Consider the following 257502-nt stretch of genomic DNA (forward strand, 5'->3'; position numbering starts at 1 on the left):
TCTGGTGATTTTCAGAAGCAGTGTAGAAGCAGTTCTAACTCTGACACGCTCCCACTTCCTCTCAGCCGTCTTCTGATTCTCTGTTACCAGAGAAGGATTTGCATGACAACAGGCAATGGACTGCAAATTAGGTGGAAGTGAGACCCCTAGTGGACTTGACTTTCCGCTTTTTTTCAGGTGGATGCATTTTTTGTTTTATGAAGTGATTTGGAAATTTGCAAGTTATAACATTCTCTATTAAATGAAATGAAAGTACAGTGACTCTTTAAAGAGGATCTGTCACCCAGATTAACGCTACCAGACATCCTCCTCAGTGGAGGACGCTCGCTCGGCCGCTCCATCCTCAGTGCGCCTGCGCCGGGTGTACATGTGACGTCATCGGCACCCTGCGCCAACTGAAGACCGCCACGAGATTTTAAACGCAGACAGGGCCATTCAGAGAACGAGCGCGTCCGCTGGCCCTGTCAATCAACATGAGGAGGGGGCATCATTATGAATGGAGGATGCGGCTGCTAGCAGCAGGTAGCCGCCCTACCTGCTGCTAGAGAGGTAATTTGCATATTATAAAAGTCAGTTTTTTTTATATAACTACTGAACCTAATGGAGTAATAGCACTTTATATTGAGAAATCGCAGCATAAGGATTTTAAGGAGACAAAAAAAAAAATAATGAGTTTAGTGGATTGACAGAAGCCCTTTAAATGGGGAAGGTTTAGGTGTAAATACATTGAATAAAGCCCCTGTGCTACTTTTCTGTGAAAAGTGATAAAAAACTGTCACATTTATCAACAGGGTGTGACAGACTAGTGCACCGCTTTGCATGGCACCCCAATATTGGTATAACTGCCCCATTTTTTGCCAGGTTCTATAATTTTTATGATCCAATATTTTCTAATATCTGTGTAACAGTGCTAAAGGTATCTAGAATAATACGTGGTTATAAATAGTTTTGATCCATATACACTAGAAATTTGATGACACAATACAAGAATAAATGTTGACCTACCATATATGAAATTATCATCTGATATATCTAGATTATCTAAGGCCAGTGGACATGTGAACAAGCACAAGTAAGAATCTGGATACACGTTTAGCTTATTGTAAAAGCATATGGATGTGATTTACTGTATGCACAGAATATCCACATCACTGAATATATATATATATTAAAGATACTGTCAGAAAGATGGATAACCTCATATAATTACTAGTGGGGAAACAATGGGTTCTTTTGTCCAAAAGAGGACGTTCTACAAGGATAAATGTCAGGGTTGGGTTCTGTTCAATGTGAGACTTATTTTACGTATCCATGAAAAGAAGGAATTCACCAGGAATCCACCCTAAATTTGTTGCAGCTTATATCTTTTATCAGTTTGTGTGACCTTTATATGCCCATACCATACCAACAGCAGATATAAAGTGAAGTAATGAGATATAAAGCCATTTCTACATAATTCCTGTATATTATTCTATCGATTAGAAAGTTTTCAGTTAGAGAAAAAGCCAATGTTTTTGTATGGCTACGTTCACATCTGCATCTGATGTTCCATTTTAGCATACATCACATACTCCAAGTAGAAACTTCTGTTAAAATTCACTCTTACAAGCCTCACTAAGGCCTCATGCACACGACCGTTGTTGTGTTCCGTGTCCGTTGTTCCGTTTCCGTTGTTCCGTTTTCCGTGATTTTCTGCAGACCCATTGACTTTCAATGGGTCTGTTGAAAACTCGGAAAATGCACCGTTTGTCATACGCGTCCGTGATCCGTGTTTCCAGTCCGTCCCAAAAATATGACCTGTCCTATTTTTTTCACGGACAACGGTTCGAGGACCCATTCAAGTCAATGTGTCTGTGAAAAAACACGGAGGCACACAAGATTGTCATCCGCGTCCGTGATCCGTGTCCGTTTCTTTCCTATCATTTGCAAGGCAAACTTGACTTAGATTTTTATTTTCACTTTTCATGTCTGGTGATCGTCCAAAAATCAAGGAAGACACACGGAAACAAAAACGGAAACGTATCACGGAACAACGGAACCCCGTTTTGCGGACCGTGAAAAAATACTGTTGTGTGCATGAGGCCTAACACTGTAGATTACATTGCCATTGCAATAAACTGGTCTGGGTTGGGAACATACTACCAGCACCTCCCTTATTAACTAGAGTGCAATGATCTACTGCAAAAAGGAGATTCCACTAGGAGCCTCTCTTGCAGATTCTGGTAAATTTGCCAGACAATAAAAATAAAAATATACTAAAATAATGGACACCAAGATGTGCTTTATTATCGATTTGTCACAGCACTGAATTTGGTATTTACCCTATCTCTGTAGCAGCATCCATTTTGTAATGTAAAAGTGATAACAGGAAGTGCAACCACCTTACGTGTCATTTTGAATGACTGATATATCAGTAGCCCGTGCCTGCCACTGCTCTGCTATCCTGGGTGGGCATGGGGGTTTCTCCACTCAATCCTCAGGTTCCTCCTCAGTGCCTTGGACTCACCAGCCTCCTACAGCTTCCTTGTAGTGGATTCCTGTATAGGGGTTAAAGCAGGCATGTCCAAACTGCGGCCCTCCAGCTGTTGCAAACCTACAACTCCCAGCATGCCCTAATAGCTGTAGGCTATACAGGCATTCTGGGAGTTGTAGTTTTTGCAACAGCTGGAGGGCCGCAGTTTGGACATGCCTGGGTTAAAGGGTGAATACCAAGGGACTTCCAAGCTAACACCCTTAGGATCAGCCCAAAGTAAAATCCGTTGGTTGACATAGTGGTTTCACACCCACTGCCAAAACAATTAGTAATATATGTATGCCCATTGTTTGTTTTGGCTGGCAATGATCTTTTGAATAGTGTATACTATTAAAATATAAAATGTATCTGTAAGCTACTTTCATTATGAATGAACTGCTTTGTTTTTGTTATATTGAGCATCCAGTTTTCTAGTGAACTTTTATACGTAATATTTACATGACACCCTGAGTTCAGAAACTTAACTTGCTTCAGTTTTGCTTTATTACAATGTTTTCTTCTTTTGACTCACAATTTATGCCTGCTTAGTTGGCATCCTTTTTAGGGGATCCTAACTGCAATGTCCAGTAATACCCCCATTTAAATAATAGCAGAACACTATGTAATAATACCATTGATAACAAGAAGATATTCTGTAAAGTAACCATTGCATGGCAGCCCCAAGAGTTCTATCTCTACCAGGATTTAACACATAATACTATTCAAATCCTAACATGCTGTTTCCTGGCCTTCATGAAAATTGTACAGTGAGGTTAGATCCCTGAAGTCTGGTATTAGTGCTGCACTGTCAGAACAGATATCTTGTTGACACTAGGTGTAGAGAAATGTATTTTCATTTGGAATATATACGAATGCATTTGTATTTTGGTTATTTTACAGTAAATATTTCTTTTAAATGTTAAATCCCCAAGGAGCATTAGGAAAAAATACACAGGATATTACTGTGAATGATGACTCCTGGTTTTATATGAGGGATTATGGTTTTGGAGAAGTTGAACCAAACTTCAGAAAAATGATATGTTCACATCTTTTCATGTCAAAATACTCAGAAATAATGATGTGTGAATGATACTGTACAATATTTTATAGAACAAAATACTTTTCAAGACATATTTGGTGTAAAGCAAGATGTTCTACAAGAGAGAACTTACCATGGTTATGTTCATGACAGCATTACTTATACACAAGGATAATCAAAATCTTCCACTCCCTAAAATCCTAAATGATGGGGTGAGAAAGAACACATAGATCTCCAATGGATTCCATTCCTTTCCAAATCAGGAGGAGAAGAGGAAACTAAACATGCACTTTCTCCAGGGTGCTGCAGTCAAAGGAGTTGTACACAACTCACCCATCTATTATCTGTGAGAAAGTATGAATATTCTCTTGGTGAGGATGTGGTAGACATATATTTCAAATATACTGAACACATGGCTTGCATTTAGATAATGAACCAGACCTTTTCTCTAGATGTTTTAAGAAATAATCTAAAATGGCCAGATAAAAGATAAAAAGGGTACATTTTTAATATATTTATTTGTTAGAAATGGACACTCCTACTACATAAAATGTATTACATCTTCTCTGTATTGTGCTCACAGAGAATGTAAAAGAATCTAATTTTGTACATAATTTGTGCTCTTTGACATCTCTGTGAACATTATTTATATACTGTGACAGTGTATTATTCCTCATCTGTAATAACAGTGTGTTAATTTTCCTTGTTCAGCAACACAAATTCATCATTATTCCTGCACCCAACAACATCACTGAGTACTTTGTGAATTATCCAAGTTCTATGATATCCCTATATGCATTACTTTAGTGCAGTAGCAACACTAGGTAACTGTACTGTAACATCAGCATGTGCATTACTCCTGTCTAGTGACATCATTGTGTGCATCACCCTGTGTATTATTCCTGAGCTGTGACATCATTGAGTGCATTACTTCTCTGTAGTAATGTATCGCACTGACAACAATATGCCTGTACTAGGAGATCAGTTTTTATACTGTGCCTTTACAGTGTGCATTATGCCTGTACTGTGACATTTTTGTCTACAATATTCTTGTAGTTTGACCTCATTGTGTACATTATTCCTATATCTTGATATAAGTGTAGGAATGAATGGTAGTACTCAAAAAATGTGTTATGGTGTGGAGTAGAATAGTAAATGGTGGGGAGCAACGCACAAAGGTCACAAAAACAACTTAGAATTCTAAATAATTAAGTTTTTAAAGGAAACCTGTGATGAGGATTTAGGGCCCCAAACTACCCTCAACCCATTATCCAGGATGGTGACAGTTCACAATGATGATCTTTTGTATTTTATAGAGTTATGTTGCAAAAGACCCCATCCTAGCTTCAACGACATTCCACATGTCAGGAACATCATCACAAGTCTCCTCCAGCAGCATCTGGCGCATGAGTAGAGGCAGCCAATGCCAGTGCCCCTTGATTCACTGCACATGTGCCACTCCTTTTAACCCTTAGATACACTGCAACAAGCAGTTAAGACTTGGTGTAGTAAAAAATGTATGAAGTGGACTCACAGGATGAACCCACTCCATATGTGGTGGGTGCCAGCTTGATGATGCAGCAGGCACCAGGCCAGCAATGACACTGATACCAGTCATTTAACTCCTAAGATGCCACTGTCGATAGCGCTAATAGCATCTGCTGGGTTAGGCAAAGGAAGGGGGCACCTTGAGAAAGTTCCTAGACATGTCATGTCTAACTGCCTGAAAAGCTGTGCATGAGGCACAGCTTCTCAGGCAGCCTCTTAAAATCCCATAGACCACAGTAGTATTATATTCTTGTCTATGTGACAAGCGAAGATCACATGTTCAAGTGAAAAATAAATAAGCGATGACACATTTAAACCCTTACCTCCTCCTACCACTTTTAACTCAAGAATAATTCTTGCACTTGCTCCTTCCTGAACCCTGAGCTGAGGCGTAGCTATAGGGGGTGCAGAGGTAGCAGTCGCTAAGGGGCCCAAGAGTCTGAGGGGTCTCGCAAGACCCTTGTGCCATATAAAAAGCCATCGGTATTATAGAAAGTTCATGCTGGGTGGGCTCTGTCATAAATTTTGCACTGGGGCCCAGAATCTTCAAGCTGCATTTCTGGCTGGTGGAAAAGGGTTAGGTCAAGAATTTGGCATTGAGGGTGGGGTGTGCCATTAAAATGTTTGCCTCAGGCAGCAGGAAGGCTATGTGCTCCCATGTCCCATGTTTTCCCTCTGTCAATCCCTTCACTGGCTCACTTTTGGTCAGCAAATTCAGTTCAAAATACTAACAACAACATATAAGGCCAGTCCACAATCTGTCCCCTCCTTACATGTCGGACCTGCCCCTACACATTGTTCGCACAATCATCTACAAGATTTTTCTCTTTCATCCCCCATACTCTGGAATTCGCTACCCCCAGCACATCAGACTCTGCCACAACATCCGACTTGTGTTTTTATATTATGTCTGTATACCCTCTCTTAGATGTACAGTGCAAAGGAATTAAGGTGCTCTCAAATAAATAATAATAAAAATAATAAACATGTATAGGGCGTCCAAAAATGTCCAAACTATTACAATATACAACAGTGATCAAAAAGTCATATGTACTGTATGCCAAAAATTCTACCATTAAATACAGTTTACTCTGCACAAAAACAAACCTTCATCCAGCTTTGTAGACAGAAATATATAAAAGATATGGTCAGAATATGTTGATGCAAACAAAAAACTGTTTTTTCAAAGGTTTTTCTTTTTTTTCAAGTAGTGAAACACAAGAGAAACTGTATACATTTTGTATCGTAATCCTAATGACTTGCAGAATAAGGTCGTCATGTCATTTTTAGAGTACAGTGAACATCTTAAAAATAAAACCCGTAAAACCTTGGCCAAATTGGCATTTTTTCCAAATTTGCCACACAAAGCATTTTTCCCCTTTTTCCAATTCAAGCTATAGTAATATAAATTTTGCCATTAAAAAATATAACTTGTCCCACAATCAAACCCTATGTGAATGGAAAATGAAAAAATGATGGCTGTTTGAAGGCAAGGAATGAAAAACAAAAATTTAAAAATCACTGGCCGATTCCTAAAAGGATTAAGGAAATGAAGGATAGGTTTACACTAGTGATGATTTTGATGTACTCGATTTGTTTAGCTCAATAACTGAATTTCATTAAAATACCTATGTATGTACATGGCTGTAGTTATCGTGTTAGTCTCATGTATGCACCGTTACTGTATTTCATAAATGTATTTCATAATGAATACGAAACCAAATTTGTTAATGATTGTGCCGCGAGCCACAAATCCGGGTTTGGATTTGTTATGAAATACATTCATGCATGCATCCCTACTCACACTTAATATAATACAATATGAATTTCAAGCATTGCGTATTTGCAGAATTTTGGTTGTAGGATCTGCAAAAAAAGTACAGTACAGTGAAAGTAAATGGGGTTTTAACAAATGCGGTGTAAGAAATCTCCATCAAATTCTAGACATGTTTTGCATTGATTTTCAATATAGTCAACTTCCTATTTTAATACATCTGAGTGGTAGTGTTAAAAGATTATCCACATGATGGGGGATAACTATTAGATTGATAGGGGTCTTACCACTGAGACCCCCACTGATCACGAGAACAGGAAGCTCCAAAATGAACAAAGCAGCAGGTTGAGCATGCAGATTCCCACTATATTCATCTCTATGGGAGTTCTGGAAATACCTGGGTTCCTGTGATTGGTGGCAGTCCCAGTAGTAGAACTCCCACCAATCTAATAGTTATCCCTATACAGTGAATAGGGGAAAACTTGCTATGACCAGAAAACCCGTTTAACTGCTACTAATATAATATGTTTAAGAAGGCAGTTTTGACTTTTGTGTTCTGGATTATCATGATAATATGCATAACAGAATATGTCCCCACAAGATGTATATTAGCTGTTCATATATTTTGCAATCATATACAGTAATTTCAGCTAAATTGATGATTAAGCTGAAATGCTTTATTAGGTGGACCACATGTAGTGAGTTCTCTTCTGTGAGTTTTACAGATATTGTTCCTCCTCAGGTGACAATTTTTTATAATTTTCACAGAACTAGGAAAGTGGAGAATACTCATTAACTTCCATATGTGATTGTTCTGGGGATGCAGTTTGGCCAGTGTTAGTGTAAAAACATTGGAAAAAGCCTCCAAAAAATGTCACTTTTTTGTTGTAGATTTTTAATGTGTGTCTGCAATAAATCTTGTTGGCACACAACTCAGGGAACACTATTGCATTTTAAGCACCTTAGTGACATCATATATTTTAGCCTTAACCTCTTAAGGACATAGGGCGTACAGGTACGCCCTTGTGCCCTGGTACTTAAGGACACAGGGCGTACATGTACGCCCTGTGCATTTTCGATCACCGCCGCACGGCGGGCGGTGATCGGAACCCCGTGCCTGCTCAAATCATTGAGCAGGCACTTGGAGCAAATGCGCCGGGGGGTCCGGTGACCCCCCCATGTATGCGATCGCAGAAAACCGCAGGTCAATTCAGACCTGCGGTTTTCTGCGTTTCCGGGTTATTCGGGTCTCTGAAGTCCCGATAACCCGGAACAGGATGGTGATGGTGGTGTGATTTCACCCCACCAATCACCATCCAGCGATCCTGAGTGGTGATGGTGACATCACCACTCAGGATCGCTTTCTGATTGGTCTGTGGGAGGTCCGGCGGCAGATTCAAAAGAGGCAGGCGCTCCTCTCCTCCTCCTTTTGTGTTCCGGAGCCGGAGGAGAGAGGAGCTGCCTGCACGTGTCTGCTGCACCGCTGCCTGCACCCGATCTGTGCCCCCCAGGACCCGATCTGTGCCCCCCAGGACCCGATCTGTGCCCCCCAGGACCCCATCAGGTACATAGGGACAGATAGGGAAAGTTTGGTTTAGGCAGGGAAAAAAAAGGGAAAGTTAGTTTCTGAACTTTGATTGCATCACCCTAAGTTAGGGTGTCTGGGGTCCACAGCACAGCTGTGTGACCCTAGACCCCCCAGGGGTGCTGCCACTTGCCCCCCCCCCCACACCTTTTTTGGGGTGCATTTTTTTTTTTTCGTGTACGCTGACTGTGGCCGGCACTTAGTGTCCGGCCACTGTTAGCGCATCGCACACCCCACCGCTGATCAACTTCGGACGGTTGATCAGCGGTTTTGAATTTTTTCCCCCACATTTTTTTCCCTTTTTTTAGTTAGTTTATTTTATTTTTTTTCTGTTAGTTTTAGGGTGAGTTCGTGAACACCCGTGCCCCCACACACACGCACACAAAATAAAGAGTTACACACACGCACATATACACGCAGACACACACTCCCCTATGGCCCGCCGGACGTTCTCGGCCGAGGAGGCATACGCCCAGATTGCCTCTGACTCCGAGAGTCCCAGTGAGGATGAGGATGACCCCACATTCCTGTTGTCATCCGCATCCTCCTCATCATCTAGCGATGATGATGAGCCCCCAAGGCGGCGGAGACGCCGCCAGGCGGAGCAAGGGGACCGCCATGTTAGGGACCCTGTGGCCCACACTAGTACGAGCAGCTCTGGGGCTCGTACTGGTTTCCCGGCCCACCAGTTAAATCCACCGAAGCCCCCTGCCGGTGAACTTGTCTGGTGTAGCTGTCATGGAACCATGAACCAGACGTACAACAGAGATGAGTGGAAATAAGAAGGCTTTATTGGAAATCAAGCCGTAGCAAAAGTCCAAACGGATGGCTAAACCGAAGCAGGGTCTTGCGTAGACAGAGGTCAGGAACCAGGAGGGTGGTCAGACGAAGCCAGGATCAGGAACCAACGGGGTAGTCAGACGAAGCCAGGATCAGGAACCAACGGGGTAGTCAGACGAAGCCAGGATCAGGAACCAACGGGGTAGTCAGACGAGGCCAGGATCAGGAACCAGAAGCAGCAGCAGTCTTAGAAGCATGTGAACACAGGAGGACCAAGCAAGGAACTGAAGCCACAGACCTTCTATATATATGAGCTAGGCATCCAGCTCCTCCCAGTGGGAAGGAGGAGCCGCAGGGTGGGAGGCTACAAGAAACCCAGAAACCAAGATGGCCGCCAGCACATGTCAAACGAAGGAGAACAGTGAGAAGGTAAGACCATGACAGTACCTCCCCCTCAAGGGCCCCTCCTCCGCGGAGTAAGGAACGGTTTCAGAGGGAAGCGTGCGTGGAAGGCTCGGAGCAACGCAGGAGCATGGACATCTGCGGAGGGAACCCAGGAACGCTCCTCTGGACCATAACCACGCCAATGGACCAAAAACTGCAACCGACCGCGGACCAGGCGTGAGTCCAGGATATTGCTCACCTCATATTCCTCACGATTGCCCACTTGGACCGGACGGGGCCGAGGAACCGAGGAAGTGAAACGATTACACACCAATGGCTTCAACAGGGAGACATGAAACATGTTGGAGATCCGCATGCCAGGAGGAAGCGCAAGGGCATAGGCTACCGGGTTTACCCTGTGAAGCACTCGGAAGGGACCAACAAAGCGAGGCGCCAGCTTGGGAGTGGGCACTCGAAGGTTGAGGTTGCGGGTGGACAACCATACACGGTCTCCGACCTGGTAGGAAGGAGCGGGCGCTCGTCTGCGATTAGCCTGGAGTCTCTGGCGTTGCGCAGAGACCTCAAGGGACCTCTGGATCTGTACCCAAGAAGTACGTAGGACGGAAAGGTGATCCTCCACAGCCGGAGTATCCTGGGGAGAGAATACCTCCGGTAACACGGCAGGTTGGAACCCATAATTGGCCATGAAGGGAGACGTCCCAGAGGAAGAGTTCACCGCCGTGTTCCTGGCAAACTCAGCCCAAGGCAGGAGGTCAACCCAATTGTCTTGGTGATCGGAGACATAGCAACGAAGGAATTGCTCCAAGGCCTGATTGGATCGTTCTGCGGCCCCATTGGACTGAGGGTGGTAGGCCGAGGAGAAAGAGAGATGAATCCCCAACTGGGAGCAAAAGGCGCGCCAGAACCTGGACACAAACTGACTCCCCCGATCCGACACAATCTCCTTGGGCAAACCGTGCAACCGGAAGACCTCCCTGGCAAAAATCGAGGCCAACTCTTGTGCAGAGGGTAACTTCTTGAGAGGAACACAGTGGCACATTTTGGAAAACCGATCCACAATCATGAGAATGACCGTATGGCCTCGGGATGCAGGGAGGTCCACAATGAAATCCATCCCCAGGTGTGACCATGGACGCTCCCCGGTGGCTATGGGTTGCAAAAGGCCCAACGGAAGGTGCCGAGGGGACTTACTCTGGGCACAAACGGAGCATGCCGCTACATATGCGGCGATGTCGGAACGTAGAGAAGGCCACCAGAACAGACGTGAAACCGCCCAGGACAGCTGATTCTTTCCAGGGTGCCCCGCGGCCTTGGAGTTATGGTAGGTTCGCAACAACCGAGTGCGCAACTCCTCAGGCACAAAACATCTGCCGTTGGGTCTCCCAGAGGGAGCACCAGATTGAGCCGCCAAAATCTGCTCACCCAGAGGAGAGGTCAGGCTGGTGCGAATAGCGGCCAGGATCTGATTCGGGGGTATGACCGTAGTCGGAATCGACTCCTCCCCGGACAGCTCGGAGTACTGCCGTGATAAGGCATCCGCTCTGATGTTCTTGGAGCCGGGTAGGTAGGAGACCACGTAATTAAAACGTGACAAGAACAGAGCCCATCTGGCCTGACGTGGTGTCAATCTCTTGGCCTCAGAGAGGTAGGTCAGATTCTTGTGGTCCGTCAGGATGAGAACCGGAACCACCGAGCCCTCGAGCAAGTGCCTCCATTCTTTAAGGGCCTGCACGATGGCCAATAACTCCCTGTCACCAATCTGATAGTTGCACTCCGCGGAAGACAGTTTCCGGGAGTAAAACCCACAAGGAAGCAGAGGACCCTCTGGTGTTCTACGCTGAGACAGGAGGGCGCCTACTCCCGTCTCAGACGCGTCCACCTCGAGGACAAAAGGCAACCCAGGGTTGGGATGCGACAGAATCGGAGCCGACACAAAGGCGGACTTTAGAGCCTCAAAAGCTCGGATGGCCTCGAGCGGCCAGACCTGAGGATTACTGCCCTTCCTGGTCAGATCCGTGAGAGGCTTGGCTAGCATGGAAAAGTCCCTGATGAACTTCCGATAATAATTAGCGAAGCCCAAAAAGCGCTGCAAGGCACGAAGCCCACTGGGCTGGGGCCACTGTAAGACAGCCGAAACCTTCTCAGGATCCATGGAGAACCCCTCAGCGGAAATGATGTAACCTAAGAAGGTTACCTGGGATCGGTGAAATTCGCATTTCTCAAGCTTACCGAACAGCTTGTTCTCTCGTAAGCGTTGCAACACTCGTCTGACATCCAGAATGTGGGCCTCCATGGATGCAGAATATACCAAGATGTCATCCAAATAGACCACCACACACTGCTGCAACAGGTCACGGAAAACATCGTTGATGAATTCCTGGAAGACTGCGGGCGCATTGCACAACCCAAAGGGCATAACCAAGGATTCATAATGACCGGTCCTGGTGTTAAACGCGGTCTTCCACTCATCGCCCGCCTTGATCCTTACCAGGTTATATGCCGCCCTCAGGTCGAGTTTGGTAAAGACCGTGGCCCCTTTGAGGCGATCGAACAGCTCGGAAATCAAGGGTATCGGGTAAGCGTTCTTGATCGTGATGCGATTGAGACCCCTGTAATCGATGCAAGGCCTCAACTCGCCGCCCTTCTTTTTCACAAAGAAAAATCCAGCCCCTGCCGGGGACGAGGATTTGCGAATGTGTCCGCGTGAAAGCGCCTCCCTCACGTACTCCTCCATGGCCTCATTCTCCGCTACCGACAGAGGATAGACTTTGCCACGAGGAGGAACGGCACCGGATTGTAACTCTATGGCACAATCGTATGGGCGGTGCGGAGGTAGGGCAACCGCGCGCACCTTATCGAATACATCCCGGTACTCTTCGTATTCAGGAGGCAACAGAGAGTCCGAGGAAGTACACAGCAACTTGACAGGCCCATGGATGCAACTAGCCCCACACTGCGGTGACCACGAGAGGATCTCGACCGATCTCCAATCGAAAGTCGGATTATGCTTCTGGAGCCAGGGGTACCCCAAGACCACCGAGTAGTGTGGAGACGAAATAACCTGGAGACAGACCGACTCTCTGTGAACGGCACCAATGGCTATCCCCACTGGAAGGGTCTCATGAGTCACGTGTGGTGGCAGAAGAGGTCTGCCGTCTATCGCCTCAAGAGCCAGTGGGGAACCTCGAGGCTGCAGAGGAATGGAATTGGCGGCAACGAACACTCTATCAATGAACAAACCACCAGCACCAGAGTCCACCAACGCCTGGGTCGTCACCGAGCCCCCGACCCAGGAGAGGACAACCGTGATCAGTGGTTTGTCAACACGGGAAACCGGGGACGAGGAGACTCCACCCAAGATCTGCCCCCGACATGACCTCAGGTGCGAGCGTTCTCCCGGACGGTTCGGACATGCCAACCGAAAATGCCCACCGAGACCACAGTACATGCATCGGCCCTCGCGTCTCCGGAGTACCCTCTCCCCCTCAGACAGGCGAGCAAACCCCCGCTGCATGGGTTCACCCCCAGACAAGTCATCCCCAGGAGGCGTGGGAGGAGAGGGAGGCACGGGTGGGACAGCAAACGTAGGCGCCAATCTGTTAGGAGACCTCCGCAGGCTCTCCTTAAAGGAAGGTCTCTCCCTGAGTCTGGTGTCAATCAAAATCAGGAAAGAAATAAGAGACTCGAGCTCCACTGGTAGGTCCTTAGCTGCAACCTCATCCTTCAAGGCATCCGAGAGACCATGAGAGAAAGCAGCGACCAGAGCCTCATTATTCCAGCCCACCTCTGCTGCCAGGGTACGAAACTCAATGGCGTATTCAGCTATGGATCGTGAACCCTGTCTGATGGACATAAGGAGCTTCGCAGCAGAGGCAGCACGAGCCGGCACATCGAATACCTTCCGAAGAGAAGCAACAAAACCGGAAAACTCGGCAACCACCGGATTGTTGTTCTCCCATAAAGGGCTGGCCCAGGCCAAGGCCTTGTCCGAGAGCAGCGAGATCAAGAAGCCCACCTTTGATCTCTCAGTAGGAAAGGCATGTGGCAGCAACTCGAAATAAATGCCCACCTGGTTAAGGAAACCTCGGCACTGAGTTGGCTCTCCCCCAAAGCGCTGTGGAAGGGGGGCAGAACCGGTCATACCCCGAGACACCGCAGGCGCAGCAACAGGTGTCGGGGTAGACTCTGGCGCAACAACCGGAGCGGCAGTAGGAGCGGGCCCAGGAGCGACAACCGACCCATCGGCAACGGAAGCGAAATGAGCCGTGCGTTCAAGCAGGGTTTGCAACGCCACAGCGAACCGACCCAACAGGTGATCCTGCTGATCAAGTCTGGCAACCAGTGTAGGTAGCGAGGATGGCCCTGTACCGTCAGAATTCATGGCTTGGTCCTAATGTCATGGAACCATGAACCAGACGTACAACAGAGATGAGTGGAAATAAGAAGGCTTTATTGGAAATCAAGCCGTAGCAAAAGTCCAAACGGATGGCTAAACCGAAGCAGGGTCTTGCGTAGACAGAGGTCAGGAACCAGGAGGGTGGTCAGACGAAGCCAGGATCAGGAACCAACGGGGTAGTCAGACGAAGCCAGGATCAGGAACCAACGGGGTAGTCAGACGAAGCCAGGATCAGGAACCAACGGGGTAGTCAGACGAGGCCAGGATCAGGAACCAGAAGCAGCAGCAGTCTTAGAAGCATGTGAACACAGGAGGACCAAGCAAGGAACTGAAGCCACAGACCTTCTATATATATGAGCTAGGCATCCAGCTCCTCCCAGTGGGAAGGAGGAGCTGCAGGGTGGGAGGCTACAAGAAACCCAGAAACCAAGATGGCCGCCAGCACATGTCAAACGAAGGAGAACAGTGAGAAGGTAAGACCATGACAGTAACCCAGAGCGATACGAGCCTGTGATTCCTGATTTTGTAGGCCAATCAGGAATCCAGATTTCCACAGTGGGCTACACTGAATATGACTTTTTTTGTCATTTTTTCAGTGACCCACTGGTAAATCTGATGGTGGAGCAGACGAATCTGTACGCCCAACAGTTCGTCGCTCAACACCCGGGCTCCTTTTTGGCCAGGCCCGGTGGCTGGACGCCGGTCAGTGCAGCCGAAATGAGGACATTTTGGGGCCTCGTGCTGCATATGGGCCTGGTCAAAAAACCCAGTGTCAGGCTGTACTGGAGTGGGGACGTCCTATACCAGGCCCCACTTTACAGTACAGCCATGACACGCTCCCGGTTTGAGGCCATCCGGAAATGTCTGCATTATTCCGATAATGCAGCATGTCCCCCCCGAGGTGATCCTGCCCATGACCATCTGTACAAGATACGGCCGGTCATCGATCACTTTGGGGCCAAATTCATGGAGGCCTATGTACCTGGAAGAGAGGTCGCGGTTGATGAGTCTCTCATTGCGTTCAAGGGGAGACTCATTTTCCGCCAGTATGTGCCCTCCAAGCGGGCGAGGTATGGCGTGAAGCTATACAAAATTTGTGAGAGTACCTCAGGGTACACTTACAAATTTCGTGTATACGAGGGGCGAGATTCCCGGATTCAACCCCCAGAATGTCCCCCCACTCTGGGTGTTACCGGGAAACTTGTGTGGGACCTTATGTACCCACTGCTGGATAAGGGTTACCACCTTTATGTGGATAACTTTTATACCAGTATCCCCTTGTTCCAGTCCCTTGCCGCCAGATCCACGTCCGCTTGTGGGACCGTGCGGAAAAATCAACGCGGCCTCCCTGCCCACCCCCTCCAGGTACCTATCCCTAGGGGTGAGACCCGTGCCCTTACCACTGGAAACCTGTTGCTGGTCAGGTATAAGGACAAGAGGGATGTCCTTATGCTGTCCACAATTCATGGTAACGGCATCACCCCTGTCCCTGTGCGAGGTACCGCGTCAACGGTCCTCAAGCCCGATTGTATCGTCGCTTACAATCGGTATATGGGAGGAGTTGATCTCTCTGATCAAGTCCTCAAGCCATATAACGCCATGCGCAAAACCCGGGCATGGTACAAAAAAGTTGCGGTCTACTTGGTGCAGGTTGCCATGTACAACTCTTTTGTACTATCCCGAAGCGCTGGCAGCACAGGGACATTCCTCCAGTTCTATGAGGCAGTCCTCAAGGCCCTGATCTTTTCGGACCGGGAAAGAGCAGGCCGGAGTACCTCGGGAACTGTAGGTGCCCGGATCGTCCCTGGCCAACACTTTCCAGGTGTGGTCCCCCATACTGGAAAGAAGGGACGAACCCAAAAAAAGTGCAGAGTGTGTCGCAGGAGGGGGATACGGAAGGACACGACTACTCAGTGCGACACTTGCCCCGATCATCCGGGCCTCTGCATTGACGGTTGCTTCAGGGAGTATCACACTTCCATGGAGTACTAAATTTATATCCCAATTTAGCACTGACATCGGATAAAAAAAAACTGGTTCTCAGACTTGAGACACCCAAAAAAACCTAAAATAATTTATTAAAAGTAGACATATTAGGTATCGCCGCGTCGGTAATAATCTCCTCTATAAAACTACCCCATGACCTAACCCCCCAGATTAACACGGTCAAGGAAAAAATAATACATAATAAAAAGTTTAATAGCAAGCGATCAAAAAGTCATATAGCCCCCCCAAAAAGTGCCAATAAAGCCGTCCGCTCATCCCACAAAAAATGAGCCCCCACATGAGATAATTGGATACAAATTTTTTTACAAAAATGACCCTTAGACTTTAGAGATACCCCCAAAAAAAATTGAATCAAAAAAGATAATATAGTCTAAAACCAAAATAATTGTAAAAAAAAGTTGACTTATCAGGTATTGCCGCGTCCGTAAGAATCTCCTCTATAAAAATACCCCATGACCCAACCCCCCAGATTAACACGGTCAAAAAAAATATAAAAAATAGGTGCAAAAAAAGATTTTTTTTGTCACCTTATATAACAAAAAGTTTAATAGCAAGCGATAAAAAAGTCATATAGCCCCCAAAATAGTGCCAATAAAACCGTCCGCTCATCCCGCAAAAAATGAGTCCCCACATGAGATAATTGGATAAAAAAAAAAAAAAATGACCCTTAGACTTTAGAGATACCCAAAAAAAGCTTTGTATCAAAAAAGATAATATAGTCAAAAACCTTATTAGGTATTGCCGCATCCGTAAGAATCTCCTCTATAAAAATATCCCATTACCTAACCCCCCAGATTAACACAGTTTAAAAAAAAAAAAAAAAACGGTGCCAAAACCGCTATTTTTGGCACTTTTCCATTTCAATCCGTTTTTTCCGGTAACAAAACAAGGGTTAACAACCAAACAAAACTTAATATTTATTACCCTGATACTGCAGTTTACAGAAACACCACATTTGTGGTCGTAAACTGCTGTATCAGTAAAAGGGAGGCCGCAAAAGGAAAGGACCGACATGGTTTCTGGAAGGCCGATTTTGATGGCCTTTTTTATTGACACCATGTCCCTTTTGAAGCCCCCCTGATGCACCCTAGAGTAAAAACTCCCCAAAACTGACCCCATCTAAGAAACTACACCCCTCAAGGTATTCAAAACTAATTATACAAACTTAATTAACCCTTTAGGTGTTCCTCAACAGTTAATGGCAAATGGAGATGAAATTTCAGAATTTCAATTTTTGGTAACCTTGCGTCACAAAAATGTAATATAGAGCAACCAAAAATCATATTTACCCTAAAAATAGTCCCCAAAAAAATGCCACCTTATCCCGTAGTTTCCAAAATGGGGTCACTTTTAGGGAGTTTCTACTCTAGGGGTGCATCAGGGGGCTTCAAATGGGACATGGTGTAAATAAACCAGTCCATAAAAATCAGCCCTCCTAAAACCAAACGGCGCACCTTTCCCTCTACGCCCCGCTGTGTGGCTGTACAGTAGTTTACGGCCACATATTGGGTGCTTCTGTAAACGGCAGAGTCAGGGCAATAAAGATACAGTCTTGTTTGGCTGTTAACCCTTGATTTGTTAGTGGAAAAAATGGGTTAAAATGGAAAATTAGACAAAAAAATGAAATTTGCAAATTTCATCCCCATTTGCCAATAACTCTTGCGCAACACATAAAGGGTTAACGACGTATGTAAAATCAGTTTTGAATACCTTGAGGGGTGTAGTTTCTTAGATGGGGTCACTTTTAGGGAGTTTCTACTCTAGGGGTGCATCAGGGGTCTTCAAATGGGACATGGTGTAAATAAACCAGTCCATAAAAATCAGCCCTCCAAAAACCAAACGGCGCACCTTTCCCTCTACGCCCCGCTGTGTGGCCGTACAGTAGTTTACGGCCACATATTGGGTGTTTCTGTAAACGGCAGAGTCAGGGCAATAAAGATACAGTCTTGTTTGGCTGTTAACCCTTGATTTGTTAGTGGAAAAAATGGGTTAAAATGAAAAATTAGACAAAAAAATGAAATTTGCAAATTTCATCCCCATTTGCCAATAACTCTTGCGCAACACCTAATGGGTTAACGACGTATGTAAAATCAGTTTTGAATACCTTGAAGGGTGTAGTTTCTTAGATGGGGTCACTTTTAGGGAGTTTCTACTCTAGGGGTGCATCAGGGGTCTTCAAATGGGACATGGTGTAATTAAACCAGTCCATAAAAATTAGCCCTCCAAAAACCAAACGGCGCACTTTTCCCTCTACGCCCCGCTGTGTGGCCGTACAGTAGTTTACCGCCACATATTGGGTGTTTCTGTAAACGGCAGAGTCAGGGCAATAAAGATACAGTCTTGTTTGGCTGTTAACCCTTGATTTGTTAGTGGAAAAAATGGGTTAAAATGGAAAATTAGACAAAAAATGAAATTGGCTAATTTCATCCCCATTTGCCAATAACTCTTGCGCAACACCTAAAGGGTTAACGACGTATGTAAAATCAGTTTTGAATACCTTGAGGGGTGTAGTTTCTTAGATGGGGTCACTTTTAGGGAGTTTCTACTCTAGGGGTGCATCAGGGGTCTTCAAATGGGACATGGTGTAAATAAACCAGTCCATAAAAATCAGCCCTCCAAAAACCAAACGGCGCACCTTTCACTCTATGCCCCGCTGTGTGGCCGTACAGTAGTTTACGGCCACATATTGGGTGTTTCTGTAAACGGCAGAGTCAGATCAATAAAGATACAGTCTTGTTTGGCTGTTAACCCTTGATTTGTTAGTGGAAAAAATGGGTTAAAATGGAAAATTAGACAAAAAATGAAATTTGCAAATTTCATCCCCATTTGCCAATAACTCTTGCGCAACACCTAAAGGGTTAACGACGTATGTAAAATCAGTTTTGAATACCTTGAGGGGTGTAGTTTCTTAGATGGGGTCATTTTTGGGTGATTTCTATTATGTAAGCCTCGCAAAGTGACTTCAGACCTGAACTGGTCCCTAAAAATGTAGTTTTTGTAAATTGCTGAAAAATTTCAAGATTTGCTTCTAAACTTCTAAGCCTTATAACATCCCCAAAAAATAAAATATCATTCCCAAAACAATTCAAACATAAAGTAGACATATGGGGAATGTAAAGTCATCACAATTTTTGGGGGTATTACTATGTATTACAGAAGTAGAGAAACTGAAACTTTGAAATTTGCTAATTTTTCCAAAAATTTGTTAAATTTGGTATTTTTTGGTGCAAAAAAAATATTTTTTTTACTTCATTTCACCAGTGTCATGAAGTACAATATGTGACGAAAAAACAATCTCAGAACGGCCTGAATAAGTCAAAGCGTTTTAAAGTTATCAGCACTTAAAGTGACACTGGTCAGATTTGCAAAAAATGGCCTGGTCCTAAGGTGTAAAAAGGCTGTGTCCTTAAGGGGTTAAAAAACAATAATATTTTCCCCCTTTGTGTTCTAGCATTTATAACTTTACATTTTTTTCTTCTAATTTTATTTTTATTTTGCTGGATTCACTGTAGGTTTCTTAGGAACCATTTTGGAGTACACATTGTGCATTAAATAACTTTTATCATTTTATTTTTTAGGGGAAAAGATAAAAAAAAGCAATTTTTACATTATTTAGTGTAATTTTTTTACGGCATTCACTGTGTGGTAAAAATAATATAATTTTATTAGATGGGTCACTACGCTGATGATGATGATGTCACGTTTCTAGATATTTTTACAGTTTCTCTCCTCCTACAGCCTGTCAGTTCTGTAACTGCTCTCTCTCCTCCTCTACACTGAAGGGGGGGGGGGCTGCTTTATCTGCTCATATCTCTGGTTCTACCAGCTAGAATTATGGACTTTGCATTGCTTGAAAGCTGACATTACAAGCTTTCAGAATGATAGCAATCTGTTCAGGACAGGGGAAGATATCACTGATAGAAATCAGGATGCAGTGAATGCAGCTGAAAGCGAAAGTACAGTAAAAGCAGGTTTTACCCGTGATTATTCCTAACTGAAATAGGCCACTAAACGCTTTCTCAACAAATAACTGCAACAGTGAAGTGTGTATATATTTCTATTTTTGTACTGAAATAGACCACTAAATGCTTTCACCACAAATAACTGCAACAGTGAAGTGTGTATATATTTTTCTTTTAGTACTGAAATACGTCACTAAACGCTTTTACCGCAAATAACAGCAACAATGAACTGCATATATATATATTTTTTGTACTGAAATAGGCCACTAAACGCTTTCCCCACATATAACTGCAGAAGTGAAGTGCGTATATATTTTTCTTTTTGTACTGAAATAGGCCACTAAACGCTTTCACCACAAATAACTGCAACAGTGAAATGCGTATATATTTTTCTTTTACTACTGAAATATGTCACTAAACGTGTAAGTTGCTCCACATAAAACAGTTGCGGACGTGCATCACCCGCAAATGGACGCCCTGGTGGAGTGGTTTAATCAAACATAAAAAAATATGTTAAAAAGAGTGGTGTCTAAGGATGGGAGGTACTGGGATCTTCTTCTGCCCTATCTCATGTTCGAAGTGTGAGAGGTGCCCCAGGCCTCTACTGGGTTCTCGCCCTTTGAACTTCTATACGGCAGACACCCTCGTGGTCTGTTGGACGTGGCCAAAGAGGCGTGGGAACAACAACCCACACCAAACAAAAGTGTTGTTAAGTATGTCACCCAGATGCAAGGACGGATGGAAACAGAGTTACCTCTGGTTAGGGAGCACATGGAAGCAGCGCAGCGAGCCCAGAGTAGGGTCTATAATCAGCAGGGTCAGGTTCAGACCTTTAACCTGGGTGATCGGGTATTGGTGCTGGTACCAACCGTAGCCAGTAAGTTCCTAGCTAGGTGGCAGGGGCCCTACGAGGTAATTGAAAACATTGGAGAGGTAGATTACAAGGTACATCAGCCGGGGAGGTGAAAGCCGGAGCAGATGTACCATGTGAATTTTCTCAAACCCTGGAAAGATAGGGAAATCTGTATGGAAGACAGCCCACGTCCAGGGTTTCTAGAAGAAGCGGATTCAGTCCCTCTGTCTGAAGCAAGCGAAGCGGCTGCCACAGTGAAAATTGCTGACAGCCTCTCCTTTAAACAAGTTCAAGAAGCCAGGGAGTTCGTTAGTCGGAACACGGATGTGTTCTCGGACCTTCCTTGATGCACTTTCATAATGCGACATGACATTATCACTGAGCCTCAGGCAAAAGTCTGGTTAAAACCATTCCGGGTACCCGAAGCTCGGTGACAACTCATCGGGGAGGAAGTGCAGCTAATGCTACAACTAGGTGTCATCGAGGAGTCAAAAAGTGAATGGGCCAGTCCGATAGTCTTAATACCCAAGCCGGATGGGATATTGCGCTTCTGTAACGACTTCCGCAAACTGAATGAGCTGCCCAAGTTTGACGCATATTCCATGCCTCGAGTAGATTAGAAGTTAGGCCATGCCCGGTATTTTTCTTTGTTGGACCTCACCAAAGGGTACTGGCAGTTACCCTTTATGGAGGCTGCCAAGATAAAAATGGCTTTCATCAGGCCAGAGGGCCTGTTTCAGTACAAGGTAGTACCCTTTGGTCTTTGGTCACCTACCTAAAGTACAGGCTGCAGTGGACTCCCTTAGGAAGGCTGGCTTAACCGCTATCCCAAAAAAGTGAGCAATAGGGTTAGAAGAGACCAAGTATCTTCCTCAACAAGGGAGCAAGTGTCAATGTTAACTATACAATTGTCTTTGACACAATTGCATGCCACAATTAATAGCTTAACTTCATCAATCTCGGACATTCAGAATAGGCTGCTGGTGGTGGAATCTAGAGGCTCGGCAGCCAGCATATCTGCGCCTCCTCTCCCAGTCGCTTCCATGTCCCAGTCAACCTCCCCAGGTAGAGTCCTCAACATGACCGAAGTAGCCTTGTCCCATTTCGTGACAGATGGTATCAAGAGAGATATATTGGAAGGGAAAGATGTTAACCTAGCTGCCATTCTAATAGCCACACACGATACAGTGGAAAACAAAACAATCGCTTGTGAAAACATTTCCATAGTTCTTAAGTCCAGGGATGCCTGTCTGAACAAAAAATTATCTGTCGCTGAGTTTGTATTGGTGTTTAGTCTATTCAGGGATATAATCTGTTCTGCCCACCCAGAGAGAAGGGAGGAACTGGATCTATACATGTATAGGGTCACTGACTTGGGATATAACTATGGAGGGTATGCTTTTTATGATTATCATCGTTCTTTCTCGGCAAAAGCAGCCTCAGCTCTCGCCCAGTTCCATCAGGTCACCAATTGGGCATCCCTGGACATTTTTCTGCCATCATTTCGCCAGGCTAAAAGCTCCAGCGTGTACCACTTGTCAGTCGATCCTCCATTCCTCAGAATGGTGTCCAAATGTTAGTCATCCAGTGGCCCTAAGTTAATCTTCGGCCGGCCCCTTTAGGGTTCCAACAAAGGCAAAGCATTAACACAGATAAACTGGGCCATCCCATAGTCTTTTTAGGTAGCAGTCAGGTCTGCAATAACTATAATTTAGTTTCATGTAATTATAACCAATGTAGAGCACTCCATGTCTGTTCCTCTTGCTTCAGAGCTCCCCCCCTTTTGGCTTGCTCTCAAAGAACATTTAAGAATAAATGACTAGGCAGGGTTAACGTTGACCTGCTGGGGATACTTATTCGTGACCATCTTAGCCCTCGCCTTGTACAATTCTTGCTGGATGGGTTCATGAACGGTTTCCACACGGGTCTTGTTACCCTTCCTCAGTCCACCTGGGAAGGTCCCAACCTCATGTCGGCAGTCAATGATGCCAGTTCAGTAGATTCTTTAATTCAGGCAGAAGTTGAAAAAGGTTTCCTCAACGGTCCTTTTTTCATGGTTCCTTTCGACTACTGGAGTCAACCCCATTGATCGGTATTGTCACTAAGAAATTCTCAAATAAAAAACTTGGTTCAGATATTCCTAGCCTTAACTCTTTAATTCCTTCTGAAGAGTTCTCCATGAAATACTCCCCACTTCACGAAGCTATATCACTTATCCTGTTAGCAGGTAAAGGGGCATGGTTGTCCAAAGCAGATATTGCAGATGCCTTCAAACTGCTGCCTGTTGTCACGCTGGGGATTGGGGGAAACTCCCCACCGTATAGTGGGAACTGTTACTAGGCCAGACTACAGTGAAGGGAGCAGGCCACAACCTACAGCTGCCCTAATCCTGACCCTGATCTCCTGACCGCATGAGCGAACCCTGAAGGTGGGAGGGCTTATGCACTGGAACCTGGATACTGCTGACCCTGATGGTCCCTGGCATAGGGGTCAGGAATAGGAGACAACCGGTTCCTCAGGTACTCAGACAAACCGGAGTCTCCAGCTGTCTAGTAACAGGTGGAAGGGAAAAGACCATATGCAGCAACTGGATCGGCAGGTTAGAACACCGTAAAACTCACTTACCTGCCGCTGCCACCATGACTGGAATCCATGCACACAAACGGGAGCCCAAACACCAAACAGGGCACAACACAAACAAAGCATACAGGAAACCAGCATACCAGTTACTGACAGGACCCCCATGGAGCAAGGTGCACAGCAGCCCCAGGCAGCACTGCATACAGGTTAATGGTTCACCCCTCCGGGAAACCAGCCCCCTCATGGAGGTACAACATACAACGAGGGAATATCTAGCAGACATGCTGGAAACAACATAAACAGACAAAAAAGTTACAACACATTAGACATAAATACACCCTGGACAAAACCCACACCAAACAACAAAGGGTAGGATGGGAAAGAGACACAGGGAAGACCTTGATGACAACAAGGGTGGCCTTTATTGGACATATGGTAAAACCAGGAGCAGTGAACCAACAGCACACACCAAGCCTGGAAGAACACTCTGGAGTGGAGCAGAGCTCCAGCACCAACGACAGCTGAAGTACCACCGAATCCAGCCAGGAAGCCACAGGAGAAAAAACCTGAGTAACCACACCCAGTCAGGGAGTTAACCCTTCCAGCACCAGACAGAGAAGGCTACAACTTAAAGGGGAAGTGCACACACCAGCCAACAATCAACAACTCATTGATGCAGGCAACAGCATGCATGGCAACCATATCACGGCACACAACAAAGTCTGCTTCCGGCAGCCACAGAACAGGACCCGCCGGTATTCCTGTATTCCCAAGCAATGGCCGACTTGGCAATGTGGAATACCTTCCTGGCTAAATGGAATGGGATCTCTTTATTCATTCCCCAATGGAATCCCACATCTCTTACGGTTTTCTCAGATGCAGCGGCCTCCAGAGGTTTCGCAGCCATTGATAAAAATCTGTGGTTTGCAGGCCATTGGCCCCCTGAAGTTTCTTCGTTTAACAAGTACCTCAGATCCTCTCCGTTACTAGAGATCTACCCAATAGTAGCTGCTGCTCAAGTCTGGGGTAGGCAATGGGCCAATTCACCAGTAACATTCATCACGGACAACCAAACAGTGGTGGACATCATTAGCAAAGGGCGGTCAAAGTCTTCTTGTATCATGCCCTTTGTTCGCAAATTAGTCTGGCTCTCTTTGCGTTATAACAGACATGTAGACATATCCAAGGTATTCAGAACTTAGCCGCCGACGCATTATCCCTCTTAAAATTTCTAAATTTTTTCCAGGTCATGCCAGAAGCGGAGCAAATGGGACTATCCCCTCCAGCTTTTCATTCTCTAGGACACTTCATATCAACAGCCAAATGTCTTGTCCATAGGTCGCTTTCCGCCAACACGGACAGAAATTACAAGTCTGGCTGGAGCATCCTCAAAATTTTTTCCTATCTTCATCCTAGATTCAACTCTGAAAAGACCACTTATTTAATAGCTTTTTACTGGCTTATTGTCACAAACATCTTAACCTCTACTACAATTCAGTTAGATTATATTTGGCCGTGGTGCAATATTATTCAATGTTAAAAGATCCAGGTAGTAGGTCGATTTTCACTTCTCCTGCAATCAAGGCAACTCTCAGAGGTATTCAAAAAAGCAGCAGGAACCTCACTCCAAGCAGACAACCAGTTACAGATAAACTGTTCAGGAAACTCTCTAACTCCCTACACGGCAATCCTTTTGAACTACAACCAAGCACGGTTATCAAGGCTGCCATGTATCTAGGTTTTTATGGATTTCTACATCCAGGGGAATTCACAGATTTTAATCCCAAATCCAAAGGTTTAACTAGGAGGCAACTAGTATGGAATCACGACCATTATATTTTATATCTGCCATCAACTAAAACATCTCAAACCGGGCCCCCTGTTCAAATAAAATATTTTCAAACTGTCAACAAGTGGTGCCCTGTTCAAGTTTTAAATTAGTTGTTAGCAACCTTGCGTAATTCCTCCTTGGATGACCCGTTACTGCCTTTCAAAACCAAACCCCTTACTACAGCGCAATTCATATCCCACATCCTCATTTTAGCAATGTGGTTGGGTTTTGACCCCAAAACCATTTCAGGGCACTCATTTCGCATCAGAGCCGCCTCCGCGGCTTCCAAGCACAACATGCCTTGCCATATCATCCGTAAAATGTGTCGCTGGCAATTGTCGTGTTTTACCAGGTACATTCCTAACCCGCATAATGAAATTTCTGAAGCTTTCTGTTATTTAGTTTAGTAAATCTTTATGTTCAATAAACCTACTTCAACCTAATTGTGTTATTTTTGTCCCTTATAGGCATACCCACATTCATGGCTATGGGCACAATTCAGGCCATTCAGTTAAGCGGCAAATATGTGGTTAGTTCAACTTGTCACTGTCATGTTCAAGTTCAGTTTCCGTAGCTACGACCACAAATATTAAGGCGGATTTCAGCCTGTAATTGTGGGAGGGGCGGAGGCCTCATAAATTCCCATGTGCCCCCTCCCCCTTTACTAGTTCTTCTCTGGGCATGCCCCTTTATAGGCCTACCCACGTTAATGACTATGGGGACAATTCAATCCATTCAGTTAAGCTAGCAAGTATGTGGTTAGTTCAACTTGTCACCGTCATGTTCAAGTTCAGTTTCCATAGCCACGACCACAAATAACAGTAACAGTGAAGTGCGTATATATTTTTCTTGTTTTCCTGAAATAGGCCACTAAACGATTTTGCCACAAATAATTGCAACAGTAAACTGCGTATAGTTTTTTCTTTCTGTACTGAAATAGGCCACTAAATGCTTTCACTGCATATAACTGCAGAAGTGAAATGCGTATATATTTTTCTCTTTGTACTAAAATAGGCCACTAAAGGCTTTTTAACATAGCACTTGCACCCTAATGACAAGAACAAATTGCTGGAATGACAGAGCTGTATAATGGGTATTTGGATCTCAAAATTCTTTCCCTGCACTTGTAAATCGCTTTTCTAGCACTGTCCCTAGTGCCTTCTGAAGTCTCTCCCTGCACTAACATGCTGTGAAATGATTCCTCCCTATCTTTTCCCTGCACTTGTAAATTGCTTTTCTGGCACTGTCCCTAGTGCCTTCTGACGTCTATCCCTGAACTAAGATGCTTTAAAATGATTCCTCCCTATCCTTTCCCTGCACTTAAAAATCATTTTTTCAGTTTTTTTTTCACAATGAGGTTTTTCAAATTGCCGTCCCTAGCGCATTCTCACATCTGTGCCTGCACTTAGAACGCTGGAAAATGTCTGACTCTAAGATGGCTGCCGTATTTATAGGGCTGTGACATCCCAGAGTTGGCTGCTGATTGGCTGCATGCATGTCAGTCTGGGTGATCCCGCCTTCCCAGACTTCCTTTCTCCATGTCCTCACACCTACAGCATCCATTTTATAAAAAATGTGATTCGTTACCACGAAGTGCGAGGAAATTTGCATTAGTTGTGAATCAAATTATTCCTGAAATTCGGATCAAATTCCACTTCGTCAGCTTTGATTCACTCATCTCTAGCTATGACCAATGATGTAACACAAAACCTCAGGACAAGGGATAAGACAACCAACAGAACACACAGGGAAAGGAACAGATAAAGGGGAGCAAGGGCAGGGAAGGTGGGGTAGGGGGAGATAACCCTAGGGGGATGTCAATGGGTATCCCAGGGTAGCCAGATCACTTGGAATCGTTCCACAGTGTTGTTAAGGGACGCCATGAGCCATTCTATGGACCTGAAGTCACGACCCCATACATTTGGTGTGAGGGGTAGTCTGCTTCCAGGATTAGGCAATTAAGGATTTGGCTGCGGTACATAGGGAGAGGAACAGCCTGGAGGAGCACTTATTCAGCCCTGGAGGTGGTAAGCTGAGCAGATAGACCTTTGGGTCTAGCGGTATGGGGGATCCAAAAAGGGATTGAGCTATGTACCTTACCTCCTCCCAAAATGGGGTGATACTGGGGCATGTCCAAAAAATATGGTACAAGGAACCTGCGACGTTCAAGCACCGCCAGCAGACAGATGGAATAGTGGGGTTTATGGAATGTAGCAGGGCAGGAGTATGGTACCAGTGCATGAGCAGCTTATACTGGGTCTCCTTATACATGGTGCAAATAGAGGACTGGGCTTCCCTATTCCATAGTCTGCCAGGCGCCGCAAAAAAGAGGCGATCCGAGGGTGGTAGCCCATTTGTCCATGTATGCATGGTGAGCAATCTAACCTTCTGCCAATGAGGCCAAAAGGTGATAGATAAGGGAAATCAGACCTCTCGTTCCGGGTCGGCACAAACGCTCAAATGGAGTAGGGAGTGACACCTTAAGCAATCCTAAAATAGTGCACCCATAATAACAAACCTGGAGGTAGTGGAGCTTCTCTGTCGTCGGTACTTTGAATTGCTCCTGAAGTTGCGCAAATGGTTTAAGCGTCAGAGTAGAAGCGTATACAATGTCCGCCAGGCGGAAGAGACCCAATGACGACCAAACCTGGACTATAGGGGTGGTTAAGCTGGAAGGAATAGCTGGGTTGGAGGAAAGAGATCATAGAGGAGCTCTTGGAGGCTAAATCAAATTGACAGGTGTCCCATATGTGTTTGGTAAAGGCTTTAGGCTCCAGGAGGGGAGTGTGGGGGATTACAGGGGTCCACGACCATAGCAGGGTGTTCGGATGAACCAGAGAAATCCAGAGCTTTTCGACTTCTACCCATTTGGTTTATGCTTGTTGGGATGCCCAAAATGGAATGACACGCAAATGAGAGGCCCAGTAATAGTGCATGATATTAGGGACCGATAGGCTACCTCTATCTGTGGCCACAAACATGACCTTGCGGGGGATGCTGTGTCATTTACCTTGTACTATGAAGTTGAGAATGGCCTGTTGAAGGAGGCGTAGTTCTGACATAGGTATTCATATTGGGAGGGTCTCAAAGTAATAAAACAATTTTGGGAGGAGGGACATCTTCACCGCCACTATGCAAAAAGAGACTTGAGCTTGCGAAAGAGGTGGGGGGGGGGGAGTTACTGGAGTACAGCGAGGCATACATAAGGGTAATGTAAACCCCCAGGTACGTCAGCGTGGTATCAGACCACCAATAAGGAAAGTTGCTTTTGGAGCAATGCTAGGTCACGGTGTAAGGACAGGTAGGGCCTCTGTCTTAGAAGTATTGACCTTGTATCCTGAGAGAGCGCCGTAATGTCATAAGGCTTTTTGTAGGTTGGGTAGTGTAATGTGGGGATTGGTCAGGGTGAGAAGAACGTCGTCCGTGTAGAGCAGGCATGCTCAACCTGCGGCCCTCCAGCTGTTGCAAAACTACAACTCCCAGCATGCCCGAACAGCCTACAGGTATCAGCCTACAGCAGGGCATTGTGGGAGTTGTAGTTTTACAACAACTGGAGGGCCACAGGTTGAGCATGCCTGGTGTAGAGGGAGATATTTGTTGTGGAAATTTTATTATGCGGACATTTTATCTTAGGATGTGTGTGTGTTTTTATAGATTGTCATCTGTCTCCCTGTGACGGATTTAGCCGAGGAACCCTCTAGCAGAGGGTACTTGGGTTGAATCGGGACCAATGGTAAAACAGTCAATATGCTTTTAAGACATGCATATCTGCCTTGTCAGAATACTCGTACCGTATACTGACAATAAAGACCAGTCGAGCCTGTTAACCCCTTAAGGACCAGGCTCATTTTCACCTTAAGGACCAGGCCATTTTTTGCAAATCTGACCAGTGTCACTTTAAGTGCTGATAACTTTAAAACGCTTTTACTTATACAGGCCATTCTGAGATTGTTTTTTCGTCACATATTGTACTTCATGACACTGGTAAAATAAAGTCAAAAAAATTAATTTTTTTGCACAATAAAATACCTAATTTACCAAAAATTTGGAAAAATTAGCAAATTTCAAAGTTTCAGTTTCTCTACTTCTGTAATACATAGTAATACCCCCAAAAATTGTGATGACTTAACATTCCCCATATGTCTACTTCATGTTTGAATTATTTTGGGAATGATATTTTATTTTTTGGGGATGTTACAAGGCTTAGAAGTTTAGAAGCAAATCTTGAAATTTTTCAGAAATTTACAAAAACCCAATTTTTAGGGACCACTACAGCTCTGAAGTCACTTTGCGAGGCTTACATAATAGAAACCGCCCAAAAATGACCCCATTCTATAAACTACAGCCCTCAAGGTATTCAAAACTGATTTTACAAACTCCGTTAACCCTTTAGGTGTTGCACAAGAGTTATTGGCAAATGGGGATGAAATTTGAGAATTTCATTTTTTTGCCTAATTTTCCATTTTAACCCATTTTTTCCACTAACAAAGCAAGGGTTAACAGCCAAACAAGACTGTATCTTTATTGCCCTGACTCTGCCGTTTACAGAAACACCCCATATGTGGCCGTAAACTACTGTACGGCCACACAGCGGGGCGTAGAGTGAAAGGTGCGCCGTATGGTTTTTGGAAGCCAGATTTTGCTGGACAGTTTTTTTGACACCATGTCCCATTTGAAGCCCCCCTGATGCACCCCTAGAGTAGAAACTCCCTAAAAGTGACCCCATCTAAGAAACTACACCCCTCAAGGTATTCAAAACTGATTTTACAAACTTTGTTAACCCTAAGGTGTTGCACAAGATTTAATGGAAAATAGAGATACAATTTCAAAATTTCACTTTTTTGGCAGATTTTCCATTTTAATATTTTTTTTCCAGTTACAAAGCAAGGGTTAACAGCCAAACAAAACTCATTATTTATGGGCCTGATTCTGTAGTTTACAGAAACACCTCATATGTGGTTGTAGACCGCTGTACGGGCAAACGGCAGGGCGCAGAAGGAAAGGAATGCCACATGGTTTTTGGAAGGCAGATTTTGCTGGACTGGTTTTTTGACACCATGTCCCATTTGAAGCCCCCCTGATACACCCCTAGAGTAGAAACTCCAAAAAAGTGACCCCATTTTAGAAAGTACGGAATAGGGTGGCAGTATTGTTGGTACTAGTTCAGGGTAGATATGATTTTTGGTTGCTCTATATTACACTTTTTGTGCGGCAAGGTAACAAGAAATAGCTTTTTTGGCACGTTTTTTGTTTGTTATTTACAACATTCATCTGACAGGTTAGATCACGTGGTAATTTTATAGAGCAGGTTGTCACGGACGCAGCGATACCTAATATGTATACAATTTTTTTTATTTATGTAAGTTTTATACAATAACTTCATTTTTAAAACCAAAAAATTGTTTAGTGTCTCCATAGTCTGAGAGCCATAGTTTTTTCAGTTTTTGGGCGATTATCTTGAGTAGGGTCTAATTTTTTGCGGGATGAGATGACAGTTTGATTGGCACTATTTTGGGGTGCATATGACTTTTTGATCGCTTGCTATTACACTTTTTGTGACGTAAGATGGCAAAAAATAGCTTTTTTTACACCGTTTTTTTTTTTTTTTTTACGGTGGTCACCTGAGGGGTTAGGTCATGTGATATTTATATAGAGCCGGTCGATACGGACGCGGCAATACCTAATATGTATACTTTATTTTTATTTATGTAGGTTTTACACAATGATTTTATTTTTGAAACAAAAAAAATTATGTTTTAGTGTTTCCATAGTCTAAGAGCCATAGTTTTTTCAGTTTTTGGGCGATTATCTTGAGTAGGGTCTCATTTTTTGCGGGATGAGATGACGGTTTGATTGGTACTATTTTGGCGTACATGCGACTATTTTGATCACTTTTATTACCTTTTTTGGGAAGTAAGGTGGGCAAAATTTCAATTTTCTCATAGTTTTTATTTTTTAATTTTTATGGCGTTCACTGTGCGGGGAAAGTAACATGGCCGTTTTATAGATCAGGTCGTTACGGACGCGGCGATACCTAATATGTGTAGTTTATTTTATTTTTTTAATTTTTATTCAGTGATAAATGTTTTTTTTTTATCTTAACTTTTTTCACTTATTCTTTTTATTTTTTGACCCAGACCCACTTGGTTCTTGAAGATCCAGTGGGTCTGATGTATGTAAAATACAGTACAGAACCTATATAGGTTTCTGTACTGTATTTTACTTACACTGAACAGATCTATGCTTTCAGCACAGATCTGTTCAGCACCATGGACAGCAGGACGCCTGAGCAGGCGTCCTGTTGCCATGGGAACCTTCGCCGTCTGCTCAGTTATGGTCAGAACTTCGCAGACGGGGAAGGGTGAGGACGGGGCTTCGGGGGGCTCTCTGGGGGCTCTCTCCCTCTCCATCGGGGGGCTGCAAAGGCACAGCAGCCCCCCGATCGGAGAGGGAGGGAGCTCCCTCTTACTGTTAACCTTTTCCATACAGCGGTCCGTACGGACCGCTGTATGGAATGGGTTAAACGGCTGACATCGCATCAACGATGTCAGCCGTTTATACCAGGGTGCCAGCAATGTGCTGCCACCCTGGTATACCCACTGTACACCAACGATTACGCAATAGGAGGCGGGCGGGGGATCGCGATCCCGCCTGCCGCACCGCCCGCCTCCCGCAACGCCCCCACCGCCTGCGACACCCCCCCCTGCACCACCCGCCGCCATCAAATCATGCAGGGGTGCAGGGGGGGGTGTACTATATTGATTTTAGGCACTCTAAAGTTTCTGATCCCCGCGGTCAGGGACCGCGGGGATCAGAAACTGCAAAAAGCGCAGCAAACCGCAGGTCTGAATTGACCTGCGGTTTGCTGCGATCGCCGACACGGGGGGGTCACATGACCCCCCCTGGCGTTTTAAAAGGATGCCGGCTGAATGATTTCAGCCGGCATCCTGTTCAAATTAACCCCTGCGGCGCCGGAATGCCGATTTTAAAGTCAGGACGTACCGGTACGTCCTTGGTCCTTAAGGACTCGGGAAATAGGGCGTACCGGTACGTCCTATGTCCTTAAGGGGTTAAAGGCCTTCTCTGCGTCAAAACTCAAAATTACTGTGGGGTCGTGGTACAAGTCGCCATTCCAATCAAATTAATAACGCGGCGAGTATTATCTCCACCCTGTCAATAGGGGATAAATCCCACCTGTTCCTTATGGACCAGGGTGCGAAGCCACACATTCAGGTGAGCAGCGAGAATACAAGTGAAAATTTTAAGGTCTGCATTAAGAAGGGCGATCGGTCTATAGTTAGCACAGTCCTGGGGGTCTTTACCCATTTTGTGGATTACTACGATGTGGCATGACAGCATGGACGATGGGATTGGGGAGCCCAGTACAAACAAGTTGAGTAAGGCCAGGAGGTAGGTTGAAAGTTCTCAACTGATATAGGGCTGTTCAGGGAGGCGACTGCCTCCAGGGAGAGCCTGGGCAATTTATAAGAGGATAAATAATCTCGTATGCAGGGTAGTGGGGGAGTGTGCAAGTGTTTATTGGTAAGGTTATACAGTTTGGAGTAATATTCACAAAAGCATTGAGCAATCGCTTCAGGGTGGTATTGGGGGCAACCAGCCGTGTCTTTACAGCCTCAAGAGCACGCTTGGAGGCAGCGCCCCGGAATTGGTGGGCTAAAATAGTGTGGGCTTTATTTCCCTTTTCGTAGTATCTCTGCTTTGAGTAAAACAGCATGCGTTCCACATTAGGCATGGAGGCCTTTAGTTTTGTCAGGGCTTACACTAGCTCCTGGAGAAGGGAAAGACTCGGCTTAAGGCTCAGTCGGGATTATAGCAAATTCATTTGCACTATGAGTTCCTGACCCTGGAGCGTTCTATGTTTTTTCAGAGCACGGCCTGGGAGAAGATCGAGCTGGTGTTTTTGCTGAAGAACGTGACAAGTGCATTGTGGTACTGGCTGAGAAGAAAGGTTGAGGGTGAAGGGGGCGTGATCTGACCAGGAGATAAGTCCAATGGAAACACCATGCATGATCTTCAAGGTCAGAGAATTGCCAAAGAGGTAATCTATCCGGGTGTGTAATTTAAGGGGGGGGGGGGGGGAGGGGAGTAGAAGGTAAATATGCTACCCAAGGGGCTGTTCACCCACCAGAGGTCGTAAAGGGCATAACGCTGGATTGTGCTAAGGAAGTCCCTAGCCAGACGGCACTGAGTTGATGGGGGGAAAGAAGAGTGGAAAGGAGGGACAACAGATCCGCATTCTCAGACAAGATCATGTTAAAATCCCCACCCAGATTGCCAAATCACATATAGGGGTCCCCAAACCAATATGGTCCAAACAATGTGGCTCCAACTTGGGGATATCCCAATGAATATATCTGATGGCAATCAAAATGGTATTAGTATAAGAAAATATTACCAAACACAGACATATAGCATACTGACCCTGGTATCTGTGGGGAGGGAGAGACAGAACGACTCACTGACATACGTTTTGCCTTAGCTTTATCCAAGGGATAAAGCTAAGGTGAAACGTACGTCAGGGATTCGTCCTTTCTCTCCCTCCCCACGGATACCAGGGTCAGTATGCTATATGTCTGTGTTTAGTAATATTTGCTTATACTGATACCATTTTGGTTGCCATCAGATATATTCATTGGGATATCCCCAAGTTGGAGCCACATTGTTTGGACCATATTGGTTTGGGGACCCCTATATGGACCATATTAGGTTGGTGACCTCTATATGTGATTTGGCAATTTGTGAGATGAGTATGAGATTTATATAATTTTTACTACTGACTGGTCATTGACAATTGTACTGTATTCTACAGTGGGATGCGAAAGTTTGGGCAACCTTGTTAATCGTCATGATTTTCCTGTATAAATCGTTGGTTGTTACGATAAAAAATGTCAGTTAAATATATCATATAGGAGACACACACAGTGATATTTGAAATGAAGTTTATTGGATTTACAAAAAGTGTGCTATAATTGTTTAAACAAAATTAGGCAGGTGCAAAAATGTGGGCACTGTTGTCATTTTATTGATTCCAAAACCTTTAGAACTAATTATTGGAACTCAAATTGGCTTGGTAAGCTCAGTGACCCCTGACCTACATACACAGGTGAATCCAATTATGAGAAAGAGTATTTAAGGGGGTCAATTGTAAGTTTCCATCCTCTTAATTTTCTCTGAAGAGTAGCAACATGGGGGTCTCAAAACAACTCTCAAATGACCTGAAGACAAAGATTGTTCACCATCATGGTTTAGGGGAAGGATACAGGAAGCTGTCTCAGAGATTTCAGCTGTCTGTTTCCACAGTTAGGAACATATTGAGGAAATGGAAGAACTCAGTTCAAGTTAAGGCTCGAAGTGGCAGACCAAGAAAAATCTCGGATAGACAGAAGCGACGAATGGTGAGAACAGTCAGAGTCAACCCACAGACCAGCACCAAAGACCTACAACATCATCTTGCTGCAGATGGAGTCACTGTGCATCGTTCAACCATTCGGCGCACTTTACACAAGGAGATGCTGTATGCGAGAGTGATGCAGAGGAAGCCTTTTCTCCGCCCACAGCACAAAAAGTGCCGCTTGAGGTGGGCTAAAGCACATTTGGACAAGCCAGCTTCATTTTGGAATAAGGTGCTGTGGACTGATGAAACTAAAATTGAGTTATTTGGCCATAACAAGGGGTGTTCTGCATGGAGGAAAAAGAACACAGCATTCCAAGAAAAACACCTGCTACCTACAGTAAAAAATATGGTGGTGGTTTCATCATGCTGTGGGGCTGTGTGGCCAGTGCAGGGACTGGGAATATTTTCAAAGTTGAGGGACGCATGGATTCCACTCAGTATCAGCAGATTCTGGAGACCAATGTCCAGGAATCAGTGACAAAGCTGAAGCTGCGCCGGGGCTGGATCTTTCAACAAGACAACGACCCTAAACACTGCTCAAAATCCACTAAGGCATTTATGCAGAGGAACAAGTACAACGTTCTGGAATGGCCATCTCAGTCCCCAGACCTGAATATAATTGAAAATCCTTGGTGTGACTTAAAGAGAGCTGTCCATGCTCGGAAGCCATCAAACCTGAATGAACTAAAGATGTTTTGTAAAGAGGAATGGTCCAAAATACCTTCAACCAGAATCCAGACTCTCATTGGAACCTACAGGAAGCGTTTAGAGGCTGTAATTTCTGCAAAAGGAGGATCTACTAAATATTGATTTCATTTATTTTTTGTGGTGCCCAAATTTATGCACCTGCCTAATTTTGTTTAAACAATTATAGCACACTTTCTGTAAATCCAATAAACTTCATTTCACTTCTCAAATATCACTGTGTGTGTCTCCTATATGATATATTTAACAGAAATTTTTTTATCGTAACAACCAACGAATTGTACAGGAAAATCATGACGATTAAAAACGATTAAAAACTTTCGCATCCCACTGTATATCACTTGCACTTTATCATGCGTTACCTTGTTGGTGTGCATATATAATTATCTTTATCTATATGCGATTTTGCACATGTAATACAGGCTGACAGTATCTGTGTTGGGGGGTGATGTTAGCTCTACAGTTCTCACCTGCTGTTTTTTTATGTGTCTTTGTGATATTTTGTCTTGATATGATTATGTGTAATAAAGCTTATTTTTCTATATTACATGTGTGGTTTAGTTGGGTTGGTACACAGAACAACAGAAGCTAAAACCATAGTCACAAATCTAATCCAGTAATCAGAAGCCAGGGAAGTCTGCAATAATCACTATGAACAGTAGGGGGAGCCAGAGGATGAAAAATTCATTGGCACCTGTACAATTCAGGTGCTGACTTTTATACTCAGAGGAAAGCAGCTCACACTGGTGTTCCTGCATGCCGGGTGGAGCTGCTGCTCGCACGCCTGGACGTTTGGGAGTCCTGGCGCACTTCCTTATTGGCCTGGTGTTCCAATGTCAGTGGGGGCCAGCCCACATTCCACCATGACAAACTCCCTGTGTGGTGGTTGTTTCCTTTTGGCATTGTAATGGTGAAAGATGGCCTAAGATCTGGGAGAAACTGAATATTGATCCAATACAGATTTCATTGTGGTTACCTCTGGCTACTGATACTCACCTGCCACTTCTGCCCTCACAACAACAATGGCAAGTGGTCTCTAAGTAAACATCCATGAAACACAAGAAGGATCTGTCAGATACGATACTTAGTCTGCTTTGGTTGAACTAGGTAGACTTTTCACCTTAATGTTCCACAGTCTGCACCTATGCTTGGTCTGTCTTACGGCATTCCCCCCATGGCTACAAGGTGACATTGGTGCTTATTTTCTCACATATGCTATACTGAGCTTCCTCCTACATATTTTTCTAGCTTTGAAAGGGTTTTTGCATCTAAGGTAAATTTTCCTCCACCTCCACCTCTTTCAAATGTTATATAGCTTGGGACACTCCTTAATGGGTGCTCTTTCCCTTACGGGACATGGGGGACCGTGTCTGTTCTGGATGGTTCTCTCAATGCTAATGAATGACCATTTGACATTCTAATGGTTGTCCCCCAATAACTGTTCACTTTTGTATATGTTGGTGTTCAGTTAATCCAGGTGTTCATTTTGCCAGTTCATTCTTATATCTTAATTAGTAATATCAGGATAACATCCTTTACTGTCTAAGGTCTAAATAAGCCAGAAAGACATGGTCACATATTGCCTATATTAAGGAGAAATTCCCCTGAGATCTTATTCCTTTAAGAAACTCTTTCCTAGTTTATACTACGTACAGCCAATATTTTCACAGCAAGTACTCCACTACGTGAAGAGGTTTCTTTATTGCCTTTAAATGCTCATTCTCTTACACACTGACCTCCTCTCATTGACCCCAATGGTAGATATTTGATACTTGAGGGCTCAATTTTAGGTGTCATGATTACTTTAGTGAATATACTGTATATGTCCCAAATTAAGTGGCTATTGGATACACTGACTATTTTAGCAGGTCTATGGGAAGGAATTGTGCTAGTGGGGGGCGATTTCAATGTTTCTATGGATAGTGCGATGGATACCTCCTCAGGAGAAGACAACCTTTCTTTTAAACAGCTGTGGAAACTGATGCTCTCTGACCTTGACTTACTGGATTTTTGGCGAGTGCAACATCCTGACACTAGAGATTATTCTTATTCCTCACCAGTCCACAAAACCTATCGACTCAACTATTTATTTCCTCCTCTTAGTTACCTTCAGTTATTTCTTCTCGCATTGATTGCATCTCGGTATCTGACCACACTCCTGTCTATTTAGTATTTACTTTGAAGAATCTCCCAAATAGGATGTGAATGTGGAGACTCAATGATACCATGCTGGATCTGGAATCAACCTTACATCAGTCTGAGTAACTACTAGAGTTTTTCCAGTTTCAATGAACACCCACAATTCTCTAAACCTCTGTTATGGGAAATGCATAAATGCTATATTAGGGCAGAACACACAGCATTGGGTACACAAATTAATAGGCAAAGACAGGACAGTATGGACTCCCTAGTGGCTCAGATTGCAACCTTAGAAACACTCCATAATCAATCTAGACAACGGTCATTCCATGATGACCATATTAACTTGGGATGCTCCTTGACAGACCCTTTGAATTACAGGATTGCCAAGTCCCTCCAACTTTCTAAGTATACATTTTACACACACACAGTGATGTTCCAATTAATTTGTCAAAGACTGGACACAACTTTTATCACTGACATTAAAGCGACAGATGGTAAGAGGTCACCACTACTCCACATATATCAAAGGCATTCCATTCTTTCTATTCTCTTCACAACCTAGCATCCTTTGATTCAAGTAAAACCACTTTGTCCACTACAAATGAGGATCTGACACAATACTTTCTTCTATTAAAACCCTTTCCCTTTCTGATAGTGACAGAGCTAAATTGCTGTCACCCTTTACCCTTGAGAAGCTTTGCACAGCTCTTCTTTCTATCCCCTTGGGTGAAAGCCCTGGCTCTGATGGCCTTCCTATAGTTAATTATAAGAAGTTTCAAGATATTTTGCTGCCCCATTTTCTGAACGTTTGCAATTCTATTCTTGGAGGCCAAACTTTCCCTAATCAAACCTTGCAAGCAATTACTATTCTCCCTAAAGAAAATTAAAACCCTGAACTATGTGTAAGTTACCACCACATATGCTTAAAACTGTGATATTAAATGGTGGGCCAAACTTTTAGCTCTACAGATTCTGCACCTAACAGATTTAATAGGGGAGAAACAAGCTGGATTTGTACAAGGTAGGGGGAGCATAAAATCCATAGGATTTTACATGCTTTTTATCATGCTAAGTCTTGGGAGGTCCCATTGATTTGGGAGGTCCCCTGACAGTACTGACACTGAAAAAGCTTTCGATAGGGTCTATTGGGGATTAATAAAAGATGTTTTGTCCATGTTTAACTTCCCTCCCTATTTATTTCCTCTATTTTTTGCCCTTTTTCAGGATCCAAATTTAGGCACGCTATCCGACCCATTTATCATCAAGAACAGGATGAGGCATGGCTTCCCACTGTCTTCCACGTTGTTTATTCTTATGATGGAAACCCTTTTATTAAAGATCAGACATTCACCAATATGATGATATTCCTCTCCATTCTTCATTTTTAATTCTTTTGGTATGGTATCTAATTTGAAAGCTAATTTCGAAAAGTCCAAAGCTTTCAATGTATCAGTTCTAGTGTTGGGTGCGAATATTCAAATTGCAAATTTTAATCATGAATATCGCCACTTCGACAATTTGCAAAGATTTAGAATATCGTGCTAGATTTTTTTTTTCATCAGTTACCTCCCTTCTTGCTTGTGGCCCAATGAGAAGGCTGCAATGTCTGTCTGAGCTTAGCAACATAGCAACATCTCTAGCAACCAATAGGAAAGTTGCCTTCTCCTTCCTATATAAGAACCTCCCAAGCAGCCATTTTCTGTAGTTTTATGGAGTTCTGAGAGAGACAGCAGTGTCATTGCTATGCTCTGTGCTTTACTGTTTAATCACATTAGATAGTTAGTTAGCTTATAAATATAGTACAGACCAAAAGTTTGGACCCACCTTCTCATTCAAAGAGTTTTCTTTATTTTCATGACTATGAAAATTGTAGATTCACACTGAAGGCATCAAAACTATGAATTAACACATGTGGAATTATATACATAACAAAAAAGTGTGAAACAACTGAAAATATGTCATATTCTAGGTTCTTCAAAGTAGCCACCTTTTGCTTTGATTACTGCTTTGCACACTCTTGGCATTCTCTTGATGAGCTTCAAGAGGTAGTCACCCGAAATTGTTTTCACTTCACAGGTGTGCCCTGTCAGGTTTAATAAGTGGGATTTCTTGCCTTATAAATGGGGTTCGGACCATAAGTTGCATTGTGGAGAAGTCAGGTGGATACACAGCTGATAGTCCTACTGAATAGACTGTTAGAATTTGTATTATGGCAAGAAAAAAGCAGCTAAGTAAAGAAAAACAAGTGGCCATCATTACTTTAAGAAATGAAGGTCAGTCAGTCCGAAAAATTGGGAAAACTTTGAAAGTGTCCCCAAGTGCAGTCACAAAAACCATCAAGCGCTACAAAGAAACTGGCTCACATGCGGACCACCACAGGAAAGGAAGACCAAGAGTCACCTCTGCTGCGAAGGATAAGTTCATCCGAGTCACCAGCCTCGAAATTGCTCAGCAGCTAAGATTAGAGACCAGGTCAATGCCACACAGAGTCATAGCAGCAGACACATCTCTAGAACAACTGTTAAGCGGAGACTGTGTGAATCAGGCCTTCATGGTAGAATATATGCTAGGAAACCACTGCTAAGGACAGGCAACAAGCAGAAGAGACTTGTTTGGGCTAAAGAACACAAGGAATGGACATTAGACCAGTGGAAATATGTGCTTTGGTCTGATGAGTCCAAATTTGAGATCTTTGGTTCCAACCACCGTGTCTTTTTGCGACGCAGAAAAGGTGAACGGATGGACTCTACATGCCTGGTTCCCACCGTGAAGCATGGAGGAGGAGGTGTGATGGTGCTTTGCTGGTGACACTGTTGGGGATTTATTCAAAATGAAAGGCATACTGAACCAGCATGGCTACCACAGCATCTTGCAGCGGCATGCTATTCCATCCGGTTTGCGTTTAGTTGGACAATCATTTAGTTTTCAACAGGACAATGACCCCAAACACACCTCCAGGCTGTGTAAGGGCTATTTGACCATGAAGGAGAGTGATGGGGTGCTGCGCCAGATGACCTGGCCGCCACAGTCACCGGACCTAAACCCAAACGAGATGGTTTGGGGTGAGCTGGACCGCAGAGTGAAGGCAAAAGGGCCAACAAGTGCTAAGCATCTCTGGGAACTCCTTCAAGACTGTTGGACGACCATTTCAGGTGACTACCTCTTGAACCTCATCAAGAGAATGCCAAGAATGTGCAAAGCAGTAATCAAAGCAAAGGGTGGCTACTTTGAAGAACCTAGAATATGACATATTTTCAGTTGTTTCACACTTTTTTGTTATGTATATAATTCCACATGTGTTAATTCATAGTTTTGATGCCTTCAGTGTGAATCTACAATTTTCATAGTCATGAAAATAAAGAAAACTCTTTGAATGAGAAGGTGTGTCCAAACTTTTGGTCTGTACTGTATATATAATACAGATAGTGGGAGATAGTCAGTGTAGGTTATATCCTGATATAGTGTAGCTGTAGTAGCGCAGTGTGTTAGGTAGTGTGATAGTTTCTGCTCTCCATACATACATACTACAGACACAGTGCTGTGATGTCACAAGTTCACAACAATACTTAGTGCACCAATCAGTAATATGTAGTCACACCTGCTAAAATGTAAAGTTGCACGTATTGAACAAAAATATACGCATCATAAATTGCCAATTTATGCAATCACAAATATATTGGAGCACTCTATCTGCATATGAAGCTATTGTAATGTTATGCCGTGCCAAACATTTTCTCCAGTCTCAGGAAACTTCTAGCTGCTTGAAAAATGTAGCAACAGTGATTTGCCTATATTGTGCGCGCAACACTCACATATTACATGGCCGATTTTCGCAATCAAGAAAATAATCGCGAATTCTAGAATATATGACGAACATTCGCCCGAATATTCGCAAAATATTGCGAATTCGAATATTGCCCCTGCCGCTCATCACTAATCAGTTCCACCTGCAGTTATTAAGACAACTTCAGGACTCTCCCCCCCTTGAAATTAACTTCATACTCTATAATCTACCTTGATATTACAATTATGGTGAATTCCTCAAATCCTTTTCAAAGTAACTAACCCCCACTTCTTACTAAAATAAAAAATTGGTAGCTAACATTTAAAAATTTTTATATATCAGGGATGCGCAACCTGCGGCCTGTCAGCTGTTGCAAAACTACAACTCCCAGCATGCCTAGACAAGACTACAGCAGCTATCAGCCTACAGCAGGACAAGGTGGGAGTTGTAGTTTTACAACAGCTGGAGGGCCGCAGACTAAGAGTTCCTGTTATTTAACATATATTGGGCAGAAAAAACCCTACTGACCCAATTTTTGTATTACTCAGATATATGTAGTTCAGGCCTCAATTGTCAAACTGTATGCTATATATACTTCATATAGACAAATGAGCGAACTACTGGGTCACAACTACTTTCATCTTTTATTGGTTAGGGCCCCTTTAGCCCCACCAAAGCTACTTCTCAGTTCTCTTCTGAGGGGTCTCCTTAAAGTGTGCCACAATAAAATCTCCCTAAATCTCTCCAGAAATATACTCTCTCCATTGGCTCCTCTAAGCTCTGTCCTATGCTTTCTGAATAAGAATATGCAATTCACCCCACCACCTTGGTTAAAACTTTCTTCTGTAAAGGTTTTCTAGCTCATGAGATCCACAGATAAGTTTGGCCACATTACTACAACAGCCTGTTTTTAACCCTTCTTTTATATAACATTTTGATTTTGAACACTCCTGCTTTTCTTTCCATAGTAGACAGCCGTCTCATTATCTGGACCCTACGACATTGGAAAAGCTCACACAACTGCAGACATCCCTGCCTAAACTTCTGTCATGAATTTATTCAGGTCTTTTGCTTGCTCATTAACCCCCCCAAATCTACATTTGTACTGGACTGGGAGCCAGAGCTGCATTCTTACAGGATCAGATTAAATCAGTACTGTCTCCCATGGAATATTTAGGGGTGTACAAGTACAAGAGAACTCATACAAAACAGTTTCAGGGTGGTATAAAATCGCCAGACATATATACAGTGCCTTGCAAAAGTATTCACCCACCTTGATTTTTTCGTATTTTGGTGCCTCACAACCTGGCACCAATTGTGAAGCAAACAACAAATAGGACAAAATAACAGAAAAAGTCAATGTGCATAACTATGCACCCCCCTAAAGTCAATATTTGTAGAGCCACCTTTTGCGGCAATCACAGCTCCAAGTCGATTTGGATAAGTCTCTATGAGCCTGCCACATCTTACCACTGGGATTTTTGCCCATTCCTCCTTGCAAAACTGCTCCAGCTCCAGTTAGATGGTCTGCGCTTGTGAACAGCAATCTTTAAGTCTTACCACAGATTTTCTATTGGATTGAGATCTAGGCTTTGACTAGGCCATTCCAACACATTTACATGTTTCCCCTTAAACCACTCAAGTGTTGCTTTACCAATGTGTTTGGGGTCATTGTCCTGCTGGAAGGCGAACCTCCGTCCTAGCCTCAAATCACGCACGGTGGCACAGGTTTTGCTCAAGAATATCCCTTTATTTAGCACCATCCAATTTTGCCTCAACTCTGACCAGTTTCCCAGTCCCGGCTGCTGAAAAACATCCCCACAGCATGATGCTGCCACCACCGTGTTTAAATGTGGGGATGGTGTTCTTTGGGTGATGTGATGTGTTGGGTTTGCACCAGACAAAGTGTTTTCTTTGATTGCTGAAAAGTTCAATTTTAGTCTCATCGGACCAGAGCACCTTCCTCCATACATTTTGGGAGTCTCCCACATGCCTTTTCGCAAACTCACATCATGCTTTTTTGTTTTTTGCTGAAAGTAATGGCTTTCTTCTGGCCACTCTGCCATAAAGCCCAACTCTATGGAGCGTACGGCTTATTGTCGTCCTATGTACAGATACTCCAGTCTCTGCTGTGGAACTCTGCAGCTCCTCCAGGGTTACCTTAGGTCTCTGTGCTGCCTCTCTGATTAATGTCCTCCTTGCCCGGTCCGTGAGCTTTGGTGAGCGGCCGTCTCTTGGCAAGTTTGCTGTTGTGCCATGTTTTTTTCATTTTGTTATGATAGATTTGATGGTTCTCCTGGGGATCATCAAAGATTTAGATTTTTTTTTTATAACCTAACCCTGACTTGTACTTCTCAACAACATTGTCCCTTACATGTTTGGAGAGTTCCTTGGTCTTCATGGCAGTGTTTGGTTAGTGATGGCTCTTGCTTAGGTGTTGCAGCCTCTAGGGCCTTTCAAAAAAGGTGTGTATATGTAATGACAGATCATGTGACACTAAGATTGCACATAGGTGGACATCATTTCACTAATGTGACTTCTGAAGGTAATTGGTTGCACCAGAGCTTTTTATGGGCTTCCTAACAAAATAGGTGAATACATAAGCAAATGTCAATTTTCTGTTTTCTATTTCTAAACAATAGTTTTATTTATATATTTTTCATTTTTCATTTCACTTCACCAACTTAGACTATTGTGTTCTGATCCATCACATAAAATAAAGATTAACAAAACATTGAACTTAAGGCTGTAATGTAACAAAATACAAAAAAATTCAAGGGGGGGGGGTGAATACTTTTGCAAGGCACTGTACAAATATATATATATATATGTACTAGCAGAAGGACCCGGCTTTGCACGGGTATATTTAATCTATTTCATTTAATGTTTGTGTGTCGTTAAAAAGATATTGACAATATCTACTATAACAGTGACATCTACAGTACTCCACCCCTTTAACAGTGACCTCCACATCGACCTGCCCCCTTAACAGTAACATCCACAGCACCCTCCAATTTAACAGTGACCTCCACAGTGGCAGCCCCTTTATTAGTGACCTTTACAGTACCCCATTTCCTTAACAGTGATTTCCACAACAACCCACTCCCTTAACAGTGGCCTCTACAGCAATCTGCCCCTTAACACTGACCTCCATAGTGGACCGTCCCCTTAACTGTGACCTCCACAGCAGCCTGCCCCTAGAGTGGCCAGAGGTCTGGTTTTAGGCCGGACAGTCCGGCTTTCAGACTCCCTGTCCTCCATCTGGAGCAGGGCCAGGGATGTTCTTTTGAACAGCTCACTCTCAGACAGCAGCACTGTGCTGTCTGAGCGTGAGCTGCAGGGAGAAAATCACCGTACTTCCCACCCCTGCAGCTGACAGAAGTTGATTTTTACCTTCATTTTTTCAATCCCTTTCAGCTGCAGAGCGGGAGGGGTCGTAGCTCAGTGGGACCTGGGGGCAGAGCTTAAGTCCGTCTTTTAAGGCCACCTTACCTGGCCCTGAAATGTGACCTCCACAACACTCCGATCCCTTAACAGTGTCATCCACAGTGCCCTGCCCGTTTAAAGCTGGCCTGCAGCAGTGAAGAAAAATGGCTGGGTTGTTATGGAAACCTGGTGTAAAACTGTGTGTGGAGACTAAGGACCTGTGAGCTTCTATTGGCTGATAAGGGACATGTGACCGTGTGTATGGCAGTTGGGATATGAAGTTAGAATATGAAGAGAAAGACCTGCAGGCTTCTATTGGCTAATGTAGGTCATGTGATGTGCCATATTTGCATTTTTTGGGACTATCTCAGGAACGGTACGTGCTAGAAATGCTGGGACCTGATCTAAAACTTTCCCAGACACCTGATGTACCAAATTTCGTGATTGTAAATGCAATGTCTTTTAGCGGACATACATACACACACATACACTCAGCTTTATATATTATATATATACTAGACATTATGCCTGTTACAATAACAGGCGCTAGAATTGGCCTGAGCTTAGAACAATCATCACCGCGCTCCGGCCGATCAATGCCGCCCCCACCCCATATGCCGTCCGCACTGCCCGCACAGACCACACTCCATGCGCCAAAGGCAGCACATACGCACTGGCTTGGTGGCGGGGGAACTGTGGCAGGAGGGAAAGGCGGCGTGGGAGCTGTGGCAGGAGCGGATGGTGGCGGGGGAACTGTGGCCTGCCTAGAGGGTGACACCTTGCAGGTAAACTTGTGTGTAGCGCTTGTGTCCGTGTGTCCTGATTGGACTCCGCGTATGCCCAGTGCAAAACTGGTTACACACATGGACACAGCGCACTCATACAGGTATTTTATTATTATAAATTATATACATTTCTCTGATAGATTTATTTTGTAACTTTTGATTTTCTTACATTCTTTTGGAAACTAAGAAGATCTGTCTGTATAAAACATTCCCAGAATGTTAGGCCTTTGCCTTGACTAATGGAAATCTGAATGTCATATCATCTGTGCCATGTTCATCCATGTTTAATTTTCAATAAAGAAATGGAAACAAGAAAAGAAAAAAATAGAAGCAGTTGTAGATCCATTTTCTATTAATGTTACACATCTTTAAGAGTACTTTCACACTAGCATTTTTAGAATCCGGCAGGCAGTTCAGTTGCCGGAACTGCCTGCCGGATATGGAAATCCGTATGCAAACGGATATATTTTTTTCCAGCTCCAGATCCGTTAGACTTATTCATTGAAATACCGGATCCGTCTTTCCAGTATCATCCGGGATAACGGATCTGGTATTAAATTTTTTCACAGCTAGAAAGAACTGCACATGTGCAGACTGGAAAACCGGATTCGTGATGCAGCAATTTCAGAATCACTTGGTACCGGATCCGGCATAAATACATTTCAATGGAAACGAATGCTGGATTTGGCAAGTGCGATAATTCTGTATGCATCAGGAAAGACATCCTGATGCATACAGAGCGGATTTCTTTCCATTCAGAATGCATCGGGACAAAACAGAAGTGTTTTTTTCCGGAATTGAGACCCTTTACCGGATTTCAATACCGGAAAAGAATAACACTAGTGTGAAAGTACCCTAAGATGCAATTTTGCTCTAATTTTTGCATTGCTTTCACTCTGATTCTTGTGAAGTACACCAAAGCAAAATGTAAATTTGCTAAATTGATCAGCATATACCAGTCAACGTTATTTTAGGCTTTGAATTTGAATTGAAAAATGAATCTTGCCTGAGAGATTCTCTCAAATTTTCTAAAAAAGTTGTGTAACTGTAGATAAATGCATTGTTTGTATTAAAACCTAGAGCCTATACGTTCAACTACATCACTATAGGTAATGTAACTATACTCAAAATAGATCTTCTAGAGTTTTTCTGAGCTCCGATAATGCAATTTTGAAATTTTTAACTTGGCAGAGCGAGCATTTCTAACCATTTTCTGTGTCGAGCCAATAGAGAGCAGCGGGGACCTGAGAAGTTTTGAATAATGGTTATTTTTAACCCTTTCTGGACCTTTAAACAATAATAAAAAAACACATTTTCCCCACCCCTTAAATAACCTAGGCCTAGACTGAATACAACTGTATACACTTCTCATCTGAGAGAAGGTCTGTACAGGTCATTTTACAATGTGGCTCGAGAATATTTCCAATATATTTTCATATACCCATTCATTGATCGTTTAGAAAATAAAAATGCCACAGATGACATACGGATAACAGAGGCTATTATATTTATTGTGCTAAACAAACATTAAAGAAATATGTTCAACAAGCAAGCAATTTGAAGTACAATCACAGACATGAGGTCTATGAACAGAGCAAGGCAAAGGTTAGAGGACACTCAGAATAAGAATAAAGACAAACATCAGTGAAGCATTTTGATACTTTTGCTCCCCTCCACCATCAAAATAATGTTGAAGGATGGACTGAAAAGTAAAATGTCCAGTCTTGTATAAAGGTGACCAAGAACAGCAAAGAACAGTCTTATAAAATTTATCTCCCACAAAAATAAACTATATGCATAAAAATTTATAATGTTCTATCTGTTTGGATGGCCACCAGCTGCTTTTGTTCAGTCTGAAAAATGAGGTATAGTAAGCCCTAAGAGGTAGTAATGTCTTTATCTGATTGTACTAAAAACATAGAAAATACAATTGGTGCCACAGAGATATGAGCTCCTCAGTGCCTCAGCAGTAAGCACACAGGGCCAGGTCCTCACATGTCAGTGATCACTAGAATTCAAGTCAAACTGGCCTAACAGTTTCTTCACACATGGTTTTGTTACTGTCATTTTTTTTTCTTTTGGCCAATGAAAAAGACTAAAAAGAGCCTGACTTGATCAGCATTTTTGTCCATTTTTTTTTTTTTTAAGTATGTGCTCCTTGTAATGTCACTTTCTCTGTAGAGCTGTATGGGAAACCATTGGTTAAAAAATAAAAAATAACGCCATATAAAAACTTCATTAAAATAAGCCAACACATGTTTTTGTTTTTTGAAACATTGTAAAAAAGAATTGATAATATGGGACAATGCTAGACAAAAAATGTAAGCTCCTGAGCATTTTGCAATATTAATAAAATGACACTGACAAAAAAAACACACCTCAATAGGTAAAAACGTCACTACAAAAACACCTGTTTGTCCTGCATATATTTTCACAGACTTTCATGCAACATCTGAATCTAGCATTTTTGTGTGTAAAAAACAAACAAAAAAAACCTGCAAAATGCCAGAAAAAACCTGTGTGTGACACCAGCATAAAGTTGACATTTTTCTTTCTTTCTTTTAGGGCTCATGCACACGGCTGTAGCCGTTTTAGCGGTCTGCAAATTGAGCAAAGCACGAATACCAGCCACTTGCGTTCCGCATTTTGCGGAACCAAATGTCCTGGTCATAATAGAATTGTCCTATACTTGTCCGTAATATGGACAAGAATAGGGCATGTTTTTTGTTTTAAATAATGAATGGATCTGCATCTGATCTGCAGGAAAATGGGGAACGGATGAGGACTGAAAATACAGTCATGTGCATGAGGCCTTATGGGAAACACAAAGTGAAAAATTACTTTTCATGATCAAGCTTTTTTATGGATCACATCATCTTACAACACTTAAAAAAACAGAAGATAACACAATTGTCATTCTTATAATGCTCAAAAAATATATATATCAAAGTTGCATTGTGAATAGTTGCTAAAGGAAAAAAAAGATAATTTTCTGTGTCATATTCTCACGCAACATATAGACAGGACGCTGGCTATTCATCACTTTGGCAAATGTGCTTTAATGGAGTAAAGGACAAAAGAGTAGATTTCTGAAACTTTTAAAACCAAAACTCTCTTTATTGCCCATAGCAAACAAGCACAGTACATCTTTCAAAATGAAAAATGTGATCGGTTGCTATGGGTAATATTTTAGTTTCATAAATCCCCCTCCCCCCAAAGTTTGCAGGACAAAGGTTCACATGTCACGTGAATGTAGCCAATCTATCTTAGGGATCACTGACTGTGCATATTCCTCTGTGTCCTTTGAGGTAATATTACATTTAAAAAGTACACGCAGAATGAGGCACAGTGTGAATATGTGCTTTGTCGTTATAAAGGATGAAACATATTGGATGTTTTGGTGGAGATGATTCTGTAAAACTGAGCATGATGGAAATATCATTATGATCAAATCCAATTGGACTGCCATTTTTTGGGGAGGATATGACTGGAGTTATCTGTAACATGACCTTTCCACTAGACTTTTCCACTTGAGAGTTTGAGCACGTTCTTTAGAACCATGCCCTTCTCAAGCTGTGTTTTAGCAAACAGAGTGATTGCAAGTCTGCCAAAATGACCAATTCCAAACTGCATTGACACTCCTGAGGAACTCGCTCTTGCCCAGTTATTAATACAATGTTAAGAACGTGTAAATACTGGCTAAACAAACAGAATAAAAACTCTACTTGAGAATTTACAATACATCTTAATGAAACAATATAAAATCACATTTGTGTAAAATACATGAAAATACATTTCAACCCACTACATTAAACACATACTTATGATTGCATTATGCAAAAGCCAAGCTTGCATTTTCCCGCCTACAAAGCTTCAAGTTTCTTTGAAGGTTTTCACTAGAAGACACTAGATAACAAAAAGCGTGCTACAACAGGACACTGCTTTCAGCTCTCAAGTACTGATTAAGGCTACTTTCACACTCGCATTTTGTGCGGATCCGTCTGCATCCGTTCAGAAAATACAACCGTCTGCACACGTTTAGAACGGATCCGTTTGTATTATCTGTAACATAGCTAATACAGATCCGTCTTGAACACCACTGAAAGTCAATGGAGGACAGAACCGTTTTCTATTGTGCCAGATTGTGTCAGTAAAAATGGATCCATCCCCATTGCCTTACACTGTGTGCCAGGACGGATCCATTTGTCTCTGTTTCCTCAGACGGACACCAAAATGCTGCAAGCAGCAGTTTGGTGTCCGCCTCCAGAGCGGAATGGAGACTGAACTGAGGCAAACTGATGCATTCTGAGCGGATCCTTTTCTATTCAGAATGCATTAGAATGCAAACTGATCCGTTTTGGACCGCTTGTGAGAGCCCTGAACGGAGCTCACAAACGGAAAGCCAAAACACGAGTGAGAAAGTAGACTAAGGCAATATCAAACATGGACCCACATATGTGTTTACTTAGTACGATGTTCTACTACTTTGGTTAGGGATTAACTGCAGTCCTAAATTATTTACAAATTATCTAATGGTAATGATTTGTTCCTTTAAAAAAACGGAGGTACAGTTGTTTCTTTTAGCAATCAGTCCATTTTCCTTTAACAATATAAATCTGAGGTACAAATATGGACAGAAATATCTCAACATGAGGACAAGAATGTTCTGTATTGTGTAATATCAGAATGATTATCCTTAAAAACCTAAAAGAATTCAGTACAAAAATATATTCAAGTTAACAGTACATTATACAGAAATCTAAATACAAAGCTGAAATAAAAATAAAAAAACATATTCAAGGTGAGACAATGATACTGCTTGCATAATAATGGTCTTACTGTGTTAAGTTGATACAAAATGCAAACAGGGAACATCTAACTGCTCTGTTGCAGAGCTCTGCAATGTACTGAGTGTAGCAGCATTGAAAGTATTGGCTGCAGGCATCTGTGAAAATCAGAGGTAGTCATGAGTAGTGAGCGGAGTAAAACGTCTGTGGGAAGGGCAGACTCTGGGGATACGCATGTACTGTTAAATATATGACCCCGATTTTCATTGAGCTATGCATGGTATAAGAGCAATGTACAGAAAGGGGCAGATTTACAAAGATTGGTATTACCTATGCCGTTCTTAGTAAAAATGACACTGAAGTGAGATGCAGCAAATTTATTAGGAGGCACAGGCTTCTCTTTGCATTTTCTAGCTGTCTGGTATAAATCCGCTGGGCGTAGGAAGGCCATGCCCCTGGAGCTAAGCTCCACCCAGCACAGAGAGTATGGAATGCACTATAAGTTGAGATTTTTTTTATACCACAAAGGGATGTAAAAGCTTTAGTAAATCTGCTCCATTTGCTGCTGTAGAGGTTTCTTTCAGCTTTCATTTACCATTTGCATTGGCGAAGACTTTAAGTAACCAAAAAAAACTGAATAAACATTTCCTGTTTTTGGTCAATTAGGATTACCATAATTATTATTTGCCAAATGCCAGAATAATGAGAGAGAGAATGTATTAAGGCACTTTTATTACTTTTTGCTAAGATTACTATGCCTTTAAACAATTCTGAACTGCCCATATGACGATGTCATGTGTTTGGAAGCTTCTGTTAGGTTTGTTGGCAACATCTGAGTTAAAGGGGTTGTCCGGGTTCAGAGCTGAACCTGGACATACCCAGAATTTCACCCAGGCAGCTCCCCTGACAAGAGCACCAGAGCATTTCATGCTCCGATGCTCTCCTTTGACCTGAGCTGAATTGAGCAGGGCAAATACATTTTTTGGAGTCTTACAGGCTAAGGCAGCGCTAAAGCCTGCCCATTAGTGCCGCTTGGCAGCAGAAGGAGAGCCCGGTACGTCACCGGAACTCCACAACCCCTTTAATTAGAGACACACCTGTGGATGTATTTAAATGCACACCTGAAATACACTGCTTCTTTGTGTAGCATCATGGAAAAGTCCAAAGAAATCAGCCAAGATATCAGGAAGAGAATTGTGGACTTGCACAAGTCTGGCTCAACCTTGGGTGTAATTTCAAGATACCTGAAGGTGCCTCGTTCATCTGTACAAACAATTACACGCAAGTACAAACAAGATGGGAATGTCCAGCCGTCGTGCCACTAAGAAAGGGTTCTGTGTCCCAGAGATAAACGTGCTTTGGTCCAACAAGTGCATGTCAACCCAAGAACAAAAGCAAAAGACCTTGTGAAGTTGATGGCGGAAGGTGGTAAGATTGTGTCAATATCCACAGTGAAACGAGTACTGTATTAACATGGGCTGAAAGGCCACTCTGCCAGGAAGAAGCCAATACTCCAAAAGAAACATAAAAAAAAGCCAGATTAATGCTTGCAAATGCACACAGGAACAAAGACCTACATTTTTGGAGACATGTCCTGTGGTCTGACGACACTAAAATTGAACTTTTTGGCCATAATGACCAAGCTTGGAAGACTAAGAACACCATCCCAACTGTGAAACACGGGGGTGGCAGCAACATGTTGTTGGGTTGTTTTGCTGCAGGAGGGACTGGTGCACTTCATAAAATAGAGAAAGAAGATTATGTGAAAATACTGAAGCAACATCTCAAGACATCAGCCAGGAAGTTAAAATTGGGCGGAAATGGGTCTACCAAATGGACAATGACCCGAAGCATACTGCCAAACTGGTTACAAAGTGGCTTAAGGATAACAAAGTCAATGTTTTGGAGTAGCCATCACAAAGCCCTGATCTCAATCCTATTGAAAATGTATGGGCAAAGCTGAAAAGGCAGGTGCGAGGAAGGCGACCAACAAACATGGTTCAGTTACACCAGTTTTGTCAGGAGGAATGGTTCCAAATTCCGACCAACTATTGTAAAAAGCTTGTGGAAAGATATCCAAAACGTTTGACCCAAGTAATACAGTATAAGGGCAATGGTACCAAACATTAATGAAATGTATGTAAACTTTTGACTTTGCAAAAAGTAATAAAAATGCCTTAAAACATTCTCTCTCTCATTATTCTGGTATTTGGCAAAACAATAATAATTATGGTAATCCTAATTGACCAAAAACAGGAAATGTTTATTCTGATTTTATGTCAGATATTGAGAAAAACATGCATATGTGTATTTTTATATAGTGTATGTAAACTGGTTTCCACTGTAACTGCATAGGGAATAACTAACTGGTCAGAGGGTTCCAACCGCTGGAACCACCATTGATCCCAGGAACAGGGTACTGAGCCCTTGTCCTAATGAAGCAGAAGGTCGAGCATAGTTTATACATTCTCTAAGAGACTGCTGAAGATAGTGTACTTAGCTATTTGTGGCAGTCCCATACAGAATGTATGGAACGGCAGGGTGCATACAGTGACCTGACGCCCTATTATAATGGGTAAGGGACCCCTGTTCTTGGGATCGATGGTGATCCCAGCGAGTGATCCCCCACCGATCAGTTAGCTAGCTATTAACCAGTGGATAAGAGAATACTTATAGTAACTGTAGACCCTTTTAAGCAAACCTGCAAATACCAAATCCATAAGTGTAATAAATCCTGCAATAGAAGTACAATATTTAGGGGTAGAATCCCTAATATGCAAATTACATTATACAAGCACAACTAGTAAAAGCTATATACAAAGATCAGCCATAACAATAAAACCAGTGAAGTTAATAAATGATTATATTGTGATAATGGGATCCATAACGAGATAGAATAAACTAGATGCAAAGGGAGCAGTCTGTTACTTAGCTGATGTGTTGAAATCAGGATATATGGGCAACTAGAAGGATCTAAGTGACTTGGACAAGGGTTAGATTGGCGATGACTACAGAACCGGGTTAGAGCACCCTCAAAATGGCAGGTGTTCTTTGTATGGAGTGGTTAGTACAGTACCTGCCAAAAAGCAGTCCAAGGAAGGACAACCATTGAACTGGTGATGCGGTCATGGGTATCCAAGACTCAATGATGCTCTTGTTGAGCAAAACGTTACCCATTTGGTCTGATCCCTTATAAAAGCTAGGGTAGCACAAATTTCTGAAAACAGAAAAGGCTGGTTATGATACAAAGGTGTCAGAGGGCCCATGCTCACTCCTACCCACATATGGAAGTACCTACAATGGGCACAATAAACATTGGAGGAAGGTGGCCTGGTCTTATCAATCATATTTCTTCTGCATCATGTACACTGTTGGGTTTGCATATGTTGCTTTGTTAGGGAAGAAGTGGAACCAAGACACACCATGTAAAGAATGAGGCAGTGTGAGAGTCTACATAATGTTCTGCTAGGAAACAAAGGATCCTGGTATTCATGTGGATGTTAATTTGACATGTACCATCTACCTAAACATTGCTGCAGAAGAAGTAAACCCCTAATGGTATTTCATAATGGCAGTGACTGCTTTTAGGAGGAAAATGGTGTAAGGGTTTAATGTCTTGACTTGAGTGTGAGAGTCTACATAATGTTCTGCTAGGAAACAAAGGATCCTGGTATTCATGTGGATGTTAATTTGACATGTACCATCTACCTAAACATTGCTGCAGAAGAAGTAAACCCCTAATGGTATTTCATAATGGCAGTGACTGCTTTTAGGAGGAAAATGGTGTAAGGGTTTAATGTCTTGACTTGAACCCCAAATTTTCCAGATCTTAATATGATCGAGCATCTGTGGGAAGTGCTGGAAAAACAAGTCATATCCATGGAGGCCCCACCTAGCAACTTATAAGATTTAAAGTATCTGCTGACAACTTCAGAGGTCTTGTGGAGTCCATCTTGCAACCGCTGCTTTGGCTGTGCTTGGGAGACCTACACAATGTTAGACAGGTGGTTTTAATGTTATGGTTGATTAAAGTATATGCAAGGACTCTTATTTTTAGAACTATGCTGGTGCATCAACATGGTCACATACAGCATGATAGACATGTAGCCTATGACTCTTAGGGCTCATTCACACGACTGTATTTACGTGCCTGCATCATTTCGCATTTTTACGTAATGGATGCAGACAGAACACTGTGTGCTGTCTGCATCCGTACTTCTGTTCCACTGCCCCACAAAAAAGATAGAGCATGTCCTAGTCTTGTCCACAATTGCGGACAAGAATAGTATTTTTTTATTATAGGGATGGCTGTTCTGCAAAATGTAACACGGCTGGTATCCGTGTTATGTGGATGAGCCCTTAAAGTGTGTATGCCATGATGCGGACTATAAAAGTCCTACTTTTATAGAAAAATAGTGGTTTCTTACTATCTTGTTGAATTCCAGCAACCTCTAAGCCCTTTTTGTGCAAGCATTATTCTACATTTGTTTTTATAACAGATCCAGACAAAAGGGTCATGTAAAAAAACTAAGTTTAGCTATTCTCTATACAATTGTACTCTTATATGATATATACAAAACGGGAACATTTATCCAAAAGAGTGCAAAGAATTGTGGAGCCATTGCTCATAGCAAGAATCATATTCCTGCTATCACTTTTCAGAGACCCTTTAGAAAACAAAAAGAAAGCAAAGAAATCTTATTCTTCTAATTTTCCATGCACCATTTTGATAAAACTTCCCCCATGATCTTACTGTAGTTGAATAGCCATTGTTAATCCATAAGTTCATTTATCTTGTTGTATTTGTGCTGTTTCTTGTTCACAATAAAATTAAAATTTTAAAAAAGAGAAAACTGCAATGCAACCTATGGAGATGATTTTTCAGCCTTCAGAGCTGAAATTGTTTTCCTTTGCATTACTACTTATACATGACCCTATTGCATAGATGCATTATATGATTTTATTCATGCTTCTGAACAGGTACGGGCATATATATTTGCATCTTGGCCTCCTAATGTCTATAATGTAAAAAATACAGTATAAAAGTATACAGTATAAAAAATACTGTCCCCTCTTCAATACACTTGATATCTTTTATGAGATCTCCAAAATGAAAAGTGTATTATACCCTTGCAAAAGCAGGAATCTAATGGCGGGAAAGAATATTCATGGTACCTTGAGAAAAAGAAAACCTATATAAAACTACATAGTTTTAAAGATAAATAGTTTAAACAGTATTATCTGGCATGAGTATTATCCCATATTTATATCATGAGCCATGGAAAATATAAATGAAATAGCAATCTCTTGCTGTAAGAAAAATGTAGCTGAGGTTTTGGGGAACAGAATCCCCAGTCTTTGGTGTTCTATGGGGGAGGGGGGCTTATCATATTAGAATGTTAGCGGGTGTGGTCTACACAGGGATATGCACCAAGTTCTCAGTTCAATGCCCATTTTAACACACAATATGTTACAAGTATCCTTACATATATGCAGTTCAGTGAGTGGCAAAAACTAATCCCGATACAAGAATGTCAGTCCAACTTATTACTAATTAGTAGGTTACGAAAAAAACAGCATTAATTTTTTTTTTTTTACCATTTATCTGTATCCCTGTTTTACAGCAGTTTTTTTTTCTCAGCGCTAAAACTGGGACAGTGAAATGATTATGAACTGAAAGTTCTTATAGAGGTTGGGTGGCTTTGTTTCTTGCCCATAGACAAGTAGAGGAGAGATGGTGGTGGTACAAATTAAGTGGTCACGGCAGCATCTTCATTTCTGAGATCCAGATAAACTGAAGGGACTGATTCTGAACCTTAGAAACCCAACTGCTTTTTGAGGTAGAAATGAATGTGGGTTGCTGTCTAGTCCTCTTCAGATTCATGTGAGGAGGCCTCTTCTGTTTCTCCCTGTAAGAAAGAAAGAGCAGATGGATTAAAAATGGCAGAGCCTGCTACTCTTTAGCCAAACTAGTCATGTAAACTAGAGAAAGCAGTTACACATCGCAAAAATGGAAAAGGACAACGTAACAGCTGTCCTAGGTGTCCCAAAAAACTAGACAAAAAACTCCCAAAGCAATAAGTGGGTAAGTACGGTAGTAACAGTTTTAACTCAGCAATGGCAGCTGTTTGCATCACTTGTAACTAAAGCGGTTTTAGGGTGTTTTTTAAATTGAGGGGCATTTATTAAAGGGTTTACGCTACAACTGTGGTGTAGCAAAGTCGCAAATTATGGAGACATCATATGTATGCCATAATGTGCGACTTTTTAGGCTCCTCAACATTTTTCAGAAGTGGAGAGGAAAGGGGCAGGGTTTAGAAGGAGGGAAAGGGCTGTTGGAAGTTATAGCTGAAGTTTGCGCCAATCCCTGGCTGGCGTAGGGCACAGATACGCCTAACTAAGATTAGGAGCATCTCACGCGAGCACAGAGAGAGAGAGAGATCAAGTCTTCATAAATCTCCCCCTCTGTTTTTTTCTAACATCATATATTTTGTCTACATTGTTTTCTGGAGGAAAAACCATCCTGCCAGATGAGACATGTTGGCCAATAGGAAATCATAAAATGCGCTACAAACAATGCGTTTTTTTGTTGTGGCATTTTAAGACAATTTCTTGTTTGTTTGTTTTTTTTTTAAACCACAGCAAGCTCTGGGTGTGGTGTAAAACATGTATGTATGAATGAATGCATGAATTTTGTGGTGCTTTTTACAAAAAAATAAAAAAATTGGCAAGAAAAAAAAATATATAAAAATGTGTGAGTTGGAACATAATAGGGCCATTTTAAGGCACATAATAAACTGGAAAAAGGTAACCTTTTCATGTGAGGATGAAAAGTACAGGGCCTGATAGTGGAAAGGACAGTGTATATATATATATATATATATATATATTAGGGCTGCACGATATGGGAATTTTGTGCGATTGCGATTAGGGCCCTAAAAATTGCGATAACGATATGCGATGCGATATTTTAAAGGAATTGTGCTAGAGGTCTATTTGCTTGGATTTTCCCATATGAGCCGCTGACGCGGCTGGGTATGACATAGTTATGGGGGATCTGTGGATGACGCTGTGTTGTGGGGGATCTGTGGAGGGTGCTGTTATATGGGGGATCTGTGGAGGACGCTGTGTTGTGGGGGATCTGTGGAGGACGCTGTGTTGTGGGGGATCTGTGGAAGACGCTGTTTATATGGGGGATCTGTGGAGGACGCTGTGTTGTGGGGGATCTGTGGAGGACGCTGTGTTGTGGGGGATCTGTGGAGGACGCTGTGTTGTGGGGGATCTGTGGAGGACGCTGTGTTGTGGGGGATCTGTGGAGGACGCTGTTATATGGGGGATCTGTGGAGGACGCTGTTATATGAGGGATCTGTGGAGGACGCTGTTATATGAGGGATCTGTGGAGGACGCTGTTATATGGGGGATCAGTGGAGGACGCTGTTATATGGGGGATCAGTGGAGGACGCTGTTATATGGGGGATCAGTGGAGGACGCTGTTATATGGGGGATCAGTGGAGGACGCTGTTTTATGGGGGATCTGTGGAGGACGCTGTTATATGGGGGATCTGTGGAGGGCGCTGTTATGGGGGACCTGTGGAGGGCTCTGTTATGGGGGACCTGTGGAGGGCTCCGTTATGGGGGACCTGTGGAGGGCTCCGTTATGGGGGACCTGTGGAGGGCTCCGTTATGGGGGACCTGTGGAGGGCTCCGTTATGGGGGACCTGTGGAGGGCGCTGTTATGGGGGACCTGTGGAGGGCGCTGTTATGGGGGACCTGTGGAGGACACTATGGGGGACCTGTGGAGGACACTTATGGGGGACCTGTGGAGGACACTTATGGGGGACCTGTGGAGGACACTTATGGGGGGACCTGTGGAGGACACTTATGGGGGACATGTGGAGGACACGTATGGGGGACCTGTGGAGGACACTTATGGGGGACCTGTGGAGGACACTTATGGGGGACCTGTGGAGGACACTTATGGGGGACCTGTGGAGGACACTTATGGGGGACCTGTGGAGGACACTTATGGGGGACCTGTGGAGGACACTTATGGGGGACCTGTGGAGGACACTTATGGGGGACCTGTGGAGGACACTTATGGGGGACCTGTGGATGGCACTGTTATAGGGGATGTGTGGAGGACACATAGGGCCAGGAGGGGGGCCAGCTTAAGACATATAGCATCTTATGCTGGTCCCCCTCATGTGTCCTAAACTGGGCACATAACTGCCCTTTGTGTGTAAAGTGTTTTACTAGTGTGTGTGTGGGGGGGTGAAACACTCTCTTTCCTAACAGGTCCGGCCTCTGTACTCACTATGAATGCAATGCACTGCAGTGAGCGGCAGCGAGGTGGCCGGCCGGCGCGTGACTGACGTCACTTAGTAACGCTCATGCTTCCTGAAGTGGGAGGAGCGTTACTAAGTGACGTCAGTCACGCGCCGGCCGGCCACCTCGCTTCCGCTTGCTGCAGAGCATTGCATTCAGAGTGAGTACAGAGGCCGGACCTGTTAGGGGAGAGATTGTTTCACCCCCACACACACTAGTAAAACACTTTACACGAGCTGGCCGGCCGGCGCCTGACGTCACTTAGTAACGCTCCTGCTTCCTGAAGTGGGAGGAGCGTTACTAAGTGACGTCAGTCACGCGCCGGCCGCCACCTCGCTGCCGCTCGCTGCAGAGCATTGCATTCAGAGTGAGTACAGAGGTCGGACCTGTTAGGAGAGAGATTGTTTCACCCACACACACTAGTAAAACACTTTACACGCAAAAGGCAGTTATGTGCCCAGGGCCCCTTAAATAATCGCGGCATTTTCCGGTCGGCCAAATCGCCATATCGCATTTGCCGATTATCGCGATTCGATTACTTTTTCGATTTATCGTGCAGCCCTAATATATATATATATATATATATATATATATATATATAAATATATGTCACTTATGGGTGAATAAACCCATCCTTTTTACCATAATTTTGAATTTTGGAGTGCTGCTCTGCTTTACAGTTTCATATTTTGGGTAAGCCTTTCAATTGGAGCTAGCACCCATTTTCAATACTGGTTGGTCATATTTTCACTATATATATATACACACACACACATACATACACACACACACACACACACACACACACACTACTCACAAAAAGTTAGGGATATTTGGTTTGTGGGTGAACTTTCAGAATTAACCTAAAATGCACTCTAACCTTTATAGGTGAACTTAGTGTTTTGAATGCAAATGTCCAGTTCAATGGACATAAAATCATAAACTGCTGTACGGGTACACAGCAGGGTGCAGAAGGAAAGGAAGGCAGATTTTGCTGGACTGTTTTTTTGACACCATGTCCCATTTGAAGTCCCCCTGATGCAGCCCTAGAGTAGAAACTCCAAAAAGTGACCCCATTTTGGAAAGGTGGCAGTTTTGTTGGTACTATTTTAGGGTACATATGATTTTTGGTTGCTCTATATTACACTTTTTGTGAGGCAAAGTAAAAAAAAATAGAAATGATGAAATTTCATCTCCATCTGCCATTAACTCTTGTGGAACACTTAAAGGGTTAATAAAGTTTGTAAAATCAGTTTTGAATACCTTGAGGGGTGTAGTTTCTTAAATTGGGTCACTCTTTGGAGTTTCTACTCTAGGGATGCATCGGGGGGGGGGGGGGGGGGGGCTTAAAATGGGGCATGGTGTCAAAAAACCAGTCCAGAAAAAAACTGCCTTCCAAAAACCGTATGGCCTTCCTTTCCTTCTGTGCCCTGCCGTGGGGCCATACAGCAATTTACAACCACATTTCTGGGGCATTTCTGTAAACTACAGAATCAGGCAATAAATATTGAGTTTTGTTTGGCTGTTAAATCTTGCTGTGTTACGGGAGAAAAAATGTATTAAAATTGAAAATTTGCCAAAAAATAGCTGTTTTGTCACCGTTTTTATTATTTACAATGTTCATCTGACAGGTTAGATCATGTGCTATTTTTATAGAGCAGGTTCTTACGGACGCAGCGATACCTAATATGTATACTTTTTTTTATTTATTTAGGTTTTACACAATATCATTTTTGAAACAATAAAAAATCATATTTTAGTGTCTGCATAGTCTGAGAGCCATAGGTTCCCCCCCCCCCCCGATTGTCTTATGTATGGTATTATTTTTTGCGAGATGAGGTGACTGTTATATTGGCACCATTGTGGGGGGCATACGCCTTTTTGATCGCTTGGTGTTGCCGAGGGAGCTCCCTACCTGTAAACCCCTTCCATACAGCGGTCCCTACGGATTGGAACTACACAGAACGTACCTGTACGCCCCGTGTCCGTAAGTACCAGGACATCAGGGCGTACAGGTACGCTCTTTGTCCTTAACAGGTTAAATGTATTGATATTACTGTTTTCCAGCCGTATACATAGTTTTATTTGCATTTATTTTAGTGCCTGGATGTAGCAGGCAGGCAGTGCTACAGATTGTTAGTATCTGGTAAGGCTAGGTCTACACGACGACATTTGTCGCGCGACATTTTGTTGCACCAATGTCGCGCGACAATTTTTATAATGGCAGTCTATGGTGTCGCACTGCAACATGCGACATGCTGCGACTGCGACGCGACAGTCGCAGAAAATCCATTCAAGATGGATTTTTCTGCGACTGTCGCGTCGCAGTCGCAACATGTCGCATGTTGCAGTGCGACACCATAGACTGCCATTATAAAAATTGTCGCGCGACATTGGTGCAACAAAATGTCGCGCGACAACTGTTGCGCCCTATCTGTCGCGCGACTTTTTGTCGCGCGACAAATGTCGTCGTGTAGACCTAGCCTAAGGGTACCCATAGCAATATTATACTATGCAACATTAGTAAATGCCTTGTATCAACTTTGTCTACAATGATGAATGCTATTTGCAGAAGTTAGACAACCATTTTAAAGGTCTTTTTCATACAAATATAATGAATGTAATATGTCCACATGCTGTCCCTGTATACAATGAGCTGCACATAGAAAGCACATCGGCCTCAAGGGGTTCATGTTGAAAAATTAATATGCACTATTCTGGTCCATAGCTCACTGAACATGGACCTGAACACCATTACAACAGTCACTAGGTCCATCTCCTACGAAGATATACTGACCGACTTGGTGTATTAATGTGAATAATGCCTAAGGGCTAATGCAAATGACCGTATGTATTCTGCAAAAAACGGATACGCAAGAAATACTGATGACGTCCGTGTGCATTCTGTATTTTGCGGAACATAGCAGCTGGTCCCTGATAGAATAGTACTATTCTTGTCCATATTGCGGACAATAATAGGACATGTTCTATTTTTTTGCGGAACGGAAATACAGACATACAGAAACAGAATGCACACAGAGTAAATTCTTTTTTTTGTGTGGACCCATTGAAATGAATGGTTTCGTATAAAAAAACAGAACGTACACGGAAAGAATATACGTGCGCATGAGCCCTAATTCTGATAGCAATATGTGGGGGAAGAGGGCAGCAACTACTCTGTGCTTAGTTAAGATTCATCGAGCAAGCATGAAGGGGTGGTTTAACCCCTTCATGACCCAGCCATTTTTTTTGCAAATCTGACATGTGTCACTTTATGTGGTGATAACTTTAAAACTCTTTTACTTATCCAAGCCATTCTGAGAATATTTTCTCGTCACATATTGTACTTCATGATAGTGGTAAATTTGAGTCAAAATATGTCATTATTTATTTATAAAAATAAAATAGAAATACCAAACTTACAAAAAATTAGCAATTTTCTAAATTTTTATGTCTCTGCTTTTAAAACAGATAGTGATACCTCCTAAAATAGTTATTACTTTACATTTCCCATATGTCTACTTCATGTTTGGATCATTTTGTACATATTTTTTAGGATGTTAGAAGGCTTAGAAAATTTCCAAAACCCAATTTTTAAGGACCAGTTCAGGTCTAAAGTCACTTTGTGGGGCTTACATAAAAAAACCACCCATAAATGGACCCATTTTAGAATACTCAAGGTATTCAAAACTGATTTTTACAAACTTTGTTAACCCTTTAGGTGTTCCACAAGAATTAAAGGAAAATGTAGATGATTTTGGCAGATTTTCAATTTTAATCCACTTTTTTCCGCTAACAAAGCAAGGGTTAACAGTCAAACAAAACTCAATATTTATTACTCTGATTCTATAGTTTACAGACCCCCCCCCCCCCCAGATTTGTGATCGTAAACTGCTGTACGGGCACACAGCAGGGTGCAGAAGGAAAGGTGCTCCATGTGGTTTTTGGAGGGCAGATTTCACTGGGATAATTTTAAGTTGCCATTTCATATTGGAAGACCTCCTGATGCACCCCTAGAGTAGAAACTCCAAAAAAGTGACCCCATTTTGGAAAACTATGGGATAAGGTGGCAGTTTTGTTGGTACTATTTTAGGGTACATATGTTTTTTGGTTACTCTATATTGCACTTTTTGTGAGGTAAGGAAACAAAAAATAGCTGCTTTGGCACCGTTTTTGTTTTTAGTTTTTTTACAGTGGTCATCTGACAGGTTAGATCAAGTTCTATGTTGATAGAGCAGGTTGTTACGGACGCAACAATACCAAATATGACTATTTTTGGTTGTTTGTTTCAGTTTTACATAATAAAGCATTTTATGAAAAAAATTATTTTTTAGTGTCTCCATATTTTGAAAGCCATAGTTTTGGGTCTTATGTAGGGCCTCCTTTTTTTTCTGTATAAGATGAATGTTTTATTGGTACTTGTAGTAATTGTAGTAATTTATTGGTAATTGTAGGGTGCATATGACTTTTTTAACGCTTGGCATTACACTTTTTGTGATGTAAGGTGCCAGAAAATTGCTTTTTTGACAAAGTTAACCCCACCTGAGGGGTTAGATCATGTGATATTTTTATACAGCAGGTTGTTACTGACATTTGTTACGGATGTGGCAATACCTGATATGTATACTTTTTTATTTATTTAAGTTTTAGACAATAAATTTTTGAAACCAAAAAACATGTTTTATTGTCTCCATATTCTGAGAGCCATATTTTATTTTATTTTTTTGCCTGATTGTTTTATGTAGGAGCCGACGGTTTGATTGGTACTATTTGGGGGGGAATACGCCTTTTTGATCGCTTGATGCGGCACTTTTCGTGATGTAAAGTGCCCAAAAAATTATTGTTTTAGCACATTTTTATCTTATTTTTTCTACGGCGTTCAGGTGAGGGGGTGGATTATGTGATATTTTTATAGAGCCAGTCATTACGAACGCGGCAATACCCAACATGTCTGGTTTTCAATTTTTTTTATATTCTTTTTTTACAATCTTATGTGTTTTATTTAGGGAAATTTAATTTCTTTTTATTTGAAACTATATCTTTTTTATTATTACTTTTTATTATTGTACCACTATGGGACTTTAACTTCTGGGGTCTGATCCCCTCTACAATGTATTACATCCTGTATTGTAATACATTGCATGTACCCTCCGCATATCGCGGTCAGCTTTGACTGAGGCATACAAGGGATTAATACACTGGCATCAGTGTTTTCACTGATGTCAGCATATGCAGCAGGGGTATGGCTGTCAGTGACTGCTGGGTCCGTGTCGCTGATCTGGCGGGCACAGCTCCTGCACCTACCCGATTAGCCTGCCGGCGCTGGTCCTTAAGTGACGTCCACCAGCTCCGTACATGTACGCCAGGAGTCCTTAAGGGGTTAATGGAGTAAAAACTGATCTGTTGACAGAATGTTACAGAAGAAAAAAAAACAACAAAAAAAAAACCAAAACGCTTCACCAGCATTGTATGTTTCAAAGCAAACTGAAAGAACAGATAAAACTGAGTGGGCTGATCTAGTTGGCAATAAAACTATATGGTGATAAGTGTTTTAATCTCCATAGATGTGTCAGCTATGTAACAATGAATACTTGTTCTAGACACCAACAGGAAACAAGAGAGGAAATGTAGCATATGTGAGACTGGCATGAAAACCCAGATTAGTGTCAAACAGAGGTATAGTTCTATATCCATTTCATTGGTTCTATATCCATTTCATTGTGTGTGTGTATATATATATATATATATATATATATATATTTATTTATTTTATTTATACGGACATACGGATGCGGACAGCACACGGAGTGCTGTCCGCATCTTCTATGTCCCCATCGAAGTGAATGGGTCTGCACCCGAGCCACAGAAAATGGGGGGCACTTGTGGGACATTACTGTCCGTAAAGGAGGCACTACTGGCCATAAGGGGGGCAGTGAAGGACATTACTGGCCATAAGGGGGCACTGAGGGGACATTACAGGCCATAAAGGGGGCACTGGAGAGACCTTACTGGCCATAAAGGGGGCACTGGGGGGACATTACTGGCCATAAGAGGGGGCACTGGGGGGACACTACTGGCCGTAAGGGGGCAGTGGGGGACATTACTTGCCGGAAGGGGGGCACTGGGAGACATTACTAGCGATAAGGGGGGCACTAGAGGACAGTATGGGGGAAAATTACTACTGTGCAGCATATTTCTACAGTGGAGGAGTAATTACTATGTGTGGGGAAATTACTATATGGGGCAGTGTGGGAGAAAATTTGTATGTGAGGGCAGTGAGGGGGGAAATTACTACTGTGCGGCAGTGTGGGGGGAAATTACTATGTCAAGGCAGTGTGTGGGGGGAATTCATCTAAGGTTTTATTGTTAATACTGAAAAGAAAATGAAGAAAGAGTATAGTTGTCATGAGTAAGGACTATTATGTTTTTTTAGGTCCAAAACGCGTAGAACCTGTACGCTTTACCCTGTATGTGGAGATTTTAACGTTGGAATAAAGTGACACATTTTTCAGAAGCTGGATTTCTCAATTTTTTGTCTACAATTCATGTCAGCTGGGTCCGGGCTGTGTCTGTGCTTCTGAGTGGCCGAATGCAGGTGAGCGCTGTTCAATTATCTTTTTCCACTGCTGTGTTTTGGACTGCATGCCCTCCCTGCCGGTGAAAATATTCAGTGAAACGTTTGTCTCCCGTGTTTGGTCAGCTTTGCGATCCTTTGAAGAGATGCAGGATCGTATTCATAAAATAGACGCCATTTTTTATATGTCTGACCAAACTTCACAGGAAAACTTGGATATTAAAGCCACCATGTCATCCCTTGAAAAACTTCCAACTAAGGCCTCTTTCACACGACCGTTTTTTTTTTCCGTTTTGCGGGCCGTTTTTTGCGGTCCGTATACGGAACCATTCATTTCAATGGTTCCGCAAAAAAAACGGAATGTACTCCGTGTGCATTCCGTTTCCGTATTTCCGTTTTTCCGTTCCGTTTAAAGATAGAACATGTCCTATATTTGGCCGCAAATCACGTTCCGTGGCTCCATTAAAGTCTATGGGTCCGCAAAAAATGGAATGCATACGGAAATGCATCCGTATGTCTTCCGTATCCGTTCCGTTTTTTGCGGAACCATCTATTGAAAATGTTATGCCCAGCCCTATTTTTTATATGAAATTACTGTATACTGTATTTGCCATACGGAAAAACGGAACGGAACAACGGAACGGAAACGGAACCACAACGGAAGCAAAAAACGGAACAACGGATCCGTGAAAAACGGACCGCAAAACACTGAAATGGACATACTGTCGTGTGAAAGAGGCCTAAGGAGATGAGGACTTGGTGGGATCTAACATCCCTACAAAGATATGTGGATAAGGCCTCATGCACACGGCCGTTGTTTGGGTCCACATCCGAGCCGCCGTTTTGGCGGCTCGGATGCGGACCCATTCGCTTCAATGGGGCCGCAAAAAATGCGGACAGCACTCCGTGTGCTGTTCGCATCTGTTGCTCCGTTCCACGGCCCCTGCTAAAAAAAGTATAACATGTCCTATTCTTTGCGCGCTTAATTGCAGATGGCACGCGGACCGCTTCAGTTTTTTTGCAGATCCGCGGTTTGCGGACCGCAAAAAACGGCACGGTCGTGTGCATAAGGCCTAAGGGTGTGATCCCACGAGGACTGAGAATAAGAAAAAAAAAACAACAGTTAAGGTACTTTCACACTAGCGGCAGGATGGATCCGACAGGCTGTTCACCCTGTCGGATCCGTCCTGCCGCTATTTCGCCATGCCGCCGCTCCATCCCCATTGACTATAATGGGGACGGGGGGGGCGGAGCTCCAGCGCAGCACGGCAGTTCGTGGTGAGAGGCCGCCTAACTAAAAAGTCAGACATGCAGTACTTTTAGTCCGGTGGCCTTTCGCCGTGCACTGCTGTGCTGCGCCGGAGCTCCGACCCTATCCGCATTATAGTCAATGGGGACGGAGCAGCGGTCTGGCGAAATAGCGGCAGGACGGATCCGACAGGGTGAACAGCCTGTCGGATCCGTCCTGCCGCTAGTGTGAAAGTAGCCTTAGGCCTATTGCACACGGCCGTTTTTTTTTCCCGTTTACTGGCCGTTTTTTTGTGTTCCGTATACGGTCCGTATACGGAACCATTCATTTCAATGGTTCCGCAAAAAAAACGGAATGTACTCCGTATGCATTCCGTTTCCGTATTTCCGTTTTTCCGTTCCGTTTTAACATAGAACATGTCCTATTATTGTCCGCAAATCACAGTCCGTGGCTCCATTCAAGTCAATGGATCCGCAAAAAAAACGGAACACATACGGAAATGCATCCGTATGTCTTCCGTTTCCGTTCCGTTTTTTCTGAACCATCTATTGAAAATGTTATGCCCAGCCCAATTTTTTCTATGTAATTACTCTATACTGTATATGCCATACGGAAAAACGGAACGGAAAAACGGAACAGAAACGGAAACACAACGGAAACAAAAAACGGAACAACGGATCCATGAAAAACGGACCGCAAAACACTGAAAAAGCCATACGGTCGTGTGCAATAGGCCTTAGGCCTCTTTCACACGACCGTTTTTCTTTTCCGTTTTGCGGGCCGTTTTTTGCGGTCCGTATACGGTCCGTATACGGAACCATTCATTTCAATGGTTCCGCAAAAAAAACGGAATGTACTCCGTGTGCATTCCGTTTCCGTATTTCCGTTTTTCCGTTCCGTTTAAAGATAGAACATGTCCTATATTTGGCCGCAAATCACGTTCCGTGGCTCCATTAAAGTCTATGGGTCCGCAAAAAAAACGGAATGCATACGGAAATGCATCCGTATGTCTTCCGTATCCGTTCCGTTTTTTGCGGAACCATCTATTGAAAATGTTATGCCCAGCCCAATTTTTAATATGAAATTACTGTATACTGTATTTGCCATACGGAAAAACGGAACGGAACAACGGAACGGAAACGGAACCACAACGGAAACAAAAAACGGAACAACGGATCCGTGAAAAACGGACCGCAAAACACTGAAATGGACATACTGTCGTGTGAAAGAGGCCTGAGGCTGAGTTCACACGGGCGTGACAGATTAGGTCCGGATGCGTTCAGGGTGCGTTCAGTTAAACTCGCACCATTTTGCAAGCAAGTTCAGTCAGTTTTGGCTGCAATTGCGTTTAGTTGTTCAGTTTTTTCCGCGCGGGTGCAATGCGTTTTGATGCGTTTTTCACGCGCGTGATAAAAAACTGAAGGTTTACAAACAACATCTCCTAGCAACCATCAGTGAAAAACGCATTGCATCCGCACTTGCTTGCAGATGCAATGCGTTATTAACGCAGCCCCATTCACTTCTATGGAGCCAGGGCTGCGTGAAAAACGCAGAATATAGAACATGCTGCGATTTTAAAGCATTGCAGAAGTGATGCATGAAAAAAAATGCTCATGTGCACAGCCCCATTGAAATGAATGGGTCAGGATTCAGTGCAGGTGCAATGCGTTCACCTACTGCATTGCACCCGCGCGGAAATCTCGCCCGTGTGAACTCAGCCTTAGGCCTCTTTCACACTACAGTTTTTTGCGTTCCGTATACGGTCCGTTTTTTGCGTTCCGTATACGGTCCGTATACGGAACCATTCATTTCAATGGTTCCGCAAAAAAACGGAATGTGTTCCGTATGCATTCCGTTTCCGTATTTCCGTTTTTCCGTTCCGTTGAAAAGATAGAACATGTCCTATATTTGGCCGAGAATCACAGTCCGTGGCTCCATTCAAGTCAATGGGGCCGCAAAAAAAACGGAACACATACGGAAATGCATCCGTATGTCTTCCGTATCCGTTCCGTTTTTTGCGGAACCATCAATTGAAAATGTTATGCCCAGCCCAATTTTTAACCCCTTAAGGACCGGGCTCATTTTCACCTTAAGGACCGGGCCATTTTTTGCAAATCTGACCAGTGTCACTTTAAGTGCTCATAACTTTCAAACGCTTTGACTTACCCAGGCCGTTCTGAGATTGTTTTTTCGTCACATATTGTACTTCATGACACTGCTAAAATTGGGTCAAAAAAGTTATTTTTTTTGCATAAAAAAATACATTTTTTACCAAAAATTTTGAAAAATTAGCAAATTTCAAAGTTTCAGTTTCTCTACTTCTGTAATACATAGTAATACCCCCAAAAATTGTGATGACTTTACATTCCCCATATGTCTACTTCATGTTTGTAGCATTTTGGGAATGATATTTTATTTTTTGGGGATGTTACAAGGCTTAGAAGTTTAGAAGCAAATTTTGAAATTTTTGAGAAATCTTCAAAATCCCACTTTTTATGGACCAGTTCAGGTTTGAAGTCATATTGTGAGGCTTAGATAATAGAAACCTCCCAAAAATGACCCCATTCTAGAAACTACACCCCTCAAGGTATTCAAAACTGTTTTTTCAAACTTTATTAACCCTTTAGGTGTTCCACAAGAGTTAATGGCAGATGGAGAAACAATTTTGAAATTTCTATTTTTTGGAAAATTTTCCAATATAATAAATTTTTTCCAGGAGTAAAATAAGGGTTAACTGCCAAACAACACTCAAAATGGGTTGCCCTGATTCTGTAGTTTGCAAAAACACCCCATATGTGGTCGTAAACTACTGTTTGGCCGAACGGTAGCACATAGAAGGAGGGGAACACCATATGGGTTTTGGAAGGCAGATTTTGCAGGACTGGTTTTGTTTATACCATGTCCCATTTGAAGCCCCCTGTTGCACCCCTAGAATAGAAATTTCAAAAAAGTGACTCCATCTAAGAAAGTACACCCCTCAAGGTATTCAAAACTGGGTTTACAAACTTTGTTAACCCTTTAGGTGTTCCACAAGAGTTAATGGCAGATGGAGAAACAATTATGAAATTTCAATTTTTTGGAAAATTTTCCAATATAATCAATTTTTTCTAGGAGTAAAACAAGGGTTAACTGCCAAACAACACTCAAAATGGGTTGCCCTGATTCTGTAGTTTGCAAAAACACCCCATATGTGGTCGTAAACTACTGTTTGGCCGAACGGTAGCACATAGAAGGAGGGGAACACCATATGGGTTTTGGAAGGCAGATTTTGCAGGACTGGTTTTGTTTATACCATGTCCCATTTGAAGCCCCCTGTTGCACCCCTAGAATAGAAATTTCAAAAAAGTGACTCCATCTAAGAAAGTACACCCCTCAAGGTATTCAAAACTGGGTTTACAAACTTTGTTAACCCTTTAGGTGTTCCACAAGAGTTAATGGCAGATGGAGAAACAATTATGAAATTTCAATTTTTTGGAAAATTTTCCAATATAATCAATTTTTTCTAGGAGTAAAACAAGGGTTAACTGCCAAACAACACTCAAAATGGGTTGCCCTGATTCTGTAGTTTGCAAAAACACCCCATATGTGGTCGTAAACTACTGTTTGGCCGAACGGTAGCACATAGAAGGAGGGGAACACCATATGGGTTTTGGAAGGCAGATTTTGCAGGACTGGTTTTGTTTATACCATGTCCCATTTGAAGCCCCCTGTTGCACCCCTAGAATAGAAATTTCAAAAAAGTGACTCCATCTAAGAAAGTACACCCCTCAAGGTATTCAAAACTGGGTTTACAAACTTTGTTAACCCTTTAGGTGTTCCACAAGAGTTAATGGCAGATGGAGAAACAATTATGAAATTTCAATTTTTTGGAAAATTTTCCAATATAATCAATTTTTTCTAGGAGTAAAACAAGGGTTAACTGCCAAACAACACTCAAAATGGGTTGCCCTGATTCTGTAGTTTGCAAAAACACCCCATATGTGGTCGTAAACTACTGTTTGGCCGAACGGTAGCACATAGAAGGAGGGGAACACCATATGGGTTTTGGAAGGCAGATTTTGCAGGACTGGTTTTGTTTATACCATGTCCCATTTGAAGCCCCCTGTTGCACCCCTAGAATAGAAATTTCAAAAAAGTGACTCCATCTAAGAAAGTACACCCCTCAAGGTATTCAAAACTGGGTTTACAAACTTTGTTAACCCTTTAGGTGTTCCACAAGAGTTAATGGCAGATGGAGAAACAATTATGAAATTTCAATTTTTTGGAAAATTTTCCAATATAATCAATTTTTTCTAGGAGTAAAACAAGGGTTAACTGCCAAACAACACTCAAAATGGGTTGCCCTGATTCTGTAGTTTGCAGAAACACCCCATATGTGGTGGTAAACTACTATTTGGCTAAACGGCAGGACATAGAAGAAGGGGAACGCCATATGGTTTTTGGAAGGCAGATTTTGCTGGACTGGTTTATTTACACCATGTACCCTTTCAAGCCCCCTGATGCACCCCTAGAGTAGAAACTCCATAAAAGTGACCCCATCTAGGAAACTACGGGATAAGGTGGTTGTTGTTTTGGGACTATTTTTGGGGTAAATTTGATATTTGGTTGCTCTATATTACTCTTTTTTGAGGCAATGTAACAAAAAAATTAAAATCTAAAATTGTTTCTACATTCGCTATTTAGTTTTGTGGAACACCTAAAGGGTTAACATAGTTTGTAAAGTAACTTTTGAATACCTTGAGGGGTGTAGTTTCTTAGATGGGGTCACTTTTTTGGAGTTTCTAGTCTGGGCTACATCAGGGGGGGCTTCTAATGGGACATGGTGTCAAAAAAAAAACTGTCCATCAAAATCTGCCTTCCAGAAACCGTATGGCGTTCCCTTCGTTCTATGCCCTGCCGTGCGGCTATATAGCCATTTACGACCACATATGGGGTGTTTCTGCAAACGACAGAATCGGGGCAATAAATATTTAGTTTTGTTTGGCTGTTAACCCTTGCTTTATTACCGGCAAAATGGATTTAAATTGAAATTTTGCCCAAAAATAGGTGTTTTGGCACCGTTTTTATTTTATATTTTTAACACCGTTCATCCGAGGCGTTTGGTCAAAAGTTATTTTTATAGCGACGACTTTTACGCACGCGACGATGCCCAATATGTATGGCTCTCAGACTTTGGAGACACTAAGCAGGCATCCTAAAACTGCGGCCCTCCAGATGTTGTAAAACTACAATTCCCACCATGCCCTGCTGATGGCTGTAGGTTGTCTGGGCATGCTGGGAGTTATAGTTTTACAACATCTGGAGGGCCGCAGTTTGAGGATGCCTGCACTAAAACTAATATTTTTGGGGGAAAGAAAAATAGTTTTCGTGTCTCCAAAGTCTGAGAGCCATAGTGTTTTATGTTCTCTAGTGAACTGTTGGGGATTATAAAAATTTAGTACTCCATGGAAGTGTGATACTCCCTGAAGCAATCGATAACGCAGAGGCCCGGATGATCGGGGCACGTGTCGCACTGAGTGGTGGTGTCCTTCCGTATCCCCCTCCTGCGACACACTCTGCACTTTTTTTGGGTTCGTCCCTTCTTTCCAGTATGGGGGACCACACCTGGAAAGTGTTGGCCAGGGACGATCCGGGCGCCTCCAGTTCCCGAGGTACTCCGGCCTGCTCTTTCCCGGTCCGAAAAGATCAGGTCCTTGAGGACTGCCTCATAGAATTGGAGGAATGTCCCTGTGCTGCCAGCGCTTCGGGATAGTACAAAAGAGTTGTACATGGCAACCTGCACCAAGTAGACCGCAACTTTTTTGTACCATGCCCGGGTTTTGCGCATGGCGTTATATGGCGTGAGGACTTGATCCGAGAGATCAACTCCTCCCATATACCGATTGTAGTCGACGATACAATCGGGCTTGAGGACCGTTGCCGCGGTACCTCGCACAGGGACTGGGGTGGTGCCGTTACCGTGGATTGTGGACAGCATAAGGACATCCCTCTTGTCCTTATACCTGACCAGCAACAGGTTTCCACTGGTAAGTGCACGGGTCTCACCCCTGGGGATAGGTACCTGGAGGGGGTAGGCAGGGAGGCCGCGCTGATTTTTCCGCACGGTCCCACAAGCGAACGTAGATCTGGCGGCAAGGGACCTGAACAAGGGAATGCTGGTATAAAAGTTATCCACGTACAAGTGGTAACCATTATCCAGCAGTGGGTACATAAGGTCCCACACGAGTTTCCCGCTAACACCCAGAGTGGGGGGACATTCTGGGGGTTGAATACGGGAATCTCGCCCCTCGTACACACGAAATTTGTAAGTGTACCCTGAGGTACTCTCACAAATTTTGTATAGCTTCACGCCATACCTCGCTCGCTTTGTGGGAATATATTGGCGGAAACTGAGTCTCCCCTTGAACGCAATGAGCGACTCATCAACCGCGACCTCCCTTCCAGGTACGTAGGCCTGCTGAAATGTGGCCCCAAAGTGATCGATGACAGGCCGTATCTTATACAGCCGGTCATAGGCAGGATCACCTCGGGGTGGACATGCTGCATTATCGGAATAATGCAGACATTTCCGGATGGCCTCAAACCGGGAGCGTGTCATGACCATACTGTACAGTGGGGTCTGGTACAGGACGTCCCCACTCCAGTATTGCCTGACACTGGGTTTTTGGACTAGACCCATATGCAGCACGAGGCCCCAAAATGTCCTCATTTCGGCTGCACTGACCGGCGTCCAGCCACCGGGTCTAGCCAAAACTGAGCCTGGGTTTTGAGCGACGAACTGTTGGGCGTACAGATTCGTCTGCTCCACCATCAAATTCACCAGTGGGTTACTGAAAAAAAACCTAAAATAGTCAATTTCAGTAAACCCCACTGTGGGAATCTGGATTCCAGGATTGCCAGCGAAATCCGGAATCTCAGGCTCAAAGTCCACTGGGGGACACCAGCTAAGTTCATCGGCAGGGGTCTCCGGTGAACTTATTTGGTGGGCCGGGAAACCAGTACGAACCCCAGGGCGGCTCGTACTAGGGTGGGCCACAGGATCCCTAGCATGTGCGGCCCCTGGCTCCGCCTGGCGGCGTCTCCGCCGCCTTGGTGGCTCATCGTCATCCGATGATGATGAGGAGGATGCTGATGATAAGAGGAATGTGGGGTCATCCTCATCCTCACTGGGGCTCTCGGAGTCGGAGGCAATCTGGGCATATGCCTCCTCGGCCGAGAACACCCGGCGGGCCATGGGTGTGTGTGCGTGTAGGTGTGCGTGTGTGTAAAACTTTATTATATGTGCGTGTGTGTGGGGGCAACGGGTGTTCGCGTACTAAAAAAAGGAAAAAAGGGCAAGTGTTAGGAAAAAAAAAAAGTTGCTGATTAGCGGTACAACGCTGATCAGCGGTGGGGCAGGCGATGCGCTAACAGTGGACGGACGCTAAAAAGTGCCGACCAGTCAGCGAACGCAGAAAAAAAAGTGGTGGTGAGGGGGCTAGTGGTGGTGGTGGGGGGGGGGGGGTTGGGGGGAGTGGTGGGGGGATGGGTGGAGGGGGTGGGGGGGCTGGTGGTGGTGGGGGGCTGGTAGGGGGGGGGCAAGTGGCAGGGGGGGGTCTGGGGTCTGATAGATGGATCAAAAAAAAAGTTTTGTGTAAAAGTTAAAAGTTTTTTTTTTTTTTTTTCCTAACTAACTTTTCCCTTCTTTCCCTGCCTAACGATGCCTCTCCCTCACTGACCCTAACCTACCTGGGTGGCGATGGGTGCAGGAGGGTGATGGATGGCGATTAGGGGGACACAGGAGCTGGTGCTGGACGATGCTGCCGGGTGCTCGTGCAGAACAGGAAGAGGAGGGGAGAGAGGAGCGCAGGAAGTTTGAATCTCGCGCCTCTCTCCCCTGCACCAATCAGCACCCTGGACAGCAGTGTTCAGCACCAGGGCCAGCACCGCCTCCTCAAATCCTCGGACTGCGATTGGTGGTGTATAATTACGCCACCGATCGCAGTCTTTTTCCGGTTCATCGGGTCACCGGACACCCGAATGGACCGGAAACGCAGAAAACCGCAGGTCTGAATTGACCTGCGGTTTTCTGCGATCGCCGATACGGGGGGGTCAAATGACCCCCCCCTGCGTTGTTACGGGATGCCGGCTGAATGATTTCAGCCGAAATCCCGTTCCGATTAACCCCCGCGGCGCCGGAATGCCGATTTTAAGTCAGGACGTACCGGTACGCCCTTGGTCCTTAAGGACTCGGGAAATAGGGCGTACCGGTACGCCCTGTGTCCTTAAGGGGTTAATATGAAATTACTGTATACTGTATTTGCCATACGGAAAAACAGAACGGAACAACGGAACGGAAACGGAACCACAACGGAAGCAAAAAACGGAACAACGGATCCGTGAAAAACGGAACGCAAAACACTGAATGCAACATACTGTAGTGTGAAAGAGGCCTTAGGCTGAGTTCACACGAGCGTGACAGATTTGGTCCGGATGCGTTCAGGGTGCGTTCAGTTAAACTCGCACCATTTTGCAAGCAAGTTCAGTCAGTTTTGGCTGCAATTGCGTTTAGTTGTTCAGTTTTTTCCGCGCGGGTGCAATGCGTTTTGATGCGTTTTTCACGCGCGTGATAAAAAACTGAAGGTTTACAAACAACATCTCCTAGCAACCATCAGTGAAAACGCATTGCATCCGCACTTGCTTGCAGATGCAATGCGTTATTAACGCAGCCCCATTCACTTCTATGGGGCCAGGGCTGCGTGAAAAACGCAGAATATAGAACATGCTGCGATTTTAAAGCATTTCAGAAGTGATGCATGAAAAAAAACGCTCATGTGCACAGCCCCATTGAAATGAATGGGTCAGGATTCAGTGCAGGTGCAATGCGTTCACCTACTGCATTGCACCCGCGCGGAAATCTCGCCCGTGTGAACGCAGCCTTACTTAGGCCTCTTTCACACGACCGTTTTTTTTTTCCGTTTTGCGGGCCGTTTTTTGCGGTCCGTATACGGTCCGTATACGGAACCATTCATTTCAATGGTTCCGCAAAAAAAACGGAATGTACTCCGTGTGCATTCCGTTTCCGTATTTCCGTTTTTCCGTTCCGTTTAAAGATAGAACATGTCCTATATTTGGCCGCAAATCACGTTCCGTGGCTCCATTAAAGTCTATGGGTCCGCAAAAAAACGGAATGCATACGGAAATGCATCCGTATGCCTTCCGTATCCGTTCCGTTTTTTGCGGAACCATCTATTGAAAATGTTATGCCCAGCCCAATTTTTAATATGAAATTACTGTATACTGTATTTGCCATACGGAAAAACGGAACGGAACAACGGAACGGAAACGGAACCACAACGGAAGCAAAAAACGGTACAACGGATCCGTGAAAAACGGACCGCAAAACACTGAAATGGACATACTGTCGTGTGAAAGAGGCCTTACTCTGAAACTTTTTTTTAAGAGTGGCAAGAAATCCTTTCTAGCTGTTCAACTAATTTGATGTGATTAATCATCAAGTATGAACAGCAGGCATTATTGGAGTGAGGAGATAAAAATTACCCAGGACTTGTTGCGTCCATATGTTGAAAAAACTGTGTTTTGTGAAATAGACGAAAAATTAAAAGAGAACCTTAATCAGTTGGAGGCACATTTGGCACAGTATAAACGAAATAAGTTTGGGACAGATGTACTGGACTATAAAACTAAGGCTACATGCACACGAAAGTTGTTTGTTACCGAGTCTGTTCCGTTTTTTCTGCGGATAGGATGCGGACCCATTCATTTCAATGGGTCCGCAAAAAACGCGGACAGCACACCGTGTGATGTCTGCATCGGTATGTCCGTTCTGTAGCCCCGCAAAAAAAAATTGTGCGTGTCCTATTTTTTTCTAGTTTGAAGACAAGGATGGGCATTATTACAATGGATGAAGAGTAAAATTGAGGCGTCTCTCTATTGACAAAAGGATGGAGTAGGTGCTCTATCCAAACAAGGCGTACCCAACGCTTGTGGTGAGGAAATATAGGTAAAAGTAGAGGGATGGCACTCAACACCTGAGGTGTATGGAAAAATAGTATTTAATAAGGAATAGCTGATGTTAGAAATATATCAAATATAATGGCTGTATATGTACATAATTAGATAAGTAAGTACATGATGGTAATAGAGATAAAAAGATAAAAAACACAAATATAAAAAATACAATTAAAAATATGAGTGAAAAATATGAAAAATATGAGGGTGGTTAAATGTCAATTCAATTAAATCCTGCTGGAAAAAAAAGGATGACTCCTGCTGGAAAAAGAAACAGACAATCTGCTGAAAAAAAGTATTTTTCTTATATTGTAATTACCAGTGATATGGTGGCCAATAATATCCTGGTACAGTGTCAATGATGTGGAATCCTGTTGGGAGAGAAAGGTGCTCCTTCCTATAAAGGTCTAATTCATATATCCCAAGATTTTGGGTTTAAAACTCAATCCAATTCTGGTTTCGATTATTTGTTCACAGATCCAGTGTTGGTGGGCTGTGGAATAAAGACTGCTTAGTAAGCAGGTACGTTACCCTCCTTGCGGCTGTTGATGCGCTGATCAGCGGCTCCTGTCCGGGCGGCGATGTCCACGTGTGCCGTTCCCGCTCGCTGGTATCTCCGGCCGTTGGTTGCTATTAGGTGTCGTCACTTCCAGTGACGTCACCTGCGTTCCTCGGATCTCCCGCTCAGTGCTGATGGAGCTTGCCATGTGGAGGCTAATGGCGGGAAGTGGAGACGCTGTAGCTTTTTAGGAGGGAAGTGGATAGATAGCTCCGGAGCTCATCTGTAGTTGTGGGATCCTTCTTATTCGTTGCTAGCTAGATGTCATAGGCTTACTCAATGCCCCATACGCGTTTCAGAGCTTCCTGCTCCTTCATCAGTGGGAATGAGTAGCCTATTTCTTTCCATCACGCAAAGAACACTTCCCATCATGCAAATATTACATTCCTCTAGTTAGTACTTCCTTCTAAATATGACAAGAAAGTATAACAGCTTAACGCAACTCCTAGACTGTACATTATAGACTGCAACCACTCTCCTGCGTTATGACCGGATATAAAATCATTGATAGCACCATCCGCCTATTATAATAAAATGAAGGTCATTCATTTTCATTCATTTTTATTTATTCTAATTCATATTTTTTATCTGAACCTTCATGCACTGATATATATAAATATATCTTCTATTTCTATATTATATAATTTCATAATTTTATTCCATCTTTATATACGTTTTTTGTACCCGACTAATTGTCCACTCATTATGTTGGATTATACATCTCATTGCTTCCATTGAAGATTTATTACACAATTTATCCAAAGAAAAGAAGAAGAGAGAAGAAAGAAAGAAAAATAACTTTTTTTAAACAAACTTTTGACCACTCCCATATCTGAAAATAACTTTAACCACTCCCATATCCACTAATTGGACCCAATCAGATGCATATATATTCCCAAAAAGAAATAGGCTACTCATTCCCACTGATGAAGGAGCAGGAAGCTCTGAAACGCGTATGGGGCATTGAGTAAGCCTATGACATCTAGCTAGCAAAGAATAAGAAGGATCCCACAACTACAGATGAGCTCCGGAGCTATCTATCCACTTCCCTCCTAAAAAGCTACAGCGTCTCCACTTCCCGCCATTAGCCTCCACGTGGCAAGCTCCATCAGCACTGAGCGGGAGATCCGAGGAACGCAGGTGACGTCACCGGAAGTGACGACACCTAATAGCAACCAACGGCCGGAGATACCAGCGAGCGGGAACGGCACACGTGGACATCGCCGCCCGGACAGGAGCCGCTGATCAGCGCATCAACAGCCGCAAGGAGGGTAACGTACCTGCTTACTAAGCAGTCTTTATTCCACAGCCCACCAACACTGGATCTGTGAACAAATAATCGAAACCAGAATTGGATTGAGTTTTAAACCCAAAATCTTGGGATATATGAATTAGACCTTTTATAGGAAGGAGCACCTTTCTCTCCCAACAGGATTCCACATCATTGACACTGTACCAGGATATTATTGGCCACCATATCACTGGTCATTACAATATAAGAAAAATACTTTTTTTCAGCAGATTGTCTGTTTCTTTTTCCAGCAGGAGTCATCCTTTTTTTTCCAGCAGGATTTAATTGAATTGACATTTAACCACCCTCATATTTTTCACTCATATTTTTAATTGTATTTTTTATATTTGTGTTTTTTATCTTTTTATCTCTATTACCATCATGTACTTACTTATCTAATTATGTACATATACAGCCATTATATTTGATATATTTCTAACATCAGCTATTCCTTATTAAATACTATTTTTCCATACACCTCAGGTGTTGAGTGCCATCCCTCTATTATTACAATGGACCCTGCAAAAAAAACGGATCATCAGTTTTTTTACAGATCCGCAATTTGCGGACCGCAGAACACATACGGTCGTGTGCATGTAGCCTAATACTGTCTATTCTTAGCCAGAGGTAAAACAGAGTACACCTTCATCCATCCTAAACAAAAAAATACGCTAAAAAAATAAACACCCCACCAGAGTCTCGTTCACTTCTACTGAGCAGGAATCTTCAGACTCCACTACAGACATGGATAATATTCCTACAAGGCCTCAGATGTTTTCAACTGACACTTCTTTACCAACTACCTCTCGAACAAAGAGGACTTACAAGTTATAAATTTATCCGCAACTACCGGTATATTTTCTGAAGAACAATTAAATGTCTTGAAGCGAGGTCTCGCTTTTTCTCCTACATATCATTTCAATCTGTATAAAACCATCATAGATGTTAACCGTCTTGCACGGAACCTAACTGTGAAGAAGCACTTCTCAACAATTCTTGAAGAAGTACCTGATAATTAACCTATTCAGGTTATGAGCTAGATTATGATGAAGTGCATTTCTCAATGGACTTTGAGAAACTGATACAAGTCTCTAAGGCTACTTTCACACCTGAATCAGGTGCGGATCTGTCTGCACCTATAATGCAAACACTTGCAATTGTTCAGAATGGATCCGTTTGCATTATGAAGAACAAAAAAAAAAAAAAATATATATATATATATATATTGTGTGGTAACCAGATATAGAGTGCCTGCCTATCTATTATTCACTATAGGGACATTATTTCTAGTGGGGTCACTATTTTTTCAGCACTACAGTACCTGGGGCATTGGGGAGCACCACGGGCACAGTATTGGGAATGGCAGCAGGATGACATTGTTGGGACACCAGGATGGGGGGGTTGATGGAAAAATTTAAAAATCTAACAAACTCTGTAGAGACGAGATGAGGCTGAAAGAATTTGTCATGAAGGTCTGGGTCAAATGGAGGAGAAAAGGAAAGAGAAGGTCTATATGACAGTAGATGTCACTGGATGTAATAGGTATGTGGTGTTGTATTCACCTATATGTAGTGCTGGCTCATTACTGTGACCTGTGTCTCATCTTCTCCAAGTCTTTTTTCTATTAATTATAATTGTATATATTTTCAATTTGGCGACTAAAAATTTAATCTGGCTCCTAAATTTTTCAGTTTAGGAGCCAATGGTTCATGTTTATTATTTTTTAGTCTGGAGCACTGCATAACTTGTTTTGGGTGATTGCCCCTCATCAGTGCAGAGCAGAAACTGTGCTCATGGCAAGGACCTGAGCTTGAAATGCTACCTGTACCACAAGCCACACCACAAAGGCAGCTGGAGATTAGTGAGATAAACAAGTGGCTCAAAAACTGGTGTAGTTTAAGTTTCTGGAAAACTGGGCCAACTTTTCTGTCAGCTACAGGTTCGATCATAGGGATGGACGACACATTAGTGTTTAAACTAGTGTCTGGGAGGGGAGGGGGGTGACTATCTTACAGAAGGGGAAGATAGCGCAGATAGTGACCTGGATCTAGGTAATGGAACTGGAGTGGAATGGAGGGAGAGGCTACAAAATATCCCCAAACCTCTGAATTGTATGAATCCTAATGCCAGAAGCCCGACCATTAAAATTGGTGAACTGGAATTTGTAATGTCTGAGGAAAACTATGACATAGTGGGAATAACTCAGACATGGTTGGATGACTGCTATGGCTGGGTAGTTAACTGGATTATAGTCTGTTTAGAAAGGATCATAAAAAAGGAAAGGGGGATTTTTTGTTGTTGTAAAGTCCTGTCTAAAGCCCACATTCTGGAAAGATATAAGTGAGGGTAATGAACACGTGGAGTCACTGAATCTACATAAATCGGAGTCCACAAAAATCTACTAAGGGAAATAGATGTGGTGGCATATTATTATTACTAGGGACTTAACTACCCAGATATAAACTGGGAAACTGAAACCTATGGATTTCATAAAAGAAACAGAGGGACGGCCATACTGGACTTGGTATTAACCAATAGACCTGACAGAACAACGGTAGTGCAGGTTGACGAAATAGTGACCATAATATAATAAACTTCCAATTGTCATTCAAAAGTTTAGTTTTTTTCATGGAGTAACAAAAACACTGAAATTCCGAAAAGCAAGATTTGACCAGCTTAGAGACACTATTACCCTCAAAAATAAAAATGCAGCCACAAAATGGGAACTTATATTGTGAGAGGCACATACCATATTTTTTGTTTTTTGCCCTATAACCCCCCCCCCCCCCCAAAAAAAAAGTAGAAGGAAATGGCATTGCATCTTATAGGGCGAATACTAATGTATTCATTAGTACAGTAGGACCAGGAATCGGTGAATACAGCGCTCCTTCTGATGGCTCTACTCACCACTCCCTGGTCTTCTTCTGTCGATGCCGCACTGTGACCTGAACACAGCGTGAGGATGTAGACACGCTCTGTCATCTCACGCTGTGTGACATTGGGTCACAGCACAGGGCGGCAGGAAAAGTGCTGGATCACAGAGATGGAGTCGACGTCTGGAACAGGAGAGGTGAGTTGATAAAAAAAAATTTGTCTGATTATACGAAGTCTGATTAACATTGGGGGTATGATTTGAGATCTGATTAACACTTGGGCTCCGAGCTGATTTCTGATTAACATTGGGGGACTGAGCTGAGGTCTGATTAATACTGGGGGTCTAATTGGGGCTCTGAGCTGAGGTCTGATTGACAATCAGACCCCCAATGTTCGTCTGATCTGAGATGTGATGAAATCATCTTATTTTCCTCCTCTAAAACGTAAGTGCGTCTTATACACAGTTGCATCTTATAGGACGAAAACTACGGTACCTTATGGAAATAAATGTGTCAGGAACAAGAATAAAACATTGTGGATGAATAGAAATGGAAAGGGGGCAATTAAAAGGGTTTTCCAAGACTTTAATACTAATGACCTATCCTCTTGATAGGACATAAGTATCTGATCGGTGGGGGTCCAACACCTGGGGCCTTTGCCAATCAGCTGTCTGAGAAGGCACTGGCACTCCTGTAAGTGCTTCAACCTTCTCTGTGCTTACCAAGCAACTTGCCGTACGTTATATAGCGACTATGCAGCTGAGCTGCGCCTAGGCCATATGACCGATGAATGTGCAATCACTGGCCTTGGAAAAGCTGAGAGGAGGCCTTGGCGCTACTGTGAGCACCACTGCCTTCTCGAACAGCTAATCAGCTGGGGTCCCCCACAATCAGTATTTAAGTCTCAGGAACCCCTATTAACTACAGTACTACATTGATAGTACTGCTGAATTCAAACTAGTCATTTGTATCTCTATACTCATCACTATTTCCCTGCTGTGTGCCAGCAAACTGACCATGTAATTCAGAGAGAGGACTCTTGAGCATGTGCATTTCACGGCTGGTTTGTAGACGCAGGAGTGAATACAGAGATATAAAATTACTGATCTAACTCAGCTGCAGCTGTACTATTCATGCAGTACTGCACTTAACGAGGCCGGTCCAAGGTGACAGAGTCCTTCTAAGGCAGGCATGCTCAACCTGCGGCCCTCCAGCTGTTGCAAAACTACAACTCCCAGCATGCCCGAACAGCCTACAACTATAAGTCTACAGCAGGGCATTGTGGGAGTTGTAGTTTTACAACAGCTGGAGGGCCGCAAGTTGAGCATGCCTGTTCTAAGGCATCATGCACACGGCCGTATGTGTTTTGCGGTCCGTAAATTGCGGATCCGCAAAAAAAAAAAAAAAAATGATGACGTTCCATATGGCATCCGTTTTTTTTACGGATCCGTTTTGTTTTTTTGCAGATACATTGTAATAATGCTTATCCTTGTCTGCAAACTAGAAAAAAATAGGACATGCACTATTTTTTTTCCAGAGCAACGGAACGGACATATTGATGCGGACAGCACACGTTTTTTTGCGGACCACATTTTTTTGCATCCTAACCGCAAAAAAACTGAACGGACACGGAAACAAAATACGGTCGTGTGCATGAGGCCTAAGACAATAAGGCCCCTTGCAGTCGAGCGTGTCCGGATGCGTTGCGTCTGCGATCAGGGAAAATCGTGCGAGTAGGTACGCAATTGCAGTCAGTTTTGACTGCGATTGTGTTCGATGTTCAGTTTTTATCGCGCGGGTGCAACGTGTTTTGCACGCGCGTGATAAAAAACTAACTGTGGTACCCAGACCCAAACTTCTTCACTGAACTTAGGTGTTCTGTATATTATTATTTTCCCTTATAACATGGTTACCGTATTAGGCCTCGTGCACACGACAGTATTTTTTCACGGTCCGCAAAAACGGGGTCCGTAGGTCCGTGATCCGTGACCGTTTTTTCGTCCGTGGGTCTTCCTTAATTTTTGGAGGATCCACGGACATGAAAAAAAAGTTGTTTTTGTGTCCGCCTGGCCGTGCGGAGCCAAACGGATCCGTCCTGAATTAAAGTCAATGGAGACGGATCCGTTTGATGTTGACACAATATGGTGCCATTTCAAACGGATCCGTCCCCATTGACTTTCAATGTAAAGTCTGGAGTCCCTTTTATACCATCGGATCGGAGTTTTCTCCAATCCGATGGTATATTTTATCTTGAAGCGTCCCCATCACCATGGGAACGCCTCTATGTTAGAATATACTGTCGGATATGAGTTAGATCGTGAAAACTCATTTCCGACAGTATATTCTAACACAGAGGCGTTCCCATGGTGATGGGGACGCTTCTAGTTAGAATATACTACAAACTGTGTACATGACTGCCCCCTGCTGCCTGGCAGCACCCGATCTCTTACAGGGGGCCGTGATCAGCACAATTAACCCCTCAGGTGCCGCACCTGAAGGGGTTAATTGTACTATCATATCCCTCTCCCCAGTTTGAATATCATTGGTGGCCAGTGCGGCCCCCCCTCCCTCTATTGTAATAATAGGTTGGTGGCACAGTGTGCGCCCCCCATCCTCCCTCTATTGTAATAATTCGTTGGTGGCACAGTGTGCGCCCCCCATCGCCCCCCCCCCCCGATCATTGGTGGCAGCGGAGTTCTGATCGGAGTCCCAGTTTAATCGCTGGGGCTCCGATCGGTAACCATGGCAACCAGGACGCTACTGCAGCCCTGGTTGCCATGGTTACTTAGCAATAGTACAATAGTGAAAGATTCATACTTACCTGGGAGCTGCGATGTCTGTGTCCGGCCGGGAGCTCCTCCTACTGGTAAGTGACAGTTCATTTAGCAATGCGCCGCACAGACCTGTCACTTACCAGTAGGTGGAGCTCCCAGCCGGACACAAACATCGCAGCAGCCAGCAGGTAAGTATGAATCTTCTACTATTGTACTATTGCTAAGTAACCATGGCAACCAGGACTGCAGTAGCGTCCTGGTTGCCATGGTTACCGATCGGAGCCCCAGCGATTAAACTGGGACTCCGATCGGAACTCCACTGCCACCAATGATCGGGGAGGGGGGGGGGGCGATGGGGGGCGCACACTGTGCCACCAACGAATTATTAAAATAGAGGGAGGAAGGGGGGGCGGGGGGGCGCACACTGTGCCACCAACAAATTATTACAATAGAGGGAGGGAGGGGGGGGGGGCCGCACTGGCCACCAATGATATTCAAACTGGGGAGGGGGGGGGTCTGCCCCCTGCTGCCTGGCAGCCCTGAGCTCTTACAGGGGGATATGATAGTACAATTAACCCCTTCAGGTGCCGCACCTGAAGGGGTTAATTGTGCTGATCACAGCCCCCTGTAAGAGATCGGGTGTTGCCAGGCAGCAGGGGGCAGTCTTGTACACAGTTTGTAGTGTATTCTAACTAGAAGCGTCCCCATCACCATGGGAACACTTCTGTGTTAGAATATACTGTCGGATATGAGTTTTCACGAAGTGAAAACTTAGATCTGAAAAAGCTTTTATGCAGACGGATCTTCGGATCCGTCTGTATGAAAGTAACCTACGGCCACGGATCACGGACGCCAATCTTGTGTGCATCCGTGTTCTTTCACGGACCCATTGACTTGAATGGGTCCGTGAACCGTTGTCCGTCAAAAAAATAGGACATGTCATAATTTTTTGACGGACAGAATACACGGATCACGGTCTCGGCTGCAAAACGGTGCATTTTCCGATTTTTCCACGGACCCATTGAAAGTCAATGGGTCCGCGAAAAAAAACTGAAAACGGCACAACGGCCACGGATGCACACAATGGTAGTGTGCATGAGGCCTAAGGGAAAACAATAGCATTTTTAATACAGAATGCTTACTAAAATGTGGCTTTAGGGGTTAAAAAAAAAATATAAAAAATTAAAAATTAACTTGCCTCATCCTGTTGTTCGCGCAGCTGACATCATCTTTCTTCTTCTTTCAGGACCTGCCAACGGACCTTTGATGACGTAATTGCGCTCACTACGTGGTGAGCGCGATTACGTCATCAAGGGTCCTTTGGCAGGCCCTGAAAGAAGATGATGCCGGCTGCGCGAACAACAGGATGAGGTGAGTTAATTTTTTCAAATTTCTTAACCACTAAATATTAGTCGAGTGACAAATCTTATCTAGTTGCAATAAAACGTGGCTAAAAGGGATCATGTGATGAAAACTCTAGCTGATCATTTATTTTGCAAATCAATAGTCACACAGGAAGAAATCCAGGGAAAATAATTTACAGCGGCAGAAAAGTTAAACTCCTTCAGAAGAACTTGCTAAACCAGATTATAAAAGTCATCATACTTTAATAGATTTAATTTTCCACATGGCTTCCTTTTGTCTGGGTGGGTAACTGACAGAATTTATAACCTTCTTCCTTTCCCAGGCCACTACAGTGCACCATTCAGCAAAGTCTGTCTGCGTTACATGAGCAAGGTTTCATTCATTAGTGTTTGAAACACTTCAGCTGTGAAGGGGCTCCTAAATGCTACCACGTGTGACACTGCTGCAGAAGAGAGCCTGGCTTGGAGAGAAGGTAGTCAGATCCTTTAATCACTCTTTAATGCTTACAGAATACCTCACGTGGGATGCTTTAAAAACATTCATAACACTGTTTGCTGTAGACTCAGAGAATAAACACATACATGGTACGGCAGCATCAAGCTGTGATATTTCATACCACTTCTGTTCAGTCCATTCAAAGATTTCTGGGAAATATGAAAACTATGAATTAACGAAAAGACCATCCCATAGCAAAATAATAGTCTGGACAGTACAGTTTTCCCACATGCAAAAATACCATTGTAAATACCCCACTCCCTGGAATAGTTACTGATCTGCCATTAGCAAGTACCGCTTAACACTGGAATTCAATGCATGCTCTCAGAGAGAGTAAAGTGTATGGAAAGCACATTGTTTTCAACAGTACTCTTGCATAGCATACCTTTTCTGGTCAAAGGGACACAACTGACAGAATTAGAAGAGAAAATAATTGAAATTATATGGGACAAGAGTAAAAATACATATGGAGAACTCAGGGTACGTTTACTTCATTGGAGTTGAACTGCAAGTGGACACATGCCACAGTTTCCAGCAGTATCCGTCTGGACACGGCACCAAGAAAGTATAGGACCTTTCTTGCCATGGTCGTAGCTATAAACTATGGCCACATGAAGTGCAGTGAAAACAATGGCAGACAGACTCGGTGCTGCTACCAGAGGCATATTTGTGTGAAATCTGTGCCAAATTCCACAGGCAAAAACCTCAATGTGAATGGGGCCTAACAGTCAAACAGTGTAAACTTACTCTTAAACTATGTCCTATTTATCACAGTGACTTTTTTTGGCATAGTTTACACCAAGAAATTTGCCAAATTTACGGCACACAATATCATATTTCCAGGAAGGAAATGGACCCTTTTTGGACGAGATGTAAAAAGCATCTAAAATGTGGTACAGGTCATGGACTCCAGTTTTTCTTTGGTACACTGCGCTAAATTCTTGCACATTTTCAATAGTAAATCTGATCCAATGAATGCATGTATATTATAAACTATTAGACCTCTTTCACACGGGCGTCATGGATTTGGGCCGGATAAGATGCGGCTGCGTCGCGGGAAAATGTGCAATTTTTTTCCGTGTGAGAGAAAAATCTTCATGTTTGGTACCCAAACCCGAACTTCTTCATAGAAGTTTGGGTTTGGGTTAGGTGTTGTGTAGATTTTTATTATTTTCCCTTATAACATGGTTATAAGGGAAAATAATAGCATTCTTAATACAGAATGCTTAGTAAAATAGGGCTGAATCCACTTGCTTCTTCTTTGAGGAAAAGAACCTGTGGTGATGCCACTGCGCTCATCATATGGTCCGTCACATGATCCATCACCATGTGATGAGTGCAGGGACGTCACCTCAGGTCCTTTTCCTCCTGGACAACAAAGAAGAAGACAGAAGAGAAGCCGAGGTGCGCGAACAAGTGGATTAAGTGAGTTAAATTATAATTATTTTTTCTTAACCCCCTCCAGCCCTATTTTACTAAGAATTCTGTATTAAGAACGCTATTATTTTCCCTTATAACCATGTTATAAGGGAAAATAAGGGTTGTTTCACACAAGCGGATGCCGTGCGTGACATCCGCTCCGTGAATGACAGCCAAGACCCGATGCAGACTGCAGATTACATGACTGATAATGCTCCGTGCCTCTCTGTGATCTCTTTACTACGAAATCACGGTGACAACTTTATCTTACTGTGATTTCGTAGTAAAGAGATCACAGAGAGGCACAGAGCATTATCAATCATGTTAATGCTCCGTGCCTCTGCAGTCTGCTTTGGGTCTTGGCTGTCATTCACGGAGCGGATGTCACGTACGGCATCCGCTCGCGTGAAACATAGAGTTCCGTCGTCGGGGCTCTATGCCGGAAAAATCCTGAATGGAGATAAATTCTGAGTGGAGATAAATCCGTTCAGGATGCATCAGGAGGTCTTCAGTTCAGGAGCGGAACGTTTTTTGGCCGGAGAAAATACCGCAGCATGCTGCGCTTTTTGCTCCGGCCAAAAATCCTGAACACTTGCCGCAAGGCCGGATCCGGAATTAATGCCCATTGAAAGGCATTAATCCGGATCCGGTCTTAAGCTAAACGTTGTTTCGGCGCATTACCGGATCAGACGTTTAGCTTTTTCTGAATGGTTACCATGGCTGCCAGGACGCTAAAGTCCTGGCAGCCATGGCAAAGTGTAGTGGGGAGCGGGGGAGCAGCATACTTACCGTCCGTGCAGCTCCCGGGGCGCTTCAGAGTGACGTCAGGGCGCCCCACGCGCATGGATGACGTGATTGCATGGATCACGTCATCCATGCGCATGGGGCGCTCTGACGTCATTCTGGAGCGCCCTGGGAGCCGCACAGGCGTTAAGTATACTGCTCCCCCTCTCCCCACTACTACTATGGCAACCAGGACTTTATTAGCGTCCTGGCTGCCATAGTAACACTGAATGCATTTTGAAGACGGATCAGTCTTCAAATGCTTTCAGTTCAGTTGCGGTGTTACGGATCCGGCGGGCACTTCCGGTAAATGGAGTACACGACGTGAAACAGGCCTAAAAGAAAGCTAAACCAAAATAAAGCCTTTGAGGCTACAACCATGATGTAACAATAGTTCACTTGTATCCTCACAGGCTGTATTTTTGACTGTTGGCTGGACTTGTCCTTTGTCTTGTGCGGTTCCATCAGAGTTAAATAAATAAAAATTTCTACTAGCCATACTACCTATTGTCGTTACAAGAAAACTAAGGTGTAATGTAATGTTCTTGGTAACAAATGTGTCATGTCACCCAAATATCTTATTTAATCCTTAGGGGTTTTCAAAAAAGAAAATTCACCTCCACTTCTACTTTGCTATATCTGTCTCCCTGTCACGGGCAGTGGATGTGAAGCCACTGTGCTACGGACTGGCTGTTACCTGGAGGGGCGTGACTAAGCAACTACCAGGTTCGCTAGAGCCTCTGATGGTGAGGCTAGACTTTGCCGTTAGGGTAGTTGCCAGGTACGACTCCAGGGCAGTCCCAGATCCAGTAGCAGCTGGTCCAGGCGAACCAGGAGGTACCTGTAAAAGTACCGACAGTACAGGCGTGGTTAGACAGGCAGGGTCGTTACCAGGGGCAATAAAAACAGGAACTGGAGGATGAGGCAGAGATTTAGTTGAGACAAGCAATGGATCTGGGAAGGCGGCACAGGAACGAAGTCAGACAATCCAGGTTGGCAACAGAAGGAGCGATGCAAGCAGGCAGGGATCAGACGAAAAGCGTACAGCAGCAGAGCACAGGCAGCGTTCAGGTAGACTGGACGCTGCAGAGCAGAATCTCCAGAGCAGCAGCAGAGACAGGGACGCACAGATCATGATCACAGGTGAGCACGGTGCCCGTAACCATGGCAGCGAGCAGGGGGATGGCGTTGCACCGAGGATGCTGTTACACTCTCCATTAATATGGAGTCTATCTTTCACAATTTTCCTTTTGTGAATATTATTGTAATTTTGTCTTATTTTACTTTCTCTTTTCTAGGCTACCTTTCCAAACAGCATGCCGGATCGATAAGCCATTGCACAAATACTTGGGGTGCTGGTACTGCAGTAAACTACCCATTAGCAACTACTGTAATAATTATACTATTTTCAGGGACTCAAAAACATTACACCATGTAGTCTGTGTATGCAAGTTCAATGCTTCACATTCAGTCATTACTACTGTTAAAACAGTATTAGAGCAGGGGATATCCTGAAATTCGGAAGCAGGAAATTAATAAAACAAGCTTAGACTTTGTATGACCCATAGCCTAAAAATAAACAATATGAAATAATAACCTTCTGCCCATGCATTGTATAGATTGGTTAATTCTACTGTTCAGTTTGTACAGGCAACTACATGCCAGTTACAGTATAATTAATTTACAAATAGTTTTTTTTTGTTTCAATAAACTGTTTTGTTTGATACATGAGTATATTACCATTACAGTGGTAAACTTAAAAGAGAACTGAATAACTAACGTAGGATGAAATCTGTAACCCAGAGATACACATGCACACCTCATTAAGGCCCAGCTATGTAGTAAGGCCAAGCTGCAGCTTCCAGGTCAAGCCTCTTAGCCATTGGAAAAGGGACTTCAGGAAAATAAAATAAAAGAGCCTTTCAAAGTGGAAGTGCACAGTGACGTTTTTATGAGTAACAGGCATGAGGCTGCTGAACACTGAACAGCTCACACAGTCACTTCCACAACCACTTTACAAAGAAAATGAGAACAGCATTGCAAAGAACATTCTTTAGGCGGGGAAACTGTGAGGCTGCGGGAATTAGGGAAAGGTAAAGTTCCAGTCTGAATCCTTTGTGTTATGCTATTTGCGGACTACTTGCAAGGACACCCATTTTGACCGAGTCTAGCACTGTTTGAGTGTTACCGTAAACAATGAATGACACACAAGTAATGTTGAGTAGAACTGATTATATCTCAGGCTGTAGAAATTAAATGTGGACTTAAAAAAAAAAACATTATTGCAAGTAGCAAGTATTAAACATAAGTTACAGCACTTTAGATGTTTCCTACATAGACAGGTTTGCATTTCAGGTTGGAAAGTTCCATGCCCACTTTTAGTGGCATGTGGGTAAAGGGAACCAACGACCATATTTCCTCAGGGCAAAGTGTCTTGATCGGTTTTTTTTTTTGCTTCCAGATAGGGGCCATGGGTTTACATTTTCACATTAATTAAACATTGCCCGGGAATCTTTCTTTTGATTTACTTGTCTGACCCATTCTGTCTCTCTTAACCCCTTAGGGACCAGGCTCATTTTCACCTTAAGGACCAGGCCATTTTTTTGCAAATCTGACCAGTGTCACTTTATGTGGTGATAACTTTAAAACGCTTTAACTTATCCAGGCCATTCAGAGATAGTTTTTTCGTCACATATTGTACTTCATAACACTGGTAAAATGAAGTAAAAAAAAAAATCATTTTTATTGAAAAAATACAAATTTACCCAAATTTTGAAAAAAATAGCAAATTTCCAAGTTTCAATTTCTCTACTTCTATAATACATAGTAATACCTACAAAAATAGTTATTACTTTACATTCCCCATATGTCTACTTTATAAATGGATCATTATGGGAATGCCATTTTAGTTTTTGGGGACGTTACAAAGCTTAGAAGTTTAGAATCAAATCTTGAAATTTTTCAGAAATTTTCAAAAACCCAATTTTCAGGGACCAGTTCAGGTCTGAAGTCACTTTGTGAGGCTTACATTGTAGAAACCACCCAAAAATGACCCCATTCTAGAAACGACACCCCTCAATGTATTTAAAACTGATTTTACAAACGTTGTTAACCCTTTAGGTGTTCCACAAGAGTTAATGCCAAATGGAGATAAAATTTCTGAATTTAGATTTTTGGGCAAATTTCCCATTTATATCCATTTTTTCCAGTTACAAAGCAAGGGTTAATAGCCAGACAAAATGCTATATTTATTGCCCTGATTCTGTAGTTTGCAGACACACCCCATATGTGGCCGTAAACTACTGTACGGGCACACAGTAGGGCGTAGAGGGAAAGGTGCGCGTGTGGTTTTTGGAATGCAGATTTTGCTGGACTGGTTTATTTACACCATGTCCCATTTGAAGCCGTAGGGCGAAACGCGCGTCGAGGTTGTGCGCTCAGGGTCCTCACGCCCACTCACCACCATGTCTTCAGGTACGTTCTACACTGATATCTCTCTGTCCTAACTCCTGCTAGTGACTCTGCACGTATCCATAGTGAGTCTCTCCATACATCCATGGTAACTATTGTTTACATTGTGATCTCCATCAGAGAATTTCACTTCCATGGTCTGCTGTTTTACGGTTTTAATGCCATGTGTGGATACGCTGTGCCTTTCCCCTGCCATCAACAGGGCTAATTGCATTATTTGTTTGTAGATATTGTGTAGAACCTTCATATTGGGCCATTTCGGTCACCTTTAAACGCACATCAGCACTTTATTTCGGTACCTGTTAATGTGTCATCATTCATAGACACTTTGGTGAACTGTGGCGTCCGTGACCCTGTGCTTCTCCGTACTCTTGTAATTCTGTAGTAGCTCCACTTTTTGTATTTTATCAATAAATTTACATTTTTTATACCATTCTCCACTTGTTAGTTTTGGTTTACCTTGGATGTCATACAAGTGGTATTTGTAAACTGTCTAGTCGACAGGTGGCCTTTTGTAGGTTAAAAGCCCATTTGAAGCCCCCCTGATGCACCCCTAGAGTAGAAACTCCATAAAATTGACCCCATCTAAGAAACTACACCCCTCAAGGTATTCAAAACTGATTTTACAAACTTTGTTAACCCTTTAGGTGTTGCACAAGAGTTATTGGCAAATGGTGATGAAATTTGAGAATTTAAATTTTTGGGCAAATGTTTCATTTTAATCCATGTTTCCAGTAACAAAGCAAGGGTTAACAGCCAAACAAAATGCTATATTTATTGCCCCGATTCTGTAGTTTGCAGAAACACCCCATATGTGGTAGTAGGGCATATAGGGAAATGTACGCCGTGTGGTTTTTGGAAGGCAGGTTTTGCTGGACTGGTTTATTTACACAATTTCCCATTTGAAGCCCCCCTGATGCACCCCTAGAGTAGAAACTCCATAAAAGTGACCCCATTTTGGAAACTACGGGATAAGGTGGCAGTTTTGTTGGGACTATTTTTAGGGTACATATGATTTTTGGTTTATCTATATTACAGTTTTGTGAGGCAAAGTTACCAAAAATAGAAATTCTGAAATTTCATCTTCATTTGCCATAAACTGTTGAGGAACACCTAAAGGGTTAACAAAGTTTGTAAAAATCAGTTTTGAATAGCTTGAGGGGTGTAGTTTCTTAGATGGGGTCGCTTTTATGGAGTTTCTACTCTAGGGGTGCATCAGGGGGGCTTCAAATGGGACATGGTGCCCCAAAAAGGGGCCATCAAAATCTGTTATCCAGAAACCATACGGCGTTCCTTTCCTTCTGCGCCCTGCGATTTGGTCATACAGCAGTTTACGACCACATATGGGGTGTTTCTGTAAACTGCAGAATTTGCCACCGTTTTTTTTTTTGTTCTTTTTTACCGTGTTCATTTGAGGGATACCTAATATGTCTACTTGTTTTCATTTATTTTAGTTTTACTAAATATTTTTGAAATTTTTATTTTTTTGTTTTAGTGTCTCAAGTCTGAAAACCATAGTTTTCTATCCGATTGTCAGTGGCTAAATTGGAGAAGGGGAATATAAATTTAGTACTCCATGGAAGTTTGGTACTCCCCGAAGCAACCGTCAATGCAGAGGCCTGGATGATCGGGGCACGTGTCACACTGAGTGGTGGTGTCCTTCCTTAGCCCTCTCCTGTGACACACTCTGCACATTTTTCTGGTCAGTCCCTTCTTTCTAGTATGGGGGACCGCACCTGGAAAGTGTTGGCCAGGGACGATCCGGGCGTCTCCAGTTCCCGAGGTACTCTGGCCTGCTCTTGCGCGGTCAGAAAAGATCAGGGCCTTGAGGACTGCCTCACACATCTGAAGGAATTTCCCTGTGTTGCCAGCGCTCCGGGACAGCACAAAAGAGTTGTACAAGGCAACCTGTACCAAGTAGACCGCAACTTTTTTGTACCATGCCCGGGTTTTTGCGCATGGAATTATATGGCTTGAGGACTTGATCAGAGAGATCCCATATACCTATTGTAGTCGACGATACAATCGAGCTTGAGGACAGTTACCGCGGTACTTCGCACAGGGACAGGGGCCATTAGTGTGAATTGTGGACAGTACAAGGACATCCCTCTTGTCCTTATATCTGACCAGCAACAGGTTTCCACTGGTAAGGGCACGGGTCGCACCCCTGGGAATAGTTACCTGGAGGGGGTGGGTAGGGAGGCCGCGTTGATTTTTCCGCACAGTCCCACAAGCCTACGTGGCTCTGGCGGCGAGGGACTGGAACAAGGGGATAGTAGTATAAAAGTTATCCACGTACAGGTGGTAACCTTTATCTAGCAGTGGGTGCATAAGGTCCCACACAAGTTTCCCGCTAACACCCAGAGTGGGGGGACATTCTGGGGGTTGAATACGGGAATCTTGAACCCTCACACACACAAAACTTGTAAGTGTACCCTGAGGTACTCTCACAAAGTTTGTACAGCTTCACGCCATACCTCGCCCGCTTAGAGGGAACATACTGGCGGAAAATGAGTCTCCCCTTGAAAGCAATGAGAGACTCATCAACCGCGACCCCCCTTCCAGGTACATAGGCCTCCACATATTTGGCCCCAAAGTGATCGATGACCGGCCTGATTTTGTACAGGCGGTCATAGGCAGGATCACCTTGGGGGGGCAGACACATGCTGCATTATCTGCATAATGCAGGCATTTCCGGTTGGCCTCAAACCGGGTACGTTTCATGGCTGTACTGTAAAGTGGGGTCTGGTAGAGGACGTCCCCACTCCAGTAATGCCTGACACTAGGTTTTTTGAGTAGGCCCATGTGCAGCACGAGTCCAGCCACCGGCCCTAGCCAAAAAGGATCCCGGGTGTTGACCAACGAACTGTTGGGTGTACAGGTTCGTTTGCTCAACCATCAGATCTACAAAGTGGTCACTGAAAAAAAGACTAAAATAGTCATATTCAGTGAAGCCCACTGTGGAAATCTGGATTCCTGGTTGGCCTACAAAATCAGGAATCGTGGGCTCAAAATGCTCTACGATACACCAGACAAGTTCACCGGTAGTTGGCTCCGGTGGACTTAACTGGTGGGCCGGAAAACTAGTACGAGCCCCAGAGCAGCTCGTACTAGTGTGGGCCACAGGGTCCCTAGCAATGCGGTCCCCTTGCTCCGCCTGGTGGCGTCTCTGCTGACTTGGGGGCTCATCATCATCGCTAGATGATGAGGAGGACGCAGATGACAAAAGGAAAGTGGGGTCATCCTAGTCCTCATCGGGGCTCTCGGACTCGGAGGCAAGCTCGGCGTATGCCTCCTCGGCCGAGAACATCCGGCGGGCCATAGGGGAGTGTGTGTGTGCGTGTTAAACTTTAGTGGTGTGTGTGTGTGTGGGGGCACGGGTGTTCACGAACTTACCCTAAACCTAACAGAAAAAAAAATTAAAAAATTAAAAAAAAGGGCAAAAAATGTGAGAAAAATAATTAAAAAATTCTAACTCGCTGATCAGCAGTGGGGTGTGCGATTCGCTAACAGTGGCCGGACGCTAAGAGTAATAATTTGGATGATTATGGCTTACAACTTATGAAAACCCCAAAGTCACAATTTTGAGGTACCCTTTGCTCAGGGGGTATAGATTAATTAGCTGACTGGAGTATGACATTTTGAGCCTAGAATTTTGAACCTTTTCACAAAATTCGAATTTTAAGCTGCATTAATGCAATTCCTTTTAATTTGCATTACTGAAATTAATGGACTTTTGCACGATATTCCAATTTTTCAAGTTTCACCTGTAGGTTTATATTATGCAGTCATAAGCTCTCCAGGCACTGTCATTGGGCCAGTTCACACAAAATTAGTTGGCGCTGATTTCGGTGCATTTCCAAATCAACTCAAAAAATGACTCCCATTCATTTTAATAGGAAGCAGCACTTGCTTATTTTCCCCACATGGAAAAAAGAAGCAGGATGCCCTATCTTGGGGGAGAATCCACACTGAATCTCAAATCGAAATGAATGGGAAGAGTCAAAAAAACACTCCCTAAGTTTTGTATTATAAACACCCATTGCTTAAAAAAAAAAAATTGCGCTGAAAAAAACATGCACGGATTCAGTGCTGAATTCTGTAGGTGTATTTTCAAAATCCATCTTATGAACATACCTTTATAGTGTCTACGTGAGGCACCATAAACTCCCCTCACTTTGGGGGGCCCGTTCTGGAGACAGGAGTGGGCCCCAAAGGAAGGACCTACACCTATCATGCTGACTGAATTAGAAGAGCAGACTGTTTGCTTTAAAAGCGGTGTGGTGCTTGAAATGATTGTCTTCTTTTGTGAAGCATGGTTACCACCAAGGAAACACGTGCAGTCATCATTGCTTTGCATCGAAAGGACTTCCAGGGCAAGGACATTGCAATTTGTAAGATTGCACTTACATCAAAAACTTAAAGTAGAGAGGTTCAAAGGCTTCAGGGCATCCAAGGCAATCCAGCAAATGCCAGGCCTGTCTCCTAAAGAGGATTCAGATAAAGGATCAGTTCACCACCAGTGCAGAGCTTGCTTAAAAATGGCAGCAGTGCATCTGCAAGCACAGTGAGGCAAAGGCTTTTGGAGGACAGCCTGTTGACTGGACGAGCAGCAAAGAAACCACTTGTCTCTGAGAAAACCTAAAAGACAGATTGACATTCTGAAGGAAGTACAGAGATTGGACTGCAGAGTACTGGAGTACAGTTATTTTCTCTGATGAAGCCCCTTCTGACTGTGTGTGACATCGGGAAAAATGAGTGACCGGAGAAGAAAAGATGAGCTGTACCATGAGTCCTGTGCCATGCTATAAAGCGAGGGTTTTAATTGGTTCTTGCCCTTTAACTTCGTGTAACTGCTTAGGGATGTCTATACCTGGCCACATCTCTGCAGTATGAGGTAACTGCCCATGCATACTAACCTTTAGGTTAGGCTACGAGGGGCCAGGAGAATGGAAAACATTTTGGAACAGACAGTTCAGCTCCACTTCAGACATCATGCGGGTAGGATATTGTGCTACCATCACTTCTTTTTGTATCATATGGGCATCAGCCACGTGCCATGTTGGGCACTGGTCAATGCAGCTGGCCCATTTGTTGACAACTCCCAGTTACTTTACTTAATCTTTGCATCATAGTTTAGTAAACTCTTTATACACCTAAGTAGTGTTAAGTCTATTTTTAACTGAACATTTATTTCCACCTAAATACACATGCCAACAGTAAGGCCTCTTTCACACGGGCGAGAGTTCCACGAGGGTGCAATGAATGAGGTGAACGCATTGCACCCGCAATGATTCCGGTCCCATTCATTTCTATGGGGCTGTAGACATGAGCGGTGATTTTCACGCATCACTTGTGCGTTGCGTGAAAATCGCAGCATGCTCTATATTGTGCGTTTTTCACGCAACGCAGGCCCCATAGAAGTAAATGGGGCTGCGTGAAAATCGCAAGCATCCACAAGGAAGTGTGGATGCGGTGCAATTTTCATGCACGGTTGCTAGGAGATGATCGGGATGGGGAGCCGACCATTATTATTTTCTCTTATAGCATGGTTATAAGGGAAAATAATAGTATTCTTAATGGAGGGGAGGGGTTAAAAAAATATAAACAATAATTTAACTCGCCTTAATCCACTTGTTCGCACAGCCCGGCTTCTGTTCCATGGTGATGGATCATGTGATAGACCATGTGATGAGCGCAGTGACGTCACTACAGGTCCTTTTCCTCCTGGACAGCAAAGAAGACGACATAACAGAAGCCGGGCTGCGCGAACAAGTGGATTAAGGCAAGTTAAATTATTGTTTATATTATTTTTTTTACCCCTCCAGCCCTATTTTACTGAGCATTCTGTATTAAGAATGCTATTATTTCCCCTTATAACCATGTTATAAAGGGTAAATAATAAAATCTACATAACACCTAACCCAAACCCGAACTTATGTGAAGAAGTTCAGGTTTGGGTACCAAACATGCCGATTTTTCTCCCAAGCGTGCAAAACACATTAAAATGTTTTGCACTCGCACGGAAAAAATTGCGCATTTTCCCACAACGCACCTGGATCTTATCCATGACGCCCGTGTGAAAGAGACCTAAAGCATCCTGAGACCATTCATGTAAGGGGTTGCATGTCATCAAAGGTAATCGGCTCACTCAACCATCCAGGAGCAATTTGGTAATGAACAATGCTTTTTCCAGCATGATGGATTATCATGTCACAGGGCAAAAGTGATAACTAAGTGGCTCAGTGAACAAAACAATGAATTTTTTGAGTACATGGCCACATAACTCCCCACAACTGACACCCATTAAGAACCTGTGGTCAATGCTCAAAAAGCGTGGGGACAAGCAAATACACAGAAATTGTGATAACCTCCAAGCACTGATTTAGGGAAGAATGAATTAGGGAAGAATGAGTTGCAATCAGTCCGGACTTGGCACAGAAGCTCATATCCAGCATGCCAAGGCGAGTTGCAAAAGTCTTGAAAAGAGAATGGTCAACAATATAAATATTGAGTCTTTCCAAAACATGATGTTTTTGTCAATAAAAGTTAATCCCTACCTGTACATCATAGTTGCAGAGGTAATGTATGGAGCAGGCTGCTGCGCTGAGCCTGCTCCATACACGGTGAGTACCAGCTGTATTAGACAGCAGGCCCCTGGAAGCAAAGACCAGGATCAGTGATGAGGCTGAACCCAGTCATTTAATCCCTCAGACGCCATGTTCAATAGCGATTGCAGCATCTGTGGAGTTAGGCAGAGGGAAGTTGCTCCCTCTGCCTTCTGATCGGAGCCCCCACAGTGAAATTCCGTGGTTCTGATCATTTACCATGACAACCGAGGGTCTGCTGAAGGTTCCCATGCCTGTCATAGCAATCTGCCTGCAAAGTGGTGCATGAGTCAGAACTCAGCAGGCAGAGTGGAATAATCCCATCCACCATAATATTTCTCTATCATGGTGTATGGGACAAAGGATCGAAAGATCACAGGTTCTAGTCCGATAAGGGGTCTAAAAGTTATTATGTAAAAAGTTAAAAATATTAAAGGTTTAAACCAATCCTCTTTCCCAATTTTACATATAAAAATAAACAAATAAATAAACATAACAGGTATCGCTACATCTGAAAATGTGTAAGCTATTAAAACTGAAAAACATTCTACTGTGCAGTGTACACTGTAAGAAAAAAAAAAAAAACACGCCACACAATTCAACATTTTTGGTCATCTTTCGGGTTTACTCTCTTTCGGGTGTCATTCTCACAGATATCTTCAGGACACCAAGTTTAAGGTCCAAACACTTTGCTTTATTGCGGCACATCCGCGTAAACATAAACAATAATACAAAGTAATAAACACTTGCCTGGCTAGGCTCTAACTAAACAAACAGATCCCTGACTCACCTAAGTCCCTGTTCAACCAATGTCCCACAGCCTCCTGGCTGTACAGAGCACAGTATGCCCACTGTCTCCAGTCCAGTGTCTCAGCACACATGGGGAATAGTGGTCTCTCAGCCCTCCTGGCTTGGACCACACAGAGCCTCCAGGCGTCTGTCCACAGGCAACATACTCCCCCCCCTGGCTGACACCCTGGGAGGTGCTTAATGCCAGCCTGATTACTTCCAGCTGTTCTCGCCTGTGGTGGAATAGGGGTGTGGAGCGAACTATCCACCCCTTCCTTGCCTCTACCCTGCGTGAGACCTGTCACTGTCTCACACCTGCCAAAAAATTAAATAAAAGCGATCACAAAGTTGTATGTACCTCAAAAATAGTGCCAATAAAAACTACAGTTTGTCCTGCAAAAAGTCATCGTACAGCTCTGTACAAATATAAAAAAGTTATGGCTGAAAATGCGATGCAAAGAAAATTCTGATAAACTATACAAATTTGGTATCACCATAATTGCACTGTCAAAACTCAAAATAACCTTGACAACAACAACGGTTGGATTTTTTTCTATTTCACTACATAAAGAAATTTTTCCAATTTTCCAATAAAATAAACAGTTAATTAAATGGTACCATTAAAAATACAACTTATCCTGCAAAAAATAAGCCCTCATATGGCTATAGGAATTGAACATTTTAAAAGTTATAGTTATTGGAATGTGGGGAGGAAAAAATAAAATGCAAAAATGAAAATGGGTCCAGTACTTAATGGGTTTAAAGAATGCATGAAATGCTTATAATTGTACTACAGTATTCCGAAACATTTGACATTGAAGCAGCAAACTTTGTGAAAAGCAAAATTTGTATCAGTCTCTTTCGGCCACGACTGTACACCTTCTTGCGTATAGACCATGACTTGTGTTCTACATTAACCCCTTGTCTGCCGAATTGGCTTCCACCGATTCCCCTGGTATTCTGATGGTGAGACTGGATTGACCTCTCATTTGCTATTTGGGCTCTATCTGTCTCTCCTAGTTTTGACCCTGCCTGTCTACTAATCTTTGCATCCTGGTCATTCTGGTAGGGCTGCTTCTAGAGAGCTCACACCAGTTTTCTGCTACCTTACTCCACAGACGTAACATGGGTCCCTAGCAGCCAAGTCCTGCAGCCTTTTCAGCAAGCCCTGGTGAGAAAGTTTTTGTTTTCTATCAACCAGAGTGGTTAAGAAAGACTGGTAACAGTTTCTGATTTCGCTTGTTGTGGTTCCAGACGGTGATCATAGTATTTCCTTACACCCACTCATTGTTTACTATGTAGCTAATTTGACAGTGATATGTTTTGAAGGGTCTAGTGATGTTTGGATGCATTTTTTCCAGAGAAAACTGAGAATGTTGAAAAAAAATCAGCTTACCATAGGTTACACTAAAGCCTCAAAATTCTAAATGTGGACAAAAAATATTTAGTTGAAATGATTAGGTAACTATAAAATACTAAACTCTAAAAAGGTTAAAAGGTTTTTTTCAGAGCAGTTTCAATAACAATCATTAACATCTAAGGTTAGTAATCTTCCATTAAATTACACTTGTAAACTGCTTGCTAAACAGCACCAAGAGTATAAAGTTCCCAGGCAGCATTGTTCGAAAAGAGGATAAGCTTCAAACTAAATTCTCACTGCCACATGGAAAAGACATTAATGGGGATATTCTCAAGGAAACAGATGGAATAGGAAAAGATTCTTGTGAATGCACTTCAAAATTTACATTATCCTCCACGAACTTCCATGTAGTCCCCATGTTTATATAATCTATCACTATTTCCTTAGACCATTCAGATTAGGAAGCTGTATGAGCTCATGTCCTTGTTGTTAAATCTTAGCCTGAACTCCTCTCCTTTAAAGGGAAACTCATATGAAAACAAAAGAGAACTGTGGAGCATACTTACAGAATAGCTGAACAGAGCCTCTGACCTTTATATTGGTAGTCAGCCATCCTTTTAACCCCTTCCCAACATGCAATCTGCCATACATATGCAGTGACCGTGTTTAGGGTGGGCCCAACGCTACGCTGGGTTCCCTGGACACCGTCAAGGTGTCACCATGTATTGCTGCTCTCCGGAAGGGATGGTAAGGGATGGTGCACCCCAATGGAAAATAAGTCCACAGAGTCAGGGTCTGCAGTAAACCAGTGTGCTTCTTTTCTCGACAAATTCAGGTGCAAAACAATACAGGAGAGACATGGGGCTGGCTTCTCCAGTCTTCTCCCTGGCAGATAAATGTTTTGATGCTGAGGAAAGCCTGGAGCTAGCTGTCACTCTCTTTCTCAGAAGGCTGGTACGCTGGCCAAAGGCAGGAGGCCCACTGTCTGTGGCTCAGTAGTCCGGGTGGCTTGTTGGTCACAGGGTTGGTTGTGGCCCAGAGTCCCCATATCAGCATCTTCTTCTGGTCACCCATGTAGAGTAGCATGAGTATCCCCCTCCAAGCATTGGCCCTTAACTACAACACTTGGGGCTCTTACTGTTCTCTTTATATACAGTTTCTGGCTAAACTAGAACCTTCTATTAGGAGGGGTGGAGTGGAGAAACTCAGCATAAACATATACATTATTACACTTTCCATCTCTCATTCTTACATTAGAGTTTCAATGATACTAAATGGCAATGACAGCAGTTTTTCCAGACCAAAACAAGTTTTCAGCAATAAAAACCACACATTCAAAAGGTCAGTCTGTCTGGTTTTGGTGGTAAGCAAGTCTGGCTATTTCCCTCCAAAACATGCTCTTTAAACCCATTGGCAACTGTGTAAAAGTCCCAAAAGTCTCTAAGTATTCATGAACCCTTTCCACAGAGCCTTGCAAATACAGTGCAAATGAACAGGATATATACCACAACATAAAAAAAAAAGTTACACAGTATTAAACAGTATAAGTTAAACTTTTTAAGTGAATTAAAGTAAGAAGTTTATAACTTTGCATTGGGGAAACAGGTCCACAAATGTGCAGACTTTAAAGTACCGCTGCCCAGGAAATACACATATACAGGGCACTGATTGAGTGAACACAGGAGCTGGGCTCGCTCGATCAGGAGAAGGGCCTGGCTCTTACCGACAGCCAATGCCCTTCTGTAAAATGTTAATATAGTGGGACCGCGCTGCTCCTTATTCACACACAAAGCGTTTTTCCAGGTATGCAGGTAATCACTTTATCTGGCTCAAGACAGACACCCTTCAGTTGGATCGCAGTGTGCTTCAACACATATTGAAACTCAGCGAATCTATGCTGGATCGTTGAAGGCTCTTCTGCAAGATGTCATAAATCACACAATAGTGAGAGTACCTCCGGCACAGTTAAAAATTGTGCTTTATTATACTCACAGAAGTAAAACGGTTATTCAGCGTATCAATATAATAATATTCTTTCCGCACAGCCTGACTCGGGTTTCACATAAAGCTTCGTCAGATGCGAGAATCTACCACGCCTAGGGTAGGCGGCTATTTAACCCCCTCCCCCCTACATGGCACACCTGATGATTATATTACTCATCTAATTACTCAAGTAATCAACTATTGATACGCTGAAGACCCATTTTACTTCTGTGAGTATAATAAAGCAGAATTTTTAACTGTGCCGGAGGTACTCTCACTATTGTGTGATTTATGACATCTTGCAGAAGAGCCTTCAACGATCCAGCATAGATTTGCTGAGTTTCAATCTGTGTTGAAGCACACTGCGATCCAACTGAAGGGTGTCTGTCTTGAGCCAGATAAATTGATTACCGGCATTCCTGGAAAAACGCTTTGTGTGTGAATAAGGAGCAGCGCGGTCCCACTATATTAACATTTTGCATTTGTGAAGAACCCACTTCATCTCGGGAGACCAGCAGCGCAAGTACCGTTGATGCCAGCGGTTTAATGCCTTGGATATGATGACCAATGCTGGCCACAGCACCTAAAAAGGTTCCCGGGAGGGCTCCATCTCTCACTTCATCTGCTCCCCATGATGCTATTGTAGGATGAGATGGTTCCCATGACAGCCAGCTGTGTATTTTAGGCAACTGTCAGTGTGAAACTGACCGTTACAATGCAGTACAGTACAGCTTGTATTATACTGAACTGTACCAATGATCAGACCCTCAAAAGTTAAAGGCCCCTAGTATGACAAAAAAAAAAAGTGTTTTATAAAAAATAAGTTTCAAGTAAAAAAGCACACCTTTCCTTCCATTATGCCATTTGCTATTGGAAACAATAGAACAAAATAGAGTTTAGCTCCTGTCCATTATGTCTATGGTCCATGGTGGCTGCCATAAATAAATTATTTAATGGGAGTCTGTCATGCACAGTAAATTTCACTAATATAAACTACCAGCAATGGCCATCAGAACACTGTAAATGCATTACAGTGTCATGTACCTTTATGTTATCTGTAGGGTTGGTGGAATTGAGCTTCAGATCATAGATCCAAAGTCGATTCGTTAAAAAACTTTGCTTGTAATGCAGTTTCCGTACAGAATTAAAATGTATGTGCTCCGTGTAGGAAAACAGTCTCAGCTGAAGTTCTATGAGACTTTGGTAAATGACTTTAGTATTCCTATCTGCATATTTAAAACCAATTTAAACTAAGAATCCGAAGTCTCCTTTGGAATTGGTGGGTACCTTGGTACAGGAGCTGACTTTGGATTCCCATTTTAAAATGTTTTTAAATACTGAATTCACTTAAACAGCATTACAAGCAAAGTTTTTGAACACATCAACTTCGCATCTATGATTTGAAGCTCGATTCGCTCAACCCTAGCCATCTGGGGTTTCATTCTATGTCTGTCACGAGAGTGTCAAGAGCCACGTCTGACTCCGTTATACCCGGGGTCAGGAAGTCGCAGCGGGTGGCTGCTCGCTCTATGTCTAAAGATAGTGCTGTTACTTAATGGTAGCTTTCTGGGTTTGCCTTGCAATCCTTTTTGTCTCACTCAGGGATCCGTAGCTTCTCCTCAACTGTTTCTTGTCCGGCCCTCCCAACCTCCTTATATTACCCTCTCCCACTTCTCTGGTTGCCAGATATAGAGCTTCCTGCCTGGACTTCTATACCGACCCACTGGAGCTGAGTTGCTGTTATCCCTGGTTGTCGTACCAGAGCATTATCCTCCGGATCCCTGTTGGTTGTTTGTTGTCGCCCACCTGGGACTATATGTTTTGTCAGTATTGTCTGTCTTCTCCCTAGTGTTTCCCTTTAGATGCCCAGTTTGCGTGGGGTTTGTTTTTTCTGTGGGGGGAGGGGTCATTTCATTAATGTCTGTCCTTCCATACTCAAAAACAAGACCGTCGGAAAACTACTGACCCCAGGCTGTGTGGAGGATGTCAGCCAGGGGGTATACGTTTCCTCCATACGAACATCTCAATTTGTGTTGCCAGCGGTTGTTGTTGTTGGTGTTAAGACAGAGACTACTTCTTTCTTCCTAGACAGTGGAGCAGGAGTAAATTTGATAGATGCCCATTTTGCCCAGACTATGATTTGTCTTTCTGTACGCTACAGAGACCTATTCCCATTTTCGCTATCGACTCTGCTCCTCTATCTCAGAGAAACCTTACTCATATTGTCCGTAACTTACACCTTCATGTAGGGGACCACCATAACGAGTGTCTATCATGTTATGTTCTGGAGGGTCTTCCCACTTCTGTGGTATTGGGTCTTCCCTGGTTAGTAGCGCACAATCCAGTGGTGGATTGGCAGGCCAGGGAGATTTTGGAGTGGAGTGAGCATTGCAGAGAAAATTGCTTAAATAGCAATTGCTTAGTCTCCTCCATAGCTACTCTACCTACTTTTGTTTCAGACTTTGAGAATGTTTTCTCTGAAAAGTGGTGTCCCGATGCAAAATTACCCAAGACCAGGTTATATAATCTTTCGGGTCCCGAGAGACAAGCCATAAAAGATTATATCTCCGAGAGCTTGGCTAAGGGACACATCAGACCCTCTTCATCACCCGTGGCTGCAGGGTTTTTCTTTGTTAAAAAGAAAGATGGGGGCCTGCGTCCTTGCCTAGATTTCCGCTAACTAAGCCGGATAACCATCCGAGACCCATACCCTCTTCCTCTCATTCCGGACCTGTTTAATCAGATTGCGGGTGCTAAGTGGTTCTCCAAACTTGATCTTAGGGGGGCCTACAATCTGATTCGTATCAAGGAAGGGGATAAGTGGAAGACAGCCTTTAACACCCCGGAGGGGCATTATGAAAATCTAGTCATGCCTTTCGGTCTAACCAATGCTCCCGCTGTCTTCCAACATTTCGTTAATTACATTTTTACTCATCTTATCGCCAGGTTTGTGGTGATATACCTAGATGATATTTTAATTTACTCGTCTGATCTGAAGACACATGAGGTACATGTCAGACAGGTACTGCAGGTCCTACAGACGAATAAATTATATGCGAAAATTGAGAAGTGTGTTTTCGCCGTTCAGGAGATACAGTTCCTGGGATATCTATTATCTGCTTCAGGTTTCCGTATGGATCCTAGGAAAGTCCAGGCAATTCTAGATTGGGATCTTCCTGAGAACATTAAAGCACTGCAACGGTTTTTGGATTTCGCAAATTTCTATAGAATTCATTAAAAACTATTCTGTGATTGTCAAACCCCTTACTGACATGACTAGGAAGGGGACAGATTTTTCTAAGGTCTGACGACGCCAAAATGGCATTTTCCTCTCTAAAAGAGAGGTTTACCTCGGCACTGGTACTAATCCAACCTGATGTCTCCCAGCCTTTTATTGAAGTAGATGCGTCAGAGGTGGGAGTGGGGGCTGTACTCTCAGGGTCCGTCTCCTGGCAAATGGAATAGTTTAGGCTTTTCATGCCTCTCCTCCTGAGAGACCTGGTCCTGAGTGTCCGGAGGCCCCTCGTGGAAAGGGGGGTACTGTCACAAGGGTGTCAAGAGCCACGTCTGACTCCGTTATACCCAGGGTCAGGAAGTCGCAGCGGGTGGCTGCGTGCTCTATGTCTAAAGATAGCGCTGTTACTTAATGGAAGCTTTCTGGGTTTGCCTTGCAATCCTTTTTGTCTCACTCAGGGATCCGTAGCTTCTTCTCCTCAGCTGTTTCTTGTCTGGCACTCCCAACCTCCTTATATTCCCCTCTCCCACTTCTCTGGTTTCCAGATATAGAGCTTCCTGCCTGGACTTTTATACTGACCCACTGGAGCTGAGTTGCTGTTGTCCCTGGTTGTCGTACCAGAACATTACCCTCCGGATCCCTGTTGGTTGTTTGTTGTCGCCCACCTGGGACTATATGTTTTGTCAGTATTGTCTGTCTTCTCCCTAGTGTTTCCCTTTAGTGTTAGTGGTGCGGACTAGTGTTCCCACCGCCCTATTCACCACGTAGGGCTCATCTTAGGGAAAGCCAGGGTTTAGGAACGTGATCGGCGTATGGGTGAGAAACCCGACTAGGGACGTCAGGGCAGTCAGGTGCCAGCCTCAAGGTGAGTTAAGGGTCACCATCTTTCCCTCTCCCTTGGACAGGGCCTTCCTTTCCCCTCCCTTGGCGTCACGTATGTAATCGGTACGCCAGTCGTGATAATGTCCAAGAAAAACACTTTTATTACTATGAAAAATGGCTCTCTAGTGCCCAAGCCTGCCACACTCCCCTGCTGTCTGTTCCTCTTCTAACATCCCAAGGCTGTGATGTCACTGCGATGCATACACAACAGACTGCAAAAAGCACTCACAGATATTATAGACAGAAGGATACATGCACACGACAGTGAAAAAAAATGTGGGGATATTTTTAACAGAAGTTTATTTCACCGATACCTTTTTGATAAACGGATGTTAAAAATGGACCCATTTTTGAAAAACGGACAAGATAGAACATGTTTTATTTTTTTACGTCAGACGTGTGATGGCTGTTAAAAAAATGTTACGGACGCAATGATATCAAATATGTCTACTTTGTTTGTTTGTTTCAGTTTTACATAATAAAGCATTTTTAAAGAAAAAATTATGTTTTTGCGTCTCCATTTTCTAAAAGCCATATTTTTTTAAAATTTTCTGCCGATCGTCTTGTGCATGGGCTCATTTTTTGCAGGAAGAGTTGACATTTTATTGGTACCATTTTTGGGTACATATGATATTTTGATCATTCATTATTACACTTTATGGGGCAAGTTGACCAAAAAAATTGTTGTTTTAGCGCAGTTTTTATTTATTTATTTTTACAGCGTTCACCTGTGGGGATAGGTCATGTAACAATTTTATAGATCAGATTGTTACGGATGTGGCAATACCTAATATGTATACTTTTTCTTATTTATTTAATTTTTACACAATAATAGCATTTTTGAAAAAATAAATAAATGATGTTTTAGTGTCTCCATAGTCTGAGAGCCATAGCTTTTTAATTTTTTTGACCGATTGTCTTAGTTAGGGTCTCATTTCTTGCAGGATGAGGTGACAGTTTGATTGGTACTATTTTGGGGGAGATATGCCTTTTTGATCACTTGGTGTTGCACTTTATTTGATTTTATGTTTTTCTTGCACAGTTTTTTTTTTTTTTTTTTACGGTGTTTCCTTGAGGGGTTAGGTAATGTAACAATTTTATAGATCAGATTGTTACGGATGTGGCAATACCTAATATGTATAGTTTTTCTTATTTATTTAAGTTTTACACAATAATAGCATTTTTGAAAAAATAAATAAATGATGTTTTAGTGTCTCCATAGTCTGAGAGCCATAGCTTTTTAATTTTTTTGACCGATTGTCTTAGTTAGGGTCTCATTTCTTGCAGGATGAGGTGACAGTTTGATTGGTACTATTTTGGGGGAGATATGCCTTTTTGATCACTTGGTGTTGCACTTTATTTGATTTTAGGCTTTTTTTTGCACTCTTTTTATTAATTTTTTTACGGTGTTTCCCTGAGGGGTTAGGTCATGTAATATTTTTATATAGCTGGTTGTTACGGACTGTGGTGATATATATACTTTTTTATTTATTTCACTTTAACACAATAATAGCATTTTTGAAACAAAAAATTATGTTTAATTGTCTCCATGTTCTGAGAGCAATATTTCGACCAGCTCTATAAAGATATCATATGACCTAACCCCTCAGATGAACACTGTAAAAAAAAAAAAAAACTGTGCTAAATAAACTATTTTTTGGGTCACCTTATATCACAAAAAGTCAAACAGCAAGCGATCAAAAAGGCGTATGCACACCAAAATAGTACCACTCTAGCTGTCACCTCATCCCGCAAAAAATTTGCCCCTACCTGAGACAATTGCCCCCAAAAGAAAAAAAAAAACTGGCTCAGAATATGGAGACACTAAAACATCATTTTTTTTGTTTTAAAAGAGCTGTTATTGTGTAAAACGTACATAAATAAAAAAAAGTATACATATTAGGTATCTCCACGTCCGTATCCACATGCTCTATAAAAATATCACATGACCTAACCCCTCAGGTGAATACCGTAAAAAAAATAAAAACTGTGTAAAAAAAGCCATTTATTGTCACCTTATATCACAAAAAGTGTAATAGCAAGCGATCAAAAAGTCACACGCACCCCAAAATAGTGCCAATCAAACAGTCATCTCACCCCGCAAGAATCATACCCTACCCAATATAATCGCCCAGAAACTGAAAAAACTATGGGTCTCAGAATATGGAGACACTAAAACATGATTTTTTTTTGTTTAAAAAATGAAATCAATACGACATGATCAAACCTGTCAGATGAATGTTGTAAATAACAAAAAATAAAAACTGCCAAAACAGCTATTTCTTGTTACCTGGCCTTACAAAAAGTGTAATATAGAGCAACCAAAAATCATATGTACCCTAAAATAGTACCTACAAAACTGCCACCCTATCCCGTAGTTTCTAAAATGGGGTGACTTTTTTGGAGTTTCTACTCTAGGGGTGCATCAGGGGGGCTTCAAATGGGACATGGTGTCAAAAAACCAGTCCAGCAAAATCTGCCTTCCAAAAAACATATGGCATTCCTTTTCTTCTGTGCCCTGCCGTGTGCACGTACAGCGGTTTACGACCACATATGGGGTGTTTCTGTAAACTACAGAATCAGAGCCATAAATATTGAGCTTTGTTAGGCTGTTAACTCTTGCTTTGTAACTGGAACAAAATTATTACAATGGAAAATCTGCCAAAATGTATAATGTATCTCTATTTTCCATTAATTCTTGTGGAAAGCCTAAAGGGTTAACAAAGTTTGTAAAGTCAGTTTTGAATACCTTGAGGGGTGTAGTTTCTAGAATGGGGTCATTTTTGGGTGGTTTCTATTATGTAAGCTTCACAAAGTGACTTCAGACCTGAACTGGTCCTTGAAAAGTGGGTTTTTGAAAATTTCTGAAAGATTTCAAGATTTGCTTCTAAACTTCTAAGCCTTGTAACATGCCCCAAAAATTTAATGTAATTCCCAAAATGATCCAAACATGAAGTAGACATATGGGGAATGTAAAGTAATAACTATTTTTGTAGGTATTACTATGTATTATAAAAGTAGAGAAAATGAAACTTGGCAATTTGCTAATTTTTCCCAATTTTGGGCAAATTTTGTATTTTTTTATAAATAAAAATGAATTTTTTTGACTCAACTTTACCAGTGTCATGAAGTACAACATGTGACGAAAAATCGCAGAATGGCCTGGATAAGTCAAAGCGTTTTAAAGTTATCACCACTTAAAGGGACACTGGTCAGTTTTGCAAAAAATGGCCTGGTCCTTAAGGTGAAATATGGCTGTGTCCTTATAGGGTTAAAAAGACTTTTGGGTCTATAACAAGTATAAAAACTAAAATATTCCTATTTCACTCCCTACACTATCTCTCCCTTCTGCTCTCCAGCTCTCCATGACTAAGGGCTCATGCACACGACCGTATGCCCTCCGGGACATATGGTCCGTGAGCGGGCCACATGTCCCGGAGTGGCATACATCGTGCGCACGGGAGTGCACAGTATCATAGGCTACCTATGATAATGTGCGCACGATATATGCCGCTCTGGGACATATTGTCCGCTCACGGACCGTATGTCTCGGAGGGCATACGGTCGTGCGCATGAGCCCTAAGACTGAGCCGAATGTTCCGGCCAGCCAATCACTGTAATGCCAGTAGCCAACATCGCTATGGCATTACAATGAATGGCAGTACATACCTGCACGTTTATTGGCTGCGGAGAGGAGATTCGAGCATCGTATTTGAGCAAGTGCGGTATTCGGCTGAACACCGCGGTGTGCCGAGCATCGCGATGCTCGAGTAAAATTAGTGTTCGGCCGAGCATGCTCGCCCAACACTAGAGGCAACCCATTTAAGTGTATAACAGTGTTTCCAGTTGTTAAATGCATAGTGCATAACTTATTACATATTTTCTTACAGAAAATTTCAGAAATTATATTCAAATAAATATGGCTAAAGTTCTACGTCCTGATATGAAATTATATCATAGTAAAATAAAGCCCTATTTTGCCATTTTACTACAGTAAATTTATTACTAAATTATTGCCCATTTAAGAAGTCGGAACTGGAATTGGGGTGATAAAATGCAAGAGTAGGAGTCAGAACTATGGCTTACTGACTCCACAGCCTTCCTTGCTCCCAGTTGCTGGGTCCCAGCTCATTTTCCCCCCCTGCAGTGCTCAGGTCCCACGCTGTCAATACTGATTTGACACTGCTTCAGTCAATGAAAGGCCAAAGCAGTGACGTGACAAAGGGGAGTAGGTCACCACTGTGGCAAGTCATTGGCTGCATTGGCATGAAACCAGATGCGACAGCAAGGGACATGAGTGGTGTAGCAAATAAGCCAAGGAGTGTGTACCCAGTGTAGGGGAGCAGGTAAGTATGCTTCCCTCCGCAGGTCCAGCCACGGAAGGGAAGGGGGGTTTCTGCTGAAAGAGTCCCATAAAATGAACAACCCCTTTAATGGAGAACAGAAGTGTCTGAGAGGTACCAGAAGGGAACTGATAGATGCTGATGTAATCCTGTAGTTCACAGGAAATTAACCACACAAGGGAGGCTGACCTATCTACAAAGGAGAACTAGCTATGGACCTCCTCACTAGAAGAGTAGAGATCATAAAACACAAATGCCCATAATGAAAGTGTTCAAAACGTATGGATGCAGCTGAGCTGTGATGAAACAAATTATACTGGTACAATAGTAATACACTTAATTTTATAGTGTTTTAACGGTGATTCGGTTATTCATTTATATGAATTAAAGAAAGTAAAAGTATATTTCTGTATTGTTGTGAAATCATTGGGGCATTTGTGTAGGTTAGGCTTCATTCAGATACCCATTAATTACTTCAGCTCTGCTACATTATAGGAGCATAAAAACAAAAATAATAGCGGCACAATTTCCATCAAATAAGGGGAACAAACAAAATTCTTCATTTATGGGCCTCCTGAATCACCCGGGCTTCAGCTAATTCCACCTAACTTTATTCACAGTTTTCTACATAGGCTGTATCATGATTTTTTTTTTTCCGCCGTTGCTCAGACCTTTTGATATCTTTTTATGTACCAAAGGTCTACCAATTATTGTTGTTTTTTCCTACCCTCTTAAATTAATTTTTTCATTTTTTAATTGCCGTTTTGTACTGAATGAAATAGATGCCTGCCATGACTGTATGCCTATCAGACTATACTATATGCACAGCCTAATAAACAGGGGCTATAATGCATTGGTATACAAGATCACAAAGTATGCCAACCAATAGGTGGTATAATATTAAACAAATGTATATAGCCATGCATGAAATGTATTTCAGAATGAGCCATGGTGACAAAATTGGCACATCTTTAGAATGACAGTCTATGACTAACCTCCGTCACTCCGTGTGTGGTAAAACTACGACTCCCAAGATATATACTTGATTGGCTGTTCTAAGAACTCCATATAAATGAATGGAACATGCTGGGAGTTGTAGTTTCGCCACAGCTGGAGTGCCAAAGGTTAGCCATCACTGCTAGGCTTACACTTTCTACAGGATCAGTAAATCAGCCTTGGTATAGTCAAAATTCTAGTGTACTCCATAAAGGCTATGTACACCTTCAGGGGCATTTTTTGATCATTGTATTTTACTCATTTTGGGCTAAAAATAATTTTTTATGGTCTTTATTAAAAATATTGAGCTGTTCTGTCACAAAGGATTAACTGTTTTTCTAGCTGTGTGAATTGCACTTTTTACTTGACTTTACGGTCATCTAATCTCTTATTTACTAAAAGGTCATGAACACTTATTTAAGCCACATTCTTATCAGTAACATAAGAATTGAGCTGTAATGAGTGTTTACAAGGTTAGAGATCATAGAAACCGAGCACGTCAGCTTAGCTGCCTGACAGAACACATAAAAAATTCAGAGCCTGCTACTAGATACATTTTGCACAAAGACAGTGGTTCAAGACCAATTGAAATGAGTACAGTGCAATAATTGCCCCCAAAGGTGTACATAGCCTTTAAAATAGTAGGGGGTCAATAAGGCCATATTTGGAAATTTTGAGGAACATACAATGTCAGATTTTTGCATTACATTTTCAAACCCAAAACCGGGGGGAAGGGACTAAACACAGAATAGGAGGCCAACATTCATACTTATCTAGTTCCCATACACATCTGTTTTTGTGCTGAAAATCTAAATACTGACCAACAGCCACACTGTTGTTGTATCTATTGCACTGTGGACACTAGCTGTGCCACACAGACCCCAAAGACTTTTAATGCTACCGATCAAGTTCCACCGGTCGTTTTGACAGAAGTAGTGCTGTGCGCACTACAAAACACTAGACAATCTGCAATGGAGTCTCTGGAGCCTCCAGCACTGATGTGAACAAAGCCTGGCAAAGGTAATAATATGCTATTAGAATAGTAAGCATATTTTGACTTTTCAAACCCCAAAAAGCAATTACATAAATATGAAATCAGCAAATGAGCAGAATATAAAAAAATTAAAGGGGTTGTCCAAGTTATTATTATTGATGATCTATCCTCAAGATAGGTCATCAATATCAGATCTGCGGGGGTCCGACACCCGGCAACCCCGCCAATTGGACTGGTTAAAGAGAAGGCAAGCTCGCCGTTGCAACAGCTGTGGTGAGCAGGTGTAACTACAAGAAGCTATCCCATTCACTTCCAGGGGACGGCTTGTTCCTATACACTTGAATAGGAATGAGCCGTCCCATTGAAATGAATGGGACAGCTTCTTGTAGTTACACCTGCTCACCACTGTTGTGCGACAGCAAGCAGGTAAACAATGGCGAGCACCATCCCTTCCACCAGCTGATCAGCGGGGGTGTCAGGTGCCGGACCCCTGCCGATCTAATATTGCTGACCTATCCTGAGGATAGGTCATGAATAAAAACTTGGTCAACACCTTTAACATGTTTAGTAGCATTCCATAAAAAGGTGTTTGAGTTTATTTTCATATTACCAAAGTGATGGGTGGGGGGCTTGGTAAAATAATAAAAAGGCTGCAGCCAGTGACATATTGTTTGGTTGCAGTGGCGACATTCAGTACATGGAGCAAGACTGCTGAGGCCAGGGGTTGGCTTCAGTGGTGTATGGAACATAACTGCTGCATCCAAACAATATGTCCCTTGCTGCAGACTGGGAAGATGACAGACTGGTGGTGCTTGATCAGATTGGGCACAGCTTGATTATTTGACCAGGCTTCCAATCACTTTGGTAAAAAAAAAAAAAAAAAAAAATTGGACAATCCTTTTAACAAAATATAAATAGGAAAGTAGTAGGGCACACCTACACTTGGATACACATAGGAGATTTGTTAAAATTTGATTTATTCAAACAAACATATAAAATATGCATAAACCTGGATTAAACAAATATTCGCATGCTATACATACGTTTCTGTGAGCACTGCATTACGGACAAATAGAGCCTTAGGAAGATTTTATCCTTCCTACTCCAGGACTATACGTATGAGTTGTGTCATAGTGTGCATTCTACCATTTTATTCATTTTTCTAATATTACTAAATGTATAGCATGCGAATATTTGTTTAATCCAGGTTTATGCATATTTTATGTTTGTATTAATAAATCAAATTTTAACAAATCTCCTATGTGTATCCAAGTGTAGGTGTGCCCTACTACTTTCCTATTTATATATTATTCCTTGAAGATTGGGTGTAACCTTCCTTGTAGGTGCACCCTTCCCAATTGTTGTCCAAGGGGTGAGCCATCTCAAAACCCCCTTTTAACAAAATATTTACTTCAAATTACTTCACCTGGACTCTGGACACAGTCTGTTACATTATACATATATGTTAAAAATAATAAAATTGTTGTTTACCTGACCAGACTTTTTTTCCTGTTGCGGCTGCAAAGAAAAGAAAAAAAAAAAAAAAAGTTGAGTTGCAGATAATTTGGTAACATGTTGAATATAGTTATAATTCTTATCCTCAAATGAATTCACATCTATGCAGTCATCTGAGTTAGGGCTCATGCACGTGACCGTGCAGTTTTTTGCGGTCCGCAAAAAACGGATGCCGCCCGTGTGCCTTCTGCAATTTGCGGAACGGAACAGGAGGCCCATTATAAAAATGCCTATTCTTGTCCGCAAAACGGACAAGACTAGGATATGCCTCATAATTTTTGCAGGGCCACGGAACAGAGCAACGGATGCGGACAGCACACAGAGTGCTGTCCACATCTTTGGTGGACCCATTGAAATGAATGATTCCGTATAAGGACCGTATATGGAATAAAAATATGGCCTGTATACGGAACGCAAAAAATGAAGAGCAGCGATAACAAACGTGGCCCTCCAGCTGTTGCAAATCTACAACTCCTAGAATGCCCTGACAGCTGTAGGCTGTCTGGACATGATAGAAGTTGTAGTTTTGCAACAGCTGGGGGACCACGAGTTTGAAATCCCTGCTCTAAGGTATTCATCTTAGGGACATTTGGACATTAATTATTTTTTTATAAATGCGTGCGTTTGTATATATATATAAAAAAACAGGCAGAGAAAAAAAACACTAAACTAAATATAGCTAAAATGAATTAGGAGTCAACAAAAAATTAATTGTCACTTTGAAGGAGTTTCTAATGTTTCGACACTGCACAACATCTGCGCTGGCAGTACAGTGCCATAGAACCAGCAATATAAAAATAGGCCACCAAAATCCAAAATGCACTCCAATCCTTTGAAGTCTTGTGGTGAGCCAAGCCAGTAATTTTTTACATAAGTAGCATTCATTTTTACAGTACATACATACAGTAATGGTTTTAGAAATGTTTTGTTTTGAAATCTTTTGCAACAGGAAAAAAATTGATAAAGAAAAAATATAATTTTTTTTAAATAATTTTCAGTTTTTCCTTAAAATGTAGTTTTTTAAAAAATATTTTGTCATGTATTGACACAAAAGAATGGTCTAATGTGTCCCGTGAAAAATATCAAATACATGTAGGTTGGATCAGAAATTAACTCCTTTTCAACCACCTCATGTAAATTTAAGTCGGAAGTCGGGTATCTGACCATGTCACCTGGGAGGTTAAAGATTGGGAGTGCGCTCTCCTGGCTGTGCACCAGATCTCCCCTGGCAAGGATCGGGGGAGCAGGAGTGTGTGTGCGACAGCCTCTATCCTCCTGAGTGACAAGAGGCTGACGCACATTAGTTCCTATGGAAAGCCTGTCTGTGGCAGGGTTCATTAGAACAGTGCAATAGTGAAATTCTCATAGACTCCAATGCTAATGCATTAAACTCTATGATAAAAGGAATCTTGATTGCTTGATGCAGTGCTGGGGTTTCTGGGTTTGAATCCGACCAAGGACAACATCTGCATGGAGTTTGTATGTTTCCTCCCATTTTCCAAAGACATACTGATAGGGAACTTAGATTGTGAGCCCTATTGGGGACAGTGTGATGCTAATATCTGTAAAGTGCTGCGGAATATGTCACAAATATATAAATGAGTATAATAAATATAGTTCCCTATGGGAACTACTAAAAATCGTAAAAAGAAATGTAAAAAGGTTTTTAAAATTATAAATAAAATCACCTTTTCCCCAAAATAAAAATACATAAACAATAAAAAATAAACATAATAGAAATTGATGTATGTGAAAATGCAGTTACTATTAATATAAAAATATTCATCCCATACTGCAAACTGTAAAAAGGAAAAAAGTCAAAATGGCCGATTCACCGTTGTTTGATCGCTTGACATCCCCCCAAAAAACTGAATCAAAAGTGATCAAAAAGTCATACACATCCCAAAATAGTATAAATAAAAAGTACAGATTGCCCCACAAAAATGAGCCCTCACACAGCTCTGTATAATATATATATATATATATATATATATATATATATGGTATTATTGTAATCGTACTGACCTGGAGAATAAAAGTAACAGGTCAGTTTTACCGCATAGGAAATGCTGTAAAAACAAAACCCATAAAACTGTTGCGTAATTGTCTTCTTTTTTAGAATTCCACCCCATTTAGAATTTTTTTCCCGCTTTCCACTACATTGCATGCGTGCCCACTGGAATGAATGGGAACCTCTCTGAGCAAGCGCAGCCTCCGCTCCCCATTCACTTCTATGGGGCTGACAGAAAGAGCCGAGCAAGTGCTCAGCTATTTTCAGCACTCCCATAGGAATGAATGGAGGGTGGCTGCGCATGCTTCATAACTTTGCCGGCTCTGTTCTAAGTGTAGATGTGGGACCCACACCTATCAGAGATTGGGGGCATATCCTAGCGATATGCCCCCAATGTCTGAGATGGGAATACCCCTTTTAAATGGGCTTTCCCCATCTTAGACATGTATGGCATATCCACAGGATATGCCAAAAATGTCTGCCAGATGTGGGTTCCAATTCTGGGACTGCCTTACCACAGCACCTGTGAATGGAGAAGTGGCTACACATGCACAGACATCTTCATTAATTTCAAGTCTGTTCATGAATCACCCTCCATTTACTATGGGAGTTTGGGAAACAGCAGAGCAGGCTTGCTCCGCTCTTTTCAGAACTTTTATAGAAAAGATTAGAGAGGGCTGTGCTTGAATAGAATGCTATATTTATGATGCCCTTGAGCCACATTTTTATACATAGCATCAAGTGATCGTATATTTTCCAGGTGTGTCAAATTCAATAAACTGTGGTGGTATGTATGTTTGATATAAGCGTTGTTCTTTATGAAAAATGTAAGCTTTGATAGAGACAGTTCTTCTGCTAGATAGTTTATACAAATATCTTTCAAAATATTTAAACTATTATTTTCAAAGTGGAAAGTGGATGCCTTCAAATAGAATTTAATATTGCTCCATTACAGGGGTTATCCGATATGCACTGTGCCAGAATAGACAGTCACTTTGTATGAGTGGTTATCGTTCTGATGGACTCGGACCAGCCTTGTATTACATGGATGGATGGTTATTCATCTGAAATGGCAACCATAAAATAGTACACTTGCAACAGTAGCTAATTTTGCCAGGACTAGAGGGTGCGTTTTGAAAGGGGCTGCTTTTTATTAAACCACCCCTTTAAAAAAAAAAAAAAAAAAAATGCCTCATTACTTGCAATGTAACCAATAGGAATACACTCAAGGCCAATCTTGCAAGCTATTTCAGTTAAATAATATTATTTAATATTACAACAAATGGAAAATAAATTACAATAAAGTTAGATAAATTAATGCAAAGAAATAAAAAAGCAAAAGACAATTCCCAGTTAAATATTTCGGAACAATAATGCTAAAATCCTAAAGTAATTTTCACTTTGCATTTCTGTAATATTAATCACACTTGAAATGATGTTAAAACCACATCAAACACAGACATTCTTCTAGACTGATTTCTACTCCTCACTAAATCACTGTGCATCGTTTAGCTTGAGGTCCTGAACTCATGTGACTTTGCCACACTGGAACTCAATGAAAAAGCTGCCAGCTCTACCAAATGCTCTATGAATTACTTTCTGACACTTCAATGAGGGGAAAGACAAAGTCTGAAAGCAGGCTAGCTCTGGCGTCCTGCCTAGTATGTGTCACAGCAATTTTGAAAGCTGCCCTTCTCAAAAATGAACTCCATACTTCTCAGACCACCATACAAACAGACCCTTGAATGTTTCAGTGCTTGTCAGGGTTATAACCATGTGCATGTTTTTCCAGCTTGTGGCACCCAGTGGCTCCAGACACTACATGGAGGGTTTTTCTTCATGTGTTTTTAGATTTATGAATGGTGTGTGCTCTTGAACTTCTAGCACATTCACACACTTCTCAAATAAACCTTAGTTTAACTGGAAAGAAAGTCAACCAAATATCTTATATGTCTACAACATGTAATGCATATATTTAATGTGTGCAGACTTCCTATCTGTTGAACACTCCCAACTAGAAACAGTAGGGCGCATTTATTATCCTCTGTATGCCAGAAAACTAGCACCAAAAAGTTGTAAAGTTTGGAGCATGCCATACTTGCGTAAGCTGCTTTTTGGGGGTTTGAAGCTCCACTCGCCATTTTTCCGAAGTGGGTGGAGGCAGATGGGTAGCAGGCAGTGCAGGACCGACACAACAAGCCCATCACATCTGTTACAATCTATGCCAGGAATAGGCGCGGTGATCGGATGAATGTTCTCAGCTGGACACCGGCTGACACTGCGCATGTCACCAGCTGTTAGGGTAGGAAAAAAGCACTGGCCCGTATATAATTTTTCCCTTCCCTAACCGCTGGTGAGGCTCCCGGTGTCCAGCTGAGAACATACATCCGATCACAGCGCCTGCGCACTGGCCCATCATTTTTCCCTACCCTTACCGCCGGCGAGGCTCCCAGCGCATGCGCACTCTGCTGTGAAATTTCCCTAACCCGTCGTTGTGTGCCTGCGCGGCGCGGCCCACCTCCTCACGCCATGTCCGGTGCGACCGGAAGTGACGAGGGTAGGGAACTCTAACGAGGGAGGGAAGTATAACGTTACATGGGCACTGCTTCCTCTTCAAAATTACTTGCACATCCTCTCACTTGTAGAGGCAGCATAGTGTAATTAAAACTGCTCTAGGACTGTCCCATTCAAGTGAATAGGATGAGCAGTTGTAATGACACTGTGCTGCCGCTACGAAGGAGATGGCACACAGGTAACTTGAAGAGGACGCAAGAGCGAGGCAATCTCTCCAAATAGCTGATCGGGCAAGAATGCCGGGAGTCTGACCACCACAAATCTGATATTGATGACCTATCCTGAGGTCATCCTGGCTTTCTTTCCACATGAGACGCGTGAGAAAGCTGTGAATCATGGCTTGTAGATGAGAGAAGCTTCCACGAATAATAAGCTGCACTCCCCAGTGTAACACAGTAGAGCACATGGTACTTCTATAATAACAGAATTTCTCCTACAGGTACAGTGTTCATGTTAGGGTATAAGGGCTCATGCACATGACCATGATGATCCTGGGAAACACAGTACATGTGTCTGAATTCAGTACGAGGGATCCACGATTAAATATGATCTGACTATCATAACACACTATGATACAGTCAGTTCAGAGGAGCCGCAGTCGGCCAGGCAGATCCAGCAGACACACGGGACATGTTTCCCGGGCCGGCTGTGGCTCCTCTGAACAGACTGTATCACAGTCATGTACATGAGCCCTAAACCAGGACAGTGACTCTGCCACGATAACTTGCAGACCACAGACAGTACATATATGTGATGGATATGAAGTTTGATCAATGCATAAAAAGGTTGAAATAAGATGCATAATAATGCTATCTTAAGTAACCATACATTATTATCTTTGCCTCAATATCTGAGTAGCATACATAGCACCTGAGCAAATGTAAAAACTTATGTTCATATTTACACCATCTAGTGGACAAACGAAAAATGACTGTAGTTTTTATGGCTATGCTTTGTCTGATGGACGCACAGTTGCAAATGTTTAACATGAATCTCCTTATATCAGTAAAGTATCCAATGCCCTGATCAGGACATATACAATGGTAAACACAATGGGATACATTTATGCGCCATATCTGCATAACTGTTTCGAGACTTTTCTCCCTGTCAAATTTGATAGTGACATAAGACTGAATTTAGGGGAAATAGCACAAATCTCATGGCTTAGAAGTCAAATCTGCCAAATTTGATGAAACACATACTTCTTAAAACATTTTCCGCAAATATCGCCAACTATCCTCTCAGATTCAAGTGCCACAGCATTGTAGTGGAAATTTTATTATGCGGACATTTTATCTTAGGATGTGTGTGTGTGTTTTATAGATTGTCATCTGTCTCCCTGTGTCGGATTTAACCGAAGAATGCTCTAGCAGAGGGTACTTGGGTTGAATCGGGACCAGTGGTAAAACTGTCAGTATGAAAACCTTCTCATGGGCTTGGAGACGTGTTCTCAGTGTGTAGGGGAAAGTTTGCCGGTTTGTGAGCACTAAGTGCAATGCACTGGGCTTCTTCTCTTCAAATGTCTATACACATTAGAGAAGTAAAGTCTGCATAACGAGAGATACATATTATACCTCTGCTGCGGCTTCGCTATCCCTTTCTGGATACATATCTGCTTTTAAAGGGAACCTGTCACCAGGATGTTGTGTATAAGGCTGAGGACATAGGTTGCTAGATGGCCTCTAGCACATCTGCAATACCCAGTCCCCATAGCTCTGTGTGCTTTTATTGTGTCAAAAAACTGATTTGATACATGTGCAAATTAACCTGAGATGAGTCCTGTATGTGAGATGAGTCAGGGACAGGATTCATCTGAGGTTAATTTGCATATGTATCAAATCGTTTTTCTGACACAATAAAAGCACACAGAGCTATGGGGACTGGGTATTGCGGATGTGCTAGCAGCCATCTAGCAACCCATGTCCTCAGCTCTATACCCAAAATCCTGGTGACAGGTTCCCTTTGAGACATGTATATCTGCCTTGTCGGTATACTCGTACCGTATACTGACAATAGCCGTAGCAATGTCTCGCAAATAATCTCAAACCTATAAGAACCAGTAGAATGATTTTCACTAGATACTGGTCACTTTGAGCAGTATTGAATGGGATCCATGCTGACAGTGATTGGGGATGGGGGGCCACCTGGCTGATCAGACAATGGACATGGCTAATCCTTCCTTATACAGGGATGGGGTGTGTGCATTGCACTGTCCAGCCACGTTGATGCCCTCCACTATCCTTTGACAAGTACCTGAACTTTCTCATCTTCCTGTGTCATCACTTCCTGTATCCTTGTTAGATGAAGTGGGCGGGTGACTGGCCAGCCCCTTTCTATTGTTACTGTGACTAAATAAAAGGTGAGCAGACTGTGGAGGGGCAGTTGCTCAGAAGAACTCAAGATGGTAACACCTTTGTCTGACTGCTTTCTAATATTAATATTTCTACAAGAGCATAAAGATGAAATTATTGATTATATGTTCATTGTAAATTATTATAAGGCACTCACGTATTTCACAATTATCACAGGTCGATATCACGAAACATTTTATATTATATATATTATATAAAGCTGAGTGTATGTATGTCCGCTAATGGAATCCACACCGTCTCATATCACAAAATTTGGCACACAGGTACATCAGGTGTACGGGAAGGTTTTAGACCGGGTCTCAGCTCTCTAGGGCGTACCGTTACTGGGGTATTTGAAAATAATCCAAATATGGCACCATTACATGACCTACATTAGCCAATAGAAGCCTGCAGGTCTTTCTTCTCATATACAAACTGCCATACACACGGTCACATGACCCTTATCAGCCAATCAGAAGCTTGCAGGGCCTCAGTTTCCACATACACAGTTTTACACCAGGTTTCCATAACAACCCAGCCATTTTTCTTCACTGCTGTAGGTCAGCTTTAAAGGGGCAGGGCGCTGTGGATGACACTGTTAAGAGTGCGGAGTGCTGTGGAGGTCACCGATAAGGGGTCAGGCTGCTGTGGAGGTCACAGTTAAGGGGACGGTCCAGTATGGAGGTCAGTGTTAAGGAGCAGAATACTGTAGAGGCAACTGTTAAGGGGGCAGGGTGTTGTGGAAATTACTGTTAAGGAGATGGGGTACTGTAGAGGTCACTAATAAAGGGGCGGACACTGTGGAGGTCACTGTTAAGGGGGTGGGATGCTGTGGAGGTCACTGTTCAGGAGGCAGGGGACTGTGGAGGTCTCTGTTAAGGGGGCCCGGGAATGGTGGAGGTCACAGTTAAGGGGAATGTAACCTATAGTCAGTGTTAAGGGGCAGGTGCTGTAGAGGCAACTGTTAAGGGGGCGAGCCCCTGTGGAGGTCACAGTCAAGGGGGTGGGTCCTGTGGAACTTACTGGTAAAGGGGCAGGCTGCTGTGAAGGTCAAAGGTAACGGGGTGGTCAATGTTAAGGTACTGGTATTGTAGATGTCACTGTTATGGGGGATACTGTCTATATCTTTTAACGACACACACAAACATTAAGTGAAATAGATGAAATAAATATACCCTTGAGAAGCTGGGTCCTTCTGCTAGTGTGTGTGTATATATATATATATATATATATATATATTTATATAATTAGTATACACATGGTGAAATCTCTTCAAAAGATCATCTCTTTTAGGCTTCATGCACACGACTGTTTGGGTCCGCATACGAGCCGCAAGATGCGGATCCATTCACTTTAATGGGGCCGCAAAAGATGCGGACAGCTAACAAAATATAACATGTCCTATTCTTGTCCGCGCTGCTTCCATTTTATCGCGGTTTGCGGACCGCAAAAAATGGCACACCTGTGTGCATGAGGCCTTAGAAGACCGTTCCAGCTAGTCCTGATTTTGATGTGATGAATTTTAAACTTACTCACATTTGGTGTATATAGACACATTTTTTAAAGCACACAAACACAAATACAAACGGTAAGGCCCCTTTCACACGAGCGAGTATTCCACGCGGGTGCAATGCGCGAGTTGAACGCATTGCACCCGCACTGAATCCTGACCCATTCATTACTATGGGGCTGTGCACACGAGCGGTGATTTTCACGCATGGTTGATAGGAGATGATCGGGATGGGGACCCATCTGTATTATTTTCCCTCATAACATGGTTATAAGGGAAAATAATAGCATTCTGAATACAGAATGCAAAGTACAATAGTGATGGAGGGGTTAAAAATAAAAACAAAATAAACTCACCGAGTCCACTTGATCGCGTAGTTGCGGATCTCTGTCTTCTTCTGTAATGTTGAGCTGTCGGCTAAGGACAATTTTTTTTTTTAACCCCGCCATCCCTAATTTACTTAGAATTCTGTATTAAGAATGCTATTATCTTCCCTTATAAAAATGTTATAAGGGAAAATGATAAAATATACACAACACCGATCCCAAACCTGAACTTCTGTGAAGAAGTCCGGGCTTGGGACTTGGGTACCAAACATGCCGATTTTTCTCATGCAGGTGCAAAACGCATTAAAACGCTTTGCACTCGCGCGGAAAAATCGTGCATTTTACCGCAACGCACCCGCATCTTATCCGGGCAAAAAACATGACGCCCGTGTGAAAGAGGCCTAAGGCTAAACGTGTTTGGACACTTTCTGGGAAGAATTTCTACAAGATTTTGGAGTATGTTTGTGATAACTTGTGATCATTTAGTAAAAACAGCATTTATTAGGTCAGGCACTAATGTAGGATGAGAAAGTCTAGATCGCAACTGGTCTTCCAGTTTTACTGGAATTATTGACTGATGTCAGAAGGCTGTGTGAGATCCAATAAAAATTATCGGTGCAACGGCCGCATGTCTTGGACCAACCACAACTCGTCCGACTCAAACTCCAAGCATTGTAGTGATTTATGATGCACTAAGTTACTGCCCGACTGTGGGTCTGCTGCACTGTACTCAGATCATCATGTGAGTGCGCACCCTGCTTTATGAAAGTGTAATAGAGGACTACTAATAACACCAAGCAAAATCTTAGCTTTGAAATCAGAAATGTACATTTATCACAAGCATTAACTCAGTTTATATATGATTGTTTAATTGATATTTTTATTAAGGTGTACAAGAACATTAGTCAAGCTGAAACAAAGCATATCATGGAAACACAATGTAACTCGAATTGCAAAATCACATTCTTACAAAGCAATGCCAGTGTCAACATGATGCCTATTAAACACATAAAACCAGCAGAAGATGCTGGGTTTCTTGTTATCTGTGAGAGATCTTAATTGCCAATCTCATGCAGGATTGGTTGCGACAGTTGCTAACAGTGTAATTAGAGTGCTGAACTTTGCGGCATTGCATACTTTATCCTGATATAACATTTGTTATATAAAAGGCAAGCTATCATTTCAGCTTCCTGCCTAGAGGGTGTACTGCACCTTACAACCTCCTACATTCCACAGGTAATAGATTTTATTTTGGTTAAGACAAGTCTTAACTCATTAGGTACATAACAATCCATGATTATTTTTTACAGAGATGAGAAATACTCGGATTTGCTTCACTGGGTATGACTGGAAAACTGAATATACTACAGTAATTTGAGAAGATGATTGCTTTGAAAAATCAACTCAGATAAATTAATCATCATGTATTTTGTAAATGGATAAAAAGAAGTATTAGGACACACAATTATTTACTCTGAGAGGACAATATGATTCATTAAAACAAAATTTCTGGCAAAAAAAAAAAAGTAACATGATGATAAAAGGGCTGGGTGCTTAAAGGGGCTTTCACACAAATTACTTTTAAGACAGATCTACTGGATACATTAGAGTGGCTCTGACCAGTGGGTACCTCACAGAGGATGAGATTGTTGGTTCATGCCCCAATCTTTTTCCTGACAGCAGGTGGTGGCTACACATACATGGTCACCTTGCATTATAGCAAATCATAAGGGGTTCCATTTTACTCAATAAAATGTGTAATCGATCATACCAGTGTATTACTGTACTGTGGCGGCAGCAGGGAGCGCACCGCGTCATAGCAACCAATGACGCCGTGCGCTCCTGCTCTCAACAGGAATCCAGGCCGCGGTTCCACTGACCGCTCACGGCCGTGAAAAACGCCCGTGTGCATTCGGCCTAATTCAAAGAGCACTGTGGTCCTACTTCAGCATACAGTATAATTTATATTATATCACTACCCACTTTCGTAATCAGCGGAGTGTAGCGCATGAAGGAAGTCACATGTCGTGAGCTGGCTTGGTGGGTATATAAGGTGTGAGATAGGCTATCTGCAAACATATCCCTTGTCGTTGTCACAGGTAACAGGGGAGATTTATCAAAGCTGCAAAAAGGGATGATTATTAGCTTTAGGGCCAAAGGTGGCAGTATTTCTGAAACTGGGAAATTTGTAACCTGTTTGCATGCTGCTGTGGTGAAAGCGTATCATTCTTTGGACCACTCATCCATGTGAAAGGCACTCTCAAGCGATTTGGGTATGAATCCATCCTTGCAGATAATGTTCACCCATATATACTGATTGTCTTCCATGGGGCAGATGTGATCTGCTGAATCTTAAGCGCTTGTATTAAACCAGCCTTAGGCCTCTTTCACACTACAGTTTTTTGCGTTCCGTATACGGTCCGTTTTTTGCGTTCCGTATACGGTCCGTATACGGAACCATTCATTTCAATGGTTCCGCAAAAAAACGGAATGTGTTCCGTATGCATTCCGTTTCCGTATTTCCGTTTTTCCGTTCCGTTGAAAAGATAGAACATGTCCTATATTTGGCCGAGAATCACAGTCCGTGGCTCCATTCAAGTCAATGGGGCCGCAAAAAAAACGGAACACATACGGAAATGCATCCGTATGTCTTCCGTATCCGTTCCGTTTTTTGCGGAACCATCAATTGAAAATGTTATTCCCAGCCCAATTTTTAATATGAAATTACTGTATACTGTATTTGCCATACGGAAAAACGGAACGGAACAACGGAACGGAAACGGAACCACAACGGAAGCAAAAAACGGAACAACGGATCCGTGAAAAACGGAACGCAAAACACTGAATGCAACATACTGTAGTGTGAAAGAGGCCTTACACTGCTCAATCTTCAGACAACATATCCAAGTCCTGATTACACAGGTCGATGCATACTGAATGTGGGAGGGACAATTTCTACTGCAGTCATTCTTCCCACATTCAGTTATATTTATTATTGGCAGCACATCCCTGATCACACAGGATGAAGTGCTGCCCATAATCCTGATGAAAGATGCAATCAGCCGATGTACGAGTTCGTTCATTGGCTGCTGGATTATATGAGCCAATACGAGGGATACGAGCATTCGTATTTCCAATAGCTGGCCCAAAATCAGGCAATGTAATTGGGCCCTAAAGCTCTGTGGAATTTGCTGACGCTATATATATATTATTGTTATTGATATACACAATCAATTTTTTTTGTCATTCTAAAAAATCTAGTTTTTCAAATTGCTTTCCATATGATACAATCACTGTTTCACATGGTCATATGCAGAATGTTCCCCTTCAATCTAGAATTTGATAGAGTCAAAAACCATAACTTAGACCTTCCTGTGGACTTTACATGGTCCACATCATTTTGTAGACTCCCTCAGTATTGAGTAATGAGCTTTGAACTAATCCACTGACTTGGGGCTCGTTCACACGAACATTTTTTGCATTCCGTATACGGGCCATTTTTTGGGTTCAGTACACGGAACCATTCATTTCAATGGTTCCGCAAAAAAAATGGAATGTACTCCGTATGCATTCCGTTTCCGTATTTCCGTTCAAAGACGGAACTAGTCCTATTATCGCCCGCAAATCACGTTCCGTGGCTCCATTCAATTCAATGGGTCTGCAAAAAAAGCAGAACACAGAAAGGAATGCAGTGAATTCCTGGGAGCACAGGTCCTTCTTTGTTGCAAGTCTAGTGGTATTCTGGAGCAAATAAAGGCACAAAAAAGGATCTGAGAGGCAATAAGTATTTAGAAAAATGCTCAAAGTAGGGGTGGGCGATATGGCCTAAAATCTATATTGCGATATAATTTTAAGCATGTGCGATATGCGATATATATTGCGATATATTGTTTTCTATATTTGGGGGGGCATGCTTAAACTTTTTTTTTTTACTTTTTATTTAATAACTATTAGCCTCCTTAAGGGCTAGAACCCTTGTCATATTCACCCTAATAGAGCTCTATTAGGGTGAATAGGACTTTACACTCTCCCTGCTGCCCTGTGCTTTGTGCACACAACAGCAGGGAGCTGAGTCCCCTCCCCTAAACAGTGCCACCCACAGATCCCCCTCCCCTAAACGGTGCCATCCACAGATCCCCCTCCCCTATACGGTGCCATCCACAGATCCCCCCTCCCCTAAACGGTGCCATCCACAAATTCCCCCCTCCCCCCCCCCCCCCCCCGACGCTCACAGGAATACATTTATAAACTAATCAGTAACTTTAACTTTATTAATTGGTGATCTCTTTACTGTATACCTTACTAGGTCTTAGCTCCGGTAACAGCAGGCAGTGCGGGTGGGCGGCGCTCACTCACCGACGTCACGCACCTGCGCCGCCTAGTGGGAGGAGCAGGCGGGTGACGTCAGTGAGTGAGCGCCGCCCGCACTGCCTGCTGTTATCGGAGCTAAGACAGAGTAAGGTATACAATAAAGAGATCACCAATGAATAAAGGTAAAGTTACTGATTCGTTTTTAAATGTTCTACTGTGAGCGGCGTGGCCCTGTATATTCTAACCCCCAGGCAAGCGTCCCCGTCACCATGGGAACGCCTGGGGGTTAGAATATACCATCGGATTTGAGTTTTCACGAGCTCACTGAGATCGTGAAAACTCAATGATTTACTGTCAGTCCCTCCCCTCCTCCTCTTTTGTCATTAGTGGTCAGCGGCAGCCGCGCACAGTGGGGAGGGAGGGACTCCCTCCTTCTCCACTGTGCCCAGTGTGCCGGCTCAGGAGAACATAGTGCGCACAGAGAGCGCGATCATATCGCGGTCCGGCGATATGCACAAAATCCATATAGCACAAATTTATATCGCATATCGCCTATATCGCCCACCCCTAGTTCAAAGGCTTCATCTAAACATTCCTTGCTTTTTTAACTGAATGCATTCTGTTTGTTTTCTGTTATCCGTTCCGTTTTGCGGAACCATCTTTTGGAATTTTTATGCCCATCCCAATATTTTCTATGTAATTACTGTATACTGTATATGCCATATGGAAAAACTGAATGGAACCGGAAACACCACTGAAACAAAAAATGACAAAACGGGCCGCAAAACACTGAAAAAGCTATGCGGTCGTGTCAACAAGCCCTTATGGGGTTGAAGGCAGGACACATGGTCAACAACTGAAAGAGATAAAGTATTTGGAGGAACACTGGAAAAAAATAGCTTGCTGGGAGACAGGAGAGACAAGCAAAGAAAAGAAAATGGGTGGGAAAATCAATTCCCTACTGTGGAACTGCAGATTTGTGATTCCTCCCGTAATGTTACACAGTTTTTACGTAGCATGAAAAGATCCCATTAATGCCTGTACCCCATCATATAGCAGACTATGTTCATGAATGGCACCTATCAGAGTCTAGGATAAATCCAGTGATTAGAGAGAATTTGCCAAAGGGCTTTTGTAGCTCAGAAAAATGCCTACTCCAGAAAGGAATGCAGTGAATTCCTGGGAGCACAGGTCCTTCTTTGTTGGAAGTCTAGTGGTATTCTGGAGCAAATAAAGGCACAAAAAAAGGATCTGAGAGGCAATAAGTATTTAGAAAAATGTTCAAAGGCTTCATTTAAACATTCCTTGCTTTTTTAACTGAATCAATCTGTTTAGAATAATATACAGGCAGTATAACTATCATTTTGTTGAGTTACATAAAGTGAAAGCTAGTTTCATGTCTTAATCCAACCAGAGACAAAAAAAAAACTAAAAACCCAAAAGGGAATAGATATAAAACAAACATGTGGAGCATCTTAAACAGAATGCTGCCAACAATATTATATAAATTGCTGGTCAGCTGAAAACCTATACAAAGGTTCCACAAAAAAAAAAAAAAAAAAAAGATAAAAAAGTGGTATCTCTTGCCTACAGAAGAAAAAGATAAAAGGAGTAATGTTGGTGAATATGAGATTCTAAATACTAAATGGAAAAGGTTTTCCATAAAAATAGTACCACTTGCCAAAAAGAAACGATCTTATTTATATACTGCTAACATGTTACACTGCACTTCACAGAGGAGGAAATAAGATACAAGTAAAGTGACAAGTATTCTATACAAAATTGGACAGAGGTCCTGGTTGCAACAGTTTATAATTCAATAGAAGCTGAATATTTTTTTTTAAACATTTAATAATCTTGCTTGACTCAAACTGCGCCATATTGTGAGCCTCATCATGACCACGTTAAAACAAAAATTCTATAAAAATATTGGCAGATTTATTAGGACTGGCATTTCTTATGCCAATATTAGAAAATGTGCATTGTAATAAATTGTGCCAAATTTATTAAAGTGTGCACACCATAACATGAGCCAAATACGTTTTCTTGTAAAGACAAAAAAGCTTAGGAATCAGCAATGACATCTCCTTGAACAATACGTCACTGCTGTCACTGTTCAAGCATTCAAGCAAATGTGTCCTGGGGGATTGGAAGCAGCCAGTAACAAGGCACTGCAGAACTGAGGACAGCTAGTGCAAGCAACCACAAGAGACTTTGTAATGTCTCATAGGAGAACAATGTCTAGTTCTCATGTTATCAGCTGTTTAGACCCCTCCCCCTTTTCTAAAATCCTTTATCATTGAAATATCCTTTGAATGATGATATTACATATGCCAATACAAATCTATGGAGGGAGGGGGGGGCAGGAGCAGAGTGAGACAGGACTCCAGGAGTGACAACAAAGAGACTGCTTCAGCTACATAGCAATTTTATATCTCAGCACAAGTGATTTATTCACAAAAATATAGGTCAATACTTCTCTGTAATGTTCTCCATGACCCTAGGGCTGATTCTGAGTAAGAAAAAGGTTAGGAAGCAGATTCTCCTCTACTTTCTGTGTGCAGTCAATGGGAGCTAGTCTCCACCCACCATATCTAGGAGAAATTCAAACTAGGCATTCAGCATTTACGGGGAAAACTGGTAAAAATGCCAGCTACAAGTCACATAATGGCCAGAAATAGTATCATTCCTCATGTACAAAAAAACTGTACTATTGATTAGTGCAAACATTGTTGAAAAGTTAGGTACGCTTTAATAAACCTGAATGTACAAAAAGACACAATCAGTCCAGCTCGCCTGCACGGAAACATGGAGGAAACATGCAGAAACGCTGAAGGACAAAAGGGGAAACCCAGCATCCAATAAAACAGAGATCTTTATTAAAGCATCTTAAAACTGAAAGAACAGGACAGCAGAGCGTCTATGCATATAAACACTGATCCTTACTCATGACTAAGCTCTGTATCATGAAACACAAGTATATATATAGCTGAAGAAAAAACTATGCTGGTGCCCACAGGTGTGAATACTTATTAAAAACAACTGGTATCACATAAAATGCAAATACACAAACAGTAAAGATTTAAAAACATGCACAAAATCATGATATTACTACAAGAACATATTACATAATTTTGGTATGAAACCTGATTAATAGCGCAACATTAAATGATATGTTTTATTCAAACCATAGGGAATAAATATTTTTAACAGAAATATCCAAAAGGTCATCCTATTTAGGAGCTTTCTTCTGTGATTATCTCCCTTATAGGGGTATTAAGGAGGTTGTCTCATTTCAGAAAATGGTATTTATCTTGTATGGAGGGGGGGCTGCTGAGTGTTTATAAAGAAAAAATGTTATTTTAATTAGTTTTTTTATTAGATTAGATTAATCGATAGAATGCTCGATTACAAAAAGTCAATAGCTGCAGCCCTAGTTACAACCACCCTGCAATCCAGCAGCAGTGACCGTGATTGCACACTACAGGAAAAAAAAGCCGGCCTATGCAGACTCCTATCTTCCCAGTCAACAAAGAAGCCAATATCTTTTCCTATGGTGTACAAGCACGACGACCACCGCTGCTTGATTGCAGGGTGGTCGTAACAGGGTGGTCGTAACCATGGAAACAAGCAGTGTATAATGTGATGGAAAAATTAATCATGCCAGCAAAGCAGGCAATATGTACAATCAATACATTAGTAAGTGCCTTGTATTAACTTTGTCTACATGATAAATGTAATTTTCTGCAGTGAGACAACCCCTGTAACTCATTCAATATCGTGAACAACTAATAAAGAAACATCTCCTCCATGTACTGTGGCAAAATGTAGCGTGGCTGCTGAAACATTTCTGTTTTTTATATGTTAAATATCTTTTCTGATTCAAGTTTTGATTTCAAGTTATGACATAAACAGCAAAGGTAGTGTTGGAATTTAAATAATTGTGCAGTTTTAAAAACCCAGATAGAGGCCATGGATTGGATAGTTTGTGTTCTTCGCAAATGTGCATAACAGATACAGTACAGACCAAAAGTTTGGACACCTTCTCATTCAAAGAGTTTTCTTTATTTTCATGAAATTGTAGATTCACACTGAAGGCATCAAAACTATGAATTAACACACGTGGAATTATATACATAACAAAAAAGTGTGAAACAACTGAAAATATGTAATATTCTAGGTTCTTCAAAGTAGCCACCTTTTGCTTTGATTACTGTTTTGCACACTCTTGGCATTCTCTTGACGAGCTTCCAGAGGTAGTCACCTGAAATGGTTTTCACTTCACAGGTGTGCCCTGTCAGGTTTAATAAGTGGGATTTCTTGCCTTATAAATGGGGTTGGGACCATCAGTTGCGTTGTGGAGAAGTCAGGTGAATACACAGCTGATAGTCCTACTGAATAGACTGTTAGAATGTGTATTATGGCAAGAAAAAAGCAGCTAAGGCTACTTTCACACTAGCGTTCGGGGCTCCGCTTGTGAGTTCCGTTTGAAGGCTCTCACAAGCGGCCCCGAACGGATCCGTACAGCCCCAATGCATTCTGAGTGGATGCGGATCCGCTCAGAATGCATCAGTTTGGCACCGTTTGGCCTCCGCTCCGCTCAGCAGGCGGACACCTGAACGCTGCTTGCAGCGTTTTCGTGTCCGCCTGGCCGTGCGGAGCCAAACGGATCCGTCCAGACTTACAATGCAAGTCAATGGGGACGGATCCGTTTGACGTTGACACAATATGGTGCAATTTCAAACGGATCCGTCCCCCATTGACTTTCAATGCAAAGTCAGGAGTCCCCATCAGATCGGAGTTTTCTCCGATCCGATGGTATATTTTAACTTGAAGCGTCCCCATCACCATGGGAACGCCTCTATGTTAGAATATACCATCGGATTTGAGTTACATCGTAAACCTCAGATCCGACAGTATATTCTAACACAGAGGCGTTCCCATGGTGATGGGAACGCTTCATGTTAGAATATACTGAGAACTGTGTACATGACATGGCAGACCCCCCCCCCCCCCCCCTCCTCCTGTAATTAACTTATTGGTGGCCAGTGCGGGCCCCCCTCACTCCCCAGTATTAAATATTACCAGTGCGGCGGCCTCCCCCTCCCTCCCTCCCCCCCCAGTATTAAATATGACCAGTGCGGCCTCCCCCTCCCTCCCCAGTATTAAATATTACCAGTGCGGCGGCCTCCCCCTCCCTCCCCAGTATTAAATATTACCAGTGCGGCCCCCTCCCTCTATATTTATTGGTGGCCGGGCCAGTGCGGATTCCAAGTATTGTGAGCAGTGCGGCCTCCCCTCTCCCCCCCTAATTAAAATCCCCCCCCCCCATCATTGGTGGCAGGGGAGAGTACCGATCGGAGTCCCAGTTTAAATCGCTGGGGCTCCGATCGGTTACCATGGCAACCAAGACGCTATTGCAGTCTTGGCTGCCATGGTTACTTGGCAATAAATACAAGCATTATACTTACCTGAAGAGCTGCGATGTCTGACCGGCCGGGCGCTCCTCCTACTGGTAAGTGACAGGTCTTTAGCAATGCGCCGCACAGACCTTTCACTTACCAGTAGGAGGAGCTCCCGGCCGGTCAGACATCGCAGCTCTTCAGGTAAGTATAATGCTTGTATTTATTGCCAAGTAACCATGGCAGCCAAGACTGCAATAGCGTCTTGGTTGCCATGGTAACCGATCGGAGCCCCAGCGATTTAAACTGGGACTCCGATCGGTACTCTCCGCTGCCACCAATGATGGGGGGGGGGGTGATTTTAATTAGGGGGGGAGAGGGGAGGCCGCACTGCTCACAATACTTGGAATCCGCACTGGCCCGGCCACCAATAAATATAGAGGGAGGGGGCCGCACTGGTCATATTTAATACTGGGGAGGGAGGGAGGGGGAGGCCGCCGCACTGGTCATATTTAATACTGGGGAGGGAGGGGGGGCCGCACTGGCCACCAATAAGTTAAATACAGGAGGGGGGGGGGGGTCTGCCCCCTGCTGCCTGGCAGCATCTGCCAGGCAGCAGGGGGCAGTCGTGTACACAGTTCTCAGTATATTCTAACATGAAGCGTCCCCATCACCATGGGAACGCTTCTGTGTTTAGAATATACTGTCGGATCTGAGTTTTCCGAAGTGAAAAATCAGATCTGAAATAAACAGTTATGCAAACGGATCCGTTCTGAACGGATGCAAGCGTTTGCATTATAGGAGCGGATCCGTCTGTGCAGACACCAGACGGATCCGCTCCTAACGCAAGTGTGAAAGTAGCCTTAGTAAAGAAAAACGAGTGGCCATTATTACTTTAAGAAATGAAGGTCAGTCAGTCCGAAAAATTGGGAAAACTTTGAAAGTGTCCCCAAGTGCAGTCACAAAAACCATCAAGCGCTACAAAGAAACTGGCTCACATGCGGACCGCCCCAGGAAAGGAAGACCAAGAGTCACCTCTGCTGCGGAGGAGAAGTTCATCCAAGTCACCAGCCTCAGAAATCGCAGGTTAACAGCAGCTCAGATTAGAGACCAGATCAATGCCACACAGAGTTCTAGCAGCAGACACATCTCTAGAACAACTGTTAAGAGAAGACTGTGTGAATCAGGCCTTCATGGTAGAATATCTGCTAGGAAACCACTGCTAAGGACAGGCAACAAGCAGAAGAGACTTGTTTGGGCTAAAGAACACAAGGAATGGACGTTAGACCAGTGGAAATCTGTGCTTTGGTCTGATGAGTCCAAATTTGAGATCTTTGGTTCCAACCACCGTGTCTTTGTGCGACGCAGAAAAGGTGAACGGATGGACTCTACATGCCTGGTTCCCACCGTGAAGCATGGAGGAGGAGGTGTGATGGTGTGGGGGTGCTTTGCTGGTGACACTGTTAGGGATTTATTCAAAATTGAAGGCATACTGAACCAGCATGGCTACCACAGCATCTTGCAGCGGCATGCTATTCCATCCGGTTTGCGTTTAGTTGGACCATCATTTATTTTTCAACAGGACAATGACCCCAAACACACCTCCAGGCTGTGTAAGGGCTATTTGACCATGAAGGAGAGTGATGGGGTGCTGCGCCAGATGACCTGGCCTCCACAGTCACCGGACCTGAACCCAATCGAGATGGTTTGGGGTGAGCTGGACCGCAGAGTGAAGGCAAAAGGGCCAACAAGTGCTAAGCATCTCTGGGAACTCCTTCAAGACTGTTGGAAGACCATTTCAGGTGACTACCTCTTGAAGCTCATCAAGAGAATGCCAAGAGTGTGCAAAGCAGTAATTAAAGCAAAAGGTGGCTACTTTGAAGAACCTAGAATATGACATATTTTCAGTTGTTTCACACTTTTTTGTTATGTATATAATTCCACATGTGTTAATTCATAGTTTTGATGCCTTTAGTGTCAATCTACAATTTTCATAGTCATGAAAATAAAGAAAACTCTTTGAATGAGAAGTTGTGTCCAAACTTTTGGTCTGTACTGTACATCTTGTGTGTCCACATTTAAAACTACCCAAATAATGGAGCCACACTAGTTTAGGGCTCATTCACACAACCATGGTTTGGATCCGCATCGAAGCCGCATTTTTTGTTTCTCAGGTGCGCACCCATTCGCTTCAATGGGGCCGCAAAAGATGTGGACAGCACTCCGCGTGCTGTCCGCATTCGTTGTTCCATTCTGTAGGCCCGCAAAAATAATGAGTCATGTCCTATTCTTGTGCGTTTTGTGGACAAGAATAGGCATTTCTATAAACTGTTCCATAAATTGCGGAAGGCACACGGGTGGCATCCGTGTTTTGCAGATCCGCAATTTTCGGACCGCAAAATACGGCACGTTCGTGTGAACAAGCCCTTAGGGCTTGTTCACATGACCGTGTGAAGCCCGTGGGGATCGCAGACCCATTCACTTGAACGGGTCCGTGATCTGTCATTCCGCAAAAAGATAGAGCAAGTTCTTTTGCGGTGCCAGAGACACGGAACGGAACCCCAGAAAGCAAGCTGTACAGCTTCTGTAGTGTTCCGTTTCGCACCTCCGGATTTGCGGACCCAGTCAAGTGAATGGGTCCACATCCATGATGTGGAATGCGCATGGAACGGTGCCTGTGTATTGCGGATCTGCAAATGGGAGCCGCAGTACGGCAACGGACAGCACACGTTCATGTGAATGAGCCCTTAGACTGAGATTTATGAAGAATAAGGCTGGGACATTTTGTGCTGAGTAGATGGCCTTCTAGAAATATATGTCACATTCTGCAAATCTTCCTCATCATTCAAAATAATTATAATGCTTCCAAATAAAAGCATATTTGATAGAACTCTGCACTGTATTTGATAAAACGATAAGCTTTTCCTTAGAGGATAACTCAATTTTAGCAGTCAGTAAGGATTGCCTAGCCTTTTAGCAACAATACTTTGGGCCCTGTCCACACATCATTTAGGATTACCACATTTCTGTAATCTGTAAGAAACTAATGCTGCCTCACCAGAAAAAAAACGGTGTCATAACAGCTTGAGTGCATTTCCCAAGTGGTATATTATGGAAGACATGAGGTGGATGGCACAAGGTGGTGAACAGAATCGTACTAGGGTATTTTCACACTTACGTTGTGAAGATCTGGCAGGCAGTTCCGTCGCAGGAACTGCCTGCCGTGGGCGTTTTGCCGGAACACTTGGTGCTGGATCCGGCATTAATGCATTTCAATTGCAAATAATGCCGTGGCAAGTGTTCCGGAGTGAACATGCATGATGGGCTCCGATATCTTCCTGACAGGAATATATTGGCAAAAGTCTCAGCTTTTAATATCTGCTTGTATGACCAGCTAGTATAGTCAGTGATATATCCGTTTGGTGCAACTTTTTTCAGTGAAAGTCTCAAGTTATAGCACAACTATGTCATGCACTATAATTTGTGACTTTTCTAAATAATAATACTAGCGCAAAACAATTGATCATTTCCCACTAAAGGTTAAACTTATGTTTAACAAATGGAGGTTTTAGATTGGCCCAGGCAAAGACCTGATTTGAACTCAACAGAGATGATGTAGCATGACCTAAAATGAGCAGCTTACATACAACAATCTGCTAATGTGTCCTAATTAAAGCAGTTCTGCAAAGAGTGAGCTAAAATTCCTCAAAAGCATTATAAAGGACTTCTCAAATTACAGGAAGCATTTGGTTACAATTATTGCTGCTAAAGGTGCAACCAGTTAAATTTATAGTGAAGGTTCACCTTCTCACAAGGGTTTTCCCATTAAAAAAACTGGGTTATAATGAGCATTGCCGTCCCATTCATTTACATGGGGAAACGTAAAAAGCTAAAGACAGCATGGTACTAACAAGAGTGATCATGAACCCTTCACTCTAGTGGCTGGTAGGGGTGAAAGATCATGGATTCCTACTTATGACACCTACTGACATGCAAAGAGATTTAAAAAAAATATGTACATGTAAGCCTCTAAAGGGTACCTGTCATTTTTATTTTTCAAAAATCAGTTGTACATGGGAATGCAAAAAAATTCTAGTATTCTGTAGTTTCCCCTTTTATTGTAAAGGTTCAGAAATGTCTAAGGCCTCTTTCACACTTGTATTGTTAGGATCCGTCGTGTACTCCACTTGCCGGAATTACACGCCGGATCCGTAACACCGCAAGTGAACTGAAAGCATTTGAAGACTGATCGGTCTTCAAAATGCGTTCAGTGTTACTATGGCAGCCAGGACGCTATTAAAGTCCTGGTTGCCATAGTAGTAGTGGGGAGCGTGGGAGCAGTATACTTACAGTCCGTGCGGCTCCCGGGGCGCTCCAGAATGACGTCAGAGCTTCCCATGTGCATGGATGACGTTATCCATGCGATCACGTCATCCATGCGCGTGGGGCACCCTGACGTCACTCTGAAGCGCCCCGGGAGTCGTACGGACGGTATGTATACTGCTCCCCCGCTCCCCACTACACTTTACCATGGCAAACAGGACTTTAGCGTCCTGGCAGCCATGGTAACCATTCAGAAAAAGCTAAACGTCGGATCCGGCAATGCGCCGAAACGATGTTTAGCTTAAGGCTGGATCCGGATTAATGCCTTTCAATGGGCATTGATTCCGGATCCGGCCTTGAGGCAAGTGTTCAGGATTTCTGGCCGGAGCAAAAAGCGCAGAATGCTGCGGTATTTTCTCCGGCCAAAAAACGTTCCGGTCCTGAACTGAAGACATCCTGATGCATCCTGAACGGATTTCTCTCCATTCAGAATGCATTGGGATAATCCTGATCAGGATTTTTCCGGCATAGAGCCCCGACGACGGAACTCTATGCCGGAAAAGAAAAACGCAAGTGTGAAAGAGCCCTAAGGCTACTTTCACATTAGCGTTTTTTGTGGATCCGTTATGGATTTGCAAAAACGCTTCCGTTACAATGATACAACCACATGCATCCGTCATGAACAGATCCGTTTGTATTATGTCTTCTATAGCCATGACGATCAGTCATAAACACCATTAAAAGTCAATGGGGGATCGGATTTGTTTTCTATTGTGTCAGAGAAAACGCATCCATCCCTATTGACTTACACTGTGTGTCAGGACGGATCCGCCTTGCTTTGCACCACAAGGCGGACAGAAAAACGCTGCAGGCATCGTTTTGGTGTCCACCTCCAGAGCGGAATGGTGACTGAACGGAGGCAAACTGATGAATTCTGAGCGGATCCTTTTCCATTAAAAATGCATTAGGGAATTACCCAGGGGTAAGCAGTCTAGAAAGTGCTGTGAGACTGCTACTACATATTTTCATCACGCCTATCTATCCATGCACTGCAGAGGGCAGAGTGGAGTAACTAGCAGGGAATAGGCAGGCAACTGCAAATGTAACAATGTCACATAGCGGTTCAGTGAAAATACAAATAACTGTTTGTATAGACTGTGACACAGTGAGGGGAATGGTCTGGGAAAACAGGTATTTTCTACCCAGCGTGTGCTGCTGGGCTGATTTGCAGCCAGATGGGGACAAATACTGGACTGGATTTTAATTGCCGATCTGGGTTTTTGGCAGTACCTGGCTGTCGTTAAAGGGGTTCTGCAGTTTGTTTAAACTGATGATCTATCCTTGGGACCCCGCCGATCAGCTGTTTGAGAAGGCAGCAATGCTCCAGCAGTGCATGGAGTGAACGGAGCTTAGCCCCGCCCAGGCCAGTTGAGACTAGTTGTGACGTCACTGGGCCTGTGGTAAACAGTGAGAAGGCCGCAGCACTGCTATAGTGCCGGTGTCTTCTCAAACAGCTGATCGTCGGGTGTCCAGGGTGTCGGGCCCCTGCCGATCAGAAGCTGATGATCTATCCAGAGGATAGATCATCAGTTTAAACAAACTGCAGAACCGAGGAAACAGGCCCTCTAAAGCCTGCAGTGGACTGCTGGAGGCAGAACTGACATCAAGGTGACTTGTCTTATATGAACTTTTCAATTTGTGTGAAGTAACACCAAGACTGCAAAGTAACGCATTGCTTTGTGCATTTGCCTCAAGTGAGACTAAACACTGAAGTTTTGCATTAAGAACTTGTCTTTTGCCTCTGTACTGCGTCTGCTTACCCTATCTGCCAGAGCGAAACCCCACAAGACATATAGCTGTGTTTCACTTGATTAAAGTGCTGATTTTCATTTGTTGATCTGAGGCTTTGCTCACGAGATGATACTTTCATCTTTATATGCAACTTAGGCCTTTGGTGCAACGAGGGCATTACCGTTGCTCATTTTGCACCCAAGCTCCGATTATTTCTATAACCAGCACCTCCCTCACTGCTCTGCCACTGTCTGGCCCTGTTAAATACAACAGCCAGGGTGTGGCTGGCCACAGAAAGGAGTGGAGCTTGGGTGCAGGATAGGGAATAACTATCAGATAAGCGGGGCTCCTATCACTGGGACCCCCACTATCAAGAGAATGGGGGCCTCGTACCCCTTACAGGCCCTTTGCTGCTCCTCTGAAATGACCAGAGCTGTTGGTTGCGCATGCGAGCGTCCACTCCATTCATTTCTATTGGAGTTCCGGAGACAGCCGAGTAGAGCGATCTCATGCTAACCTCTAAAGATGCATTTACATGGGCAGATAAGCAGCAGATCATTGGCTGCTCGTTAAGGGGAGGTGAAGATAATCTGCCCGATTATTGCAACATGTAAATCAACCTTAAGTGACAGACCTCGAATCAGCATGTATGTCACTACACTATGATCTGATGGATTCCATTATAATGCTGTGGAGGCAGCAGAGTTTTTCCGCACAAATCCACAGAGGAGAGGGAAGGGAAAAAAGGCGGATGAAGCTGCAGACACAGCTCACTTCACCTCACTGGACAGACAACAGTTCAATTTAAGACTTAGGATTGGTTTCACATATGACATTTTTATGAAAAACTGTAAGTTTACTTGTATTTTTACTTAAAAAAACAAAGCAGTTAAACATTTTCTGAACGCCAATAGGGAATAACCACATCACAAAACCATGGCAATTTGAGGTAAAATGCATGTGGCTTTGCTGCCTGGTACAATATGGCTACGTGTGAACCTAGCCTTAGTGGATGGCATGCATAGGCTCACCAGCATGAGCTATGACTTTAAGGGAGCGATAACATTATTATAAGCCTTTTTACACTTTAAAATAAAAAGGATTATCCTTCAATTTTGTATAGCGAAAAAATAGAAGAATACTGGCTCCATGGAGAAAGTGAACAGAAGATTATTGCTATAGCGTATTTGTTAACGTTATTCTGTGCTAAAAGCAATTAGAAAACTCAGCTGTAATTTCACCCCTCATTCATACAAGACCTTCTCTCACCTTAAACAGGAAGCAGGGGCTGGTTTACTGGAGCTTGAATATAATAGAAGCCTGTGACTATAGTGTAGCATAGTAATCAATATAAATCTGTCACAGACACAGGCAATAAGGTAGAGGAATGCCTGTGCTCTACACGTCTCACAATTTATTCAGCAGCAACAGATTAAAATTTTCTACAACTAAACAATATAAGGTCTGAATTCACACACTCGGGCAGAGTTACTAAGACTGGCATTACAAATGCCACTCTTAATACAAAATCTGGTAGCACAGAACACAGTAACACACCATACCAACAGCAAATTTCATGGCAAGAGGAAAAGAGATGAGATTGGTTCAATGTGGGGTCCACAAATAGGGGACACAAACCCACAAAATTACTTCAATCTTAGCGCACTAGTTAACACGGATGCAATCGGTGACCACACGTAGATTGCTGGGATCTCCTGCAGTAATTCTCTATGATATTAGTAGACTGACGCTCCCTCCGATCTCCATACCACTACCACTGTGAGTACACATGTATTATTTATTTGTGATTTACATAGTAATATAGTTTATAAGGCCGAAAATAGACATCTGTCCATGCAGTTCGGCTTGTTATCCTGCAAGTTGATCCAGAGGAAGGAAAAAAAAACTGTGAGGTAGAAACCAATTTTCCCCACTTAAGGGGAAAAAATTCCTTCCCGACACCAATCGGGCAACCAGAATAAGGGCTGTTTCACACGAGCGGATGCCGTGCGTGACATCGGCTCCGTGAATGACAGCCAAGACCCGATGCAGACTGCAGAGGCACGGAGCAGTAACATAATTGATAATGCTCTGTGCCTCTCTGTGATCTCTTTACTATGAAATCACAGTGAGATAAAGTTGTCACCGTGATTTTGTAGTAAAGAGATCACAGAGAGGCACGGAGCATTATCAATCATGTTACTGCTCCGTGCTTCTGCTGTCCGCATCGGGTCTTGGCTGTCAGTCACGGAGCAGATGTCACGCACGGCATCCGCTCGTGTGAAACAGCCCTAACTCCCTTGGTCAATGACCCCTCTCTAGTAGCTATAACTTATAATATTATTACACTCCAGAAATACATCCAGGCCCCTCTTGAACTCTTTGACTGTACTCACTCACCATCAACACCAACTCAGGCAGAGAGTTCCATAGTCTCACTGCTCTTACCGTAAAGAATATTTAGTGGGTGGATTATCTATGCACCTAGGACCAGTTCAGTTATGAAGTCACTTTGTGGGGCTTACATAATAGAAACCACCCATAAATTACCCCATTTTAGAAACTGTACCTCTCAAGTTATTTAAAACAGATTTTATGCACTTTGTTAACTCTTTAGCTGTTCCACAAAAATTCTGGATGATCTATTCTTATGGCTCTATGTTGTGACATTCCTTTATTATTTCTACTAGAAGTTATGAATGAAATGCTAGCAGTCTGCAGTAAGGGTACAGAGTACAGAGGTTACCAGTTTTGGGGAGGGGGGGGGGGGGGTTTGTACCTGCACAGACTCACTCTATCCAAACATTGCTGCAATTTTCAGACTGTGCAAGTACACCCCCAACTTGATACCACCCCTCTGTATCCTTACTGCAGACTGGTAGCAATTGATGCTCCAGTATTGTTACTACACAGGGACTGCATAAAGCTATTGAAACAGGCATGTCAGACATATGGGGAATGTAAAGTAATAACTATTTTTGGAGTTATTACTATCTAGTATAAAAGTCGAGAAATAGAAATTTGCAAATTTTTCGAAATTTTGGGTAAATTTGGTATTTTTTAATAAATAAAAAAATAAATAAAAATTGACTCAATTTTACCACTGTCATGAAGTACAATATGTGATGAAAAAACTATCTCAGAATGGCCTGGATAAGTAAAAGCGTTTTAAAGATATTACCACAAAGTGACATGTCAGATTTGCAAAAAATGGCCTGGGCAGGAAGGTGAAAATTAGCCCGGGGTGGAAAGGGTTAAAGAGGTGCCATAAAGTTTATATACGTGCAATTTGCAGGGGGTATGTGCAGATAGTGGGTATATAGCCATATGGCAATAGGGAAGGGGTTAATATTATGCTTTTTGTGAGGCAAGGCAAGAAAAAATGGCCATTCTAGCACGGTTTTTATTTTTTGGTTTTTCAGTATTCAACCGCCAGCACTGGTGTATTTACCGATGCTGGCATACACAGCAGGGGCTCGGCTGTCAGGAACAGCTGGACCCTGCTGCTGATCTAGCGGGTGCAGCTCCTGCACCCACCCGACCGGAGCACTGTGCAGTGGCGTGCAGCGCTGGGACACATCCTGCAGCACCATAGATGTATGGCGCTGGTATCCTACGGGCTAAAAAGTCTATAGAAAAATATTAAGAGAGTCTACATACACATGGGGTCATTTATCAAACTGGTGTAAAGTAGAACTAGTTAAGTTGCCCACAGCAACCAGATTCCACCTTTCATTTTGGAAACAGAAAGATGGAATCTCATTGGCTGCTATGGGCAAGTAAGGGCACTTGTTCTGGCGGGTGAACAGCCTGTCGGATCAGTCCCGTCGCTAGTTCACGTGTGCCCACAGACTGCCGCTCCGTCCCCATTGACTATAATGGGGGCGGAGGCGGAGTTCCGGCGGCAGCAGCAGCGTACGCCGAGAGGCAGCCGGACTAAAAGTACTACATGCGGTCAATGGGGACGAAGCGTCAGTCCGGGGGCACACGTGAACTAGTGGCAGGACGGATCCGACAGCCTGCCAGAGTCCCCTGCCGCTTGTGTGAAACTAGCCTAAGCCATTTCTACTTTACACCAGTTTGATAAATGACCCCAACAGTGTTTTTGGTTTGGTCAATGGCATTGTTACCAAAATGTAGCAAGATCTAGGTATGGATTTTTTCTGCAAGGCTACTCCATAGGATAAAAAATAAAAAAATCCCATAGAATTCATGTCCAAAATATTGCAAAATACCATTTCTAAAAATATATCCTTTTACATTTTAAAAATGTCTACATTTGTGGATGTGGCCTGGCAACGATGGAGTGGCCATGCACTGCTGTGAAGCTCCTGCCACATGGTTGCCTCTGATGTGCATCCCACCCGTTCCACATATACCCCAGAGGTCTAATGGATGAATGAATAAAAGACGAGGGGCCACTTTGAAAACAAACCATAAAGTTTCTTTAGTGGAATAAAGCAGTTTATGCTGCTTTTTGAGAAGCACAAATAGTGGCAATGGGCTACAATCTGGGAGTGGCCACATTTGTTCCCACAACTGCTAGATCTCCTCAACAGACTTCCACAGCGGCTCACAGTGGGGTGAGTGGAAATTCTAAAAGTTCCACTTCCGCTTTCCTAGTACCTAAGTCCTGGTTAGAGGACAAGTGGGCTTCTGGCTCAGACACGATGAAACCTCAAAGTTCTTTACTTCTCCCCCCCCCCCCCATGCTTGTGGTCGGTAACCAGGCATTCCTTGAGACACTTCAAAGACAAAGAGGCTGTACCCACATCTCAAAAATATCTCTGTGGAGCCTGGGTCCTCTTCTACCAAACAAAGTGCTGAGTGGGACTGGAGTATGTAAAATTGCTCCCTACTAGACAGGAGATGCTACAGTTTATGAGGCACCTTGAATGTTTATCTAAACAACAGTTGAGCTTGATGAAATCAGAAGTACAGGCCCTGGCTGCCAAAGTCTGAGATGTTTCAGCGGGACAGTTGACCCTAGCCTCAACACTGGATGACTTAACCTTAAAACGGGAAGCTCAAAAATAACATCAACAACTAAATCAGCCTCACGTTGATGTGAAAAAATAGGAGCAGTAGAAATAATATCCAGATTCAAGGTCTTCCAGAGACTATTAAAACTATGGACCTTATATACAGGTCCTTCTAAAAAAATTAGCATATTGTGATAAAGTTCATTATTTTCTGTAATGTACTGATAAACATTAGACTTTCATATATTTTAGATTCATTACACACAACTGAAGTAGTTCAAGCCTTTTATTGTTTTAATATTGATGATTTTGGCATACAGCTCATGAAAACCCCAAATTCCTATCTAAAAAAATTAGCATATCATGAAAAGGTTCTCTAAACGAGCTATTAACCTAATCATCTGAATCAACTATATAACTCTAAACACCTGAAAAAGATTCCTGAGGCTTTTAAAAACTCCCAGCATGGTTCATTACTCAAAACCGCAATCATGGGTAAGACTGCCGACCTGACTGCTGTCCAGAAGGCCATCATTGACACCCTCAAGCAAGAGGGTAAGACACAGAAAGAAATTTCTGAACGAATAGGCTGTTCCCAGAGTGCTGTATCAAGGCACCTCAGTGGGAAGTCTGTGGGAAGGAAAAAGTGTGGCAGAAAACGCTGCACAACGAGAAGAGGTGACTGGACCCTGAGGAAGATTGTGGAGAAGGACCGATTCCAGACCTTGGGGGACCTGCGGAAGCAGTGGACTAAGTCTGGAGTAGAAACATCCAGAGCCACCGTGTACAGGCGTGTGCAGGAAATGGGCTACAGGTGCCGCATTCCCCAGGTCAAGCCACTTTTGAACCAGAAACAGCTGCAAAAGCGCCGGACCTGGGCTACAGAGAAGCAGCACTGGACTGTTGCTCAGTGGTCCAAAGTACTTTTTTCGGATGAAAGCAAATTTGGCATGTCATTCGGAAATCAAGGTGCCAGAGTCTGGAGGAAGACTGGGGAGAGGGAAATGCCAAAATGACTGAAGTCCAGTGTCAAGTACCCACAGTCAGTGATGGTCTGGGGTGCCATGTCAGCTGCTGGTGTTGGTCCACTGTGTTTTTATCAAGGGCAGGGTCAATGCAGCTAGCTATCAGGAGATTTTGGAGCACTTCATGCTTCCATCTGCTGAAAAACTTTATGGAGATGAAGATTTCATTTTTCAGCACGACCTGGCACCTGCTCACAGTGCCAAAACCACTGGTAAATGGTTTACTGACCATGGTATTACTGTGCTCAATTGGCCTGCCAACTCTCCTGACCTGAACCCCATAGAGAATCTGTGGTATATTGGTAAGAGAAAGTTGAGAGACGCAAGACCCAACACTCTGGATGAGCTTAAGGCCCCTATCGAAGCATCCTGGGCCTCCATAACACATCTGCAGTGCCACAGGCTGATTGCCTCCATGCCACGCCGCATTGAAGCAGTCATTTCTGCAAAAGGATTCCCGACCAAGTATTGAGTGCATAACTGTACATAATTATTTGAAGGTTGACTTTTTTTGTATTAAAAACACTTTTCTTTTATTGGTCGGATGAAATATGCAAATTTTTTTAGGTTTTCATGAGCTGTATGCCAAAATCATCAATATTAAAACAATAAAAGGCTTGAACTACTTCAGTTGTGTGTAATGAATCTAAAATATATGAAAGTCTAAGGTTTATCAGTACATTACAGAAAATAATGAACTTTATCACAATATGCTAATTTTTTTAGAAGGACCTGTACAGTCGTGGCCAAAGGTTTCGAGAATGACACAAATATTAGTTTTCACAAAGTTTGCTGCTAAAATGCTTTTAGATCTTTGTTTCAGTTGTTTCTGTGATGTAGTGAAATATAATTACACGCACTTCATACATTTCAAAGGCTTTTATCGACAATTACATGACATTTATGCAAAGAGTCAGTATTTGCAGTGTTAGCCCTTCTTTTTCAGTACCTCTGCAATTCGACTGGGCATGCTCTCAATCAACTTCTGGACCAATTCCTGACTGATAGCAACCCATTCTTTCATAATCACTTCTTGGAGTTTGTCAGAATTAGTGGGTTTTTGTTTGTCCACCCGCCTCTTGAGGACTGACCACAAGTTCTCAATGGGATTAAGATCTGGGGAGTTTCCAGGCCATGGACCCAAAATGTCAATGTTTTGGTCCCCGAGCCACTTAGTTATCACTTTTGCCTTATGGCACGGTGCTTCATCGTGCTGGAAAATGCATTGTTCTTCACCAAACTGTTGTTGGAAGAAGTTGCTGTTGGAGGGTGTTTTGGTACCATTCTTTATTCATGGCTGTGCTTTTGGGCAAAATTGTGAGTGAGCCCACTCCCTTGGATGAGAAGCAACCCCACACATGAATGGTCTCAGGATGCTTTACTGTTGGCATGACACAGGACTGATGGTAGCGCTCACCTTTTCTTCTCTGGACAAGCCTTTTTCCTGATGCCCCAAACAATCGGAAAGAGGCTTCATCGGAGAATATGACTTTGCCCCAGTCCTCAGCAGTCCATTCACCATATTTTCTGCAGAAGATCAATCTGTCCCCGATGTTTTTTTTGGAGAGAAGTGGGTTCTTTGCTGCCCTTCTTGACACCAGGCCATCTTCCAAAAGTCTTCGCCTCACTGTGCGTACAGATGCGCTCACACCTGCCTGCTGCCATTCCTGAGCAAGCTCTGCACTGGTGGCACTCCGATCCCGCAGCTGAATCCTCTTTAGGAGACGATCCTGGCACTTGCTGGACATTCTTGGACGCCCTGAAGCCTTCTTAACAAGAATTGAACCTCTTTCCTTGAAGTTCTTGATGATCCTATAAATTCTTGATTGAGGTGCAATCTTAGTAGCCACAATATCCTTGCCTGTGAAGCCATTTTTACGCAATGCAATGATGGCTGCACACGTTTCTTTGCAGGTCACCATGGTTAACAATGGAAGAACAATGATTTCAAGCATCACCCTCCTTTTAACAGGTCAAGTCTGCCATTTTAACCCAATCAGCCTGACATAATGATCTCCAGCCTTGTGCTCGTCAACATTTTCACCTGAGTTAACAAGACGATTACTGAAATGATCTCAGCAGGTCCTTTAATGACAGCAATGAAATGCAGTGGAAAGTTTTTGGGGGGATTAAGCAAATTTTCATGGCAAAGAAGGACTATGCAATTCATCTGATCACTCTTCATAACATTCTGGAGTATATGCAAATTGCTATTATAAAAACGTAAGTAGCAACTTTTCCAATTTCCAAAATTTATGTAATTCTCAAAACTTTTGGCCACGACTGTATACTCTACAGGGTATCTTTAGCAACATCTTGAGACATCCAGCTATGGAGGCTTTGGAGATTGATAGAGCTCAGAGACCTATAAACCCCATTAATCCTGATGTGTATAAACCCTTTAATGTGATTTGTCGCATGCACTACTACAAAGTGAAAGAGGAAATTATGCGCAAGGCCAGGAATGTGGATCATTATGACGGAGGGTGCCTGGATCATTTTTTTGCAAAATCTTTCTCCACGATACTGCAACACAGAGACCTGTGCCCCTTATCTAATTTGTTGAGAGAACTTGAAATCTTTACTCTTGGGGTTTCCTATTTCAATTGGTGGTTTGCAGAGGCAGGGGACGCTTGGAGCTCCATGATTAATCAAACCTACGCAATTTCCAGCCCTGGAGTTGTCCAACTATGTTTGTATCGTTGCTGCCAAGGCATGCCCCCTGCAGAATATGTTCAGATTTAAAAGATGCAGGACCTGGGGGAGGGGGGTGTGCAGAGGAGCAGTGATTGATCAGTAGGTGCCACTTTCATTTTAATACCATGTGCTTCTGTAAATCATAATTTTTCACCGCTGTCTCTTGCCAGTTGAACAGGTGAGGGTTACTTGCTTTTCCTGTTAACACTGCAACCGTGTGGCAGTCTCTCCATGACTCCTGTTAGTTTACATATTAGGGTTTATGCAAGATGGAGCTGATTTTTCTGAGTGGATAATTGTTTACTGTTCAGGTTAATACCTCATCAGTTGCAGTGGTTTTGATATGAGCCCACCGCTTTGGGAGCCCTTTTTTTCTCTTTGTGATGAACTAAGAAATAGTTTGCATTTCCTATATTCGTCTTTAATGTTTTAAATCACTAAGTTGTAGTATGTTGGCTGTGAGGTGTAGTTTACAGCCTCACATTCCTTCTGAGATTGAGCAAGACATTGGATGATTATGGGATGGTTGGGCACCATATTGCCTTTGTTTGAAGAAAGTGAAGATGAGCCTCAAACCCATTTCCAGTCACTAAATGGATTAGTTGGAGGGCAGGGCACATCAAATAATATTCTATGCTAACTATATGATTGGGCAAAAAAAACATAGGGTGTGTTTGCCCAACCAAAGATTTGAAAAACACACCAAGTCAAGTGTGGAGAGTCTGTGTGTGTGTGTGTCACTGTCTCTCCCATGACAGTCTCTCACCTTGCAATGTTGTTGTTTGGTAATGACCACATCTCTTGTCAGGTGCAGCTTGTGATCATTACTGAGGTTCTATTTAGTTCTGATTCACACTGCCTACTGGTTGATATTTCCTTCTGAGTTGGTTGAGCTGGTGTGTTGTTCCTTTGGATCTCCTGCTCCTCCATTCTTCTCTAAGCTAAGTTAATTTTGTTGTTCGCTTGCTTGTGTTTGTTGTTTTCTAGGCCTCAGGGAGACACTGGTTCCTTCCTCTTGGAAGGAACCAGTAGTCTCATTCCCTGCAACCACTCCTAGGGCTTTCCAGGGTCTCCAGTGCTAAGGTTCTGGTGTATGAGTATTTCCACCTTAAGGGTCTACTCACATTGGCAGGAGTCAAGGAGAGGTCTAGGGATTCCTAGGAGGTCACCATCCCTCTACCTTAGCTTTGAGGCCTAGACCTCTGGTCTATTTCCTTCTGTGTGTTATCTGGCGTGATCCCCTCCCCATTACCCATGACAGTTTGTAGCCATGAGATGACATCAGGACACAGCTCCCTGGATGAAAGGACTATAAGAAAATGCCAAACTCCACGCAGGAATACATGAAGAACATCTTTAGGGATGTGAGTTTAGTTTTCTATGTAATTCCTTTTTCTTTTAACTATCTTTGTATCGTGTGTCTGTAACTGTAACTTGTATGTTGTTACACCATATTAAACCGTTAAGTTTAATAGCTGCTATGTTGTCTTGTTGATGGAATGGTTATAATTATTATTGTGTACTGTGTGTACAGCAGTGTACTGGCCTGGCTGCAGTTGCTATGCAGTGTGTGGGATAGTCCTTGCATAGGCAGGAGTCCCAGCAGATAAGGATGGGGTCCCATAGGACAGAGCACTGTATTTGGCTTTGTATAGACTGGGGCATTCTAGGGACAGTCTTCTATATCAAGCCACAGGAAAGCGGGCATATAAACGTAGCCAAGCCGTGAGTGGTGAAAGGTGGTGTTTGGCGTAGTGTTCCGTGACACTCATTATTTTATCTTCTCTACCCCTTCCTTTCTTTCCTAATTCCTACCTCCTCTCGTGGTCAGAATGCCAGTGAACAGCTATGAATGACAGGTGCTTTAAAGGGGTTTCCAAGATAAATACAGATAACCTATCCTCTGGATAGGTCATCAGTATCGGATCGTGGGGGCGGAAACCCGTGACCCCTGCCGATTATCTGTTTGAGAAGACAGCGGTGCTCGCAGTAGTGCCGTGAGCCTTCTCTTAGCTTTTCCTAGGCCAGTGACGACACATTCATCGGTGACATAGCCTAGGCACAGCTCAGCCCCATTGAAGTAAATGGGGCTAAGCGCGTTACCAAGCACAGCTGCTATACAATGTACAGCACTGTGCCTGGTAAGCAAAGAGAAGGAGCACTGGTGCCTTCTCAAACAGATGATTGGTGGGGGTCCCAGGTGTTGTACCCCCACCAGTCAGATACTGAGGATAGGTGATCAGTTTTTAAGTACCGGAAAACTCTTAATTTACCTGAAAAGCGCTCCTAGCTGATGTATACCATGCATAGACAGAAAATACATATACTTCTACAGGAAAGTAGGGAGACACATTCCACATTCTAAAGGTGTTTTCTAAAATATTTTTACTGATGACCTGCAGCTCAGCCCCATTTAAGTGATTGGGGCTGAGCTTCGATACCAAGCAAAGATGCTATAAAATGGACAGAGCTGTGCTTGGTAAGGAAAGAGAAGGCTGCGATCCTACTGGATCCTACTTCTCAAGCAGCGGATCCTGGGTGTCAGACCCTCACCGATCAGATACTGATGACCTATTCAGGTGATAGGTCATTAGTAAAAAATATATTGGAAAACCCCTTTAAGTCTCAATATTATAATTATTGGTTACACAGCACAAACCCTATTTCTAAACCAAGGCACTTCAATTGCTCTGCATAAGTTTTTACCATGTGTAATGATGGATTCTCTATATGACCCTATAGGCAGGTTTGCTTTTGTGAAGCTCAAAATCTACTTGAAGGTGTATATACTTGGTAGCATATGTGGAGAACATTTATTAATAGACATACACCATTTGTGGCATGTGTGTATATATATATATATATATATATATATATATATACACACACACCACAATAGGGGATTTGCGGCTGAATCTGTGACTTCTTCCCCATCCAAGCAAAAAAAAAAAAAAAGGGGGCGTGGCGTGGGCTGGTGAGGGGGAGGGACGGCTGACCCGTCTAATTTATCATTTTCTACACCTGGTTTAGCCGTAGAGAATTATGTAAATCTATTTAGGCCGGTGTAGGATACACCTAAGTTATGTAGAGGCTGGTGCCTCTACATAATTTAGGCACATCAAGCACCAGTGCAGGGTTATTAAGACCGGCATCTAAAATGACAGTCTTAATACATGACCCCATATGTTCCTAATGTAGATCAGGGTAAAGCTTTCAGAGACATACACCTGAATCTTTAATTTAAAGGGTTTCTGTCATGAGAAATAACATTAAGTAGCTGACTGACATTAGCGATGTGCTAATGTCCGCAGTACATAAAAGTATGCTTTATAACTCCTTGCCTGCCACTGTTCTATTAAAATAAAGACTTCTAAAATATGCTAATGAGCCTCTAGGTGCTATTAGGGTGTTGCTTCAGCACCTAGAGGCTCGGTCAATGCACCCTTTGGCACGCCCAGTTCCAGTTGATTGAGTTCTCCTAAGTGTCCCGTAAATCCCGCGCCTGCACCGTCCCGTTTAGTATTTGGCGCAGGCGCAGTGAGTGAAGGACGCGCTCCTGCTGCCGGATTACCACCATAATTTAAAAACGTAGCCTTTATTATAAATACTTAAAAATACCCAGAAAAATTAATCCCAAAAAGATTTTTAAAAAAATAGAATAAATGAGCAAATGAATATAAGAGTCAGTACTTTACAATACAGGATGGGGCAGTGCTGTAGGCAAGGTATAGGTGATCAGATGGGGAACTTTGCCCGATTCTCCCTGTATCATTGGTCGAATATGTGGGGCACGCAAGTATTCTGTGTAAACGGTTAGCTTTGGCAATAACTGATTTAGCACCATCCACTTTGCATCTAATGTGAGGAGGCATACTATTAATCTGTACTAATTGTGAGGGGGTCATCAGGCTCACTTACCCTACTTTAGGATTGTTCTTTATTTGCGTAATCAGCATCTTATTAACTTCTATTTTTGACTAGTGACCATTGGTGTTGCAATAAACTGCTAGACACTGGGTCGGATTTCATGTTAAAGGGATTCTGTCACCAGGTTTCACCCCTGTCAGCTAAACATATGCTGATGTTCAGGGCCTCATCAGGATTCCTAATGTTGGCTTCTAAATGTGATCCGTAGCCTTATTTTGCTAAAAAAAAACAGGTTTTACTAACCTGTCACTCAAAGAAAGGGGGGATGTCAAGGGATGCAAGGTGCCGGCCGCACCCACCGCCACCTTTCCAGACTTCTGCACTGCCTCTGTGCCGCATCTCACTCTCCCTCCCTCCCCCCTCCTCCTGCTGTAAGATCTCTGGGCACGAACGGCGGTGGGTGCGGCCTGCACCTTGCATCCCTTGACATCCCCTTGGGCACCTTATTTCTTTGATTGACAGGTTAGTAAAACCTGTTTTTTAGCAAAATAAGGCTACAGATCACATTTAGAAGCCCACATTAGGAATCCTGATGAGGCCCTGAACATCAGCATATATTTAGCTGACAGGGGTGAAACCTGGTGACAGAATCCCTTTAACAACTACCGGTATATGGATATTTATTTGAATACTGTATTTGTGTCCCCAGATTAGCTTATTTAATATATTGGGCGAAACGCTTTGGGACTAAGGGACCTATACTTTTTTATTTAATGATCTTTGTGAACACTGATAGATTCTGACACTGCAGCAATTGAGTATATTATTTATTTTCATGTACTCATCATTTATTATTTTTTGTACTTACAGTAGGACATTGAATAGACCCGTTTCAGGCAACCTTATAATGGTCTGCCTCTAGAATCCCCTTTCAGGGCCATCCAAGGGCTTTTAAAAGGTTCCTAAATATGGTATCGCCCCTATTGGGGCGGCTATTCCATTCTGTAGGCAGGGCTAAACAGTATAGGGTTTAGCCCTGTTCACCTATACCTTGCCTACAGCACTGCCCCATCCTGTATTGTGGAGTACTGAGTATTAAATTCATTTGCTAATTTTTTTCTTTTCTGGATTAATTTTTCTGGGTATTTTTAAGTATTTATAATAAAGGCTACGTTATAAATTATGGTGGTAATCGCTGAATAGTCTTTTGATTTATACTACCAAAGTATATTGACCCTCTGACGGGCTATTGTCTCAGCTGTGATACTTCTATTGTCTATCCTACATGTATCAGCTGCTATAAAGAGTTGTAATGGGGAAAGGGCACTGTTTTTCAAAATTGGGAAAGAGACCTGGGTATTACTTTTGGAAAAAACTGACACCTGAAAATCTGGATATTTACTCACTATATGTCTATGGCAGCACAGGTAAAGGAGAAGAATTAAAAGATTATCTTGCGTTATTATTGTAGATTTGGGAACTTCCTCTAGACTACATTATAGGACTCTTTTCCTTTTTTCTCTTCTGTTTGATCTGAATTTCTAAATCATTATCACCCTGCAGAAGGTAGCGCTTAAAGGGGTTCTGCACTTTCATTTAACTGATGATCTATCCTCTGGATAGATCATCAGCTTCTGATCGGCCGGGGTCCGACACCCGGGATCCCTGCCGGTCAGCTGTTTGAGAAGGCAGCGGCACTCCAGTAGCACCGCAGCCTTCTCACTGTTTACCGCCGGCCCAGTGACGTCACGACTAGTATCAACTAGCATGGGCGCGGCTAAGCTCCATTCAAGTGAACAGAGCTTAGCCCCGCCCACGCTAGTTGATACTAGTCGTGATGTCAGTGGGCCGGCGGTAAACAGTGAGACGGCCGCGGCGCTGCTGCAGCGCCGCTGCCTTCTCAAACAGCTGATCGGCGGGGGTCCTGGGTGTCGGACCCCTGCCGATCAGAAGCTGATGATCTATCCAGAGGATAGATCATCAGTTAAATGAAAGTGCAGAATCCCTTTAAGGATAGACAGGCTGCTGCCCTAGCTTTCTCTTTTCACTATTCTGCAATCCCCACATGTATTCATCAGAGGATGAGTAGGACCATAGTGAGAGTTAATGGAGGTAAAAATGAGCTTTATCTTCTTCAAGCTTTAGATTGGCAGCTTGTTTGTCTACTGTCTAATTAAGGACAACTCACATCAGTAAATATGGACCACTGCATTAAAAGGACTAAGCTAAACCCCAGGGCCAGAACACCCACTCTTTATCGCCTTTTATCTTTTTTTTACCTTCCTAGGCCCAATGGTCCCTTTACACACCACTATTATCAGGCAGATTATTGGGAATTAATGTTTGTATAAATGTTTGTTTCGGAGCTAATCATTTATGCCAAGATCAAAATCATTGTTTCTGGGCAGCAGATTATGCTTTGTAAACAACAATCTGCTGCCCAGACAGAATTGAGAAACTTTATCAAGGCCGGTGTTCCCATATACCAGTCTTGACCCCTGTGCACTGAACTGAGATGCGCCTAAATAATTAAGATGCTGATGTTCCTTAATTAGGCGCAACTCTGGCCTCTCATCCACCAGAAACTCTACTCTACTAGGGGATGGCGTACACTCATGTGATAACTTACTCCAGTTTCTGGCATAAGTTAAAGTAAATCTGACAGACCATGGTAGGGCTCTGCACCATCCTGTTATGCCCTGCCACTTTTCTTGCAACTTTAGAAAAGTGTTGAGAAGCTCAAATTATGGTTCAAATATGGCATGGGACTTTTTAAAACCACTATAATAATGCCTCTCACTAAATCAGTATGGGGACACGTGATTACAGTAGTTTGGACTATAATCACCTCTGACGAGCAGTCAATTATTGGAAAGGAACGGTATCTTTGACTATTGCCTGCTCAGTTCATGCATGTAAATGAACCATGTGAGAGGTGAGCCTGTTTAGTGTAGGGTCCCATCAATAAGACACTGCCTTGGCAGGGGTTGATAGTCACAAACACTTTCATCAAAAGGTGTACTAAGAACGTTTATGTTTATAGTGTATATAGCAGTAATGCAATTTTAAATCCATCCTGTGTTGCTTTTGTATTGAAGCCACGGATACGTGCACCAGCACATATGTTTTATATATACATGTTATTTTTGCTATTTTTTATTTAAACAAACCTTTCATGCGATTTATGCTGTCCTATTTGAGAAAAGGACATGACACAGGGAGAAAACTGTGATCTGTGATACATAGGTATAAATGATTTGGAGCAGGATTACGGAGTAAAAGGCAGCATAAATGTTGTTAGGAGTCAATGAGAGTTCCTATTACCCCACTCACACACAGTGATTGCCAGCCTTCTGTGTACACACACTGATAGAGGGAGAGCTGTCAATCACTCTGTTTGGGTGTAGTAATCAGGACTCTCATTGTATCTTAAAGGAGTCCTGGCAGGATCGAATACTGCTTAGATGGGGCGGCAAAAATCAGCTTACAGCTTCAGTTCAAATTAAGTGACACACGACTCATTCCAAATCAAATGGAACTCCTCTACAAAACAACCATCATTAACGTTTGACAAGGGCCACCAAACTTTTCTACACGGAATGAGCAATATAGATCTGCATGTATTTATGTGTCATGAACCCTAATATTCATCATATATATATATATATATATATCACATTCAAGCCATACCTACGTCCTTTCCCAACCGTATCACGTCTAAATCTCACAGGCTGAACAAGTCACTGGGCTTGGTGCATGCCCAGTTGCAGAGCATAATCTCCTCTAGTGTCTGTATGCAGGCTTTGGGTGATATCACAGCAGATAGGTCTATACCCACTAGTTCATGGATAAGTGAGCATTAGAGAGAGCCTGTAGAGGGGAAAGCCAGCTATGTAATGGCCATATATAGTGCTACCCCTCAGTTTATTTTGAGAGCTTATTTTAAAATTCCCCTACACATACACTTTAACAGTGTTACAAAAACACAAATTGTCTCAATGTTTCCTCATTAATGCAAGCAATCAGCCACTGATTAAGTAGATGACTCACGCAGAGAGATCAGAGGTGGGCTGAGTTGGGGAAAGCTGGAAGGTAAAGTTCAATATTTTGCATCAGGCATGCCTGTACTATAAAAAGCATGTGATGTCTGAGTGTGACCGTATTTGCAGTGCTCTGGCAGAGAAATCCTTTCCGAGCTTTCCTTGTTTCGAGAGTACAAAATGAATCACAATCATGTGGCTCAGATCCCTGCCAAATTCCTCTGTGCTGCTACCACTATGAGTGTGTCTCTAAGCTCTGCCAACAGTATATGTCTACTTGCCAAGATCATCGGCTAAGTGCCGGAGTGGGAGGCAAGATTTCCTTCTTTTCCCTCTCTCTTTTTTATGAAACAAACACATAGTGAGTTAAGATACTACTCTCCAAGTGTCTTCATGGTTTGAGAGAGAAAAATTACTACACCTTGCAAATGTACAACGTAAAGGAAGTTGCTTGAAAACGTTACAAATTAAAGGGGTTTTCCAGGTTCCTGATATGGATGACCTATCCTGAGATCAATAAAGGTCTGACTCCCCACAGCCCTTAATCAGCTGTTCTTTGAAGCCTCCGGCACTGTTACTAGCACTCTGCATGGAGCAAGAAGCACAGCTCCATTCAAAGTGTACTAGCCATGCTGAGTTACTGCAGCTCAGCTCCCATTCAACTCAATGGGAGAGGAGTTGCAGTATTTCAGCACAGCCAATACACTTTGAATGGAGCTGTGCTTCCTGCTCCATTCAAGAGCTAGTCCTGATGCTGGAGGATGCAGGGGATAGCTGATTGGTGGGTGTGAGGCCATGTTTTCAATACCAGGAAAACCCAACTAAAGCTTGCATTAGATAATATTCAGGTGACACCAGCACAACCAAAATAGGCTTGAAAATGCTGAAATCTAAACATAAGCTGACAATCTATGCAGTATGCTATTCCTCTGCCATAGTTTTTTCATAAACTGTAACTAGTCAGTTTACTTAAAGGGGTTATCCCATCTTAGACAACGGGGGCAAATCGCTAGGATATTCCCCCATTGTCTGATAGGTGCGGGTCCTACCTCTGGGACCCGCACCTACAAGGAGAACGGAGACGGCTATTTTTCGGCGGCTCCATAGAAATGAATGGAGGGCGGCTGCGCATGCGCAGTGTGCCCTCCTCAAGTTTCTCTGCTCCGTTCTCCTTGTAGATGCGGGTCCCAGAGGTAGGACCCACAACTATCAGACAATGGGGGAATATCCTAGCGATATGCAACCATTGTCTAAGTTGGGATAACCCCTATAAAGGGAATGTGTCATCAAAAATATGACCTGCTGGTTAAATCACTTTTTATTACATATTTTTAAATAATTTACCTAGACTTAGATAATAAATGAGCCAGCGCCTCATCTGCAGACAGCTGTTTCGGGGTGATTGCCCCTCATCAGTGCAGAGCAAAGAGTACTGGCTTAGGTCAGGATTTACGGGTACTGCACTTTTAAATAAAAATGTTTCTATGCAGCATTTTCTACAACTGTTTGACAATTTCTGAAAATTCTGCATATCAAGCAACTATCATATTTCGGGGTTGCACAGTGGGGCAGTTCTCAACTACATGTGCTACCATCAAGAATGAAACATAGGAAAGGCTGTCTCCAGCCTTGAATGGGCTGATATCACAAATGAAGACGGTTACAAATAGAAATTCTCACAAGAATCTCTAAAGTCTGAATGAAAAAGTATCTTGGCTCAGATCCATGAAGATATAATGGGCATGTTTAGTTTTACATCAGTTTGAAACCGCATTACAAACAAATAGTAGACAGAGCTAACTACATGTACTGTATGTGCTGCTCAGCGCTGTGTTTAACGTGGCAAAAAAATATGGAATTCGAGGAATGAACACAGAAAAAAATACCATGAAAGGTATTGTAAGGTCACTGCACATTAAGGTTTTCGTAAAGGCTGTGCTAAATGCACTGGATCCTCAAGGCTACATTCACTAGAAAGTTAGAAAACAACACATCTGAAAAACATAAGCAGCACAGGCAATAAACAAACAATGTGGGGAATGTATGAAGTCTGGTATGCTGGTTCTGTGGAGTAAAAAAGGTGGACATTTTTGCTCACATATGAGATTTTATGTCACTGCCAGTGGGAAGTGGATTGGTATGTGGGAATGGTTAACTAGACGAGTAGTTATGCGTCAGATTTATCAAATGCAGCTTTTGAAAAATGTCACGATAAATGGCGCAACCTTATTGCATTGGGAGAGAAGGTAAAAACTAGAGTAACAGCTCATTTATCAAACAGCTTGTGACATTTGATAAATATAGAACAAATTACAGCAAAGCAGACTTAAAAAAATTAGAAAGTTGCATAACTTTTACATTGTTCACTATATTTATATATTAATTTAAATGGGTTCTGCAGTTTTTTTAAACTGATGATCTATCCTATTCTAATGAGCAGTGGGGCGGAAACACAGTCTTCTGCTGTGGGCGTCTCCTTCTCCCTGGCTGTGAGCGCGATCCCTTCAGAGCGGACCACTCACAGCCAGGGAGAAGGAGCTCAAGTTCTCGCGAGATATCCTCTGGATAGATCATCAGCATCTGATCGGCGAGGGTTCAACACCCGGGACCTCTGCCGATCAGCTGTTTAACAAGGGAGCGGCACTGGCAGCAGCGCTGTGGCCTTCTCGCTGTTTACCGCAGGCCCAGTGATGTCACGACTAGTATCACTGGCCTGGGCGCGGCTAAGCTCCATTCAAGTGAACCGAGATTAGCCCCACCCAGGCCATTGATACTAGTCGTGATGTCACTGGGCCTGTGGTAAACAGCGAGGAGGCCGCTGCCTTCTCAAACATCTGATTGGCGGGGGTCCGGGATGTCTGACCCCTGCCGATCAGATGCTGATGATCTATTTTAGAATTCTAAATTTTTGCGATTTTATCAATGATGACTGGTGGCCAAGAATATATTTCAAAGGGGTTTGCATGAACATCCTGTAACCCCTTAGTTACCACCCATACACCTTTTTACAGTGGTCACTAAGGGGCCTTAGGTTGGGCCGCCACTTTTTTTTACTTTTGTGAAGGCTAGCTGGGGTCTCATGTAGGCCCCAGACCAGCCTTGAGTAATTTCCAGCAGGCTGCGCTTCTCTAGCACAGCCTCCTGGTCAATGTCAGAATAGCACTGACATTAAAATGCAATGCACTATAGGGATAGGGAGAAAAAAAACTCCCAGGCTGTGAGCTCTGCGCTGCGATTGGCCAGCGCTACAGCCTAGGAGGAGGAGACGCCCAGCAGAACAAGAGCAGACTCCGCCTACTATAAAGAAGAGTCCTAAGTCTCCGCCTACTATAACTTACTGAGCGAAGATACCGGAGGACATAACGGGAGAACGGAGCGGCGCCCAGGGATAATAATAAGTGCGGTGAGATCCCTGGGCGCCGCAGCGTTAGAGAGCTGAGTTTGTCTGTGCAGGTTGAGACATGTCTGGACATGCAATACATACAGAAGTTCAGTCTGATGAAAGCACTGTAAGTGACAGAATGACAAGTGCAGTGTGCACTGCACTTGTCATTCTGTCACTTCCAGTGCTTTCATCAGACTGAACTTGTACTGTATGTGTTGCATGTCCAGACATGTCTCAACCTGCACAGACAAACTCAGCTCTCTAACGCTGACAGAATATGCTGGAGTAGATAACTTATTGAATACCTCTCTTAAAAATACAATAAGCAAAATTCATGACCATTAGAGACCATAAACTCTTAAATACAAAGGAGAACTCTGCTGACTTTGTTGTCTCACTTCAGCAAATGGCATTTATCATGAAGGCAAAGTGTAAAAATAATAATAATATGAGGGATTTGGAGCTTCGTTCCATGATTAAATTCCTTACAAAGGAAGAAAAGTATAAAGAAATCCATGAAAGGATGCTGAATATGGTGATGATGCCCCTTCCTACTACCAAGTAAAGTATTGGGCCAAGCAGTTTAAATGGTTTGGGGGAATCAATCGAAGATGACTCCCTTTCAGGGCGACCCGTCAATACATCTTCAGAGAAAATATGCCGTAAAGTAGAGGCCATGATTTTGAAAGATCGTTGGGTCAAAGTCAGTGTTATAGTTCATGAAATAGGCATTTCAGTGTCACGACAGGTAGGTAAGCGGGGAAATAACCAAACACGGGAAAACAAACAGAACAAATGAATAGGCCCAAAAGCTAGGGAGAAAGGGGTCACCTCCTAGCGATCCGTAAAAGCTTTCCCTAAACTGCTGTGCCCATGTGCATACCCTTAGGGTGGATATGCACATGCCCTCGTGCCTAAACCTAAACACCCTGGACAAACCCTAAGCAGCAGGGAAAAGGGAAGAGGCAACCTGCTTCTTCAAACCAGGAGGAAGCAAGCGTTTCCCTAGAGGCCTAGATAAAACGCACAAAGGGAAATGAAGGAGAGGACTTATCTTGAGCAGAGCTGGAGCAGACGATCCACCACAAATAAAGAGCTCCCAGGAAAGAACTATAACCCGCACAGGCCACTCGGGGAAGTTGGGATAAATAGCCTCACTAACAATGAAACCCAGTACACCTGAGGGAAGGTGGATCAAGCTCAAACCCAAATCAAAACAAACAAAGAAGCCAGACATGTGCAGCCAGTCTGACAGATCTCTGCACATTCACAGGGCAAGGCGTGACAGAACCCCCCCCTTCTACGAGTGACCTCCGGACACCCCAAACTAACTTTATCCCGGTGTGCCCTGTGAAAGGCCCTCACTAGGCGGCTAGCACTGATATCAGCAGCCAGAACCCACATTCTTTCCTTGGGACTGTATCCCTTCCAGCGCACCAGGTACTGGAGGGAACCCCAAAGAACACGTAAGTCGAGAATCTTAGAGATTTCAAACTTCAAATTGCCATCCACCAGGACAGGGGGAGATGGCAATGGAGATGGTTCCACATATTTCTTTAATAAAGACCTGTGAAACACATTATGGATCTCCCAGGTCTGTGGAAGATCCAGACGAAACGCCACTGGGTTGACCACAGCAGAGATTTTGTAAGGGACAATAAATCTTGGACCCAATTTCCAAGATGGTACCTTCAGCTTAATGTTTCTAGTGGACAACCACACCGAATCACCCACACACAGGTCCGGACCAGTCATACGTCTCCTGTCAGCCATCCATTTATATCTTTCACCCATCTTTTCCAAATTAACTTGGATCTTCCGCAAGACAGATGACAAGGCGGAAGATCCCAGAAGATCCAGTCCCAGAAAAAGTACCAAACTGTGGGTGAAAACCAAATGCGCTAAAAATGGCGACTTATCAATGGATCCTGTCTACGGTTATTCAAGGCAAATTCGGCTAGAGACAAGAACGAGGACCAGTCATCCTGTTTCTCAGCAACAAAACACCTCAAATAGGTCTCCAGGTTTTGGTTAGTGCGCTCTGTCTGAACATTCGACTGGGGATGAAAAGCCGAAGAAAAAGACAGTTGAATTCCCAGATGAGAGCAGAACGTCCTCCAAAACATGGAAACAAATTGCGTCCCCCTATCAGACACTGTTATTGATAAAAACCTGAGTGAGAGTTTTGGCATTGGGCAAGCTAGGCAACGGTACAAAGTGGACGGGACGAGACGGGATGGATAAAGGAAGAAGGGATCCTGAAGGCCGAGTGTGAGCCACCTTCGGGCGTGCACAGGTCTCGCAAACTGTCACATAACCTTCCACACCCTTGCGCAACCCTGGCCACCAGAATCTCCGGGAAATAAGATCTATGGTGGATTTGCTTCCAGCATGTCCCGCAAGGACATGATGTTCCTTGAACACCTTGTATCGCAGTTCAGCAGGAACAAACAACTTGTCTGGAGGACAAGAATCAGGAGCCACCTCCTGGGCCCCCAACACATCCATCTCCAACTCAGGGTACAGAGCGGAAACCACCACCCCATCAGCCAAAATCGGAGCGGGATCCTCCGAATCACTCTCCCCAGGAAAACGACATGATAACACATCTGCCTTGACGTTTTTAACCCCAGGGCGAAAGGTGACCACAAAATTGAACCTAGCAAAAAACTGTGACCATCTAGCCAAATTCTTGTGGTCAGTATATACCGTAATAGGATGAATAGCCCCCTCCAACCAATGACGCCATTCCTCAAAGGCCAATTTTATGGCCAGCAACTCTATCTCCTACATCATAATTTCTTTCAGCGGGCGAGAGTTTTTGGGAGAAAAAAGCACACGGACAGCATTTGCTAGGGGATGGACCCTGCGACAGAACCTCTCCGACCCCCACTTCTGATGCATCAACCTCCACGATGAACAGTTAAGACACATCAGGTTGCATAAGAATGGGAGCAGACGCAAAACATTTCTTAATAGCGGAAAAGGCCTGTAATGCCTCATCCGACCAGACAGAAAAGTCGGCGCCTTTTTTAGTCATATCTGTCAAAGGTTTTACAATGGTGGAATAATTCAAGATTCATTTTCTGTAGTAATTGGTAAAACCCAAAAAACGCATCAGAGCTTTCTGATTCTCAGGCCGGTCCCATTCCAGTCCCGCCCGGACCTTTTCAGGGGTCCATATGAAAACCAGAGTCAGAAAGCAGGTATCCTAAAAACGGTAGCTCCTGGACAGCAAATACACATTTTTCCAATTTTGCATACAATTTATTCTCCCGAAGGATCGAAAACACCTGTCTAACGTGATTCTGATGGGTCTCCAAAATCGGGTGAGTAAATTAGTGTATCATCAAGGTAAATAACAATGAACCTTCCCACTAAATGATGGAAAATATCATTGACAAATCGCTGAAAGACCACTGGCACATTAGTTAAACCAAAGGGCATGACAAGATTCTCGAAATGACCTTCGGGAAGGCCGTTTTCCACTCATCTCCTTCCTTCATTCTGATCAAATTTTAAGCTCCTCTTAAATCCAACTTGGAGAACACCTTGGCTCCGACAATTTGATCAAATAGATCAGAAATCAAAGGAAGAGGATACGGATCACGAACCGTAATGAGATTCAATTCCCGGAAATCTAAACATGGTCTAAGTGATCCGTCTTTCTTTTTTACGAAAAAGAAGCCGGCAGGCACAGGTGACTTAGATGGCCTAATATGTCCCTTTGCCATACCCTCTGCAAAATACTTCCGCATAACTTCTCTTTCGGGTTGGGAAATGTTGTATAGTCGAGATTTTGGCAGTTTAGCTCCAGGGATGAGATTGACCGGACAATCATATTCTCCAGGGGGGGGCACAGCTCCTGAGCTCCACCCTCCGAGAATACGTCTGCAAAATCAGAGAGAAACTGAGGTAGGACCGTAGTTGACACCCCTGAGATAGAAGTACAAAGATAGTTGTCCGAACAAAATTCACTCCAGCTACTGCTTTGTCTTGTTTTCTAGTCAATAGTAGGGTTATGCTTTATCAACCACGGTAAACCCAGAACCATCGGAGCAGGCAAGCCCTTCATAACAAAACAAGAAATGGACTCAACATGTGAATCACCCACTAGTGGAAGGCTGAAAAGTCAGCCTGAATTTGTGGGAGGGGCATATTACCTTCTTAAGCCCCAGCCTCCAGCTCCTCAGGGCGCTTCTGTTCACATTCTGGATAGGGAGTCGCCTGCTCTGGTGCTGCATCTGTGCATGTTGTGAGTAGCTTTCATCTGGTTCGGTTCGGTTCGGTTCGTTTTGTTTCGTTTTCATATGCTGCCGTCACGTCTTCAGGAGAGGTAATTTTGCGCAAACAATGCGCCACAAGGGCTCCATCAGCCGCGGTCACATACTCCCGGCTCCCAGAGTTGGCATGCGTTCCAGCGTGGAACGCATGCCAATTCTCATGTCCGCACCAAATTGCTTCTTGTCTCCTTCCTTGGTTCCCTCCCTGTGTTCCCCTCCAACTTCCTCCCGAGATAGCAGGGGGGGCAGGGTCTGGCCCGCAGATCCCCCTCTCCACACGGCCTCCCCGTCCTCACCTCAGGCCCCACTGCAAGCCGGCGTGCGTTCCAGCGTGGAGCGCACGCCGGAAATCCGCCGCAAGGCATGGGCCGGGTCACGTGGTCGGCGTGCGTTCCGGCTTGGAGCGCACGCCGGAGTCCTTCGGCCGGGTCTGGGCCTGGTCGCGTGTGCGGCGTGTGTTCCAGCTTGGAGCGCACGCCGGAGTGCTTCCGTCAGGCCTGGGCCCATAAATGTACATCAGAAACCCTGTCAAAGTTAAAATCACTATGCACCATGACACTTTTGTTAAGGGAATTAAGCTCTAATTGTTGGGTCATTTTTCCTGTGGATCCTTCTTCATGATAGACAGGCTATCAGCAGATGTTTGTTTATAGTATATATATATTCATAGTGTAGAATGATGTCACAGAAGCTTGTGTCTATACTGCTGAAATCTGGATCCTGGTGAATATATTTTATTGTATTTAGTGTTCCCATTAGGTCTACGGCCAAAGCAGGGGTATCTAGCCCCCGGGCAACGTCAGGCCATGCCCTCAAAAAAAAAAAAAATAATAATAAAAAAAAAAAAAAAAAAAAAAAATATATATATATATATATATATATATATATATATGTATATAAAAAAAAAAAAATTATATAAAAAAAAAAAGAGAAATTTAAATTTTTTTTTTAATTTTATTTTATTGTATAAAGAAATTTAAATAGATCTACAAGTTAATCGGTAGGTTCCAATCTCCAGCCATTTCATACGCACTCCCGCCGTGCGGGAGCGAGGCAGTCATCCTTGGTTCCTCATTCCGCTGGGCTGGAAGGGACCAGGTTAGCACGGGTTAAAAAAAAAAAAAAAAAAAAAAAAAATCGGGGGTCTCACCACAAGTAGTCCAGGCCATCATTACTCGCCATACCCATTCAGCGGTCACCATACGCTCACCGCAGTCTTCTACTCTATGGGCGACAGTGCCACATGTTATATATCTATGCTTCACGTGATATACTGCTGTCTCATCTACTACCTACCTTCTGCCTCCTGGCTCGCCAGGCTCATACCTACCTCTGCCTCCTGGATTGCCCAGGCACGCACCTACCTCTGCCTCCTGGATCGCCCAGGCACGCACCTACCTCTGCCTCCTGGATCGCCCAGGCACGCACCTACCTCTGCCTCCTGGATCGCCCAGGCACGCACCTACCTCTGCCTCCTGGATCGCCCAGGCACGCACCTACCTCTGCCTCCTGGATCGCCCAGGCACGCACCTACCTCTGCCTCCTGGATCGCCCAGGCACGCACCTACCTCTGCCTCCTGGATCGCCCAGGCACGCACCTACCTCTGCCTCCTGGATCGCCCAGGCACGCACCTACCTCTGCCTCCTGGATCGCCCAGGCACGCACCTACCTCTGCCTCCTGGATCGCCCAGGCACGCACCTACCTCTGCCTCCTGGATCGCCCAGGCACGCACCTACCTCTGCCTCCTGGATCGCCCAGGCACGCACCTACCTCTGCCTCCTGGATCGCCCAGGCACGCACCTACCTCTGCCTCCTGGATCGCCCAGGCACGCACCTACCTCTGCCTCCTGGATCGCCCAGGCACGCACCTACCTCTGCCTCCTGGATCGCCCAGGCACGCACCTACCTCTGCCTCCTGGTTCATCCAGGCACGCACCTGCCTCTGCCTCCTGGTTCATCCAGGCACGCACCTGCCTCTGCCTCCTGGTTCGTCCAGGCTCATACATGCCTCTGTCTCCTGGTTCGTCCAGGCTCATACCTGCCTCTGTCTCCTGGTTCGTCCAGGCTCATACCTGCCTCTGTCTCCTGGTTCGTCCAGGCTCATACCTGCCTCTGTCTCCTGGTTCGTCCAGGCTCATACCTACCTCTGTCTCCTGATTCGTCCAGGCTCATACCTACCTCTGTCTCCTGATTCGTCCAGGCTCATACCTACCTCTGTCTCCTGATTCGTCCAGGCTCATACCTGCCTCTGTCTCCTGGTTCGTCCAGGCTCATACCTGCCTCTGTCTCCTGGTTCGTCCAGGCTCATACCTACCTCTGTCTCCTGGTTCGTCCAGGCTCATACCTACCTCTGTCTCCTGGTTCGTCCAGGCTCATACCTACCTCTGTCTCCTGGTTCGTCCAGGCTCATACCTACCTCTGTCTCCTGGTTCGTCCAGGCTCATACCTACCTCTGTCTCCTGGTTCGTCCAGGCACATACCTACCTCTGTCTCCTGGTTCGTCCAGGCTCATACCTACCTCTGTCTCCTGGTTCGTCCAGGCTCATACCTACCTCTGTCTCCTGGTTCGTCCAGGCTCATACCTACCTCTGCCTCCTGGATCGCCCAGGCACGCACCTTCTTCTGTCTCCTGGTTCGCCCAGGCTCATTCCTATCTCTGCCTCCTGAATCGCCCAGGCTCACACCTACCTGTCTCCTGGTTCACCCAGGCCTGTCATCCTCCCCGAAAGGTGTAGGTAAGCTCAGGATTCAATGTATTTGCCTGAATCGCTCAGGTTCCATGCGTCTGCCTGGAACGCTCGGGGGTTTCTCAGCAGGGTCCGGCTGGTTCCTGGTTACCCGGTTCGTGTCCGGCACGTCTGGATTTCTGTTTCCCACAGGTCTTGTTGCATGCAGCGCGACTTCGGGCCCTGATTCTGGCAGTTCAGGGTCATCCAGCAGTTGGCCATGATGCCCAGGCTGCATCCTGGTTCTCCGTCGCTTCATTCCAGTGCCACCAGATCACACCTCTCTCCGGGTCTCGTACCAACGCTAGTTTATTTCAGGTAAGCAGGGCCTCAGGCCACCGGAATTTCGATCCTTCCTCAATTGTGTCACAGGGCGTCTCTGTGTCTGGTTATTCCACGGTGCCAGGTTTCAGGTAAGGTCGAGCCGGGTGGCGGCTTTACGCACCTCCATAAAAAAATATATATATAAAAAAAAGGGGGAAATATGTATATATTTTTGGGGGGGTTTCCGGGGAGGGGGGTTTCTGACGCACCCCAGGTCTCATTTCCCTGAATCGCTTGGGTTTTATGTATTCCCCTGAATCGCTCAGGTTTTACGTATTTTCCCTGAAATCACTCAGGTCATGTATTTCCCTGAATCGCTCAGGTTTGTATTTTCCTGTCTCTTCAGGTTGTCGGTATTTCCAGGGTGTATGTATTAATTTTACAGGCTATAGCTACTAGAGAGATCGTTGATCCAGGGAGTTATTCTGATTGCCTGATTGGAGTCGGGAAGGAATTTTTTATTCCCCTGAAATGAGGAAAATTGGCTTCTACCTCACAGGGGTTTTTTGCCTTCCTCTGGATCAACTTGCAGGATACAGGCCGAACTGGATGGACAAATGTCTTTTTCGGCCTTATGTACTATGTTATTATGTTACTATGTATTTTCCTGATTCACTCAGGTCACGTATTTCCCTGAAATCGCTCAGGTCTTATTTCCCACAGGTTGTTCGCATTTGCCTGAATCGGTCAGGATCCAATATATTTGCCTGAAACGCTCAGAGGTTTTCCCGTACCATCAGGAAACTACCAAGCCGGCGTCAAGGTTTCCAAAGTTTTTCAAGGTCCCACCCGCAGGTGGCTTGAACGATGTCTCCTACACCCTGGCGTTCATAGCCCACTGTCACCGCAAATCTCAGGCTGTCATTTAACACCATCAAGCTGTACCTAGCGGGGAGACAGCACTGCGCCATGCAGGTAGGTGGCGCGCAGCCTGTCTCCGGTGAGATGTTTGGGCGACTCTCGTCCGCGCTGGATGGATTTCCTTTTTGGCCACTCTCCTAGTTTGATTGTTAGGGCAGCCGTGTATCTCGGGTTTTGCGGGTTCCTCGGGCCAGGTGAGTTCACCAGCACCTCCCCTAAACGTTAGGGGTTGCCGGTGCGACAGTTGTCCTGGGCCCATGACCTTTGTGGCCTCTGGCTCCCTTCCACGAAGGCCAATCAGCATGGACCATCCTCTGAGGTAAGGTTTTAAAACCTCCAACGATTGGTGCCCAGTCATGGTCCCCCGTCAATTGCTGGCCCCGTTGCAATGGCCTCCCCAGAGGCCCCGCTGCTTCCTTGGCGTTGGGGGCCCCTGTCATCAATCCAGTTTTGTGGCCCACATCATAACGCTGGCCTCAGGTCTCGGTCGTAACCCGCTGGCCACCACGGGACACTCGCTCTGAACTGGAGCTGCGCCCTCAGCATCGAAAACGGGGTCTCGGCGCACGGGTTAAATGCTTGGGTAGGTGGCGCTCTTCTTGCTTCATGAGATACATCCCGAACCCGCATGTTGAGATTTCCCAGGCATTTTGTAATCTTGCTCTCTGGGTGGTTTTGTAGGCTTTTGGTCACTACTCTGCTCTCCTCGTTTATTTTTGCCCACTACTAGGCTTACCCTCGCTCCTGGCTTCCGGCACAACACAGCCAGCTAGGTCAGGGGAAGCGCTTCACCCACTCATCACAGTTAAGCCTCTCCCATAAGTGTTTTATGACTAGAATTCATGCCACACAAGACAACAATTCTTTAACAATGAAGGCATAACGTGAGGCAATCAAAGAGAAATGCCATGGGAAGTTGTCGGCAGGTGTGTTGCAGCTCACAAATCACAAGCTGATATTAGGGAATGCGGCTTTGTGGAGCTTAACCATCCACCCGACACTCCAGACCTGGCTCCCATGGATTACCGTACTTTCTCTTTTGTAACCTAAAACATTTCTGAGTGGGCAACAATTTCCTGATGATAATGCAGTCAAAGCGGCCGTAACAGGGTTCCTGCAATAGCAAGGAGTCTCCTATTCTGAGGGCATCCGATCACTGGAGGTGAAGTGGAGTAAGTGTGTTGAAGTCAAGGAGGATTATACTGAACAGTAGCAAGTTCTCATATTCAGGTAGATAGCTTATTGAACACCCTTGACATGTTTGTTGCCCAAAGAAAGGCTACCACAGTATAGATGCTGAAATCATATACACAAAACCTAGATGAAGATATGTAATGCACACTACCACTGTTCCACTATCTTCACAGTTTGATTATTTTTGGTGGTAACATTAGTGTTGTCTGTAGCACTATTTATGTTAACAAAAATATGGGAAATCCTGATGGAAACCTGAAGGCACTCTCTGGCTGGCTAGGTATAGGTCCTCCAATCTGCAGTAGGCATCCATTTATCAGCAATCATTTAGAAAACTAATGTATAATAAATCAATAACAAGCATCTCACGCCAATTCATGCCAAGTATATCAAATATAGTGACATCTACAATAACTCCTACAGCAATAATTTAACAGTGTGAACTATGCACATTATGGATTCATGTATCAATTACTATATACAGGGTATATAACACAATATAATTTTTTTTTTAACCAGAACGTGTGTGTGTAAACAAGAAGGAAAAAAAGTACTGAATAGTCAATGAAGAAGTTCCTTTCTTAATAGCGGTTTACTAGTGATTCAAACACCGGTGTCCAATATTAGTAAATGGATTTGAAAATGTAGTGGCACCTCCCATCGTTAGCAGTCTACATATTTGTAACCACTTGCATATTTTTGGTAACCCACTGTAAAATAAACACACTTTTCCAAAGCCGAGCAATAAATCATTTAAAAAAGCATGTGGTATAATAGCAATTTCATGTTGTTGTAACACTGCCCTTCCCATGATTTATACCTATGAAGTTCCAATTTAAGTCAAAGACAACAAAAACTAGTATCCATATAAAAGAAATGACTATGTTCAGCAGTTCTGGAAAGAAACCTGTCAATCATGGTCCAGAGGTGAGGAAGGGTGGGGACAGCGAGCCTCATTGGACTCTCTATAAGGGCTCATGCACACGACTGTTGTAGTTTTGCGGTCCGTTGTATATGAGTTTTTTTTTTTTCTGTTTTGTGGTCGCATCCATTCAGTTATGCCACAAAACATATCCGTATGGTTTCCGTATGCGATCCGTTTTGTTGCAGATTGCAAACGGAAACAGGAACTTTGTTATCATTACTGTAATGTTTGTAAACAGTAAACACATGGGCAAAGTGGGCATGGATCCGCAAAATGGATGTGTTCCATATGCATTTCCTTTGTTTTTGCGGACCCATTGAAGTGAATGGTTCCGCATATGGTCCGAAAAAAACGGAACGGACACGGGAAGAAAATACATTGCATGAGCCCTAAAAGTACTGGCTGAGGGCTCATGCACACAACCGTATGTATTTTGCAGTCCGCAAAAAATACGGATGATGTCCCTGTGCATTCCGTATTTTGCGGAACGGAACAGCTGGCCCCTAATAGAACAGTACTATCCCTGTCCGTAATACTAACAATAATAGGACATGTTCAATTTTTTTGCCGAACGGAAAGAGTCATACAACTATAACCCAACCAAAAAAAATTTAAGTGAACTTGTCACACTGAAAATTTATGTAGTCTGCAGACAGCGTGTTATAGAGCAGAAGGAGCTGAGCAGATTGATATACAGTTTTACAGGAAAATATTTAATAAACCCTGCAATTTTTTTTATTTCAATTCCTGCTCATTCTGGGCTGTGAAGTCAATGGGGCAGCCCTATCAGTGATTGACAACCTTCCCTCTATGACTGTGTATACACAGATAGCTGTCAGTCACTGATAGGACATTTTTGTTGATCTATATATCAGTCTGCTCAACTACTTCTGCTCGCAGCTCATATACTGGGGGTCATTTACAAAGACCAGCTTTTTACAAAAGTCTTTGTTTACCCCTGGCAATAGTTAAGAAAACCCCCAATTTATGACAAGCCTCAGACCTCATGATAAATTAGATGCACCACTGGCAGTCTGTTTCCAGGAGTAAGGCCTCATGCACACAACCGTTTTTTTTTTAAGGTCCGCAAAAACGGGGTCCGTTGGTCGGTGATCCGTGACAGTTTTTTCGTCCGTGGGTCTTCCTTGATTTTTGGAGGATTTTTGGAGGATCCACGGACATGAAAAATGAAAAAAAAAATCTAAGTCAAGTTTGCCATTGAAATGATATGAAAAAACGGACACGGATCACGGACACGGATCACGGACGCGGATGACAATCTTGTGTGCATCCGTGTTTTTTCACGGACCCATTGACTTGAATGGGTCCGTGAACCGTTGGCAGTGAAAAAAATAGGACAGGTCATATTTTATTCACGGCCAGGAAAAACGGATCACGGATGCGGCTGCCAAATGGTGCATTTTCCGATTTTTCCATGGACCCATTGAAAGTCAATGGGTCCACGAAAAAAAAACGGGAAACGGCACAACGACCACGGATGCACACAACGGTCGTGTGCATGAGGCCTAAGGCCGAGTTCACACGGGCGTTGCAGGAACAGATGCGGGTGCGTTGTGGGAAAATGCACGATTTTTCCCCGCAAGTGCAAAGCGTTTTAATGCATTTTGCACGTGCGTGAGAAAAATCGGCATGTTTGGTACCCAGACCCAAACTTCTTCACAGAAGTTTGGGTTTGGGTTAGGTCTTGTGTAGATTTCATTATTTTCCCTTATAACATGGTTATAAGGGAAAATAATAGCATTCTTAATACAGAATGCTTAGTGATGGAGGGGTTAAAAAATAAATAAAATTTAACTCACCTTAAGCCACTTGTTCGCGCAGCCCGGCTTCTCTTCTGTCTTCTGGTGATGGATCATGTTATGGACCATGTGATGAACGCAGTGACGTCACCACAGATCCTTTTCCTCACAGATTATCAAAGAAGAAGACAGAAGAGAAGCCGGGCTGTGCGAACAAGTAGATTAAGACGAGTTAAATAATTTTTTCTTTATTTTTAACCCCTCCATCACTACTTTACTAAGCATTCTGTATTCAGAATGCTATTATTTTCCCTTATAACCATGTTATAAGGGAAAATAATAAAGATCGGGTCTCCGTCCCGATCGTCACCTAGCAACCATGCGTGAAAATCGCACCGCATCCGCACTTGCTTGCGGATGCTTGCGATTTTCACGCAGCCCCATTCACTTCTATGGAGCCTGTGTTGCATGAAAATCACACAATATAGTACATGCTGCAATTTTCACGTAACGCACAAGTGATGTGTGAAAATCACAGCTCATGTGCACAGCCCCATAGAAATGAATGGGTCAGGATTCAGTGCTGGTGAAAAGCGTTCACCTCACGCATTGCAACCGCGCGGAAAACTTGCCCATGTGAAATGGGGCTAAGGCTACTTTCACACTAGTGTTTTGGCTTTCTGTTTGTGAGCTCCGTTAACCCCTTCAGGACCTTGGACAAGTATACTCATCCTGGAGCAACGGTACTTAGCGCTCCAGGACGAGTATACTCGTCCTGGAATTAAACTGTCACCATGTCTGCAGACATGGTGACAGAGCTGAGTGCCGGCTGTTACACACAGCCAGGCACCAAGGCTCAATGCCGAGGGGGGTCCTGTGACCCCCCCATATCGGCGATCACTGCAAACCGCAGGTCAATTCAGACCTGCGGTTTGCAGCGCTTTATGTAGTCTCTGATCCCTGCGGTCCCTGACCGCAGGGATCAGAAACCTAAAAATGGCCAAAATCTAATTTTTTAACCCCCCCCCCCCCCCTGCACCCCTGAATTCATTTATGTGGCGGGGTGCAGGGGGCGGTTTTTGGGCGATGCGGCAGTTGCGGGAGGCTGAATTTTCATTGGTGGGTCAGTGGTATACCAGAGTGTCAGCACATTGCTGACACTCTGATATAAACGGCTGACATCTCTGCGATGTCAGCCGTCTCACCCTTTCCATACCGCGGTCCATACGGACTGCGGTATGGAAAGGGTTAAGTCAGGGAGCTCCCCCCCTCTGCCATCGGGGGCTGCTGTGCCTTTGCAGCCCCCAAATGGATGGGGGGACAGAGGGAGGGAGCTCCCCTCCTTCCCCTTCCGCTCAGTTGTGGCAGACGGGGAAGGTTCCCATGGCAACAGGACGCCTTCTCAGGCGTCCTGCTGTCCGTGGTGCTGAACAGATCTATGCTAAAAGCATAGATCTGTTCAGTGCAAGTAAAATACAGTACAGTACACTATATATTGTACTGTACTGTATTATACAGACATCAGACCCACTGGATCTTCAAGAACCAAGTGGGTCTGGGTCCAAAAAATGTAAAAAAAACTGTGAAAAAAGTAAAGATAATAAAAACACATTTATCACTGAATAAAAATAAAAAAAATAAAAATACACTACACATATTAGGTATCGCCGCGTCCGTAACGACCTGATATATAAAACGGTCATGTTACTTTCCCCGCACGGTGAACGCTATAAAAATAAAAAAAATAAAAACTATCAGGAAATTTAAATTTTGCCCACCTTACTTCCCAAAAAAGGTAATAAAAGTGATCAAAAGAGTCGCATGTACGCCGAAATAGTACCAATCAAACCGTCATCTCATCCCGCAAAAAATGAGCCCCTACATGAGACAATGGCCCAAAAAATAAAAAAAACTATGGGGACACTATAACATTATTTTTTTTGTTTCAAAAATGATATTATTGTTTAAAACTTACATAAATAAAAAAAGTATACATATTAGGTATCGCCGCGTCCGTATCGACCAGCTCTATAATAATATCACATGAGCTAACCCCTCAGATGAACACCGTAAAAAATAAAAACTGTGCTAAATAAACAATTTTTTGTCACCCTACATCACAAAAAGTGTAATAGCATGCGATCAAAAAGTCATATGCACCCCAAAATAGCGCCAATCAAACAGTCATCTCATCCCGCAAAATTCATACCCTACCCAAGATAATGGCCCAAAAACTGAAAAAACGATGGCTCTTAGACTATGGAAACACTAAAACATGATTTATTTTGTTTCAAAAATGAAATCATTGTGTAAAACTTACATAAATAAAAAAAAAGTATACATATTAGGTATCGCCGCATCCGTATCGACCGGCTCTATAAAAATATCACATGACCTAACCCCTCAGGTGAACACCGTAAAAAAATAAAAATAAAAACGGTGTAAAAAAAGCCATTTTTTGTCATCTTACGTCACAAAAAGTGTAATAGCAAGCGATCAAAAAGTCATATGCACCCCAAAATAGTGCCAATAAAACCGTCATCTCATCCCACAAAAAATGAGACCCTACTTTAGATATTCGCCCAAAAACTGAAAAAACTATGGCTCTCAGACTATGGAGACACTAAAACATTTTTTTGTTTCAAAAATGAAATCATTGTGTAAAACTTACATAAATAAAAAAAATTGTATACATATTAGGTATGGCCGCGTCCGTGACAACCTGCTCTATAAAAATACCACATGATCTAACCTGTCAAATGAATGTTGTAAATAACAAAAAAAAGTGCCAAAAAAGCTATTTCTTGTTACCTTGCCTCACAAAAAGTGTAATATAGAGCAACCAAAAATCATATGTACCCTAAACTAGTACCAACAAAACTTCCACCCTATCCCGTTGGAGTTTTTACTCATGGGGTGCATCACGGGGGCTTCAAATGGGACATGGTGTCCAACAAAACTGTCTAGCAAAATCTGCCTTCCAAAAACCGTATGGCATTCCTTTTCTTCTGCTCCCTGCCGTGTGCCCGTACAGAGGTTTACGACCACATATGGGGTGTTTCTGTAAACTACAGAATTAGGGCCATAAATAATGAGTTTTGTTTGGCTGTTAACCCTTGCTTTGTAACTGGAAAAAAAATAGTAAAATGGAAAATTTGCCCAAAAATTGAAATTCTGAAATGTCATCTCTATTTGCCAATAACTCTTGTGGAACACCTAAAGGGTTAACGACGGTTGTAAAATCAGTTTTGAATACCTTGAGGGGTGTAGTTTCTTAGATGGAGTCACTTTTATGGAGTTTCTACTCTAGGGGTGCATCAGGGGGGCTTCAAATGGGACATGGTGTCCCAAAAAAAGCTGTCTAGCAAAATATGCCTTTCCAAAACCGCATGGCATTCTTTTCCTTCTGTGTCCTACCGTGTGCCCGTACAGTGGTTTAAGACCAAATATGGGGCGTTTCTGTAAACTACAGAATCAGGGCCATAAATAATGAGTTTTGTTTGGCTGTTAACCCTTACTTTGTAACTGGAAAAAAAATTATTAAAATGGAAAATATGCCAAAAAAGTGAAATTTTGAAATTGTATCTGTATTTTCCATTAATTCTTGTGGAACACCTAAAAGGTTAAAAAAGCTTGTAAAATCTGTTTTGAATACCTTGAGGGGTGGAGTTTCTAGAATTTTGTCATTTTTGGGTGGTTTCTATTATATAAGCCTCACAAAGTGACTTCAGACCTGAACTGGTCCCTAAAAATTGGGTTTTTGAAAAGTTCAGAACAATTTCAAGATTTGCTTCCAAACTTCTAAGGCCTAGTTCACACGAACGTTTTTTTTTGCGGGTGTACGGGCCGTTTTTTTGTGTTCCGTATACGGTCCGTATACGGAACCATTCATTTCAATGGTTCCGCAAAAAAAAACGGAATGTGTTCCGTATGCATTCCGTTTCCGTATTTCCGTTTTTCCGTTCCGTTGAAAGATAGAGCTTGTCCTATATTTGGCCGTAAATCACGGGTCGTGGCTCCATTCAAGTCAATGGGTCCGCAAAAAAAACGGAACACATACGGAAATGCATCCGTATGTCTTCCGTTTCCGTTCCGTTTTTTCTGAATCATCTATTGAAAATGTTATGCCCAGCCCAATTTTTTCTATGTAATTACTGTATACTGTATATGCCATACGGAAAAACGGAACGGAAAAACGGAAAGGAAACGGAAACACAACGGAATTTAAAACTGAACAACAGATCCGTGAAAAACGGACCGCAAAAAACAATAAAAGCCATACGGTCGTGTGAACTAGGCCTAAGCCTTGTAACATCCCCAAAATATAAAATATCATTCCCAAAATGATGCAAACATGAAGTAGACATATGGGGAATGTAAAGTAATAAATATGTTTGGAGGTATTACTATGTATTATAGAAGTAGAGAAATTGAAACTTGGAAATTTGCAATTTTTAAAAAAAAATTGGCAAATTTTGTATTTTTTCATAAATAAAAATTTATTTATTTTACTTCATTTTACCAGTGTCATGAAGTACAATATGTGCCAAAAAAAAACTATCTCAGAATGGCCTGGATAAGTTAAAGCGTTTTAAAGTTATCACCACTTAAAGTGACACTGGTCAGATTTGCAAAAAATGGCCTGGTCCTTAAGGTGAAAATGAGCCGGGTCCTTAAGGTGTTAAGGGCTCTCACAAGCGGTCCAAAACGGATCAGTTTTGCCCTAATGCATTCAGAATAGAAAAAGATCCACTCAGAATGCATCAGTTTGCCTCCGATCAGTCTTCATTCCGCTCTGCAGCGTTTTGTTGTCCGCCTGGCGAAGCGGAGCAAGACAGATCCGTCCTGGCACACAATGTAAGTCAATGGAGATGGATCAGTTTTTTCTGATACAATCTGTCAGAATAGAAAACTGACCCGTCCCCCATTGACTTTCAATGGTGTTTCAGACGGATCAGTCATGGCTATAGAAGACATAATACAACCAGATGCATTCATGATGGATGCATGCTGTTGTATTATTGTAATGGAATCTTTTTTTCAGACCCATGACGGATCCACAAAAAACGCTAGTTTCAAAGTAGCCTAAAAGCTAGTAAAAGTGTCAGGGACAATAACCAAATATTTGTAAATGACCTCCACTAGGTTCAATGTGACAGGTTCCCTTTAAATAAGCATAATTACTCTGCATGATTACATAACAGGTCATTTTATATAACTGAGCACTTAAGTGTTTGATCAGTGATTTCCATTAGTGATTGTGAGCCAAAACCAGGTGTGGAGTCTCCACAGACATAAGGTATAACGCTGGGTCCACACCTGAGCGTTTTACAGCGCGTTCCTACGCGCTGTAAAACGCACAACAGGCAAGAACCAATGATTCCCTATGGAAAGGGTTCACACCTGGGCGTTTTACAGCGCGTACGATCGCGCTGTAAAACGCCCGACGCTCAAACAAGTACAGGAGCTTTTTTTGGCGCGTTTGACGCGCGTTTGGGCCATAGACTCTTTGGACAACACTGCTGTCAATCACCCAAACGCGCGTCAAACGCGCGTTCACTATTAAAAAAAACGCGCATAAAAACGCGCGACAAAAACGCGCATAGAAACGCGCGTTTGAGAAACGCCTAGGTGTGAACCCAGCGTAAGGGAAACATCTGCTCCTGTTCTGTGTTTAGACCCACACCTGGTTTTCGCTCAAAATCACTGATGGAAATAACTGACCAAATCACTGAAGTGTGAACTAGGCCAAGTGGGTAGAAAACTTACTAGACTAGGTAAATACTCTTTTTGATGCAGCCAGGAGCTGCAGGTCCCTTCAGAATGTAAGCAGTGAAGATTACAAATACATTGCCAGCAGTCTGCAGTAATGGTAGTGCAGGGTGTTACCAGTAGTGTGTGTATCTGACTCTGTCCAATCAGCGCTGCTGGCGTCAGACAGGAACAGTGTAGGGACACACCCCAACTGGTAACACCCATCTGTACCTTTATTGCAAGCTGCTAGCAATCATTTATAAACTTCTAGTAGAAATATTAAAGGAATGGCACAACATAGTCATAAAAAAAGATGATCAAGAATTGGTATTACATGGGGAATGCAAGTAGTTACTAAAACAGACATATCAGGAGAGGCGACAGGTCCTCTTTAACAAGGATCCAGGATTAGAAAAACATGTCTGCTTTCTTTTACAAACAGTGTGACACTTGTCCATGCGTTGTCTCTGGAATTGCATCTCAGATCCCATAAAATAAATAGGTATGAGCTGCAATACCATACACAACCTGTGGACAAGTGTGGCGCTGTTTGTAGAAGAAGGTAACCATGTTTTGCTAATCTTGGAGAATTTCTATAAAAAATAGAAATCGTTCACTGTGGATGTCAAGTGTAGCGACACTGTTGACAACATTTTGTTTCAGCACTACGAAATCTGACAAGTAGCTCAGAAGATAGCTACTAGACAAATGTACAAGTTTTGCCACCAGGCTTACAATAGCGGTGCTTATGGTACTTTCACACTTGCGTTTTTCTTTTCCGGTATTGAGTTCCGTCAATACCAGAAAAAAAAAGATCAGTTTTATCCTAATGCATTCTGAATGGAGAGCAATCCGTTCAGTATGCATCAGGATGTCTTCAGTTCAGTCACTGTACGGCATGCTGCAGTATTTTCTCCGTCCAAAATTCCGGAACACTAGGATCCGGAATTATTTTGCATTGACATTAATAATGCGTTAATGCCAGATCAGGCCCCAAGTGTTCCGGAAAAACGGATCCGGTTTTGCGGTCTGCGCTTCCGCAGACCTTTAAAAATATGAAAACGATAAATACCGGATCCGTTTTTTCCGGATGACAACCGGAGAGACGGATCTGATATTGCAATTCATTTGTGAGACAGATCCGCATCCGGATTAGTCTACAGATTGTATCCATTTGCATACAGAACTGCCTGCCGGAATCCAACAACGCAAATGTGAAAGTACCCTTACATATGAAGTTCTTGAGAAAAGACATACTGAAGCCCCTTTGGAGGACAAGTCAGCATGAGCTACACCTGTGCTTTTGGCAACTGCTGGAAAGCCAGTAGTACTACCTCATAGCGTCTCCAGCAGAGAGCACTGAAACACTGCCTGTTTGTTACACAGGAGAAACCAAGCATGGGAATCTCCCCCCAAATGATCTGCGCAGCTTAGGGATGTGATACAGCAAAAGTCAGCTGGCATTACAGCAACAGATGTTACAAAAAAAAAATGTCTTTCTAAACATACTGGAAAATATGAATGTTTGGTGTGCATGGTATATGGGAAGAAGAATAGAAGCACTTAATTCTAAACAGGGGAAATGCATATGTCTAAAATTCTGAGAAACTTAGGCTGGTTTCACACGGGCGCTGCAGGAAAAGAATCGGGTGCGTTGCGGGAACATGCATGATTTTTCCCCGCAAGTGCAAAGCGTTTTAATGCATTTTGCACGAGCATGAGAAAAATCAGCATGTTTGGTACCCAGTTTGGGTTAGGTGTTCTGTAGATTTTATTATTTTCCCTTATAACATGGTTATAAGGGAAAATAATAGGAATCTTCATACAGAATGCTTAGTAAAATAGTGATTGAGGGGTTAAAAAAATAATAATCATGTGACGGACCATGTGATGAGCACAGTGACGTCACCACAGGTCCTTTTCCTCCTAGACAGCAAAGGAGAAGACAGAAGAGAAGCCTCATGCACACTACAGTATTTTTTCACGGTCTGCAAAACAGGGTTCCGATGTTCCGTGTCCGTTTTTTTCTTCCGTGTGTCTTCCTTGATTTTTGGAGGATCACCAGACCAGAAAAGTGAAAAAAAAAAACTAAGTCAAGCTTGTCTTGAAAATGATAGGAAAAAAACGGACACGGATCACGGACGCGGATGACAATCTTGTGTGTCCTCCGTGTTTTTTCACGGACCCATTGACTTGAATGGGTCCGCGAACCGTTGTCCGTAAAAAAAATAAGACAGGTCATATTTTTTTGACGGACAGGAAACACGGATCACGGACGCGGGTGACAAACGGTGCATTTTCCGAGCTTTCAACGGACCGGAAAGTCAATGGGTCTGCAGAAAATCACGGAAAACGGAACAACTGACACGGATGCACACAACGGTCGTGTGCATGAGGCCTTAGTTGAATAAGGTCCTTGGTTCATGATCTGTGACACGATGTATAAATGCACCTGTTCTGAAAGGCCCATGAAGACCAAGGAGGTCTCCAAACATACCAGAGACAAAGTTGTGCAGAAGGTAGAAAGAATACTCCAGCACCAGAACGGACGTAATGAAAATTCCCGGTCTTTATTCATCACCATGATACAGGTGGATACAGCAAACAGTGACACTGGCTCCCACTTAATCCCCAAGATCTACGCGTTTCGAACAATGGTGTTCTTAGTCATGATCTGACAGATCTCAGATCATGACTAAGAACACCATTGTTCGAAACGACTAGATCTTGGGGATTAAGTGGGAGCCAGTGTCACTGTTTGCTGTATCCACCTGTATCTTGGTGATGAATAAAGACCGGGAATTTTCATTACGTCCGTTATGGTGCTGGAGCATTCTTTCTACCTTGTGCATTACTTCTGAGGACTGGCTTGAGTCCGCCCCGTGCACCGCCATACAGGATAAGAAGGTGAGCTGGCTGTAACTTTTCTACTACAGAGACAAAGTTGTCAAGAAAAGTCATGTCTAGAAACAGTGGGAAGAAGCTTGGCGAAACGTACATCAGGGTATCAATCTTATGCACTATGGCTTTTTATTTTATTTATTTTTCTAGACTGTATTTTGCCAATATTATCATTCTAGTTTTCCCGTCTCCGCTTTTAACTAAATGACATGGTGGGTAAAGTTTAGATATATGGCTGTCTAATTATATACTATCTGGGGTGCTCTGTTTATATCGATGCACTGTTTGCATTGTTAATAACCTCTGCATATTTAATCTTTTTGCGTGCAGTTACCTTATAACACTGACGACGACTTTTTCTGGCCGAGTGCCGCATCTGGTTAAGGTTTTTTCTATTTTATATATGTGTTGTTACAATCCAGGTTAACCATACTGTAACGCTGCCTTTTCTAAATACTGAAGCGGATCATATATGGGTGGTGACGCAATCTTTTATATGTTTTTTTTTTGTTTATATTATTGTGATAATAAATTCATAACGATGTATCAATATTCATATTACATTTAGTCCTGTGTGTTATTTGGGGTAATTGTCTTGGAATGGTTTAGTCAAAGCTCAAACTATAATCCAATTGTTCTGGGGCATTACTTGAAGACTGCTGTACACAAGCACCATCCATCTAAGGCTGCATTCACATCTCCGTTAGGGCTCGTTCACACAAACGTTTTTTGCGTTCCGTATACAGGCAGTTTATTGTGTTCCGTATATGGTTCGTAAATGGAACCATTTGTTTCTATGTCTAGGGGTCCGCAAAAAAAAAAAAAAAAAACAGAATGTACTCCATGAGCATTCCATTTCTGTATGTCTGCATTTCCATTCCGCTACATTTTGAGTCTTGCCCTATTATTGCCCGCAAGTCAGGTTCCGTGGCTCCATTCGAGTCAATGGGTACGCAAAAAAAAATAATGGAACACATATGGAAATGCATCCGTATGTCTTCCATATCCGTTCCGTTTTTGCGGAACCATCTATTGAAAATTTTATTCCCAGCCCAATTTTTTCTATGTAATTACTGTATACTGTATATGCCATACAGAAAAATGGAATGGAAAAACAGAACAGAAATGGAGACACAATGGAAACAAAAAAAGGGATCCGTGAAAAACGGTCTGCAAAACACTGAAAGGCCTCATGCACACGACCGTTTTTCAGGTCTGCATCCGAGCCGCAGTTTTTGCAGCTCGGGTGTGGACCCATTCACTTCAATAGGGCCGCAAAAGATGCGGACAGCACATCCTTTGCTCCGTTCCGTGGCCCTGCCAAAAAAATATAGCATGTCCTATTCTTGTCCATTTTGCGGACAAGAATAGGCATTTCTACAATGGGCGCCCGTTCCGTTCTGCAAATTGCGGAAGGCACACGGGAGGCTTCCGTTTTTTGCGGACCATAAAAAACGGAACGGTCATGTGCATGTAGCCAAAAAGCCATACAGTCGTGTGAACGAGTCCTTATAGAGATCTAGTAGGCTGTACCAGCACAGCCTGCCAGATCTCACAGGATCAAGCATTGCTGGATTTTCTACTTCACCCTCAGATCCCCATTGACTGTAATGAGGTCTGGAGGTGATTCAGCTGCTTTACAGTATAAATGTACCTGGTTTCGGACAGACAAAAACCATTGCATGCAACAGCATTTGTGCCAGATCTCCTTAATGGAGATGTGAACGAGGCCTAAATTGAAGGAGTTATAGCAATTTTGTCTGGAAGAACTTGCAACAAACCCAGTGTCTAGATGCGCTAGGGAAATACTCCAACAGACTTGTATCTGTAAGGCCCCTTTCACACAAGAAATCGCACAGTTTTCACTGAACGCATCCGGACCTAATCCGCTCACGCTCGTCTGCAAGGGGCCTAATTGCAGCAAAAGGTGGCTCCACAAAGTGGTGGCACTAAATGTGACTACTTATGTACTTAGTGGTTGATACTTTTTAACGGCTAACTGAAAAGATGATGACAAAACTGCAAGCTTTTACGCTGGGTTCAGACCTGAGCGTTCGGAAACGAGCGCTCTGTATGCGCGATTGTACGGGCGTTTACAATCGTGCATACAGAGATTGGCGTTCACACATTGTCGCGCGTTCCCGAATTTCTATGTGCGGGAACGCGTGACAAACGCCCAAAAAAAAGCTCAAGCACTTGTTTGAGCGTCGGGCGTTTTACAGCGCGATCGTACGCGCTGTAAAACGCCCAGGTGAGAACCATTCCCATAGGGAATCATTGGTTCTTGCCTGTTGTGCGTTTTACAGCGCGTAGGAACGCGCTGTAAAACGCTCAGGTGTGAACCCAGCGTTAAAGCTACTCAGGTCTCTTCCTCACGTTAACATGTCTGAGGACAAGAACTAAGTAGTCTTGAAAGCTTGCAATTTTGTCATCATCTTTTGAGTGAACCTCAGCATGCTGTTCCTCTGCCGGAAGATTTTAGCGCTAATGTGAAACTAGCCTGAAACGGTACAAAGATATTTTTTACTTATGCAGTTTGAGGTTCTCAGTTTTTTATCTTTAATTATTGTGTCATTGTAAAAAATATTTACCATCTTCAAAATGCTATGTGTATTGTGTAAATCAAAATGTGCAAATCCCAAAAATCCATTTTAATTCCAGGTTCTAAAGCAACAAAACTGGAAAAATATCGGGGGGCTATACACTGCAAACAGATATATTAAAATATATGTATATAAATCCACTAACTAGAATTTATTTGGGCTTCCTCACGGACAGTACATAAAGTTCGGATCTATAGCATAATGCAGAGTGAAAAGCTTGGGAAAGTGCAGCCCTGCTGATCCATGTCAACATTCCACCCCCTCAGCCTTTCCCAAGGTCTCAGGCAGAAAACCCTTTTTTGTTCTTATCAGTTCAAACAAGAACAATGAATTCCTCTAACCCACAAGAATGTGACAATGTGCCAGCAAAGCCAACCAGGAAGGTGATGTATGGCCTATATGCTAAAGCTCAAATCACAAATCTGCATAGCTACAACCAAATACTGTAACCAAATATTATATAAATGACTAAACATTCCACAAAATGTTATTTGCTATACAGGTAGAACAGGGTGTTAAAAACAAATCTGTTTTCTCTACAATATAGTTTTGCCCAGGGAACAGAATACTGTGCCTTAAATGTATAGAATATATGACTCTCTATAGTCTATATGCCATTAGAGTTGGCGTGCTGCTGTTTCCATAACTTCCAACACACTGTACTACACTGTACTCAAACTCACTAGGAAATGTCCATATTTTCCCTAAAACAAAGCCTAAATCAAAGTCAGGAAATTGGTGGCCAGCAGTGCCGGGTGCGGCCACAAACAATCATTTCTATAGGCCCGCAAAAATATTTAGAAATGAGAAATGCTTGCCACTCCTTCCATTCATTTCTATGGGGCCGACAGCTATTTTCAGCAGGCTAATAGAAACAAAGCCAGCAAAGTGGTGGCCTCACCTGACACTGCCGGTCACCATTTTGCTGGCTTCGTTTTAAGGATAGGTGCGGGTCCCAGAGTTGGGAACTGCACCTATCAGACAATGGGGCATATCCGAGATATAGAGGCAGCAGTCTTAAAACAGTATCACAGGACTGGATGTAGGGTTGAATTAGGTATTGAAGTCTTGATACTTTTTCGATACTCTGATACCCGGTTCTGTCCAATACTGACTTTGGCTAAAACACCGATGCCTGAATACACACATTAAAATGAATGGGGACGTGTGCTGTCTGTGGATAACACGTACAGCACACGTCCATGAAACACTGACGTGTGAATGAGGCTTATGACTGCTTGAACTACCAGTGGTCATGAAAAGATAGGTCCTAGAGCGCCCTATGAGAATGGAATGGTTATGCGTAAGTGTGGCCACCACTCCATTCACTTCTAACTTGTATGGGACTGTTAATCACAGCATAGCACTCCGGCAGTCCCCTAGAAGTGAATTAAGTTGTTGTTACTTATAAGCACCACAGTTTCATTCTCATAGGGCAGGGATGACTGATTGGGGCATATTTACTATTGTTGATGCTATTGCATTGCTGATATTTTGCGCATTTTTGTTGCACAACGTATCATCTCATTTTAGACAGATTTATTAAATAAATATCAGAAGGAATAATCCCCTGCGACTCACCTGTTTTGGTTTTCCAGCTTGGGAGCATGCTTTAAGATGCAACAAAGGTTCCAAAATATTGGCCCAGAGTGACCAACCTAATAGTTGTGTAAATTTAGCTAAACTGTCTAGCCATGCACCAAATTTATCACAAAGTGAGCCATTATGCTCTTTCTGGTGCATCTACAGCAGGGATGTCAAACTCGTGGCCCTCCAGCTGTTGCAAAACTACAACTCCCATCATGCCTGGGCATACTACAGCTATCAGGGAATGATTGGAGTTGTAGTTTTGCAACATCTGGAGGGCCATGAGTTTGACATCCATGATCTACAGACTGCCTGAACTTTATCTGTACATTTTTTAGACAGGATTCATATATTTGTTCCACTGTTTCAAGTAGGCCATACACATTCAACAGCAGTTCAGCCGACAGCTAGCTCAACTGACTCCCGAACAACTCCCTTATAAACGTGCATATTCGGCTTGACAGAACTGTAGTTTATATTGAAACCATTTAGAAGTGTTATTGCCTTTGTGAACACTTTTATAAAATTTTATAAAATTTTTGGGGGAGTTGAACTGATGAAAAATCAGCAAATCGACCATTTAGATTTTTTTTTTTTATATACTGGTTTCTGTATGGCAGAAATCCATTTATATTTTAATGGCACAGACGATTTGGGATGTGGCAATGACAAGGATATTTTTTTATTATTTTTAATATGGGGGAAAAAGGTGTGTGTGATTTTTATATGCTTTAGGCCTCATGCACACGACAGTTTTTTTTCACGGCCCGCAAAAACGGGGTCCGTGGGTCCGTGATCCGTGACCGTTTTTTCGTCCGTGGGTCTTCCTTGATTTTTGGAGGATCCACGGACATGAAAAAAAAGTCATTTTGGTGTCCGCCTGGCCGTGCGGAGCCAAACGGATCCGTCCTGAATTACAATGCAAGTCAATGGGGACGGATCCGTTTGATGTTGACACAATATGGTGCCATTTCAAACGGATCCGTCCCCATTGACTTTCAATGTAAAGTCTGGAGTTCTGTTATACCATCGGATTGGAGTTTTCTCCAATCCGATGGTATATTTTAACTTGTAGCGTCCCCATCACCATGGGAACGCCTCTATGTTAGAATATACTGTCGGATATGAGCTACATCGTGAAACTCATTTCCGACAGTATATTCTAACACAGAGGCGTTCCCATGGTGATGGAGACGCTTCAGGTTAGAATATACAAAAAAACTGTGTACATGACTGCCCCCTGCTGCCTGGCAGGTGCTGCCAGGCAGCAGGGGGCAGACCCCCCCCCCTGTTGTTAACTCGTTGGTGGCCAGTGTGCGCACCCCCCTCCCTCCCTCTATTGTTTTAATACATTGGGGCCAGTGTGCGCGCGCCCCCCAACCCCCCCTCTATTATTTTAATACATTGGGGCCAGTGTGCGCGCGCCCCCCAACCCCCCCTCTATTATTTTAATACATTGGGGCCAGTGTGCGCGCGCCCCCCCAACCCCCCCCCTCCCTCCCTCTATTGTTTTAATACATTGGGGCCAGTGTGCGCGCGCCCCCCCCAACCCCCCCTCCCTCCCTCTCTCTATTGTTTTAATACATTGGGGCCAGTGTGCGCACCCCCCCAACCCCCCCCCCCCCCTCCCTCCCTCTATTGTAATCATCATCGGTGGCAGCGGAGTAGAAGATTTTCATACTTACCTGCTTCTTGCTGCTGCGATGTCTGCGTCCGGCCGGGAGCTCCTCCTACTGGTAAGTGACAGCAATGCGCCGCACAGACCTGTCACTTACCAGTAGGAGGAGCTCCCGGCCGGACGCAGACATCGCAGCAGCAAGAAGCAGGTAAGTATGAAAATCTTCTACTCCGCTGCCACCGATGATGATTACAATAGAGGGAGGGAGGGGGGGGGGGGGGTTGGGGGGGTGCGCACACTGGCCCCAATGTATTAAAACAATAGAGGGAGGGAGGGGGGGTTGGGGGGGCGCGCGCACACTGGCCCCAATGTATTAAAACAATAGAGGGAGGGAGGGGGGGTTGGGGGGGCGCGCGCACACTGGCCCCAATGTATTAAAACAATAGAGGGAGGGAGGGGGGGTTGGGGGGGCGCGCGCACACTGGCCCCAATGTATTAAAACAATAGAGGGAGGGAGGGGGGGTTGGGGGGGGGCGCGCACACTGGCCCCAATGTATTAAAACAATAGAGGGAGGGAGGGGGGGTTGGGGGGGGGGCGCGCACACTGCCCCAATGTATTAAAACAATAGAGGGAGGGAGGGAGGGGGGTGCGCACACTGGCCACCAACGAGTTAACAACAGGGGAGGGGGGGGGGGGGCCGCACAATGATATTCAAACTGGGGAGGGGGGGGGGGTCTGCCCCCTGCTGCCTGGCAGCCCTGATCTCTTACAGGGGGATATGATGGGGTTAATTGTACTATCATATCCCCCTGTAAGAGATCGGGTGCTGCCAGGCAGCAGGGGGGAGTCTTGTACAAAGTTTGCAGTGTATTCTAACTAGAAGCGTCCCCATCACCATGGGAACGCTTCTGTGTTAGAATATACTGTCGGAAATGAGTTTTCACGAAGTGAAAACTTAGATCAGAAAAAGCTTTTATGCAGACGGATCTTCGGATCCGTCTGTATGAAACTAAAACCTACGGCCACGGATCACGGACACGGATGCCAATCTTGTGTGCATCCGTGTTCTTTCACGGACCCATTGACTTGAATGGGCCCGTGAACCGTTGGCCGTGAAAAAAATAGGACAGGTCATATTTTTTTCACGGCCAGGAAACACGGCTCACGGATGCGGCTGCCAAACGGTGCATTTTCCGATTTTTCCACGGACCCATTGAAAGTCAATGGGTCCGTGAAAAAAAACGGAAAACGGCACAACGGCCACGGATGCACACAACGGTCGTGTGCATGAGGCCTTATATAAAGTCCCCTTAGGGGATTTGAACATGCGATTGTCTGATAGCTTCTTCCATACATTGCATTCAATTACCATTGCAGCCTATCAGAGTTTTAAGTTCCAATGGAGCCCTGTCACAGGCATGACTCCATAGGAACATCTCTGTGGTAGGCATAGATGTCTCTAGCGAGCTTGAGGCTACCACAGTGAACAAACAGCTCCCTCGATATTAGCGAGACTCCATGAGTGAGGCACTCCCAGGTTTACACTGCTCAGATGCTGTGGTCTCAACTGACCACGCATCTGAGGGCTAAATGTCCAAAATGGGCGTAATCTCTGATAACCAGCAGGCACCTGGTTGCTATGGCACCTGCTCAGCTTCTGAGTGGGCACCATCTTTGAAAGTTAGTGCGGAAAGAGGTTTATGAATTTGCTTTACTAGAGGTTTTTTGTTGTTGTTGTGATATGTTTCAAGTACGCAGGCACAGGAATTTTTTAAATTAGAGAAAACGACTTAATAGAGCTTTGTAAATATAATACAACATTCTGCCCAATAACAAACTGAAAGTTATGTATTTAATATTCACTTTCAATGCAATTTTAAAGACTGTACATAGTTTCATTCAGTAAAAAATGTTTAAGTCTGAGAAGCTCTTTTTATACCCAATCATGTTGCCAATTGACCTAATTAGTGTTAATTGGTCTTCCAGCTCTTCGTTATGCTCAAGTTTACTTTTTCCAGCCTCTTATTGCTACTTGTCCCAACTTTTTTGGGATTTGCTGACACCGTGAAAATTTGAATCAACGTATTTTTCCTTTAAAATGATACATTTACTCGGATTAAACGTTTGATCTGCCATCTACGTTCTATTACAAATAAAATATTGACATTTGCCATCTCCACATCATTGCATTCAGTTTTTATTCACAATTTGTTTAGTGTCCCAACTTTTTTGGAATCCGGTTTGTAGATACTATATAAACCAAATACACTTTACAAATATGTAAGCACACACACACACAAAAAAAAAATATGTTAACGAGAATGGGAGCTGAACGACAGTAATCTTAACAGAGTTTTCTGTTTCCAGCTACAACTGCTGTTATTTCCAGCACCATTGACTGCTGAGAGCCGTTGATCGGTAAGGGTGCCACTGACCTGGTATTGGTGAACTATCCTTAGGCCTGTTTCACACGAGCGGATGCCAAGAGTGTCATCTACAGCGTGAAAGAAAACAGCCAAGCCCCGCTCCGGACAGCAGAGGCACAGAGCATTAACATGATTGATAATGCTCTTTGCCTCTGTGATCTTTCTAGTACAAAATCACAGCGAGATAAAGTTGTCACTGTGTTTTGTAGCAAAAAGATCACAGAGAGGCAAAGAGCATTATCAATCATGTTAATGCTCCGTGTCTCTGCTATTCAGAGCTTGGCTTGGCTCTCTTTCACGCTGCAGACGACACGCACGGCATTCGCTCGTGTGAAACAGCCCTTAGGATAGGTTGTTAGTATCTAAAACTTGCACAACCCCTTTTTAAATTATCAGCAATAAAATGTAGCGCTCACAAGTTTAATGTACACATTGAGGGACATTTATGAAGACAAACGTTCCCATATGCCAGTCTTGATCTTTGTGTGCTAGAGTAGGATGCGCCATATTTATTAAGACTCAGATGCCAGGAGCTGGTGCCAGGCTAAGCCCCGCCCCTCCCAATAAGCCCCATCCACTTTTTTCACCACTTTAGAAAAGTGGCTACAAGCTTAAAAAATTGTAAATTATAGTGCACATATGATGTGTGCCATAATTTGCAACTTTGTTTTATGTCACAAAAGTAGCATAAATGCCTCAATAAATGTCTCTCAATATCTTTGGCACTTCTTGTGTATACAATTGTAATCAAAGCTGCTGCTTACTTCTGGCAATGTTAAAGGGGTATTCCCATCACTTACAATGGGAGCATATCGCTAGGATATGCCGCCATTGTCTGATAGGTGCGGGTCCCACCTCTGGGACCCGCACCTACAAGGAGAACGGAGCGGGGAGAGCTGTGGCTGGAGGACCCCGGGTACAAGTTAATGGGAGCGCACCTGCTCCCATTCATTTCTATGGGGCAGACGGAAATAACCGAGCCTGCGCTCAGCTATTTCCGGCGGCCCCATTGAAATTAATGGAGGGTGGCTGCGCATGAGCAGTGCACCCTCAATTTATTTCCCCACTCTGTTCTCGTTGTAGGTTTGGGTCCCAGAGGTGGGACCTGCACTTATCAGACAATGGGGACATATTCTAGCGATATGCCCACATTGTACAGTGGATATAAAAAGTCTACACACCCCTGGTTTCTGTGATGTAAAAAATTGGGACAAGATAAATCATTTGAGAACCTTTTTCCACCTTTAATGTGACCTATAAACTGTACAACTCAATTGAAAAACAAACTGAAATCTTTTAGGTAGAGGGAAGAAAAAATATAAAAATAAAATAATATGGTTGCATAAGTGTGCACACCCTGTTATAACTGGGGATGCAGCTATGTTCAGAATTAATCAATCACATTCAAAATCATGTTAAATAGGAGTCAGCATACACCTGCCATCATTTAAAGTGCCTCTGATTAACCCCTAAAAAACTTCAGCTGCCTTCGTTGGTCTTTCCTGAAATGTTCTTAGTCGCATCCCAAAGCAAAAGCCATGGTCCAGAGAAGTTCCAAAGCATCAGAGGGATCTCATTGTTAAAAGGTATCAGTCAGGAGAAGGGTCCAAAAGATATTCCAAGGCATTAGATATACCATGAAGACAGTCATCATCAAGTGGAGAAAATATGGCACAACAGTGACATTACCAAGAACCGGAGGTCCCTCCAAAATTGATGAAAAGACGAGAAGAAAACTGGTCTGGGAGGCTACCAAGAGGCCTACAGCAACATTAAGGCTGGGTTCACACCTGAGCGTTTTACAGCGCGTTCCTACGCGCTGTAAAACGCTCAACAAGGAGAAACCAATGATTCCCTATGGGAATGGTTCACACTTGGGCGTTTTACAGCGCGTACGATCGCGCTGTAAAACGCCCGACGCTCCAAAAAGTACATGAGCGACTTTTGGGGCGTTTGTGGCCATAGGACACTGTAGTGAATCACACAAACGCGCGTCTACTATTACAAAAACGCGCATAAAAATGCGCGTCAAAAACGCGCGTAAAACGCTCAAGTGTGAACCCAGCCTAAGGGAGCTGCAGGAATATCTGCCAAGTACTGGCTGTGTGGTACATGTGACAACAATCTCCCGTATTCTTCATATGTCTGGGCTATGGGGTAGAGTGGCAAGACGAAAGCCTTTTCTTACGAAGAAACGAAAAAGAAAAACATCCAAGCCAGACTACATTTTGCAAGAAACACATCTGAAGTCTCCCAAAAGCATGTAGGAAAAGGTGTTATGGTCTGATGAAACCAAGGTTGAACTTTTTGGCCATAATTCCAAAAGATAAGCTTGGCGCAAAAACAACACTGCACATCACCAAAAGAACACCATACCCACAGTGAAGCATGGTGGTGGCAGTAACATGCTTTGCAGCTGTTTTTCTTCAGCTGGAACTGGGGCCTTAGTTAAGCTAGAGGGAATTATGAACAGTTCTAAATATCAGTCAATATTGGCACAAAACCTTCAGGCTTCTGCTAGAAAGCTGAACATGAAGAGGAACTTCATCTTTCAGCATCACAACGACCCAAAGGATACATCCAAATCAACAAAGTAATGGCTTCACCAGAAGAAGATTTGTTTTGGAATGGCCCAGCCAGAGCCCAGACCTGAATCAGATTGAAAATCTGTGGGGTGATCTGAAGAGAATTGTGCACAGGAGATGCCCTCACAATCTGACAGATTTGGAGTGTTTTTGCAAAGAAGAGTGGGCAAATCTTGCCAAGTCAAAATGTGCCATTCTGATAGACTCATACCCAAAAAGAGTGTTGTAATAAAATCAAAAGGTGCTTCGACAAAAGTATTAGTTTAAGGGTGTGCACACTTATGCAACCATATTATTTTATTTTTATATTTTTTCTTCCCTCTACCTAAAAGATTTCAGTTTGTTTTTCAATTGAGTGGTACAGTTTATAGGTCACATTAAAAGGTGGAAAAAGTTCAGAAATGATTTATCTTTGTATAATTTTTTATTTTTTTTACAGAAACCTGACATTTTAACAGGGGTGTGTAGACTTTTTATATCCACTGTATATGATGGGAAAACCCCTTTAATGCTGAAGTGTTGTGTTTATTCAACTTAAAGGGGTTGTTTCATCTTGCTGTTTCCACGGAAAGATGGCAATAAGTGCCGGACCCAGGTGGCAAGGTTTATGGAAACAGTCAAGTTGGCTATATCTCCCACTGTATTGAACAGGAGCTACAAAAGCAGTGTGGCAGAAGAAGATAAGCTGCTTCCATAACTCCCAGAGGTACAGAAGCAGTATAGCTCCCATTTACGATAGTGGGACTTACAGAAACAGCGGAGCACCAATCCGCTCAGGTTCTCTGTAAACTCGGCCACCTGGTACCAGGGATTAGTCCCATGTCACCATGGAAAGCGCGAGTTAGGACAGTCCCTTTAAAGTTAGATTTTTTATTTTTTTTCTACTTTGTTTTTTTGCATTAGACAAAAAATGCTTTAATATAAACCTACAAATTGGGTTGTTCCAGGATTTACCGGTAAACTGGATAGGTGATAAGTGTCTAATTTGTGGGGATTAAACCGCTGGGACTTCCACTCATAACTGAAATAACGCAAGTGATAGATCTCTGAAATGATGGACACCAATGGCACCCAATGGACTTCACTGGTAACGGTCGGGTTTTTTTGCATGGTGTACAGCATTTTTTATAGAATCTGCAGTTGAGGCTTCTAACATTGCCTCCAAAGTAAATGTGAACACAACCTATTAATTTACTAAGCATGTCCGTTTTTGAAACAAATATTTTGAAATGATGGCATTTTTGTCCACTTTGTGCACCAGTCTGGCATTCATAGCCAGAATGTAGCTGACAAAATGCTTCATGCTGCGTTTTTGGCCCATATCAGTGAAACAACCGACGCTACAAAAGGATGTTCTGACATTCTGGTGTTACTTGAACCAAAATTTAGCATTTTTATACCTCTCACTCAAGTTTTGAAAAGTTGGTGTGGTTCGTTATGTCAATTACCGTAGTTTGAAGCCAGATTTATCACTGAGATTTTTCACTGAGAAGTCACAAAAAAACTTTGCATATTCAAATAAGTAGGGGGTGGAGTAAAAAAAAACTGAAGTAGCATTTCTAGACAAAAGTGTTAGATTTAACTATGTACACCAACAAAGAATCAAGCAAAAACTGGATTGACTTTCCGAACTTTTATTAACTCTTTCTGGGAGAGAAATGGGAAAAACAGCAATACTGCCACTGCGTTTTTACGTTCTACATGTTCCGGCATTTATTTTTCTGTATAAATAACATAATATCTTTATTCTCTGGGTCAGTACGATTACAGCGATACCAAATACATATAGGTTTTTTTACGTTTTACTACTTTTTTGCATTAAACCCCCCTTTTTTTTTAAAGAAAAAAATGTTTTTGCATTGCCGCTTCCCAAGACCCGTAACTTTTTTATTTTTTTTTCTATGGAGTTGTGTGAGGGCTTGATTTTTGCGGGACAACTTGTATTTTTCATTGGTATCATTTTGGAGTAAATGGCGCTTTTTGATCGCTTGTTATTACGTTTTTCCGGTGGCAACTAAAAATAAATTAGCAATTCTGTCAGCTTTTACACACACACATCGCCACCCTGCGATCGCATTTGCGGGGTGCCGATGGGAGACAGAGGGAGTCCGCTCCCTCTGTCAGCACTTCACATGCAGTAGGCGCCATTGCCCGCGGCATGTTAAATGTTGAACAGCCCGGATAGGCACTCCTGCCAGTCTGGGCTGTTAGAGCAGGCCCGGGGCTCTCAGCTTAGACTGGGCCGCCATAAAAAAGCCGCGGCCCAGCCTAAGGCCCCTTAGTTACCGCCATAAAAATGGCGTATGGGTGGTCAATAAGGGGTTAAAAAATTACCCTCATAATAAATTATCTCATTAGCATTTTGTCCCAGTTGTAGCAGAATAAGGGCTCATGCACACAAACGTATTTTGTTTCCATGTCCATTCTGGGATTTTTTGCGGACTGTATACAGAACCATTCATTTCAATGGGTTCGCAAAAAAAACTGAAGCTACTTAGTGTGCATTCCCTTTCCGTATTTCCTTTCCGCAAAAATATATAACATGTACGTAATGCGGCCAGCTGTTCCGTTTCACAAAATACGGAATGCACAAGGATGTCATACATATTTATTGCGAATACGGTCATTTGCATGAGCCCTAAAACAGATGACATTTTACAACCAGCTGTACATATTGAATAGCTGTTAGAGAGTTCTCCTAATGTCTCCATAATGATTGACGTTTGGCAATACAGAGTAAATTAATAAATTCTTACCCATTTTCTTGGACGCCCCCGTGGACGCTTCTCACCGCTGCCCTCTTCTTTCTTTAAGCATTAAAAAAAAACTACATTAATATGTGTGTGTGTATATATATATATATATATATATATAGTTACATTAGATTAAGCAATATTTAAAACAAAATGGTACATGGAAAAACACCATCAATGTTGATCCTTCTCTATTAAACGAGTTGTGCCCCCACTAAATTCTATTTTAATATAATTTTGCATTAAAAACTAGTTACATTTATAATTTACATTATGTGACAAAAATGCTCCAATTGTTAATTATTTTCTCTACTCCAGTACAATGGTGCCCCCTGATATTTAACCTGCATAATAATGTGCATGTCCAGGTACTGAGACAGTCACATGTTTTAACTGCCACAAGCCACATCTACCGTTAGAAGCTATTAAAGGGAGAGAGCTACAGTAGAAAGTACACGCTCCCTGGCCTGCAGCAGAAGGGACATGCCACCTGAGCTGCCAGCCTGAAGAGCAATAGAAGAACTGAATGGGGAAAGCCCTGCACCCATGTAAGGTACAGGGCTGGTTCTAGCTAGAAAGAGTCATGTACTATATGATGTATTTTATTTTTTTACATTAATCATTGCTTAATCCCTTTAAGTGCTAAAACCCTGATTTTCCTGTACATTTTGAACAACAGGACTGCTGTAAAACAAATGTTTTTTATGTATATGTAAAATATATATACTTACAATACAGTAGTTATTAAAGGCTGAATAAATTGATTATAATTTTCAGTGCAACTTTGGGTAGTAAAATAAGTCACAAGCAAACCTTGTATGAATATACAGTAATTGTTATTAATTATTAAGCACCTCTACTTCATTGCCATTGAACCATTTCGTCCTTTTCATACCCGTAGTACTCAAGTGTATGAAGTAACTTGTCTTGTACGATACTCAGATATAGCCCAGCAATGAGACCACCACGGATCTTGGTCAAGTATCCAACACCTTTGGCTATCAAACAACCCCATATCAACAGGCTTCCTTCACAGAACTTGACAGTTCCTTCAATTTCCCGATCTGTTAGCCCCCTTTTCCACTGTTTGTTGTTCCAGACCAATTTGCACCAATCAGAGCCCAATCTATTGACTTTCGTCTCATTGCTCCAAATCACCCGTTTCCAATCTTCTACTGTCCAGGAGCACAACAGTAACAATCAGAATCTGCATAACTAATCAGATGCTAAATAGTTGCAAGTGCAATTTATGTATGAGATAGCACCCAATCAGATTCCACCTTTCATTTTTCCTTTGGAAAATGAAAGTTGAATCTGATTGAATGCTATGGGACACTAAGCCAGTTCCACTTTACACCAGTTTGATAAATGACTCCAATAGAGAAACATATTCCGGTGCTGTGTGGGAACAGGTTAGAAATGATGATCAGAATTCCTAACAAAGTCACATGCTGTACCTGTGATATGCGTGGAATACAGTCCACAGCATTTTGAGCATATTCCACTTGCTTTTCCATCTCCATTATACATTTTCTGCTGCTTTATCTCAACACACCAGCAGCTTGGTCAGTATGGATGTCAAATTATGCTAAATTCTTTTTTATTCCTTGGCCGGTTTATATTGTTTTATTTGACATCACATTGTTGCTAGCATGTTGTGGTTTTGTTTTATTCATTCTTAGGGGTCATTCACTGAACCATATGGGCCATGTGAACTCGATGCTGCGGTGTGGACCCGTTGACTTGAATGGGTCCGCGATCCACAAAAGATAGAAAGTACTATCTTTTGTGGAGCAGAGGAACGGATTAGGTACATGCCTCCGCACCGCAAAAGACAGAACATGTCCTATCATTTACTGTATTTTGCGGATCGCAGACCCATTGACTTGAAGTCAATGGGACCACAGTGCAGGGCGCACCGCGCCACTGGACAGAGTTCACACAGCTGGTGCCCATACAGTTTTCACCATTTATGTGGGTTAATATGATTTTTGTATCCACCTTGGTAGATTTTATTAGGTATATTGTGCTTTTGGAAAGCCTTTAGACCAGGCATCCTCAAACTGCGGCCCTTCAGCTTTTGCAAAACGACAACTCCCAACATGCCCGAACAGCCTACAGGTATCAGCCTACAGAAGAGCATTGTGAGAGTTGTAGTTTTACAACAGCTGGAGGGCCACAGTTTGAGGATGCATTTTTTTGACCCTTTCACCTTTTTCACATTTTGTTATGTTTAAGTCTTGTACTAAAATAAAACAAAACGTTCTAATTTTCCCCATCATTTTGCACTCAATACCCCATAATGAAAACAGAATGTTCAAAATATTTGATCATTTTACTCAGGACTTAGTTGAAGCACCTTTGGCAGCGACTGCAGCCTCCAGTCTTCTCGGGTATGATGCCACAAGGTTTGCACATCTGAATTTGGGGATTTTCTTCCATTCTTCTCTGCAGATCCTCTAAAGCTCTTTCAGGTTGGATGGGAACCTTTGGTAGACAGCAGTTTCCGGGTCTCTCTACATATGTTCAATTGGAGATTGGGCCTCTCAGGGACACTCAAGCCAAGCAAATCTTCAGCCCAGTCTAAGGTACAGACATACTGCATCAGGTTTTCATTAAAATATCTCTTCGCTCCAATGAGCTTTCACTCAACTTTGAACATTCTCCCTGTCCCAGCCACTGAAAAACACAATTACAGCATGATGCTGCTATCACCATGCTTCACAGTAGAGATGGTATTGGGCAGTGCCTGGTTTCCTCCAAACATGACACTTAGAATTGAGGCCAAAACATTCAATCTTGGTTTTGTCAGACCATAGAAATTTGTTTCTCTCTGTCCTTTAGTTGCTTTTTTTTTTTTTTTTTGCAATCTTTTATGTGTATTTTACTTAGGAGAGGCTTCTTTCTCAATTCTCTACTATAAAGCCAACATTGGTGGAATGCTGCAGAGATGGTTGACGTTCTGCAAGTTTCTTCCATCTGCACAGAAGATCTTTGGATCTCAGCAATAGGCACCATTGGATTTTTGGTCACCTCTCTTACCAAGGCCCATTTCTCTTGATTACTCTAGGAAGAGTCTTGGCTATTAGAGAGCCTCTGGCACAAGGATCAACCATATTAATCCAGACCTACTGAATGGTAGGACTCATCGTGCTGATTAAATCAATACCTTTCTTTTGTCTTTATGATAAACAGCTGCTGAGATATCTGCATTTTTATTCAGAAGCAAATGAGAGGTCTGAGCACCAGGATGCAGGGCTGAATCGTTTGGGCACTGCTTTGTAACACCCCCTGTGCTCTGCACACTCCGCTCTCCCCTTGATTAACAGTCTAGACAGCAAGCTGAGGGCAGAGCCCTGTCCAAGAGTTGTGTGCTAGCAATAACATATCACTATGTACTGTAGCTTCACCACACTGAGATCTGTTTAGAAAGCTAATATTCATTACAGCTTTATTCACAAGCACAACATATGATTACACATACAGCAGTAATGTCTCTTAGCTTACAGACAGATATTATTTGCAGCAGTGTTTCTTTCTTTTCACTGGTTTTCAACAGGTTTGTCTTTCAGATCACATTTTTGTCCTACATTTAACATATACAAAAAATACATGCTGCCTGAGACAGATGCCATACAGCTGCATCCATCACCATTATAAAAGCATATACATATTTTGCTGGACTCTGCAGGAAGTGTAGTGCACTATGCTTTACCACACTGCAAAGTCCAGAGAGAAAAAAAAGTATATGTTAACATATCAATTTTTTTTTTACAATGGTACTCTATGGTGACATATGCATCTGTTTTACGTATACTTTTTTGTATAAGTCAAACTGAAGATAAAAACGTGATCTGAACCTAGAGTTGATCAGAATCTAAAATAAATTTGGTAAAGAAAGCTTTTTGTCCCTCTCAAGTATACATCAACTTTATGGCTGGGTTTCCACAATCAGGTTTCTAATGCAGTTTTTTTTTTAATGCCTAAACCAGGAGTGGATCATAAAGGGAGAGTAAGTATAAGGGTCCATTCACACGTCCGTTGTTTGTTTCCTGATCTGTTACGTTTTTTGCTGAACAGATCTGGACCAGATCTGGACCCATTCATTTTCAATGGGTCCTGAAAAAAAACGGACAGCACAATGTCAGATTTTTTTTCAGGACCCATTGAAAATAAATGGGTCCAGATCTGGTCCAGATCTGTTCAGCAAAAAACGGGAGAGATCAGGAAAGAAACAACGGAAGTGTGAATGGACCCTTAAGGAAGGACCCGACTTTACTTCTTTTATCAACTTACTCCTGGTTTTGCTTCAGGAAACCTGAATGTGTAAATGCAGCCTAAGGGATCATGCACACAAACGTATTTTCTTTAGTTTCCATTCAGTTTTCTTTGCGGACCATATATGGAACTGTTCATTTCAATGGGTCAGCAATGAAACGGAAGTTAATCTGTGTGCATTCTGTTTCCGTATGTCTGTTCTGCAAAAAAATAGAACATGTCCTATTATCGTCCGCATTATTGTCAAAGATAGGACTGTTCTATTTGGGGCCAGCTGTTCTGTTCCACAAAATAAGCAATGCACACAGACGTCATCCGTATTTTTTGCAGATCTGTTTTCGTGGACCGCAAAATACATACAGTCGTGTGCATAAGCCCTAAGGGTATCATCAGATGTTGTGTATCACATTTGTTGTTTCCGCACAGATTTCTGTGTGGAATAACTGCAGCGTAATACAATACCTGCAAAGTGAATGAGATTTGACAAATCTTATGTATACTTTGCAGTATTTTTCCATGCGGACATTGACCTGCTGTTTAGATGAAATCCACAGCATGTCAGTTTCTTCAGATTTTTTGTGCAGATTTTACCTTTCGCAATGTAAAGGGTGAGATCAGGACAAAACCACATCAAAATCTGAATCAAAATTTGGTGCAGAAATGCAGACAAATACACAAAAATCTTAGTTTTTGGTTAAAAACAGATTATTACAGATTGGTCGATGTTTTTTTTTTTTTCCCATGAGATTTGGGTAGACAGATAAAACTTTACATTTTTTTAAGAGTTGTACTTTTGAAAGTCCCAAACTGTAACAAGTAAAAGACGCTGCCATTTGTAAAATCTGTCCAATATGGATTTCAAATCATACATGCATGCAGCAGTATTTTTATTTAGTATTTATGCTGGAAACTCGATGGACCCTATTATAGTGATGGCGGCAATGTCTGGCTATACCAGTTACGGCAATTCCAATATTGTGCTCCTCTGTAGGAACAGAATAATGGAATGCCTGCTGCAAAGGTAACAAGTGATTGTCAGGAAGCAAGCGTTCCTTCCTGACAATTGCTTGCTTGTCGGTGAAGGTGACCGTTGCATTTACATGCAGATTGCTAATGCCATCGCATGTCGTCATACAGTGCTGTTTAGACACCACGATCTGCTGCCAGCAAACAATGATTTAGGTGACCTCATGATCAATTCTATTACATGGGTATTAGGTGGCACCTACCAAACGCTTGAAAGCGATAATCTGAATATGATATCTGAATATCAAGCAATGTAAAGAGGACTTAAAGGGGTTGCGTCACTTCAGCAAATAGCTTGTAGAGAAAGTTAATACAAGACACTTACTAATGTATTGAGATTATCCATATTGCCTTCTTTGCTGGCTGGATTAGTTTTTCCATTACATTATACACTGCTCATTTCCATGGTTACGACCAGCCTGCAAACCAGCAGCGGTGGCAGTGTTTGCACAATATAGGAAAAAGCACCAGCCTCTGTGTGCTCACACGATCCCGGCCACCAGTGAAGTTGGCGCTTTTTCCTATGGTTTGCAAGCACAACAACCACCGATGGATTACAGGGTCATAACCATGAAAGCGAGCAGCAAAGGAAGCAATATGAATAATAACAATACATTGCTGAAGTGACACAATTCTTTAAAGTTTTACTGATTCTGTATGTTTTATATTAATAAATGATTTGCCTACCTAGAGGAAATAAAACTTTAGCCATTTCTACTTATGTCAACTGACTGATCGACACTTGGTGTACTGTTGATATCAGTAAAAAATACTAAGGGGCAAAATTGACTAAGGCCTCCTGCACACAAACAAGTGCGCCACGTGGTCATGCTGCGGCCCACAAATTGAGGGCCGCAATGCACGAACACCGTCCGTGGGGCAGCCGCAGTCTAAAGTCCACTGGAGCAAAACAGGCTGAATTTATTAAGAGGCTCACACCTCTTCTCTCTGGTCGTGTGCAGAGAATCAAATTGTGCCAGTTACAACCTGGTGTAGATTTGATTTATAATTTACACCATTTAGTGACATCAATTGTAATAAATCGATTTTTCCGCGCAAGTGCAAAGCGTTTTAATGCGTTTTGCATGCGAATGAGAAAAATCGCCATGTTTGGTACCCAGACCCGAACCCAGACTTCTTCACAGAAGTTCGGGTTTGGGCTCAGTGTTGTGTAGATTTTATTATTTTCCCTTATAACATGGTTATAAGGGAAAATAATAGCATTGTTAATACAGAATGCTTAGTAAAATGTCCATTGAGGGGTTAAAAATAATAAACAAATTTAACTCACCCCATCCACTTGATCGCGTAGCGGATCTCCTCTTCTTTCTACTTTCTTCAGGACCTGGCTAAAGGACCTTTGATGATGTCACTGCGATTATCATATGGTCCATCACTATGGTGATGGACCATGTGATGAGCACAGTGAGGTCACCAAAAGGTCCTTTTCCTCCCAGGTCCTCAAAGAAGAAGAATGAAGACGAGCCGGGCTTCGCGAACAAGTGGATGAGGTGAGTTAAATTTTATTTATTTTTTTAACCCCTCCATCCCTAATTTACTTAGCATCCTGTATTAAGAATGCTATTATTTTCCCTTCTAACCATGTTATAAGGAAAAATAATAAAGATCGGGTACCCATCCCGATCGTCTCCTAGCAACCATGCGTGAAAAATCGCACCTCATCCGCACTTGCTTGCGGATGCTTGCGATTTTCACGCAGCCCCATTCACTTCTATGGGGCCTGCTTTGCGTGAAAAACGCACAATATAGAGCTTGCTGCGATTTTCATGCAATGCACAAGTGATGCATGAAGATCACTGCTCATGTGCACAGCCCCATTGGAGTTAATGGGTCCGGACATGTGGACACTGAATGCACACAGAGTAATTTCAGTTTTTTTGTGGCTTCATTAAAGTGAATGGTTCCGCATACAGGCCTAAAAAAAAAATGGAACGGACATTGACAAAAATACATTCGTGTGAACGAGCTCTTATAAAAAATTTTTTTTAAAAATCACCTGTTATAAGCAGACTTGTTCCTGAGAAAGTCTCCAAGCAAAATCCATTCACACTCTGATGATTCAGAATAATCACAACTTTTAATGTCAGGGGCAACTCATTTCCATCCTAGTATTCGTGAAAAAAGTATCTAAATATACACATTTATGGCATATCGACAGGATACGCTCCTTAGATATCTACACAGTGGAAAAGAACAATCTAATAGTTATGGAGCATGGTTAACTCCTTCCTGACATCCACCGTATATGTACAACAAATGTTAGATATTTAAAAATGCCACCCACTATGGAGCAAAGCGAGCTCCATAGGTAGCGGGTGCCTGCTGTTTCATACTGCAGATCGCGGACATTTAACCCCTTAGATGCCTTGGTCAAATGTGACCACTGAGAAGCTGGAAACCCAGAAGCGTGCTTCACAGGCAGGACCACTTCCCCCGAGCAGTGATCAGGAAAAGCATTCTATACACGTAATGAGTCTGAGCCTGTACTAGACTTCCAGGCTCATTACTTGTATATTACAATTCTGGCCAGCAGGTGACCGTACTGAATTGTAATATAGCAATTTCTGTATAGGATAGTGGAGCAAATTCCATTATTCTATACAAATTGCAATCTGATAAAAATTCTAATATAACAATTAAAATCACCCCCCTATCCCCAAGATCAAAATAAAATAAACAATAAAAAAAAAACCATCAAGGGCATTGCTGCTGCAAAGAAACACTCATACTATTAAAATAAAATTATTATTCCATATGGGAAATGGCAAAAATAAAAAATACAAATCAAAAAAAATTACCGATTTGCAGTTTTTTCATAAAAAATTTTAATAAAAATTGATCAAAAAGTCATACACACCCCAAAATGATATTAGCAAAAACTACAGATCTTCTTGCAAAAACACATCTCTGTAGACATAACTAAAAGTTATGGCGGCCAGAATAGCAATGACAAGAAAAAAAAAAACATTTTTCCAAAAGTTTTTTTTTCCAGAATTAAAAGTGCGGTATCGTCATAATTGTACAGACCTAGAGAATGAAGAACACAAGGGAGTTTTACTGCATAGTGAACGCCGTAAAAATAACTGTGGCGGATTTGCAGTTTTTTCCAATGCCACCCCATTTGGAATTATTTTCCAGCTTCCCTCTACATTGTATGCCATATAAAATGGTGGCATTAGAAATTACAACTTGGCCCGCAAAAACCAAGCCCTCATACGGCTATGTGAATGGAAAATTTTAAAAGTTATGGCTCTGGATAGGCGGGTAGCGAAACACGAAAACGCAAAAATGGAAAATCGCCACCTCAGGAAGGGGATAAATGGGGTTATTAATCAAACTGGTGTAAAGTAGAACTGGCTTAGTTGCCCATAGTAACCAATTAGATTCCACCTTTCATTTTGCAAAGGAGCTGTGAAAAATTAAAGGTGGAATCTGATTGGTTGCTATGGGCAACTAAGCCAGTTCTACTTTACACCAGTTTGATAAATGACCCCAAAAGAGTCTACGGTTATGGCAGCTCATTTCACATGTAAATGCTCAACTGTTGGATCAGAAAATTATTTTACTTGATTTTTAACACACAATGGTTTTCTTAAAGGGGTTATTCTGGAAAACATAATGATGACTTATTCTCAGGCTTATCTTCATCATTATCACATCAGCAGGGGTCCAAGTTCCAGCATCCCCACCTATGAGCTGTTTCAGGGAGCAGCTGTGCTCACTGATGCTCTGGTGAGTGATGTATGGTCCCGGCAGCTTTCCAAGGCCAGCATTATACATCGTATAGCAGCTATGCTTGGTATTGCAGCTCAGCCCTATTGACTTGAATGGGGCTGAGCTGCAACCAGGCCATGTACAGTGATGTCACTGACCTAGGAAGAGGCTGCAGCGCTCAAGGCCTCTAACAGATGACTGGTGGGGGTCCCAGGTGTTGCACCCACACAGATCTGAAACTGATGAAATATCCTAAGGATAAGTCATAAATATCTTTTCCTGGATAACCCCTTTAAAGGACAAAGTCACCAAGGAAGCACCTTACTTGGCTGTAATGACTGATACCCTACTCCTACAATTTCACATTGCACATTCCAGTCACAAATATGTAACCACCAATTACAGCAAGTAATTGGTTAATCCATCGTTATGTTAGGCCCCTGAGACATTACATTTGGCAAAGAATACTTTATTTAATGTGGAAAAGGATACCCTTGATGCTTTAAACAAAAAGAGATTCCACAAGTGCCTAGCGGATGGTTGGGATACTTCTCGAATAGGTAGAAAAACAAATACAAAGATTATAACTGTGAGCCAATATAGTGTATCCTAGCAGAAACCAGCATGTGTAGACCCAGTCATTTACCCTTTAATGCCCAGAGATGTTTCTTAGCCAGCTGGAAGCATGCCATGTTTTCTTGTTGAAACGAATGGAAGCATTTGTGGTCACTAACGTCTGTTTTCCATTTTGTGCCAGTGAACAAGTTACACAATGCTGTTTACTTCACTGTTCCTAATCAAGTAGTGATCCATTCGCAAATATACGTCAAGTATACGTCATCACACGAACAAATAATGTATTTATAACTGGGTTATCTCTTGTTGTAATTTTATAATGTGCGTGTGCTTTGTAATATTTTGTATTTATGTAACTCCTTGCAATGCTTTCTTAGATTTCTAGTTAAATATTTAAACTACAACATATATCAAATTAAACCCCTTTTAATATCTGTTGGAGTGGATCTTCCAGCCCATTGATTAGCTTTTGTGAGCTGAGCTATATTCTTTTTTTCCATAAACACCCATAAAAGCTTTACCTGATAAAAAAAAAAAAAAAAAAAGTACATTGTTAAGTAATCTGCCTGCAAAATCTTGGTATTATCTTTAAAACCTTTTTAATGCCATTATTATAAAGGCACTAATGTGAACATATCCTCGTCAGGATCCACATAATAGGGGAGATTTATGAAACTGTCTAAAAGAAAAACTAGATGATCGGTTGCTATGGGCAACACAGCTAGTTTTTCTTTTAGGCAATTTTATAAATCTGCTCCACTGTCCCTATGCCAACAGCTGCAGGGCAGTGGCTGAACTACTGTGCTGGGGCACTGGAGTGTCAGGAACTTCACTACTGGTTTACAGCATTTTCAAGCGTTCTAATCCTACAAACCTGAAAAGCCGTTAAATCCATCAAAACCGTAACTTGTTTTTGGTCAGAGTGGTACCAAGTGACTGTACTGTATTAACTGATAAGCCTTATTCAATCCGCTGACAGGTGACGTGAACAAACATGGATTACCTAGTGACAATGACACCTGTCAAGGGGTAGGATATATTAAAGGGGTTGTGCAAGAAAAAAGGGGGTTTTGGCAAGCATGACCACTGATGCTTTACAGGGTGGTCATAACCATGGAAACAAGCAGTGTATGATGCGATGGAAAAATGAATCCAGCCAGGAAAGGAAGCAATGCAGATAACAACAATACATAAGTTAATGCATTGTGTTAACTTTCTTTACATGATAAATGCTATTTGCTGAAGTGAGACAACCACTTTAACCGCCTCCGGACCGCCTAACGCAGATGTGCGGTCCGGAGGCGGCATCGCTGCACAGACTGACGCATATACGCGTCATCTCGCGAGACGCGAGATGACGCGCTATGCCGGCCCGCGCATGCGTAGTTCGGGCCGGCATTTCGTCAAGGAGTAAATCGTCATCAGCTTGCCAGCCAATGATCGCGGCTGGCAAGCTGATGATTTTTAAAAAATCCAATCAGAGCGCCATATAGCAGATCATATTAGTAAATATGATCTGTTATATGGCTGCCTGCTCCTCTGCTGGTTCTTTTCGTCGGTTGGATCCAGCAGAGGAGCAGGCTTCACAGTGAGTACACCAACACACTTAGCCCCAGATCACCCCCCTGAACCCCAATTAACCCTTTGATCACCCCTTTGATCGCCCCTGTCAATCACTAGTCAAAGGAAAAAAGTGATCAGTGCAAACTGTCACTTTTTTTTTTCACTGGTATTGACCGTTAGGTTTTAGGTATAGTTTAGGCCCCTTGGTTAGGTAGTTTAGGGATCGGTTAGCGCCCAGCCCACCGCACCGCAGTCCGTTATTCGCTGATTAGCGTATCGCTAATCAGCATTTGTACTTTTATAGTATCTGGAACTGATCAAAACTGATCACGGTCAGATCTATAATTGTATTAGTGTCACTTTAGTTCTCCCTCCACCCAAAACGCAGTGTTTTCCCGATCAGGCTTGATCGGTCGCCCACACGTGCGTTCGCCCACACCCGCCCCACCGCAGTGACCCCAAAATTTTTTGGGGGGGATCGCTGCACATTCACTTTACACGCACTGCGGCAATAAAAAAATCAGTTTTGATATTTTTTATCAACCGCAGCGGCCTCCGGTACTTCGCTAGCCTCCCCTTTGTAAGACAGGCTTGCTTTTTTTTCTTGGGTAGTCTCAGGGAATACCCCTAAATTTAGTTGCCCACATGTCAAACAGGGGGTATTCTTCTGAAGAGGCCTACAGGCTTCTGACCCAGTCGGATGAGGAATTGGAACCCTCATCTGATGAATCTAGCGGGTCAGAATACGAACCTGTAGAAAGCAGTGGCTCTCTGACCCAAAGTTCGGACGAGGAGGTTGAGGTCCCTGATAGCACCAGGCGTACCCGGCCCCGTGTCGCTAGACCACAGGTTGCGCAGGATCCGCTTCAAGAGCAGCAGAGTGGGGCTGGTGCTGTCGGATTACGTGGTGAGGCATACACCAGCAGCCCAGCCCTCCCTGGACCTAGTACCAGCACTGCCGTACAACCTGGTGAAGTAGCGAGCACCAGAAGGGCAGTTGAAGCTGGTACGGTGGCACGTGCAGTAGTGACCCCGTCGCAGCCACCGCAAAGACGTGCCCGTAGAGCCCCTAGAATCCCAGAGGTGCTGGCGAACCCTGATTGGCAGTCCCCAACTTCAGCCGCACCTGTAGTTTTCCCTTTCACTGCCCAGTCTGGAGTTCGGGTTGAGACAGCCCAGATCGGTTTGGCCCTGGGATTTTTTGAGCTGTTCTTGACTGCGGAGCTCTTAGACATAGTTGTGGCCGAAACAAACAGATATGCCACACAATTTATAACCGCCAACCCGGGAAGCTATTATGCCCAGCCTTTCCGGTGGAAACCAGTCCAAGTTTCCGAAATTAAAACTTTTCTGGGCCTCCTCCTCAACATGGGTCTAACTAAAAAGCATGAATTGCGGTCATATTGGTCCACGAACCCAATTCATCACATGCCCATGTTCTCTGCTGCTATGTCCAGGGCACGTTTTGAGGCCATCCTGCGTTTCCTGCACTTTAGTGATAACAGCACCTCCCGTCCCAGAGGCCACCCTGCTTTTGACCGGCTCCACAAAATTCGGCCCCTCATAGACCATTTCAACCTGAAATTTGCAGATTTGTATACCCCAGAGCAAAACATCTGCGTAGATGAGTCCCTGATACATTTTACCGGGCGCCTTGGCTTCAAACAATACATCCCAAGCAAGCGCGCCCGGTATGGGGTCAAATTGTATAAGCTCTGTGAAAGGGCCACAGGCTATACCCACAAATTTCGGATCTATGAGGGAAAAGATCAGACCCTGGAGCCGGTCGGTTGCCCTGACTACCTGGGGAGCAGTGGGAAGACAGTTTGGGACTTGGTGTCACCCTTATTCGGCAAGAGGTACCATCTTTATGTGGACAATTTTTACACAAGTGTGGCCCTCTTTAGGCATTTGTTTCTAGAACGGATTGGCGCCTGTGGTACAGCGCGAACTAGTCGCGCGGGCTTCCCCCAACGGCTCGTTACCACCCGTCTTGCAAGGGGGCAGAGGGCCGCACTGTGTAACAAAGAACTGCTCGCGGTGAAATGGAGAGACAAGCGTGACGTTTACATGCTCTCCTCCATTCACGCAGACACGACAATACAAATTGAGCGAGCAACCCATGTCATTGAAAAGCCCCTTTCAGTCCACGACTATAACCTTCACATGGGAGGGGTGGACTTCAATGACCAGATATTGTCTCCGTATTTAGTTTCCCGCAGAACCAGACGCTGGTATAAGAAGGTGTCTGTATATTTAATTCAATTGGCTCTGTATAATAGTTTTGTTCTCTACAGTAAGGCTGGGAGAACTGGATCCTTCCTCAAATTTCAGGAAGAGATCATCGAGAACCTCCTGTACCCAGGAGGTTCCGTGGCCCCATCCACCAGTGTAGTTAGCCGTCTACACGAGCGACATTTCCCCAATGTCGTTCCTGGTACCTCAACCCAACCGTCACCCCGAAAAAGATGTCGTGTCTGTAGCAGGAGTGGAATAAGGCGTGACACCCGCTATTTCTGTCCTGACCACCCTGCCCTATGCTTTGGAGAGTGTTTCCGGAAGTACCACTCACAGGTACACTATTAGCATAGGGATCATCTCACCAGGACAGGCACACAGGGCTATTAGGGCCCATTCACTCACACAGCTGCTGCAAACCTCTCCTGTCACCTGGGACAAAGTGCATAACGCACTTCGCCACATCTTTGGGCGATTTGCGCTTTGCACATTGACCCATGGGAGAGAAGAGGTTTGTTCTATAAAGGTAAAAAAAAAAAAAAAAAAAGCACCAGTAAGCAAAAAGGTTAATGTTCAGTTAAAAAAGTTAAAGTTTATATATTCTGTTCCAAAGTTAATAAAATTATTGCGTTGCGGCCTGGTTTTTTCATTTTTTTTTTTTTTACCTTCCAGGTGGACCAACCGATCGACCAGCTGCTGCACTGATGTGCATTCTGACAGAAGCATTGCGCTGCTGTCAGATTACACGCAAGTCGGTGTATGCGGCGCTGCAAGACGAGATTTCTACTCTGCAGTAACAGATACGTTTGCCAAGGCATACGAGCTGAGGAGGAGGCGGCGTTCCTATGCTTTGGCAAACACTTTGTATGTAAAAAAAATAAAATCCCGGCAATGATTTATTCATCCACATCGATTAATGTGAATGGAGAAATCTGGTTTGCCAGGGCATACGAGCTAAGTGGGTATGGATGTTGGGCGGAGCTCCTATGTCCTGGCAGACGCCTTTCCCCTCCTTTTTTTTTTTTTTGGTAGAGATTTTTTCATCCACATTGATCGATGCGAATGAAGAAATCTGTGCCGTTCATTTTTTTCTTTCAGCCCAGAGGCTGAACGGAAAAAAAAATCATTACCTGTATGCTCAATATAAGGAGAATAGCAGAAACTCCTAATGCTGGCCATACATGTAATGATTGCGGAGACCCTCAAATGCCAGGGCAGTACAAACACCCCACAACTGACCCCATTTTGGAAAGAAGACACCCCAAGGTATTTGCTGAGGGGCATATTGAGTCCATGAAAGATTTAAAATTTTTGTCCTAAGTTAGCGGAAAGTGAGACTTTGTGAGAAAAAACAAAAAAATCTATTTCCGTTAACTTATGCCCAATTTTTTTTTTTCTATAAACTCGCCAGGCCCCTCATTGAATACCTTGGGGTGTCTTCTTTCCAAAGTGGGGTCACATGTGGGGTATTTATACTGCCCTGGCTTTTTAGGGGCCCTAAAGCGTGAGAAGAAGTCTGGGATCCAAATGTCTAAAAATGCCCTCCTAAAAGGAATTTGGGCACCTTTGCGCATCTAGGCTGCAAAAAAGTGTGACACATCTGGTACCGCCGTACTCAGGAGAAGTTGGGGAATGTGTTTTGGGGTGTCATTTTACATATACCCATGCTGGGTGAGAGAAATATCTTGGTCAAATGCCAACTTTGTATAAAAAAATTGGAAATGGGGTCATTTGTGGGGTTTTTCTACTGTTTGGGCATTGTAGAACTTCAGGAATCATGACAGGTGCTCAGAAAGTCAGAGCTGCTTCAAAAAGCGGAAATTCACATTTTTGTACCATAGATTGTAAAGGCTATAACTTTTACTCAAACCATTTTTTTTTTTGCCCAAACATTTTTTTTTTATCAAAGACATGTAGAACAATAAATTTAGCGAAAAATTTATATATGGATGACGTTTTTTTTTTTGCAAAATTTTACAGCTGAAAGTGAAAAAAGTCATTTTTTAGCAAAAAAATCGTTACATTTTGATTAATAACAAAAAAAAGTAAAAATGTCAGCAGCAATGAAATACCACAAAATGAAAGCTCTATTAGTGAGAAGTTAAGGAGGTAAAATTCATTTGGGTGGTAAGTTGCATGACCGAGCGATAAACGGTGAAAGTAGTGTAGTGCAGAAGTGTAAAAAGTGGCCTGGTCATGAAGGGGGTTTTAGCTAGCGGGGCTGAAGTGGTTAAAAGGGGTCCTCCAGGAATTAGGAAAATGAAAATAGTTAAATATTACTTATAAACTATGTTCCAAAATACCTTTCCTTAGTTATAATGGCTGCCGTCCTATTAGTACAGAACCTGTCCTAATCACACAAGACAAGTTACTTCAGAACACTGAGGTAAAGAGCTGCCTCATCCTCCTCTCTGCTCTGCTTGTCAGGGATTATGATCCTGAATACAGTTTAATATGATCTTTAGCTGAATATCTGTGGGAATGGAGTTCATGAGGAGACATGAAGTAGAAAGGAGGTGGGGATGTGGCTGATGAGCAGCAGCACTTGTATGAAGTCTCCATTACCATAGCCCCATATTACCACAGTATGTCCTGTCCATCCTCTCTGTACCTCATGCCTCCTCATAAACTCCAGGCCGCAATGGGGATGATCCTCCCTAGCATCACACATGATACTGGGGAGACTCGTCCCCATCGTGGACTGCAGGGTAAGTATAACCTATATATGGTGCCCAGGCATTGTGGGGCTCATTATAGGGGTTGGATAACCCCTTTAAGGGAGGTGAGAAGCACCCAAGTGTCACATCAGACCATTTGAAACCAGTTTACATCAGAGTGGACTGTGTGCTAGATGACTTGCAAGGGTACCTGACCACAGCACTAGGCACAGGCATCATTGTCTTGCATGGGCCAGGGAGCATCTATGCTGTGCCTCAGTGCTGTTCACTGATGATAGTGGATTCACGCTGAGCAGAAATGAAGGCCGTCAACGACGGAGTGCTATGCATCAGCCTTTGGTGGATGTTACAGTGTGGACAGGTGTACCTAGTCAATATAGAACTGTGCTACACATTGTCAATGGTACAGTGACAAGCTCATAGTACTTGAATAGCATCATTAATACAGTCATTGTTCCTCTCCATGAACAACACAGGCCTAATTTAATCTTCATGAATGACAATACGCCAGCTCATCGAGGTCACATCATTAGGGAATGGCTGCTGGAGACAGGGGTACCTCAAATGGAGTGGCCTGCTTTTTCTCCAGACCTGAAAACCATTGAAATCCTATAGGATTGGCTGAGTCACCGTGTAGGGGCTCGTAACTCTGTACCCCAGAACCTCAATTACCAGAGGGCCGCCCTTCAAGAGGAGTGGGATGCCATGCTTCAGCAGACAATAAGTTGACTTGTGAACATCATGAAAGTTCATTGTCAAGCTGTAATTGATGTTCAAGGCCACATGACACATTTTTAAGACATTGACATTTTTGTGGGGCTATACCCGCCACTGCTTTTGTTTCAATAAATTGTTTGAGATGAGGAAATCACTACTGCATGCTTCTATTTAATGCCCTAATTTCATAATATAATATAACTGTAGCGGGAACTTTTTCGGTTTTTCATAAATTTAACATAAAAGTAAAATATCCCTAACTTTTTGTGAGTAGTGTACTTACAAGTAAAGCAGGGGGAGCAGGTCACAGCTGCAGCCAGTGATTGGCTGCAGTGGTCATGTGCCCATGTTTCAACAGGATCTTAATTTCAGAGCAGCAGGGAGATGAAGACTCAGCCATGGAGGGATAGAAATGGAACCCAACGTGGGGACCAGGTAAGTATGATCACCAAAGTGGGTCGGCCACTCAGGGAGGTCTGGCACAGTCTTGGTAAACCCCTTTAAGTGCTTTGCAGCTATTCGCTGAAACTGTACCACACTGGCTTCATGCTCTGACTGCTCTCTCCAAATAATACTGGTAATTGTCAACGCTATCTGCTTTCTTCCTCTTTCTGGTCCAGATGCAGGGGGTTGCAGCTAAAATGGAGAAGAAATGTCTTGGCATCAACAGACTTCCTGTTCTGCCTGCCCCCTGAGCACTCTACACATAATACATTGTGGTGCATCTTTAGGTAATAACATGTACATGAGTGATGTCAGTTTTGGTAACTTCCTTTTTACAGCCCAGTAAAATGCAACTACATATGCTATTGCCTGTTATGTTAAAGACCTACAGATCACTTTACAAACTGGCATTAGGGAGATCATAAAAAAACCCAATAATAATAATATTAAAAGGGTTTTTCCAGACTCGCGATATTGATGACCTATCCTTAGAGTAGGTCAATAATATCCAATTGGTGATGTCTTACACCCTGCACCTCCACTAATCAGGGTGTCAGACCTTCACTGATTGGTTATTAATTATAATATTAGGAGCCTGGAAACCCTCTTAATCAGGTAAGATGGCCCTTACTAATTATCAAAAACTGCCAAAAGTTTTACTTTAAAGGGAACCTGTCACCAGTTTTAAGGTGTCCTAAGGGCAACATAAATAAGTGACTGATTCTCTTAGCAAAATGCTGGGTCACTTTCTTTAATTGACCCAGTCAATCTGCCAACGTCTTGTATTGAAAAGCTCCAGCTGATAATGATGAGTCATGAATATTTATGAGCTCCTGACTCCCCGCCTACCGGCTGCAGATTGACAGTTATTTTCCATATAAATCAGCAGCAGGTGGGCAGGGGAGTGGCTATATCTCTGAATTAAATAAACGCTGGACTCAATGACATCACGCTGGACTCAAATCAGCTCATTAGCATGTGGCATCTTTGTGTGTATATTATGAGGTAACCATCTGTCACACCAGTAAGTGAATACATCTAAGGTACTTTTTAGTAGTTAATGATTGTATATAATTAGTTAGATTATAATCAAATATCCACATGACATGTTCCCTTTAAAGAGGACCCATCAGCTCTCCTGACAATTTTGGAACCTACTTGTATTCCCCATGAAATAACGATTCTGGAGCACTGACAAGTGGAAATGGTAACACTCAGTTGTCAATTTATTCATATATTTCTAGGAGGAATAACGGGGGAATAGCAAAACGCAGAGTTCTAAGAAAAGATGCTCCAGAGTTATTTTATGGGCAATACACTTTGTGTGCCTTAGCTCCTCTGCTCTGCAGCGTCAGACAGTTCCCTCACCTTGACTGACAGGGCCAGGCATCAGAAGCATCATCTTGCCTGAGCCGTATAGTATAATCTTGGTGCATTTGCAATACTCTTTATGTGGCAGGGCTAAGATAAAGATCTACTGAGCATGAACCATGGGTGTACAGTACGGCTTAGGTGCAAGATTACCAGGCCAGCATTGCTCAGTAAATTATGCTTTAATATATGCAGAGAACACAGCCTCTAGGTGTAATGGCAACGCCCCCATGGCTCGCAGAGGCTCATTTGCATATATTAAACATCAGGTTTCTCAGCAATGCAGGCACATATGAACATGGGACCAACACGGTTGCCTTCAGTTCCCAAGCACACATGTAACAGATGCCCTTTAGGCTACATGCACACGAACGTTGTTTGTTACAATGTCCATTCCGTTTTTTTTTTGCAGATAGGATGCAGACCCATTCATTTCAATGGGTCCGCAAAAAATGCAGACAGCACACCGTGTGCTATCCACATCCGTATGTCCATTCCGTAGCCCCGCAAAAAAAAAAAAACAACATGTCCTATTCTTATCTGTTTTAGGCATTGTTACAATGAATCCGCCAAAAAAATTAAATAAACGGATGGCATGCGGATGTCATTCGTTTTTTTTTTGCAGATCTGCAATTTGCGGACCGCAAAACACATACGGTCGTGTGCATTTAGCCTTAATCTGCAGTCTGCCCTACCAGGCATTAAGCCAAGTTTAGTAGGGTTTATTCTGCTGACAGATGCTCTTTAACAAGCTTGGATTGTCTGCAATGCTGTGTTCTGAGCTTTGTACTACATTTCTACATCTTGCTGTATAAATAAACCTTACTGCTGTTTGCCTCCACATGGGGCCATGATAAATGACACATTATATAATTTAAAGATCATACAAAAAATAACTTGGTCATGAAAATGGGAATACATTTTCTAACTAATATCCATAAGACATGAGTTTATTTAAACATATTTAAGAGGGTTTTCTCAACTTCGTCCTACCCTTATGTACAAAGATACAAATACAGGTGCATTCAAGTTTTGCTATAGGAAGCTATTGAGGTGAATTGTCATACAAAGTTGTACTGTACATCTAGCATAAACATTTGTACCATATTTTTCACATTGTCTACAGCAGGTTTATAAAGCATGTGCAACATTATGTCAGAAATCTGCCAGACAGCTTACGCCAGGTCAAATCATTGTAAAGAAACAATATAAAACACATGCAATATTTCATTTATTTTCCATCATAAGTTTTTTATTTGGCAGATGTGTAGTAAACTTTGCACCATTTTTATTAATGTGTCACATTCATAAATTAGCAACACAAAAACAACAGTATGGCTGACAATGTAAGGCAATGTTAATGTTGTTCTTTTCATTTGCTTATAAGAACAAAAGCACCTTAGAAAATTACTTTTTTTTAATAACATATTGATCTTCCATGGAAAACACTACCTTGATCGTGCAGCATTTTGAAAGAATCAGCACTGGCCAAAGGTCAAAAGTTATGTGTGTAGAGATAGCCGCATGATCCTTTAGACTAATACTAAAGATTGAATCAGTTAACACAAAGCATGCCCATTCACACGACTGTAAGTGTTTTGCGGTCCACAAATTGAGGGTCCGCAAAACACGGATACCGGCCATGTGCGTTCCGCATTTTGAGCCACAAAAAAATTCTATATTTTTCAAATCAGCACCTGGATCTGATCACTTTTATAACTGCATGTAATTATAAAAAGTTGGTATAGCCAGCTATTCAATAAAATGTATCTACATAGCGCCACCGGCTGTTTGTTCTTTTTTCCTATTTCTCTGTCCACCTGACTGAGGTGGTCGCACACGCTCAGTTTTAATCTTCAATTGCCAACAGCCATTTTGGCCCAATGCACACGACCCTGTAGCCGTATTGCTGCACGCTAACAGACCATTCATTTGAATTGGTCAGCAATCCAGAAGATACAGAGCGGAAGGACTGCTATGATATTGTTTTTCTCACCCAGGAGGAAGATCTTAACTGCATCACCCTCACATCATCATGTGAGTACAGTACAATCGATCCACTATGATGCAGTCAATTTGGGTCAGAGGAGCGACTGTTAGCCTGGGACAGTCCATAGCTGGAGCTGTGCTGTCCAAACAGTACCATGTTTGACTCCTCTGTCTACAGAACACTCTGGAATAAGAATTCTTGGACACTTATAGTCAGAGAGGACAGAGGGACATGCATTTCTTTGAATTGCACTTAACTTCCTGAATGTTTGGTCACTGAGACATGTACTCTCGGTTACTCATTCATATGTGACATGTGGCTATTGCAAAATGTTTTTTCAATGAATTCATGAATGAGTAATTAATAAAACAAAGTACTGCATTTATTTAGGTTCCCGTTGTCTAATAAATGCATGTTTAACCATAAACCATTCAGTGTACAAATGTGCAATACGTAAATGCTTCCTGATGTATCTGTATATTCTAAACGAAGAACACTGTGGCATGGTTTCTCTTATTCTATTGTCAAAATGCTTAACCATTTAAATACATTTTACTGGTGTCTTTATAATCATATATTGTGCCTGTGAATAAAGCAGTAATATGTAGATTAGCTTTCTGAGCAGAGCTCTGTGTGGTGAAACTATATGATACGTAGATGCCAAGACACAGCTCTGCCCTCAACATGTCTAGCCCTGTCAATCAAGAGGAGGGGGAGTGTGCAGAGGACAGGGGGTGTTGCAAAGAAGTGCTCAGATGATTCAGCCCACCTCCTGCTCTAACTTACATTTGCATATGAATTAAAACACAGATTTCTCTGCGGCCGTTTATCATACAAAATAAAGGTATTGTTTTAATCAGCATGATGAGCCCTACTAGTCAGTACGTCTGGTTTATTAGGGTTGATCCTGGTGATAGAGCTTCTTTAAGATATGTTATTCTTTATTTAGAAAGTCATTACTAGTATGATATAAAATGTATACAGTTTTAGTTACATTTACTACTATTGTATAATAAATGCACTTGTTTTCTGTGTTGCTGCATTTCTAGACCCATATGATCTTTAATTTTCTGTTGACAGAGTTGTATTGAGGGCTTTTTTATTGTGAGATGACCACATCATATGTACCGTTTTGGGTTACATGCAACCTGTTGATTACCATTTTCTGTTTTTGGGAGGCAGGATGAACAAAAGAACAGCAATGCTGTTTTTTGACTCTCAGCATGCCAACTGATCGGCTGATTGAATGGTCTGTGGCACTCCACTAGTCCTCTTCTACTCCATAAAACCACTTTACCACCACCACGAATGACCATGGCACTTAAGGGATCAGAGTTAACGCTGATTATGGACACTGCAGAATGATTATGATTAACTCAGCTTGATGTCAATTTAATATAACAAGCTGCCATGATATATGTTTGTATTAGGAAAGATATTCTTAAAGAAATAAAAAAAAGTAATGCTTTTGTCGTATTTATTTGGTCATAATATTTCATTAAAAGGTACGCTCATGTGATTGCACTAGGGATAATGATCTCAGTTGTTTTGTAAGAAATGTGTCATCTACATCAGTAATTCTCAACCAACGGAACGTGTATCCCCTAGGGCAGTGGTGGCAAACCTATGGCACGGGTGCCAGAAGCGGCACTCAGAGCTCTTCTGTGGGCACCCTATGGTGTACCAATAAGCGTTAGACATTTCTTGCCACTCATCAGCGCAGGGCGCACTATGAACAGCACAGGCAGCGCATTGAATGTAGGCAGGGTATTATAGCTAAGTGATAAAGTACATGGAAGATATACTATACTGGACTGTAGTTTTCAGGGTAAATTGGCACTTTGCTATAAATAAGTAGCTTTTGGGTTGCAGTTTGGGCACTCAGTCTCTAAAAGGTAAAAATTATATTTTCTATACTGTCCTCAGTAGTAATAATACCCCTCGAATGTGTGCTAGTAGAAAAATGTCCCCTTATAGTGTCCTCAGTAGTACTAATGCACCCTTATGGTGCTGCCAGTAGTACTAAAGCCACCTTATAATGTGTGCCAGTAGAAAAAATACATGCCCAGTAGAACCAACGTTGCCATAGTGCACCCAGGGGGGTGCACTATGCCATCACTGCCCTAGGGTATGTACTGCAGGTTGAGGGGGTATTCGGGATTGCCCTAGCAGCCAGGACGATACAGTGACCTGCTGTGGAAAAGCACGGGACCAATGTCTCTCTACCCCCCTGGGTGCACTGGGGACAGTATAGAAAATATAATTTTTACTTCTAGGACATACTATGGGCATTACTACTGGGGGCACTATGGTAATATGTGTGAAGTATAAAAAATAAATAAATAAGCTACATGGTTTTCAAAAATTTTAATACATACAAATCTGGAAACTGTGGCATGCATTCAGCCCCTCTAAGTCAATACATTGTAGGACCACCTTTCACTGCAATTACAGCTGCAAGTCTTTTGTGGTTTGCACATCTAGAGGCTGGAATCTTTGCCCATTTTTCTTTGCAAAATAGATCAAGCTCAGTCTGATTGGATGGAGAACATCTGTGAACAGCAATTTTCAAGTCTTGCCACAAATTCTCAATGGGATTTAGGTCTGGACTTTGACTGGGCCATTCTAACACATGAATATGCTTTGATCTAAACCATACTATGGTAGCTCTGGCTGTATTTTTAGGGTAGTTGTCCTGCCGGAAGGTCAACCTCTGCCCCAGTCTCAAGTCTTTTGCAGCCTCTACCAGGTTTTCCTCCAGGATTGCCCTATATTTGGCTCCATCCATCTTCCCATCAACTCTGTCCAGCTTCCATGCCCCTGCTGAAAAAAGCATCCCCACAGCATGATGCTGCCACCAGCCTGTTTCATGGTGTGTTCAGGGTGATGTGCAGTTTTAGTTTTCCGCCACACATAGCGTTTTGCATTTAACTCAAAAAGTTCAACTTTGGTCTTATCTGACCAGAGCAACTTGCTGTGTCCCCTACATGGCTTGTGGAAAACTGTAAACTGGACTTCTTATGGCTTGCTTTCAAAAATGGCTTTCTTATTGCCAGCCTTCCATAAAGGCCAGGTTTGTGGAATATAGGACTTACGTCCGTGTGAATGGTCTGGATCCGTTCCAAAATTATGTGGAACGGATGCGGAGCCATTCATTTTCAATGGGGGCGGAAAAGATGCAGACACAGTGTGCTGTCCGCATCCGCACTTCCGTTCCACGGCCCCAAACTTCCGGTCCGCGGCTCCGCAAAACAATAGCATATGTCCTATTCTTGTCCGCAATAGCGGACAAGAATTGGCATGTTCTATCATAGTGCCGGCCATGTGCACATGGCCGGTGTCAGTGTTTTGCGGATCCGCAAAACACTTACGGACGTGTGAATGGACCCTAATAGTTGTCCTGTGGACATATTCTCCCACCTGAGTTGTGGATCTCTGTAGCTCCTCCAGAGTGATCATGGACCTCTTGCCTGCTCTCTCCTTGCATAAGCTGTCAATTTAGGTGGATGGTCATGTCTTGTTAGGTTTGTATCTGTGCAATACGCCTTTCATTTTTGGATGATGGTTTAAACAGTGTTCTGTGACATGTTCAGAGCTTGAGATATATTTTTATAACCTAACCCTGCTTTACACTTCTCTACAACTCTCTGGTGTGTTTCTTGGTTTTCATGATGCTGTTCTCTAACAAACCTCTAAGACCTTCACAGAACAGCTGTAGTTATACTGGAAATACATTAAACACATACTTTTCACTTCACACATACTTGCTACTTTGTGTTACTCTATCACATAAAATACATTTAGGTTTGTGGGTGTAACATGAAAAAATGTGGAAAAGTTCAAAAGGTATGAATACTTTTTCAAGGCACTATGGATGGCATTAGTACTATTGATGCACTACAGGCAGTCAATTACATATGAGGGCATTATAGCGGGCTCTGTTACTACTAGGGGCACTATAGGGGGAATTATTACTACTGGGAGCATTATGGTGGGCTTAATTACTACTGGGGAACCATGAGGAGCAATATTACTTCTGGGGAACAAAAGGGGACATTGGGGCAGATAATTATTACTATAGGTGGGACTTTTGGAAGAACATTTACTGTGGGGGCACCCTGGCACAGTATCAGATTAGCACAATTATTATAGGTAGACCCTATGTTTATTGCACCATTACTGCTAGGGGCACTATTTGCTGGGTGCAGTTATTTTTGAGGGCACAGTGTGGCAATAACTGTTCTGGGTGGCACTGCCTGTGTGGTACTAGTTGTTTCAAGGGGACAATCTGTTTCTGCAGTATAGTATTGGAGGTGGCAGGATGGGGTGTTCAAAAGGTGGGAGGATGATGGAAAAGTAGGAACCTAAGATGTCTGTGTGACAAACTCTGTACAGAGACAAGACATGGCTGAAAATAGTCATCATGGAGGTTTCATCCAAATGGAGATAAGGAAAGAGAATATGTACTTCAGAGAAGACATCACTGGATGTAAGAGGTATAAAGTGCTGTGTTCTCCTATATGGTAGAGCAGAATGTAATTTGAAAAGTAATAGTCATCCATCATGAATCCTAATGTGGTGACTGTCATTTTGACAGAAAGATTAGTGCTGCATGCTGTGCTTTTCTTTCAATCTGAAGCAATTACCGACAGTGGCATAGAACAGAACCTATGACAGCTGCGTGAGAATAGCCTTAGTTTGCTAACACTTATTACTGTTGGATTCCTTGGAGGTACTTATTGTCATTAGGGAGTACTTGGCGAAAAAAGATTGAGAACCACCGGTCTACATGACTGGTCCAATTCAATTCCGAGGAAGGAATATGCTTATTCCGAAACGCGTTGGAGGTATTGTGGACCATAGAGGCTTCTGTAGCTTCGGGTGTGACGTCACACGAGAGGTTTCCAGGACAACAAGTAAACATCGCTACCGGCCGGAGCTACGCGCGTGCCACGAGTTGAGCAGAAGACAGCGCTAGGAGAGATACTGAAGATTCGCAAGAGAACAATCCCAAGAGAAAAATCGCAATAAGCGGCAAACAAATCCAGCTGTATGAACATACGCGCCTCTGAGTACGCTTATCAGTAAGTGCCTGCTGGCTTTTTGTACACACTGGATTATACTTGTTAAAGATTACTTATACATTGAAATACTGGTGACATTGCAGTGCATTATCTTATTAGTTATTTTATATATCCAGCTTACATGGGGCACGCAAATATCTTCTATACACTGCGGTGTCTCAACCTGTTAACTAGTCAGAGCGGGTTCTATTCCTGTCTTACTATTATTAGGTTCTCCTATCTATTGGGGCTTTTTGGCAATTAACCCCTTATCAGAACCCTGCAGCAACACGCCCCACTTATATTGTTTTACAGTGTGGGCGACCCCCCACCTAGATGGCAGCGCTAGTATCTCTGCTACTACTATTCATGTTCTATTTATCGTCTATTACTGATCCACTTAAAAATTATTTACTGTGGACTAAAGACACCAGTACCAAAAAATATCTAAAGGTTCTTTTACATCGACCGATATTACAGGCAATTATCGGGAAATAACAGTTTGTTTTCAATAACTGCCTAATCATCATTTACATGCACCAATTATCTTCTCTGTATTATGACCAGCAATTGCTACAACAATCACTCATTGCTCAAAATCATTGCTCCTGGGCAATGCTTATATAGGGAGATGTGCTGCACAGAAATTATGGTTTCTCATGCTGCCTGAAAGACATGATAACCAAATGAAAAGACTGTCCCTGTATGGTAAAATGGTTTCTTCCTACACTGAATGTGAGTGCTGAGAGCTAACAGCGCTTCTGTCCTTTACTGTCGGAGCAGCTAGTTAGTGAGCAAGCCAGGAAGCTACGTAGATTAGAGATGCGCTATCAGTGACCAGCACTGATGGCCCCGTATAGTAAGCAAGGAGAAAGAAAGTGATATTGCAGCGTATAGGGACATTTATATTGTTGTATATAGCAAGGATGTTAGAGAGGCTGGCTGAAGAGTCTGCCTCTACGTATAACAGCGAGCCATCTTCCGTGCACAGTACAAGCTGAACACTATAGATGGATTTTCCTTAAAGGGCTTCTGTCACCCCACTAAACAGTTTTTTTTTTTTGTTTACTTATAATCCCTATACTGCGATTTATGCATACATAATCTAATTAATCATTTTGGTCCAGTAGATTTTGTTTAAAACGTGCTTTTAAAATATGCAAATTACCTTGCTACCAGCAAGTAGGGCGGCTACTTGCTGGTAGCAGCCGCATCCTCCTATCCTAAAGACGCCCCCTCCGCATGTTGATTGACAGGGCCAGCGAACGAGATCGTCCTCTGGCTAGCCCTGTCTGCTATCAAGATCTCACGCCTGTGCCGTAACGGTATTCAGTCGGCGCAGGTGCACTGAGAGGCGGACGCTCGCTCCATCCTCAATGCGCCTGCGCCGATGACGTCATTGAGTACACCCGGAAAAGACGGGTGTACTCGATGACGTCATCGGCGCAGGCGCATTGAGGATGGAGCCGTCGAGCGAGCGTCCGCCTCACAGTGCACCTGCGCCGACTGAATACCGTTACGGCGCAGGCGCGAGATCTTGAGAGCAGACAGGGCCAGCCAGAGGACGATCCCGTTCGCTGGCCCTGTCAATCAACATGCGGAGGGGGGCGTCTTTAGGATAGGAGGATGCGGCTGCTACCAGCAAGTAGCCACCCTACTTGCTGGTAGCAAGGTAATTAGCATATTTTAAAAGTACGTTTTTAACAGAATCTACTGAACCGAAATGATTAATTAGATTATGTATGCATAAAATCGCAGAATAGGGATTCTAAGTAAACAAAAAAAAAAATGTTTAGTGGGGTGACAAAAGCCCAGTAAAGGGGTTGTCTCATCTGAGACAATGGGAGCATATCGCTAGGATATGCCCCCACTGCTAGGACCCGCACCTATATCGAGAACAGAGCGGGCCATAGTGGCTGGATGCCATGGTGGCTGGAGGACTGCAGTCCGGCCACCACCAAGCGTCTCCCCATAGAAGTGGATGGGAGCATGACAGGTCACCGCTCCCATTCACTTCTCTGGGCCCGGACGGAAATAGCAGAGCCAGCTCTCAGCTATTTTTGGCAGCCCCATAGAAATCATTGGAGTGCGGTTCCATTTAGGAGATAGCTGTGAGTCCCACCACTGGGGCCCGCACTGATCAAACAATGGGGGTATATCCCTAATGTCTCAGATGAGACAACCCCTTTAAAGGATTGCTAAGAGACAACTTTAGAGAGTTTGTTTTAAATAAAAGTGAATAAAATCAGGGATGTGGCTTTAGTATGGCCCACAGCTAGTAAAACAGCGGAAATTCCAATACCCATCTTTCAGTGGAAGGAGTCAGTGTGGACTCCGAAACGTGTCTGGTGAAATACCCGCTAGTAAAGGACACTTTACATCAATAGGAAGCGCTTGCCTACAACCATACCAGCCCGCATATCCACTATAGCTGATCTATACAAACCAGAGGACTTAGACCACGTGGGACGGCGAGCTTACAGCCCGCACATCAGGAACACAGAGAGCAGAGAACTCTGCCGGACAGCTCACAGGAGAGGAGAGACCACATACAAAGAAGACATCGCAAAGATAACAGCAGGCAGTGTATTGCCTTCGTGTGGGACTCCAGAGAAGCGATTTAAACAACACCTGCCTGCTATAGGATTGAATCCATTGAAGGTATTATAAAAGCCGCACAACTTATTTAATGTAAAGCTGGATTTCTACAGGTGAAAACAGCCGAGAATCCCTGATTATTACTTTATTGTGGATATATAGAAAGTACACTATTATAACTATATATCCAGTGCATTATCCCTGTCTGCACAGCCAAACAATAATTATACCACTGATCAGCCTACATTTTTTTACAATCTCAATATCCACAGGTTATTGTGGCTGAGAACTAACCAAGGGGCAACCTAAGGCCAATTGCACCACTGATGAACTGAGATTTTCAACTTTTAACTCCTATAAACAACTGCCCTAGGATGGTTAATCTTGAACATCATACCACCGCCAGCGATATCGTTTTTTTTTTACTTATACTCCCATTTTACATATCCTGGTGGATCATCCACACTTCTCTCATTTTATATAATTTTTTTTATTTTTTCTTTCACATTTTATCTATGCATTTTTTGTATATTATATCTGTATATTTTAACGATAAGAGTGAAAATAAATTAATTTATATCAAACACACTCTGTCTGCTCTATTTGTTTCCAGATATAGTGTGCCAGACTATTAACCACATCTATCCCTACATATCGGTGAATTGGTGCCTTAGTGAGTACTTCTCAACATTTCTCCGAATGCAATGCAATACCCTAATGGTTTGGGAGGCTTATAAGCGCTATATTTGGGGTACCTTTATTAAAGCAGGCACACATGTAAAGAAGGAATGTGCAAGCTCATCTGAATAGCTTGCTGTCCTGCATGCACATTCATAAGTCGGCCCTGAATAGACAGACTGGTGCAGAATTATTATAACTGAGGGAACAAGTTCGCTCATTTTGTTTGACCAAGGCAAAAGCTTCTCTAGTTAAAAGCTGTTGGCATTTCTTTGAGTATGGTAATAAACCAAGGGGAATTTTCACATGAGCCATCAAGAACACTCAAGCATGCTCCTTTGTGTCACATGTCTCGTCTCCCCAAGACCGACACCGTATTCTTCCACAAGATATAAGAGAGGCCTTTTATACTGCTTCCTGAACTCAGGACACTGTGACTTGGTACTCATTGTATTTATCGTCCTTAGATATAGGTTGGTTACCAACACAGCCATAGACTCCCTTGATTCCCCCTCACTGTGGTAGAACTGACACAGGCACTTATAGCGGCTAAACCGGGTAAAGCCCCTAGCACAGATGGCCTACCCCTATCCAAGTCAGTTTTCGCCTACACTGTCTTCCCATTTTTACAGCTTTTAATTCTCTTTTAGGATGTATCCTCTTATCGGATACCCACCGTGCACATTTCTCTGTCATCCCTAAGGATGAGAAAGACCTTACATAATTTCAGCACTATCATCCCATTTCCTTCCTAAATGTGGACCATAAAAGTGGACCTAAAATTCTTGCTGCACAACTGACCCCTTATCTACAAACACCTCATTCATAAAGAGCAAGTAGGATTCCTGCCCCTAGGTCCAAGCCAATACAACAAGAGCCAATAACATTATCTATCATGCAACTATGCTGGGGCTTCCCACGTTTTTACTTTCTACTCATGCTTATAAAGCCTTTGAAACTTTACATCACTTTGTCCTAGGTTATACTACCGTATATGTCTATATGTCTTTTTTTATATTTCTAACAGAACGTGGCAGGGATGTTCTCTCTCCCTACATATTCATCCTATGCTTCGAATCTCTTAGGCAACATCTGTCGGAATCCAGACATAAAAGGTGTTTCCCTGTGAGACCACACCCACAAGACTGAAACATATTCAGACAACTTACTTTTCTTTGTCTCCTCCCCCAACTCTCAGATCTTTATCCTAGGAATGACCCTTTTTCACAAAATTAAAACTGTTTTAGAACACTGGTCTAAAGGCAGGTTTACATAGTTTGGCCAGGTGGCCATTTTCAAAATGGCCACCTGGCAAATGTTATTTTTCTCTTATTTTCCTAAATGGTCAATGCACATGATAGTCAGTATAATTTTCAAGTCCTCAACCGTTAACAAACTTCTTAATAACAGTATTTTTTTTCACAAATTAAAAAAACTCAAAATGCAAAGTTTCAAAATATTATTATGCACAACAAAGTTTCCAAACACTTGTAAAGAACTGAAAATTGTCATTTGTTACATGTTAACATAGGACCCCTTCTTTGATATCACCTTCACAATTCTTGCATCCATTGAGCTTGTGAGTTTTTGGCGTTTCTGCTTGAATTTCTTTGCAGGATGTCAGAATAGCCTTCCAGGGCTGCTGTTTTGATGTGAACTGCCTCCCACCCTCATAGATCTTTTGCTTGAGGATACTCTAAAAGTTCTCATTAGGGTTGAGGTCAGGGGAGGATGGTGTCTACATGATAAGTTTCTCTCCTTTTATGCCTATAGCAGCCAATGACTCAGAGGCATTCTTTGCAGCATGATATTTTTGTACCATGGAAGAAAGTAGTCACTCAGAAACTCTAAAGGGGCTTAGCAGCTCTCTCTCCCCATGATTATAGCCCAAAACATGACTCTGCCATTTCCTTGCTGACATCACAGCCTTGTTGGGACATGGTGGCCATCCACCACCCATCCACTACTCCATCCATCTGGAACATCCAGGGTCGCAGTGCACTCATCAATAAACAAGACTGTTTGACAATTAGTCTTCATGTATGTCTGGGTTCAATGCATCCGTTTTTGCTTGAGAGTACTGGTTAGGGTTGGCCGAATAGTGGATTTTTGCACAACTGCAAGCTTCTGGAGGATTCTACACCTTGCGGTTTGTAGGACTTCAGAGGCACCAGCAACTTCAAATACCTGTTTGCTGCTTTGTAACAGCATTTTAGCAGCTGCTCTCTTAATCCGATGAATTTGTCTGGCAGAAAACTTCCTTATTATGCCTTTATCTGCTCAAACCTGTCTGTGTTCTATATCAGCCACAAATCTCTTCATAGTATGATGATCATGCTTAAGTTTTCGTGAAATCTCTAATGTTTTTATACCTTGTCTGAGGCATGGCACTATTTGAATCTTTTCGGCAGCAGAGAGTTCCTTTTTCTTTCCCATATTGCTTGAAACCTGTGGCCTGCTTAATAATGTGGAACATCCTTCTAAGGGCTCATTCAGATGACCACATATTTGTGAAAAATTGCGGAACAGATGCAGACCCATTCATTTCAATGGAGCCCCAAAAGAAACAGACAGAACCCCGTGTGCTGTCCACATCCATACTTCCGTTCCGTGGCACTGCAAAAAAGATAGAACAGGTCTTATTCTTTTCCGCCATTGCAGTCAAGAATAGGCTTTCTATCACAGGGTTGGGCGTTCCGTGTTTTGCGGATCCACAATTTGTAGACCGCAAAAATGGATACGGACGTCTCAATGAGCCCTTAAGTGGTTTTCATTTAATTGGGCTCACCTGGAAAACTAATTATCACAGGTGTTTGAGATTGATTTCAGTGATCCAAAGGCTCTGAGACACAATACTATCCATGAGTTTAATTGAAAAACCAAAAAATTACATCTTTATGACACTTAAATCCGATTTGCATAATAATTTGAAACGCAGTGCATACCCCCGACCCTTCTTTCAATTCCTTCTCCCAGGACTCACTAAGTTCATGTGGGCAGGAAAGCCTTAGGCTTAGGCCTCCCAGACTTTGTAACTTCAAAATGATAATCTGTTTACGCTTATCAGGGATGGACAAATAGCCTTTTATGCCTTGTATATCACTAAAGTTTTTTTTTTGTGGACTGGTATACTCATGGGGGTCTAAGCAATGGGTGGATGTTGAACAATGTTTTCTTCTTACACCACTGTCTGGCTATGTACACACATATACACGCACCCACACTACTACAGGCCTGACTCTGAAAATAATGGTGTCTGTTTTCCCAAGACATGATGTTTCCCCTTTCCCATCCCCAACGTTTCCTATACTATCTTCCCAAGCAAGCGTCTATTTCAGACCTCCAAACCCTCACGGGGTGACAAATACAGCAACTCTTTTAAAGTATAACTGTCATATATTTTATTTTTGGAGTATTGGATTGTGGTGAATAATATCTCCTTGGTGGCCCTATTTCAACTTTTCACTGTGTATTCAATTACCCCTTAATTCCACATTTTTGTTCCCTGTACTGCCTACTTTTACCTCTGCTTAAAATCAGGTTGCTAGGCATGTTCCGTCTATGTGTTGAAGGACGTCTATGTGTTGAAGGACTGAGGACGCAGAAGCAGGCAGCCTGCAAGGTCAGATTACAGACAGCAGGGACTGTGTGTAAATGATTAAAGCCAGCTCCTCCCCAGCAGCTGATAACAGTGCCTGGGCTGTGTGCACTTCTCCCTGTCCCTGCGCTTGGCAGACGCTCCCTCACTCAGCAGAGCTGGAGAAGGAAGAGTGGAAGCAGCGCAGAGCAGGGAAGGGAGATCTGCCATCTGCTCAGTGTATAAATGACAGCAACATGTGGTAAGAGGACCCCTTTGTGCTGCAGGAGATTAACCCTTTAGGGGGGAGGGCTCTGGTTACTGACACTTTTCGGGGGCTATTGTTACTGGCTAGTGAGGGCAGGCGGGATTAGCCTCAGGGTGAGGGCAGAGGCTGCCATCTTAGGCTACTTTCACACTAGCGTTCATAGGTCCGTTCGTGAGCTCGGTTTGAAGGAGCTCACGAGCGGACCCGAACGCCTCCGTCCAGCCCTGATGCAGTCTGAATGGAGCGGATCCGCTCAGTCTGCATCAGTCTGGCGGCGTTCAGCCTCCGCTCGCCTCCGCACGGACAGGCGGACAGCTGAACGCTGCTTGCAGCGTTCAGCTGTCCGCCTGGCCGTGCGGAGGCGAGCGGATCCGTTCAGACTTACAATGTAAGTCAATGGGAACGGATCCGCTTGAAGATGTCACCATATGGCTCAATCTTCAAGCGGATCCGTCCCCCATTGACTTTACATTGAAAGTCTGAACGGATCCGCACAGGCTACTTTCACATTTAGAATTTTTTCTAAGTTATTAATGCAGACGGATCCGTACTGAACGGAGCCTCCGTCTGCATTAATATGATCGGATCCGTTCAGAACGGATCCGATCGAACGCTAGTGTGAAAGTAGCCTTAACTGAATAGTGAGATTGCAGTTTTATGCAGACTGGTTGCTAAGGGCTGAATCTTATTAAATATGGGGTAAGTCAGTCTAATAGTAACTGATTCTGGAATATCATGTTATTAGTAACTACATATATGAAAATTGAAATTAGGGTCTAAGTGTGACAGTTATCCTTTAATGTCCCCATCTCTGGCATCTGACTATTCCACTTAGAATGGTTTTCAAATGTAGCTGTAACCCGACTGGTATCTTGCATCGAGCACTATCCCTCACATATTGTATATCGAACTCCCCACTACCTCCTACTTGATTAACTGGGAACGAGACCTAAACATTAGCTTTTCAGTAGAACAAAGATATTGCATCTACACCTTGACACATAAATCTTCTAGTAGGATACAGGTGGCAGGTTTTAAGGTCCTTTCTAGGTGGTACAGGGTGACGTCCAAGTTACAGTCTCTCATATCAATATATCTCCGGTTTGTTGGAAGTGTAGAGGGGATCAGGGAACTATCCTTAATATTTTTTGGGGCTGTCTTGTGCTTATTGGTTTATCGTCAGATGTATGGCATATTACTTCTAGGTTCACCAGTCATGTGATACCCAAAACACCTGCCTTTTTGTTTTTACTACATCTCAGTGAGATCCCTATGTCCACATATCATAATTCTGTGGTGCAATTGTAGTGTACGGGAGAGTAATACCCCGTCACTACAGAAGGGTCACTTGGGTGTTGTCGTTCCCCCTTTAAGGGGAGGTTGGTAAAAACATCTTGTAATGTCATGCTATGTATTTTCCTGTTACTGTGAAACGTGCTTATGCAGGCCGGCTAGGGTGTCATTCCAGCTCTGAGTCACTAGAGGGAGCTAGGGAGCCCTAGGTTATATAAGGCCCAGTAAGGAAGTAACAGGAGTGTGTTCAGACAGTGGGAGCAGAGGTCAGAAATGATCCTGTGTCTGAGGGAAAGCCAGGTTATGGGCCTGTGAGAGCATAGCAGGCCTGAAGCCTGTCGGCTAGGAGAGGGTAGTAAAGGCCCTGTAACCGGGTTCCGGATCCAAGGAAAAGGTTCCCCTCCTGAGTCACCATCCGTTCAGCTGAAGCAGCATAAGCGAGCCACAAGCCAAGACACAGATTACCACAGAGGCCGATCAGATAAAGCGAGAGGTACTCAAGATAACAGAGGAGGTACTAGATAAGGACAGCTTCAAGGGTACGCCAGATAAAGGGCATTAGACCTTGGAGAGAAAGTCACATGTAGCAGGACCAGTCAGGAATAGTGAGCAATCCGCCTGTACTGCATCTCCTGAAATCAACACTCTGTATAATTCATCGCTAAGACCGGCCTTTCTGTATTCTCAAGAACCACCTGTATTTTTATGAAAACCAACCGTCTTTTATGGAACTGTGCACTACCAGTGTCCGTGTGTTACCTTGACTGATATTCAGTAAAGTTCCAGTTTTTGTTGGCTACCCTATGCTTGCTTCATTCTTTTATAACATCATACACGGCGTGTCACCGTTTAATTGACACTGGCGTCACAAACTTTTAACATCTGCCTGTTCCTGTATTTGCCCCAATTGAAGACGACAGTGGATCCCAGGTTAGTGGTCAATCTGCACTACAAAGCCCAGCATACACTACTGACCCCCTGGGACACTGCACAATGTCAATCTGGTTAATGCTACAAGAGCTTGCATCCCATCTTCCGTTCACTTCAATAGGGCTTAGTCCCTGATAATATTCATGATGTCACTGGGCATGCGGGAAACAGTGAGAAGGCTGCAGCGCTACTGCCAGCACCTGTACCTTCTCAAACAGTTGATCGGCGGGGGTCCCAGGTGTCGGACCCCTGCCGATCACATGCTGATGATCTATCCAGAGGATAGATCATCAGTAAGAAAAAGCTAAAGGACCCCTTTAAAGATATCATACAGGGTTCTCTGTACCTTTTTCATTGTGTGTTTATGGCATTATGCATATTCATTGTTTCTGTATTGGGAAAGTTAAATAAATAATTTTTAAAAATTAATAAAAGCACTTAAAGGGCTTCTCTTTGAATGGTTTAAAATGGTAGACAGTGGCATGTTCTAGAACGTGAGTAGGACTGGTTGCCTCTACTTGCAGGGAGTGAGGAAGCGAGGCCTCACTACACAAACTGGTAATACGATATATGGTGCAACCCTGTATATGATATGCCATCATGACTGAGCAGCCTAACTGGAAAACTCACCAATATGTAGTATAGGCATGTCCAGAGTGTAGTGAGGCCTCACCTCCTGACCCTCCAAGGAAGCAACCAGTCCTGCTCACATTGTAGGATAGGTTGCTGGCAGCCATTTTAAATCTTTTCCAGAAAACACCTTTAATAAAGTATGTTCCAAAAACTAACCACTTCCCCTACACATAAAAAATACTGACAGTTACACTTTAACTTTCACCAGAAACAATATGTCATACGTCAAATGGTAATATGTTTTTTCTTACAATTTTTTAACACATTTTTTTCCGGCTATCAAAATAACATATCTGGAATATAAGCAAAGATAAGAATTATGGCAGTAAAAGTCCATCTGACTTGAAAGAACTAGCCAAAATAAGCCAGTTTCCATTTCAGATAAAGATCTGATGGCAGTTCTTTTATTTATGTTTTCTGTTGGGCTTTTTTTAATTTATACAGTTTGAATCACCTCTGAAGCATTCAGATAGAGAGTGCTCAGCTGACAATCCTACAGCCACCTTTAAAGCCATGAAAAAACAAGTTCCCCACCATACCGATCCATTAGTTAACAGCACCATGGTGTCTCCTGTCTCACAGGTCTTCTGCCTTGGGATAACATTTGATTCAGCCCTGTCCTTCAAGCAACACATCCAAACTCTTACCACCATTTGGTGCTTTCAACTCAAAATCTCTCGTATTCGCTCCTTCCTGACCCCTGAGTCAACTAAAATGTTAGTACATGCCCACATCATCTCCCGTCTGGACTACTGAAACATCTTCCTGTGACCTCTTCAGAAAAGCCTACCACCTGCAATATGCATGCTGCACACAGGCAAGAGAACCTTTTACTCTTGCCTACTGTGTCTTTCCCCTCTTCCTTGTAGATTGTAAGCTCTGGTGGCCAGGGACTTTTCCACCTCTGCACCAGTCCACTAATAGGTTCATGCCTATTGTATTTGTGCAAACCCCCTTTTAGATGTACAGTGACAAGAAATTATTGGCTCTCTCAAATAATTATTAATAATAATAATAATAATATGGCCCCTGGAAAAACAAAACTGACCACAGACATGAGATTTATCTGCAGACCATTTGTAGATCCAGCTAGTGAGTGCCAATTATCTCCCACAGGAAAAAGATTCGGACATCATAAAAATAAAAAAGTGTCAGATCACACTTTGCTCTGTGATCTGCTGTCATATCCTAGTGTAGGGGTGCTACTGGAAAGCCAAAAGCGTGCAATTGCTTTACATGCAATAAATAAGAGCACTACGTATTGTCAATTTAGATTTACATGAAACTGATAAAAATGATAAATCCAAGAAGATATATTTTCAGGTCAAGTGGCATAGTCACATGGAATCTTAATTCTATGGGAGATATTACCTCTTTCCAGAACCTACTCAATTTAGGACATCACCAAGTATGGAGGTACCAATCAGAGGCAGGCCTAAGACATTTAGGGAAATTATCAGTTTGCCTTCTATCAAATTTCTAAAGAAAATTGGCAGAATAATAAAGCCAATGCATGGACATAAATTGCGTAAGTCTATGGCAGTTGTTTGATGATATCTTGGGGATGCTACCATAAATTTATTTCCAGCGTTGAGATGATAATTCTCCCCTATGCCTAGTCCATTTATTTGGGGACTTATAACTTAGAGTTGACATACAGTTATGCCATACAGCTGAAAAATCTAGAAATGTAGTAATTTTTAACATCCCTTTCATGTTTACCAAAACTTTGATTTGATAATTTTGTTTAAAGAAAAAAGTTAAGGCTCTAGTACATCTTAAACTAGCATACCCAAATATATTCAAAGATTTTAGTATATATCTGATAAATGGATGAGATTCCCTAAATATGTTACTAATAGCATTATAGTGATTTAACATATCCAGATTAGTGAGTTTGTCACCATATAAAGAATTTAAAGTATGCTGAGAAATCCAGGTAGAGACTTAGGGAGGCGTCTGATTGGCTCCTAATCTTTTTGGCAACAGGACAACAACCCCAAACATACTGTCAATGCCATTAACCCCTTCAGGGCCCTGCCATTTTTCACCTTAAGGACCCAGACATTTTTTGCCAATCTGACATATGTCACTTTATGTGGTGATAACTTTAGAACGCTTTTACTTATACAGGCCATTATGAGATTGTCTTCTTGTCACGTATTATATTTCATGACACTGATAAAATTGAGTAAAAAATAATTATTTTTATTTATAAAAAAAATCCAAATTTACCCCAAATTTTTTTTTTTGTATTCCAAATTTCGATTTCTCAACTTTTATAATAGATAGTAATACCTCCAAAAATAGTTATTACTTTACATTCTCCATATGTCGACTTTATGTTTGGATCATTTTATGAATGCCATTTCTAAAACCCACTTTTTCAGGCCCAGTTCAGGTCTGAAGTCACTTTGTGAGGCTTACATAATAGAAACCACCCAAAAATGACCCCAAGGGTTAACAGCCAAACAAAACTCAATATTCACTTATGGTCCTGAGTCTGTAGGTCGTAAACTGCTGTACGGGCATACGGCAGGGCGCAGAAAGAAAGGAATGCCATACGGTTTTTGGGAGGCAGATTTTGCTTGATATTGGGTATCACCGCGTCTGTAATAACCTGCTCTATAAAAATATCACATGACCTAACCCCTCAGGTGAATACTGTAAAAATCCTAAAAACGGTGTAAACAAAAGCCAATTTTTGTCATCTTACATCACAAAATGTGTAATAGCAAGCAATCAAAAAGTCATATGCACCCTATAATAGTACAAATCAAACTGTCATCTCATTCCGAAAAAAATGAGCCCCTACACAAGACAGTCGCCTAAAAACTGAAAAAACTATGGCTCTCAGAATATGGAGACACTAAAACATGATTTTTTTTTGTTTCAGAAATTAAATCATTGTGTAAAACTTACATAAATAGAAAAAAGGTGACATATTGGGTAAGTTTTACACAATGATTTAATTTTTGAAACAAAAAAAAATCATGTTTTAGTGTCTCCTCCCTTAGGTAGGGTACCATTTTTGCGGGATGAGATGACGGCTTGATTGGCACTATTTTGGGGTGCATATGACTTTTTGATCGCTTGCTATTACACTTTTTGTGATGTAAGGTGATAAAAAAATTAGTTTTTTTACACAGTTTTTATTTTTTACGGTGTTCACCTGAGAGGTTAGATCATGTGATATTATAGAGAAGGTTCTTACGGACACTGTGATACCCAATATGTATACTTTTTATTATTTACTTAAACAGCATTTAAAAAATAAAAAACAATGTTTTAGTGTCTCCATATTCTGAGCCATAGTTTTTTTTTATTTTTTATGCGATTGTCTTAGGTAGGTGCCTATTTTTTTGCGGGATGAGGTGACGGTTAGATTGGTACAATTTTTGATCGCTTGGTGTTGTACTTTTAGTGATGTAAGGTGACACATTTTTTATTTTATTTAGCAGTTTCTTTTTTTCACGGTGTTCATCTGAGGAATTAGGTCATGGGACATATTTATAGAGCCGGTCGATACGGATAAGGCGATACCTAATATGTCTACTTTTCTTTTTTGCCTTATTTTTGACCCTTTTTTTTTTTTTTTTATTTGGGGAAAATGTCCCACTTTGGGACTTCAACTTTTGGGGATCTGATTCCCTTTACAATGCATTCCAATACTTCTGTATTGGAATGCATTGGCTGTATGTGTAATACAGTGTGTATTACTCATACAGCTTCCTGCCTGTGAGATTCAGGGGGCTGGCTCTCACAGGCTCTCATCCGGAAGGCAGCCCTGATACCTAAGGAAGGCATTGCGCTGCCTTCCATGCCATCGGGTCCCCGCCACAGCAGCACGGGGACCTGATGACAGCTCCAATCCCCGCCCGATATCGCACGTGCCACAGTTAGCGCTGACTGCGGAACATGAAGGCTTAATGCGCCGGCATCAGTGATTTCACCGATGCCGGTGCATGCAGCAAGGGTCTGGCCATCAGTGACTGCCAGACCCCTGCTGCGGATCAGACGGGTGCAGCTCCTGCACCCGCCCGATCCCCATGAAGTACATGTACATCATGGGTCTTTATGTCCTGGAAAGAAATTATGTACATGTATGTCATGGGTCCTTAAGGGGTTAACAACTATCGTAATTGTAAAGAAGAACAAGTAGCCCTGGAAGTAATGATATGGCTGACATGGAGCCCTGATCTCATCATTGAGTCTGTCTGGATTACATGAAGAGACAGAAGGATTTGAGCAAGCCTACATCCACAGAACATCTGTGGTTAGTTCTCCATGATATCTGGTATAACCTCCCCGCTGAGATCCTTCAAAAACTGAATGCAAGTGTACCTAAAAGAAGAACGGATACTGTGTTGAAGGTAGGGCTGTAACGATTACTCGATTGAATCGAGTGATTCGACACAAAAAAATCCTCGATGCAAATTTTTTGCATCGAGGATTCGTTTGTGTCATGTGACCATGGAGCGGGAGTGAAGCGCTCGCTATTACTCACTGCTCCGTGGTCACCCGCCGGCCCTTACTGCATTGCTACCTCTGCCAGGCACAGCTGCGGCCTCTCATCTCTCCCGCTGCTTGAACCAGTCTGTGTGCTTCTGTCTGTTCTTCAAGAAAATGGCCGCTGTCTACTTTGTATGCAGGCACGTGGTATGCCGCTCACCCTCTAGCGGCAGCAATGGCTTATGGTTGCTATGGGGACGGGAGTGTGGCTCTGGAGATCACTTTTGTGTATTTCAGTTTAACTGAGTTTCATAGTGATCATTTGGAGATCGGTGCAGCAGGTACTGTACTGATTTCCCCATATGTATATTCATACCAAGGTGTAGCTGGGGTTGCACCCTGTGCAGGTGTGGGTGGCCCGGCAATGTAGATCGTCTGATACAGTGAGGCTACTAGAAAAGGAATATACAGCCCTGCTGTTATATCTATTATTATTACCTGTAGTAAAGCTCTGATTTTACTGCACCATAAAGTAGGGAAACCATTCAGTTCATGTCCACATTGGTTTTCTGGAAGGAATTGTCTAATAACAGGTGGAATTCGGTGTCTGCAGTTCATATTTGGGCAAGCTGATGGCACTGGGGGGATAGTGGAGCTGATGGCACTGGGGGATAGTGGAGCTGATGCACTTGGGCTGATCGCACAGGGGGAACAAAGGGTGTTGGGGACTGATGGCAGGGGGTCTGATGAGTTTTTATGAAGGAAAACAGTCTATTAATTCATTTTTTCTTATTAGATTACTCGATTAATCATAAAAAATAATCGATAGAATACTCGATTTCTAAAATAATCGTTTACTGCAGCCCTAGTTAAAGGCAAAGGGTGGTCACACCAAATATTGATTTGATTTAGATTTTTCTTAAGTTTATTCACTTTGCATATTGGTAACTGATAAAAACAAACTATTAACACTTCTATTTTAATAGCATTCTTACTTGGCAGCATTTTCCACACCTTCCTAAAAAAAAAAAATTACAAACATACTTTATATGGCCACTTTTCAAAACACATTTTTGTAAGCAGTGTAATAATCATTTTCTGATTATGCAATTTGTATATTAATACTCACCCCGGTAACCCCGATGTGTTCCTACAAACCAGCAGTAAAATACATTGAGAAGCCTGCTGAGCACAAACTCTTAATGGAGAAGACTCCAGTAAGGGTCCTTTTAACGTATTTTACTGCAGGTTTATGGGAGAGGTAATGTGGTGAGTAGTAATATACAAATTATATAATAAGAATCGTCTATCATTACACTATGCAATGCTTTAGCTAGCCATACACAGCTGTCAAGTCTAAACTAGGCTAGTTGAAACTGTCGGACCAGGATTTGGCCGAATTTGGCCAATCAAGTCATAGACTTGCAGTTTTGGTTCACAAAAGCTGGGTCATATTTTCAGCGTACAAAATTCTGCCTTCAGCCATCTGAGTGATCATAATTAACACTAGTTTTCCAATATCAAAAATAGTTTACCGCCAGGTTTACTGTTGTTTGGGAGGTCTAGATTTTCCCCAGGATTATTTATTTTGTATAAACCTTTTTACCACCTATTCTATTCCAGTTAATCTTGCTTTAACTTTCAAAGCAGTTTCAGCACCATGACAGGCAATGAAATATACGCATGGATCCTTTTATTTGTGATACCTCCACATTTCATAAAAACGAGGAGTATGCATGTGGCAGCTCAGTGGTAACATGGGCTGGCACAGATGTTACACTAAGTAGCCTCCACAACTATTTCAAGAGAACACAACCAGATGTTAAGAGTGGCAAAGAGCAAAGCTTGCAGGAATATCAGAAATGTTTTTTTCCTTGAAGCCAAACCACCCTTCCTAAAGAATCAACAGGTCAAAATGAAGAAGACCTACATATTAAATATACTATTATTCACTTTCATATCAAAATTGTTACCCATATATATAGCCTTCAGTTTGATAATAGACCATTCTTTTGTACACATCAATTGGACCTTCAACATGGAAACCATTAACACGTGCTTTGCAAAGTGCATTTAAACCAGATACATTTGAACTAACCTGCCACTACTGATCCTGAGAACGATAGCCCTGCTTCCTATTCTTGGTTGACATTTAGTCATTAACAGTCACTCTCTACTACAATTAATATGAATCAAGGGGTAACCTTTAAGTGGAAGGCACTAGAAGGTTTCCTTAAAGGGTTTCTGTCACCTGAAAAATAGGCATTAAGCTGGCTGACATTAGCGATGTGCTCATGTCACCTGAACATAACTATATTAGTGCCATCTCACTGCCTGGCGCCGTTATTGAGAAAAACAAACTTGTATAATATGCTAATTCGCCTCTAGGAGCGGGGGGGGGGGGGGCGTTGCACCTGCTCCTAGAGGCTCCGTTCTCCCACCTCTTTTCAGGCCTTTCTTCTCTTGATTGAAAGAGCCAGGCAGCGCTGCTCTCTTCCTGCCGGCCGTGTCTACTGCGGAAATCTCACGCCTGCGCTATCCCGTTCAGTATTCAGCGCAGGCACAGTAAGGGAAGGACTGCTCAGCAGCAGCTGGCTTCCTCAATGCGCCAGCGCTGAATAAGTCACAGTGAGGAAGCCAGAGAATGTCCTTCCCTCACTGTGCCTGCGCCTAATACTAAACAGTAGACACGGACGGTGGGAGGAGAGCAGCGCTGCCCTGGTCCTGTCAATCAAGAGAAGAAAGGCGTGAAAAGAGGTGGGCAAACGGAGCATCTAGGAGCAGGTGCAACGCCTTCCCCTGCTCCTAGAGGCTAATTAGCATATTATAAAAGTATGTTTTTCTCAATAAAGGCTTCAGGCAGTGAGATGGCTCTATTATAGTTATGTTCAGCTGACATTAGTACATCAGCCAGCTTAATACCCAATTGTCAGGTGACAGAAACCCTTTAAAGAGGACCTGTAATTACAAATGCAATGCAATCTGCAGGCAGGATGTTATGGAGCAGGAGAAGCTGAGTAGATTAATAGCTAGTTTTGTAGGAAAAAAATCTGCAAAACTGATTTATTTTATGCACTTAAATAGCGCTGACATATTCCGCAGCGCTTTACAGACATTAACATCACACTGTCCCCAATGGGGCTCACAATGTAAGGTCCCTATCAGTAGGTCTTTGGAGTGTGGGAGGAAATCAGGGTGCCTGGAGGAAACCCACACAAACACGGGGAGCATATACAAACTCCATGCATATGTTATATTTGGTCAGATTCGGACCCAGGACCCCAGTGCTAACCACTGAGCAACCGTGCTGCCCCACAAAAGTGGTGTAAAGGAAAACTGGCTTAGTTACCCATAGCAGCCAATCAGCTTCCACCTTTCATTTTTTGGAGCTCCATTGTAAAATGAAAGCTAGAATCTGATTGGTTGCTGATAACTCTCCACCGTAATTTAAGTTTCTGCTCTTTCTGAGTTCAGTTGTACATGGGAACCAACTTATCAGTGACTGACCAGAACCTACATATACCAATGTACACAGAGAATGCTATCAATCATTGAGAAGATGATGCCCCTCTGAACAACTGAACTCAGATTTAAAAGTATAAGTTACAAATGTACTGAAAAAAACGATATTCTGCTCTATAACATGCTGTCTGCACTATTTTTCTTGGCAACGGGTTCTCTTTAAATCCCACTTATAGAGAGTGACCTTGCATATACTGCCATCTCTCCAAGTATGGGACACCTTCATTTGCTAGACTGCTGCAGCACCAAGCTGTCAGAACCCTTTTTAGACATGTGTGATTGAGATTTCTAAAGACCTTTTCTATCCTTGTCAGATAATGGACATAGGGCTAGTTGGTTTGGGTAACATAAAGGAAGTAACTATCATGATAACAAACAAGAAGGTAAAAGGTTGATACGTTCCAGTGATTTGAAAGGACTGTAATGACTTCTTATAGCAGTTAGGGTACATTCACACAACCATATAATTTTACCCGCATCCGTTCCGCAATTTGCTGAATAGATGTGGATCCATTCATTTCTATGGGTGAATAAAATGTGCAGACAACGCTCAGTATGTTGTCTGCATCCGTGTTTCCGCATTTCTAGTCTGCAAAAATATGAAGCTTGTCCTACTATTGTCCGCACAGATCGGTCCGCAGCCCCATTCAAGTCAATGGATCCGCAAATTGCGGATGCCATACGAAATGGTTACCGTATGTCATCAATTTTTTGCGGATCCTTTTCCGTATTTTTGAAAAATTTCTCTCCATCTTTTTTTTCCTTCCATTTTTTGCGGACGGTAAAAAAACGGAAGACATACGGAACACAAACGTAAGTCATTTGTCTGCAAAATGCGCAAACACGGTTCCATTATTTGCGGACTGCAAAACGGAAAGGATTACACACGGTCGTGTGAATGTACCCTTAAGAGAACACAAGTCTTTTTCACACAATAAATTGTTGTGAAACAGCCCAAGGACAGTTTGCAAAAAAAATAATATTAAAAATCAAACAGAAGTTGTGAAAGTGAAGGACATAGAGCAAAAAAAAAAACATAGCAAACAGGTGGGCAACTGGGAGTGCTGCTAAACTATCTTCACTTGGGAGGGGGTCATTCCTTGAATGGGCATTCTTAGACTCCATCTTGTGTATACAATAGTAACTACAAGGAGACTGCACAGGCGGCACACCAATCTAGCAGTGTTATGCCACTGGTGTAATAGTCATTGACTGCAGCCAAACAGTGGAAACACAAAAAGCGGCCATATTAAAGCACAGAACTGTATATACACAGGTTTAAAGGCATTTAAAAGCAGGTGTAAAATACGTATTTAACACCATGAGCTGCAATAATCATCTAAACCCTGTTAGAGATCCTGCATGGCATTAATTCTATTCAAGTGTGTGAAGGACCTTAGGTGCCCTTTCCAAATTAAGAAACCGAAAAAGCATGTAGCATGGGTGCCTAAAGGATCACTGTCTATGCATTAGGAAAACGCTTAAAGATCGTCCTGACGTGTTTTCTTGAACACAACTGAAAGGTATATTATCCAGCCAGTGAACACTACATGGTGACCCTTAGGAACTGCGCAGGACTAAATCTACACCTCCAATGTAAAAAAAAAAAACACATGTTATTTACAAGCCAGGGTAACTTTAAGGATAAAGGGTAAGATTGACAGAAGTCTCACAGTAATGGGTGACCATTGGCCATAACAGAGAGTCTAAACATCACACAGATTTAAAGGGGTGAATCTTTATTATTTAGGAAGTACAAGAATATAGAAAAGTTTAAACAATATTTGCCAATGGACCAATTATGTAGTTAAATAAATGAGAAAGCACACAGCTCTGACTTCTACCAGGACAAGCCTGTGGTCATCAGAATGGCTTAGTTTTTTCAGACTTTAGGAACAGTGATGCCAATGACCAGCTAATGGAAATCACATATTTACCGCATGTTACTGAATATGAGCAAGACAATCACCCCACTGTGCACAACGAGGCGGTTATGGGGTCATTAGACTGATAAATCTACATTCTATTAAAGGCTTGTTTAGGATTTCCTACCCTCGGTGTGCTGTGTCCATCCCGGCCAGCTTCACAGAAATCCTACACTATAAGCACATGTTCACAGTGACTTCTGGCCAGCCATGTGCTGCTAAGCTCACCTTTTGTGCGGATTTTGAAGGACCTTTGTTTTTGCTCCCCTTAGGTCTTCCTCTGGGTCTTTTAGGAGAGGGTTCTCCAGCTGCTGGCTCCTAAATACAGAAATAAACTTGATATAGTTGGAAGGAATTTAAAATGGGAAATTATGGCACAGTCTCCAAAGGCAACTAAACCTTTTTTTCTGCCATGATATACTGGACTGTTAAACCCTTACAGGGAAAACATATGTAACTAATGTACAAATCCAATGATTTGCAGGAAAAGAAAACATTTACACACTGAGATGGGTAATAAAAGTGTAAGTTGGGCACTTAAGGGCTGTAATGTTTCCTAACCGACATAGAGACAGTTCATTACAGTATAGAGGCTAAACTATGGACTAAGGGGAACCAAGGCAGATTTGTATTTAGTGAGTACACCAATGGTGTAACATAAAGTACACTGACAAAGTACTGGTACTGATGATAGATAGATAGATAGATAGATAGATAGATAGATAGATATGAGGTAGGTAGTTAGATGAGATAGATATGAGGTAAGTAGGTAGATAGATATGAGAAAGATGGATAGATAGATATGAGATAGATACATAGATAGATAGATATAAGGTAGGTAGATAGATAGATGATAGATATGAGGTAGGTAGATAGATGATAGATATGAGGTAGATAGATAGATAGATGATAGATATGAGGTAGGTAGGTAGATAGAGGTAGGTAGATATGAGATAGACAGATATGAGGTAGGTAGATATGAGATAGATAGTACATACAGTCAGATCAGCCTATTTGGTTTGTATACAAAGCACCATGTGACCTGACTACAGCACAATATGGCCATCCAGATGAACACAATGCTATTTTCCTCTTCCTTCTTGGGACTCCATGACCTTTTCTAGAGGTGAACCCTCTGCTTTTTCATTGCATTTGTACATAAAGACCCAGCAATGCCAAGAAAGGCTGTGTGCAGGGCAGCACCATGCTAGTAAAAACCACATAGCACCACCAGTGAAACATGCAGTCCTCTGTGCGAAAAGCCCCTTGAATGAAAGCCCTCAGTGTATCCACAAGCCATGCTACGTACACCTAGGAGCTGCCCTCACCAGTCACCAGACTACTGTGTGCGGCGCATAGTCACGCTTTATTGCATTGTGCAGGCTTTCTATGAACTCCATACCAGTGAGCGGAGAATGGAGTGAGACGAGTGCTGGAGGGGATACGGAGCAGGTTGCCCTGCACAAGGAGACCCCCTGTATGAATGAGAGTGCACACTGTGCCGGGTGCCCAGCGCTCAGCACCCGCGGTGCACCAGGCTTTGTGTGAGGTAAAGTGTGCGCCTTGTGAGGTAAAGTGTGCTCCCTGTGAGGTGCAGGGTGAGGTAAGGATGCGGTACTGACTTTTTGCGGTTTCCGAGGTCTCCCCCGTGCCCTCTTCGGTGATTCTGATGAGGGGGATGCAGGATGCTCGGCAGAAGTGGACTGGCGGGCACTCTCTTTTGAACTCATGGTATCTGCTGTGCCCCAACGATGGTCTGCTGCACCTCAAGGGATCCACGCGAGGAGCCGCCGCTGCACCGGACGTCCTGCTGCTGCTGCTGCCACCAGAGTGAGAGGAGAGAGAGCGCAGCGATGTGTCTCCTGTAATGTCCTGACCACAGGGGCTTCCCCTGTACACACTGCTGTAGACAAGGGGGTGACTGGGAGGTATGCACTGTGATGGGACGGGGACAATGCAGGTCACAGGGCAGCGGAGGTAACGACTGGTGAGCGGTGACACACGGCTGCTGCGTGGGTCTGGGCACATATAAGTATTGCTCTATGGCCACACGTGTGTGTGATTTGGGGGGTAAGGGAGGGCTTGTGTTTGTGTGAGTAGGGCATGTGATATAAGGCCGGCCCACGGATTATAGTGGGATGGGTAAAAAAAAAACACCTTTACCCGTGGGTGGAAAAAATAGGAGGAGGCAAAGAGGAGAAGGAGGCAGCGAGCGGAGGCTGGAGGCCGGCCAGATATAACACAAGCAGAGCGGCGCTGCTGGGGAGGGAAACACTGGGGGCCACCTCACGTGGCTGCAGGACTACAAGTTCTGAGTGGCCCCGCTCCAAGCTACAGCCAGGGAATCCCTCATGAGGAGGCGGCGGCGAGCCAGACGCACGGGAGCGCTGCACCGCCATGTGTTCTGTGCTGTGTGCACACCACAATGCAGGCTGGACACACCGCACAAAGTAGGACATCAGCACTGATGTACAGAACACAATGGGAGATCTATATGTACACACAGCATACCATAGGACATCTGTATGTACACACAGCATACCATAGGACATCTACACTGATGTACAGAACACAATGGGAGATCTATATGTACACACTGCATACAATAGGACATCTACACTGATGTACAGAACACAATGGGAGATCTATATGTACACACAGCATACCATAGGACATCTACACTGATGTACAGAACACAATGGGAGATCTATATGTACACACAGCATACCATAGGACATCTGTATGTACACACAGCATACCATAGGACATCTACACTGATGTACAGAACACAATGGGAGATCTATATGTACACACAGCATACCATAGGACATCTGTATGTACACACAGCATACCATAGGACATCTACACTGATGTACAGAACACAATGGGAGATCTATATGTACACACCGCATACAGTAGGACATCTACACTGATGTACAGAACACAATATGAGATCTGTATGTACACACAGCATACCATAGGACATCTGTATGTACACACAGCATACAATAGGACATCTACACTGATGTACAGAACACAATGGGAGATCTATATGTACACACCGCATACAGTAGGACATCTACACTGATGTACAGAACACAATAGGACATCTGTATGTACACACAGCATACCATAGGACATCTGTATGTACACACAGCATACAATAGGACATCTACACTGATGTACAGAACACAATGGGAGATCTATATGTACACACAGCATACCATAGGACATATTCACTGATATACAGAACACAATATAATATCTATATGTACACACGGCATACAGTAGGACATCTACACTGATGTACAGAACACAATGGGAGATCTATATGTACACACCGCATACAGTAGGACATCAGCACTGATGTACAGAACACAATAGGAGATCTGTATGTACACACAGCATACCATAGGACATCTACACTGATGTACAGAACACAATGGGAGATCTATATGTACACACAGCATACAATAGGACATCTGCACTGATGTACAGAACACAATGGGAGATCTATATGTACACACAGCATACAATAGGACATCTACACTGATGTACAGAACACAATGGGAGATCTATATGTACACACAGCATACCATAGGACATCTACACTGATGTACAGAACACAATGGGAGATCTATATGTACACACAGCATACCATAGGACATCTACACTGATGTACAGAACACAATAGGAGATCTGTATGTACACACAGCATACCATAGGACATCTACACTGATGTACAGAACACAATGGGAGATCTATATGTACACACAGCATACCATAGGACATCTGTATGTACACACAGCATACCATAGGACATCTGTATGTACACACAGCATACCATAGGACATCAACACTGATGTACAGAACACAATGGGAGATCTATATGTACACACAGCATACCATAGGACATCTACACTGATGTACAGAACACAATAGGAGATCTATATGTACACACAGCATACAATGGGCCAGATATATGTACACACAGCATACCATAGGACATCTGTATGTACACACAGCATACAATAGGACATCTACACTGATGTACAGAACACAATGGGAGATCTATATGTACACACAGCATACCATAGGACATCTACACTGATGTACAGAACACAATGGGAGATCTGTATGTACACACAGCATACCATAGGACATCTACACTGATGTACAGAACACAATGGGAGATCTATATGTACACACAGCATACCATAGGACATCTGTATGTACACACAGCATACCATAGGACATCTACACTGATGTACAGAACACAATGGGAGATCTATATGTACACACTGCATACAATAGGACATCTACACTGATGTACAGAACACAATGGGAGATCTATATGTACACACAGCATACCATAGGACATCTACACTGATGTACAGAACACAATGGGAGATCTATATGTACACACAGCATACCATAGGACATCTGTATGTACACACAGCATACCATAGGACATCTACACTGATGTACAGAACACAATGGGAGATCTATATGTACACACAGCATACCATAGGACATCTGTATGTACACACAGCATACCATAGGACATCTACACTGATGTACAGAACACAATGGGAGATCTATATGTACACACCGCATACAATAGGACATCTGCACTGATGTACAGAACACAATGGGAGATCTATATGTACACACAGCATACCATAGGACATCTGTATGTACACACTGCATACCATAGGACATCTACACTGATGTACAGAACACAATGGGAGATCTATATGTACACACCGCATACAGTAGGACATCAGCACTGATGTACAGAACACAATAGGAGATCTGTATGTACACACAGCATACCATAGGACATCTACACTGATGTACAGAACACAATGGGAGATCTATATGTACACACAGCATACCATAGGACATCTACACTGATGTACAGAACACAATGGGAGATCTATATGTACACACAGCATACCATAGGACATCTACACTGATGTACAGAACACAATGGGAGATCTATATGTACACACAGCATACCACAGGACATCTGTATGTACACACAGCATACCATAGGACATCTACACTGATGTACAGAACACAATGGGAGATCTATATGTACACACCGCATACAGTAGGACATCAGCACTGATGTACAGAACACAATAGGAGATCTATATGTACACACAGCATACCATAGGACATCTGCACTGATGTACAGAACACATTGGGAGATCTATATGTACACACAGCATACCATAGGACATCTGCACTGATGTACAGAACACATTGGGAGATCTATATGTACAAACAGCATACAATAGGACATCTACACTGATGTACAGAACACAATGGGAGATCTATATGTACACACAGCATACCATAGGACATCTGCACTGATGTACAGAACACAATAGGAGATCTATATGTACACACAGCATACCATAGGACATCTGCACTGATGTACAGAACACATTGGGAGATCTATATGTACACACAGCATACCATAGGACATCTGTATGTACACACAGCATACCATAGGACATCTACACTGATGTACAGAACACAATGGGAGATCTATATGTACACACCGCATACAATAGGACATCAGCACTGATGTACAGAACACAATAGGAGATCTGTATGTACACACAGCATACCATAGGACATCTACACTGATGTACAGAACACAATGGGAGATCTATATGTACACACAGCATACAATAGGACATCTACACTGATGTACAGAACACAATGGGAGATCTATATGTACACACAGCATACAATAGGACATCTACACTGATGTACAGAACACAATGGGAGATCTATATGTACACACAGCATACCATAGGACATCTGCACTGATGTACAGAACACAATGGGAGATCTATATGTACACACAGCATACCATAGGACATCTGCACTGATGTACAGAACACAATGGGAGATCTATATGTACACATATCATACAATAGGACATCTACACTGATATACAGAATACAATAGATCTATATGTACACACAGCATACCATAGGACATCTACAGGTACACTGATGTACAGAACACAATAGGAGATCTATATGTACACACAGCATACAGTAGGACAACTATATGTACACACAGCATACAATAGGACAGCTAAATGTACACACAGCATACAATAGGACATCTATATGTACACACAGCATACAGTAGGACAGCTACACTGATGTACAGAAAACAATAGGAGATCTATATGTACACACAGCATACCATAGGACATATTCACTGATATACAGAACACAATATAATATCTATATGTACACACGGCATACAGTAGGACATCTACACTGATGTACAGAACACAATAGGACATCTTTATGTACACATATCATACAATAGGACATCTACACTGATATACAGAATACAATAGGACATCTATATGTACACACAGCATACAATGGGACAACTATATGTACACACAGCATACAATGGGACATCTGTATGTGCACACAGCATACAATAGGACATCTACACTCATTCAAAGAGTTTTCTTTATTTTCATGACTATGAAAATTGTAGATTCACACTGAAGGCATCAAAACTATGAATTAACACATGGAATTATATACATAACAAAAAGTGTGAAACAACTGAAAATATGTCATATTCTAGGTTCTTCAAAGTAGCCACCCTTTGCTTTGATTACTGCTTTGCACACGCTTGGCATTCTCTTGATGAGCTTCAAGAGGTAGTCACCTGAAATGGTCTTCCAACAGTCTTGAAGGAGTTCCCAGAGATGCTTAGCACTTGTTGGCCCTTTTGCCTTCACTCTGCGGTCCAGCTCACCCCAAACCATCTCGATTGGGTTCAGGTCCGGTGACTGTGGAGGCCAGGTCATCTGGCGCACCACCCCATCACTCTCCTTCATGGTCGAACCGCCCTTACACAGCCTGGAGGTGTGTTTGGGGTCATTGTCCTGTTGAAAAATAAATGATGGTCCAACTAAACGCAAACCGGATGGAATAGCATGCCGCTGCAAGATGCTGTTGTAGCCATGCTGGTTCAGTATGCCTTCAATTTTGAATAAATCCACAACAGTGTCACCAGCAAAGCACCATCACACCTCCTCCTCCATGCTTCACGGTGGGAACCAGGCATGTAGAGTCCATCCGTTCACCTTTTCTGCGTTGCACAAAGACACGGTGGTTGGAACCAAAGATCTCAAATTTGGACTCATCAGACCAAAGCACAGATTTCCACTGGTCTAATGTCTATTCCTTGTGTTCTTTAGCCCAAACAAGTCTCTTCTTCTTGTTGCCTGTCCTTAGCAGTGGTTTCCTAGCAGATATTCTACCATGAAGGCCTAATTCACACAGTCTCCTCTTAACAGTTGTTCTAGAGATGTGTCTGCTGCTAGAACTCTGTGTGGCATTGACCTGGTCTCTAATCTGAGCTGCTGTTAACCTGCGATTTCTGAGGCTGGTGACTCGGATGAACTTATCCTCTGCAGCAGGGGTGACTCTTTGTCTTCCTTTCCTGGGGTGGTCCGCATGTAAGCCAGTTTTTGTGACCGCACTTGGGGACACTCAAAGTTTTCTTTTTTTTCTTGCCATAATACAAATTCTACAATAGGACATCTAAATGTACACACAGCATACAATTTTTCGGACTGACTGACCTTCATTTCTTAAAGTGATGATGGCCACTCGTTTTTCTTTACTTAGCTGCTTTTTTCTTGCCATAATACAAATTCTAACAGTCTATTCAGTAGGACTATCAGCTGTGTATTCACCTGACTTCTCCACAAGGCAACTGATGGTCCCAACCCTATTTATAAGGCAAGAAATCCCACTTATTAAACCTGACAGGGCACACCTGTGAAGTGAAAACCATTTCAGGTGACTACCTCTTGAAGCTCGCCAAGAGTGTGCAAAGCAGTAATCAAAGCAAAAGGTGGCTACTTTGAAGAACCTAGAATATGACATATTTTCAGTTGTTTCACACTTTTTTGTTATGTATATAATTCCACATGTGTTAATTCATAGTTTTGATGCCTTCAGTGTGAATCTACAATTTTCATAGTCATGAAAATAAAGAAAACTCTTTGAATGAGAAGGTGTGTCCAAACTTTTGGTCTGTACTGTATATGTACACACAGCATACTATAGGACATCTGTATGTACACACAGCATACAATGGGACAACTATATGTACACACAGCATACAATAGGACATCTGTATGTGCATACAATGGGACATCTGTATGTACACACAGCATACAATAGGACATCTATATGTACACACAGCATACAATAGGACATCTATATGTACACACAACATACAATAGGACATCTGTATGTACACACAGCATACAATGGGACATCTGTATGTACATACAGCATACAATGGGACATCTGTATGTACACACAGCATACAATAGGACATCTATATGTACACACAGCATACAATAGGACATCTATATGTACACACAACATACAATAGGACAACTATATGTGCACACAGCATACAATAGGACATCTATATGTACACACAGCATACAATAGGACATCTGTATGTACACACAGCATACAATAGGACAACTATATGTACACACAGCATACAATAGGACATCTGTATGTACACACAACATACAATAGGACAACTATATGTGCACACAGCATACAATAGGACATCTATATGTACACACAGCATACAAAAGGACATCTAAATGTACATAGCATACAATAGGACAACTATATGTACACACAGCATACAATAGGACATCTGTATGTACACACAGCATACAATAGGACAACTATATGTACACACAGCATACAATAGGACATCTGTATGTACACACAGCATACAATAGGACAACTATATGTACACACAGCATACAATAGGACATCTATATGTACACACAGCATACAATGGGACAACTATATGTACAGTTGTGGCCAAAAGTTTTGAGAATTGCATACATTTTGGAAATTGGAAAAGTTGCTGCTTAAGTTTTTATAATAGCAATTTGCATATACTCCAGAATGTTATGAAGGGAGATCAGATGAATTGCATAGTCCTTATTTGCCATGAAAATTAACTTAATCCACAAAAATCCTTTCCACTGCATTTCATTGCTGTCATTAACGGACCTGCTGAGATCATTTCAGTAATTGTCTTGTTAACTCAGGTGAGAATGTTGACGAGCACAAGGCTGGAGATCATTATGTCAGGCTGATTGGGTTAAAATGGCAGACTTGACCTGTTAAAAGGAGGGTGATGCTTGAAATCATTGTTTTTCCATTGTTAACCATGGTGACCTGCAAAGAAACGTGTGCAGCCATCATTGCGTTGCATAAAAATGGCTTCACAGGCAAGGATATTGTAGCTACTAAGATTGCACCTCAATCAACAAGTTATAGGATCATCAAGAACTTCAAGAAAAGAGGTTCAATTCTTGTTAAGAAGGCTTCAGGGCGTCCAAGAAAGTCCAGCAAGCGCCAGGATCGTCTCCTAAAGAGGATTCAGCTGCGGGATCGGAGTGCCACCAGTGCAGAGCTTGCTTAGCAATGGCAGCAGGCAGGTGTGAGCGCATCTGCAGCACAGTGAGACGAAGACTTTTAGAAGATGGCATGGTGTCAAGAAGGGCAGCAAAGAAGCCACTTCTCTCCAAAAACAACATCAGGGACAGATTGATCTTCTGCAGAAAATATGGTGAATGGACTGCTGAGGACTGGGGCAAAGTCATATTCTCTGATGAAGCCTCTTTCCGATTGTTTGGGGCATCAGGAAAAAGGCTTGTCCGGAGAAGAAAAGGTGAGCGCTACCATCAGTCCTGTGTCATGCCAACAGTAAAGCATCCTGAGACCATTCATGTGTGGGGTTGCTTCTCATCCAAGGGAGTGGGCTCACTCACAATTTTGCCCAAAAACACAGCCATGAATAAAGAATGGTACCAAAACACCCTCCAACAGCAACTTCTTCCAACAATCCAACAACAGTTTGGTGGAGAACAATGCATTTTCCAGCACGATGGAGCACCGTGCCATAAGGCAAAAGTGATAACTAAGTGGCTCGGGGACCAAAACGTTGACATTTTGGGTCCATGGCCTGGAAACTCCCCAGATCTTAATCCCATTGAGAACTTGTGATCAATCCTCAAGAGGCGGGTGGACAAACAAAAACCCACTAATTCTGACAAACTCCAAGAAGTGATTATGAAAGAATGGGTTGCTATCAGTCAGGAATTGGCCCAGAAGTTGATTGAGAGCATGCCCAGTCGAATTGCAGAGGTCCTGAAAAAGAAGGGCCAACACCGCAAATATTGACTTTGCATAAATGTCATGTAATTGTCGATAAAAGCCTTTGAAACGTATGAAGTGCGTGTAATTATATTTCACTACATCACAGAAACAACTGAGACAAAGATCTAAAAGCAGTTTAGCAGCAAACTGTGAAAACTAATATTTATGTCATTCTCAAAACTTTGTGAAAACTAATATTTGTGTCATTCTCAAAACTTTTGGCCACGACTGTACACACAGCATACAATAGGAAATCTGTATGTACACACAGCATACAATAGGAAATATGTATGTACACACAGCATACAATAGGACATCTGTATGTACACATAGCATACAATAGGAGATCTATATGTATATACAGCATACAATAGGACATCTATATTCAAGTAGTGTATATGTTGAAAAATTGGATTGGCTCACCCTCCAAATATTATGGAATGGGTGCTCTCCCTAAAAGATATCCCCACTCTTCTAAGGTATATAAATTGACTGAACGATTAAGAGGGGGACACCTTCATCTAAAAATCACATGGAGCTGCAGCCAATACGTTTGTATACTATTTATTTGCACCAAATAATAATAATTAAAACAAATGAGGTACCTCAATATATTACTATACAATATATTCACTTAAAACCATAGAAATTTATAACCATCTGTAAGGGCTTGATGTTAAATATAATAAAATGTCACTAGTTGTTAGTTACTATGCAGTAAGGGATCGTGGTTATTTGATTTTGTATACAGTCTTTGATACAAATTCCAATGTGCAGGATTTGATGCACAAGGTTTGGTGCGCAATGTCTCTGCTGATAATTAGGTAAATAGCAACTATGACTGATATTTTACGAATATGTATACAGTCTCGTTCTTTTGGTTAGTTATCTTCACAGCATATACCGGATAGTGTGCTGTTAAATCTTACTGTGTGTGAACACACTACTCACTGTTGTGAAGCGGTGGAAGTGACCGATCACTCGTGCTAAGCGTGGCGTCCCACGTGTTGTAGCATAGGTGATTTCAATTCCGGTCCGCTCTTTTGTATGGTTGAGCAGAGTACCGTAGCAGGGAAGAAAACTGATTTTTAGATGCAGGTGTGCCCCTGTATATTCAAGTAGTACCAATATACAAAAATTGCTCCAATCTGGGTCAACGCTGTGTATATTAGAGTAAATATACCACACCAAATGTATATATACACAGTACAACAAGTACTTAAAGGGGTTCTTCACTCAGGCAGCCCTTGAGAAAGGGAGATGTGAAAATGCACATCAGGGTTAGAGCTACAATAGTGATTATTGTCTGCCCCTGTTCACTGCTGGTTTTTGCTGCACTATGCTTTGAGTAAGTTTTTATATAGCATGCATTTATTGGGGTTAAGGGTTATACACCTATTGAATGATATATACTGAAAGTTATTGGTCCCCTTAGGCCTCATGCACACGACCGTTGTGTGCATCCGTGGTCGTTGTGCCGTTTTCTGTTTTTTTTCGCGGACCCATTGACTTTCAATGGGTCAGTGGAAAAATCGGAAAATGCACCGTTTTGCAGCCGAGACCGCGATCCGTGTATCCTGTCCTATTTTTTTGACGAACAACGGTTCACAGACCCATTCAAGTCAATGGGTCCGTGAAAGAACACGGATGCACAGAAGATTGGCATCCGTGTCCATGATCCATGGCCGTAGGTTACTTTCATACAGACGGATCCGAAGATCCATCTGCATAAAAGCTTTTTCAGAGCTGAGTTTTCAGATCCGACAGTATATTCTAACACAGAGGCGTTCCCATAGTGATGGGGACGCTTCTAGTTAGAATATACAACGAACTGTGTACATGACTGCCCCCTGCTGCCTGGCAGCACCCGATCTCTTACAGGGGGCTGTGATCCGTACAATTAACCCCTCAGGTGCTGCACCTGAAGGGGTTAATTGTGCGTATCATAGCCCCCTGTTAGAGATCCGGGGCTGCCAGGCAGCAGGGGGCAGACCCCTCTCCCTCCCCAGTTTAAATTTCATTGGTGGCCGTTGCGGCACCTGAGGGGTTAATTGTGCTGATCACGGCCCCCTGTAAGAGATCAGGTGCTCCCTCTATTGCATTGATAACATTGGTGGCAGTGTGCGACCTCCCTTCGCCCCCCCCCCCCCCCCCCCGGCCGGGAGCTCCTCCTACTGGTAAGTGACAGCAATGCGCCGCACAGACCTGTCACTTACCAGTAGGAGGAGCTCCCGGCCGGACACAGACATCGCAGCAGCCAGTAGGTAAGTATGATGCTTCTACTATTGCTAAGTAACCATGGCAACCAGGACTGTAGTAGCGTCCTGGTTGCCATGGTTACCAATCGGAGTCCCAGCGATTAAACTGGAACTCCGATCGGAACTCAGCTGACACCAATGATCGGGGGGGGGGCAGAAGGGAGGCCGCACACTGCCACCAATGTAATTAATGCAATAGAGGGAGGGAGGGGGGGCCGGGGGAGGCTGCACACTGCCACCAATGTTATTAATGCAATAGAGGGAGGAAGGGGGGGGCGCACACTGTGCCACCAATGTTATTATTACAATAGAGGGAGGAAGGGGGGGGGTAGCACACTGTGCCACCAATGTTATTATTACAATAGAGGGAGGGAGGGGGGACCGCACTGGCCACCAATGAAATTTAAACTGGGGAGGGAGGGGAGTCTGCCCCGGATCTCTTACAGCCCCGGATCTCTTACAGGGGGCTATGATACGCACAATTAACCCCTTCAGATGCGGCACATGAGGGGTTAATTGCGCTGATCACGGCCCCCTGTAAGAGATCGGGTGCTGCCAGGCAGCAGGGGGCAGTCATGTACACAGTTTGTAGTATATTCTAACTAGAAGCGTCCCCATCACCATGGCAACGCCTCTGTGTTAGAATATACTGTCGGATATGAGTTTTCACGATGTAACTCATATCGACAGTATACTCTAACATAGGGGCGTTCCCATGGTGATGGGGACGCTTCAAGTTAAAATATACCATTGGATTGGAGAAAACTCTGATCCGATGGTATAAAAGAGACTCCAGACTTTACATTGAAAGTCAATGGGGACGGATCCGTTTGCAATTGCACCATATTGTGTCAACGTCAAACGGATCCGTCCCCATTGACTTGCATTGTAATTCAGGATGGATCTGTTTGGCTCCGCACGGCCAGGCGGACACCAAAACGACTTTTTTTTCATGTCCGTGGATCCTCCAAAAATCAAGGAAGACCCATGGACGAAAAAAACGGTTATGGACCTACGGACCCCGTTTTTGCGGACCGTAAAAAAAAAACGGTCGTGTGCATGAGGCCTTATACTGCTAACATTTGATATTGCACTATGCACTTTTCCTCTGTTAAGCAGCTGTTGCTCTTTCATGTAAGGCATAAAATCCATTGGGGTTATATGTGCCTATCAAATATTTGTTCTTTGTTTCTTATACATGACTGCTGCTGTGATTTTATTATGTTATTGGGAATAGGGTTGTTTCGGGTATTGAACTTTCGATACCCAGTCGATACTTTTGTTCCGGTATCTATACGATACCGGGATTTGCCTTTTATCGATAACAGGCTGTGCTACTGCACAGCCCAGTATCAGGGAACATGCTGCGCTGCTCTCAGCGCAGCCATGTTCCCTCAGCAGAACGGGGAGAAGGAAGCAGTCTCTCCCTCCCCCTGTACTGCTGCTGCCGCTGCCACCAATGGGAGCGAAGAGGTGGCAGAAACACATTGCCGGCACTCTGCCTCTGACAGGGCGCTGCAATCCGCGGCAATTAACCCCTCAGGTGCGGTGCAGATCGTGGCCACAGAGTCCCCTCACCTCCTCTCATTAGTGGTGCAGTGGCAGCTTCTGATCAGAGCCCCCTGCAGTGTATTGCTGGGGCTCCGATTGGTTTACCATGGCAGCCAGGACGCTACTAAAGCCCTTGCCGCCATGGTAACCTCTCTGCTGCCGTGTGTACTATGCACAGGGCAGCAGGGACATTGTGAAGTCCTATTCACCCTAATAGAAATCTATCAGGGTGAATAGAACAAGGGATGAATAGATCCCAGTTTCTAGCCCCTAAGGGGGGAAATAGTTATTAAATAAACTGTAAAAAAAAGTTAAAAAAAAAACAAGAAGTATAAATCACCCTCTTTCCCAATTTTACATATAAAATATATAAACAATAAATAAATAAAATCTTACATATCACCACGTCCGAAAAGTCCAAACTATGAAAATGCCGTAGTCACCTTGTCCCCCCAAAAAATAGGATAGGGCTGTTCGATTATGGGCTGGACATTCCATGAAATGTGGAATGCATGCAGATTTTCTTGGCATTTTATTTATTTTGCGTGGTATCGAGTATCGCAATACTTTTTTATGGTATCGAAACTGAATCAAAATTTTTGTATCGAAAAAACCCTAATTGGGAATAATAATAAAGGATTTATATTTAAGTACTTGTGCTGTGTATATACAGTATTCCTTTGGTGTGCTAAATAAATAGGACACATGGCAATGCACTATCTATATGTATACACACATCATACAATACAACACATGGCAGTGCACTATCTATATGTACACTACTTACAAAAAGTTCGGAATATTTGGCTTGTGGGTGAATTCTCAGGATGAACCTAAAATGCACTCTAACCTTTACAGATAAACTTACTGTGACATTTTCTACAATTTTGAATGCACATGTCCAATTGTTCGATGTTTCAGTTCTTTTTGCACAGCTTGCTGTTCTCTAACAAGTAGCTTAACAGCAACATTCACAACATGTGTTTAATACATGAGTCGCTCAATAAATTTCCTGGTTTAATTAGAATTGTTATTTCAACAGTACGCTTCATCATGCTGTTCACATTTTGACATCATGAGACCAAGATGACATCTAACAATTGATTGACAGTATGTAGCCAGTGTGAGGCTTTAAGCAGGATGTTCTCAGACAGAAGTGGCCACTAAGATAACGCTGTGAACAATGTCACAGAGTGTCATCAGCAGGGTGCAATAGAGACTCACGGAAAGGCATAGAAGTGGGCATCTTTTGGCCACATCCCACACTGATGACCGCTTCATTGTGAACAATGCCCTGCGGAACCGGATGATGAATGCCACACAACTCCAGGTACATGTAACGGAGGTGAGAGGCACCCAAGTTTAAATTAGCAAGGTCTGCGTGCTAGACAACCTGCAGCGTTATCTGACAACAGGTGTCATTGTCTTGTGTGGGCCAGGGAGCATTTATGCTGGACGAGAGACCAGTGGGCCTCAGTTTTGTTCACTGATGAAAGTCGATTCAAACTGAGCAGAAATGATGGCCGCCAATGATGTTGGAGACGTCAAGAAGAGCTCAATGCATCAGCCACTGTTGTCACCAGACGAGCCTTCTGTTGGTGGTGGTGTTACAGTGTGGGCAGGTGTGTCTAGTCAATACAGAACTTCCCTAAACTTTGTGAATGGTACAGTGACAAGCCCATTCTACTTGAATAACATCCAGTCATTGTACCTTTGCATGACCAACACAGGCCTAATTTAATCTTCATGGGCTACATTGCACCAGCTCATCGAGGTCGCACCATTAGGAAACGGCTGCTGGAGACTGGGGTGCCTCAAATGGAGTGGCCTGCACTTTCTCCAGGCCTGAATGCCATTAAAACTTTATTTTTTTAAACATTTTTTTTCCTCCCACTCTGGGACTTTTTACAATGCATTACAATACATCCTTATTGTAATGCTTTGGCTATAAGAGTATTACTCAATGTAATACACTTACAACCTGCTTCCTGTGAGATCGGGGGGGCTGGATCTCACAGGGATGGCAGCCACGATTCCTAAGGAAGGCATCAGGCTGCGGTCCAAGCCATCGGGCCCCTATGGACACCTGGGACCCGTCAGGATACACATGCTGCAGTCAGAGCTGACTGCGGCAGTGCAAGGGTTAATGCGCCGGCATCAGTGTTTTCACCGATGCATACAGCACGGGTCCAGCTATCAGTGACTGCCGGACCCATGCAGCTTACCGGGCGGGCGCAGTTCCTAGCGCCGTACATGTACGGCGCTGGTATCCCATGGGTTGAATATGCAAGCTATGCCAACACTGGAATAAAAATAAAAGTGGAACATACAAACACAAGGGTTGTCCGAAATAATTAGAAAATGCGGATAACCTCCCTAATCGGCTAAAATTGTTATACTCAGTTCTTTCTCCAGTCTTCCAGTCGCTGCTTGTTTACAAACTGCATTGATGACATGCAAGTGCATCCAATCACTGTGCTTAGCGGTCTATCTGAGCGAGGAAAGTGAGGGATATCATGTCTACCGCTGAGGACTGAGGGATTGCCTGCGGTGATCAAGTGTCTTTTACCGGCCCTTTCCCATTGCAGTTTGTAAACAAGGAGTGGCAGGAAGACCAGACCAGTGAAGCAGTGAAACGCTGCTGGAGAAAGAGGTGAGTATAACATTATTTTTTTTACTTGAGTAAATTGGGTGGGATCATTTTTAATTATCTGGAACTAACCCTTTAATTATACGATCAAGGACAGGTGAACACTCACATCTAAATATTTTGCTACACCCCCTAAATACATACGTTTACTACATATTTGCAGTTCCAGAACCAAGCATTGTACATAATTACAGTAACAGAACCAAGCTTACTACTAGCTTTGAGCAATTTCATATTTTGAAGTTTGTGCGGGTTCGTGTTGTGGTATTTTAAGGAATTGTGTTATGGATTCCGTTACCACAGACCATAAAGCAATTCTAAAGGCATTCCATTATTCATTCCATCATAATAGAAGTCTATGGCCTGCATAACGGATCCGTCCGGTTTATGTTATGCAGAAGAGGACTCCAAACGCAATCCATAATGCACTTCATTAAATACCAACAACACGAACCCAAACACAAACTTCAAAATATTAAATTCCCTACTTACTACATATATATGGTAACAGAATCAAAATATTGTTTTCAATAGGAGGCTGCTCTGCTGATCATGTCCCCCCGGACCGGTTTATGACCGCGACCACTCTAACAACAGATATCTCTGTTCTTGGCACAGTTGCAGCAATAAGCTGCGGACTCCCATTGAAAATAATGGGAGGCGGATTACCCGCTGCAGTCAAATGGCGTATTGGTGTGGAATCTTCCTGCAAAAGACGCTGTTTAAATGGGGCCCTGGTGCATTCATGTGGTAGTAAATCAAAACTATTTAGGCTTGACCTCTGACAGAAAACATTTTTAGTATGTACTACTTTCCACCTAAGTACTGCTTGATAGCTGTGGCTATATATAATTTAATAGCCTCAATCAGTACTGAGAGGAAATGAAAGAGAGCCATCCTATTGAACAGGGTGGACTCATGCATTGACTCCCACACATACACAAGCTCACCACATACCTAAACAGACTCATATACAGTACACACTCACAACATTCATGAACGTGCTTGTATGCCTGCTTGCCAAAAACATGTGTAAAATCCCAGAGTATGTTACTAAACTCTGTTTCCCTGCTACAACATGTCAGGTGTATATGTATTGTCATCTTGTGTAATCTAACATTGCATTTTCCCTGTATATATATGTTCTATGCCTGTTTCTTATATCATGCTGTAATTTCCCTGTACACCAGCAGGTGGCGGCAATGTGTGATCAGGTATATAGCCAGTTTAGTATATCTAGGCTGGAATAGTTCCTTCCAGTCTAGTCTCCCCTGTGTAAGCAGAAGTGGGCTGTTCCCATGTCCTGTCTCATGGGGAGGAGAAGGAAGTTCTAGTTAGTGTACCAGCCACCCCTGCATTATACTTCAAGTCTGGATCTCATTCATTCCTCAAGTACTCCTACTAACAACACTCATTTTATTGCAAGTGAGCCAGGATCCAGCAGTCCAGCCGTACCAAGGTAGGAGACACCGTTGACACTACCATATCTGCTACACAGAGACATTATCCCCCTCCGGCATTCCTCACCTGGTACGTGAGTTATTACATCTTAAAGGGCTCTGCTACAGTACCTGCGCAAGCTGCAATTGGCGTCACGAACAAACTATAAACTTATACACATATCTATCCTGACCCACTGCTTTGTACTAGTGTCCTGCTCATTGCACATGGATGGACCCATATGAATTCCATATGACCATGTACATGGAAATATTTCCATGCACATTCCCCACATATATGGACACACCAGCATATATGGTACTTTTACCATGTTCATGGACACACTAACACGTATGCTCACCTTACAGCAGGGTTGCCAAGCTGAGTTCTTGAAATTGAAAAACCATAATGAATGATAAAGATTATAAGTGATGCATGTCTATAGCGCAATATACTGATAATAACTCATTACCGCCATTTACTGTGAGCTGTAAAATTGAAAAAAGTCACTTATTTTTACGGACTATCCAGAAATTTCTGGACGGTTGGCAGCCCAGTCACACATACAAAACTCTGACGATACAGTGGGCATCTATATATATATAGATATACAAACACACAAAATATTAATGTCCTCTCTTACCCGACCACACTTGAGGCCAGGTACAGGAA

The 257502-nt window shown here is 42.9% G+C and overlaps 1 protein-coding gene across 1 annotated transcript; it reads right to left on the minus strand.

Annotated features, from left to right (window-relative positions):
• Window positions 1-56039: 56039 nt before the first annotated feature.
• On the minus strand, window positions 56040-240649 carry LOC122924212 (high mobility group protein HMGI-C-like). Its single transcript, XM_044275131.1, has 5 exons — window positions 240286-240649; window positions 238892-238981; window positions 193112-193162; window positions 114187-114213; window positions 56040-56225 (listed from the first exon to the last, which is right to left on the minus strand). Exons 1-5 carry the CDS (start codon window positions 240391-240393, stop codon window positions 56181-56183), a joined length of 321 nt encoding a protein of 106 aa, XP_044131066.1. The 5' UTR covers window positions 240394-240649; the 3' UTR covers window positions 56040-56180.
• Between the last annotated feature and the right edge of the window lie 16853 nt (window positions 240650-257502).

The sequence above is a fragment of the Bufo gargarizans genome, unplaced genomic scaffold (assembly GCF_014858855.1).
Source record: "Bufo gargarizans isolate SCDJY-AF-19 unplaced genomic scaffold, ASM1485885v1 original_scaffold_896_pilon, whole genome shotgun sequence".
In the NCBI taxonomy this organism is placed as follows: Eukaryota; Metazoa; Chordata; class Amphibia; order Anura; family Bufonidae; genus Bufo; species Bufo gargarizans.

Coding starts and splice junctions, on each gene's coding strand:
- LOC122924212 (XM_044275131.1), bottom strand. CDS start 240,393: ATGAGTTCAAAAGAGAGTGCCCGCCAGTCCACTTCTGCCGAGCATCCT. Junction 193,163..238,891: donor CTTCAAAATCCGCACAAAAG/GTGAGCTTAGCA, acceptor TAATGCTTAAAG/AAAGAAGAGGGCAGCGGTGA. Junction 114,214..193,111: donor GGGGGCGTCCAAGAAAATGG/GTAAGAATTTAT, acceptor TTTTCTTTGCAG/CCGCAACAGGAAAAAAAGTC.